This window comes from Camelus ferus, chromosome 18, assembly GCF_009834535.1.
Source record: "Camelus ferus isolate YT-003-E chromosome 18, BCGSAC_Cfer_1.0, whole genome shotgun sequence".
Taxonomy (NCBI): Eukaryota; Metazoa; Chordata; class Mammalia; order Artiodactyla; family Camelidae; genus Camelus; species Camelus ferus.
The window spans coordinates 31,366,405-31,654,762 of record NC_045713.1 but is presented as its reverse complement, the minus strand read 5'-3'; the positions used below and the strand labels follow the sequence as shown (position 1 = coordinate 31,654,762).

Sequence of the window (288,358 nt, the reverse complement as noted above, 5' to 3'; positions counted from 1 at the left end):
GATACCATCAAATGGGTTCAAAAAACGCACGTGGGCAATTGGTGGAGAGACCCAGGGGCAGCCAATCCTTTACATTGTGATGAAAGGCGAAATGTCAGTGGCTTAGCCGTTTTACCGTCTTTAAAATAATGAAGGCCATGACAGTATGCTAATTTGCTCAGGGCTGAATGGGACAGCAGCTGGCGAACAATTTTCAGCAAGATATAATTTTTCTCCTTTCCCAGCAAGTATCAGTGTTGGCCATGGGGTTCAGAAACGTACTGGGTCTGTGTTCCTGAAGTGACCCTGAGAGAAGGGACAGCACTGAACCTGACACGTGATGTCCTTGCACCTCGACAGAGGCTGAATTTTCTGAAACTGAAAGATCAATATAACAGTGTCTTGCTAGTAACAATCGTGCAGGGAATTTTTCATTGTTTTTTTTTTCCTGATGGCAAGTAATTTATTCATTCATCAGAACAATTAAACAGCCCCTTTAATGATGCTCTTTTTCAAGGGGGTGTAATTACATGCAATGGTAAAAATCTAAGCAGTACCAAGGGTGTTCAGTGAAAATTAAGTCTCTCTCTTCAGCACCAGTGTTTTGCGGCTCCTTCCAGAGATTTTCCATGCCTATCTGTGTGTGCATACACATAAATGCATTTCCTTTTTTATTAACACAATAGTAGCACGCTGTGTTCTTTCTCTTTTTTAAAAAAAAAATCGAGGTGAAATTCACATAAAATTAACCATTTTAAAGTATACAATTCAGTGGCATTTAGTACATTCACGTCGTTGCAACCACCGCCTCTGTCTAGTTCCAAAACATCCTGTTCTCTTTCACTCTTGATTATTATGATTTTTTCACTTAATAATACATCCTGGATATTGTACCATACCAGGAAATGTAAGTTTATCTCTTTCTTCTTTATTCTGTGGGTGATCCTTGTGCCAGACCTGGGGATGAGCAGCTCGTTCAGAAAGAGCTGGCTGCCCAGCTCCAAGGAGTTAAGCTGGGGCTTTTTCAGGGTCCCACTTGGCTGTCGAGTTGGAGTCACACTGTCCTTAGAGCAGCCTCCTCCCCAGGACCGAGCAAGGCAGTGGTATAAGGGCCTCACTGTTTCTCTAACAGGCAGTCTTGGCTTCCCTCTGGGGTGGTGTTAGCTCTAAATTGAGTTCTAATGACACTCCACCCCTCCCCCTCGCAATCCTAGTTCCTCTCCTTTCCCTTCATAAATGTTACTCCCTAATAAGTCTTCTACACTCTGTCTCTGCATCCCCTTCTCAGAGAACCCACCCAGAACCCATACACTGCATCTCGTGCATCCGGTCTTCTACTGATTGACACTGAGGCTGCTTCTGGTCTCCTGCTATTACAGGTAGTGCCGAATGCAGTCCTTGCACACGTGCCTTTGCACACATGTCCAAGACTATCTGGAGAACAAATTCCCAGAGGTTGAGTCTAAAGTTTGCATTTAATGCTGGAGAGGGTGTGGAGAAAAGGGAACCCTCCTACATTGTTGGAGGGAATGTAATTTGGTGCAGCCACTATGGAAAACAGTAGGGAGAATCCTTAAAAAACTAAAATTAGAGTTACCATATGATCCAGCAATCCCACTCCTGGGCATAAATCTGGAGGAAACTCTAATTCAAAAAGATACATGCACTCCAGTGTTCATAGCAGCACTATTTACAATAGGCAAGACATGGAAGCAAGCTGAATGTCCACTGAGAGATGACTGGATACAGAAGATGTGGAATGGAATATTGGAATGGACATTGGAATATTGGAATGGAATATCACTCAGCCATGAAAAAGAATGAAACAATGCCATTTGCGGCAACGTGGATGGACCTAGAGATGATCATACTAAGTGAAGTAAGTCAAAGACAAATATCATGATATCATTTATATGTGGAATCTAAAAACATACAAATAAACTTATCCACAAAATAGAAACAGACTCATAGATGTAGAAAACAAACTTATGGTTACCAAAGGGGAAAAAGGGTGGGGGAGGGATAAATTAGGAGTTTGGGATTAGCAGATACATGCTACTATATGTAAAATAGATAAACAACAAAGCCCTATTGTATAGCACAGGGAACTATATTCAATATCTTACAGTAACTTATAATGAAAAAGAATATGAGAAATATATATATGTGTGTGTGTGTGTTTGTGTGTAACTAAATCACTATACTGTACACCAGAAACGAACACAACATGATAAATCAACTATACTTCAATAAAAAATTTTTTGCATTTAAACTTTTTTTTACCTTAAACTGAATATATATATATTCTTTTTTCATTTAAACTTTTGATGCATATCATCCAACTACCCTCTCCTCCCAAGAGGCTGTACCAGTTTACAGTCCTACCAGGCAGAGAGGAGAGAATTGTTTTCTCACACCCTTGTCAACAGAGTGTATGATCATAGTTTAAAAATGTTCCCAATTTTATAGGTGACAAACATTATGTCATCATAGTTTTAATTTGTTTTTCGTTTTATTATGAGTGAGGATTGAGCAGATTTTTAACTGCTTACAAAAGATGACCAGCAGATGAAAACATTGTTTCGTGTTAAAACAAGCAGAGCATGTAAACAGTCTGCTTTGGAATTTTAAAGATAAAATATTACACTTGAAAGGAACCCCCTGCTTGTGAGGGCTACTTTGTGCTAAATCCCCAGACATCTTTGGGTACAAATTCTCTTTCTTGTGCAGTTAAGTAAACTGTGATAGGAAAGTTTGAGAAGTCCTGTACATCAGCGTAAAGAAGATTTTCTTAAAGTTCAGGCTAGCAGGTGTCCACCTGTGTAAGGAATTTCCTGCATACCAAATCTGTTTACTTTCAGATATGAGGTATGTTTTAATTTAAAATGTATATAATGAGTTAAATATTTTTTTGATGTGAATTGTCATGAGTTGGCGATTAGAATGTTCTAATTCCTACCATTGTAGGAATTACTCTGTCAGCCTCAGCAAGATAAAGGGTTATACCAGAAATGATTGTGTGTCCTACTTTCCTGAGTGAGTCTTAGGAGGACCCAGGGCAGTGAAGGCTAAGCTCCCATTTCTAATGTAAAATCTGTGAGGGAAAAGAACCAGTGGGGATTTATCCTGTCTGATGTCTAGGTAGGGGGATGTGGAGAAGGAGCAATGTAAGATTCTGAGCTCTGGTCACCGACCAAGGCTGGTGGACTTGATGCTCTTTCCTGACTCCCTCAGGAACAGGAGATGTAGTGTGGTGTATTGGTTAGACCACAGGCTGAGCTGCTGTAACAAAGAAGCCCTAAAATACAGTGCCTCAAAAACATGACTAAAGCTTATTTCTTTTCCATGTTCCAGTCCAGGTTGGTCCAAAGTCCAGGGCTGGGTAGGCAGCCTGGTTCCTTGAACTCTCCCAGAGTCTTGGGTTCCTTCTGTCTTATTTCTCTGTCACCCCTTGGGCTTTTACCTGTATTCATGAGATTAAAACGGACTCACCAGCACCACATCATTGTTCCAGTTCATAGGAAGGGTGAAAGAAAGGAAACTGGGGATTAGCAATTTCTTTTTAAGGAAAGTAATGGAGTTGCTGATACATCACTTGCGCTCACATTCCTTTGGTGAGAATTTAGTCATGTGGTCATACCTCATTTCTGAGAGGGGAGATTCCAATAAGGAGGTCATGCACCTTGTTAAAACCCCATAGGAGAGAAAAAAATGTGTAAAATGAAGGAAGAAAGATAGATGTTGGAAGACAATTAGCCATCTCTGCTACATGGGTTCAGAACCCAACAGAATTAATGTCCAGAAAAGACAATAATTCTGCATCTGTCATCAGTCACATCCAGAACTGCTGCTGGGAATGGGCAAAATAGTGAGGAAGGAGAGAAGGCATCACTTTTTTCTTTGATCCTCAAAATAGGCTTCTTTTTTTCCCTTCTGGTGTTAAGGATGCCCAGTCGTCTAAGTTGGAAGCCAGCAGTCACTCACCAGGTAATTGATGGAGTATCTGCTATGTGCCAGGTGTTGCCTAGGTGCTGGGTACAGACAGGTCCTCACAGAGCTTCCAGGAGACTGGAGGATGTAGACATCAAACAAAGAACCACAAAGCTAGATATTTAATTTCAAATTATGATGCATTCCTTGAAGGAAAAAGTAGAATATTATGTGCAAGAGTATAAGATATGGATCCAACTTATATTAGAGACTGAGGGAGATCCAGGAGAAAGGAGTTTTTAAGCTGAGACCTGAAAAATAGATATATTGGAGTTGGCTGGTGGATAAGGGAGGGGAAAGAGTGGTCTAGGTAGAGGGGTTAGAATAGTGAGCAAGGGAGTGAGAAATGAAATTTGAGACTGGAGAGAGAAGCAAGGAAATTTCTCTTGCAACCTTGTCAGTCATATGTAGTGGTTAGCTATGGCTGCGTATGGAACGACTCCAAAATGTAGTGGCTTAAAATGGCAGGAAATTATTAGTTTGTGACTCAGCAGGCTGGGCTCAGCTAGGTGGTTTTTGTGATCTAGGCTGAGGTTGCTTTTGCAGGTGTCTCTGCTTCTGGGGGTAGGTTGGCTGTTGGCTGGGGCACTGGGGCTCCCCTCCATCCGGTTTCTCTTCTTCCAGTAGGCTAGCTCAGGCGGGCTTGTTCGCACAGCAGCAGGGTTCTAAAGGAAAGTGGATGCACGTGAGACCACTGGAGACTCATGTTCAAAACTGGCGCCCCATCATTTCTGCCATAGCCTGTTGGCCAAAGCAAGTCCCGCAGCCAGCCCAAACAAAGGACGGGGAAATAAACCCCAACTCCTGATGGGAGGAGCTGCAAAGTCACATTGTAAAGGGTGGGGTGTAGGGAGGGGTGCACCATGAAGGGCACTTTCGCAACCAAGTAAGGAATGCGTGTGTGAGTGAAAGGCACAGGAGATTTTAAAGCAGGGATATTGCTTAATAACCGGGCACGTGGCCAAGGTGATTTGTGCTGTGCTGCGGTGGAGAATTTCGAGACTTCGTCTTACCTCACCATCTTGGTTGCGAGCTCTTTGGATGCAAGGTCTGTTGCACCCTTTCCCAGGGCTGGATATAGTGCCCATCTGCCTCTTCAACCCTCGTGGCAGGAAACAAGAGTCAAAAGCTTTATGTTTTCAGTACCTCCAGGCTTTCCAGCGCGGTGCTGTTGGGGGGGGTTTCATACAGACAGTTTAGCTTGTTGGGAGTCGCGAAGCTAATATCCTCACCACAAGCTGAGCTGCGAAGAATCCCAGACTTGTCTAAATTATAATTTGTTTGTTGGGCCTTGAGGGGGTCTGGAAAGCCTGTTCCAACTTCTCTCTCTCGCATACAACACATAAGCATATTGTCCAAACAGGCATTTCTCTTCTGAGCATCCTGTGTGGAAGAATTTTGCCAAGTGTGGCGTGCTGCTTGTTAAGCCATTGTCTCTCAATTAAGCCATCCTTCTAGACTCCACTCTGCGGTGTCGGGGCCGGGCATCCGGGAACCACATTTCTCCTTTGCCATCTGGATGCTCTGTGAGTAGGGAGGCTGAAAGGAAGGAGGGAGGAGAAAGGATGCCTTCCTTCTCATTTGTTTTCTTTTCTGGCCAGTGTCACTTCAGTGATGGCCTTGACAGTGGCAGTTGATCACACCAGCAGGCGTTCCCGTCCCCAGAACCAGCCTCAGGGGGCCCTTCACACAGACCAGCACTGTCTGGGCATTACCCCCTCCGAGGTCTGAGTCCAGCTCCAAGGGGCTTTTCTTCTCAGCTTTTAGGTTCTAATAACCCCATGCACTTCCCTCTTTTTCTTCAGGATGGTAACTGCTTCATACAGTTACTATTTCTGTGTTAACTCGTGTCTCCTTGTTGCATTTTTAGTTCTTCTATACCATTTAAGAAATTCTGAGAAAATAATCTCGTGCAGTTTCTCTTGTCCTGCCTGAATCCTGGCTGTTACATATGGTATGGAAGATTATTTTAAAGGATACAAAGTTGAACATTTTAAAAATATTTGAATGGGCATTCAGCACAATATGCATTAAGGAAAGAAGAGCATAGCACACCAAACTCATTGGCCCCAAGACATTATTGTTTAAGATTAAAAGAATTATGAATGACTTAAGGAACAGTGTTAAGCAAATAATAGAATAGATGGTATATAGCCGAAAATAGTGAAGGTGGTATGTAATGGAAGTTTGAAAGCACTGAATTAAGGCAAGTGCACCTTGCTCACTATCCTAATAAAATGGCTCTTTAAACAGGAAAAGTACCTTGTTTCCAAAGAAGACTCAAGATAGAGGGGAGACTAGGAAAGCCATTAAGTCAGACTTCCTGCGTCTCTTGAATTTCCAGGATCTTGTGTGTGTATCACTACGGTTCCTAAGGTAGCAGCCAAACCTGACCTTTCCCTGGCACCTGAAGTCCAGCCAATAGCCGACTTTTTGTCGGATTCGGAGGATGAGGTTAACACATTCAGATCAACCAACAAGTGCGAAGGTTGGCTGCCATTTTGAAAGGCTTCCCTCCTTCATGTGGAAACAGAGCTTCACAAAAGAGACCAGTGGACTCACTAAAGTTGGGGGCCCAGAGTCTTGTGTTCTATCATCACGAAGGTGCTGGGCTCAGAGTCCCCTTTCTGATGGCTCTCTGGAGGTCAGAGATGCCAGCTGTGGGAAGACAGCAGAGGGAGGGCCACGCCAGTGTCTCACCTGGAGCTAACAAGGGAGGTCTGTCATGACATCCTGTTCTGAGAAATCAGACGTTATCTCCTCTTGCTTTTGTGACAAGGAGCTGAGGGAGTTATTTTTGTCCCAAGCAACCCAGATGGGGAGAAACTCAACCCACGCAGTCTGGAGAGTGGGACTAAGCCTTCCCATGAGAGACTTCTCAAAGAGTTACAGAGGTGGTCGGGCCTAATGAGGTTCCCCAGGGGCAGCTGTGTATCTGAAACATGACTTTTGGATCATGTGAAAATGAGTTGAAAAGAAACGCTGGCGACTTGGTGTGAGACAGGTGTCCCGGGAAACACTTCAGCCAAGGCAGACTCTGGCACCTGTCCCTTCATGACTGACACTCAGTGTCATGGACTTTAATTTTATTTCACTTCTGAGAGAGAACTTGACACAGGTGAACTCCAGACAGACAGGAAGGGGGCCTAAAGAACAACTTCCCTTATACCTGACAGCAAAACCTTTTCAATTCAGTCCTTCACGGAGACTTCTTAATCTTTAGAGAGATTCTGCCACGCTAAAATTTTCCGGTTGAATGTTTTCCTTTAGGAAACAGTCCTTCAGGAACAGAGGTCCAGAGTGAGAGGCAAAAGCAATTCAGAACCACAATTTTTCTAAAATAGTGAACAGTTCCACTTGGAACGATCAATATGGTATAGAAAAAAAATAGTTCCTTGGTTTCTGCCTGGATTTTAATCTTTTTGGAATTATTTCTACAGTGTCTTAAAAAGGACCAGGCTTGCTATTTATTGATAGGTTTTTCCTGAATGTCTCATCCTCAGAACTTTTTTAAAAAAAAAAGCTTTGTGTTCTTAATCACTCAAGCTTGCCAAGTGCAGGGATGAAACGCATGAGGACAACTTTCTCATTCTTGATTTCAGAATTATTTTTGACTCAGTCCTTCTCTCTGCCTTTTATCAAAGCAGTTCTCAAATCCCACATACTGGGGCTGTTCATTCATTCCACAAATGTTTCTTGAACACCCAATATGTGCAACTTTTCCCCTCAATCTGGAGATATCGATCCTGTAAGTTTTCAGTCAGTGCTTTCTATTGTGGATTCTCAGCATTCTGTGACATCAGGCGTCTGCCATTGGCACAGGAATTCTCTGACATCTTTGGCATCAAGAGTCTCACTTAGATTAAGGCATCACCTCTCTCGTATCCAAGCATAAATATGATAACTATCAGGTTTACATATATCCATCAACTTCAGTGGAGAAACAAAAAGAACACTGATTTCTATTCATGGAACACATAATACGGCAGGTACTCCTGTGGTCACCCTGCAGAGATGACACGGACTCCCCCTCCTCCAGTTTAGTTCAGATGTCAAGGCTGACGATGCCACGCATGCACAAAGACAGTAGGAAAAAGGCTTACAGTTCACATAAAATGAAGCCTTCTGGGGAGAGCAGGGCAGACTCCCAGGCAAGTCCAAAAATGCCTCAAGAGCAGCGAAAGGAGACTGACAGCATGCGTGGTGGTTGGGGGGGTAGGGCTGGAGGGAGGCGTCGTGTGCGAGGACTAAGGCTGTGAGCTACGTGCTGGCTCTGAGGGAGAGAGCATCTAGGCTTTCTTACCAGCTTGCTCAGATGTGGGCAGAAAGGGAAGCGGGAGGGTGGGTTTGGAAGATGTCAGCAATCAAACATCCCAAGTGGAGGCAGAGTCTTTGTTACAATTCCCCCTTGATGTTTGACTAATGACCGAAATGTGTTATCTTTCATCGAGTTGAGTTTGAACTTGTTTAATTAAGCCGTTGTGGTTGTCTGTGAGCCTGTATCTTGAGATCAGTAAGGCAGGTGAAAGTTCCATTGACTGACTCATTAAGGAGCCCAGCATTGTGTGTGTTGGGAAGTGAAATGAGAGTTTTGGTCAAAACCCTGAAGGAGATGAGAAGTGTCTTGGTGAGGCTTTGTACTGTGGCTTTAGTATGTACGGAGACATGTGTGACATATTTATATGTCTGGGATCTGTGAGGCAAGAGATTTCATAGGGTTTTTTTTACCCCAAAGGGGGCAAACTTGGATAAGGAATTGTTGTTTCTGCCATTGGCAAGACCAGATGGCCAGACCACTGGCAGTGGTCCATGAGTCTGTAGATGGGGCTTCCGGGCCTGAGATGACTTCAGCCAATTGTACTGAGCCGTGGGTCCCTTCCTTTGTCAGGGAAATCTGGGTTAGGGGATGGAGACCAGCAGCTTTCTAGTATGTTCCATCACACTGGGTGTGATTATGACCTTGCCTACAAAGATTGTGCACAATGACAGGGCTTTGAGATACCCCGTGGGTAGCCAGGTGAAGCTGTATTGTGTTCCTTTGATGGTGAAGACAAACTGTGACTGAGAGGCTGTTAACATAGGCACTAAATAGAAGAGATTTAGCCGAGTCTATGACTGCAAAGCATTTACTAGCTACTGATTGGACAAAGCCAGTAATTCAAATAATACTAGGTGTGGGGTCCTGGGTGGGTAGGATCATGACATGAAGATTGCAATATCCATGGTGAGGTGCCTGCCATTCATCCCTTCCTGGGTTAAGAACAGCCCAAACTGGGCTATTAAATGGAGTAGTAGTGGGGATAATCACCCCCTTCTCTAAATAGGTCTTGCATAATGGGTTTCAATCTCAAATGCCCTGTTTTGATTTATACTGGGTCTTGTTAAATATTTCAACCAGAGGCAGGGAGGGCCATGGAATCCCATTTTTGTTAAGCTGATCGTATATGCTTGACTTAAGAAGAAGACTTAATTTAGCTTTATCACACATCGAGTCAGAGCGTGCATGTCCACTAAGGGACATTTTAGGGCAGTGGCACTTTGACTATTGGGAACTTAGGCAAGGTGGTATTTCTGAGGCTGAGGAGAGGCACAGCTTTTTGGCTTCTATTTTATATTTGGTAGCTACTCAAAGATTTTCGGGAGTACCTTGTTTAAAGTTAAGCGGGATTCTCAGGTCTAACTATAATTTGAGTCTCAGTATTGATTAAGGCCATGAAGGTTTTCCAACTGGTGTATCTCAGTAGATGTTAAAGTTATTTCAGAACCCGTGCTGTAGGGCTGCAAATCTCACCCTTTTATCTTTTCATTATACACATTCTTTCAGTAAATGTTGGGTTTCCAACGGAGCCAAATTGGGCATCTCTGTTTCAGGCATTTTTGTTTTTGTTATTATTATGTGGTGGTTACTAGATCTACTTTGGGGAGGGGGTCCTCTCTATCCTGCTTATATTTAGAAATTTCTTCCTCCCAAGAGCCTCAAGTCAGTAGGATTAGGGGCTTCCCCCGTGGAAGTGTTTGCTTTATTGGATTTTAGGGCTTGTGACTTAAGTCATGTTTGAGTTAACACTTTGGTTGGGCCATGGGGGCGCCATGAATATTTTTTTCCTATAATTCTTAGGATAAATATTTTTGCTGTGATGGAGGCATAGACAGCAACAAAGGCATTTGGGGAGGGCCCTAGTGACAACTATTTTTAGGAGTATGACCATAACATGTTCTTCCTTGTGAGCGATCAATCACCCAAAGGCATGCACATTGCATAGCATTAAAGGGCCCCTGAGCCCTCCATTAAAGGCGGGGCTAGAGCCTGGCTGAAACACACACAGTGGTCACAGGGTAAGAGTCATCCCCCGAAGTCTAGTGGCAGTCTGCCTTATGCTGGAGCTGAGACATGCAGTTCCATCTGAGACACGTAGATGGGTCCATGCCGAGACACATGACCCAGGGCTACTTTAAGGAGACCCCAATCCCATACTTCTCCTCCTAAATGCCAATTATTGGGGCTTCTGACTTAGACTGGTTAAATGTAACAGAGGCTTGAAAGAACTCAGCAAATGCAGCACAGAACAGCTCAGTTCAAAGTGCGAGCTAGCCGGCAGGCGGCAGCATGACTCAGAAGCGTGCTAGCTGGGGGTGGCTCAAGACACAAGCCCTCCAGCCGGCAGGAGAGCCAGCGAGCGAGCCAAAGTAGGCGAGGACAGTCTCTCAGTGGTGGTGCCATTGCCTAGACACCCTGCTCACAGCGCCAACATTTGCGGTCACCCTGAAGAAGTGGGATGACCTCCATCACCCAAAAGATGGCTGATATGCCACACACACACCAATGGGTCTGAAAAGGCTTATTACTCACATTATGAGGCTTTCTAGGGAGCAGGGCAGGCTTCCCAAAGAGATGCTTGAGAGCAAGGAAAGGAGACTGGTTTGGTTTTACGGTAGATTGAGGGTAGTGCTGGGGTGAGGGTTCCTGCCCATGTGCCAGGGCTTGTGTGGTTTGAACTTCTTGCCATCACCAAAGGAAGAAACACCTGGGCTTTTGTATCAGCTTGCTCAGATGTGGGGCACAAGGGGAAGGGGCGAGCATGGAGCTTGAAAACTTTTCACGGTCAAAAATCAAAACTGGAGTTAGACTCTTGATTACAGATACATCATCTCCTTTAATTCCCATTTGACAGATGAAGTAAGAACCTGAGAAGGATTAAATGGCTCACACAGCTGTCAAAGAAATAAAGTGAAGAGTGGAAATACAGTGAAACCCAGGCCTTCCAAACCTGTTCACCTGACCACTAGGCTACACTGCCTCTCGGGAGGAAAGTGAACGTTCCTCACTCTAACAACCTGGGCTCCTCAAATATCACAAAGGGAATCTCAGTTACCAATGGAGGGCCCTGTCGATAAATAGAGTTGGACAATATTTGAGTATAAAAATGGTGGGAAGGCTGGGAAATATGGGCCAATTTGGGCTTGAAATGTATGTTGACTGTAGATCTCTGTCCCTTGGTCTGGTTGTCCAGAACAGCTCAGGGCAATTCCATTTGATTATCCCGACTTGAAGTGCATGTTCCCGGAGACTATTCAAGCATCCATGGATTAGTCAAGGTTAACTGTCGAGTTTCTTAACCTGGGGTGGGGAACATTGGGTAAATATGGGACCAGTGGATGAGCGTCAAGTAGTCTGTGAATGAGTCACACACACACACACACACAGGCACACGCACAGTATTTTTTTTTTCAGCTTTCTTTCTGTTTCTCTGAAGCAATAGACAATCTCTCTGAAAAAAAAATTTTGTTGTCAGACTGAAGTGTTGTTTCATTCCAAACAATTGTGCTGTGGAATGGGATACGTGCTCTGCACAGTAATATACGAAGTTTATGGTTGTCACATGACAATGCCTAGATTAATTTCTCATTGATAGAAATTAAAGAAGGTATACTTTGTCATAATGCTTAAGGAGATCTTAAGCTTAGCTGATATGAGAAATTTCAAGAAATAAAAGCACAGAGCAATTTATGTATCCCTTGGTTTCACTTTCATTACTGAACACAATGGGTCACTAAAGCCTGAAATGGTCCTTGGAAAGAGAGTTACTTGCCAAGGAACGGGTGAAACACACAATGCCGGAGGAGTACCTTCCAGCTCAGGATCCCCGCTTTGCACCTTGCAGTGCAGCTGTGTTTCCTGAGAAGAAGGTTAGATTTGGGAAGGTCCCTGGAACTTGCCTTTACCTCTGCCCCAAAGCCATTTCTTGGAACACCCCACAACTTCATCTCTCACGTTGCCAAACAACAGAGTATCTTTGCAAGAGGGGATGTCTTAGAGAAGACTGGTGCCCTAGCGATGACCAGGCTGGTTTACGACTTGGAGCAGAGCTGCCAATCAAATGCCTCTGTCATAACCTCACCTTCTCTAAGAGAAGCACATCTCTTCCTGATATCTGACAGCAGGAATTACAGTTACTCCTCTTGCCTTCAGCCAGCAAATGAGTGAAACTGCCTATACGTTTCAGTGCGGAGCTACGACGCTTCTTCCGTTCCATGCATTCTGCAGCCATCAGAAGAAATGTTGTCTTTTAATGGGTCCTTCTGGAAACACGAATGACTGAAAAGTTAATTTTTTTCAGACATGATGTTAACTGGAAAAAACATCTGGACATGGAAGGGAGCATCTGGCGTGCTTGACAAGCCACAGCTTCCTTGCTTGGGTGGAGATGCTGCATACTTCATTGCTGTCTATGTTGGTATCAGAGATTTGGCCAAAATCTTGAAAGGAGTCCTGTCGAGTGCCATAAAAGTGGGTCTTTGGAGGAGTTTTTGTCACCAAATGGATGTATAATATTATGCTCCTTAAACACAAATGTGTTGCCTTTCCAGAAAACAAATCCCCACGCTCCTGACTGAACACTGGACAGGATTTTCACCTTTATAAGGGAAGGACCCCTTTGCAAAATAATTTAGCAGCAAATTCTTTCACCACTAGGACTTACCAGGAGGACCAGCTTAGCTGTCAGAATGAAGCAGATGTTTCTATTCAAAGTCCTTCAGTTACTGTGATGAATGTGCCAGAAAATCTGTGAGCTCTTTTGGCCAGTTACCCTGCAGGTGGACGACTCTCCAAATTTTTCAAGGCTGAAAGAAAGTGCTTCTGCAGACTGGAGTTGAGAATGATAGAGCTTTATCCATATCTTGGTGGGTTAAAACCTGAAGACACTGAGGAACTAAATAGGTTCTGGTACCATTTCCAACGTGGGGTTGGGGAGTGGATTCCCCACTCCAACCAGCGATTCTCCAGATACCAGCTGAGTGTCCTACAATGAATTCCGACACTATCCACCTGGAGACAGTATCAGATTCCACAAGTTAAGGCTTCAGTCCTACAAGACTTTTCCCAACCCAGTCACTCTAGATGCCAGTGGCAAGTCCAGGTTGTTACCTGGCTTTTGACCCATTAGCCGTAAATCAGAGGTTCCCAAGAACCCCTCCTTGGATTTGATTAATTTGCTAGAGTTGCCCACAGAACTCAGAGAAACATTTAGGAATGTTCATTTTTTTTCTTTTCCTATGCATTTTGGGGGGGGGGTGTTCAGGGTTTTTGACCATTCAGATGCCATTTAAATGAAAATTTGGAATTGATTTGGTATCTATGTCAAAGACCACTCCACAATTCCAACTTTTTATTCAAGCCAAGAAATCACAGCAATCTCATTAAAATGTGATTTGGAGAAGAATCGAAAATTTTTGTTTTATGTGCAGTTTTAGATCTGTTCCCTCTACCACTCAAATAGACCTTGAATCTTAAAACAAGTTATAAAAAATGAGACCAAGACTTAAAAAAAAAAAGAAAAAGATTGCTTTTAATTTCTCTCCATGTGCAAGAAATACATTTCTGATGTAGAAAAAACTTAAATGCAAAAGTTTTGGTGTCTGTATTTCTGTGCATTTTTCTGAGAAGGAAGTTTATAGCTTTCTTCAGCTTTTCCAAAAAGTCTGTGACACTGATCAAGGAAAGAACTGTAGCCCATGGCCGGGTTGGGTTCTCTGATCTCTGTTCCACCTGGTTCCAATAACTTGTACCCATTGGTCAAGCTGGTGAGCTCTCAGCATGCCTTTGCCTCCCAGCCAAGCTATCCATTAAAACCCAAAAGCCCAGGAAGGTTAATCAGTCCAGTCCCGGGTCCTTAAATCAATCAGCGCATCACTGAAGTTATGCATGAATTTCCCAAAGGTAAACACATTTCTATTTAAATGTTATTGCTCTCATTAGCATCGGCTGTTTTCATTATAAATGTGCTGAGATATTCTTTTCTAGTCTAGCTTATAAATTATGCTCATTACTTTGAGCTGTTGAAAAGAATTTTTGTTGTTGTTGTTGTTGCTCCCAGTGTCCTTTTTCCTTTGTCTGTATTTACTCCGTTCATTTGCGAGGAGCCTTCCCTACCTTTCTCAGTGGTCCCTTTGCCCATGTTCCCTCTGATTCTCTGCTCTTATTAGTCCCGGATCTCCTTCTGCCCAGAGTGTTTCTGCTCCGACTCCTTTAATGGCATGTTCTTCCTCCTTCCACATGATTACGTGGGCATCTTTCAAGATTCAGAATTAACCCTTCTGCTTTTCCCTCTGTCTGTTCCTGTAGAGAAGTCAGCTACCAAGTTTGCACCATCCGTCACCTCCACCCCGACCTAGGCGTCTGCTCTCTCCTGCTCTCTCCGCTACAGCCTGGCTCCCTGAGCTGTGGGAGGTACTTCAGTTGGTGTGTGGTTTACTTTAGTAGTTACATATTTATTTGATTGTTCCCATCCATCTATGGCCAGGAATACTGGTTTCCAGTCACATTAGTTATATCAAGTTTCCTATTTAAAAATGCACTTAAATAAAAAATGAGTTGATTGGAAGCAGGAGGTCGACAAACTCTTTAGGTAAAGGGCCGAATAGACAATGTTGTCAGTTTTGTGGGCCCAATATGTCCATTGCAACTGCTCGTTTCTACTGTTGTCGCCTGAAAGTAGCCACTGACAATATGTACCCAACTGAATGTGGCTAGACCTGGCCTGTAGACTTTGTTTGCTGGCACCTGACTGAAAGAAAATTTTTCTTGAAACAAGAATTCAGGGAGTGAGTGGATATAGTAAAAATCATAAAGCTGGAATGTAAATGCCTCAAAACTGAGACACTTTGGTTTAAGCCACCACTTTGTTCAATATGTGTTCTTTTAATCTCAAACTCCTAATCTAACAGAGACACACTCCTATATACAGAACAGATAAACAACAAGGACCTACTGTACGGCACAGGGAACTATAATCAGTTTCTTGTAATGAGCCATAATGGAAAAGAAACTGAAAAAATAAATATGTATGTGTATATATATATATGTGTGTGTGTGTGTGTGTATATATATATCGAATTGAATTGCTTTGCTGTACACCTGAAACTAACACTTTAAATTGGCTACAGTTCAATAAAAAAGAAGAATTAAAAATTTTTAAAAAGTATTCTTTTCTACAATTACTCTGGACATTTAGAATGCTGGGAATATACATCCCCTTTCTTTAAGGAGCTTAGTCTACACAGAGAGACAGACAAAAAGCCAATTACAGTAGGCTGTGAGAGTCACTGCAGAAGTGCCTACCAGATGTGTGTGTGTGTGTGCGTGTGTGTGCATAGGAGGAGGAAGAAGGGCTGTGTTGGTCCTGAAGAAACTGCCATTTCTCAGATACATGCACCCCAACGTTCATAGCAGCACTATATACAATAGCCAAGACATGGAAACAACCTAAATGTCCATTGACAGATGACTTGATAAAGAAGCTGTAGTATGTATATGTGTGTGTGTGTATTTGTGTTTGTATTTGTGTGAATACACACACACACACACACACACACACAATGGAATACTACTCAGCCATAAAAAGAATAAAATAATGCCATTTGCAGCAACATAGATGGACCTGGAGATCGTCATTCTAAGTGAAGTAAGCCAGAAAGAGAAAGACAAATGCCGTATGATATCACTCATATGTGGAATCTAAAAAAAGAAAAAAAGAAGACACTAATGAACTTATCTACAAAACAGAAACAGACTCATAGACATAGAAAAAAAATCTTATGGTTACCATGGGAGAGGGGGTGTGAAGGGGTAAATATGGAGTCTGAGATTTGTGAATATGAGCTAGTATATATAAAATAGATAAACAAGAAATTTCTTCTATATAGCATGGGGAAAACTATGCAATATCCTGTAGTAACCTATAATGAAAAAAATATGAAAGTAAATATGTGTATGTATATGTATGATTGAAACATTATGCAGTACACCAGAAATAATTGGCACATTGTAAACTGACTATACTTCGATTAAATAAAAAGGAAACTGCCCTTTCTCCCCTTCCCCAGACTATTCACTTGTACATTATTATATGTTTTATGTCAGCCTTTGCCCGTTTTATAGATGAGGAAACTGAGGTTTAGAGAAGTTAAAGAATTGCTGAAGGTCATAGAGCTGGTAAGGGGAGGGAGTGGGTTTGAACCAGACAGTCTGACTCCAGGACCCATGTGGTTAACCACAGTGCTACCCAGGCCCCAGTTGCCTTGACTAAGGAATTAATCTCTCCCTCGGGGTGCTGCAGTATAACAGAAACCAGCTCAGTCTTTGGAAAGGTGTCAACCTACCCAAATGCCCTCAGTGCCCTCCTGCATTGAGGTGACTCAGGCAACGTGGACAGGAGAACCGGGTCTCTTCACCTGCACCAGAGATGGACACAGGACTTAACAACCAGAAGTTCCAGGTTCCTGTGAAGAAGGGAGGCACCAGTCTATCCATTTGTCAGCTGTTACTCAATGCAATGAGGGATGCACGCCTGCTTATAGGACAAAGCAACCACAGCGATAATAATAATAATTAGTAATGACAATGATGCTGCACCTCTGTGTGACTTGCTAGCCGTTAGACACTTTGCTAAGCACTTTGCGTGGATTGCATGTATAATTAATGAATCCTCATAACGCTTTGAGGAGGCGTGTTAGCTTCCTGTGACTGCTGAAACAAATTTCCTCAAATTGGGTGGCTTAAAACAACAGATATTTGTTCTCTCATAGTTCTGGAGGTTAGAAGTCTGAAATCAAGGCGTCAGCTGGGCCATGTTCCCTCTGAAGTCTCTGGGGGAGAATCCTTCCTTGTCTCTTACATCTTCTGGTGGTTGTCCTTTTTTCTTGGCTTATAGTGGCATCACACCAATTTCTGCCTCTATCATCACATGGCATTCTTCCCCGTGAGTCTGTCTCCATGGCTCTAAATCTCTCTCTCTCATGAGGACACCAGTCATTGCATTTAAGGGCCACCCTAATTCAGCAGGACCTCATCTTAATCACATCTGCAATGGCCCTATTTCCAAATAAGGTCATATTCACAGGTGCTGGGCGTTAGAGCTTCAACTTTTGGAGGATACAATTCAACCCACAACAGCGAGGTACTATTATCTTTTCATTTCACAATATAAGGATCCAAGGTACTAAGAGGTTAAGAACCTCCCCGAGGTCACACAGCCTTATTGGCGGAGGCAGGACTTGAACTCAGGTATTCCAGGAGATTGCACCCAGAACCACTGTGTCAACAACTGCTTTACCTACAGAGCTGCCCAACCTGGGACCTCAGACACGTGACTCTCCCGCAGCATCCGGTGACAACAAACACACACTGAATTTGCCGAATGTGTGTGTCTGAAGCCCTGTGACTTCATCCGGGTGGCTCCCGGGAGCCCGAGGACAGGTGAAGGGCTTGGCTGTTCAAAGGGCTTCTTGTTAATCTCAACAGGTAATCAGGCTCCCAGTGTGGCTGGGTGGGCACATGACCAACTCCTGCTGCCACCTGGGTAATTGGTTTTCTGTGTTCATTTCAACAATGAACGATATTAAAGGAGGCTGGTGATGCAGTGGAGATACAAGCATTGTGGAAGGAACAAAGAGTTTCTAATGTGTTGAGTCGCGGTTCTGGGGAAGATGAGGGACTTGATAATCGAGTAGTAAAACAGAAGCGATTATGCGGCGGCCGTCACACCATCCATCATCACTCTCCGCCGGGGCTGGTGGCAGAGCCCGAGTCTGCCGAGATCCGGGTATTATCTCCGCTGTTTATTTACATCTCAAATCAGGTTGTACTGACAGGAGTGAGAGGAATTCCTGGGAAGAACTGTAACTACATGATATATTTCCTGCAGAAAGTGCAAACACAATACAGACTATCTGGTTAAATACATCATCCCAGAAACGATCCAACTGCTGAATGCTTGAGTCTGCACTTTATATTACTTGCCATGAGACCATTACAGTGGTTCCCTCTTGGCTGCACTGGATATGTCCCAAGACCCTCCGTGGATGCCTGAAACCTCAGATAATATACCTGAGGTACCAAACCCTGTGTATATACCCTCTTATTTCCTATGCATGCATACATGTCTATGATAGAGTTTAATTTATAAATTAGGCACAGTAAGAGGTTAATGACAATAGCTAATAATAAAATAAAACAGTTATAGCAGTATACTGTAATGAAAAGTATGTGAATGTGTTCTTTCTTTCAAAATATCTTAACATACAAATTAAGTGCCTTTTTCATCTTAACTAAGCATTTATCATGGGCTGTGGCTGTAACTTTTGCAGATGGAGGTGCGACAGCAAAACTGGCAGGATTTCTTTCCCCTTCTCCCCATTTCATGCAGAGAAGATTTGTTCTTACTGTAGATCTTAGCAAACTCAATATGTGATTTCCCCCCTTCCTTTTTAAGCCAAGATCTTTCACCTTTTCACTTAAAGGAAGCACTTTACAGTTTCTCTCTGGCTTGTCTGATTTGCCAGCATCACTACTCTTGTACTTTGGGGCCATTATTAAGTAAAATAAGGGTTACTGGAAAGCAAGCACTGGGCTACCAAGACAGGCAACCTGATACCCAGGTGACTACATACATGGGTGGGACACGTTGGACAAAGGGATGTTTCACGGGACGGAGCGAGAAGGCACGAGATTTCATCATGCTACTTAGAACAGCCCACAATTTCAAATGTATGAATTGCTTATCTTTGGCATTTTCTATTTAATATTTTTGGACTCTGGTTGATCGCCAGTAACCGATACTGCAGAAAGTGAACCTACAGATAAGCCAGGCCAACAGTATATACCTCTGAGTCCACCAGCCTCCCTGGTGGTCCTTCTGACTGCTCAGCACTGCCTCCCCTCCCGCACCCCTGTAACGGCGGTGTTCCCAGGTCTGTGCTCCACATGGCATCCTTCTCTCCACACCTGCCTGGGCAACTCATCTTCTTCGTGGCTTGGACTCCTGGCTGGCTGTACTGATGACTCCTGACTGTACCTTCCCAGGTGCCCTGACACTTGTTCTTCCCTTCTCAGTTCCTTACAATCTTTATGAACAGGGGCTACATCTTCATAGTTAAAATCCAGATGATAGAAACAGTCGATATCAATTCTCCCTCCCTTCTTGGTCTTGCATTGCCTCCTTGTAGGAGATCATTGCTGGTCTCTTAGGGCTCCTTTCAGAGGTACACACGCACCAGAAAAGATAAATGGTCCATTTTCCTCATTTTCCCTTCAAATGTACCATGTTATACACATATTCTGCATTTTCGCTTTTTTCACTTTTGATCTGTCCATGACAGTATTTAGAGGATGTCTTCATTCTTTTTTTTCATTTACAATTGCAGTGTTCCATTGTTTGACTGTCCTATAAATTATTTAACCAGTCATTTGCCAGTGGACATTTGAGTCGTTTCCAGTTACTCCATGTGATGCTTAATTTCGTGTGTCGACTGGGCCACAAGGTGCCAAATATTTGGTTAAACACGATTTCTGGGTGTGTCTGGAGGGTGTTTCTGGATCAGATTAGCATTTGAATTAGTAGACTGAGTAATGCACTTTGCCCTCCCCAGTGTGGGCAGGCCTCAGCCAATTCCCTGGAGGCCTGGAGAGAATGAAAGGCTGAATAAGAAAGAATTTTCAGGGCAGAGGATATAGCTCAGTGGTAGAGCATATTCTTAGCATTCACAAAGTCCTGCGTTCAATCCTCACTATCTCTATTAAAAAATAAGGCAATCTAATTACTCCCCCAAAAAAAAAAAAGGAATTTAAAAAAATGTGCAAAATCAATAAGACAGCTAGAAACAAAAGTTAAAAAAAAAAGGAAGAATTCTCTCTCAGCCTGATGTTTGAGTGCTCTCCTTCTGCATTTATACTCAGACTGGAACCATGTCATTGCCTCTCCTGGGACTGGGCTTAGCTTCCATTGTGTAAGCCGCTTCCTTATAATCTTTCTTGATAAATGTGCCTTTTTTAAAATTGAGGTACAGTCAGTTTACAATGTTGTGTCAATTTCTGGTGTACAAAATAATAGTTCAGTCATACAAATACATACACATAATCGTTTTCATATTCTTTTTCATTATGGGTTACTATAAGATATTGAATACAGTTCCCTGTGCTATATGGTGTAAACTTATTTCCCCGTTTTATATACAGTAGTTAGTATCTCCAAATCTTGAACTCCCAATTTATCTCTCCCCACCCACCTCACTGGTGATAGCCATAGGTTTGTTTTCTATGTCTGTGAGTCTGTTTTATAAATAAGTTCATTTGTCTTTTCTTTAGATTCCACATATGAGTGATATCATATGGTATTTTTCTTTCTCTTTCTGGCTTACTTCACTTAGAATCACAATCTCCAGGTCCATCCATGTTGCTGTAGATGGCATTATTTTATTCTTTTTTATGGCTGAGTGGTATTCCACTGTGTATGTATCTGCGTGTGTTTATACACCACACTTCTTTATCCAGTCACCTGTCGATGGACATTTAGGTTGTTTCCATGTCTTGGCTATTGTATATAGAGCTGCTGTGAACATTGGGGTGCATGTATCTTTTTGAATTAAAGTTCCCTCTGGATATATATGCCCAGGAATGGGATTGCTGGATCATAGGGTAAGTCTATTTCTAGTTTTTTGTCTCTCAATAACTATGGAGAGATAAAAAGATACAGATATGTGTCCCAAAGGGAATCTGGATCTGTTGCATGGTTTTCTCTCAACACATGCCCTTCTAGCACCTCTGACAGGTAAGGAGGAATCCAGAGAGAGAGAGTGAGGTCGGGGGTGTGTGAAGACTTCTACCCAAGCAGAGCAACAGCGCTCCCTTAGGGAGAAGAACGTGCCCGAGATGGAGAAGGAGGAGAGCGAGCTAGGGGAGGAAGGGGTAACCTCTGCCTGAACCTCTTGATGTCAAGAACCATCGTGATCTTGGCTGATTTCTCCTGGATTCTAGGAGGTGGAACCTGTGTGTATTAGAGGGTACAAGTCTTGACCCACTGTTATAGCCTGAATTGTGTCCCCTTAAAATTCTTTTGTTGAAGTCCTAACCCAATGTGACTGCAGGTGGAGGTAGGGCCTCTGGGGAGGTAGATGAGGTTAAATGAAATTGTAAGGATGGAGCCCTGACCTGATAGAACTGATGTCCTTAGAGGAAGAGACACCAGGGAGCGCTCTCTCTCCATACACACAGAGGAGGGGCCACATGAGGACACAGCGAGGGGCAGCTGTCTGCAAGCCAGGAAGAGAGTCCTCCCCAGAAACCGACCCTGGCACCTTGGTCTTGGACTTCTAACTTCTAGAACCATGAGAAAACAAATGTTTGCTGTTTAAGCCACACGCTGTATGGTATTTTGTTATTGAGCCTGAGCAGACTAATGTATCACATTGTTTTAAGCTAATTTTAGTTCTATGAGTAAGAAATACTGCCATTCTCCTTGTGAAAAAAAATTAAACTTTAAAGAATCTTTAAGCAACACCTCCCATCTTGGTTTCCTAGACCAGGAGCTGGCAATCTACGGCCCACAGGCACAATCTGGCTCGCTTGCTGTTTTTGAAACAAACTGTTATTGGAACACAGCTCATTTATTTGTATATTGTCTGTGGCTGCATTTGGACCCCCTTTAGAAGAGCTGATTAGTCACAACAGAGAACATTAGACAGAGAAGATAAGCCTAAAATATTAACTATCTGGCCCTTTTCAAAGGAATATTGCTGACCACTGCTCTAGACCATGTCCAGAAATAAGCATCATGACCAGTTGGTGTGAATTATTTCAGCTTATATAGTACTGTATTATTTGGTGTGTATGTTAGTTATGGCAACGATATCATCTCTTTCCGTACCTTTTTTTTTTCAAACAACGAGTCTTGGAGATTTTTCCGTGTTGGTAGGTATAGATCTACTTCATTGTTTTAATGGCTGCATAATATTCCAAAGTATCAACACCCTGCAGTTTATTCCATGATTTTATTAATGGACATTCTGGTTGTTTCCAGTTTTTTCCACAATAAACAACACTACAACAAATATATCTACCTCCTTAAACACATGTTTGAGTATTCTCTGTGATTGATATGAAGACTGGGATTGCTGGGCCATAAGGCAGATACATTTTAAAATCTAGTCCTATTTTTTGAATAGGATGTGCATTTGCATGATTCAAAAATGAAAAGTGATTTACAAATATACATTGCAGAGGCTCACCTCTCCCTCTTTTTAAATCTATTTCACTATCTCCCAACCCTACAGTTATTAGTTTCCTATACATCCTTTTAGGATTTCTTTATGAAAACAAAACAAAGAAGAATATATATTCCTAGTTCCTCTTTCTTTCTTTCTTTCTTTCTTTCTCTTTCTTTCTTTCTTTCTTTCTTTCTTTCTTTCTTTCTTTCTTTCTTTCTTCTTTCTTTCTTTCTTTCTTTCTTTCCTCTCTTTCTCTCTCTTTCTCTCTTTCTCTTTCTTTCTTTCTCTTTCTCTCTTTCTACATCTTTTCTCTTCTTTCTTACCCAAAAGGTAGCATACTATATATATTATTCTTTATTTCACTATTTTTTCACTTAATAGTATATTCTAGAGATCTTCTCATGACTGTAAATCTCACATAAATGTATAGCGTGTGTACTCATGCCTTTTCTTAAACATAAGTTTGTTTCATGTAATATTCCTTTCCGTTGATGCACCCTAGTTTATTTATCTAGCCTACCTTTCTTTTGCTACTACAATAAGATATGCATATTTCAAATGTCCATAGAGATAGCCATGTTGCCCTTTAAAGGAGCTGTGCAGTTGGCAGTGCCCACCTGGGTGCATTTTTAAGGGCCCAACACAGAGCAGACAGTTGCTTATATCCTATGCTCCAGCAGTTCCCAGAATACAACACGTTTTGTCTTCTGTCCTTGCTATTCCCTTTGTTGGAACCTCCCTTTCTACACCTTGTCTGTCTAGCCAACTCTAAAGTCTTCCTCTAAGCACTACCTTGAAAATCTGTGAAGCTGTCCACCTCAGTGGTAGAGTTGATCCTTCCCTCCCTGTATGACCATGGACACCTTTGCTTTTGCACCTCTGGTATTGTTCATTTTCTTTCTTTCCCAGTCTTGTCTCCTTTTCCTTCATGGTGCTCTCCTTGAAGGACGAGACCACATCTTCATTCATCTTTTATTCCTAAAGACTAAGATGCTGCTTGTTGTGAAATAGCTGCTCAATAAAAGTTGGCTGAATGAATAAATTAACAAATAAATGATCGCTAAAAACAGATATGAACCCACAAAATTGAATTTGGACAATGACTCCAGGCGTGTGTTTATCCACTAGTCTGCCAGTCATGCAGATGAGTTTATCCGTGTCCGCTGATGGAATTTTGACGTAATTTGCATGCTGGAGCGGGAGGCTGCCTGTTCACAGAGGATTCTTCTAGGCATTTGTTATTCATTATACAACATAAGCTTGCATTGGAGTTTGTGCCGCACAGCATCAGCCAATTAGAGGAGATTGCAGCCTTAGAAACAAACATCTGCTTGTGCTGGGTAAATAATAGTTAGAGTCTGGTGTTTTATGACTATGTGATTAATCTGAATCTCATATAATTTAGTATTTGTCTATGTGGGAATCTCAGAGATCATGCCCATAGCCCAAATTACAGCTGCAGAAAAACATATTTGGGATTTCCCACCACTGCCTCAGGTACTAGGAGATCATTTCTGGTTCGGGTGATACCTGAGACTAGAGGTAAGAGTTTGGTTCATTGGTAACAAACGTACACAAATGATACTAGAGAGGGACACCTGTCTCCAAATTCTATCCTGGATAACCCTCCTTTAGACAAATCATGGAGTACTGGGGAAATGTGAATGCATTCCATGGGCCTTTTGATAATCAGTTCTCCTTTTTCCAGGGAGAAGGGGGTTAAAAGAAATACAGTAAGGAAAGTACCATCCATCAATTCCTTTTCTATGGCAGGTTCTTTTCCAGGTGCTTTTCTTATCTTTTCCCCATTTGCAACTCATAACAATATGGGCTCAGGATTACCAATTTTACAAATGAACAAACTGAGTTGGAGGGGCTTGTCCTGGGCTCCCAGCTAGCAGATGGCTGTGCTGGGGAGTCAAAGCTGATCTACCAAAATCCATGCTTCTCCCAGGAGACCGCCCTGCCTTCCTGGAAGATGCGGCCAATGGAATTCCACAGAGCCTCTGGCTGTGACATAGCTGTGATTCTTTGCAGATAGTGCTGGGTAGATTGGCTGTGAACGCTTCCTGCCTTGCTTCCAAATGACATAATCAGATGCATTGGCATCTTTGGCGATGAGATTCTCAAGAACATCATCCAAGTGCTTTGTGTGGAAAGACAAGGGCCCTGGTGAAAAGCTGGCTACTGGTGGACTTGAGCATATAGCAAATGATAGTCAAGTGGTCAAGAATGCAGAATATTTGCTAATGTAATACAATAATACTGCCTAGCTCCGTAACCACAGAATTGAAAAAAAAGCAACTAGGCCACTGGTTTTTAACAGAATCATCTATGGAGCTTTGAAAAATAAGCATGTCTGGTCACCACCCACAGATATTCTGATGCCAGGGGTATTTTAAACCAGCTTTTCATGCTATTCTGATGCTCAGCCAGATTTTGGAATCTATGATCTAGTCAAATGGATCATTTGAGTCATCAGACCTTGAATAAGGATTGCTTTCTTTGGACACATCTTTCCTTTATCACATTAAGTCAATCTCTCTCTGTGTCTCTTTCATATATTTTTTTTTTTCCAGCAGTTAGAAATTCTTAAAAGCTTTTTGCCACTAAACCATCTGCTGGCGAAATCTCCCACTAGGTTTCAAATGCCAAGCCGTTCCCAGTAGCAATTTTCTTTATTATTTTGGGGAAAAGAATGAATTATATTTCTTCCCTCTGAACAAAAACACTTTAAAAATAAACATATTCATTATGGACCAGGAGCAGTTGCTTACATTTTTAAAAGAAATAGCTTTATTAGACACGCGCTTTGTGGGTTTACTTCAGGCTTCCCTCATGGGTTTGATTCTTGCCTCGAGGACAGGAAGTGTGGATGATTCCAGGGCCAGGGTGCTCTGGCAGGCAGTGGTGATGTACAGAATGGAGACCAATTTGGCTCAACGAATTACAGGATGTTTTATTGAGTTCCTGGTGCCCACAAGCCTTATGGAAGTAGGCCATATAATGCTAGAAGCCTGGTTTGAGGGTGTATGTGGATTTTATCCTTGTCACGTTGTGTAATCCCCTTCTGATTCAAAGCCTTCCCCCTTTACTATAGACACCACATCCTGGGACAGGTGAGTGGGGTGTTATAAAAAGTCTTGGGAAAAATAAACTAGAAAATGCTTCCGTTGCATCCATTTAGAGATGATTTTCCTTAAGAGTCTCATTCAATGATCTTCTAAGCCTTTGAAATCCATTTGTTATGGCAGATGGCCAGTTATCCACCCAAACCTCGTGGTCCCTTTTCTATAGCAAGAAGTTCTACTGGGAGGCAATGTCCCATCCAGGGACCACATGACCCAGCTCCTCTTGCCTTGGTGTGTGGCCATCTGATTAGTCCTGACCAATGGAACGTGAGCAGAAGTGATGGGTGTCACTTTTTGAAAAAAGAAATGGGTGCTTTTTCCACTTCTCTTTTTCTACCAACTGAGTGCAGATAATTCCAGTCTTAGGGGAAAGTGGAATCATAATATGGAAAGAGATAGGAGACCTGAATCACTGCATGGAAGAAAGTTGTCTGCTGACCCACTGGGCTTTCAAGTGAATAGGAAACAAGTTCTCACTCTGCTAAGCTACGGGTGTTTGAGATTTGCTCATTAACTGTACACTGACTGATCAGCAGGGACCGAAGACCTTCATCTGGTTTAAGGCGCTTTGACCTCCTGACACACGGATGCTGATAAGAGCAATGGCCCCTTCTAATGTCCAGCATGGAACATCTGGTATAGGACAAAAAGAACTTTTGTCCTATAACAGCCATTCTAAAAGAAATAAGAATGGTATTTGTTACCAGATAATGATGTGAATAGAAAAAGATATCAAAGATGGGAGAAGACTATAAAAGTGATACCCACTGGGACAGGCAGGCAGATGAATGATTTCTTCCCCTTAAGATGGAGTATTTCCTACCCTCATCCTTTTTAAGCCTCTGATAACAGGCTTCGCATCTTCCACGGCACTAACCCTGCAGAGACAGTTCTGGCAATAAACAGGGAAGAGGATCACTTTGCAAATAACACATTTCAGTACCAATAGCAATAAATATCCTTGAAAGTCTTCACAAACTAGGCAGTAGGCTAGGCAGCGTGGGGACCAAAAAAAAAAAATCTGCCAAATTATATGTCTTCAGTGTGCTTACAAAGCAGTCAGGCTGACAGAACATAATAATAAGAAATATTAAGGAACAGAGGCCAAGTATAAAGTTAGCGGTAAGAAAGGAGCTGACACAGGTCTTCAGGAAGAAGCAACCACACTCAAGTGTGTGACATCATCAGACAGAGAGTCCTGGGTGGGGATCTCTTTTCGGGTTACATCCGGGCAAAATGCAAATAAGAGTAAAGAAGTTCTCTGCAGCACCATTTGCTTAAAAAAATTTAAAATAATTTTTAGAATTTGGGTAAGCCTATGAAAATGAGTCCTTTATGTAAATGTCGTTTGACACATGAGTTGTGACCACAATAAAAACTGCAAACCAGTGTCCTAAAATTCTTCCAGCGCGATAGTCATTGTGTAATTCTGATTGGTGCCAAAGCCATGCTTTTAAAAAAAAAAGAATATAAAATGGGGGGGGGGGGCAAACTAGATATTGCTAAAAATTAACAGTTGGCTTAGCTTGCAAACTGACCAATCAGAATGGACACTGGCCTTAGAGGGGACCTGGAAGCTCCCAGCTGTCCATGGTATTAACCCTTCACCTGCTTAATCATGGGTAGATTGAGGAAGATTCTTGTCAGGGCTTGGGAGGGTGGCTTCTCCCAGCCAACACAGAAGTATTCCATTATTTTAACAATCCTTACTGCTGCACTTGTGCATTCTGGCCAAACATCAACCCAGTATAGAATCATTATACAAAATGAAAACACTACTGACAAAGTAGACTCTCGCTCTGTTCCCACCTCTCAGAAATGACTACCACTAACAATTTAGGGTATATCTTTCCAGACTTTAAATGTTTTCTGTGCAAATATAAACACGATCATACTATGCATTGTGTACCACACAACTGTTCTTTTCCCCCCTCTGGAAAAAGAGTATGTTGTGAATATTACGCCATATGAGCACACAAAGAATTACCTACGCTCTTGTTTTTATCTCCTAATGAGAAGTTGAGGACCTAAATCAATACCATTACTGTTTTTGGGCACTGCCAAGCTGCAGCCTGACACTCACGCAGCATTTTAAGTGTACGCTGTTCTTTGGTGTTGCTGGAAATTACATCAAGGTTCCCCTCCTGCAGCCGCTCCCCACCTGCCGTTACCATCCCTGGTTGTTTTTCTAGTCTGTCTCATTCCATACCCTGCAGGGTTCATGATGGTCTTGACCTCCTACGTGAACTTTAGTCTTTGGAAGGATCCACTGTGCATCATTAATTTCTTAGTCAGTTTCTTGTAACTTTCTCTCCCTTTTTGTGTTCCTCATCCTAGTGTTCTTTCTTCTGTCAGATGCTGGAAGGATCTGCATGGATTTCTTGCCCCTACTTCTCCATAGGCCAGTCTCATGGCCTCTCCCTCAGGAGTTAGATGGTGGAAGAATTTAAATTCAAGACTGTGCTGCCTGGGTTCCAAGCTGTAAGTAAGGGGGTAGATCGACCTACTATACGTTCCCGAGGGACTCTGTGCACCTTCCTGATATCCAGTGAGCTTATTCAAAGTTTATTTCCATTGTAGATTTTGTTTCATGAGGGCAGAAGCTGCATCTTTCTTGTTCACCGTGGCATCATCCATAACCACGCCTGGCACATCAGGTGTTGAGTAAACATTTGAATAAACAACCAGGTGGAGAAGGACCCAGACTGGATGAGAACTGAGTTGAATGCCCAAGGACTCAGGTTCCTGATTGTCCACAGGCTGAAGTGACCTGAGAGGCAAGAGTGACAAATCGACAGCAGCTGCACGCTGCAAAGGAACGGCCAGCAGATGTTCTGATGCTTCTAGATGTTGCTCGTAGGCTGTGTCAGATGGAGCTGCCAGCCAGAGCCTGCCATGTCAGGAGACCTTGGGGGAAGGAGCAGATCTCAAGCTGCAGCAGATGGTAAGTGCTGTCTTCAGTCTTTAACATTTAAGGAAAAGAACTGGGAATAGACACTCGGCTCTGTGGCAGTTACGATGCATTTAAATAAGCCTTGCAAATCATTTACAGAAATGCGGATGCCTCCAACATTGTTAATTGCCCGTGGATTTGGTGGGAGCTTCCTCTAGTCCACCTTTCTATCCTCAGTGTCTAGTACAGAGTACGGGGTGGGGTGAGCCCCTGCACACTGGGTGCGGGGGGGGGGGCTTCCTGCTGAAAAAAATGCACATCCGGGGACTTAATAGCATTAACTGGCTGCGAGCAACTGATCATCTTCCCAGGGGAGTCCCACCCACTAAGTGCAAAGACTGTCTCATGCCTCTTTATAGCCCCACAAGTGACTCAGTTTCTTGTTCTCTCCAAGCCAATCTTGGGGCGAATATGTAGATGTGACCTGTCCTATCATATTTTCCTGGAGAACAAATATTTCTGAATAAGGGAAGTAGTGCTCGGGGAGCTATTTTTTCTGTTGGCTTCCACTCCCAAATGGGAACATGAATACCTACTTCATAAGGTCGTTGTCGAGACTGAGTAAAATCACGTGTGTGAAATGGCCCAGCTCACGCCTGCCACGGGAGGTAGTCATAAAGCTGTAGACTTGAAGGAGCAGCGCGCCTGGTGATTATGGACCTTGTGGTCATAGCGCCCTGACTGTAAATCCACTCTGTCACTTACTAGCTTTGAGACCTTGACAACTAACTTAGCTTTTCTGAACCTCAGTGTCCTGATGGAGAAAATGGCACTAAATCACAGTGTCTGAGTCACAGAGTTGATGTAGGATTAAATGCAATAATGCATAGAAAGTGGCCATAGAGTCAGAGCTCAATAAAAAGATAATCCTTATTAACATCACCATTGTTGTTGGACAGGGGGTGGTAAATGGGGGTATCTTGGCTGTTTGACATTATCTGGGGAAGTCTGGGGTGGATGGGTGTATATAGACGCTCCTGGTTCTGGAAGCAGTTGTTCAACCTAAGAAGCTTAGAAGTGTTCTGGACTCTTCCCTCTTTCTCCCTCCCTACAACCAGTCCATCAGGTGTTCCTGTTGGCTCTACCTTTAAAATACAGCTAAAATCTAGCAACTTCTTACCTCCTCCTTTGCTACCACTCTTGTCTGAGCCACCATCACCTCGCTCCTGGACACCGCCACAGCCTCCTAGCTGGGCTTCCTGCTTCCACCCTCCCCCTGCCCCAGTCTTTTCTCAAAGCAGCAGCCAGAGGGAGATAAATACGTAAGTCAGTTCATGTCTCTTCTCTGCTCAGAACCCTCCCCTGGTTCTCCACCTCCCCCAGAGCAAAAACCAAAGTCATTCCAATGACCTGTGAAGCCCCTAGGTCTCTCCCTATGTGATCGACTCCCTCCCCTGTTCCTCTCTCACCTCACCTCCTACCACTCCTCTTCCCTCATTCCGTTCCACCCATTGTTGTTGTTTTTTTTAAAATAAATTTTCTTTTTTTAAATAATGAAAGTTAAAAAAAATTTTTTTTAAATGGTGGTACTGGGAATTGAACCCAGGACCTCGTGCATGTGAAGCATGCACTCTACCACTGAGCTATACCCCACCATCACCCCTCTCCCACGTGCCACCCCCCCCATCAGTTTATTCCTGAACACACCAGGCGTATTCCTATTTTGGGCACTTTGCATGGGCTGTTCCTTCTTCCTGCAGTTCTCTTCCAGCTCATTCTCTCCTGTCCTTTAAGTCCCCGCTCAGAGGGCCCCCTCTCCACGAGGACTTCCTTGACCACCTGTTTAAATATCAATAGGCAGGCCCCTGCGATTTCCAGTTCCCCTTCCTGCTGGGCCTTTTATCATTTTTCCTTAACACTTATCCCACCGAACATACCATATACCTACTTACATATTATATTTATTGCATGTTGTCAGTCCCCCCCTGCTAGAATATAAGCTCCTTAAGGACCTTTGTTTTGTTCATGGGTTTACCTCCAGTGCCTAGAACAGCCCCTGGAACACAGTAGGCGTTCAATCCATGTTTGTAAAAGGAAAGAATGAAGCAGAGGGAAAACAACTTTAAAGATCAAGAGACAACTTATAAACGAGAAATCACAGGGCCTGCAAGGTATTTAAACATTAAAAAAATTTTGTTATCAACTTAAAAATCTGGCTGTATTTTTCAGATTACAATTCAGATTAAAAAATTCTAACAAACAATAAAATGACCTGGTAACAATGGCCCCGCAATCTATAATGGAAACTAGGGGCAAAGTGGAGAAATGGTTGCCCTCTCTGGCTCAGCCAGACCCTCTCCAGTTTGCCCTGGTTCCAACATCACCCACTTTCTTCACTCAGGTTACCTTCCTGGACCCTGGAGGAGTCTGGATTTGCTTCCTTTGATTCGAGTTGCTCGCAGCTAGAATGTCTCTGTTCCCATCTCTAGGGCGGGAGTTCCATTCCTGTGGGCTGGGTCTCCCCTCTTCTATTTATGTTTTAAGTAATTAGATACCGGGATGATTGACCACGGAAGATCAGTTCTCCATCACTCCTGAACACATAAAATATTCGTGAATACACGAAATAAAAATGTTACCGTGCTGGGAACATCGATCAGCAGGGTGATGTTTATGTAGCATTGTTAATTGGATTTCTACAAGGAGCTGTTCCGTGGGCTGGGGTCTATCTGATGAAATGTGGCTGTGACAGCAGCCTGGCAATGAATGACTCAGGGTGGCTTTGTGGTCAGGGACCTGGGCAGCCATCTGACCAACAGGCTGGGGAGAGGAAGGAGGGTTGAAGAGGTTGCTGGGAGCTCTCGTGGTCCAAACTTCTTATCAGTGAGCTGTACGGAGTACTCCATCTCTCAGATTTATCAACAATTTTAATGAATGTCGTGTTTGAGATAATGACCCGTATCTGGACTGGCACGAAGCCCTGAAAATACTTCTACGAATTGTGTTTTTTATCTCAAGGACTGCAGCGTGCGGCATCCAACATTACCATCGATATCATCTATTGAGAACTCTTTCCTGGGTTCTTTATTAAGGTTTAATTAAATTTTATGTGTTATCAATTAGGATTAATCTACATTTAGTCTGAATTAGAGGGAGCCAATTATAAATAACACCACTTCTCATTTATTCCTGAATACAAAATGAAGGTTCTTAAACTTCCTTTGGAAAAAAATCCACAACCCTGCTGAACCAAATGTGCACTTTAAAGGGTTTTATGCCCAAGAGGCTAAAGAGTTCTATTAAAATAAAGTGGAAAGATGAGAATTCCTGTAGAAAGGCGTTAGAGACAGAAAATGGGGGTATTGAGGGGAAGAAGAGGTAGCCCAAATTGTGAATAAAGCTGACATCTGGGAGGAGTTCCAAGAAACTTGCATTTGCTGTTTTCATACTTTTAGAAAAATACGGGGACACAGAGTCACATGTATTGCAACATTTTGTTACTAATAGATGTTTTGCTATAGTTCCCGGAATCCTTCAGATGCAAACAATCTAAAGAATAATCCATTTTCCCACTTCTAACCATGAGTTCTGCAGAACCCCTCCCCAAGGAGGTGCAAAGGACCTTCACTGGCAGAATGATTGTACTTGGTGGGAACACATCGAAAGGTTTTCCTTCTGAAACTCTGTCTGGATGTAAATTTATCTAAGTGCCATTAGCCAAGAGAGTGCAACCGCAACAGAGATGCAGTCATGCTCTGGATGCTCTGGCGGAAGGCAGCGACTTTCAGCTTTAAAGCGTTAACCTGGCGCGATTGCAGAGAGAAACAGAATGCGCCACAATAGACTGAAGCATCTCTGCTTCTGGAAGAGGCCAGGCCAGCTGTGCTCAGTGTTTGTATTCAGTAAGACCAGTTCCGAGCAGCTCAAATATCTCCAGTTCTTTTCTTTCTGGGCACAAGTTAAAATTGTACCCCACCTCTCCCTCCACCTTGGATAAGAGCGTGAGATGCATTTGGTCAACAAAGTGCAAGAAGTGATGGGTATCAGTTCCGTGTAAGAGGCGGCACGCGATTTGCCGTGTTTTTTGCCTCCTGCTGCAGTAGTCATGGAAACACGGTCCCGATAGAGCACCCACTAGCCGAAGACGGGCAGGGTCCTCCCCGCCAACCCGTGCTGGTCACGTAGCAGGAGCAAGAAGCAAACTTCTACTGCGTCAGCCATTGGAATGTTGAGGGTTTCGCTATTTCAGTGTTAACATAGCTTATCCTGTCTGACAGAACCTCTGAAAGCTTTGATTTCTTCTAAGTTTTGGTATCTACCTCATTGGGTTGTTGTACGAGGGAAAAAAGGGAAGCAATTCACAGAAAGTGTTTCATTCCACGTCTGGCACTCGGCAGGTGCTTAATCAGCATTTGTGTTTGCTATTATTGTTTGTAGTTGGGGAAGCCCATATATTAGGCCTGAGTGATCCCGTCTGTGACACTGTGATAGTAGGTTCAAGCTTTATTTAAACTCTTAGCATTTCGGCATCTTGCCCTCCCATCTAAACAGAGATCCCACATCGGTACCCTTGATTCCCCTCCGTTAGATGAGTTTCCAGAGTAGACAAAGCTTTATGATGCACAGTCCTATTTACTTCCTCCTCTCCCTCACAGCCCTATCTAATTATCCCATCATACATAGTTTAAGAAAGTACAAAAATCAACCTTGTGATGACAGCCCTAATGGGGGTCATTTCCAGCGAGCAACTGGAGACCTGGCCTGAGTGGGCCTTCTGATTCGAGGTCTCTTTCCCACAAATATCCAGCAGTTGTGAGACTCCCTTGGGATTTGTCTGACTCGGGCCTCTGCAATTTTTTTCTGGCTGGGGTCTCATTGCAGTGTGTCCAGCCTACGTACAGGTGTAAACCAATTGACCTGTAGAGACCTGAATTCCTTTGGTGACCAATAACAGGTGTGCACTGTGAACTCTTCCCTGGGCTGGGTGTGATGCTGTGCCCAAGGTTGCCGTGTGGAGGGAAATCGGAGGGACATTCAGGAACAATGATGAGATAGTTCAAATATTACCTGGACCCGGAATTCACAATGTCCAGTTCTTTTGGGTGATAAGAACTTGTTCAGGAATCAGGGTGTGGTCCCAGCGTGTGCAAACTCAGAGCAGTCAGGAAAGTTTTGGTTGCAAGTGAGAGAAACACAGCACAAACTGAAAAGGAAAGATACTGGCTGTCTTAACTGAGAAACCGCAGTGGCCAGACGCTTCCAACTTCACGTCTGGCTGTATCTGGGTGTTCAGATGATGCCACTGGCTGTTTCTCTTGTCCCACTTTGACTTGATTTTCTTTTCACCACTCTTCCACATCGTGGCAAAGACGGCATCAACACCTCTAGGTTTCTATTTCTCTTACGCCAATGATCCCGGCAAAAAGACTACTTTTTGGTAGTTCCAGGAAAAGTACTGGGGAAGGCTCCAGGGTTAATTTTTCTAATCTACAAAGAACTTCTGCAGGTTGAAAAGATTTTAAAATTCCAATAAAGAAATAGATGAAGGGTAAGAGTAGGCAATTTTCAGAAGAGGAAATGCAAATGGCCAATAAGCACATTAAATTACGCTCCTTCTTATGGGGGAAGGAAAATGTAAATAAAAACGGTCATGTTAGAAATTCATCGGTTTGGCCCAAATTGAAATGATTCATAATCCATGGCTTGTGATTTTATGGGGTAAATAAGGGCTCTTATAATTTGCTGGAATGAGTAAGATTACTTTAACCATTAAAAAAAAATCTGGAAGTAGCTACTGAAATTAAAAAGTATACATACTCTTTGACCCAGCCATTTCACTTTGGGTAGACAGAAATAAAAATACCAGATCAATAGAAAAACGTTTATTACGACATACCTGATTACTTGCAAAAATCTGGAGGCAGTCCGAATGTCCAGTAATAGGAAATTATGCAATAAATTATATTATTTCATATCCTGGAGTTTTATACAGCTATTTAAAAACAGTATATGGAAGTAGACTTATAATCTCTTTTTAAGTAAAAACAGCAAATTAATATAGTATGATCCCATTTTTGAAAAAAAAGAAAAAATATTCGAGTGACTTTTTTTTTTTACATTTTTTTATTGTGTTATAGTCATTTTACAATGTTGTGTCAAATTCCAGCATTCAAGTGCCTTTTTAATGTATGAATGAGCCCAGGAAAACATGGAGAGAGACATACCACATAGCTGACAGTAGTTACTTTGAAGAGAAGGGGCCTTGTGAGCACATATTGCTATTGTAGTTTGAAAAGAAATTCATTAAAGGATATATAAGAAAGGACAAAGTGTCCCCGTGTCCCTGAAACACATTACAACAACGGACAGGTACAGAGTGGCATCCTGCATCTCAGGGCGGGCCTGTGGGGATACTCACAGGCCCGCCCTTGTCGAGGGTCTGTTTCATGGGAAATCGGTAGGAGCTCCTAAGGGCCAGTCGTGGCTGTGACATTTGTGCTACCACACTCCGCCACGACAGGCTGGTGTCATCCGTTTCCTTTGGTCATGCGAGACCTTCCATCTGAAGAATGGGCACATTGGATGCATCTGACATTTCAGCAAATGTGATATATGCTGTGCCTGAAATTTGTGGGTTCTCTTGCAGAGGGGGAGAGGACGAGGTCAGGCCCTGGTTGCCATAAGGTCTTTGTTGTTCATTAGGTCTGAGCCTTGTGGTTTCATTCGGTTTTGCAAAGGCTGCTAGTGTTGGTTAATGTTGTCCATAGATAACACATGGAGGCCTAATATTCAAACTGTGTAATGAACAAAAGGGCAGAGGACTTTTGACTCTGCTTGTGTTCCCTTTCATTTCATTCTGAGACACAACTAGGGAGTCGACATTATTCTTTGGGATTTATGTTTGTGTCACGATCAGTCAGCACATCCATCTAGCAAGTGTTGCTGGCGTGTCAGGCACTGTGCTAGGCACGTCATTGGCCTTGTGATCTGTGTTTTTCACATTAATACTGAACGGCTATTACTGAAATGGGGCAGGGGGGAAGAACAATCTCCTAGGTAATTACTGAGTCAAAGAGAAATAAAATATACAGTCAAAGACCATTTAGAGAGTAATGAGAATGTGAATAATACATATGAAAACTTACAGGATGTAGCCAAAGCCCTTAATTTGCTTTTTATTGTTGAAAATAAAAATGAATGAAGGTAGCTTTAAAATTGAAAGTATGAAAATTGGCCCCCAAATTTAAGGAAGTAAGGAAAAATAAATCTTTTCAAGAACAAAGCAGAAATCCATGGATTTGAAAACATGCAAGTTCAAGGAAAAATGCATCCAAGAGGTGACTCTTGGGAGAAAACCGATAATATAGATAAAACCTCTGGCAAAATGACTCAAGAAGTGGAAAAACAAAACAAGTAAAATTAAAAATGATGAGGAAGTCTAAATGGTACGTGACAGATTTAAAAACCAAGATATTACTATGTACAGCTCTTTGTAAAGAAATGAAAAAAATCTCAGTGATGCAGATTCTTCTGTGAAATGTGAATGACAAAAATTTGACTCATGAAAAAGTAATGTCTAAAGGGGAAAATTATCATATCAAAATAAAAAAGTTAAAGTGTTACTAAAAAGTAGCTCTAAAATTAACCCCTTGAACACAAATTTTTCTGATGTGTTTCTTTCACATTTCCAGTAACAGATTATTTCTATACTGGACGAACGGTTCCAGATTATTAAAAAGCACAGAAACTCTCTAATTCATTTTATGAAGATAGAACAACCCTGAAATCCAATCTTGAAAAATATAGTGGGGAAAAAAAAAAAAAGAGAGAGAGAGACCAGAAGACCAAGGCACTAGATGAAAAACTATAAATAAAATAATAGCAAACAGAATTCAATAATACATTCATAGAATCATTCACCATGACCAAGTTGGATTTAGCCCGGAATGCACAGACTTTTGTTTTTCAGGTCATTTTATTAAAAAAGAAATTTAATCAAATCATAGAGATTAGCTGAGGTGTCCTTTTTCCTGCCCCTCCAGGACTCTGTCCCCTCTCTCCCTTCCTTCCTCCCTCCTTCCATTCCCCACCCCTTGCAAAAGCCAGTGATAACATCTATCTTGAAGTTGGCATTTATCCTCCAGTCTGTGTTCGGTATCTCTACAACTGTTGTAAGTGTCCCTAAATATTTAGCTACGTATTATTTTGTAGTCCTCAGAATTTCATAGCTGGTTTTATTCTAAATGTGTCCCTCTGGAACTTGCTTTGATTCTCTCAGCATTATGTTCTTGAGATTTATCTAGGTTGATACAAGCAGATCCAGCTCATTCATTGTGTAAACGCACTATGTTCTATTTATCTACCATTTTTTATATATAGACATACATATATGTCTTTTTGAGGAAGACTAATCTATTTTTTTATTTGTGTGAAAATCTCTATCTGTGGCCAAATACTCCCCTACTTCACTTGCGAGATTCATGTCTTTTTTACTTTCTCAATGGACACCCTTTTTCAGGAGCAGTGACCCATTTACTCTGCAAGAATATCCCCTAATTCTCGCACAAGGGTTTTTCCACTTCTCGCGAGATTTGCTCGTGTTCTCGTGAGACTATCCCATGTTTATAATAGCTTATTTTATAATAGGTGGCTATTATAACCAATGTTACAACAAAGTGTATACCTTTCCCTGCTTCCCTGTGTAAATAAGCAGTTTTCTCTCCTATCAGCAGGGTCTGAGCTCTGTCTTCCATATCCTGGCTAACCCTTTTGTGGGATGGGATTTTATTCCTGTTTTAATTTGCATCTGCCCAGATTATTAGCAAGGTGGAGATTTTTCCAATGTTCATTGATCAGAAGTGTATTCTTTTTTTTTCTGAATTGTCTGTTTATATCCTTTGTCTAACTTGTACTAAATTAAACAAAAATCTTTTTTCCCACTGATTTGTAGGATTTCTTTATAGCATGCTAAATGCTGATCCAGAACTATTTAACAACAGGAAAACCATTAACATTACATAATAGGTAACATCACAACAATAGGTAAAAAAAAAAACCTTATATGGTATGTCGATAGAGGTCAAAAACACATTTCCAATAGAAATTGAGAATCATTCTTGATAAAAAGCTCTTTGAAAACATAGGAATAAAAGCATGATAAAGGCATTTCTTTTAAATATGGTGCACATCAGATTTGCTGATGAAACATTAGATGCATTCCCATTAGAGATAACGATGCTTACTGTTAGGGGCTGAGTTGCATCCTTCCAAATTCGTATGTTGACGTCATAAGCCCCAAGCCCCAATACATTAGAATGTGATTGTACTTGGAGATACAGTCTTTAAAGAGGTAATTATGTTAAAATGAGGTCACTAGGATCAGTCCTATATGACTGATGTTCTTATAAGGAGGGGAAATTAGAACACAGATGGGTGACTCCGTGAAGACACAGAGAGAAGACAGCCCTCTACAAGCCAAAGAAAGAGACCTGGACCAGATCCTTCGTCACGGCCTTCGGAAGAAACCAACCCTGCTGACACCTTGATCTTGGACTGGTAGCCTCCAGAATTGTGAGAAAATTAATCTCTGTTGTTCAAGCCACCCAGTCTGTAGTGCTTTGTTATGGCACCAAGCAAACGAACACACTCACCTTTACCAATATTACATGAGTGTGTTGTGATATTTTTGACCAATGACCATACGGCTTAACAGAGAAGTGAGACCCAGCCATGAGAAAGAAAAAGACCAGTGCATCATTTATAAATTATATATAATAAGAATGAGAAAAACCTCAGTAGGACTGTTCAGGAATGCGGTTGATATCAGATAAACACCTAAAACTCAAAAACCAGTTAGAAAAAAAAAAGCCTATTATTAAATGTCTTATTTGCAATAGCAACAAAAAATAAAATAACCAGACTATTTGTAACAGAAGTTGTGCATGAAGAAAACAATAAAAATTTATTGAGCAATACATATGGTTAAAATAAATAAAGAAATGTATTAATTGCTTGCGTGGGAACCTAAAGCATTTAGAGATTTAAATTCTTCCAAAATTAGCTTATGGACTTAACCCGTGGAATGTACATTTTTTTTAGTAGCTTAATAAAGTAATTCTATGGTTCAATTAGGACAGTGTGAGAAAGGAGTCATAACGGGGGACTTGAAACACCAGGTATAATAACTTATCACAAAGGCTTAGTAATTAAACGGGATGGCATGACTCAAGAATTCAGAATCAGGTACATGGATGGATACTTAACTGTGTATTACTTTAACAATCACCCAAAGTGGCAAGTGGAAAACAAATGATGTGAAGGGAATCTTTCAATAATCAAAGAGGAGTGGAAGCCAGAGTGGAGCTAGTGGAGCAAGCAGGACCAGCACGTGTCCAGAATAGGTTGTGGGCACAGTTGCCGGCCAGTCAGAGGCATCGTCAGTGCCCGATTCTGACCGCCATCCTCCCTGTGCATCTATTGCTGTTGGCCTTGGGGCAGGACTGCAAGATGGTCAGAATCCCTCTAGTCATCCCGTCCTCGTTTCCCCTCCCTCTGACTGTGTGGGGTTTCTGTGAGGGCCCCCCACCTCCTCAGTGGGAAGGCTTCCTGTAACAGAAGTCATGCTTCAGGTCAGGTCAGGTCTTTGTGGTTGACTAGAAGGAGACACGCCTGGGGTACATGTTCCCCGGGTGAGTCTCTGGCTCATTCTGTCAGGTGGAGAGCTGGTCTTGGAGGCACAGGGCACTCTCTCCATGTCTCCACTCAACCTGAGAGCAGGCTAGGGAGGAAGGATGGCAGGGGTCTTACCAGGCCAACCACGGGAGTGGGAGGCATCTGGGAAGTGGGAGGAACCAGAGCATCTCAATCAATAATCTGGAACTGACTGTAGCTTGTGAGTGGAGTGGATGGTGTGGAAGTGGCGTGAAAGAGTGAAGGAGCACGAGGGGGAGCCACGAAGAAAGGCTCCCAGTGTAATGCGTTATCTAGGATAGGGACTGGCAAATTTGTTCTGTAAAGGGCCAGAGAGTAAATATTTTAGGCTCTGTGGGCCATACGGTTTCAACTGCTCAGCTCAGCTCTGTCCTTGGAGTGTGAAAGCAGACATACGAGGTAGGGAGACAAATGGGCGTGGCTGGGTTTCAGTAAAATGTTATTTACAAAAACAAGTCATCAGTGGAGTTTTGCCCCTGGGCCATAGTTTGCAGACCCCTGGTTTAGAACTTGATTTTGCTGTTAGACCCTTTTCTGCATCTTCCTTGTATGACATTGGCAAATTACGTTACTTCTTAACATTATTTCCTCATGTCTAGCATGGGGGTAACAATATGTCAATAGGATCGTTGTACACAGGAAGTGCTCAAGAAATGAGAGCTTTCTTGTTGCTTTGTTGTTAGCGTCATCATTAAAAATACTGTCTTTCTTGAGGAGCAGAAGGCACTCAGGAAGGTCTCCCCACGACAAACACTATCTCCCTCCTGGCTTAAAAATAACATCAGAACACTGATTCTGCTTAACACTTCTGTCAGCAGGCATGAGTCTTTAACATTTTCAAAACTCTGTAACATCTGTTGGCAGGTCTTTGGATATACTTCACATCAAATCTGAATTCCAGAAGGATCCGTGCTCATTTTTGTAACTTCAAATTGGAGGAAGAACTAAAGGTTTTCATGGAACTCAGACAGGTCAGGACTCCTTGGATGTTTAGGAGAGTAAGTCATTGTCCCCATAAGTAACATTCTGACTTCTCAAGTGTCCATAAGGTGACCAGACCACCCTTCTGCACTTTGTCTAAATTTCTTCCTCGCTAGGTGGTCATTTGTGGCTGGACATTTAGGAAGACATACATTTTCCTTCTACCCCTCTTTGCTGTACCAGAGCATCCCCAAGTCCCTGCTCTGGGGACTCCTTCTGTGGCGACGTTGTTTTGTCAGTGTCAGAAGCCAACATGTGGTCTCTGAAAAGCTGGCTCTAATTTGATCAAAGGGCCTCTGGCATTAAGACGTCCAGATTATTTTATTTGTTTCTTTTTTTAAGCCAGTAAATCAGTGCCTGAAATAAGTTTTGCAGCCAACTCCTATCTGCATCCCCACTGCCTTGCTGGAGGCCATCACCGTCTCACTCCTGGATTATTGGACCTGCCTGCAGACTGGTCTCTATGCTCTGTTCTTACTGGTCCTCACCGCAGCATCCCCATCCATTTCTCCACACCACAGCCAGAGTGATCTTGGAAAAATGCAGATTAGATTATTTTAAATCTTTTTAATGGCTTCCCATAAATCTTAGAATGAAACCCAAGCTTATAGTGGTCTACGAGGCCCCCCAGGATCTGGCTCCCGCCCACCTCTCACCTTATCACGGAGTCTGGCCCACTAGGTACCAGCCACGCTGGTCACTCTTGTATTTTCTCAGATACACTAAACCCCTCCTGCCTCAGGGGTCGGTACACGTGTTCCCTCTGTGAGAATACTTGTACTAGTTTCTTGCTGGTGTAACAAATTACCACAAACGTAGTGGCTTAAAACAACACACATTTCTTATCTGGAGGTCATGAGTCCAAAATAGGTCTCACCACAGATTCTAAGTGGAGAATATGTTACTTTGCCTTTTCCAGAAGGAGAAGCTGCCTGTTTTCCCTGGCTTGCGGCCACGTCACTCTGACCTCTGCTTCCATTGTCACATCACCTCTGGTTCTCCTGCCTCCCACTTTCCCTTATAAGGACAGGCGATTACAGTGAGCTCAGCTGAATATATGGGATAATCTCCCCAGCTGACTGTCCTGAACTCAATCACACCGGCTAAGTGCCTTCTGCCATGTAAGGTAGCAGATTCATAGGGGCTGGGGATTGGGACATGGATGTCTTTGTTATATTCTGCCAACCACGCTACCTTTCCTGATGGAGCTGATCCCTTTCCACCCCTGGTCTTTTTTTTTTTTTTTAAACATTTTTTATTGATTTATAATCATTTTACAATGTTGTGTCAAATTCCAGTGTTCAGCACAATTTTCCAGTCATACATGGACATATACACACTCATTGTCACATTTTTTTCTCTGTTAGTTACCATAACGTTTTGTGTAAATTTCCCTGTGCTATACAGTATACTCTTGTTTATCTATTCTACAATTTTGAAATCCCAGTCTATCCCTTCCCACCCTCCACCCCCCTGGCAACCACAAGTCTGTATTCTCTGTCTATGAGTCTATTTCTGTCCTGTATTTATTCTTTGTTTTTGTTTGTTTGTTTGTTTGTTTGTTTGTTTTTTAGATTCCACATATGAGCGATCTCATATGGTATTTTTCTTTCTCTTTCTGGCTTAATTCGCTTAGAATGACATTCTCCAGGAGCATCCATGTTGCTGGTCTTGAATTTAGTGTACCTCCTCAGAGAGGCCTTTCTGCCCACCCCAGCTAGAGAGGATTCCCTAGATTTTGTCCCTCATAGCACCTTGTTACTCCTCTTTGTTGCAAATTCCTCAATAAATATGCCCCTATTATTTATGCCTTTTAAAATTCAGTGTTCTGTTCCTTAAAGCGGAAGGCATTCTTACAGCACAGAACTTAACAGCCTGCACTGCGTCCCCCTAAAATCCTCCAGCCAGAGGGGCCCCCTTCTTCCCACTCATAAGCCCGGTCTTGCCCTGTCCTGGCCTCAGCTGAAATCCTGGAGAAGGAACAGGTAGAGATGATCTTGGCTTCCCCTCAAATCAGGCTTGCCAACGGGCTCCTGTGTCCTGTTTGGTTGGGATGCCAGGGGCCCAGACTCCTGACCTCTTTCCAGGGGAGCTCACAGGGGTGAAGATTCCAGCGTGGAGGAGGTTAGCTCTCCCTCCTCTGTGGACATGATCCCCTTCACCAGTTAGAGAGCTACTGGCAGGACCTGTCCTCGTGTGAACCAGCAAATGGTCTGTCTGGTTGGAACGCTTTCATGCACGAAAATTTATGATATTAATCACAGCTCAGCGAGAACCTTTTCCAGCAGAAGGCTCTCTGTTTTAGGATGGGTTTCCCAGAAACAGACCCTGAGATGAGGCTGTGTGGAAAAGTGATTTATTCAAAGGAGTTGTCAGGGAACACTGGTAGGAGTGGGGACGTGGGATGGGGACTGGCAGAGGCCAGGAGCGTGTGGTGTCATCAAGCCAGGAGCCATGGAGGGTCAGCAAGGTTCAGTCCCATAAGGGAGCCCTGGCGGCAGCAAGGTTACCCCTCAAAGTTGTTCCATCAAGACAAGAGATCTGGCCAATTTATGAGCCTGTACTTGGCACTAATTGCTTAAAGGCTTTCCCTTAACAGAAACAAATTCCACACACAGGCAAAGTGAGAGCAGTCCTTGACAATGAGATGCAGGTCCCTGGTTGAGTAAAAGCACACTTGGGGCTGCACACCTGTGCAGGTGTGTGGAAAAGTTGAAGGTATCTTAGGGCAGGTGGGCAGGGCACTGAGAGTCTGCTATGTTCTCCTGCTCCAAGTGGCCCCTTTAGTTTATTCAACACATGTTTATCCATCTTCCACCCTCGGCCAGGCTCTGGGGATGCAGGTGATGAAGACATGGTCCCAGCCCTCATGAAGTTTATAGTCGAGAAGAGGAGACAGACATTAAGTTTTTAAAAGGCCTACATCAATGAGAAATTGCAGTTGTGTTTAGTGCTGTGGTTAAAAGGAGTGTGCTTCCACCAGAGTAGACCTGGTCTTGTGAATGGCACGTGGAAGGCTTCTCTGAACAAGTAATGTCAAGCTAAGAGCTGAAGGATGAAAAGATTGAGCCAGGCAAAAATGGGACGAAAGAACATTATAAGCCAAGGGAGGGTGTGCAAGGGTCCTGAGGCAGGAAGCAGCAGGGGGAACTGAAAGAAAGCGAGTGTGATGGAAGTTCCAAGAGCAAAAGAGAGTGGTAAGAGATGAGCCTATGGCCAATGGATGATCCTTTCCTGTTTATTTTCTTTTCAATTCTGTTCAATATCTTTCAGACTCTGATCTGTAGCCCATTCTATAGTATGTTCTCTGGAAGCCGAGGGGAAATGGGGACATAAAGAGGATGTTAGGTGGGAGAGTCTATTTTCAACTGTTCATCTTTTCCCCACTGAAGCTTATAGCTGAAATTAATACATAAATTTACAGCCGCAAGTCAGTTGTGATAAATAATCCCAGAAGTGTTCCGATTATTTACATTTTTATGGAATCTTGCCTGAGCAAACCCAGAGAGCACACCAGGCACTTGAAGAATTATGTCTTGTTCAAAACCAATTTAATAGCAATGGAAAATAAAGCCATCTGTGGGAACTTGTAGAGCAGAGTAGTAATTCTCTGCCAGATGAGCAATGTACAAAAAGCACCAAATCAACCCGAGCACACCAGGCTCGAGGAAAAGTAACAACCACAACTTAAATGAACTGTCCGAGGACTTCATTTGGAGGCCTTGGAGTGTCTCTTGCTCCCACGCTATTTGCATGAGCATTCTGGTCACGTGGTGACGGGAGCGGAGTCCCTCATGATCGCCGCCTCTTTCGTGGGAGCCTGGACTCAAGACAGGTTGTGAGATAAGGGAAGAACGCTGGCTTAGCGGAGGGGCCAAGAGCATGAGTTTGGGGGCAGAGAGCTGAGGTTTGCAGGTGGGTTCTGCCACATCCTAGCTGTGCCAAGTCAGTAAGTCAGGGTTCCTAATTTTCCTAACCAGGTAATACACGGGTGTGTTATGCTCTCCCACCCCCGGGGTCCTTTCCCTCCACATTGATTATATCTTCTTCCTTTTTTTTTTCCTCATAGTTTATCATTTTTTTTAAAAGGCTTTATCGAGGTACTATTTATAGACATTAAACTTCACCGATTTTATGGTAAATTTTATTGTACCTAAACAACAGTATTTTTTAATAAAAAAAATTATGAAGGATACAGACAAAAGTGTTATCTAAAACAACATGGATCCCAGTTCCAGAACTAGTTCTGTTATTTCACCTGAATGGTCATCATTTTCTACATTTGCTTCAGTTTTGACTCTCTATCCCGGGTTCCATAATTATCCGATTTTTGTATGTGAAGATTGTTTTTGTGATATATCTATGTAATTATTTTAGATATGACTTAACAAAAATTTATTAAAAATATTTTTACCATACTAAAAAACATTTACCTATTTTAAATGTACAGTACGATGAGTTTTCAGCAAATTTATATAATTGTGCAATTATCTCCATAACCTAAATTTAGAATCTTTCTATCACTCCCCAGAGCTTCCTCATTCCCATTTATAATCAATCTCTGCTCCCACCTCCAGCTCTAAGTATCCACTGATACGTTTTCCATCTCTATGGCATGTCTTTTCTGGAAATTCCATGTAAATAGAATTGTATAATACGTATTCCATGTGTCTGGCTTTTTTTTACTTAGCATTATGTTTCTGAGATCTATCCATGCCATTGCATGTATCAATATTTTGTTCCTTTTTATTGCTGGAATATCACATTTTGTTTGCCTATTCATAAGGAATAGCTGTTTGGATTGTCCAGTTTGGGGCTATTATGAGTTGCTATTGGCTGTTGGCTGTTTTTCAGCAATTACATAGATGTCTTTGTGTGGACACATAATTTCCATTTCTCGTGAGCAGGTATCCAGGAGTGGAACTGTTGGGTTGTAAGGTAAGTGACCTTTTAAGAAAATCTAAGAAATGGTTTTCCGAAGTGGTTGTACCGTCTTACATTCCCACCATCAATTTGAGGATCGCAGTTGCTCTGTATTCTCACTAACGCTTGATTTGTCCGTCTTTTTTTATTTAGCCGTTCTATAGGGTATGTTGTAGCTTCCAGGGGTTTAAATGTGCATCTCTGTCACGGCTAATGGTGTTGAGCACCTTTCCATACACTGATCATCCATGGGTGTATCTTTTTTTGGTGGAGTGTTTATTCAGATCTTTTGCTCATTAAAAAAAATTGGATTGTCTTCTTCCTATTGAGTGGTATACATTCATTATTCTGGGTACAAGTCCTTTATCAGATGTGTCTTGCAAATATCTTCTTCTAGTCTGTGGCTTTTCTTTTCATTTTTTCTAAATGGTGTCTTTTAAAGAGCAAAATTTTAAAATTTTGATGAAGTCTAATCTGTCAATTTTTTCCTTTATGACTTGTACTTTTAATGTCATATCTAAGAAATGTTTGCCTAGCACAAGGTCACAAAAGCCGTCTCTTACATTTTCTTCTAGAAATTTTAGCTCTTACGTTTAGATTATGATCCATCTTGAGTTCATGTTTGCGTGTGGTGTGAAGTAAAGGTCTAAGTTTATTTTTTAACATAAGGGTCTCCAATTGTTCTTGTACCATTTGTTGGAAAATTATCCTTTCCTCATTGAATTACTTTGGCCCCTTGTTGAAAATCATTTGACCGTTTCTGTGTGGGTTTATTTCTAGACTCTCTTAGTTTTCTTTTGAAGAATAACCTTTCTCCCATGTGATGCAAGTTCATGAGACAGTAATGGAGAGGGCACAAGAACCAAGTGCTTTCTACCTAGGATGTGAACGCTGAGCAGCAAGACAAAGTGACTGATAATGGGCGGGGTTAGATTTAGTTATAATGGTGGTTTCCTACCCAGACTCACTCCACAAAACTCTCAATAATAAGAACTAACACCCATGTAGCACTTACTAAATGCCCAGCCCTGTGCTTAACTCTAATTATATAAACTCACATAATACAACAAAATCATCAGACACATGCTATTATTATACTCATTATCTAGGTGAGAAAACCAAAGCAGGCAGAATCTCAGAATCTCTAACTTACCCAACCTCAGACCTGGTAAGTAGCAGAGGTTATGACTGGAACCCCAGGAGTCTGATTCCAGAGACCAGATTTTAAAAATACATCAGGCTATCCTCTCCTGTTTGTCCTTCCTCTTTTCTAGTTTGTCGAGGTGCCTTGGTCCCTGCCTCCTCCCAGGCCTGACTATAGTCTAGAGGCTACCTTTGAGAGTCTGCTTCCCATTTCCTTCCAGGAAATTCCCTGTGGCTTAAGTTACCTACAATCAGTTTCTATTTCTTGCAGTCAAAGTTCCCTAACAAGCCCAATTCACAAGGTCATTGTGAGGACTGGAGGAAGATGATGCTATGTACCTAGCACATAGCACCTCAGCAGATCATAGAGATGATGAAGTTGGCAATGGTGATGGAGAAAGGGGTGACAGTATAAAAATCTATGTCTTGTCAAGCGCTAAGCCTAGGGAGCCAAACCCAGGGATGAAAAGCAAGAGAGAGGATGTCTTACTTGCACTTGCCCTTGTGGAGAGTCCATTTGGTGGCTATATTAGTTATCTATCTGTGTAGGACAGATGATCCCCAAACTTACCAACTTAACAAACATTTATCTAATAGCATCTGTGGATCAGGAATTCATGTGCAGCTCAGGTGGGTGCCTCTGGCTCAGGGCCCCTCATGAGCCTGCAGTCAAGCTGTTGGCTGGGGATTTGGTCTCATCTGAAGGCTAGACTGGGAGGGAATGTGGATCTGCTTCCAAACTCACTTATGTGGTTGTTGGAAAGCCTCAGTTCCTTGGCACATGGGCTTTTCTACAGAATGTTGTGTGACATGGCAGCCGGCTTTCTCCAGGACAATGATCCAAGAGAGAGCAAGAGGGAGTACCCAAGACAGAAGCCTGGGCCTTTTTATAACTTAATCTCAGAAATGACATTGCATCACTTCTGCCATTTTATTTGTTTACATGAATCAGTAAATCCAGTCCACACTCAAAGGGAAGGGATTACTGGGGCACATGAATACTGGGAGTGGGAAACACTGGGAGCTCTCTTAGAGGCCATATATGCCACAGTGACAGTCTTGTGGAAACCAGAGTTAGGAGAAGATGTACCACCCAAGGAAGCCAAGAGAAGAAAGAACTTGAGAATAAGTTTGGGTAAAATTCCTTAGAGAGAGGTCTATTCTCTTTAATCCTGCAGAATTTCTTACAGCCTTCCCAGCAGTATCTTATTTGAGTGGGTCATAGCTGTCTTCAGAGTTTTTCATGGGAGTTAGAATAAACTAACCTGGATTCAGGTGCTCTTCCATTTAGTGCATCACTAAACATCTATTGAACATCTCCTCTGTGTCAGGAACTATGCTAGAGATCCCTAAATAAATGAGGCACATAGTGTGACCTCAAGGAGTTCAAAATTCTAGAAAATTCTAGAAAGAGAGAGACCTGAGGTCAAATAAGTACAATGTAATATAACAGAACTATGTACGAGGTATGCTAGTGGCTCAGGAAAGGAAATACCCAATCCTGCCTGGGAAGTTCAGTGAAAGCTTCAGAGGAAATACCGAGGCTGGGTCTTGTAGCATGCATAGGAGTTCACCAGGGAAGTGGGATGGGTGAAAGCATGAGCAGAGGAGGACATGAGAGATGGCAGGAGTACGTACAAAGGAAGGCCTGGCATGTTTAAGGAAGTGTGAAGTTTGTTATGGTTGACCCGAGGGTGACTGTGAATGGGATGACAGAAGGTAAACTTGGAGAGGTATTTTGGAGAGCCATATATATCTTGCAGAGGATGTTTGACTCTATCCTGAATGGGACACAAATCTCTGAAGGGGATTCCATCCTGGGGTAACATGGTCAGATGAGCACTGAAGCAGCAGCTGTGATTTCCACTACAAGGTGAGATCTTCTTCAACAGTAGTAGACCACGAGGGTTACCGTAACAAAATGCTACAGAATAGGTGGCTTAAACCACAGAAATTTAGACTGGAAGTCCAAGATTAAGGTGTGTGTAGGTTTGGTGTCCCCTGAGGCCTCTCTCCTTGGGTTGCAGACGGCCGTCCTGCTAGGCCCTCGAGTGGCCTTTTTTCTGCGTGCACCTGCCACTGGAGTCTCTCTCCTTATAAGGACACCAGTCCTGTTGGATTAGAACCCCACCCTTATGACCTCATTTAACCTTAGTTACCTCTTTAAGGGCCCTAATCTCCAAGTACAGTCACATTGAGGAGGGTTAAATCTTCAACATATGAAATTTGGTGGGGACATAACAAATGGCTATCGTTTTATGGAGCTTATCTCCTGGGCCCTGTGATAAGTAATTCCCATGCAATCTTTCATTTCATCCCCATACCATTTCAATCTTGGACGACTAACTTAACTGCTCTGTGCCTCAGTTTATTCATCTGCAAAATGGGGATAATCACAGTACTTGCCTTACGGTGTTGTTATGAGTGTTAAATGAATTAATAGGTGAAAAGCATTTAGAAGATTGTCTGGTATAGAGTGTTTGCTAAATATAAAAGTTAACCCTCTGTTTGATGTAGGTAGAATTCATACCCTTATTTTATAGATGAGAAAAACACGACCTCCCAGGAATAGAGGTTGGCTGGCAGAAATGCTTGAATTCAGTGCTGCTGTAACCACAGCACTGTCACTGTCACTGGATCTTTGAAATGGGCACAGGGGTCCTAGAGTTGTGGTAGATTTTGGTGTGTTTCTCAAGGGAAAAGAGCCTGGCCAGTCTCGCAGTTGGAGAGCAGGGCTTATCAAAAAGCAGTTGCTGGCTGCCAGGCCTGTCTTCACCACAATGCGCTGCCTCCAATGCTCAGCAGGGAATTTTTCAGGTGACACAAAGTGGGCATACAGAACAGAGGTATACAGGGGTGCGTTTGGAGAAAGCAGAAAGTCTAGTGGTGCTGAAGCAGAGGGGGCCTGGAGGGGACAAGGGGTGCATGAGTGCCGGACTAGAGGTTGCTGGGACTCGTATATCCTGTCTGTAGACACAGGGACATATGGGAGGTCTTTAAGCAGAATCTCTTCATCAATATCAAGCCACAAAAATGGATTTTGACCAACTTGGCCTAAAAAAATAAAAATCTATTGAAATAGAAACAGAGGTCAAATAATCATACCTTTGAAAGTTGCCCCAAAGGTCTAGGCAACAGGAGCCAACGAAACCCCTCAAGACATTGTCATTATTTTTCCTTCTCTGTAGGACCCCCCTCCAGGCACATTCCAGGGAGAAATAAATTGACTGGCTTAGCCTGGGTCACATGACTGACACCTGGAGGTGGGGGAAACCTTTTGATCGACAGTCTCAGCAGACCATCCCCAGTGTGGGAGTGGAGGGTCCCCAAGTAAAAGTGGGTGCTGTTACCTTAGGGACTTGTGGAAAACATAAGAGGAGATGCTGGAAGCAAACTTATACTGAGAGAACAGACCAGAGAACCAAACCAGAAAAGGGTGCTCTTGTTAATTTTTCGCCGGCTAATCTGCAACTCTGTGTGCAATGCAGCTGCGCTGAAAATCTGCCCCAAGCCTAATTTTAGGTTGTGATTTTAGGGATAAATATAGGTGTTTTTCAATAGTTAAAATAATTCTAATTGTAGGCAACCAGATACCTTTCTATCCATTATAAAAACAGAATGTGTTTTACGGAGAAGTGTATTTACTGATTTTTTTTGAGTAGCTAATCCTTGAGTAATATTCCTGTTGGGACAGGAGGGAAGGGGGCAGGGCTCAACTATTAAAAGAATGAGACAGCTATTAGCAGCAAGATGGTGAAAGATTCAACTTCCAGTAAACCTTGAGCTCCAATATACACTCATTGAAATACAATGGGATGCTGAATGGTGCTCCCTCAGGCGCCAGGACAGTTTCAAGGCTGACCATAAAAAGTCAAAGGGTGGGTCATGGTCCAGTTCCTGGGAATCCCAGCCCCTTCTCCAAAGTAGCTGGAATAATCCTCCTACTTGTTAGCATATGAAGTTATCGAGCCCATAAAAACTAGCAACACCTCGCCTCGGGGCTGCTCCCCCTTCGGAGTGAGACGGCCCGCTCTCTTGTATGTGGAGTGTGTATCTGCTTCTGCTTTAAACTTAGCCCCTAACCCTCATACCTTGTGGCCTTTCTCTTGCCTTCTAAAACACACTGCACTCTGTCTACGGAGTATGTATCTGTCTGAGTAAATCTAGCTTTACTCAACGGTGGCTCGCTTTTGAATTCTTTCCTGTGCGAAGCCAAGGACCCACACTTGGTGGGCTGCATCTCAGGGACTCAACGGAGACCTGGGACATGGCCACTTTCTCTCCAAAACCAGGATGATATAAAAGTGCATACATGTGAAAGTCTCATTCTTACTCCCAGGCCTAGAGAAAAGCATTTATTTATTCCTTGTGTGCCCTCTTTTTTTTTTTTTTTTTTTTTAATTCTATTACAAATACAGATGAGTGTGTATGGGAAAGACTTGTCCTGGGTTTCCTTTCTGGAGGGTGTTGGGGGCCCCAAGGAGGCCTGGGCAAGCTGGAGGTCTATGTTATCAGCCTGGCTCCAGCACTGGGAGTCTCCCCCAACCTGAAGTTTTTCGTGGGGACCTGGGCTCCTAGGTCCTCTCTGCTCCCCTCCATTTCCCTGGGCAAGTCCAAGGTTTCTGTTATGGGCACAACGCGGTGGGCCACCGGCACCTGGTTGGTAAAGGATTACCAGAGATCAAGAAAAGTTTAGGAAAATTTGTTAGGTACACTGCTACAGGGAACAGCGGGCCACACAGGCAAGAGCACCGAGGGTGGGCGTGTAGGGTCTTTTACTGGGGGGAGGAGGCTGTGCACATAAGGAGGAGGGGCTGGTGATCAATGCATGCACAGCTACCTGATTGGTTGTGAGATCTGTCGGGACTTCTCTGAACAACAGGATTTACACTTTGTTAAGGGCAGGATGTGAACCCTGTCCACCCAGGGTATTGTGAGCCGGGCTACCTCCTGGAGCAATGAGTTTTGTTAGGGTAAACACATATCTAGAGATTTTTTATATCATGCAGAAATGCAGGGATGTGAAGGGCCCTGCAGTGGGGAGTGGGGGTTAAGGTGTCCGTAGGCTCCAAACACACAGAGAGCCCTGGGGCAGGGGGTTTGAAACTCCAGAGAATGCCAGCCGGCACCGCAGTTTCCAGGCCTGGGAATGAATGCCCTATTTCAGTGGAGCGCTCCAGCTCACTGGGACTGGGGAATCCCGGAGATCAGCCCAGTTTTCACATTCTTCCAGGTTCTCTTGGGCAGAGGTCAGCAAACTACAGCCTGAAGGCCAGTCCCATTGGCCATTTAGTTTTGTAAATAAAGATTTATTGGGACACAGTCACACCCACTTGTTACATATCATCTGTGGCTGCTTTTGCTTTACAACAGCAGAGTTGAGTAACATAGATGGGATGGCTTTCAAAGCCACAAGTATTTTCTATCTGGCTCTTCACAGAAGACTTTTGCCAGCCATGCTCTAGGAGCTGAAAAGGTTGTGAGCGGTTCCCGCAGTGCTTCCCAGGGGTTAGGGAACCTCTCAGTGGCCCCAAGTGAGGAGGCCACCACTTCAGAGAAGGAGCAGCTGCAGTCAAGAAGTCCGGGGGTCACCCCGGTCCCCACTTCCTCTCATCCTACTCCCACCGCACATTCAACTCGGCATCATGCCTGTTGACTTTCCCCCCAAAATGTTCCTTCATTCTGTCCACTCTCTCCATCTCCAGCAGCATCATTGCTTCATCTCCCGGCTGGACCACTGCATCCCCTCCTAAGGCTTCCTCTTCTTCCTGCTTTCACTGCAAAGCTGTTTCCACCTGTTCTTCCCAGAGCAGCCCAAGTGATCTTTGCAACACGAAGATCTGATCAGGTCACCCTCCTGCTTAAAATCCTGCAATGGCTTCCCGTCGTTCTTAGCATAATGACCCAAATCCACCGTCTGGCCTCAGCCTGCCTCTCCGCAGCCCTCTTGAGCCAGGCTCCCCAACTCTCTCTGCTCTCTGGCCACACAGGCAGAGCTGTGCTCCCTCCAAGACAGGGGTTTCGCAGACACTACTTCTCTGCCCCAATGTTCCCAGCCTCCCTGATTTTCCGAAGAACTCCTCATCCTTCAGGTGTTAACTTGAACATCCTTCCTCAGAGCATCTCTTTTCACCTCTCTCACTGGGCAAAGCCCCTCATTACAGGCTCCTGCAGACCTGTCCTGACCCCCACATACCTTCTTGTCTTGTGACAGCTGCAATTCTACATTTATCTGTGTGGAGTTCTTTTTTTGGGGGGTGGGGGGAGCTCTGCCTTTTCTATGAGAGGAGGGACCACATCAGACTTTGCTGACCACGGTGTCCCCAGTGCCTAGCACATAGTGCCTGGCACATGGTAAACCCTCAATAAATATTTAATCAAATAGATAAAGAATGAGTTTTATTCCATCCCAGCCACCTCTGGCTGATGGGAGACATTCTGCCCTGCAGCCTGTTGAGGTTTTTAGGTGCCAAAGTCTCAACTTCATCCCTTGAGAGCCACATTTAACAGAGCGAATTGGCAGAGCCAAATTGGGCTGGTGCTGACTGAATGCCACTTTGAAGAAGCAACTGCTGAATTCCTTCCAATTGGTGTCTCCAGTCCCAGACAGGGTGTACACAGATTGCTCTTCTCCAGACTGTGTCTCAGAGATGGGTCATACAAGGAGGGCTGCTTGTCACACTTGCTCCCAGCTGCTCCATGCCTGGTCTCCCCAGAGCCCAACCAGTGACCATGCTGAATAAGGAAAGATGGACAGGGGTATTGGCACCACCCCTCCCACTCCCTTCACTATCTGTTAAGTATTTCCTGGGATCCAGACACAGAATTTTATTTGTTTTTCTGGACCTAAGCTGCCCCTTGACACAGCCAGTGATTGCTTTTTTAAAACCATGAAGGGAAACTAGGTCCTTTCATCTACTGATAAGGTGCCAGGTGACAGAGAGATCAGCATCCCAACACATAAATCTGCAACTAATCCTTGGGAATCAATATTTTTCATTAAGAACCGGTGAGAGTTGGGCCATTATGGGGAAAATCTGTTTAGGTTGACACCTTGATGAAGTTATTCAGTTCAGGGGCTTAAGTCATTGAAAGGTAATAAAGAGTACAGAGCAATCTTGGGGCCGGTTAGGGGAGAAAACGATGGGAGTATTGAGCTTCAGTTCAGTGAAAAATGACCTGCTGATTTATTGGGGAATGATGGGGTACTGGCCTCCCGAGCACACCAGGCCAGACACAATCAACATGGCAACACCTCACTCCCACTGCCTCTCACTCATCCGCAGTCGCTGCTATTTATAATCTATCTGGCAGTAAGAAAGCAGTGGGGAAATATTTAGGGTCTTGGGATATCTCCAACATTTTCTGTGTCCCCACCTTCATAACACTCTTTCACATTTTGGACTTTCTCCTATAGGTCATGGGACATAAGGGCACTGAAGTAGTCTAAACAGTCATTAGTCTGCTTGACCCACATCTTGCTTGCCTGTCTTCAGGGTTTTCCATCCCTGGTTCCCTATGCTGGGAGGCTTCAACATTTGGGCAACTCATTTGCACCTTGCAGTTGATCTCTCTTAGTTACGCAAACCTTCCCCTTGGCTCCACATTCTCCCCCTTCCACTCTCAGCTCTGCATGCCACCTTAGTTTCTATTCAGGGGCAGCTCCATGACCTTGGACCCATTATGGACCTCACACCAACTGGACCATCTCTGGTTTTGCCCACATGGGAGATGGGCAGAGATGAGACACAGAGGTTGAGGGATACAGATACCAAGAAGTTTGTTGGTAGAGTGGTAGAAGCTTTAAGCAATTCTTAAAGCTGCTGGCTGCAATATTCTAGAAGAAGGAAGACATATGGTCTTAGGAACTGGCTTTGAAGATGTGGAAGAGGCTGCTGACAAGGGACACTTTAAAGGATAGCCTGGCAGGATGAGAGCCCTGCAGAAGGTAGAGGGTTTGCATGAGTCTAACCAGTCCACACCGTGGTGTGATTTCCTCCACCCGTGCTCCGCCTGCCCTGGGGTGGGAAGGAGAAGGTACGGCTGTGGGGAGACTCATTCATAACCATTCTTGTGTTATTCAGCTACATGGTACCATTATTTACTTGTTGACTTTCTACCTGATTAGTCTGTTGGGGACATCAGAATCCACATCTTATTGATTCTCACATCCCCAGAGTCAGACACAGAGTCTGGTACCTGGGAAGGTGTTTACTGCACCTGAGGGTCTGATGACTATTTCCTTTCAGCTCTAAACCCTGATGGTTTTAATCTTTGTCCAGTGGATCTCAACCTTTTAAATTCTGGGTACTCCTTTCATGATTCATCTTCCATGCCTCCTTTGCTCCCCAATCCTCACTTAAAAGATTTAGTCTTTTAAAACCATCTATTTATTAATAGCCATTAATCAATTCATTTAGCCATTTAAAAATTAGGCATTCAATAAACCAATAAATCATAACATGAAATAGCAATAATGTAAAAAAAAAAAAAAAACAAAAAAACCTCAGCATTTACCTCTTTACTCAACCGGTCGATGTTTTTTGTCAGCCTATTGTAGTGTTATTGAAGCTAAATGTCCAAGTTGCATTGGGGATTTGTGAACCTTAGGAAATAGCTTGTGGGTTCTCCTCCCTCTTCCTCCAGGTGGCAGCATGGAGTAGTGGTTAAGCCCATGGATTTTGGAGTCAGATTTTTCTGGGCTCAAATTCTGGCAGTTTACTAGCTGTGTGACCTTGGGCAAGTTACTTAACCACAGTCTCCCCTGTCTATAAAATTGGGGCGGATAATGAATACCCATCTCACAGAGTTGTTATGAGGTCTTTTTTCTACAAAGAGCCTAGAATATAATTGCTGCTTCATAAAGTCTGGGTGATGGAAAAATCACCCAGATAGCTATGCGCTGACCATCCAGTGGCTTCTCCATAGACAGCAAGAAGCCCCCAGCCATCTAACCCCTCTGCGGAGAGAAAAGGAGTCTTGCTTTATAGTTTTACTCCCCGTGATTTCCAAAGGCAGCAAGCAGCATTTCCGAGGGAAGACGAGAGCTGGCCGGCTGCTCGCTGGTTCTGTGTGTATTGATTAGTGCGGCGGGGGTGAGAATGGAGGTACTGTTCTAGAAACACTCACTTTGATTCCTCAAATAAATCCCCCCCCCCCCGGGGTCCTGCTAGGAAACTAATTGGGAGTTGATTCTGATGAATAAATGTGCTGCCGCCACCCGAGGAATTGACCACGCCGGCAGATGGCTGGGGCATGAGAAACACTGTCGCGGCCTTCTAAGGGTCGCGTCAATAACAGATCCGCTCCAGCCCTCCGAGGGGGAAGCATTTCTGCTGCAGGTATGAATTATGGATGCCGTTTAGGGTAATGCGGATCCATCTCAAAGGTTCCGCTCAGTTTATGTGCTAGTAAAAGCCGGCAATTTGCTTGTGTTCCAGCTACAATTTGCGCTACATTAAGGGACCCTCCTTTCCATAATGGATGTGCGGTTGGGCGCAGGCGCAGTCGGGCCTCGCGGCCAGGGCCCCACCCGGCCAGACGCCGAGCACAGCCAGGTGTGGTTGTGCGCAGCCAATCGCGGCGCCCGAGACCCGGCGCTGAGCCGGCAGATGGAGGCCCTAGCTCTTTCCCGAGGTCCTGCGAAGATGCTGCGCTTAAACCCAAAGCCCTTCTGTGAGTCGCCTGTCAGATGCAGTGGATGTTTGCACTGAGAGAAGCAGAAAAGAAAACGTATGGACTGATAATCTAGACAGAAAGACACCCAGTTTTCCTTTTTTCTTTCCGTGGATGGAGGATTACGTTATATATTTATGTATTTATTTTTTAATGTACCTCGTGCATGCTAACCACAGGCTCTACCACTGAGCTATACCCACCATCCCAAAGACACTCAGTTTTGCAAAAGGAGCAGCAAGTGAGATGGTGAGAAGCCCAAATTCTGAAGCCGGGTTGCCAGGGTTTGAATTCTGGCTTTGCTTTTTCCAAGCTGTGTGGCTCTTCTCCAAATTACCCAGACTTTCTGTGCCTCTTCCCCCAGAATAAGTGCCACAGTGCTGACCAGATACACGCTGAAGCCAGAGCCAGCTCATAAAAGGCAACTGTTTAATTAACAGGGATGTCGTGAGCTGGTTGTGAAAAACGGCCAGTATTAAAAACTAAATTTTATAAACTTGTAGTTAAATAAATTATATTCAAACCAGAGTAATAAGTACCCCAAACTCATCAATTCCTAATCATTTTACTGTTATTCTGCTCTTGAGGCTACTTCTGTGTGTCGCATCCGTTTGGTGGCAGTGATAGGACGATGTGCTACGGGCATCTCTTCCCAGCTGGAGGTCCATGACATCACCCTGGTATCCTGAAACTGGCCGTGGGGGTGGGGTGGGGGGATATTTATACCAGGGACACGGGCAAACGTTCCCCCTGGGAGCCAGCTGTTAAACTTTTCAGAGCACACCATTAGTATTGACCTAATAAAGTTGTTTGGAGGATTGAATAGTTAATATGTCGATGATTGCTTTGAACAGGGACTGGCGCATAGTAAGCACAGTATAAACATTTGCTATTATTTTTTCATAGATTTTTACAAGCATAGATCAGATGGTATAGGAGCTCAGCCCTCTGAGGACGCTCAAGCCTTTCTTCCTTTCCAGATCCTGTGATACACAGCAGCCTAAGGAAAGGCTTATTAACTCTCCCCTAGGGGCAATGATCGACTCAAGTTTTGGAGAAAAATTAGGTTTAGGTTTGCATGCTTTCCTTAGCTCTTCAAGCACTTTTCTTGAGTGTGGCCAGAGATTCTAGCAGGCTGACTCTGGTGAGGGGTGGATTTCCGGTTCTGCTACCTACTAATTTGAGGATGTTATTTCCCCTGTTTAACTCTTTGCTTGCTCAGCTGTAAAAAGAGGGTAATAACAGCTGCCTCGTGGATTTGGTTGTAAAGGTGCTATGAGAGCCAGGATAGTCTCTGGAATCTGATTGCCTGGGTTCACATCCCACCTTGAGCACTGGCTGGCTCCAATCTCACGGGGGAAAAAAAACCCCTTAATTTTAATTAGCTTTAGTTTTGTTATCTGCAAAACGGGGATAACAATGCTTCCATTTCTGGGTTGTTGTGAGATGAAATGGAGTAATATATTAGATGGTTTAGCACATTTACCTGTATAATAGGTGCTAAATAAATATTAACAATGACCATAGCTACTCCCTGGAAACGATGCCTCTCACCACCCCTGATGATCTGGGGGGTTTAGGCCGATTCTGGATGGCGCCACCCTACCTTCTTCTCTCTTGCATGTATTTTCTTCTTAAAACTGTATCTGCCTCTAGCTAATGGCCTTCCCGCACGGTGACCCTCCCACCCTGAGGACGAGCCCTCTTGGATAGTAGTCTAGCAAAGCAGCGCGCCCCTGTTCAAACCTCCAGATAAGCTCCCGGAGCTGGTGTGAGGATTAAATGAGTTAATATAGGTGTAGCAAAGCAACTCGTTAGGGATCTAATATGGCAGAATAGCCTGTCCAAGAATGAACTGTGTCTTGTTTTCTTAGCTGAGGATTCATCAGAAAAGAATGGGAACTTCTTTTTCGTCTCTTGCCCAGGAGGATAAGTGGGTCTTTGTGTCCTTTCAGTTTACATAGGCAGACCTCACTTTATTGCTTTTCAGTTTATTGCACTTTGTGGATACTGCATTTTTTTTTTTTAACAAGTTGCATTGAGCAAGTCTATCGGCACCATTTTCCCAACAGCGTTCACTCACTTCGTGTCTCTGTGTCACATTTTGGTCATTCTTGCAATTTTTCAAATTTTTAAATCATTATTATGTTTGTCATGGTGATCTGTGATCAGTGACCACACCTCTTTGAAAGTGTAGGTGATGGTTTGCATTTTCAGCAATAAAGCATTTTAAAATTAGGTATGTACATTGCTTCTTTAGACAGAACGCTACTGCGCAGTTAATAGGCTTCAGTATGTTGTAAATCTAACTTTTACAGGCACTGGGAAACCGAAAACATTGTGTGACTCGCTTTATCGAGATGTCTGCTTTATTGTAGCAGTCTGGGACCGAACCCACAATATCTCCAACCTATGCCTGTGCTCGCTGGGAGGGAAGAGTTAGCAGATCTTTCCTTAGGCCGTCAGATCTCAGTTGTCTGGGAAGGCAATGTGGGTCCTCAGAGAGCTTTGCTCCCAAGCAGTTCCTGGAGGCTGTCTCTGAAGAGCAGGCACTCTGGGCAGGGCCTGAGAGTCACAGGGAGGCCAGTGCCCTCCTCCCCTGGGAAGCAGTGCTGATGGGACCACGGGATGCTCAGTGGGAGGCCAATCCCTGACGTGCCTTCAGGCTTTCCAGGACCTAGAAAGAGGAGGGGCTGCAAAAGTGATGGAGGGGAGGGCCTAGTCATGACTGCTACCTCAACTTCCTGATAACCCTGTATTCTTGGAGGGTGGAGCGGGGTTTGAACTGAATTATATTTGGTCTAGATAAATAACGAAACATAATATTACTTTCACCTTTCAACCTGAGCGCAAATACGTATTTGTGATTTCTGTAAAGTGCTTGGCTCATAACCGAGGCTCAGTAAATGCTCCCTCTGATCTCCTGTGTATATTTTGTCACATTTAATCTGAGCCCGACAGCAGTTCAGAGGTTGAGACGTAGGGCTCTTGAGCTGGAGAGACCTGCCTTCAAATCCTCGATCCACCACTTACCTGGCAATATGAACCTTGGGTAAATTACTTAAACTCCATGTGCCTCAGTCACATCATCTGTAGAATGGGCATTAAAACAGTGCTGTTTGGAAAATGAAATGACTCTTAGCCCAGTGCCTCACACATAGTAAGTCCTAACTAAGTAAATGGTGGCTGTTTTTATTGTGTGCTTTATGAGTTAAGTAGGACAAAATAAATTTCATTAAACAAAGGAAGAAATAGAGGCACAGAGAGGCCAAATGTCTTCTTTTGGGTCAGGAAGGACTCAGAAACCCAGTGCTCATCTCAGGAGAGAGCACTTTGTTCCCAGTACCTCTTAGAGCCAGGATTCCAACAACCTGAGTGTTCCATGTTCCCCAAAGCTTTCCAAAGCTGTAAATATTTCTGAGATATGTGCTAGGTCAGGGCTTGTGTCTAAGTAGACCTCTCTGGTTGGCCTTGGCCTCTTTCCCGATTGCCCTGTTCCATGAATCCATTGTTTCAGTTCACTCTGTGGTTTCTACTGGAATCTTCCAGAACCACTTTAAGCTTAAAGGGGAGAGGAAGGTGGAATGCCAAACTCCGGCACAACACAGACAGTAAAAGGACCCAATCTAATTTGGCTGGACTTGCCAACGAATCTGATGGGGCTCTTGTCTTTAACATTTAAGTGATAGGTGTACTTACTCCTTTAGTTATTTTTAGAGCCACTTTTCTGGTTATCAAATCATTATGTGGCAATTATGGCAAATTTGGAAGTCAAAGATCCTACACTTCAAAAAAAAATTTTTTTTGAAGGTAAGCAGTCTAGTAAAAAATCCAATTCCCCAAATCCACATCAGATTTTGAAAACAGTTCATACCTTATAGAATGTATAGCTTTTTCAACTAACTAATCAGTTAATCAATTAACCAGAAAATCTTTATCAAGTGCCTTTTTTGTGTTCTAAGGCTAGTCCTGGGACTGTGGTGAGACAAGGAAATGAAGAACTCTGGGCTAATAAGCTTGTTCGGTCCCAGAGGGGACTACTGACCCTGCAATTAGTGATCAAGGGTTTGGTCCTTAGGGGTGGCAGGAGTTGGGACAGACAATGTGGTATGAACAGGGAGACAGATGAGCCCTCAACGGGACAGGAAAGCTTGTTGAAAAAAAAAAAAATCCAGTGGGGAGCTGTCCTGTTTCTTAGGCAAGTGAAGGAAAGATGACTCCATTCATCTATCCAATTCTCACAACATCTTATGATGTGGATACTATTATGATCCCCAATTTTACTGATGGGAAACTGAAGCAGAGAAAGGTCAGCAACTTGCTTAAAGTTGCATAGCAAATAAGTGGCAGAACTGGGATATGAACCGAGGGAGACTGGCCCACTTTCTTACCCCCTACCCTATATGTATGCCTTATAATTTGTTGTTGTGTGTTTTTGGGGTAAGGATGAAATGAGATAACCTGGGGCACATGGAAGATGTCAGTAAGGGCTGCTTAAGTTTCCACAAGCTTTGCAAAACTCTGGAAGGAATACTTTTTCCAACACACTGATTATTTGCTTTTCTCTCAGCTTCCATCCCCAGTCCAGCTCAAATCCAGGGCTGACCCCAATTAAAAGAGGCTCTTTCCGCAGAGAGGACAAGCTCCAATCCCGAAAGAACTCTGACTCTCAAGGCTAGAAGACAATGCCAAGGTCCGCTAGGCCCTTGCCACTCAAAGTGTGGTCCTTGGACCAGTAGCCCCAGTATCATCTGGAAGCTTGTTAGACACGCATAATCTCAGGCTCCCCAAGACCTACTGAATCAGAATTTGTATTTTAACAAGACCCCAGGTGATTTATGTGCACATTTAAAAGTGTAGGAATCACAGTCTTAAATCAATACTTTGTCTGCTTGATCTTTCCAGGAGGTTGCTCAGTTGATGGGGTGATGGGGGTTCACCAACACATCTCCTGACAGCTGTGAGTTTTATACTGAGTACGCATTTATCTTCCCGGAGCAGGAGATGCAACGTTAAAGGTCTTCAGTGGGCCAGGTGGGAAACTGGGGTGTGTGAGCTACTGTCTGAAGGGGGCTGCTGCCACCGCACTCCAGCCAGTTGTCGTTACCTGGGAATGAAAGCCTTTGATATTTTAATCAAATTTGGATATATAGCCGTTTATCTGAAATCTCTTATTTTTTTAAACAAATTTTATCATGTAACAAATTAACAATGAATTCAAACCAGTAAAATAACTTGGAGGGCCAAACAGGCAGATGTGCTGGCCATACTCCTCATGGGATGTCACTCGTGACCTCCAACCTAAAAAGGACTTCCAAACAGTCCAGATTCTTGAAGAAATCAAATATGCATTATACATGATGATCTTCTGAACGTTCGTAAATGTTTTGCAAAGCACACAAGACTTCCAATGATTTAGTTGTCCCTAATGCCAGCCACACAAGTATTTATTTGCTGTTTCATCTTCTGAACTTGGCACATATCTGTTCTGTTTGTGTAAAACTATTCCTTCTTTACCTTGTCCATCTGACTAACTTCAATCATCCTTCAAGACCCAAATCCAGCTTCACCTCCTCTAAGAAGGTTTTCTGGTTCCCCCCAATAAGAGCTGGCCGCTAGTCCACCTGCCCCCATGCCTGGACCATGTTCTGCTGGATCACTTGTTCACGTACTTGTTTCCCCTACAAGAGCTCAGAAACAGAGTCTCGTGTAGTTCTGTATTCCCAGACTCCACAAAGCGTCAGGCACAGAGTAGATGCTTGTCCTTGTTACCTATTACAGCATGATAACTTATGCCAAAACTTCACAGCTTATAACAATGAACATTTATTATCTCTCAGTTTCTGAGGGTCAGGAATCTGGGCATGGCTTTGCTGTGTGCCTCTGGCTCAAGGTCTCTCGCGAGGTTGTGGTTAGAGGATGGGCTGGGGCTGTGGTCTCATGGAAGGCTCGATGGGGAAGAATCTCCTTCTAAGCTCCCTTACATGGCTGTTGGCAGGACTGAGTTATATGTAGGCTTGTGGAACTGGGGGTCTCAGTTCTCTGCTGGCTGTTGGCCAGAGGACTTCCTCAGTTCTTTACCACATGGGTCTCTTACGGACAGCTCACAACATGGCAGAGTGAGTGAGTGAGTGAGAGAGCACTCCAGACAGAAGACAGCCTCATTGTAACCTAATCCCAGAAGTGACCTCTCCTCACCTCTGCTGCATACTGTTTGCTAGAAGTCAGCCACTGAATACAGCCCACTTTCAAGGGGAAGGAATCATACAAGGTGAGACTACCAGGAGGCAGGGCTTTTTGGGGCCATCTTAGAGGCTGCCTGCCATGATGCTCAAGTTGGCAGTACATGCTGTGCTTACTTGCTCAGCCTCGAGACTCAGATTATCCAGGTTCAAATCCCAGTTCTGCCACTTACTCTGAGCAAGTTTAATGAGAAGGAATGGGCATCCAAAGCTTTCTGATCCATAGACGTTTTATGGGGACTGTCCTTAACACAGCACCTGCCTGACTCTAAAAAGGTTAGTTATAATTAGCATTGTTATTTAAAGCTGATTGTTAAATGTATCAGAGGTACATAGGTAAGGGAGTGAACACAAGAGAAATAGAATAAACAACACAGAAATAGAAGAAAAATGGCTGGTGAGATGCCCACGTCTCTGAATCGCTCCCTCTGATTCAAGTTACTCATTTCTAGACCTTCTTCATTCCTACAGTTAGCTTGATCTTTGCCCTAGTCTGACGCCCACTTCCACAACTCTGCCTCATCCTCCAGGTCTAGTGGGATCTCCCTACTTCTCACAGATCCTGTCCCTTTCCCACACCAGATTGTTTTAACCCTTGCCAATCCTCAAACCAGAATGCTCCCAACAATTCATTGGTTCCACTCCCACCCCACTCTTCAGTGGGAAGTGTTGCGGGGAAGACTGGCCTGACTGTGTGGACTGTTTGGGTCTGCTACAAGTTCATCTCAGCCTGCTTCAGTTGGCTCCTCGCTGCTCCCTGGTCATCTTTCTTTTTTTTTTTTTTTTTAAAGTATGGGCAGTGGTCTACTTAAATACACATAACAGTTGTTTCTACTTTTACTCCTGCTTCCTGACTTTTCTCAGCAGATGATCTCACCTATTTCATTGAAATAACAATACCCCAAAGTAATTGACCACTTATGCTAGGTTAGGTGCCATTAAAGCCCCTAAAATCAATTGTTGCAATTTTCACAATTACTCCTATGAAGCTGGTACTAGCATTATCCCTCTTTTACATATAATGAAAGTTAAGCACAGGGAGTTGGGATTTGAAACCATGTTAGTCTGATCCCCAAGTTTAAGCTCTTAGTCACTTTTATTAAAAAGTAGTTTAGATTATTGAGTCTACCTTCTCCTTATCTCTGCGTAACCAGCAGACTGCAAGATGATTCCTTCCGTGTGGAGAAGAGGGAACCCTCCTACATTGTTGGTGGGAATGTAATTTGGTGCAGCTATTATGGAAAACAGCATGGAGAGTCCTTAAAAAACTAAAAACAGAGTTACCACATGATCGAGCAATCCCACTCCTGGGCATATATCTGGAGGAAACTCTAATTTGAAAAGATACATGCACCCCAATGTTTATCACAGCACTATTTACAAGAGCCAATACATGGAAACAACCTTAATGTCCATCGACAGATGACTGGATAAATAAGATGTGGTATATATATGTACATTGGAATACTACTCAGCCATTAAAAAAGAATAGAATAATGCCATTTGCAGCAACATGGATGAATCTGGAGATTGTCATTCTAAGTGAAGTAAGGCAGAATGAGAAAGAAAAATACCATATGATATCACTTATATGTGGAATCTAAAAAAAATTAAAAAGCCACAAATGAACTTATCTACAAAACAGAAAGAGACTCACAGACGTAGAGAACAAACTTATGGTTACCAGGGGGGAAGGGATTGGGAAGGGATGAACTGAGAGTTTGAGTTTTGCAGATACTAACTACTATTTATAAAATAGATAAACAGCAAGTGTCTACTATATAGCACAGGAACTCTATTCAATATCTTGTAGTAACCTATAATGAAAAAAATATGAAAAGGAATATATGTTTGTATGTGTATGACTGAAACATTATGCTGTACACCAGAAATTGACACATTGGAAACTGACTATAATTCAATTAAAAAAAAAAAAAGATGCTTCCTCTCAACCCCAGCACTTCATTGAACTTGTTTTCCTCAAAGACCTGGAGGCGGCGTTGCTGACTGCTCCTCCCACGTGACCCTTCTTTGGCATTCCAGACTGCTGGCCATGTAATCCTTTTTGGAATTCTTCCCTGGCTTATGTGCTCTGCATACTCCTAGCTCTCCAACAGCTACTCAGGCTTCTTACTGACTTCTTGTCCTCTTTCCATCCCTTAAATGTCAGCATTATGCAGTTCCGTCTTGGCCCCCCTTGCAGGCTGCACATACTACCTAGGTGATCTCATTTATTCCTGTATCTCCAAATATCCTCTCTCCACGAATGATTTCTCTAGTAATGTTTTAGACTCTACATTTTACTTGAAGCTTATGATCTGTATTTCCTACCATTTGGGCATTCTGGAAGTATTTCAAAATCATGTTGACTAAACTCAATGTCATGTTTACCAAAAACTGCTATCACCCTTTAGTACATAGCTTAGCAGTGTAACCATCTACCCACTACGGACTTTTGTTACCAGATTCTGTTGATTTCTCCAAAATATAACTAATAATTATTCCTCTGGAAAGACTTCTGTTCCAACTCAGTTTCTCATTACCTGTCGACTAGTAAGTTCCCTCTGACTTCAGTATCTCCATTACTACCCATCTCCACAAAAATTGGCCCATTTATGTTATCTTGCAACTTTAGTTTTCCCCACTGTATACTAACAAACACTCGACTTTGGGGGGCTAGCAGACCACGATCTTCTCATATTCCCCAAAATCACTTTTCTACGTATTAAAAACTATTATTTAAAGAAATACTTGATAATTATTAGCATAGAAAAAAACTCTTGATTTTTGTACATTTATCTTATAACACACAACATGCAAATTCCTCTTTAATTGGTTGATATAATGGATTACAGTATGTAGGTATTGTGATGTTAAGCCATTCTTGTGTTCCTAATGTTTGTGTATTATTCTTACAATAAACCAATGGATTTAATTTTCTAATAATACATTTAAAGTTGTGATATATATATTTATACACACACACACAACACATACAATGAAATGCTACTCAGCCATAAAAAAAGAATAAAATAATGCCATTTGCAGCAATATGGATGGACTTCGAGATTGTCATTCTAAGTGAAGTAAGCCAGAAAGAGACAGAAAAATACCATATGATATCACTTATATGTGGAATCTTAAAAAAATGAGACAAATGAACTTATTTACAAAACAGAAATAGACTCATAGACATAGAAAACAAACTTGTGGTTACGGAGTGGGAGAAGATGGTGGAAAGGGATAAACTAGGAGTTTGGGATTTGCAGATATTAACTATTATAGATAAACAGCAAGGTCCTACTGTATAACACAGGGAACTATATTCAATACCTTGTAATAGCTTATAATGAAAAAGAATATGAAAAGGAATATATGTGTATAACTGAATCACTATGCTATACACCAGAAATTAACACAACATTGTAAACTGACTATACGTCAATTTAAAAAATTTAAAAATAAAATTGTACATCTATTTTTTTAGTGAGTTTGTGCATTGCTTTTATGTTTTATGTTTTCTTTATTAGACTTAAATGTTAAAGTGATTCTAATTTCCTGAAAGTAATGATATCAAACACACCCAGGGGCCTGTTATGTACCAGCCATTGTTCTAAGCACTCTATATGTATACATTTACTTAATCTTCACAACAGCTTCTCAAGGCTGCCTACATTCCTTGGCTCATGACCCTCTTCCTTTGTCTTCAAAGCCAGCAATCTGAGTCTTCCATGGCAGCATCCAGCTGCTTCCCTGGTCAAATCTCCTTCTCCTCTTTAAAAGGATGCTTGTGATTACGTTGGGTCCACCTGGATAACCAGGATGATCTTTTTATTTTAATTTTTAATCTTTTAAAAAATATTCTTTCTTTTTTTCCATTCTTTTTTTTTTTTTTTTTTGAGGGGGGAAGGTAATTAGGTTTGTTTATTTTTTAACGGAGATGCTGGGGATACGCACTCTACCACTGAACTATACCCTTCTCCCGATCTTTTTGTTTTAAATTCAGCTGATTAGCAGCCTTAATTTCACCTGCAAACTTAATTCCCCTTTGCCATGTAACACAGCATATTCATAGGTTCTGGGGATGAGGATGTGGGCATCTTTGTAAGGGGGGTCATTATTCTGCCCACCACAATCCCCCAGCCTGTGTGCTCTTTCTAATTACCCTTGGTATTCAGATATTCTGAAAATTCACTTAACAGTTTATGCTGCTTATCGTTCAGTGAGCCCTTTTGATCTGAAGACTCAGGGCTGGATTCAGTCTGGGAAATTTTCTTCTATAATGTTGATTATTGGCGCCATTCATTTCTCTCTGTTCTTCCCTCTGGGGCTCCCACTGGGTGGATTTTCTAACTTCCGGGTGTGTCCTCCACTTCAGGTAAGTTTTCTTTTTGTTTAGTGATTCTTGGTTAATTAAGAGCAGGGATCTGGAGCCAGACTATCTGGATTCAGAATCCCAGCTCTTTTACTTACCAAGTGTGTGTTCTTGGGTGAAATACTTAACCTCTTGGTGCCTCAGTTTTCTCAACTGAGTGAAATGGGGTGATAATGAGCACTTGGCTGTAGGTGGTTGTGAAGATAACTTTTGGGCTGGTTTAGGTCCCTGGAAAGCGTTCACTAAGCATTAACTATTATGTTGTTTGTATCCACATTATCTTTGTATTTATGATCCTTCTCCTTTCTGGAGATGAGAGTACTGATTATAGTAGCTTGACTCTGAAGATGGTAGGGATGGGGCAGACATGTGGCCAAGGGGACTTAGCTGGATGTTCCCTGTTCCTTCTGGGTGGGGAGTCTACTGGCTCCTGGGCTTCTGTCCTGCATCTGCAGCCCAGAAATAGGGCTTCCTCTACTGGGAGTCATGCTGTCCCACTGAATCACCATCATTTTCTGGATCCCCAAACTATACGATCTTGGTCTGTTCTCCAGCCCCCATGCAGTTATTTCTTTAAACAACTATCCCACAAATCACATAACCTGTTTTGAATACCATCTAACTATAAATAAAAGTCCCCCAGCCATAGCCTCCTGCTTGAAATGAATATCAATCTCTTGAGCTTAGGTTCAGTAAAAAGTGAAAATAAAAAACCCCCCATTGCTCCAGATTCACATTAGCCCTGCCTGTGGTTTTAATAACCATTGTCCAAGCACCCAAAATCAAAGTATAAACCTTCTCCAGTGCAAAGAGACCAGGCTCTTTCATTTCAAAATCCAATTTCTCCCCGGTGGGGTTTTTCTTCACCAAATCTTACGATGACTGACTTTTTCTCTTTTAAATATTTCTGACTTGGAAAATTGGTAGGCAGAGCACCTGCTGGCCGCCAGAACACATGGAACCAGTTCTTCATTCTTTCGATTGTTTATTCATTCATTTAAAACAGTAACAATGCCAAGCATCATGGAGTGGCCACTGTGTGCCACGTGCTGGGGTTACAGAGGAGTCCGAGCCCAGAGCTCCTTGTTACTCCCGTAATTGTGTATGTGATTGTGTGTTTCCCCTCCAGCCTTCTCTCTCCCACCCCTTCCCTCTGGGGCTGCCCTGGCCTCTTCTGAGTTCCTCCAAGTACCCAGGTCTTTTCTCCCAAGGTCTTGGCATGGAGAGTTTCCTTTGCTTGGAAAGCCCTCTCCTTTCTCCGGCCCCATCCAGGCCTCTTTCTCAGTCACGCTTTCCTGGATCTCCAGGACCGCTGCACTTCACTCCCTTGGCACCCTGAACTTCTGCCCAGCGGGTAGCTCCAATGTAATTAAATAATGTAGGTAACTGTGGCTTACTGTCTGTTCCCTCCTATGTGGGCAGAGGCCATTCTGTCTTTCTTGCCACCGTGCCTCTTGTGCTTAGCACAGAGTACGCTATCGGTGCTCAATAAATACTTGGCAGAGAAGGAATGAGCTCATGTTCTCTGTCCTTGGGGTGGTCACAGTCTTGCAGGCTTGCTAATCACCAGCTGAGTGGCCCTGGATGCATCACCTGCCTCCCTGTGCCTCAGATTCCCTTCTGTGAAATGGGGATGGTGACGGTAGTAGTCATAGAACTGTTGTGTGATTTAATGAAATAATATGTGTAAAGCTCTTAGAAAGAGTCTCATGCATAATGAGTGCAATGCGCAGTAAATCTTAGCAATGGTGATGGCTCTGAAAGCCCAACTTCCTTTTTTAAATTGAGGTATAGTTAATTTACAATGTTATACAAGTTTCAAGGGGATAGCATACTGATTCAGTATTTTTGCAGATTAACACTCCATTAAAAGCTATTACAAGATAGTGGCTATAATTTCCTGTGCTGTACAACATACCCTCATTGCTTAACTATTTTATACATTGTGGTTTGTATCCCCTAATCCCCTAACCCCTAACCTGCCCCTCCCCACTCCCTTCTTCCCTTTGGTAACTACTAGTTTGTTTTGCATATCTGTGAGTCTGTTTCTGTTTTGCATAAACATTCATTTGTATTATATTTTTACATTCCACACATAAGGAATATCATGCAGTATTTGTCTTTCTCTGACTTATTTTTACTAAGCATAATATTCTCAAGATCCATACATGTTGCTGCAAATGGTAGAATTTCATTCTTTTTTATGGCTGAGTAATATTCCATGGTATGTAGACACCAAATCTTCCTGATTCATTCCTCTGTTGATAGGTATTTGGGTTGCTTCGATATCTTGGCTCCTGTAAATAGTGTTGCTATGCACTTTGGTCACATCCCCAATCTTCCCTGCTGTCAAGTAGGGATATAATATTAACCCCCAAAGCAGGCTGAGGACTGGGGGCCAGGTTGAGAACATGTTGTCTTTGGGGACAGCTGTTTGTCCTCAGCGCACAGGGATTTGACATCTTGAGGACAGTCTGAGTCTAGCCAAGCCAAAGGAAGAAGGCTTGGGGGGCAGGATCAGCACTGGGATAATGTCTGTAAGAGTTTTAAGCATCTTAGAGATGGGCATGCTATTCCTAAAGTGTCATATTATCACTCTGAATTTGGGCATGGATAAATGAATCAGATTGTTCTTACTTTCATTTATTTGTTCTCCAAAAAACGAATGAGTGCCTGTGATGTGGCTTGCACGGTGAAAGGTGCTGGAAATACAGCAGCAAACGGAAGTCCGCCTGGAGCTCACATTCTGGCTGGGGTCAACAAATCAATGATCAAGCAAACACCCACAGGAATTTAACGGGAAATGAGTTAGAGATGGGGCACGTGCACTCAAGGGAGTGGTCAGGGAGGTCTCTTTGACAAGGTAGCATTTGCAGGGTGAGGGGAGGCGGGCATGGAATTAGGGGGAAAGAATTCCAGGCAGAGGGAACAGCAGGTGCAAAAGCCTCAAGTTGGGATGGTTGGGAGCCAATCAAATGAGACAAGAGTGAGTAAGAACCAGAGCCTGCAGAGCTTGCTCTGCCTCCGGGTGCCGGGATGCTGTTGGAATGCTCTCAGCCTGGGAGGGACAGCCTGGGTTGAGACTTCATTTACATTTCAAGAGCGCTCAGAAACCTTTGGAAGCAATTTTCTCTGCTGACTTAGGAGAATTAATTAGTTAATATCTGCATGACACTCAAAAATCTTGGAGGAACAGGAACGTATCATTATTATTTCCCCATCAAGGCTTTCTAAATGGAAGTCTGAGTACCTGGGATTCCTGCCCAACGGAATGAGATGAGGAATGGCCTGCGGTCCGCGTGCTAAAGAAACGTTTCTTTTTCCTGCCCTGCTGGGAAATCTGACTTCCATTTTTATAAGGCCAAAGAGGGACTTGGAAACAGGGCCAGTCCTGACTCTGTAATTAATTTCAGAGAAAGTCTTTTACCTTCACTGCCTATAAAGAGATTAAAAAATAACTTTTGTTTAGGTAATATCTTTCTCTAGAGAGCTCCGTCAACCTGACAGCAAGAGTTTGATCTTCTCGCCTTGCTGTGAAGTAGGCAGGAAACCTACTCCTTTCTTATTTTTATTTTTTAAACATGCAAGAAATCACACCAAAGTTTGCCCAGCAACCTTGGGGGAATCCAGCTGTCAGGAGCTGCCCCCTTCACTCTATCCCACATCCTTAACCTTGACTCTGATTTCTTGCTTCTGACAAGGTGGATTTTTGCTGAGGCTTTTCTTCCAGTTAATCTCTGGCTCTGCTTTTTTCCTAATAACACCCAGACACTTTACATGTATCATCTAATTGAAAATGCACAGAGGTAAGTTCTGTTGCTATCATGAATGTCACAGATGAGGAAACTGAGGCTCACGGGAGCCAACTAACTTCCCGAGATCACACTGCTTCTTGGAGGAAGGGCTGGGATTTGGACCTAGGCAATTTGACAGCACAGTGCACATGCCAAAACATTACCATCTCCTGCCTCCTTTGAATTAAAACCCTAAGAATAACTTGGGTGTCTTTGCAGATTCTTTGTGCAGAGCCACATTCAGGACACTGAAGGCATAATTCTTTCTTAATTTTTTTGGGTGGCGATACTGTTTTTCCTTTTTGTGTGTGTGAAGCAGTGGGGGTGGGAGGTGGGTGGGTGCAAAGTTGAGAGAAATGCCTTTTATGGATTGTCTGCTAAACCTTGTGAAAGCTGTAGCTGTGTCTCAGCGCCAGACAACTGCGCCTGCTGACTTCATGGCTCCGAAGGATGACAAGGCTGAAAAAATCGACTGTCACTGCAGAACCTGGAACAGATTGAAATAGAGCACTTGAGTCATCTGTTAAAGATGCCACTCTGGGCCCCTGTCGTGCAATGCCCAGTTAAAGCCAAGAACACATTAGAAAAAAAAAAAAAAAAAACCTGCTTTCATTGTGATGCTTAAGGGCCCCTATCCTGTGTGAGGGGACAGTGGGATGGATGCAGCTGCTTGTCAAACACCCTGCTATTGATGGCCTCTTGTCACAGAAGGGTGCAGCTAAGTTACAGGTAAGGCTTGCAGTTCAGCGATGAGTTAACAGCGAGGCTTCCAGCAGAGCTGGCAAGGGTGAGAAGGCACGTCCTGTCTTGCCTGCAAGGCTCCCATCCACTCTGCTTTGATGACCCTTTAAGCCACGGGCTGCCACATAGCCAGGTGTCCCCATGTGCATTCCCTGGGCATGTAACCTGCACCCACAGCCCCGCTCACCCTCAGCGTCCTGCCAGACGATCTCCAACCCAAACTTCACACCAGACCTTGTCTGAAACGCATCCTCATCTGCAACATTATGGAAATTACATAGAGCATTGGTTTCAGGATGGGAGCAACCCTAAATAGAAAGTCCCCATCATTCCAGACGTGTGTAAGACAAACCCCCATCCACTGAGAAATGCCTGACTTCAACCAATCAGGATGTCAGAGGAAGCCGCGATGGCTCAGGCATAGGTCGGGCTTCTTAAGTAGTATTGCCTAAGGTGTGAGATGAGCATCTTGTTCGGCCAGGTGCAGGGGGGCCTTTTGAAAGGCAGAGGTGGGTTTACAGCTCTGCAGCAGGGAGGGCGGAGGGTGAGTATACTGATACTGATGACGGAGCAGACCAACTGGCTTTGAATCCTGGCTGCCCTAATTACCCGCTGTGTGACCTTGGACAAGTTATTGAGTCCCTCTGTGTCCTTGGCTTTACCAACCTGAAAATGGAGACTAATAATAGTATCTAATTTTGGCATTGTCGTGAAGATGTTAGAAGTGCAAGTGTCTGGCACTGTGTTAGTGCTCAATGAATTTTAGCTAAAAAAGAAAACCAATTTAAAGGGATCCAGGATCCCATTTTCACCCTGGGAGGAGGGAGAGAAACGGGACTAACAGAGGATGCTGGATGGTGGTGCGGCAGGAAATCCAGTGAGGTCCCGGAGCCTGGGGCACGGTTACCGTCTTGCAGGAAGTATCATGACTGCCTCATGGGTAATATGGATCAGATGGAAATCTACCGGGCAAGTAATACGTATGTAAGAAGTATTTCGTTTATACAAACGTTGTATGAGTAATATATTTGGTCTTTGTCCCCGGGTCTTGGCACAGAGCTCCTAAAACCCTTGGTATCTCCTGAGTGATGAGTGTCTTTCGTTATTCAGAAGGATCCCCTTTAGATTACCCCTGAGTTTTTGCTCGTGAGGTGACACAGGGTGCATCTGATCACCAACGAGACCAAGTGATCAGAAGGTTGGAACTTTCAGTTCTATCCACTGACCTCCTAGAAGAGGAGTGTGTGTGTGTGCATGAGCAGGAGGGGCTGGAGATTAAGGTCTATACAGATTCTTGAACAACAAGATTTGATGAGATTTCAGGTTGGTTGGTAGGCACATCCACGTGCTGGAAGGGTGGGGACTCCGACTCCATGGGGACAGGGACTTCTGTGCTCAGGGCCCTTCTGGACCTTGCCCTACGTACCTCTTCATTTGGCTAGTTATTTGTGTCCTTTATGATATCGTTTGTAATAAACTGGAAATCATAAGTAAAGTGTTTCCCTGGACTCTATGAAACATTGTAACAAATCACTAAATCAAAGGAGGGAGCATGGGAACCCCTGATGTGCAGCCAAGTCGAACAAAGGTATGGGTAACCTGGGGACCCACTACTTGAGACTGGCATCTCAAGCCGGGGGCAGTCTTGTGTGACTAGGACCTTGACCTGTAGGGTCCGCACTCACTCAGGGCAATTGGTGTCAGAATCAAATTCCAGAGCAGGAGAAGTTCATTATCCACCCAGATTTCGTGGAGAAGTGGCCCATCCAGCCCAAATCTGTGAACATTGCTTCTCTGTGGCCAAAGAGTTGACCAGGACACTTAACCTACAGACTAGGGAGTGGTGTCTGGAAGCTGCAACATGGAGGCACCCTTTGCAGACTGAAGGCTAAAATAAAGCAGGCCATAGCGCTGGAAGGTAGCCTTCATGGTGTCAGGTTTTGAACCCAACAGTGTAGTCATTTGGGGGGAAATAAATAGAAAACACTGTATTTATACATATACATACATACATAGACACGTACATAAATGTGTAATTAGATATTTTGATGGATGCATTTTTTAAAGACATTTTATTTCATTTTTTAAAATCAAGTATGTTTAGTATTTCGTTGACACTTTCTGGGATCCTGTTGGAGGGAGGTAATGCCTCCTTACAATACTGTGAATAATTTGGTCCTTCATCAGACCTCTAAGCAAATGCACGGACAAGAAACAAAAATTGTTGCCAATAGCAGGAAAGCCTGAATGAAAAAACAGAAGTGGCACCCCTCTTCAACAGCAAAGTTGAGGATGAAGAAAAGTTGGACGATGCAACAAAGAGAAATTAAATTGGACCTCGGTTATGAGCACAGCAGATAATATTGAGAGCCAGGCGCCATATACGTCTTTAACGAAGGAGACCTGTAAGGCTCATAGCAACCGAATGACATGGGTATAATGTTGTCCCCACTGTATCAATGAGGAAACCGAAGCACCACTGGTGATGGGTGGTGAAGCCCAAACTGAAATCAGCCTGAAGACTGAGAATGCCATCATCACCATTACTGTTTCCTTTACCGAAACTAACATCAGAACTGCCCGCGTAAATCACTCGCACTTGGTTGATTCCAATGATTTCCTCCACTTGGGGTGAAATGTATATAGTTCACACTGCTTAGCGGGGGCTATATAATTCTAAATAAATCTTTTTGTGGTCTTCAGAAAGTCTTGAGCTGTAAAGCCCCTCTCAGATGTAGTAATTGGAAGAAACCTCGGCAGGATGGAAGCTGTCCTGGCACCGTGGTGACAACCCTGTTGCCCAGGCCGTGTACCTGGACAGCCTGCTTCATAGATCCACTGAGATGGCTCAGGCACTTCAGATTAATGTGGCCAAAGCCGGACTGTTACTTTTTCTAAGTCTGTTTTCAATTGGTGGCATCACCGTCCCTCTAGTCACTCAGACTATGAACCTGGGAGTCCCCATTTCTTCCCTCTCTTTTAGTCCCACACTCATGTCCAACTGGCCCTCAGGTCATCAGGTGCTGTTTTGTAAAGAGTCCCCAGAAGCGGCCTGGGCTCTACCCCTCTGCCACCACCCTGGTCCAGGCCGGTTCTGTGACTACTGCAGCAGCCGCTTTCCGACTGGAAATCCCACTTGGTTTTTGTCATCTTGCTTTTGTTTCTTGTCTTTTCCTTTTTAGTTTTATTTTTTCCTCTACAAACTGTGTTGATTTCTGTCATCTTTTGTGAAAGCTTGGAAGGCAGGCACCGTGACTGAAAATCAATTAGTAGCCACCTTGAAGATTTCAAAAGAAATTCTTAAATCTATATGAGACGATCAAAATCCATGACAGAAATGTGATTTTGGGGGAGGTCCTCCTTTTGCGGAAGATGAGAAATTTCATTTGGGGATTTTCCCCTGTAAATTTAATCCCATCACTTTCTTAGTTACATAAAAAAAATCCTTTGGGATACAACTGACCTTGCATCCATGCTAAAACAGTATTTGAGAGTTGTTACCTCTTTTCTATTTAACTGGCTTCAGTAGACAAGCACGTATTTGCTAGCCGCTGTTTCCTCATTCTTGAGTATTTACCTCTGAATGCTGTTTCGTTTTTCTGGCAAGGGGCTTCAGGTATTTTATTCAGGTTGGGTCTTTGCATGTTTGAGAGAACCTTTCTGGTGATTTCTCCCCACATGTCAACTGGGCTGGATGCTGGTGCCTTGGAAATGATACTCCATTGTTTGCTACCATTTACTGTGGGAAAGTGCAAGTCTGAAGCCCATATGTTATTTCTTACATAGACAACTACAGGAATATTGCCCCAGTATTTCTATGCGTAAATCTTATTTGCCGAAGGAAAAAATAAAAAAGGCCAGTCCCTATTTTTAAATTCTCTTTATTTAGATCCAAAATCTTTTTTCTGTTATCTGATGGTGTGTCTGCACCTTTGGAAATGTCCACCATTTGTTCTTGTTTCCTCTCATGATTTTTATCATGCTACCGTTTCCTCTGAGTGTAGTGGGGGAGGGGAGCGACTTTTCTCAAGTTCATCTTCCACTTTGCCAGTTCTCTGAGCTCTGTGTGGCCTTATCTCCTCCGAGCCGCCTCCAAAGTGGCTTCTAATTTAATTATTGTGTTTCTCATCTTTAGAAATCCTTCCTAATCCAAAATTAATTTCTTATTGTGACTGCTTGTTCCTGTTTTATAGATTAAAAAGACTTCTCGGGTCTTGTTGAGGTCACAGATCAGATATCTGAAAAACGTTTTCCTCCCTCCTCTCATCTTCCTCCTTTTCCTGTTCCTTCTCTTTCTTCTTTTTCGTTCTGCTGTGAATGAATTTCCCGACTCTGTAGAGAAGCTCTCTTCCTTTGAGCTGCAAATTGGCATACACCTCGTGCTGCTTCTCATATTTGCTTAAATTCTTATAAAGAGGGACGTACAGGTCCACGCTTTAAGAGAAAAAGAAGAGACAGCCAAGGGATCATCTGTCATGGCCAAGTTTAGGAATCCAGAAGCTTGTGTATGTGTTGGGGGAAAGGGAGGAATAAAGGAAGAAGGGGAGACTCTGGTAGCCCCGCCCTCCAGGGGGCTTCCTCAGAGACACTAGAAACAAAACCCAGGGACTCTCGAGTGCACCTAGGAGCCAGATGGACAATGCGTAAGGGAAGGCAGAAGTTATTTCCACCAATGTAATTTTACTGAAGGCAAGCTCGTGTGCCTGCCACACCATGAGGCCAAACAAAGTGAAACATCAAAGTCTGGAGCAGAGAAAGGTTTACCGCAGGGCCAAGCAAGGAGGACAGGGTGGCTTATGCCCAAGAAAACCCTGAACTCCTGGAAGGGTTTCAGCAAAGCATATTTAAAGGCCAGATAAGGGAAGGGGGTCGCAGGGTATGTGATCAGCTTCGTATAATTCTCCGATTAGTTGATGTCAAGGTAAGGGCGGTCAACACTGTCAACCCCGAGGTGCCAGAAGGCATGGGGCTATACGTTTTCAATCATCAAGTATTTAATTTCTTCCCTTCGGTGGTGGTTTTAAACATCGGAAAAACTCAGGAAATAGACATGAGAAATAGACATGAGATACTACTGTCTGGGTCCTTCAGAGAGGAGCTACAGTAGAGAATATGGGAAAGGGCTCTGACCCTGGAAGGTTCCACAAGGTCCTGCTCAGTTACAGTAGGATCTCACCAAACCTCTATCTGCAAGTAGGTTTTTACTCTATCAATACCTGTTGAGAGTTGGTTTGGCTAGGAAGTTATGAGTTTGAGCTTTTAAATCCATCTTCCCATCCTTAGAACCTAGGCAGGCTAGTTCAAAGCTTAGCACTCCCTTGAATTACACTCTGAAAATAGATTCACTTACACTATTCTGGGTGCTGAGTTGCAATGGTGAGGAAACAGGCTTTGCCCTCATGGGCTTTGTAACCACAGGGCAGCAGGCAGAGGTTACTCCAATCATCGTATTAGTAAATGCAAGGGAAGGGTAACCGCAAACTGAGAGTGTGTCACTGGGAATGGGGCGAATGGGGAGGGAGGTCAGGGGATGCTTCCTGGAGGAAGTGGCATTTGAGCCTTGATTCGAAGGATGAATGGGGACTAAGCAAGCCACAGCGGGCAGGGTGGGAAGAGCAAGCCAGGCAGAGGGAACATGTGCAAAGCTCTGCGTGGGCGGAAGCCTGAACTATTTGAGGAATCCTGAATTAAAAACTGTTTCTGTGGTTGGAGAGTGGGTGGGAGAGATGGGGGCTGGGGAGTGGTACCAGATGAGGTCAGAAGAGTTGGCTGTGTCATAGTTCAGGGCAAAGGGAGCCCCGGGAGAGTTTCTTTGAAGGATTGAGCTGAAATGGGTGATGGCACAGTCAGCTTTGCCTTTTGGACAAGTAACTCTGGAAGCAGAGGATGTCCAGGCTGGGGGAGGGGTTGGAGGAGGGGCAGATTAAAGAAGATGGTAGGACCTGAGATGTGAGCCCACTGTTCCCCTGTAGTTGTGCCCACGGGGGGTGTGCCCACTGGTGAATGGAGTGGTCTGTTTTAGTTTTTGTTTTTCCTGTGTGAAAGCACCTTATGTAGGGTGGTTTGTCCAAGTGGGTGTTGGGACAGACAGGGGAAATCAGTGTTTATTTGGGCTTGTTGATCTGACTCTCCTTTATAGGGTGTGGGAGAATATGTCCCTTGGTGGAATCTATGGGTTTGAGTCCACCAGGTTGGTCATGGCCCAAGGAAGCCTGTCTTGCAGGCTATTCCAGGCACCCTCCAGGGCTCTGGGAAGGGAACAGGAGCCCAGTCTCTCAAGCCACTGCTGCCTGGAGCCCACACCCTGACTTAGGGGGCAGAGGCTGGCGGCAGGCTCTACCACATTCTCCCCTTCCCTGCCCCAACATGGCACCTCTCCAGGAAGGGTAGTCCCCTATCAGACCTCAACGAATTCCTTTCACTGGGCAGAAATTTCTCAAAGCTGCTGACATGTCAATTACACCCCATCTGTATCCTCCAATAGGTACTGGTGAGTGGAGGTGCTGGAAAGCTGTGCTCACAACCTTGAGAATTATGAAGAGAAATATTTCTCTTGAAACACCTCTAAATAGCCTTTTCTAAAAGGTAAACTAGTTTATTCGGCTCAAAACAGGGAAGGAGCATGCCGGCTTTCTTCCTTCAGTGAGTAGTTTTAAAATTTTTTTTTTATTTTTTAAAGTCTGCTACTTTTTTGGAGGAAAATGCTAGGTGGATTTGGAGTTGTTTGGGGAGCTCACTTATGAATGGCATTTCCTCTTTCATCAATGCCTGTTCAGGCCACAAAGGGTTAATTTAAAATGGCCTGATTCTCCCTGCAGGGAAGCACTGCCTTGGAGATACAACTAATTATACCAGCTCTGGGAGATCTCTGAGCTCATTTCAAGGTAGATCAGAGATGATTTCTGAAAATGTATTCATTGCTGAGTGGCTTTCATGGGAGAAGTGAGGGAGGGGACGGACGGTGCTTCCTCAGGACTAATTGGTTGTTTGTGTGCAATGAGAAACATAGCTCTTGGAATCTGTTCTAGGTTTTAATTTTTTATTCTATAGCCAAGATCTGTTATTAGTATAAAAATTCAATAAATTAATGGACTCTGCAAATCAGTATAAAATGATTAGTAGGTCAGAGGGAGGCCAGCCAGGGCAGGGAGGAAAAGGCAGGGGTGGGACTGAGGAGGACTGAAAAATAAGGTACCCATCTTAGGGGACGGCTGCCACTCACCTCTGGCTGACTTCTGCCACGTGGGAAGACGGGCTTCGTGTTGCCCTGTCTTCCAGTTTTTTCAAAAGAGGCTGATTTTTGCGTGGAATTAGTTGGCAGCTAAATTCACAACATCTCTGCAGGTCACAGAAGATGTAAATGATGTAGTCCACTTGCTGGCAACCTTGGGTCTAGACTATGAAGTAATTATTTTATCTCAGTGATTTACATCTCCTGGGGGGGAGGATTTACTTAGTGATTTTATCTCCAGTGAGTTACCCTCACAAAAAGGGAGAAGATTAAATTTTGGGTCCCCATACCTTGGGACTTTGTTTCTCTTTTCTTATTGGGAGGAGACTGGCATTTTCAGAACCCTGCTCCTAAAGGATCCTATGATCAAAGTGGGAAAATATAATCCATGTCCAACCATTGACCCAAGCAGAGAATGACCACCAGGGAAACCACCAAAGTGACCCCTGAGGGCTGACAGTCAGCTCCCACCTATCACTTTCCCAGCCCCACGTGGTGTCCAGTGGAAGCTGCCATGTAAGGTTGTATAGGTTGTGTACTGTTCAACTGTAGAGGGCCTCATTCATATCATAGACTATGTGAATGGCACGCTGTGGGGTTGTGCAGTGTTATCACACAAGCCCTGCCAGAGACCAGATGTCACATGTTCCAGAAGAGGCAGTGATGTCACATTTGCCTGAATAGTAGGGTGTAATAAAAAAAAAAAAAACTTTAATAGCGGTAACTAAGAAAATAGAGAAAACTAACTTTTGTACAATATAATAAGTGTAGACTTGAGAAATGCATGAATCTAAATGGATGGTGAGTGGAGGGAGAAATGGGTGACTCCTGGGAGGGGCATTCTTCAGGTTTCACAAGGAGATGGACAGAGAGCCTTAACCATTAGGCAGGGTGGAGGAGAGGGGAAAGAGGTAACCATTTTCTAGTTCTTAAGATGCCACTTAAAACAAAGGGGCAATTTTTCCCCGACCTATTTGGAGCCCAAGAAGTAGGCAGAGTACTTTTCTTAACAGTAAGAGCTCTTGAGGGAAGTACAAACAATGGACTTTGAGAGTGGCTTGGTAAGTCCCACCCTCAATAAAATGAAAAAATTTTCACTTATTGAAGTGAATGAGGTCAGATGTCCCAAGGGGCTTCCAGCGCCACATAGAAACATTTATCAGATGTGGAAACATGTTCACAACATATTGTTAAATGAAAATCAGTCTATAATAAGATGCTATGAACAGTGTTTGTTTAAAAAATGCATTCTTCTTTCCCTCTCTAAAAAAAAAATGAGTTTGTCTTGCGAATAAACAGATGTTTAGAAAATAAAAGGTTACCAAGGGCATTCACGAAAATGCTTACCTGGCTACAACTGACTTCTTGTATTTTGCATTTTTCTTTTTCTCAGGGTGTCTGCATTAAGAATTATTACTTGAGGAGTAAAAAAAAAACACACACACAATGAATATAATTCAGTATGAATATTCCCAATGCGAAGTTTTGAATAACATGCTTAATAACACAGAAAATGAAGATGATATGTGTTCAGTGAAAAAAGTAGATGGTAAGATTTGTTACATGTGGAACGATGCCGTGTTTATAGCAGTTTATGGGTCCGTGCATCTGTGCGCAGGAAAAAACAGTGGTTGTCACTAGTCAGTAAGCCTAGGGATGATTTCTTATTCTTTTTTTTTTCTGTATTTTCTGTTATAACAACTATAATTAATCTTGCAATAAATTTTTTAAAATAAGAAAAATTTCTGTTATATCTATATTACGTTTACTGTATTTACATTGCACATTTATTATAGCTACGTTCTATCTACATTTGTATTATTATAGCTACATGATGTTATATTTAATTGCTACTTGGTAACTAAAATTATTTAAATATGAATACCCACAGGATATCAGCAAAAGCATACAGGTCAGGAAACATCTCTGTAAACAGTTTTGTAAGACTTTACAACTTTAAACTCTTCATATTCATTTTTTTGTTTGTTTCCTGACTATTTCCATGTGGTAATTGCAGTAAAACCCTGAAAACAGCAATAATGAGAAAAGACTGGTTTGATCATGTCATTGCCCTGCTTAGAAACCTTCCGTAGCTCCCTACTGCTGTAGAATAAAGTCCAGACTCCCTTTGCAGACTTATAAGGCCCTCGATGAGCTAGCTTTGCCTACCTCTCTGGCCTCTGGTGTCCCCTGACCTTGGTCCCTGTGCCACTCCAGCCACGCACCCACCCTCTCCCCAGCCATCTTGGACTCCCGCCGGAACACCCTTCTTCCATGCCTCAAAACTCCCACACAGGGTTGAGGTACCAGCAAAACGTCTCTTTCTTTCAGCTCTTTCTGCTGCCCTGTTCAGTCATTCTTATTTATATATTCTCTCAGCACCTTGTGTGTCCCCTATTAAAGTACCGTGATGCTGTTGTCATCTCTTGTTTAGCTGTCCCTGCTCCCCACGAGACTTGTGTCCTAGGCATATTGCTCACTGTGTATTCCTAATGCAAAACCACAGGTGGTGCATGAGGATTTGCAGAATGAGCGAAGGAGCGAAGGCTTACCTTTAGGGTAAGCAGTGCAGAAAGGGAGGACTCAGAGGTTCCCATCCATCACGCAGCCTTTAGGGGAGGGTGTGAGTTGCGCGGGTAGGTTACAAAGGATTCCAAGAGTCTAAAGCATCTTAGAAGAAAAGCTCAGTTGAGGCTTTGGTTAATCCTTGAAAGAAGAGCCAACCAGACAGAAGAACTGGAAAGTGCTCACTGGCCAGAGTGGCGAGGATAGAGTGAGCAGGGGTAGAGGAGGAGGGTGGTGAGGGAAATGGGAGTTGTAGGAAGTGACCCAGGAGAGATTTTAGGTCGATTGCAAAAGCCGTTTAGTCCATACTTGGAGCTTTAGGCAACATGGAGCCAGCCGAGATGGGTTTTGTTCTGCACGGTTATTTAAACAAGTGGATTTAACAAATGGAAACAATGCCAATTAGCTCTCTGTCACAGCCCCCATGCGACAGCCGTGCCGCGCTCCATGTCAAAGAAATCCCCAACATGCGAACAGCTCATTTGCTCTGAAGGACTCAGCTATTCCATTCGAAATATGTTACAGGAAACAAGCTTATAAACGGTGTTTACAGGCGGAGTCATTTGGGAGCCAGAGCATTTCTGTTTTGCTGAAGCTCTTTAAAAAATTTATAGCAAGATCAACATTATAATGCCAATAAAGGGAATTTGTAAAAACCCAAACAAATAAAAAAATGTAATCACCAGTTGAACACAGGAGGATACAAAAAGTCTTGTGCTACAGATTTACTGGTGGAGAGGGAGAGTTTCTTAAAAAAATTTTTTTGATGAAAATAATACATGTTCATTATTTAAAAATGAAAAAGGAAAGGAAGAAACAAAGAAAACAGAGAGTACAAAATAGCTTTTAATGAAAAACCATCTTCTTGCCCTACCCCTTCCTGCTCTCAATCCTGTTTCTCAGAGGCAGTTTTAACCCGTCTTCATTTTTTTTTCCTAGCGGCTACCCTCACATCTCTAAATCACATGCAAAACTTGCTACTCCTTGGTTTATCAACCGTAGGCACTACCTACTGACTGTCAGCTCTGATGAACAGGCATTTTATTCATCTTTCACTGTATCCCATCTTCTCTCTCTCATCTTCCTGCTATAATTACCTTATTATATGGAATTGCCGTTGCAATTTTAGGAATAAACTTACACCAAAATTTTACATTTGAGGCCCTTGTAAATGTGAAGCATCTGATAGCCCCAGAAGGAGGAGGTCAGATGGCCATGGGAGGGGTGAATTGACAAAGTTTTGGGGGCAACAATTATGCCTCCTTTTCTCTTACGGTCCATATCTGAAGCACCGGCAGATTCTCTTGGCTCTGCTTTCAAGACACAGCCAGAGTTTTTTTGTTTGTTTGTTTTATGTGTGTGTGTGTCTGTGTGTGTATATTGAAGATAACACTGATTTATAACATTTTATGTTTCATGTATACAATATGTTTCTACTTCTGTATATGGTAGTGCTCAAAAAATTAAGAACTACCATATGACCCAGCTGTTCCACTTTATCTATCCAAAGAATAAGAAACACATCCAGAGTTCCACAGCATCTCCCGCTGTCCGTGGTGCTTCGGTGTCGGGCAGAGCCCTGTCTTCTCTTCCTGGATTATCGCCTTCGCCTTCTGATGGGGCTCCCACTTTCTGCTCTTGCTTCTCTGCAGAGCAAGCCTTTTCAAATGGAAGCTGGAGTATGTCCCTTCTCTGCTCAGAAGCATCCCATGACTCCCCACTTCACTCAGAGTCCCACTCCCCGCCGCACCTGGACCCCAGCCCCCGCCCCGATTTTGCCCCTGACCACTTGGCCCCTTGCGCACTCTTCCTCACTGGCCTTGATGTTCCTGGGCCAATCCAAGCACACTCCCACCTCCGGTCCTGTGCACTTTCATCCGTTGTCTGGAATATTCTTCCCCCACCAATCTGCATGGCTCACTCCCTTTCCTGTGCAGCTCTGGAGGGAGTAGTAATAAGTACATGAGATGCTCAGGGCAGACCATTTCTTGAGGAAGTCTGGCTGGGGAGGAGGGAGGAAAACGGGGTACTAGGAAGAGACAGGTTGGGGGGAAGCTTTTAACAATAAAATGGCCCCAGGCATGCTTTTTTTGGTTAAAGTAGAAGGAGCTGTGGGAAAAAAGAGAGGCTAGGCATCGAAGAAAGAGAGAAACGTTAATGTGGAGAGAATATCCCCAAGGAGGCAGAGGGCGCAGATCAAAAGCATCAGTGGATGAAACAAAATTATTTTAATATTAAATATTAATTATTGCTTTAACAAGTTCATGCCTGAAAGCAGTAATTTTCTCTCTGAAATAGAAGGCAGGGTCTAATCCTGGGGGACTGGGCTAATTTAGGGGGCAAGAGGAGGGGGCTTTGTGGGGCTGAAGCACACCAGCTGCTGAGGGGAGCAGGAATGGGAGATGATTGGGGGTATATAAAAGCTTTGCCCTGCCCGCTGAGGGCCAAGCAAGGCTGGAGACCTTGAACTTGAAGGGTCCCCCTATATCTGCTTGCATGGTTTATTTTTTTCCCCTAATAATGCTCAGCCGTCCTTTAATGATAAAATAACAACAATAAGTAACATTTAGTGGAGGACTATCATTTTCCCCATTTTATTTTATCATTATTTTTAAAGTTTTTTTAGGGGGAAGGTAATTAGGTTTATTTATTTATTTTCTTAATGGAGGTACTGGGGATTGAACCCAGGACCCTGTGCATGCTAAGCATGTGCTCTACCACTGAGCTATACCCTCCATCCCCCACTCTCCCCATTTTAGAAATGGGGAAACTGAGGCACAGAGAGGTTACACAGCCAGATAGTGGTTGTCTTAGTCAGGGTTCTCCTGAGAAACAGAACCAGTAGGATATAGCTCTCTATCTCTCTGTCTCTATCTCTTTCCCTCAGCTACAGGGAAATCACCGAGGAAGAGGCAGACATAGAAAACAATGAAGAGACACGTCTTCCAGATGAGGCGGAAGGGAATGGAATACTCTCTGAGGACAATGAATGATTGATCCACATGATTACAGAGGCTGACAAGTGCCAGGCTCTGGGCTGGCAAGCTGGAGACCCAGGAGAGCCCATGTTTCAGTTTGAATTCAAAGGCAGGAAAGAACCAGTGTCCCAGCTCAGTAATCAGGCAGGAGTTCCTTCTTAGTCAGGGAGGGTCAGCCTTTTTGTTCTATTCAAGACTTCGACTGATTAGATGGAGCTCACCCACATGAGGGAGGGCAATCTGCTTTACTCCGCCTGCCTATTCAACTGTCAATTTCACCCAGAAACAGCCTTGCAGACACGCCTGGAATAATGCTTGACCAAATGCCTGGGCACCCCAAGGCCCAGTCAAGTTGACACATAATCTGAACCATCACAGTGGTGGAACCCAAATCCTAACCCAGGCGATCTCCACCCACTGGAGTCCAAAGTTGAAAACCTGCTGGGGTGGTGAACAACAGGCTGAGATACTGAGGAATGGTTGATGTAATTCCCCAAGGAAAATGTAAGCGGAGACATACTAGTACTGATGGTGTTATTAATAGTAATTCATATTTTTGGAAGTGAAGTCAGGACTGGGAGGTAGTAGAAGCCTCTGGTGGATGTGTTAGATAGGGTATAGGCTTAGCTGCTGTAACGAGTGGAGCTGAAAGTACAGAGGCTTCAATAGAATGAAAGGTGATCTCTTTCTCCCATGACAGTCTACAGGTGGGTAGGGGGGTTTTGCCAACCCCAATACACGGCTCCATCTCTAGGTCCGGCTCTTCTAGTTGCGCCCACCTCCCAGACAGAGGGAAGAAGGGAGGCACAGGGCAGTGCAGGCTTGCCCTCTTTACAGCCTACAAGTGGACCATCCAATACGGTAGCCAAAAGCGGTTACTGAGACTAAGGGAGTGAATTTTATATTTAAATTAATGTTAACTAGTTCAAATTGAAATTAAAAAAGAATACTCTGTTCAGTTATTGGAAAACTTAAGTGTGTTTGGAACAACTTGGATCTATGAATATATACTTTTTCAACTGTGAATTTTATGAAGTCTAAATACAGATCAACTGTTTTGAGTGAAAAGCTAGCATCATTATAGAGATTGCTATAAATATAAAATATCCACTGGATTTTGAAGACTGAGTATGGGAGAACGAATGTAAAATAGCTCATTACTAATTTAAAAATATTGATTACATGTTGAAATGGTAACATTTTGAATATGTTGGGTTAAATAAAATATATCATTAGAGCGAATATAACCTGTTTCTCTCTACTTTTTGAAAATATGCCTACTGGAGAGTTCAAAATTATGCGGCTCACGTTACATTTCTATTGAACTGTGCTGGTCTAGAGTCCTGGAAAATGTACATAGCACTTAAGCCGGCATCCCATTGGCCAGAAATCAGTCACGAGATAATTACCTTCCTGTTTAGAAGAGAAGCACACATGTAATTCTTCCCAGTAAGTGTATAGACACCATTGCGGAGTTGCACTTTAAATTTTGATAGTGCATTTGAATTTCATACACATCACCGTATCATCCTTATTAGGACCAGCATAAGGCCTGGCTTAGTGTAGGTCCTCAACAAACATTTGTTGAATAAATATAGGAATAAATTAGGCCATTTGGATGAAGATAAAAGGATGGGAGGTAGAATACATAATTCATTCATTGAACAAATACTTTAATATTTTCCCTTCCGGGCACTGGCAATAGAGCAGTGAACAAAAGAGACAAAAATTCCTGTTCTCTGGAGGAGTGAGGCTTAAAATAATCATATAAGCCTGAAATAAATGATATGATGTTCATAATAAATACTATGAATAAAAATACAAGAGATTGGAGAGATTGAGAGAGACCGGGGAGGGGGGTGCATTTCTGATAGGGTGACCCAAGAAGCATCTTTGAGTTGGCAACATCTGTCCAGAGACCTGAGTGAAGCAGACAAGCTAGACTTGGAGATGTCTGGTGTAAAAGCATTACAGGCAGAAGGAGAAGGGAGTGCAAAGGTCCTGAGGCCAGAACATGCTAGTGTTTGTGGAGTAACAGCATGCAGGCAACGTCACTGCAGAGGTGAGGGTAAGAGTGAGAGAGACACAGACAGGATATGTCGGAACAGAAGGCAGGGGCCAAAAGATTTGGATTCCATCAGGCTTGATCCTCTGTGGGGAGGTGGCCACCAGAAGAGTCTTCTTCTTTGAAGTTGTTTAAAATTGTTACTGCATCTTTTGTGAGCTCTTCCTGCCACAAGAGGCATGGAGGTGTGCAAAGTATTATGAAGCTGGGCCGAGGCGGGGCGAGAGCCCGGCTTTCTCTGACTTCTGCTGAAGGGCTTTCAGAAATTGGTTTACTTAGCTGTGTTTAGCATGCCCACACTTTCTCTTTAGGTCGCTGAAGATGGAGCAGAGAGCTGTTTTGGGCTTCCTTCCAGACTTGGAATTAGTTTGTTTTCTGTCTTTTATCACAAATATCCTGCTGCCCTTTGCCAGTATTCCTGGTAATGGAACCTTTTTGTTTTGTTATATTTTAATCTGCTTAGTGCATGTGGCTTGTCTATCTGGCCCCACAAATCACTGGTTATCATCACAGTCAATGGTCTGTGTCCAGCCAATTTCACAGACAAACACCTCTCTCCTGGTCACGGTCCCCAACGTGAGGAAGTCTGATTTACAAAGTCAATAAAAATGCATTCAGGGAATTACTGGGCCTGCTGGCTTAATAGATGAGATTAAAATCTCCAAGTTTAGGACACTAAGAAGTCATTGAACATGCGTAAGGTGGCAAGTGGGTTATGGAAACGTCAGCTGGTCAGGGACGGGCACCATTGGAAGAGGACTTACAGGATGACGAAAGGACTAATTGATTATTTGCCTTCGGTGCCTTTCCCAGCATGACCTGGGGAACAGATAGCATCGTATATTTCACTGGTCACTTTGGAGAGCAGAAACTTTTCTTTTTTTTAGTGGAACACCATCTAGAACAAAAAAAGTAAGGCATTTTGTAAGGAATTTTTTTTAGATTAAAATTTTCCTCATTACCCAATGAACGCGTTCATTTTAGGCTGGCTTACCTGGAAGGCAGGAGGGAGTAAAGCAGGACTGGGGCAGAGGGAGAAACTGGGCTGTGATGCATCACAACAAAGGCCTCAGGTGATCCCTTGGGAGCTCTGGAGATGGGAGGAAGACATGCGACCAGGCCTTCGCATGCCAACGTGGACCAGTCATTAGACGCAGATGTCCCCGGGAAGTGCACGTGACCCTGGGTGAGTCCGCTCCTTCAGCTGAGGACAACTCCTGGAAAGTGTCTCAGAAACTGGGGGCAGGAGAGCCTCCTGGGAGCAGGGACCTGAGTGGTGCATCACAGTATCCACTACAGTAGACAGTTTAGAAAATAGCGAAAAGAAGAAAATAAAAATTACTCCATTTCACCGACCTGAGAAAAGGATTAACTTTTCTGTATATGTCTTCTCCATCTTTTATATCACGCGGACATGTGTATGTGTAAGAAACGTGTATTGTCTGTGTATGCGCACACATACACATATGCACCCACATATATATGGGTAAAAATAAATCATACTATTTCATAGTTTGCTTTTTCCTGAATATAGCATAAACGTTTTCTCTGTTAACACAGATTGAAATAGACACAGCTAGCCTTTTGTCCAATTTCATATCAAAGAATTTTCATTAAGGAAATAATCTGAGATGTACATACAAGATGTTTATTGCAGCGTTATTTATACTGGTTAGAAAAATCTAGAACAACCTAATGTCCAACAATAAGGATCTGATTAAACACATTATGGGATATCTCTACCATGGCCACATAATCAGATGTCTGTTTCAATGATGTGAGAAACTGTGCCCAATATATGGCTCAACACTGGGAAAAAATCCAGGATACAAAACACTAGCATTTGGTAGGAAAAAAGTATATCTACATTGGAAAAAAATAGTAGATTAACCACCAAAATGTTCCCAATGGTTATATCTGAACGATGGAATCACGATGCTTTGCTTTGCTTTTTTCTTTCTTTTCTTTTCTTTTTAATAGTTTTCTCGTTCCTTTTTTATGAATGTATTATTTTATAAATAGAAAAAAATTTAAAACATTTTTGGTTGGTGCCTCCATTTTTTAACAGTACTTTAAAAATGAAAATGGTAATTCATGCATATGGCAAAGTAGTTGATAAAAGAAAATGTTATACAATGAAAAGTTACCTCTGTCCCATTCCAGAAATCTCCCTCTTCCCCAGTTCTCTCCCTAAGAGGCAACCACTGTGAGCCATTTCTTTTACATCCTTGTCGGGATGTTTTATGTAATATATATACATATATTCAAACACACATGTGCACACTCATGCGTGTAAGAGAGAGAGCATACACTATGCACTACGTAACACCCCCCCAACTTGAAATGTATCTTGCAGTACTTTCCAAGTCACAACATAGAGATGAGCTTCATTCTTTTAGTGTCTCAGTCATGTTTTACACCCACCACCCCCCCAGACGGAGGTGGGAGTGAGTGGTAACTCACAGTAGATGTACAGAAAGTGTTTGTTGGATGAGTGAGCTTACTGAAGAGGTAAGAGAGGATTCCATCCCTCCCATGTCATCTAGAAGATGCTTCTCTGCGTTGTTTTCTGTCCCTACTTCTTCCCAGGTCCTCTCCCTCTAGTCTCTGTATGCACGCTCATCTCACCCTCAAAGGCAGGAAAGAAGGAAGGGAGGGGTGGAGGAGGGGAGATGGAAGGAAAGGAAGGAAAATGAAAATAGAAAATCTCTCAACCTGACTTCTTCACATCCTTCCTGGACAGCTGACTCATACCCCTGTTCGAGGCCAGGTGTCCTTCTAGGATATTCCAGTAAACAAAAACTTAAAAGTGTCTGCCCTCACGGAGTTGCATTCTAGTGACATTCGAGATGGACACTGAACAAAGATGTCAGATGCCAGTAGGAGCTCTGAGCACCGTGTTCAGTATCCAGGCCTCCTTGAGCAAGTCTCCACTACCCTCTGAGGGCACAGGTGGGCCACCCTGCTCTGGCCTGTGGCTTGTGGCCAGGGGGTGCCTGTGTCTTTCTCATCTTCCACAGGACCCCCCTCCTCTTGTGCACCCTGCTGTCCTGTCAATTTCCCCTGGATGTCTCAGGCCACCATTAATTGAGCACCAAGTTCTACATGCCTGATGCTGAAATAAGTATTTTATATCTATGAACGTGAATGAATCTTTTGACATAGGTACTGTTACTATCTCCATTTTGCAGATGATAAAACTGAGAATTACAGAGGAATCAGAAAATTTGAACCATGGCAGACTCTCAGGTGTCTTTAACATCTTAACATGACATGTTAAATATGTGTTGACAGATAGGCAACCATCACTTCTTAAAAGTTGGGAATCTTGCCTTTGGGGTAAATATTTATAGGATAATTGATTTTTCACTCACTGGCTCTTGATTTTTTTGCAACAGTTAAACTGATAATCAATTAAGTTATTTAGCATATTATTACTAGCACCTACTCTGTTCCAGGAACTTTCTAAGCTTTGGAGAGACAAAGATTAGGATGGACTGGTCCTCTGGTGGACCTAGGGGTGACGATGTAAACAACTGACCATAAGAGAATGCAGGTTGGATTACATCAAATGTAAAAGTAATGACAGTAACTTGGCCAGCAACATTTATTGAGTATCTGGAGAATGTGTTAAGCACTTTATAGGCACTGCCTGACAGGAGCCTCATAAGAATCCTGAGATTTTACAGGTGAGGAAAAGCAGACTTAGAGAAGGTCAGTCCCCTGCCCAGGGGAGTCTTGCCAAGATAGACTGTGGGACGATGCCCAGTCAGATTTAAATTTCAGAGACGCTTGTTCCATACTTAGACCCCCAAATTATTCATTGTTTATCTGAAATTCAAATTTCACTGTGTGTTCTGTATTTTTATTTGCTAAATCTGACAGCCCAAGCTCAAGTCATCCAACCAGCACTTGAACCCAAATCTGTCTCCCTTTAGGGATGGCTCTTGGGACCATCATGCACTATAATTGAACACAAGGTCAACAGCCGCAAGCCCTCAAATGCCCCCCAGCGTCAGATATTCTGCAGACTGTACTGGCCTTCTAGGGAAGGCACCAACCACAATGGTACAGGCCCTTAGAGAAGTTAGTGGTGTGTGTGTGTGTGTGTTTGTGTGTGTGCGTGTGTGCGTGTGTGTGTGTGTTCAGAGATGGAGCCAGGAGGGGCGGGGGAGTCTCGCCACCTCTGCCCTGCAGGTGCGAGAAGACAGCAGCGAAGCAGCCAAGTGAGTGGCTCATATCTGTGCTGCTCCTTCCGGAGGGAAATCAATGATTGAGTTAAAGCCTCACATGCCCCGTGCTGTGGATTGGGGCCATCCCAGCGGAGCTGCTCTGCTGAGCCTTTTTATAAACCAGCAACAATTTACACTCCAAATGAAGTCCTAATAAACTATCGTGCAGCCCTGCCAGGAGGAGGCCGGGTAAATACTTCTTTTTAATAAAACACATGTGGGCTGGTCTCAGCAGGGCTGGAACCGTTGTGCATCCGCCTCCTTGTAGCCTGGACCCCGGGCCCCTGGGGAGGGATCCCTGCACAGCCCGGCTGGGTAGGCTTTATCTGTTCTTATTTGCCCAGGTCTGTGCTCTGGGTCTTTCAGCTCCTGGGGTGAGAGGGGTCTTAGATTTCAGCCAGGACAGTCCCACACTGGGTGCTGGAATTCTAGGGTTTCTCGGCCACGTGTCCATGATTCCTCTCTGCTGCTCCCAGGAGACAGTGCTGCACGGTTATTGGAACTGGCCTGGCTGGAGTCTGACAGCTGGATTCATGTACCTCTTCCTAGCTGTGCGACCTTGGGCACATTGAGGCCCTCTGTGCCTCACCTTATCATTTACAAAATGAGGATAATTATAGTACCTATTATTTAAAGTTGTGGCACTATGCCTGCCTTAAGTGCTCAGTGATAACCATTACTGTGATTTTATTATTAAAGTGGCATCATATATAATGACTGGGACATCCTCAGCACATAATTAATGCTTAGTAAATGGTATAATCTTGATACTATTATATTTAGGATGACTGTGAGTATTAATAAGCTGTATCAGAAAGACCTTTATAACTTGGAGAAAACGTTATGTTGCTGTAAATTCTAACCATTGCTCTAACTTCATTTTAAGAGGAGCTAAATAAATACAAATTTAAATAATTTTAATGAATTTTAATAAATTTAAATAATAATGTTTGCCCCAATCCCAAATGTACCCTAAGTTTATGTTTGTCTCAGGAGAAAGTACACCAATTCCTCCAGCTATTCCTCCAGACATCCTCGCTCTTTTCCCGTCAAGCCTCGGGTTTAAAATGGGGACGAGAATCCTCATCTTCCAGGAGGGAAGACGTTAGTGTATATTAAAGTCCCCGGCATGTTGGTAGCACTCACTCTTCCCTCCTGTACCGTCCCAGCCCCCATGAGAGTAGAGTGTCATTGTCCCATTTCCTAAGAGCCAGCCTAGCTAGTGGCTCTGAGCACATAGGCTGGAGTCAGGTTGCCTGGGTCCAAAACTGGCTCCTGTTAAAGCTGTGTGACCTTGGGCAAGTTACTTAACCTCTCCTTGCCTCACTTACCTCACCTGTATAGTGGGAACAATAACACTGCGTGCTCATGTTGATTAACTGAGATGAACCAGGCAAGGCACAGGGCCTGGTGGATAGTAGGCACCCTGTCAATAGTCTTAGGCTGTTATTATTCCAAGTGAACCACGGAGAAATGGAGGCAATACTCAGGCCGAGGACACGATTCCCTAACCCTCTCTGGCCCAGCATCAGTCCGCCATCCTTGGCCTCTCCTCCCGCTAAACTGCTTCATTCTGAGCTTATGGTCTTTCCCACAAGAGCCACCGTTAACATCAACACTCTTATTTTGTCCCCCACCAACTGTTATTTCCTTTGGACTCAAGTGTAGGCCTTCACATGAATCCCTGTTTAATTTCATCTTGCTAGCTTTGTGCTGCAATTCCAATTGTTCAAGAATCTTTTGGATGCTCAGGCTGTCATCCAGCATTGGCCAGCTCTCCAGCTACCCTGGCTTGTGGACAAAGTGGACAAAGGAAGAGCCAGGGCCTGCGGTGGACCTATGTTTCTCCTGCCTGCCCAGAATTCAGGCCCACTTTTTGGTCAACTGCTCTTCAATATTCCTTTAGGGAATCACCCCTCCCCCATGGCAGAATTGTCAATCAAGGTGTCAGAGGAGGGTACAGGTCCCCTAGCTGGGCCAATCAGATTCTTTCTCTGAAAACATACTGTTGAGAAGAATGACATAAGGAATATTCCCCACATAAGAAAAAGAAGAAAAAAAGAGGAAAAAAAAAAGTCAGAGCTGGTTCATCCTGAGCAGCTACTTGAAGACATTGTTCGCTAGATCCTATTTAATGGCTCCTGAGTGCTGCCTTTTTCCTGTCCTGTCAGGGCCTGGTTCTTCTGCTGTGCCTTGGATGGCATGTATCAGGTATTTATTGCCACAAGAATGTTGTGTAACTAAACTATAATGGGCTGAGTTTTGTCCTCCCCAGATTCATAGGTTAAAATTCTAACCCTCAGTACCTCAGAATGTGACTATTTTTGGAGACAGGACCTTTAAAGAGGTGATTAAATTAAAATGGCGCCATTAGAGTAGGCCCTAATCTCATCTGAATGGTGTCCTTATAAGAGGAAATTTGGACACACAGAGCATCAACAGACATGCATGTGCACAGAGGAAGGACCATGTGAAGACACAGCCAGAGGGCAGCCATCTGCAAGCAAAGGACAGTGTCCTCAGAAGACACCAAACCTGCTGACACCTTGATCTTGGACTTCTAGATTCCAGAACTATAAGAAAATTAATTTCTGTTATGTAAGCCACCCAGTCTTGTGGTGTTTTGTTATTGTAGCCCTAAAAAGCCAATGAAAAGCCATCCCCAATTTTAATGACTTAAAACACTAATTGTCTAGTCAGCTTCTGAATCTGTGGATCACGTAGGGGGTGCTTCTGGTCTCTATTAAGTTCACTCATGAATATGTGGTTAGCTGAGGGTCAACTAAACAACTCTACTGGCCTTGGCTGGACCCTCTCACATGTCGGGGTGGGAGGGTCAGCTGGGATTTGAGTGAATTCTAAGATGACTTCAGGTGAGACAAATGGGGTGACTCAGCCATGTTCAACATGTCTCCTCCTCTAGCAAGTTAACAGGGCATGTTCTCAGGATAAGGGCAGAGGACAAGAGACAGTTGGAAATGCCAAGGCTTTCTCAGGCCTCTGCTTGTGTCACAAGTGCTAACGTCCCATAGGCCAGAGCAAGTTGCAGGGGTGGGAGCAGCTACAAAGTCACATTACAATGAGTATGGTTGCAGGGGGTGGTGAAGAATTGGAGGTACTGAATCAACTGCGTTCCATGAGCTTGTTCAAAACCTCCTGACAAATTAATTTTTCTGCCACCACACCCCCTGCCAGCCCCTTGCCTTTGTCCCACCTCCCAATTGGTTTTTGTTGCTTTAGAAGAGCCCTCACTGCTACAGAGCTGGGAGATAGAATGGACTTGTAGCTACGTCGGCGTCTCGGCAATGGAAGAGAGAATTTCAAAATGGAAGCCATGGTCAACAGTGCCAAACGGTGTAAGACAGCAAATGATATAAAGACTGATAAAGGCCTATTGGATTTAAGAGCAAGTGGGTTACCTGTCACCTTAATAAGAATGGTTTTTATGGGGAAGTGGGGGCAGAGGCCAGATCGGAGTGAGTGAAAAGGCGATGAAGGGGAGATTGTGAGTATGGACAACTCTTTGAAGAATCTTGAGTGATACCGAGCTGAGTGAGGATGTGGGGTTAGAGAAGAGTTTTTAAAATTTGTGTTTATAGATGGGGAAACATGCAAAAGAAGCTGGCAGGGTGCAAAGTCTAATTCTAAGCAACTGAACTAGGATGACCCAGCCCCGCCTCCACTGGGCAGGTCCCTTCCTTTGGCTGAGTCCAGGGATTCTTGTTACTCCCATTGGCTTTCACTTTACTGCATTAGCATCTAAAAGCTCGCCAGATGCCCCGACAGAAATGTTGCCTATCTTTACCAAAACTTTCCTGTCTCTGTTCTATTATACCATGTGAACATTTTCCCTCCCACCCCTTCACGATACCCCAAAACATGCTCCCCAGATGGGTGGAGTCTGGGATACTAATGGAGTGGTGGTGGGGTACGGGTGGGATCATTTGACTTTCCCAGCTTGAGATCACTCCCTCTCAGGCATCCAGTCAGGATGGCAGTCCGTGACACCCCAACTACATGGAAATCCTGGTAAACTCAGAAAAATCAGAAAAGAAAAACTTACCTCTTATATAACTGAATTACACCTGGGGCATATACATGCAACCCCTCTGGAGGATGAAAGAGAATGGAAGCCTGTTCCTGGGAAAAGAATAGGGAAGGGAGAAAAATACCCTAATCTGAGCCCTCCGTGAGGACTGGAACCAACTCATGCAATAAGTATGGACTTCATGCAGCTCCACCACTTGCTATGTGACCTTCCACAAGTGAACTGACCTCTCTGGGCTTCATCTTCATAGGATTGCGAGGATTAAATAAAATTCCACTTGTAAAGTAGCATGATGCCTGTCTAGTAAATTCCTCTATTTTTAAAAACCATGTTCAGTTATTAAGTTACAGCCTCTCAGCTCTAAACCCAATGCTCTTTATTCAGCTTTGTGATTCTGGGATTGGGACTCCGCACATTTCTGCTGTGCCGGCGGCTGCCTATCAGGCTCTGTCTATAGGGGGCGCTAGAGGGAGGCTGTGAAGTCGGAAGAGGAAGGCGAGACTTGCTTCTTCTGGTTTGTGTGTGTCTAAGGCTTTCCCTAACGTGCACCTGATCCAGTCTGTGGTTTTCTCCAAACTCACAGGACCAGTTTCATTGGAGGCTCCAAAACCAACTAGCTGGCACCCCTTCCTCAGAGATTTGGGCTCCAGACCCACCCAGCCCCTCCTCTGAGCTGCTGAGTTTTGATAATTCCTCCCCCTTCCCTTCTTGCTATAGTTGGAGTGGTGGTAGCTGCTTCCTTTGGGGGCTAGCTCTGTGGTAACTTGGAGTTATTATTATTTTCTTCTTTCGGTTGATTATCACCATGTTAAAATTCCTCATACTAAACACCCCTGTTCCAATAACTGGCGTAGCTCGTCTCCTGACCAGACCCTGAATGGCGAGCCCACTCTCATAGAACCTCATACAAGTACTATCATGGGCTCAATCCCATTGTCCAGAATTGTTTCTTTCCTTCTATTCCCATTCATACGGGTTTCCCCCTCATAGTGATCTGTAATCCTGGCTGTGTCAGAATCCACTGGGACTTTTGTTAAATCATCTTTTGGGGGTTCCCACCTCTGGAGACTCTTAACTCACTTGGGAAGCAGAGAATCTGCAATCTTATTAAGTGCTCCTGGTTTGGGAAATCACTTTTTTTTTTTTTTTTTTTTGCAGTCCGGGACCAGCTTTTTCCACCTTTGTTCCCAGGACCCCAGCGCTGTGCAGGGCCCCATGTGAGATCTTGATGAAACAGTGGACAGACATTACGTTTGCACTGTTCTGCAGCCACTTCCCCTCCATGCAACCAGGGAACAAGGAGAGCTGCAAATGGTTTTATGTTTTCCCTTAGGTGAAAGAAGGTTAATGGTGGTCAGGAGGAGAAGGTCCACTCAGTTTTACTTGCTTCTAAGGTAAGATATTGGACAGAAGACCCAAGCCCGAAGTGTATTAAGAATAAAGCTAGCATATGGTGATGGATGTTGACTAGACTCCTTGTGGTGATCATCTCACAGTATATATAAGTCTCGAATTATTGTGTTGTACACCTGAGACTAAGAATATGTCAATTGTACCTTAATAAAATTTTAAAAAACTTTTATAGTAAAAGAATAAAGCTAGCAAGCATTTTGAGAAAGTGTCCTGTAAAATAATAAATCATTGCTTTCAGGAAGTACTGACACCATCTCTTTAGAGGGTGGGCTAAGCTAGACTTCTGTTTATTTAACTGATATGAACACCCCAGGATTTTGCTTCACCTGAGGTAGTAAAATCAAATGAAAGTAGACCATTAGTCGCTTCGTAGGTAAAAGCTGCTTTGGAGAGAGCTGTTGGGAAGTTTATTGTGGCCTGAGCGCTAGGAAGGGGACGATGGATTTTTATAAATTTACCTCTCATAAAAGTGAGAAAAGCCTTGAAGGGTGAAGTATGAACCAATATATAATACTTATCCCCAAGTTAAATAGATAATGCTTAACCAAGATTTGTTCTAACTATATTAAACAGTTTCAGTAGGAACAACAGTTATTAGCTGATGGAACAGAGTTACCATCCCTTAGAGGAGTGGTTCCTGTAGGTAAAGCCCTTTACTTTCAGATGTCTCCAGGTAGTTTGGTCAAGCCTGGAATGCAGGACCCCAGGGAAAATTATGCCAGTTATAGGTACATAGACAACGCAAGGGCAGAAATTCTCAGTTGACGTTAGCTAGAAAGTCTCTATGTAGCAACTCTGATGGGAGGAGAGACGCACGTTAAATTGTATCCGTAGACTCATCTAGCGGGACATTAACCCAACTACGATGAATCAGTTTCCTATTGCAGTGTGTACGTCGAGGAGTTCAGAGGTGGGCTCTCTACATTAACTGTGATCCCTTCAGCCAGCCCATTTCTTACAGACTTTTTTCTTTGCTGTCAAAGAAGAATCTTGACAGGGAATTCATTTTCTAAAATAGAACCCTTTGCAGATAAACTTGACAGATCAAAGTCGGCTTGTAAAACCTTGTCCACCCTTCTGCATTAGAAGAAAGGCCTCTTGGCCCTTGGGAGATAACAGCTGGGGAGCTACGGTGCCTGGGAGGTGGTTTAGGATTCAGGAACTGTGGTTGGTACCTGAGGGATGCCATGGGAGTTGGGGAAAGCTCATTCTTCTGAATTAAGCTAATTCTACCTGGCCAGCCTAGCCTTTGTGTGGGAGACTCCGTAGGCTTTTTGGACCTGGCTATCTGCATACAGAGAAAGCTCAATTTGAAGCCAAAGAAAAGGAAGGTATAGTTTGCCTGAGGCAGAAGAAATAAAAAGTAAGAAACAGCCTCAAGGTCCAAGCCTTTGGCGGAGGGGAAATCTGAAAGGCATCGTAACCATGAAACAGAGGTAGTGGGAGAATGTATCAGTTCCGGAGGAGACAGCTGGGTAGATTCCGCAGGTGGTTGGAGGATGGCTTAATAAGTACATCATTAAGTCGTACCACTGACACAAAGACCTCAGTTCTCTTAGATATTATTCAGCCTACGATGTAAGAACCCGTGCTTGCCTCAAACTTGTTGTCCCTTCCCCCTCAGGGAGCAAAGCAAAGGAGTATAGGCAGAGCCAGCTCTTCCCCAAGGCAACCACAGAGGCCGAAGAACCCACTCCTGCCCCCAGAAGATGAAGATGCTGCTTTCGGCTGACCTCAGTCGCTCATTTTGCCTAAACTTGATAAGCATGTGTCCATATTGCAGTCTTTCTGAGGGATGCACGTTGGGGCATGGCAGAGAATATTTCAGCGGCAGAAGCTACTGGACTGGGCATTGACTACTGCTGGGTATTTACTTAGAACAAACAAAGCGATTATGTATGATGCAAACAAAACAAAACACAAGACGTGAGCAGCGTGATGATATGGCGGCAGTGGTTCCCAAAGCCATGCTGTGTGAACGTCCCTGACTGGCTTTGGAGCAACGGACCACAGACTCCTCCCGCTGGAACTCTGCAGTGTCTTGACTCGGCGCTTATCATCTCTACACGTCGTGTTCATTTCTAACAGCTCAGAGGATCTGGGTACCAAACTGGAGGAGTAGTTGCTGTGGCACTTTATAAGGAACATAGATCAACTTAAGAAAAGTGAATTACCTGGGACTAGTGAGCGATAAGAAAATAATAAGGTTATACTTGTTGTTGGGCATTTTTACTAGCTGATGGAAAACACTACATCTCTCCTTAACCACTCCCTCCCGCTGTCCCATCCATCTACGGCCATTCATACCCAGAGAAGCTTTAAACTGGAGGAGGCAAAAGGAGTTTAGTAGGCAAGAGAAGCCAGAAAAAGCAAGAAGATGCAGGGAATAGAAGTCCCCTGTTCCAAAGTTAAGGGTTGGATTTGGGAGGGGATAAGGCTGTGGACTCTATCGCATTTTTCAAGATGGATATTTTACGAAACTCTTGACTCAAACATATTATCTCTGAGTCTTTGGGTCAAAGGGTGTTGCGTAGAATTGGGGAAGACACTCTTCTCCCTGTTTTTGCAAAGAACCCAATATCATCCTGGAACCCTGAGTTTTAGAGATTTTAGAAACATCTGAGGACAACACGCTTGGCATAGACATTTTAATGGAGGGCTGGGGTGGGGAGACACGCTTCAGGCATCTCTGTAGACAACAGGTGGGAACGGAAAAGCGAGAAAGAGGACAGTAGAGCTGCATGGTGGCTGCATCTGACGGCCTGGTGCACGAGTACATGTGGGGTATCCCACTGGGGACTCCCAGGGAGAAACACGAGGGAATGAAGTGTTGCTGGGGGCTCGGGTTCTTGAGCCAACGGACCCTTGTGTTTCGCACTCATTAGCAAAACGTTTATGAACTGGAGAGACCAGGGCAGAGCATGCTGATTAGATGACACTACAGGAGACTCTGGAAAGTTCTACTTGGTTCACTTGTGATGCGCTCGCTCTAACCAGACCTTGGCTGACTCAGCTGTGTCTGTAAAAGGAAAATGAGGCTCAAGATCAGGTAATAAGGTTGAAGCCTATTCACATGGTTGGACACATGTTTTGTTGCCTGTTTTTCAGTGTTCATCACTGAGTTCTAAGATGCCTTAGTCTTCAGAGAGGTGCTTCTTTCTGCAGCTATAGCTTTGTGCATTTTCCCCAGTGGCTGTCCCCTACATTGGTCTCCCACACCAGGGCTGTGTCCCTGGGAGCTGCTGGGGCAGGTGTGAAGTTAGGGAGGCAGTAAGACATGCAGGAAGTAAGTATTGCCACGTACTAGAAGGACCTCAATATGCTCTGTGTCTCGCCCTCTGGTGTGTGCTCTGCTTGGCTTGTCAACTCTTCCCTGAGACCATCAATCAGGTGAGGACTCCAGACTGACTCCATTCTCGTCAAACAAAGCAACCATAGCTGAGAAACCTTGTTCCCTCTTTGGACCAAAGACTCTGCTTCAGCTTCCTTTTGTCATCATCCTCAACAAATCTTGACTTCATCCAAATTGAGCTTTTCAATATATATGATTGATAAAGGGCTATTTCCCTCTCCCAAATGAGCAAAAGACACAGTCAAAATATAAGAGAAAAATAAAAGTGGCCAATAAACAAGTAATAATAATAATAATAATAATAATAACAACAACAACAACAACAACAATAAAATAAATGCAAATAAAATTGCAATAAAAACATCCATTTTTAACATGGTCTGGCAAAGATTAAAGGTTAATAATAGTGTGCATTGTTGGTGAGGTTGTTGTGAAACAGGCATGCCCATTGGTGGGGACTGTGAATTGGTCCAAAAGCTTTAGAGGAAAATCTGGCAGTAGCTATCAACATTTAAAATATACATATCATTGAGAAAGCAGTTCCAGTCCTAGTAATTTACTTTATAGAGCTCTTCACAAAAATATGCAAAGATATCTATGTTTACATGTCTCTATCTCTGTGTCTATGTCTATGGATATAGATACTTATTGCAGCACTTTTCATAACAGTGAAACATTGGGAAACAACCTAAATGTCCATCAATAGGGGAGCAGTAAAATCATCCCTGGTTCACCCAGACACTCTGCAGCTGTCAACAAGAATGAAGTGGATCTGTACACACTGATGTGGAAAGATCACCGTGACATTAACTAAAGAGAGCAAAGCTTATATTAATTAGTTAATGAGGAATACCCAGCTTGCTCATAATTAAAAAAAATCTTTGCTCTGAAGTAACAAAAAATAAAGAGGTAAAAGCAAATTTTACCTCTCTTTCTCATCACTTACGAGCTGTACAATTTTGGCCAAGTTATGTGACTTCATTGGACCTCAGTTTCTTTATATTTAAAATAAGAGTCAGAGATTAAAAAAATTTTCCTTCTGTACAGCACTGGGAACTATATTCAATATCTTGTAATAACCTTGAATGAAAAAGAATATGAAAATGAATGTATGTATATATAAATGTATGACTGGGACATTATGCTGTACACCAGAAATTGACACATTGCAACTGACTATATTTCAATAAAAAAAAAAGAGTACTGAAAAAAACAATAGAGTCAGAACAGCAACTTCATAGAATTCTTACAATGTTAAAAGATAACATATGAAAAACCAAATAGATGATAGTTCCCATTTCCCCAAAGGTAAAAATGAGGTGATATAAATGAAAGTTTGTATATAATGTAAGATATGTAAGGTTAGATCCATTCCTTATCACTCTTAGTTATCTTCTGTGAACTCTAACTTTCTAGAATTGGCCTAGTCTTTTTTCTTGGAGTCTGTGTTTCAGAAGGTTTACAGCTCAGGAGTGGAGCAATGAGAAGATGCAGGGTACAGATGGGCTCCCTCTAAAACCCACCTTGCCCACATTAGCCTAGTTCAGTCTGAATTCATTCATTTTCTTTCTCATTCTGAGCTCTCATTTGATGCCTCTGAGACAGAGATTTAGCTAAAGCTGTACTTCAAAGCCAACAAATGCTCAACTGAGTTTGGACTGTAACAAAAATGAGTGAAATGAGTAGGCAGGGGGTTCAATATTAAAAAGTAGGAATCATCTTTATTTCTACAAAGAAATTTGCTCATGTCCTGCCCCACCCCCTGCCTATCTTGATTTGGCTTTAATTTTCCCAGTTTTTACTAAACATAGGAACAGAAAAAATTTCATTTCCCTCTTAATTCTAAGAGAGACAAACCCTACAATAAATGGCAGGTGATGTGAAATCTCAAATCAGGAAGGCTGTAGGGAGTGTGGTGACTGTGGTAAATAGCAAATTATGCTCTGCTTCATCTTCTGTGTTCAGTGGGCAGCTAACACTTCACTCTAGACCAGTGATGCCATACAGAAGCATAGGTCTAGTGTGGCCAGAAATTCTAACTTTTCAAGAGATGCTGGTCATTTGGTCTTTATGTGAATTACCTTGATTTTTTTTTTAGTTATGACAACTATTCTTCTAAATACATACCAGAGCCAACATAGTGAAAACTCTAGAAGACACATCTGGGAGCCAGAAGTGGCCTGAGGAACTGAATTTGCAACCTGGACATTAGCTTCTTCCCAGAGAGTGAATGAGAAAAAAAGTGGGGAGAGGTTCTGCTCAGAAAACAGACAACATATTCAAAGTAGACAATTTGAGAAGGGTTTACTAAGAAAGAAACGGGTTGCAGAAGTAAGGGTAAGATGATGGGGAGCCCCAGCAGCCATGCAGAACCTGGGGCTGGCAGCGGAGTTGTCACCACCCACTCCCTGAAGGGAAGATGCTGGAGAGTTGTGTAAGGCGAGCCTCCCTGAGCAGTACCCTCTGCTGAGGGAACGGGCCGCTTGAACTCACCTTTCAGAGAGGGAACCAGAGCAATAACATCCTGTCCTCCTGTCCTTCTGCTTCTGGTGCGTCCCACTGGCCAAACCCAACTAGAAGTGACAGGAGGTGGAAGCTCGTGGATGGAATGCATGCAGCTCAGCCTCTGGGGCTGAGAGCAGAGAGGAGGGGAGCAGAGAGGCGATCTGGCGGGACACATGGAGACATCTGGCATGGGGAATGGAAGCAACAGATGTTGGAGGATTTCTGAGGCTTCTTTGGGGTCAGGCTTCTGTTGGGTCAGGTCCAAACTCTCAGAGCTGCTTTTCACAGAGTCGGGTCACCAGCTCTACCCACATTTTATCTAAGGGAAGGGGGATCGCCTGGAAAGAAGGTATCACTGGGGGCAGCCCAGAGGACTGCTGCAACGGAACTTGGCTGGGGCAGGCAGTTCAGTCCCATAGAGAGGACCCATCCTCTGCTAAAGGGACAGAATTGGGAGTGCGAGAGGCTTGTTGGCAGCTCCACAAAGACCATGATCTGAATTTACTTTGTTCCTTGATATGTCCCAAGCAACTCAAGCAGTGCCTAGCATACAGTAGGTGCTCATAAGTACCTGCTGAATGAATGAGATGTTTGGGCAAAGTGTGGCAGTCCGATTATATTCTCAGTGTAGTACCATCTGGCTGCCTGCCTCAGCACCTGGACCTCCCAGGACTATTCAGATGGCCTCATCTTTTTAGGAATTGCTCTTGGAAGAAACCCCAACACCAGGGAGGTCCAAATAGGGAAACCATTACCCAGTATTACTCTGGGATTTCCTGGATCAGCGAACAAAAACTAAAGCCTCTTCTCCAACTGCCTCCTTCTCACCAGCTGGAAATAACTCTGGGAACAAGTAGCTTGTGTCTCTGCATATTTCTCACTTGGCAAATCAGCAAGCAGTGTGTGGATTAGAGGATGAGGCGCTAAATGAATGGCTAACGGCCTCTGTGAGATGCTGCACAGAGGACAAGGGGCAAGTGGCAGGGAACATGCTGAACTGCAGAGTTTCCTGAAGCGGGTCCCAGCCTTGGTCCCGGGGCAGCGCTGAGAACGGGGAAGAGGTCGATCTAGTCCTCTTCTTTCTTAAGGCCCAACTTGGCTGACTGATGTCTTAACCCCTGCCCTGTGGACTGCTAAATCAAACAAAGGACCAGAGGCTGGTTTCCACTCAGCCAACTAAGATCTGTAAACACTGACCTCGTGCCAGGCTCGTGCCATGCACTGAAAGGCGTGGCCATGCGCGACTCTGGCACTCTTCCTACCCTCCCTGGGCTTGCAGTTGAGAGTAGATGTCACAACCACATGGAACTTAAAATAATGCAGATTCTGGGGCCACATGCCTACATAGTCTGAAGTAATAGGTCTGGAGATGGAATTAGAAATCTGTGTTAAAAAAAACCAACCAAGGATTCTGGATGACTGTAACGCAGTTAGCTCCAGCTGTATCTTGAGAACCAACTGGTCTACCAGGAATATCATGCATCGAGTAAAAGAGTTCCTGGGCCAATTAGCACCCATTTCTCCAAACTGGAATTCTGCCTCATCTTAAGGACATTCGATTCACAAGTAGGCAGAAAAGGAGAAAAATCTCACATTGTCAAAACTACTCTTGAAATTCCTTAGGAAGATGCCATGTTGGAGGTCATTACATCATCTGTTAAAAAGACCAGCCCAGCCAGTTTTCCTCCCCTATGGGGAGAAATCTTCATTTCTTCAATGGGCAGCAAATGGCTATCTTGGACATTCTGCTGTTAAAAAAGCACCAGTTTTTAAATACTCCACACTGCATGATATTCCCTTTATAAGAGGTGCACAAGAAGAGCAGATTTAAGGCCCCATTTCAGTCTCGCTCTGGGGCGTGCACTTATGGAATGAAGTGGCAGGAAGGATGGCCTGTACTATTTAAGTTATTATTTCTTTTTCTTAATTTCCTCATCAAATCCAAGTAGTTAGGTTTGCAGAAATTAAATGTGCACGTGATACAAGGCCACAGCTCTAGACTGACCATGAAAGATGCCTGCCACTTGCATCCTCCCATTTTGAGAAAGCAGAGAGAGCCTCCAAGCCCATCACTTCCTTTGGGGGAATCCTTTATGGTTGGGTCACAATACTTGCACCATGTGACCCACATGCGGTTATTCTACCCAGGTCGAGCAGTGCACAACCTTCAGCTATTTTATTCACACAGACTACAGTGTGAATGACACCCTGGAGTTGTGCAGTACACAACCTGCACAACCTGATGTGATGGCCCTAACTGTACCCAAAGGCTGTCAGGCAACTCCAAGACTTTGCTCCAGGTCTTTGATCGGGTGGGTGGGAGTACATTTATTTTGTGGCTTTCAAATAATACAGCAGTGAAAACTGAGACAAAGGAAACACCCAAGAGAATCTGAGCCTCCATATTTCCAATTACACTGAACACGCATTCTTCACCCACACGAGTGCCAATTCGTATTATTCTGAGTTCCACTGAAATTGGCCCAAGCCCCTGGGGTGCTTCTTGTCTAGTTCCACTTGTTACCCTGGGATAATTGGTTTAAAACTGATTACTGGGTCACTAATTATGGGGCCTATTGACAGTATATTTCAGCTTAGGGAAGCAATTAAAAAGTTCACCCTAATTAATCAGGGGTAATTAACAGGTCTTAAATTTTGGCAAGAGATTAATTATCAAGAAATCCAGAACAAATCAGTGTGTATTCCAAGAGGGTGAGAGAAGTCTCAGTCATCGGAGCTGCTGGTTATTTGGGCCATTCATTCACTCGTTTAACTAACGTTTACTGAACATCTATATCGTGCCAAGGAAAGAGCCCGGGGACACCAGTGGCTTTGCTGATTGGAAGGGGAGTGGTCAGGCGTGTGACCAGATGGTGGCAGAGAGCCTCTCTGAAGGCACAATAATCGTCATATTCCTAGCTGATGGTTTTGAGTGATTATTACATTCTACACGCAGTACTAAGGATCCACATCTTTTATTAATTATTGTTAGATAAATACTACTGGTTGTTTAATAGGTGAGAAAACTGAGGGCCCAGATAGGTTAAGAAACTCCCCAAGATCACCCAGTGCCATGCTTTGTTGCACTGCTCCATGTGCCAGTGTTCTGAGAAAAGGAGCAGGTTAATTGAAGTCTTCCCCCAATAGTAACAACTAGCAAGGCAGCAAAATGAAGTGAAGTGCAAGAGCCCTGGGGCCGGACTGCCTGGGTCACATCCAAACCGGCCAACTGTATGAGTTCAAGCAAGTTCACCCCGCCTCTCGGCGACTCCACTTTCCTCTTCTGTAAAATGGGTGTGCCATCGTACCAAGCTTCAAAATAGTTCCTGATGATAGTAAGCGCTCAGTTAGTGTTAGCTGTAGATACTATTCGTTGCTGCTTTCTTACACAACCAGGGGTTTACTGCCTTCAATAAATTGCCTTTAATTTATTGCCTGTATTGTTCTACCAGCTTGCATTATTCTGCCATGGGGTTTTATGAATGAATTTCTATTTAGTTTGGGAGTGTGCTATCCATTGAATTGTGTCCCTCCCCAGAGTTCATAGGTTGAAGCCCTAACCCCCTGGTGTGATAGTATTTGGAAGTAGGACCTTTGGAAGGTAATTAGGTTTAGATGAGGTCATGAGGGTGGGGGCCTTTTGTTGGGATCAGTGCCCTTAGAAGAAGAGAAAGAAGAGAGAGCTTGCATTTTCTCTCTCTCTGTCTCTCTGTTTCTGTCTCTGTCTCTCTCTCCTTCCCCTTCATGGCTGTGTGAGAAGACAGAGGCTGCCTGCAAGGCAGGAAGAGTTCTCACCAGAACCTGACCATGCTAGCACCCTGAACTCAGACTTCTGGCCTCTAGAATTTTGAGAGATAAATTCTGTTGTTTAAGCCACCCAGTCCATGGTAACCTGTTATGGCAGGACTAATACAGAGTATTTATTAATTTTCTAGAATTGATGGCTTGGGGCCACTTGAAGGTTAAGTGCTGGGTGGTAAGGGTTAGTCCCATCTCTCTGATACAAAAATGCTCTGCTGTCTCCAAGACAGCTTGATAACAAGGAATATGGAAGGTCCAGAGTGTTGGGGGGAGGGGATCCCATAATAAGTTCTACAGTTACAGCCTTTCTGGAGCAGAAACTTAGAGAAGGAGGCATCAGGCTCTGCCCAGTGCAATGGTGATGTTCAGGGACCTATACAGGTGAGAAATATTGATGCCAGGATGGTAGGATGAGAAAATGTGGGCTGCAAATAGAGCCTAGATGTCGCCCTACGCTCCCCTCAGCCACCAGCCTGAGACTCCAAAAATAAGAATGCATTTCTTTTTACGTCCAACTAATAACCCCAGGAAGCCGTAGAAGGTGTGGTGGTTAGAAGTGTGGACGCTGGAGTCAGAGGGGTCTGGGTTCAGTCCTGTCCCTGGCACTAACTAGCTGGCTGACTTTGGCTAGATTGCTTAATCTCCCTGATTTAGCTTCCCCCTCTCTTAAAAGGGCATAAAAATCGGTAACCATGCGGATTCAAGGGCTTTGAGTTAGTAAAGTGAATAACTCAGTGCCTGGCACACAGTGAGCGCCCCCTAATGGTCTCTTGTTACATAACAATTCCACCTACCGAGATGGGGAGAAAGTTCAGTTTGTTCCTGAACTTGCTTTCCCAAAACATTCCCAGAGGCCCCTAAGGTCCTCTTCCTGCTCTTCTCCGCTTTATGCATCAGGGAATAGTAGGAAAAATACTTCTGAACGGAGGAGGTTGATAAACTTGGACTGACCTTAAATTCTGTAGTCTCCGAACCTTTGTTTTCACGCTGCAAGGGAACAGTCACCCACTTCTTACTCTCTGTGTAGGTGGTTTATGTGAATATGGTTGCTGCACTGAGTTAAGACATTACTTTAGTGCTGAGCATTGATGAGAAAAATCCCCTTTCTCTCTGAGCAGGGAATCTAGTACAGGGTTTTTCTGGTGCCACCCTCTCAGGAAAGAGGTGTGTCACACAGACCAGAAGAGGGAACTAGGGGAGAGCTGGAAGGGGCACTCGGCTAGGCTCACGCTCTCTTGCTCTGCACAGTGAGGATGTCCAGCCGGAAGCTTCTTGGTGGGGGCTGGGACTACCAAAAGGAGAGTCCAAGTTGCACCAGTCTTTGGGGGCTGGAGTGTTGTGTCAAGACAATGTGTAAGATGGGATAAGGCTTGAGAGTTCTGGAAGCAAGCTAACTGAGGCAGGATGGTAAACTTGGCTTGGTAAGCCAGAGTGTCTTTCTTTCTTTCTTCCTTCCTTTCTCCTTTCCTTCCTTCCTCCCTCCCTCTCTCTCTCCCTCCCTCTCTCTCTCCCTCCCTCTCTCTTTTCTTTACTCTGTTTCTCTTTCTCTTCTCCCTCTTTCTTTCTTTCTCTCTTTCTTTCTCTCTCTCTTTCTTTTCTTTCTCTCTCGCTTACCTCTTTACTTCTCTTTCTTCTCTCGTCTTCTTCATCTCGCTCTCGTACTCTTTCGGCTTCTTCCTCTTCTTCTGTCCTCCTCCCTGCTCTCCCTCCCTCTCTGTTCCTTCCTTCCTTCCTTCCTTCTGTTTTCATTTTGTTTGGTTTTGTTTTCTCCGTATTTCTTTGTTTGTTCTCTCTTAGCATTTGAATAGCCCGGCTAGTTTAGTTCTGCTCCAGGGTGGGGTGGAAACATTCATGTTGGAGCAGAGCTTTAAAGGGGAGCATGTTTCTTTTGATTAGAGGTGAAATTCATTCATGCTTCCATCCATCCATCCATCTGTCCATCCATTTACTGACCTATTCATCCTTGCATTCATCCATCCACTTATACCTCCTTTAGTCTATCCATCCATCCAACAAATATTTATTTAGCACCTGCTGTGTGCCAGGCACTGTTCTAAGCATGGAGACTCAGTCATGAACAAGACGAAAGAACTGCCCTCAAGGAGCTTACTTTCTAGGGCAGAATAAGTGATGAACAACTGAAATATATAGTATGTCAGTTACTCCAAGTGCTTCAGATGCTATCAATCTGGGGAAAGGAATAAGGGATGCTGAGGGGTGAGCAATTGGACAGGGAATTTGGGCCTATTTGGGGACAGGCAAAACTGGGGCCTCAGGCCTCAGCAGTCCTTCCTTAGCAAGAGACTCTTAAGAAAACGTGATAGTACCCGAGACCTCCCAAGGCTTATTGTATTGTAGCAACTGAGGCAAATCAGTCACAGGCAATTGCCCACTCACGCAGCCATTTTGGGCATGTGCGTATGCTTGAAGAGGGCATCTGTCACTTTTGTCTGTGTAGCATCAATCTTCCATATTCCTGTAACTGCATCCCGGTTTTTCCCTTGGGGAACCATCCTTCTCCCTTCCTCATGTCCTTTAGTTTACATGAGGCTGATTTCCCTCAAAGTCCACAGTGAATATGTGACCCAGGTCTGGCCAATCAGCCTATTCATTTTTCTGGGTCACACTGATTGGTGCAGACGTAAACTCCTGACCACGTGGCTCTAATGAGAACCATCCTCTGGACTTTGCCTGGCATCACTGGGGAAGAGGCACCCTCGGTTTGGATGGCTGTAAGGATGTAATGTGATGAGCTATAATTTAGTAGTCTGCAATGACCAGTGGCCGTCTTTGCCGTCTGGGGCAGAGTCTGCCTGAGTATGAAGCCAGCTCAGAGGAGACTTGAGAGATGGAGAGAGATTGAGCCCGGGTGGCATCCTTGGGTCCCTGGACTTAGCTGAGTCTGGTCCACCTACCCCTAGACTATCAGCTTTGTGGGATCATCATTTTCTCAAAAAAAAAAAACCTTCAGTCATTTTGATTTGGTATTCTGCTGTATGTAACCCAAGAATCCTGACTGACATGGTGCTCAGTGAATATTTATTGAATGGATAAAAACATTAGAACTGTTGCTAATGCTAACTGTTGTAGTAACCTTAAGAAATCTGAATTCCATTCACTTTGTTTCTATTTTACACATCAGGAAGGTCAGTGTGACACCTCGTGTGACATCTATGGACTCTTCACATCTACCTTTGCAGCTTTAAAAAGGAAATTTATGTACGTTCAAAGTCATGAAGCATAGGAAGATATGCCTTCTAAGTATGTTTGGATATGATTTTTGTATGTTTCAAAAGTAATACATGTTCCCGCTGGAGAATATAGAAAAACACAAAGAAGAAAATAAAAATTATGTTAACTACCCATAAATAAATCATTTGGCATACCAGTTTTCTCTCTCCTTCCATGTTTTTGAAATAAAATTGGGGTTTACCCAAATATTCTTATAAATTGTATTTATTTTCATCGAAAGCATATTTTGACTATTTCCCCGTGCCAACAATTATTCTCCTACAACAACATATTCGACCACAATTTGGAAAGAATTTAAAGTTACAGGAAAGCACAAAGAACAACATAATAGGCACCTAGAGTCCCCATGTATAATTAACAGTTGTTAATATTTTGTTATATTTGCTCTGTCATTTTTTTTAAAAGAAAAAACATTTCATATGTAGCCCAATTCTCCCAACAGTGACTCCTTATTTATTTTTCGCCATTGTGGAAAGCATTATGGAGAATATCATTATTGAACTGTAACTTTGTATACATCCATCATTCTCTCAGGGTAAAGTCTAAGAAATAGTGAAACTGCATCCTAGCCAACACCAGATTATTATAATTCCCACTATTTTTTAACAATTACATTGGAGAAAGGTGACGTTTGGTTATTGTCTTAATTTATATTTCTTTGATTCCTAAGGACGTGAAATACGCTTTTTATGTGCACTGGTCAATTTGCAATTTTTCTTTGGTGAATTACACTTTCAGGTTGTTTGTCCTTTACTCATTTGGGGTGATCATCTTTTTGAGTTGAAAGACCTGTTTCAGTATTAAGGATATTTTCATATACAGCAAATAGACTCTGCTGTGCACCATTTGCCTTTCAATTTTACTTCTAATGGCTTTTGACATAGGTAGGTTTTTACTTTTTTTGTAATAAAATTCATCTATCTTTTCTGCCTTTATGTCATGCTTAGAAAATCCTTCCTTATCCCAAATTCTAAAATTATTCGCCCCAAATATTTTCAAGTGCCTTTGTGGTTTTATGTTTACATAAAACTTTTAAAACTACCGGGAATTAATTTTGATGTATGGTGTGAGGTAGAGATATCATGAATTTTGTTCTAAAGGATTATCGTGTGTCTTAACATTGTTTACTGAATAATCCTTCTGGAAATTTTATTCTGCTCCATTAATTTATATATCTTAGGTCCATCACTTCTCTGTTAGTATTTCAATGATTATGCCTTCATAATATAGTTTCCTATTTATTCTAACAACTGTCCTCTCCTCTTAAAATTTTTGGTTATTCTTATGTTTTTATTTCTCTAAATGAAAGATTCCTAACCAGGGGTGAGCATGAGAACAAACTGTGGAGGGTTTTCATTATAAACTTGCTCAGGGTTCGCATCCCAAGAAATTCTGATTCAGTGAGCCTGGTGTGGGGTCTGGGCAGCTTCTCAACTAAACAGATAAATCACACATACATACACATGTGACATGTGCTTTGTATATGGAGGGCTCCCTAGCTGACGGTGAGCCCCACCCCAACACACCCCCAGATTAAGAACCACAGCTCCAGCTTCAAAGGATTAAATGTTTTTGAAAATAAAATATATATTTGAAATTTTTTACAAAATAACTTTCACAATTTCATAACACTATGTGAGAGTTCCCTTCTTCTCTCCCTGGTAGACTGTTTCTAAGTGCAAGGTGTTCTCTTGGGACCACCTGGAGCGTTCTTATGTAATTGGTCTGGGGGATTTAGCTCAGGCTTTGGGATTTCTAAAAGCTCCTCCAGGTCATTTTAATGTTCAGTTGGAGTTAGTAACCACTGGTTTAGAAGCTCCTTCTTAGTCTTCTGAGTCTCTACAGCTCACGTAGAACTTTGTGAGTTAGTGGGGATTTTGATCTTGGCTGTGTATCAGAATCACCTGTGCAACTTAAAATACAGACTGAGCTGAATACCTATGTTAAATATTGGTCACTGGTATTAAAGAAAAATAAATACAACTCTACAAGTGATTTGGATACACAGCCAGGGCCAAATACCCATTCTCTAGGCAATTGTCCTTTTTTAATGACCAGTCTTACTTTTCAGGGTAGAGCCCACCTGTTTAAACACATGTGCACAGGCTTGAATCTTATAGACCTAAGTGTATCATCACTCATCATGTCTTAATAGAAGTCCTTCTCAAACTTGAGCGTGCGTCAGAGTCACCTGGAGAGCTTGCTGGGTGCCACTCCCCTGTCGCCCCCAAGCTTTTGATTCAGTTGATATTGGCCTAATGGTTTGCGTTATAACAGGTTCCCCAGTGATGCTGCTGCTGCTGGTCCAGGGATCACACTTTGGGAACCACTGAACTATAGCATTCATACAAATACTAGACTTGTTCTGCTGCAGAAAAATGTGTTACAGCTCGGTTGTGACAGCAACCTGGATCCAGGCGAGAGACCAAGCAGTACTCCAAGAGTTGGAGAACTCAGGTTTATTATGCCAGCCGGCCCAGCAGAGTTAACACTCCAAGCTCTGGACCCCATCTGTAGGTTTACACCAGCTTTTATAGGCTGCCAGTTTACACATTGCAACACCGTATGCAAATAAGGTATAAGAAAAGTTGACTAATTAAGAACAAGCTCTGCAGAAATGGACCAGTCAGGAGTGAGGGAAATGGACCAATCAGGAGTGAAAGAAAGAACCAATCAGGACTGAGCTCAGGGAACCAATAGAATTTTAGGGGTAAGTTCCACTTTCCTAGAAGTAAGCTGTTTCAGAGGCAAAAAGTGAGAGATAGAGCCCCTGGGCCAGGCAATCAGATGGTGCTGGCAGGAGAGTAGTGGCCCTGCCTGGGTGTCCTGCCTGTCTTTTTTATGGGGCTTCCCACCTTAGTTCCACCATGTATGTGTTACTCCACTGCAAAGAGCTTAAGCATGGCCTCCAAGCTGTGAGCTGCAGAGCCCTGAGACGCGATGCCAAGCATGTCCAAAATGATCTGTGCAGCTCTCACTGCTGAGAATTACTACAAAAGCTTCTTATTGAACCTCTAGGACTATAATCTCCAGCCTGATGTTACTGAAGTAACTTCTTACATATCCCCCACCACCAACTTCCAATCCCACCCCCATTATTGTGGGTGTTTAACTCCTGATGCATGACTGTGGTGGTTGTGGTGCTGTGTTCAGATGACATCACACTATTCACAGGGTGAGTGGCAAGACATTCCCTGAAGGGTAAGGCCTAGTGACCATCATTTAGAAAAGGACCCATCTCTCAGAATTGGGTGGGGCTCTTAGATGTCTACAGAACACCCCACCCACTGCCAACTCATTTGGAAGCATCATTTTTCAACTATTATCTACAATGGAGCCAACTGATCTTTCTAAAATGCAACTCAGATCATGACACTGCCTTTGTATAAACATTTCAATGGCTTCCCGTGGCTCCTGGGATAAAATCAAAAACTCCTAACGCGGTGTTGCAAATTGAGTTCCCCAGAAAGCAGATTCTAAGATGGCGTTTAACACGAACCCTGGTTATTAAGGGGTGCCCTTGGGATCAACACCTGTGGAAGGAGGGATGGAAACACAAGTGGGCCAAAAGGGTTGAACCAAGATATGGGTCCACTGACAGCCTCAAGCTGACCCCAGGGGGAGCTCTTGAGTTAGACTGGTCTATCAAAGTAGTCCTGAGTTGAGAAGGGATGGCCAAGCCTTATACCCTCAGTGGATGTCAGCTGCCCCGTGAAGGGTAGGACGTGGGTGAGACAACTCTCTGGGACAATCCCTGAAAGGCCTGAGGGCTGAAGGCTGGCTGTTGACAGCATGCCCAGCATCTGGGGTATCAGATCCTTCCTTGAAAGGGGGTTGGAGGGGTAGAGCACAGTGCTTACTGCACATGGCCACACGATTCTCTGCAATCTGGCTGTTACCTCTCTCTCTAGTGTCATTTTTTTTTTTTATCTTATCCCTTGCTGTCTACTTTTCAGGCACATTGTTTTTTCTTTCAGTCTCTCAAATTCACCAGGCTCTTTTCTCCCCCAGGACCTTTGCATGTGCTGTCTCCACTGCCTGGAATGTTTCCCCTACATTCCTGACCTCTTCTCCCACCTCTTGTCCAGACACTCCAACTCATTCTTTAGGTCTCTGCTCCAGTGTTGCTTCCTCTGGGGAACTTTCCTGACCCTCCACCTAGCTTAGGATGTCTGTAATATACTTTCAAAGCTTAGGTACCCACCAAACCTGGAGCCAGGAAGCGGGGGACTCACTTCTGCCTCTTTCCTTGGGATTCCATGTGGAAAGAGATGGATCTGAATGCTGTGGTGAGCTGGCTAGATGGGGTAAGTCATATACTTTATATGTGATGTGCTGATTTCTCTTAAAACTTAGCTCAGACTTTTGGAAAATTCTGCCGTGTTTCCCTTATGCTATGTCAGGGCTTGGAGTTTAAAAGGAGAAGCAGCAAATGCCAGAATCAGACTGAGGGGCCTCAAATGGAAAGTGAAGTTTAGGAGAATAAACTCAAGTGCCCTTGATCAGACATCCCTCTTACTAGGCTCTTCCTCCTTGTGTTAAATCATAAGAGATTCTGAGTTTCATGCTATTGAATGATAACAATACAGTAATAGTAGGAACGCTGTTCGCTAGGTAACAAGATGCTTCGTATTTACTCGCCTTCTCTCACTGATCCTTATATCAGCTCTGGGAGGAGAGCTATCATTTCTCTCTGAGGAAGAGACTGAGGGGCACAGAAGTTAGGTAATTTGCCCAGGATCGTGCTTGTAATTAGCGACAGAGCTGGGCTTTGAAGCAGGGCTGTCTGGTGACGGAACTAGTGGTCACAGCAGCACGCATCCGGCCTCTTTGATGTGGGAGCTCCCCCCCCCCCCCCCCCCCCGCCCCGGACCTCCCGGAGGGGCCTGAGCCTCTGGACCTCAGCAGCTCTTGGGGACCAGCCTCTGCTGCTGGTTCCCTTTCCCTGTCCCATCCCCCGCCAGCCTCCCCCTCCCTCCAGCCCGGCTGCTCAAGTCCCAGCATGCCTCGGGCTGCAGCCGGCCTGAGTTACGACATAACTCGCCTGAAAATTCCCCTGTAAAGGGAAAGGCAATCAAATGTGAGTTATTCTTATTGTAAGCTCCCCAAAGCCAGGGCCCTGGTATGATTTATCTTGTATAACCCACAGCACTGGGAACAGGGCCTGGCACATAGCACGCAATAAATGTTTACGGAATTGACTGGGGTTTTCGGAGAGCTGGGGGACTGAACACACACACACACACACCCTGACACACACAAGGACCCACAAAAGTACACACAGACACACACATTATACCTACACATCCTCCATGCACAAACACCCACCCTCTCTACTCATAGTCTCTGCACACACACACACAAACACCCTACTCATACACACACACACACACATTTTTTTTCTGTGGGTGTGAGTTTGCAACTGCGATCTTTGTCTCCCATGACATGTTATGTGTATAACTCCATCACTCATTTTAATTACATTACTGTGGGCTCTATTTGGCCTTTGGCTGTTCTTGAGACCAAATTAGAAATTTAAAAACAGCCATCTTTCCTCCCAGAGACACTTACAACAGTCATCGCCCTGGGGTGGGGAACGGGGGATGCAGGGAGGGGGTGGGGGACTGACTTTCATGGGAGTCCCTTTTGGTTCTGCTTGGAATTTTTTAGAACATGTATGGATATTATCTTTCCAAAGCATAAAAATAGACATAATTAAATAAAGAAGAGGAAATAGCCACCTGACTTCAGAAACAACCACTGACTTACATAAAAGCTTCTATAACTGGGTTAGTGAGAGATTAAAGTTGAGGCCCGTTCTGGCTGGGTTCACAGGCCTCCCTGGGAAACACTGTCGCCGCACCGAGGGGAAGGCAGCCCCGCACAGGGCTGGCAGCCTCTGGGGCCTGGGCCCAGCTCATCGTCCTGGACGTGCCCTCCTAGGGGCCCCTCCGGAGAGACCCCGCACACTCATTTAGTTACCCCCTCTGCTGGGTCAGTGACAGATCTGCAAGGATTAGGGGAGGTAAGCTCTGAAATCTACTCAGTAAGATGAAAATCTGCCCTTTCATGCTCCAGCTCAAGTGGAAATGATTAAATCTGAGGAGTCGGGCTCAGAGGGCAGGGGTCTGGCTGTAGCCTTTGAGTTTAAAGTTGTGTTGTGTCCTTTCCTGTGATTTTAGAATCACTGGCATCTGGTCCCCAGACTCTAGGGCAGCTGTTTGAAGCCTCAGAGTCAAACCCAAGGAGGAGACTGGGGCCTCCAAGGTGGACTGAGTACTTAGAACCAGCTAATGAGAGAGCCGGGGCTTTCTTCCAAGTCCAAGATCTTCCTGGAGGGATTAACTTTTATCAAATGACTTCTTAATGAGAGTCCGCTTACCTCCAAATTTGGGGACTTTAAAGCTCCTGAAATTTAAAACTGTCAGCAAGCTGTCCTGCTTTGAATGTGAAGCGTTCACACAATCAGAAGCTCAAAAGAAAAAAGAACACGTTAGTAACAGCCAGGAGCTAGCAGCGTGGAAAATATTAGCTTGAAATTCAGCAAATGGCCTTGCTCTGTATCCCTGCAAGGGGCCCAGAGGTTCCAGGTCGGGATTTGAAATTGGGGCCTGGGGCGGGGGGGGGGGGGGGTGCTGGTTCTGACTTGTAGATGTGTTTTGTGTAGTCCATAGATAATTTTAAATCTGGGGAAATTTCATGTACAAATGTGGTTTGGGGGCTTCTTTGTGAAATAAAAAACTCTGGCAGGAGCCAGCTTACATTCCTGCAGAGGTGACGATCTTGAGCTGCCTGAGGGCTGCCCATTTGCAAAGGGCTGTGTGAGCTCCTTTGCCCCAGTCTCCACCTTTCCCTATAACCATTTCAGCTGTGTGTATCGTGTTACCTGCCTGGCCCTAGTGGATATTTGAGTTTGCGTTTCTTGCCCCAGATAAACCACACTCATGCTTCAAAACACACATGGATAGACCACTGTGCAAATTTGGGGATTGTCTGGTAGACAGCTGAGGCCAAGACCCCTCCGCTGGGCTGTGCTTGGGGAATTCCTTCATTCTAAGCTACACGGCTGTTCTGATTTGGCTGGCCCCATGACTCCACTTCAGTGACTAATGTTTCTCTTCTCACACCCTGTGAGGGACAGACTCTAAGGTGGTCCCAAATTCTCCCCAAGTCCTGATACTCATGCCATTGTGTAATCTTCTTCTCTTGAGTGTGGGCAAGACCTGCAACTTACTTCTAAACAACAGTCTACAGCCAAGGTGACAGGACGTCACTCCCACGATTATATTACACAAGACTATGGTATCTGTCTGGCTAGCAGACTGTCTTCCCTTGCTGGCTTTGATAGAACAAGTGGCCAGGCTGGGGAGGTCCATGTGCAAAGATTTGAGGGCAGCTGATGGCCAACAAGGAGCTGGGAACTGAGGGTAGCTTCTGGCCAATGGCCTGCAAGAAACAGACCCTGAGTCTCACAGCCCATAATGACCTGACTCCTGCCAAAAACCACATGGGCTTGAGGCTGGGACTAGGAGGAGGTCCTTATAGGTGACCAAACATAAAATAGGCATTGACTGACTACCGACTCAGAGCCAGGTACTGTGTTCGAGTCTTAATCTCCACTATGTAATTTAATCCTCTTAATAACTCCACAGTGTAGATATTCTTATAAGACTCAAGATCTTGATTCAGGTTTGTCTGACTCTGAAGCTCTTCTCACTACGCTAGACTCCACATCATGTTTCCCCACGTGAATATAGAACTATTCAAGGGTGCGGGCTGGCTGCAGCATCGGGAGCAGAATGGTCAAACTCTGGGGCTAGGTTTCTGGTGAGATGCTGTGTGAGCACCGATTGGCTATCAAGGTGGACATAAAAGGAGGAATGTGTGTGAGCCTCACGAACCCAGCCTATGGCAGAGATGTACAGTCACCTGCTCTAGCCTGGAACTGCTCATTGAGATTCTTGCTAGAGCTTTCTAACACTCTGCATTTCCTTATCTACGGATGAGATTGTCCCATGTTAACCTGCACTCCATGTAGCAAGTTTTCTTTCCCCTTTCCCCTCTTCTGTCTGTAGGATTTATGTAATTTGCCTCATCTCTTGGCGATGAGCCATAAATGGACCCAATGCTCTCTTTAATGTTGAGTTTTGGAAGTGCTCTAGTATATCTGATACTTTTCTCATGCTTATGAATAAGCATTTCACATCCCAAGACTGCAGAGGGATAAGATAAATCCACCACATAGAACCACTGAGATCAAATATCTCTAAAGCCATATTATATTAGTTTATTCCACAGATATTTACTGAGCAGTTTCTATGTGCCAAGAACCATTCTAGATTCTTGGAATACATCAAGTGACTAGATCCTTTTAACGTATCAAATAAACCAAACTGAGCAAGCACTTGCCCTCAAGGAGCTTACCTTCTTGCAGGGCAGGGGAGAAATAACAAAGAGGAGACAAGGTCACAAAGGCAATGGGCGGGAAGAGCATGCAGGGCCTTGAAGGCCATCAGAAGGACTTTGGCTTTTCCTTTGAATGACACAGGGATCTACTGTAGGGCTTAGAGCAGAAGAGTGACATGATCTGACAGATCTTTTAGTAGGATCTGATGGCTGCTATGTTGAGAAGAGACTGTAGTTAAGCAAGAATAGAGGCAGTGAGGTCATTAAGGAATCTAACGGAAAAATCCTGAGATGATGGTGGCTCAGACCAGGGTGATAGGAATAGAAGTGATGAGTAGTTGGATTTGGGGTGTATTTTGAAGGTGGAGCCAGTGGGATTTCCTGATGTACTGGATATGGTATGTAAGAGAAGGAGAGCAGTCAAGGTTGACACGAGAAAGTCAAAGGCTGGAATTGCCTTTAACTAAGATGGGGAAGGCTGTGGAGGGAGCAATTGAGAAGGAAGATAAGGAGCTCAGACATTTGAAGGCTTATTTCCTATGCCTCTCATGATATTCTTCAATTAGTGTTTGGAGGTGATGGGAGCTGAGATGACTCAAAAAGGGGAACTGGGGATGTGTGCAGAGAAGGAGATGGGCTTTACCCATATAACCCTCTTCTGAGAGTACTTCATGATTAAGTTGCAAAGAATCCCATTGTACTGCTGCCATGATGCTGATGGGTTTCATAAAGGCAACAAGGTTTCCTGAGAGTCTTAAAGCCACGCTGATCTCTGTCCTCTCTCCATAGACCCCTAGGGACTCTTTGCTATTAAGCTGTGTCCAGGGTGCCACTGATGGAGGAAGTGCAGACTGAATGGGATTTGGGACAAAAGACCAAGACATATCAGGCACAATCTCAGGCACAGGGACTAGAACTCAGATTCAGGTATAAAAGTGGTGGTCTTCTCTTGTGGGGGGGACTTGTAGTGCTCCCCCTTATCTGGTCCTCCTCTTCTCCTGGACACACCAGAGGATGGCACAGCTGTGCCTCCATGAAGTTGGGCAGGACCACGTGATTAGTTCTGAACAATGGACTGGAATGGAAGTGACATGTACCACTTCTGGGCCAAAGCACTTAATTGCCATGATGACCTTGTCCCTCTCTCTTTCCCTTGCTACAGTGACCAAGGGAGCCTCGGGTTCTAGGTGGTGCAGCAAGGAGATGACAGAGCCTCCATCATTCGGCCCCTCATGACTGTGTGGAGCAGAGGCGCTCACCGACCTTGAGGCATGTATACAATGAGAAGAAACTGTCCCATGTTAAGCTACCGAGATTCCAGAGTTAATATGTTACCACAGCAAAACCTAGGCTATCTTGACTAAAACACCTCTTAAAGACAGAAGCAAATTACACCCTTACTCTATTTCCTCTTTCATCTTTTATCCTTTTAAGAAATATAAAAGCTGCTAAGATTCTTCTGATGCTCTTGATAATACATAAGTGTATCAAAACTCCCACCCTTCCTTCATGGGAAGCCTCCCCACCCCCACCCAGAGTTAGATGAATTTTCCTTTCTGCTCCGCGACACTCTCATCACACCTCTATTAGAGCACTTACTACATTGTACTGAAATCATTTGTGTACATCTGTCTCTCCCTCTAGACTGTGAATGTCAGAAGCCTCCTCTATTTCCCTCTTAAAATTCGGGGGGAAATACACCAGAGGAAGGACAAACACAGATAAATGGCAGCTGCATGGAGGTTCTCCTCCACCTTTCTCTGGCAATGTTTTAGTTAAGGCTCCTTTGACTGCGGGGAACAGAAACCTAATCTTGCAAGTTTAAGTGAGAAAGGAAATGTATTGGAAGGGTAGAGTAGTTCTTGGAATCCAACGGAAAGATGAACAAGCAACTCAAGGAACTGCAGGAAGCAGGGCCGCCCTGGTGAAGGAGGATTAATAAAATGGCCACGCTTAGGCTAACAGATTGCTTATTCTTATGCTTGTCCTTAGAACGGTCAACAAACCTGACCCACTGCTACCACAGCTCCAGGTCCATTGTCGAAACTAAAGCTATTGATCTTACTGTTTCTATTTTATTCCAGTAATTGAAAGTAATAATCATGCTTGGTCTCTGAGTCCTTCTCCAGGGAGAAGGTCCCAGGACTGTAACCTTACAAAATAACCTCAGTTACCAAGAAGACCACGCCTTGAGGGCTTACGAGATAAAGAGATCTAACTACTGGCCTCTATAGAATTGGTCACCTGGAGGCATCATGACGCCATTCTAAGTCTTCTAATGAGAAGATGATTCTGTTGATGGTTATCAGTGCTTTACTGTTTGAGCCATGGCTGTATAACCACTCCACTCCATCCCCAAGGTGGGTTCACAGTTTTGAAGGCACCACCCTGCTGTGAGTCCCCTTTGCCCAGCAAAGCAATAAAATTGCCTCTTTTCTTCAGAGCTGCAAGACCTTGTCTCTGGGTTATTTGGCTTGTCAGGGATGGGGGCAGATTTTTGGCAACACTGGGAAACTCAGTAACATTGGTCCTCTCCAGTTTTGCCACGGCCCAACACAGCTTCCAACTCCCAGAGTCGGTCCATCAGTTACATTTTTTCAGGAGACAGAATCCAGTTGGCCCAGCTGGGCTTAAGTGTCTCCCCTGACCCAATCCTCGATGGCTAGGAGAAGTGTCCTGCAGTAGAAACACGAGCTATGGTTTTGTGATATGGGTGATTCTCAGAGATAAGGGGCAGGCAAATCGTCTAATAGATGCTCATGTCAGGTGATATCTTGTCTGACCTTCAGAAAAAGCATCCACTTGCCTCATAGCTCTGGGGACTCCTCTCTCAACTTGACACTTCCTGATAAATTCCAACCAAACGCCATTCCTGGGGCCTGCCTTCAGTGTCCCAAATCGCCCTGAACTTCTGCATAAATTACCTGGACACACAATCTCTTTCTGGATACCAGAATGGGCACAAGAGTTTGGGTGATCTTGTTGGCCCTTATCTGGCTGCTCTGTTGCCCCAGCTGCTCTTCTCCTGGATGGTTCTCAACATCCAGGGCCCTGGGCTCCACGCATGGGCTTTATCAGCCCCAGTTGAGGCTGATCACTCAGCCAAGCTTGACTGTTAGCTGGGAACTGACAATGAGCTTCCCCACAGGAGGCCCATAGAAAGTTGTTGTTGAATGAAACTAAAAGGGGTTACTCGAAGCTAGATTGTGTCTCCTCTTACCAGCCTTTTCTGGAGTGGGAAACTGGAAGCAAATGGGAGCCCTCGGGGAAGAGAGTGTGCAGTGTCAATTCTGGAAACAGATCAAGCCCCCACCCCCACCCCCCTCCAAGTCCTGGCCATTCTTTCTCATTTATTCCTTCATCCATCTGTTCAACAAGTATTTCTGGGGACTTATTAGGCCAAGTGCGTTCCTAGGTTTAGGGGTATTAAAATGAAAAAGACCTTATCTTGCCATTAGCTCAGGTCTAGCTGGGAGGATGAAGGCATTGAAACAGATAACTGAATTTCTGGGCAATAAAACAGGCTATTAAAGGAACGTGCATTGTGGAGAGGCCTCAGTATGAATGCTGCCTCCACCACTTCCTAGACACATGACCTAGGACAAGTTATTTGAACTTCCTAGATATTTGTTGCCTGATGACAAAAGAAGGTAAAAAAAAATCATGTCAGTTTTGCAGTCTTGTATCAGTTATAATATGTAAAGTGTCTAATACATAACAGGTTGCCAAAAAATAGTACTTATTAATGTCATTACAAAATCCAGGATTTTTAAAACCTGCTTATGCTTTTGGCATAATTTCCAGGTTCTACAACATTGTCTGGCACGTAGTAAGTCCTCAATAAACTACAACATTATCTGGCACATAGTTAAGTCCCCCCCCCAAAATATTTTTTGAATAAGGGAATGAATGAACGAACCCTTTTATCTCTTGTGCACTTATCTCCGACTAGGCATTAGTGTTTGTGTCTGTAAAATATCGTTCAATGTAGAGAAACACAGTACAGTATAGAAGTTAAGACCTTCCTTGGTCTTTGATGTTAGAAATATGTGTGTTCTAAGCCTTGCAGTGAATCAGGGCTCTGGTCCTAGAGGCAGAACCTGTAAAGGGGCTTCTTGTGCAAGTGATGGGATTGTTCTCAGGAGAAACTTGTAAGAAAGTAAGGGAGGCAGGATAAAGCAGAATACATAACTAGATAAAGAGGTGGTTTCTAGGGCGTCAGTCTGGCCTCAGTTGCAATCCTGCAGAGAGCTCTGGAGTATGAGCTGCAGCAGTCATTACTGTCTTGAAGAAAGGGGACTGGCTTTTGTTTTCCCGACATCTGTCAGCTATTGGCCGCAGGTGGCCCTGGGAGGAGCGTCATAATCTCTGAAGCATCTCTAGGCAGGGTGGCTCCCATTGACTTCAAGAAGCTTGTAAGTATGAGGCCGTAGCATCAAGATTCGGAGCTGGGTGCTGTAGAGGGAGCCCGGCGGGGGACCAAGGGCATATGCTGTAGGCTTATAAGTACCTTCATTAAAAATGAGGCCCCCTAGCAATGAAATTACTCTGCATGATACTACAGTGGTGGCTACGTGTCATTATGCATTTGTCATAACCCAAAGAATGCACAACATCAAGAGTGAACCCTAAAGTAAACTAGGGACTTTGGTTGATAATAATGTGTCCATGTTGGTTCATCGATTGTACCGAATGTGCTACATGATGAGGGGTGTTGAGGGTAAGGGAGTACATATGTGTGGGTGGGGAGGGCTGTGTGTGAACTCTGTATTTTCTGCTCAATTCTGCTTTGAACCTGAAACTGCTCTAAAAAAAAAAAAAAGTCTATTAATAAAAAAAGAAAGGAAGGAAGGAAGGAAGAAGGAAAGAAAGGAAAAAAGGGAGGAAAAATGATATTCTATGTACAGTTAAATAAAATGTAAGTACAAAATGCTTCTATTCTATGCGACTCAAGTTTAAAAGTAACAAAGACATAAGTGGACAATATAAAATATTTTTTAATTTCCAGGAATTAAATATAAAAATATGACTATATATTTTTTAAATGAGGCCCCTACAATTTATGACACATGAGGGAACTGAGGGATCAAGAGCTTAAAAAACTCATCTGAGATTATCTAGCTCTAAGTAAAAAGTGAGTCCAACAACCATCATGTGTTCCTAAAAATACATCATTATTTAAGTCACCATGTGCTTGGTGGTGAAATAAATGCTTTACATGCGCTGTCTTATTTACTGCTCATAACAAACCTACAGGGTAACTAATCCTATTATCTCCAAATTAAAATGAGGAAACACATGCTAGCAGGGATTAGGGAACTAGCCCCAAATCACATTACTAGCATAGTGTGGTCGGGACTTAAAATCAGGTACAGCAGACTCCAAAACCAAAGAATCTTAACCACAACTCTATGGAAATGCTATAAGGTATTAATGTTTATTCCTCTCCCCACAAATTTCCCTTTCCCTCCCTCTATTTCTTTCCCTCTATTCAAATCAGGGAGCAATCTCTGTGCTTCCCTCATGGGACATTTGTAGAGGAGTGGAAATCAGAAAAGAGGGTTTCCTTTTGGTCTTTCCCCTTCAAAAGCAGAAGCCTTTAGGGAAGAGGGACTTAAGACCCCAAATTGTATTGGCTTGAAGAAATGGGAAGATGCTGTTTGTCCCATTAGACTTAGGGTCTGCTACCCTGGAGAAGAAAGGAAAGAATAAGCAGCAAGATGAAGAAAGAAGAGAGAGAAGAGGTTGGGGAAGCTGAGGGGAGAGGATTTTGGATCCTTGAGCAGCAGAGATGAACCTTACTTCCCAGCAGGACTGCTGGGAGAGATCACAAAATCTCAGGGAAGAAAGGCTGTGTGATGATGCTTCTTGGTAGATGAGACCACAGGAAGCCTCACAAAGACTCTTCCTCTCCAAGCATTACAAAGAAGCATAAAGAGGGAGTGGATGAAAAAGAAGCCATGCAGACAAGGACAATGGACACATCAGTGGCAACCTGAGTAGATCCAGGGAGACTGAGAACCAAATGCAGCCACTCTTTTGGTAAAAGTCATGGATGTGACTGACCCCAGGAGGGAGCACAGCTAAACTTTTTCTACAAATCAGGATAGAGATCCTGCAGTCAGATCTTCAAGTTGAACTGGCGGGGGGGGGGGGGGGGGGGGGCACAAAAACTATTTATTGCACATCTGAGTTTGAATTTCTAAATGTGTACCTATGACAAAGAGAAAAAGAATTAGCCTTGGGGAATGTGGAGACAGGGGCCTGCATTATGGTGAGTGGAGAGAAGTTTCCTGTCCCCAGGTCAGCATGTCTGGTCACTGAAAGGCAAACCCGTACTTATCTATTGGGGGGGTTCTACCCACTGTCCCTACCAGGATGGTGGGAGGTATTGAAAACTGAGATCTAAATAAGTAAAGCTAGAACTCTGATAGGATTACTGCCTCAATGAAAAGGGGTTTAGAAAAATCGTACCCATCAGCCCAGGGAAGCAGATTGGGGAATCTGTCAATAACCATGTTGGAAAATTACAAAGTCGGCTCAACCACCTGATGGTGATGTTAAAAATCAAATTTACACCACTGATACCTGGATTTCCAAAGTGGTAAATTCACATTAAAGGCTTGTTCTTGACTGGTAAAAACCCCAGGGTTCCCCAGATACAAATGCAAAAACTACTCTGTAATAACATTAACATAACACTAGGTTCCATGGGATTTCTGTGGTATAAACAACCCCACTAGGATCTCATTAAAAAACTACAAATCATAGGAAGAAATTGTCCACCATGAGGAAGAGTCAGCAGACACCACAAACAATAAAATGAGCAATCCCAAGAACATCAACTATCAGAAGAGCAATCTGAAAGACACAAGAAGTCCATTTAAAATTTTAAACAGATTTAAAAAAAAAATAGAAATCATCCTGATGGAACAGAATACTGTGAAAATCTTAACAAGCAGATTTGAAAGAGAATCAAATAGAATGTCTGCCAATAAAAAAAAATGCAGTCACAGAAAATAAAACCTCAATAAACATGTGAGACAGCAGTTTAAACACCACTAAAAAGAGAAATGAAGAAGACAAACTTACGGTTACCAGGAGGGAAGGGGGTGGGAAGGGATAAACTGGGAGTTTGAAATTTGCGACTAACTACTTTATATAAATTAGATAAACAGCAAGTTTCTACTATATAGCACAGGGAACTATGTTCAATATGTTGCAGTAACCTATAATGAAAAAGAATATGAAAATGAATATATGTATGTATATGTATGACTGAGCTTTTATGCTGTACACCAGAAATTGACACAACATTGTAAAAGGGCTATACTTCAATAAAAGAAGAGAAATGCTGAAGGATAAGATAGAGCTGAGAGTATTACCTCGTATAGAGGTCACAGAGAAGAAATGGCATACAAAATGTGAGAAGAGTTCCAGAAGGAAAGGATTGAGAGAAAGGAAAACAGGCAATATTCAATGAGAATTTTCAGAATTTGGGAAGCACCCTGAGTTCTGAACAGGATAAATAAACATATATTCACATCTGGACACATCAAGTTGAAACTGAAAAATAACAAAGGAACAACAAGTTCATACTGTAGAGCACAGGGAACTATATTCAATATGTTGTAGTAACTTATGGTGAAAAAGAATATGAAAACAAATATATATATGTTCCTATACGACTGAAGTCTTGTGCTGTACACCAGAAATTGACACAATATTGTAAACTGACCATATTTCAATAAAAATATTAAAAAACAAAGACAAAGAAAATATTAAAGACGATGAAATTAGCAAAAGGAAAAAACAGATTGATAGCCACAACAGAAGCCCAGAACAATGGAACAGTCCCTTCAAACTTCTGAACAAGAAAATCATCAATCTGGAATTTTATACTCAGTTTAAATATCAATAATGAAGATAATAAAAAGACATCTCCAGACAGAAAAGACGGAGAGAGTTTAATGCTCCCAGGGATGTACTGCTGTAAAAAGATATTGAACACAGAATGAAGGAGTAGGGTACCAGAAGCATTACTGAGCAAACAAACTGAGGATATCGGTGGGTAAAGCAAGCATTTCTCCAAAAGAAACTGTAATTAACATTGGAAGAGAAGGTAAACAAGGTGGAAATAAAATAAACCAGGCAACAAAATTGAGTCAGATGAAAGGAAAGTGGTAAGAGTTAAAGTTTTCTAAGGTCTTGGTATCATTCTGGAGAAGAGTAGAAACAGTGATTCACTACAGAGAAAAAATATGCACGTTAAAACTTAAGATAAACTACTAAAAGAACAGAAATAAAATGTATAACTTCCAAAACAGTGGAGAGGAAAGAACAGCTAATTAATTCCGTATAAAAAAAGGAAATAGAAACTGTATAGAATACATAAGACAAAAATCACAAAATAAGGAGGGGGAGGGTATGGCTCAGTGGTAGAGCACGTGCTTAGCATGCACGAGGTCCTGGGTTCAATCCTGAGTGCCTCCATTAACAAGTAAATAAATAAACAAGTAAACCTAATGACCTCTCCCCACTCCCCCAAAAAAAGGAAGTTTAAAAAAAAAAAGAAAAAAAGAGGTAATAGCTGAGAATTTTTTTTTAACGACAAAAAAATCACAAAATAAGATGGTCAAGATGAATTCAAATGTGCAATCACAATAAATGTAAATGGATCATTGTCATCACTTAACACAGGGATTCTTGCATTGGATTTAAAAATGTATCTATACGCTATTTATTAGAGATATACCTAAAAAAGGAATTTTTGAAAGTAATGGGATGAAAGAGATGTCCCAGACAAATACTAATGAAAAGAACTCTGGTGTATTGATAGTAGAATTAGATAAAATATTATTTAAGACAAAGAAGCATAATTAGGGATAAAAAAGACCATTATATAATTTTTCAAAGGAGAACTCACCAGTAAAATACAAATACCTGAACACATATTCAACTAATAATACAGCTTCAAAACATACAAAGCAAGCACGAGATAATGACACAAGAATTTGACAAATCTACAATCACTGAGGGAGATTTTAATAAACATTTGTCAGAAACTGATGCATAAAAGGAAGTGAAAAATGAGGATATTGCTGTTTTGAACATCACAGCTAATAAGCTTAGTCTAATGAGCATGTTCAGGATATAAAACCTAGAAACCGGAATATAATCTTGTTAAGCACTCATAGAATAATTAAATATTTCCAAGGCTACAAAGAAAGCTTCAAAAAATATCAAAGAATTAATATCAGGTAGACCACTTCCTTGACGGTGTAATAAAATTGGAAAAGAAGGGCAGAAAACCAGTCCAACCCTCTTTCCATTCCATCGGGGAGCTATTACACTTTCCAACAATTCATTGTGTCAAAGAAGAAATCTGATGAAAATTAAAAAGTATTTAAACATGAACAACAATGAAAAACACTTCCTATTAAAACATTGCAGATACTGATTCTAAGAATTCATATGGAAGAATAAAATGTTAAGTTCAATAGAAGTGGGGGAAATGCAAATTGAAATAGCAATGAGATTATTTCACACCTATCGGCGTGGCAAAAATTCTGAGAAAAAGTCTGACAACGACAGGCACTGGCAAACACATGAGATGATGGAAACCTGCAACCCTGCTGCTCGTGGTGTAAACACTAGAGTGGTTCTGAAGCATCGAGAGAATCGAGCACCTGCATGCCCCCCAAATCAGTAACATCTAGGCATATGCTCTGGATTGGCCAGCATCCATTAGCACGGTGTCAAGTCAAAAAAGTCCTAAACAGCCTTCAAAGTAAAATAAGAAGGAAATACTGAAAGGCATTACACATAGTAAGATTAGGTCTTGCTTTTGTAAAAATTGTGTGTGTGTTGGTGGCAATGCAAAGGCAATGCAAAGGCTTTCTGGGGGTCAGTCACAGTAAAAAAAAAAAAAAAAAAAAAAGGAAATTAACAGATGCTGCCCTAAAGAAACTCACCTTTATACACAAGGAGGTAGAGAGAAGCGTGTTCACTGCAGTGTTGTTTGTAATAGTGAACACTGAACACAGCCTCAAGTGCAGTGAATAAAGTATTTCTCAACTTAGGGGAAATACTCTCCTGCAGTTGAAATAATGTAGGTCTACATTTTTCAACACTGAGAAATCTCAAAATCATAATGTTGAAGATACGGAGAGCGGGCCATCATTTCTCCAAATTATTGAAGATGCCTCCGTAGATAGTAAAAGTCCTGAAATATTCACGGGAAGGATACATCCCAGCTTCAGGATGTGTTTATGTCTGAGGAGGAAGGTTGGGAGGGGACTCAGATGAAGTGTGCACATGGAAGAAGGGGTACCTTGTTTTACCTGTGACTTGCTACATGCAAACAAATCGAAGTAAACATACGAAAATGTGAATACCTGTATAATTTAGGTGCCAGGTACATAGATGTCTGTTATTTACTGTAGGTCTGACACAGTTCACAAATGAAATTTTAAAAATTAAAATGATCACAATAAAAAAGTACCTTCAGAGCATCGCTTACCCAGCAGAGACTCCCAAACCACAGGGCCAGCTGAAGGGCTGGTGTACTTGGCTGTTTGGAAGGGGACGCTTGCTGGCATTTAAGTTGGGAGCAGGGAGACAGAATGTAAATTTCCATCACACACTCCGACGAAATCAATAGAGGTAATTTCCTGATTCAAACCCAGAGAGGTGCACAAAACCACCCAGATCTACAGAGAACTATCCACATAGAGAGGGAGCTCTGGGGGTGATTTAGGGCCTGAATTATTCAACATCTGCCTGACGGCCCCATTACTTGGGCTTCAGCTGGGGTGTGATGGAGAAGCACGAATTCACGGCTGGACCGGCCTCAGATGCTCTGACAACAACAGACCCGTGATGAATGATAATTGTGTTTTCTCTACATCAGTGTATGGAAATCTGTTTATAGATCTGGATTACAAATTCTGGAAGCTTTATGTGTCTAATGATTTTTTCGCTGATCTTAAAGGGCTCTGTACTATTTCAACCATGACTGTGCCGAAATTCTGGGCATGGTGGAATTCACTTCTGCGATTAAGAAAGTCTTGAAATGTCACTTCTTCTACCCACTCCCCAGTTCCTTCTTTTATTCAGAAAAATAAGAGTGGGAAAGGGAAAAGGCCGGCCTTTGGGAAAAGACTTTACGGAATGGCTATTTTTCTCTCCTAGGTTTATAGGAGACCAGTCATTCCAAACTTCATAACTGAAATCCCTCTCGGGCAGAGGGCGGTCCAAAAGGTCTCATTTGTGCCTCTCTCAGACCGAAGCAGCTGGCCATGAAGTTCAGTCCTAACAGGATTAAAAAAAAGAAAACAGTGGCCGGTGGACGGCTACAAAATCAAAAGGTGCTGAGTGACATACACATTAGAAAAAGAAAATTGAATTAGCAGTGACATTTTTTGGCCTGAGGCCTTTTTTGGGGGATGGGGAGGCTGTGGGAAAAGAGACAAACTTTGATCTACTCTACTCAGAAGCTGATGAAGACATCAAGGCCAGAATCCTGCCTCTAATCTTATTTGTTATTTCCAGACTGTATTCCCTGCGCTCCTCCGCTCCTTGAGGATGGGGCTGTGTGTATCTCCGAATGGACATTTCATGCTTCTGTGACGATAACCCCATAAGAGAAATCATGCCAGGCACTCAGAAGGGGTCCCCACAATTGTGAAGGGAGGCAGCCATTGGTCTGGCCACGCCTCTGGACTCACAAGATTTACACATTCTTCTTCAGTGTGGCAAAACCATAACCAGTGAAAGTAAAATACACACGGGGGCAGGGAAATAGCGGCCCTGTGAATATAGAATTATTTGTGAATATAGAATTATAAAAGCCGTAACACACAAAATCTTTCTTGTTCTTAAATGAAAAGCTTCATTATGTTTTCAGGGGGAAAAAATGAATGAAAGGAGACTCGTCACTAGACGAGATCTCAAAAAGTCTTAAGATAAAGAAATTACACAGCAAGCATCCGAGCAGGAAAAAAAAATCTTCAAAAACAAACACAAACACAAAAGTCAAAGAAAACAAAACATATATTAAAGAAAGGATGCTGGGTGTTTCAGACCTTTCAGCTCCAGCAAGAAATGCTATGAGCTATGATAGACTGGAGTGGTGCCTGAGCGACTCAGAGCAGAGAAGACTCTGACTTAATATGCACCACGTTGGTGTTCAGGTATGAAGACAATAGAGAAGCGTGTCAGAGATCCTGGCAGAGGGAACAGTACAGCAAAGATCTCCAAGTGAAAAGACTTTGGCATGTAGAGCTTTGAAACTGCAAAGGTCTGGACTTTTTTCTAAGGATTTTGCACATAAAAGCAATGTGATTTAGTGGCTGTTTAAAAAAAAATTAATCTAGCCTGCTGTGTAAAGAACAGACCAGAGGGCTAAGAGTGGGGTGGGTATCTAGATGAGCAGGTTTTTGTATACACTGATGTCACAGGACGTGGAGAGAGATTGCCCCGGGAGGAGAAGGGAGGGCTCAAGAAAGGCTTTCAGGTTTCAGGCTTGAGCACTGGGGAAGGGGGCTGCAATTTACTGAGTAACACTGGTGGAGGCACAGATTTAGGGTTGAAAAATCAATGGACTGATTTTGAATCGGCTACGTTTGAATGACCAAGACTTCCAAGTGGTATGGCCAAGGAAGCAGCTGGATATGCAAGTCTGGAATCATCGAAGATGTTCTCAGCCCCATACTTCTCTGCATCCCCTACATCATTCTCCCAGACCTTTCCATCGACTCTTTGGAACTCCCATTCTGTGATCAGGAAATGCCCCTATATCCTCAGCCTCCTCTGCATCAACCCTACCTGCTCCTCTCCCAGTCTCCCTCATTCCAATAAATGGCAAGTCCACACTGAACTCTGGATTCCCCTTCCCCCACACCCCCAATTTGCTTCCTCTACAGTCCTTACCATTTCAATTAATGGCACCCCCAAACTTTCTTTTTTTTAATTGAAGTATAGTCAGTTTCCAATGTTGTGTCAATTTCTGATGTACAGCATAGTGTTTCAGTCATACATATACATACATATACTCCTTTTCATATTCTTTTTCATTATAGGTCACTACAAGATATTGAATAGAGTTCCCTGTGCTATACAGTAGACACTTGTTGTTTATTTATTTTATATATAGTAGTTAGTATCTGAAAATCTTGAACTTCCAATTTATCCCTTCCCTCCCCCTTCGCCCCCAGTAACCATAAACCATAGGTTTGTTTTCTATGTCTGTGAGTCTGTTTCTGTTTTGTAAATACATTCATTTGTGTCTTTCTTTTCTTTTCTTTTCTTTTTTTTAAGATTCCACATATGAGTGATATCATATGGTATTTTTCTTTCTCTTTCTGGCTTGCTTCACTTAGAATGACAATCTCCACATCCACCCATGTTGCTGCAAATGGCATTGTTTTGTTCTTTTTTATGACTGCGTAGTATTCCATTGTATATAAACACTACAACTTCTTTATCCGGTCATCTGTTGATGGACATTTAGGTTGTTTCCATGTCTTGCCTATTGTAAATAGTGCTGCTATGAACATTAGGGTGGCACCCCCAAACTTTCAATTATTGAATTCCAAAACCTTGAAGTTATCACTGACTCTTCTGTTTCTCTAACACTCCACATCCAACTCTCCAGGAAATCCAGTTTTTTTCCATAGGACTCAGAATAAAAATCAAAGATCTTACAATAACCCATAAAGTCCTGCATGATCTGGACCCTCTGATATTATCTTTTGCTACTCTCTCCCTCACTCACTTTGTTCCAGCCACACTGGCCTCCTTGCAGTTGCCCAAGATTCAAACACATTGCCACCTCAGGGCCTTTGCACTGGCTCTCCCTTCTGTCTGAAGCCCCTTTTCCCACTTATCTACATGGCTTCCTCATTTCCTTCATGTTCTTCAAATATCACCTCAACAGTGAGGCATGATCTGGTATAAAGCAGCATCCTTTCCCTTCTTAGCACCGCCTGGCATACTCTCTACATTTATTTGTTTACTTGTTTATTGTTTGTTTCCCTCCACCAGGATGCAAGTCCCATGAGATCACTGTCTTTGTTTTGCTCACCACTGTAACCCCACTGTCTAGAAGAGTGCCTGGCCCACAGAGGTGCCCAATTAGCTGTATGTTGTTGCTGGTGGCAAGGAGCCAAATAGTCTAGAATTCAGTCTCAATTATAACCTCACTGTAACCTGAGATTCATCTCTCTTAGCTGTGAAGTGGGGACTTTAATATCTGCCCTGCCAAGCTCACAGGGCTGCTGTGAAGACCAAATGACTCACTATATCCAATGAGGATTAACTGTTAGAAAGATTTAGACATTTTCATAGGCCATAGTCCCATGGCCCAAAATGCAAAACAGAGTATGTGGAACACAATAAAGGGATGTTTGATAATATCCTTTATAATTCCCATGGGGGGGAAAAACAGTGAAGTCCCTGAAGAAACTAGCGTGCTCTCACAGGGAATTCTTTGGCAAGTTCCGATCTTAAAATGATCAGTACATAAAGATGGAAAGACAGGCACAAAACCAAAGGTGAATACAAAAGAATGTTAAGCATGGACAAGAATGGTTTCAGGGAGGCTGTGGCAAAAAAAAAAAAAGAAAAAAAAAGTAAGGTTTGCAAAAACGTTAAGGATGAGAAAAATTGATCTGGGGGCACATTTGAAGCAAGAAGATAAATGATAGGATTGTGCCAACAGATGTCAGATTAAAAGCAGAACTCGGGTCTTAGTTTGCTTCCAACAAAGAAAATGGTCTTTAGATTTGAAATAAGAAATTCTTAAAAATGAAGTTAAAGAGCAACAGAGATACCGAAAGAGGCAGCTAGAGTTCTGCTTCATTAAATGAGGTTAAGTTTCCAATGTAATTGCCACCCTAACCCCCAACTTCATTTCATGGGTCCTTTTCTACTCTCCCCCCAAGCTTGGCAGCCAGGTTACCCATCTAGTTCTGGGCACAGCTCAGTCTGATGAGAGAGATGACAAAGGAGCCATATGAGGTGGGTAGAGGAGTCATTCCTTATCCATGATGGACAAGTAAGGGCATGAGCTGGTGGGCACCCATGTGCTTAGCTGTATTGTGTGTGTGCACACGTGTGTTTCTTTACTAGAGAGGTCAAGGAGGGTATCTTCTGATGACAGAGAACTAGGCTTTATTGTAGCCAAGCATCCCCTCCACCAGAGGTAGGAGCATTGAGGAGTATAAGGGTTATTGCTCCTTGCTGCTAATAAGTACAACATAAACATGCTTTTGGATTTTCCAGCTTCCCATTAAATACTCCAAGAACAGCCTGTAAGACTGCCTTCTCTTCTGGGAGTTCCACAAAATGTTTCCCGAGATGCATGAAACCCTGGGAGGTTGTTGGAAAGATGTTGCATATAACAACTGCTGATCTTATCTTTCAAAGTGATGCTCCGTGCATCATTCTGGTTGGACAGCAGTAGTCACCACCCTAGGTCATAATTCTGGCCTAATATGATATAGCAAGTGTAACCATTCGCTTCACATCCTAATCCTGCATCAAGATCTCCTAACGCCCTCTTCTCTCATTCTTTATACTGTCACTAGTGGAAAATATTATTCAGCATTTGATTATTGCTTGAATATGATTCCATAGAATTTGGGATTGGCTCATACCCATATTAACATGCTTTAATTCACTTATAAATTCTCTCTTCGAGAACCCGTTGCTCCTTCCCCCCCCCAACCCCGATCTGACCCTCATGCTCTTCTTGACCTCTCCTTTCCAGAGGCCAAACTCGTACTTTACCCACCGTTTCCCTGACAGATGCGTCTTGACTGCTGTACTCTGGACTGGCCACTGGGTTTCCATGTGGCCATCTGACCATTGGGATTCAACTCTGTCCCCCAATATGCACCCCATTTCCCAGTTCAGAGGGATGGCTTCTGTTTTGATTCCCACCCTTTGTTCTTATTCTTACAAATAGTTTATGCCTTCTTTCTCCCAAGGGGACACCATCCTCACTCCAGCTGGGGGCTGGGACCTGCCACTCACGAGAAGACTTTTCAGATACTGCCTTGCTGTCTGCCTGGGCTTCCGGGCACTGTTCCCCTGGGGCCTTTCCTCCACCGTACATCATCACTCTTCAGAGCAGCCACTGAATCAACCAAACATTAACTTAAACCATGACCACAGGAAGTCATGCCCCTTGGGAACCATACCTGCTGATGAAACCTGGGAAGTCAGCCTCCCTTCCTACTTTCCAAGCCTCTTTCTTTCTAGGAAAATCTATTCTACATCATGGTCTGTCCAGCCTACCTACACTGTTTTGCTGTGAATTCTGTCCTTCCTGACTCCCTTTGAAATATAGAAGTCCTAAAATATATGAAAATGGGATTCTTAAACAACTGTCAGTAACCATTTGACTCCTAGAAGGGCAGAAACTGAGTCTCATTAACCTCTGTAACCTGGGACAGCAAGTAGCCACAGATTTTATAGGAAGAAAATCCAGAGACTAGAAAAAAAAAATGCTAATCTCTGTTTCTAAAAACAGGGGCAAACTTCAAGATGCTTAAGAGAGTTAAGTGGCAAAACACTAAATGAATCCCTACATTTTTGCTTTGTGAGCACTTGGAAAAGAATGAATGGCCTGATCACCAAAAAATTTGTATGATATTGGCCTAATGTCCTGATTCCAAGGGGATTAATCTCAGGAATATATATGACAAGAAGTTGTGTATCTCAATTTTTTTCACTATATAGTATATCTTTTAATTTTTTATATTGTGGTCAAATATACACAACATACATTTTACAGGTTTAACTTTTTTTAAGTGTACATCTCAGTGGCATTAAGCACATTCATGTTGTTGTACAACCATCTCTAGAAATTTTTCATCTTCCCAAATTGAAACTGTACCCATTAAACAATAACTCCTGGGTCCCCTCCTCCCCCAGCCCCTAACAACCATCATTCTACTCTGTCTGTATGAATTTGACTGTTCTGTGTACCTCATGTAAGTGTAATCGTACGATATTTGTCCTTCTGTGACCAGCTTATTTCACTTCGCATAATATCCTCAAGGGTCATCCATGTGGCTGGGTGTGTCAGAATTCCCTTCCCTTTTTAAGGCTGAATAATAGTGCATCTGAATTTTAACAAGACAAAATTTCTCCCCATGTCCTGTGGATAATCAGCACGCACAGGGAGTGAAGGATGGGACATTGTGACGTTACAGGGTCCATATCACGTGGGGGAAGTTCCCCGATACTCTTGTTCAGACTGCCCTGGGCAGCACTTCTCACAATGACTTAAATGAGGACAAAAGAGGGCTGTCAAGCTAATAACTTGTGAATGGCACAAAATTGGGCATAACAGCCCTTCTGTCAAATGATGAACATGGATTCAAAGTCTTTAGTATATCATAATGATCAACTGAAACCAAGGAGATGATATTGAACAATAGTATCTATAATATACTAAAATTAGGTTAAAGGACCTATATGCCTGCACGCACACACACACAGACACACACACACACACACACACACCTCCGCAGCAGTACAGGATGGAGTAAAACTGGCCTAAGAGCAGCATGACCAAGAGTTGTGGGTTTTAATTGACCACAAGCTCAGTCTGAGTCAACAGTGGGATGTGGTTGCCAAAAAAACAACTAATGTGATCCAAAGGTGCATTAATAGAAGCACAATGCTCAGAGCACGGCAGGAAATAGCTCCTCTGCTGGCCTTGCTGGTGAGGCCACACTGGGAAGGTTGGATTCAGCTTATGAGGAATAAGCCAAAACCTGGAGGGTGTTCGGCAGAGGGCACACAGTCTGGAAAACGTGCCTCAAGAGGGGCAGGAAACATACTGGGGACTGTGGCAGGTAGAAGAGAAGACTGTGCAGGGGAATACAGGAGGTGACTGTAAAATTTGGAAGGCTTGCTTTCATGGGGCGTTAGACAATGGAACTATATCCCATGGATGGAAGTTATGGGATGGGTAAGTTCTACTTAGAAAATTACATCACTGGACCCACCAAATAATAGAATGGGAGGCTGCAGGAGGGAGTTTCTCATGATTGGAGGCAATTAACCAGAGTTGTTTGAGAACAGTGGTTCTCAGGGGCAGTTCTGCCCCCCAGGAGATAGTGATGTTGATGGTCACACCAGAAGTGGGGTTGCTGCTGGTACCTAGTGAGTGGAGGCCAGGGATGCTTCCAAACACCCTACAGTATACAAGATAACCCTGAGAACAAAGAATTATGTATCACACAATGTTGATCATGCTGAGCGTGAGAAACCTGCTTTAGAAGGAATTCCTACACAACAATGTTTTAAGAGCAGAGATCCAAGCCCCCCTGGCTGGATCTGGCCTACGGATTTTGTTTTTCTTTTTCTATCACTTCTCAGTTTCACATAAAGATCTGAAACCCTCGCATTGGGTGCACCCTCCTGCATGGCTACCATTGCCTGGAGCTGCTAAGTAGCTGATGTCTGTTTTGGATGAGTCTAGAACTCTCTAGTTCATGACAGTCCTGCCTTCATTACCTGTTGGACCAGCATAGGCATTTGAATTATGACCCTGTGGACCTTTAATCCAGAGGCCCTCAACTTGGCCTTGGTATTCAAATGTCCTGGGGAGCTTTAAAGATGCCCAGGGCTAAAGCTGCACCGCAGACCAATTAATCAGACTCTCGGGGGGGGGGTGCTTCAGGCAGCAATGTTTCTTACGGCCCCGAAATGGTTCTAAGGCGTGGTTAAGGGCAAGAACCACAGCTTTACCGTGGAACAATGACCTGGTTGGGGGGAAGTTCTAAGGCCAACAAACTCATATGCAGTAGACAGAACTTCCCAGTAGTCAAAGAACTTAAACAACCAAATGGGTTGCTTCAGGAGTGAGCTCCACATTTCTGGAGGTAATCAATCAAGATAATTTTCAAGAAGAAATCCCTACTTTGGAATACATAAAAGGGAGAGAGACTGGACCAGAGCAGTGGTTCTTGACCGTGAGTGTGGATGAAAGTCACCTCAGGAGTTTCCCCAAGTACACGGGTCCAGGCCCCTCATCCTGGAAGATAATAATCTTGTAAAGTCAGGTGAAGGCTGAGCAGGTACAAACTGAGAAAGCTCCCCAGATGCTGCTGCTAAACACTCCTAGGGAGGAACCACTGAGCGAGATGGATGACCTCTTCGAGCTCCAACCTCAACCTTGGCAATGACTCAGGTTCTTAAAAAAAAAAATCTGTGTAAATCTTCAAATGCACACTGTAATCGAAACATAAATAGCATGACCACCAAGCTGGGGAGTATTTTAACACACACGAAGATGAGGTCAAATTTGAAGCTGCAAGATTCTCTGATTCACTCTAGCACTGAGACCTAAAAGATTCAAGGAAAGAAGTGTTTTCTGAGTCCCAGCTCTTTTTCTGACATACTTGACATGTGATGTTTTCTGACATACTTGACAATAATGTCTCAGCAAGCAGCTTATATGCTTGTGTCAGAGTTCTTAGCCTCAAGCCACAGATACTGATGCTGCCTGCTTTAAGCTAAAAAGAAATCCATTAAATGGGTATTGGGACGGTATACGAAGGTTTTAAAATATGCCTGCCTTAATAAAGCATGATACATCAATTTGGTGACTTACTATATGGCCATTAAAAACTATCCTACAGATTAAAATATATTAGAGTATAAAGATGTCTACCTTATAGGACTCTGTGAGAAAATTAGGTTATAGAATAAATCATGAGATACGATACAATTTACTTTTATAATAGCATATATTTATATTAATAGTTATATTCAAAATCTAGGAAAAAAACTGAGACTTGACCTAACTCTCACATCTTATACAAAAATTAACTCTCAATAAATCATGAACTTAAATATAAAATGTAAACCTATAAAACTTTTAGGGAAAAATAAACATAAGAGAAAACCTTCAGGGTTTAGGGCCAGGCAAAGAATTCTCAGACTTGACACAAAAAGCAGTCTGTAAAAGGAAAGAGTGATAAATTTGACCTCATCAAAATTAAAACCTTTTACTCTGCAAAAAGAACCGGTAAAAGAATGAAAAGATAACCTGCAGATTGAGAGAAAATATTTGCAAACCACACATCTGACAAAAGACTAGTGTCTAGAATGTATTAAAAACTCTTAAGGCTCACAGAAAAAAAATTGAAATAAAATTAGAAAATGGTCAAAAGGCATGAAGAGACATTTCACTAAAAAGGATATGTAGATGGAAAATAAGTAGATGAAAAGATGTTCAATTATTAGCCATCAGGGAAACATAAGTTAAAATCACAATAAGGTGTCACTACACACTTATCAGAATGGCTGAAATAAAAAATTATGACTCTCCTAGGGCAGTCTATTCAGGCAACAGAAATAAAAGCAAAAATTAACAAATGGGACCTAATTAAACTTACAAGCTTTTGCATAGCAAAGGTAACTATAAGCAAAACAAAATGACAACCTATAATATTTGCAAATGATGCAAATGACAAAGGTTTAATTTCCAGAATATATAAACAGCTCATACAACTTAATAACAAAAAAACTAACAACCCAATCCAAAAATGGGCAGAAGACCTAAACAAGCAATTCCCCAGTGAAGACATAGAAATGGCCAATAGGCACATGGAAAAAATGCTCAATATCGTTAATTATCAGAAAAATGCAAATCAAAACTACAATGAGGTATCACCTCACACCAGTCAGAATGGCCATCATTCAAAAGTCCACAAATAGTAAATGCTGGAGAGGCTGTGGAGAAAAGGGAACCCTCCTATACCATTGGTGGAAATGTAGTTTGGTGCAGCCATTACGGAAAACAGTATGGAGATTCCTCAGAAAACTAAAAATAGACTTACCGTGTGATCCAGCAATCCCACTCCTGGGCATATATCCAGAGGGAACTCTAACTCAAAAAGATGCATGCACCCCAATGTTCATAGCAGCACTACATACAATAGCCAAGACATGGAAACAACCTAAATGTCCATCAACAGATGACTAGATGAAGAAATTGTGGTATATTTATACAATGGAATACTACTCAGCCATCAAAAAATAATAAAATAATGCCATTTGCAGCAACATGGATGGACCTGGAGATAGTCATACTAAGTGAAGTAAGCCAGAAAGAGAAAGAAAAATACTGCATGACATCACTCATAAGTGGAATCTAAAAAATAAAAAGAAAAAAAAAAGTGGATACTAATCTACAAAACAGAAACAGACTCGCAGACATAGTAGATAATCTTACAGTCACTGGAGGCATGGGGGTGGTAAGGGATAAATTTGGGAGTTTGACATTTGCAGATGTTAGCCACTATATATAAAAATAGATTAAAAAAACAAGTTTCTTATGTATAGCACAAGGAGCTATATTCAATATCTTGTAATGGCTTTAATGAAAAAGAATGTGAAAATGAATATGTATGTTTATGCATGACTGGGACATTGTGCTGTACACCAGAAATTGATATATTATAACTGACTGTACTTCAATTTAAAAAATTAAGAAAACAAATTGTCACAACACCAAATGCTGGTGAGGATGGAGAGAAACTGGTCACTCATATATCGTAAAAATGATGCAACTATTTTGGAAGGCAATTTGGCAGTTTCTTTCACACTAAATATACAGTTACCACTTGATCCAGTAATTGAGCTCTTGGGCATTTATCTCAGAGAAATGAAAATGTATGTCCACACAAAAACATGTACATGAATGTTCATAGCACCTTTATTTGTAATAGGCATAAATGGGAACCAGCCCAAATGCTCTTTAATGGGTGAATGATTAAAGACCACATCCACACCATGGAATAAATGAAATACTGAAATACTGCTCAGAAATAAAAAAGAATGAACTTTTGTTTTGTTCTTCTATGCAGGGGGAAGGTAACTAGATCTATTTATTAATTATTTTTTTAACGGAGGTCCTGAGGATCGAACCTAGGACCCCATGCATGCTAAGCATGTGCTCTACCACTTGAGCTATATCCTCCCCACAAAAAGGAACGAACTACTGATACACAAAACAATTTGGATGGATCTCCAGGGAACTATGCTGAGTGAAAAAAGCCAGCCTCAAAAAGTTACATACTGTACGGTGCCATTTATGTAATGTTTGTGAAAAGACAAAATATTAGAAGTGAAGAACAGATTAGGGGTTAGGGATGCAGTGTGGGGTGGAAGAGAGGTGGGCATGCATATTAAAGGACAACATGATAGAATCCATGTCCCATATGTTGAGTGTGCTGGTGGATACTCAAACTTGATAATGCTGTGTAGAGATGAACACACACACACACACACACACACACACACACAAGTAAAACTGAGGAAATCTGAATAAGATGAGTGTATTATACCAATATCAATACCCTGGTCGTGATACTGTACCATAGTTTTGTTAGATATTACCATTGGGAGAAACTAGGTAATGAGTATGTGGTTCTCTGTATTATTTTCAGTATTATTTCTTACAACTGCATGTGAATCCACAATTATCTCAAAATTAAAAGTTTAATTTTTAAAAAAGTGCATTGGCATGTAAAGATGTCCACAATATTGGGTTCTGTGGGAAAATTACGTTACAAGATAGAATAAAGAATAAATAAAGAAATAATTTATTATGATAATTTTATGTATTTATAGTTAGATATAAAATCTGGAATATAGGCTGAAGTGATAACAATGAATTCTTCTGGGTGGAGGGACTATAACTGTATCTTTTATTTCTGTGTATGTTTTATTTTTGCTACTGGACACATGGATTAGTGGGGTGAAACTAAGTAAACATGTTATAAAAAGAAATTAAAAGGCTGTTGGATAGGTAGTTCACAGAATCCCTGAGATGTCTGGAAAAAGAGAACTGAGGAGAATCAGGAGGGGCTGGGCAGCAGGAATCTCTGGCCAGGTTCCCTCGCAGAGAGTCTGTCTGTCTGGGGCAGCACTGTTGCTGCCCTGTGCTGCTCTAGTGATGGAACTTGCCCATCAGATGCACCACAGGCAATGGACCAGGTGCCCCCACTTTCCCTGCTACCACTTATCTCCGGAACTTCAGTCTTGCTGCAACCACTACTGCTGCAAAAACACACAGAGAAACAGAGACACAGAGACAGAAAGACAGCCAGAGACAGAGAGACAGAGACAGAAAGAGAGAGAACTCTCTAGTTTCTGCTTCCTGGTGTCCTTTGCTCCTGACTCAAAGCCTGGAGCAAGTGCACAAGCAAATCTTGTCATTTTCAGGACCTGGAGGAAGAGCACAAATGGAGGCCCATATACTACATACTTAAATATTTGAAAGTTATGAACCAAAGCTACACGCTGTTAAATAAAGTATATTCTATAATGCAATCCTGACAGACATAATTTCAGAGCATCCTGGGAGGCCAAGTTCAGATTTAGAATTCTGACTCCTCTGAGCTCTTCACTTGAAGGTAATGGTATGGGAGGAGCCTCCTGGCCTGTGTGGCCCACCCCTTCTCTTTCCACGGCTGGCTCATCCTTCACACAAGCACGTAAACATCCAAGCTCCATCTATACCCTCTCTTGTAAAGAGTCATTTCTTGGCCACCCTGTGGGCCTCGGGGTGTGTACACTGCTGAGCAGACCCCTCTCAGGACAAACCTGGGGAAGAGATTTGTGTGGGCTTGGAAGTGGGTTGAGGCTGTTTTACCAGGGATTCTAGGATCCAGGATACCTGGGATGTGGTCTATAAGGCAGGGTGAGCACAACTCCTTAGTCCTATGGGCTCCTCACTCCATGGGAAGGGAATCAGCCAGAATCTGGGTCTCCCTAGCTGCAAGGGAGTCCAGGAAAATGAGATCTGACACTTTCAGCTTCTTAGTAGGGGACAGATTGTGCCTGCTATCAAGACTCATAGCACATGGAAACAGCCTAAATGTCCATCAACAGGTGACTGGATAAAGAAGATGTGGTATATTTATACAATGGACTACTACTCAGCCATAAAAACCGACAATATAACGCCATTTGCAGCAACATGGATATTCCTGGAGAATGTCATTCTAAGTGAAGTAAGCCAGAAAGAGAAAGAAAAATACCATATGAGATTGCTCATATGTGGAATCTAAAAAAAAAGAAGAAACATAAATACAAAACAGAAACAGACTCACAGACATAGAATACAAACTTGTGGTTGCCAAGGGGGTGGGGGGTGGGAAGGGACAGACTGGGATTTCAAAATGTAGAATAAACAAGATTATACTGTATAGCACAGGGAAATATATACAAGACCTTGTGGTAGCTCGCAGCAAAAAAAAAAAAGTGACAATGAATATATGTATGTTATGTATAACTGAAAAACTGTGCTCTACACTGGAATTTGACACAACATTGTAAAATGACTATAACTCAATAAAAAAATGTTAAAAAAAAAAAAAGACTGATAGCATGGGGAATTCCATAAACATAGGAAAGATGGTCAGAGCAAGGCAGCCTAAAAGAAGAACACATGTCTACTACAATGCTTTACTTGGGGGGGGGGGTAATTAGGTTTACTTTTTAATTTATTTTTAGAGGAGGTGCTGGGGATTGAACCCAGGACCTCATGCACACTAAGCATGCACTCTACCACTTGAGCTATACCCTCCCCACTATTACAATGCTTTAATAACACTTAGATGTTATCCATTGCCATCTCAGAGATTCATAGATGGTGGTGATGATGCTGATGATGGTGATGATGATGGAGGCTAATATTTATTGAGTATTCACTTCTGTCAGGCATTACGCAAATCTCTTTATACACATTAGTTTATTTCATCCTCTAGGCTGTAGCCCTTTTGGTTATCGCCACCTCCAACAGAGATAACAAACCTGAGATGCTAAGAGGTTAGATAACCTGGTCAAGGTGACTTGAGCAGCTAGTAGCAAAGACAGGCTTTGAACTCAAGGATGTCTGGCTCCAGGGTCCATAAGCTTTACCACTACTCTGGGTACCCTCCATGGAGTAGACTGGTAGAGATGGTTTTGAACCTAAAAATCAAAATGTGTGCTGGTAGCTATTTGCCCTGACTGTAGAAAACCTGAATAATGGCGCCTACAAACATCTGACCCTGAATGGGGACAACGTTTAGGGTGCATTCACCGTGGGTATGTGCCCTGGGGCAGGCTGTCAAGCTGAGTTCAAAGATATTTTAACACTGTTGCTCTGATACCCTCCCCTCTCACCAGTCTTCTTTAGGACCAAGGATTCCTAGAGGTCGCAGTTGCAGAGACAGGACAAGATTCCCAGCAGCAATGGAGGATAGATGCCAAGTGCTTGGGAGGTGAAGCATGTGTCACCCTGGAAGCGGACAGAAGGCAGCACCCCCTGGCCTCTCTTCTCTCTCTGTCTCTCTCCACACCCCAGGTATAAGGCCGGGAGTGGGAAATCTTAAACATTATTAATAAAGAAGAGATTTTTCAGTTTTGCAGGGAGGGAGTAAGAAATGAGAGGACTCTTTTCAGCTGAAGAGTTTTAGAGGGACTTAGAGGAGAGGTGGAGTGGTGGAGAGAGGGATGAGATCTTCCTGGTGCTCCTGGGGGGTATTGGAGGCACTCTGCTGCTTAAATGGTGCTCCTGGGCAAGAGGTTCCCCAAACTTGTCTGGCCATAAGAATCCTCTGGGGCATTTTTCAGAATTTCAGCTTTTGAGTTGCAACCCAGACCTACCAGATTAGAATCTCTTGGGGAGATTTGATGCTCGATAGATGGTTTAAAGGAAAAATGATCCAAAATGGTGTTTGGGCTTACTGTAGGAAAGGAGGCAGACAGAGGATCCCACTAGAAATAAAAAGTAAACACTAGAGGGGACGGTATAGCTCAGTGGTAGCGTGTGTGCTTAGCATGCACAGGGTCCTGGGCTCAATCCCCAGTACCTCCATTAAATAAATAATAATAGTAATCAATAAATAAACCCAATTATCCCCCCCCCCCCCGCAAAAGTAAGCACTGGGCTAGAGCAGTGCTTCTTCCAGTTTGGGGTGTTTATTTGTGATGGCACCAAGATAATTTCAGGTGTCACACAGCCATCAACTCACAAAGAAAGTTATTCTTTTCCAAACATCTTCCCGCCCTTCTGACTACATCAAGGAGACTTCTCAGTCTGGTGCTAAAACGTCCTTAACACCTCTCTTGTTTATTCACCTTTTGAACAAGGAGAGAGCAAGTGTCAAACTCAGTGTGTAGCAGGCAACAGTATCTAAAGGAAGAAATAACTCTGTTTTGTCTTTGTTGTATAAGTTCTTAAAGTTCCCTTCTATTTGGGGAAGTGATGGTTTTTTTTTTTACTTTGAATAATGGTCGGGCTCACTTTAGAAACACCTAAATATAAAAGGTGAAATGATACAAAGAAATTGTATAGAAATAATCATATTGTTGGTCCGTGGAGAGGGTGGAAACCATATACATGACTGAACTTTGGGAATCATTGCCCTGGAATAGTTCCAATTTCTGGCTTTCCTCCTCTTAGGAATCTGAGCATGGTGGAAAGGGCACCGAAAATGAAAGAACCCCCAGTAAATAGTACCCACATCTTTCCCCCTTCCCTTTTATCCTTTCATTTTATACTTAGAAGGGGGATTCTAGACATGAATACATCACCTCTTTTAGTATGTTAATAAATTATCAGAAATGAGTCCTTGTAGCGCACAGTATCATTAGATCGGGGTTGGGGATGGCTGGGAGGCAGAGACAGGGCAGTGGCAGGGATTAGGGAAGAGGCAGTTGCTGATGAAAATAAAGACGCATTTCAAGGTCTGCAGCTAAGCCTCAAGCCATCGCTGTGTGAGCAAGGAAGTGCTAGAAAGTTGTCTGTGTGAAATGGAGTGTAAACTGCAAATGTGTTATTGAGGTGGAGGAGAAGGGAGAGGAGATGGGGGGGGGCAGGGATGGAATGTGCGGACAGAAGGAGAGACCCACTTAGGAAGCATCAGCCCCCACCACAAGTGGGAGACTCTGTAGGAGTTTGGCTGTCCTTATTTATACAATACCAGATAACGCTGCAGCTCACACCCCGTGTGTTTGCTGCCACATCTCCATCAACAGATGGAGGTAATAAAGAGGCTAAAAATGGAAACGCGAACTGGTGTGTAGCTTTGTTGTGGCAGTTTGTCACGAACAGTCAAGAATCCCTCGCCGGTAAGTGTGCTCGTCAAGGTCACCCATGACCTCTTTGGCATTAAATCTAACAGACACTTGGTTGGCCGGGCTGTAGCAAGGCCAGGGAGGCCAGTCTCTTGGGGCATGAGGTTGGCCGCTGCCCACTTGTGATGAACCCAGCTCAAGCAATGGTCTGGCTTCCCTGGGGCTTCTGGAGGCTGTTAGTTCCAGCATTGGTCAATAACCTGTGTAATTAATCAACTTAAAGGGAGTGCTGTTAGCAATGGTTCTTGACCCTGGCTTCACACTAGAATCACCGAGGGAGCTTTAAAAATAATACCAGTCCTAGACCTCACCCAGGACCTGTTGGTGGGGCCTCCGGTATCAGCATTTTTAAAAAGTGCTCTGGTTGATTCTCATGTACAGTCAGGGCTGAGAACCACTAGGCTGGATCATTAAGAGGCCAAGTTCAGACACATGTGGGATGTCAGTCTTGCTCCTGCTCTAGTCTGTGACCTCCTGCCTCTTCATAGTACACACTGAACTGGGGTGGAGAGAGGGGACTGGCACTGAGAGAGCAAGAGATCATAATTTATTTCAGCAAAAACCAATTGATGCAGTTTTCAGACTCCTTCCAATTTTATATAAATAATCCTGTAACCAAAAAATTACCTTATACACTATCCTGTGTATCTATCCGTCATCTATTTCTTGGGATAAATTTCTACCCTGAATAAAAAGGCATGGATATTTTCTAAAATTTGTAGTACACATTGCCAAATTGTCTTCCAGAACAATTGTTCCAATTGACATACTCAAGGATGCATGAAGGTGGTGTTTCTCCATCTTGTTGATGGCCTGGAGCTCATCATTTAAAAATTATTGGCTGACTTGATTGGTAATAAGTTCTATTTAATGTAATTTTATTTTCCACTATGTTAATGTTCAGTTTTTCCACTATATTAGTCATTTGTATTTCTTCTTTACTGAAATGCCTATTCATGTGATTTGACGATTTTTCCATTGTGTAGTTCATCATTTCTTACCGATTTTTTTTGAACAGTAAAGTTTTTTTTTAATTTATTGAGGTATACTGACATATAATTTGTTAATTTCAGAATGAACAGTAAAGCTTGAGAAGCATTCATTAGATGATCATGTGTAAGTTAGCGACTATTCCAAGGTCACCCCATGAATATAACTTTAGTGCTGTAGAATTACTCTCGTACCTTCATTTACTTTTCACCCTTCAAACTTACTGATGTTTCAATGCTCTTTATTATACCTTTACATAAGATATATACTCTTTAAGAGGTATAAAGCCCTTAAATATACCTCTCTCTATATACCTCTATATTAAGGCTATTAAAATTTGTGTGTCGTATACATTGCCATCTACATTTTCCTTGGTGTCACCTGCTTTTAATTTTATCTGAGACTTTTTAGATGTACAAGTGTAAACTGCTGATGTAGCTAATTTTACCAGTCTTATCCTTGATGGTATCTGTCACTGCTTTTAGGGCTAAAAAGTTCTCTTTTTATCTCAAAATGTTCCTGTAATTATTTTATGACCTAATTTCTACTATGAAATCCTTTGATGCATCTGGAATTTGGTTTTGAATTTGTTTTGGCTAACAAATTGCCCTAACTTCAATACCCACATGCCAGCTCTATCCCATGCTGAATGTGAGGACCCGTTTGTGAGTTTTCTCTTTTGCCGCATTGATCAATCTGTCTGTTCTGTCTTGATATAAACATGCTGCTTTAATTATGGTAACTTTATCATTTATTTTATGATCTCACAAAAAGTACGTCATTCTTATTTTTATTTTCAAAAGCATTTCGTCTATTCTTTATGTTTCTCATTTGAATTATTACTTTGGAAACGCCTTGTAAAATTTTTACAAAATTAATGGATGTTAAGACTATATTGTTTGAAAATTCTGACAAATGTGTCTATGGATTCAAAGAGAGAGTCCAGGGAGAAAAACGGAGTATTTTATATCTGTGAGCAAAGAGAGGACTATTCAGTGATTGATTTTGGACAAATGGTTATTCATTTGGAAAAACATTAGAATGCTACCTTAAATTATATACAAAAATAAATTTCAGGAAAATTGGCAAAGTCCATGAACAGTCAATTTACAAAGAATCCTAAGTGGCCAAGAAACATATAAAAAGATTTTCACCCTCAGTGGTAATCAGGAAAATGCAAATAAAAACAAAAATTAGGTACTATCTTTCTTCCATATGATAGGCAAAATTATTTGTAAAATATAATTTCTTAATGTGTAGAGTTGATGAGGTTGGGAGGCGTTGCTGGGGGAGTGTGGATTAGCATAGACAAGTTGGAGGGAAACTGGGGAAGCGCTATTAAAATTTAAAGCAGGGAGGGTATAGCTCAGTGGTAGTGTGTGTGCTTAGCATGCATGAGGTTCTGGGTCCAATCCCCAGTACCTCCATTAAAAATAAAAATAAACAAAAATTTAAAACACGCACACCTGAGGGCCCAGTGAATCCATCCAGAGAGATACTGGCTCGTGTACAGAGTGAAGGCAAGGAAGAGCTGGGCTCTACCAGTTGCTAAAATACTTCTCTTTTGGTTGGTAGATAGTCCCACCTCAGGTTCTATAAGTGCCCTTGACCCCTACTGTCCAGACCACTTTAACCTTTTCCCTTCAGCCCCTTGCTGTCCCGTGATCCAGCAACTAAAGAGTTAATGAGTTAACTGGCACAGAGGGAGGTCAGGGACCCCCCACTCTAGCCCTGGCCTAGGGTCTGTTCTAGTTGGCTGGGAATATTTGACCGTGATCCCTATGTTAAAAGATGTTCACTGAAGCATTGTAAGAACAGCAGATTGGAAACAACTTGAGGTAGAAACCGCTAGCTGCTTGCCAAATATCCCTGTCTCTTTCAAAACAACAGAACCTATTAAGATCACTGCCCATCAAAAGAGAGTTCATGTCCCAGGTTTTCTTACGGCCAGGTGAGGCCATGTGATTAAATTCCGGCCAAGGAACGGTGAGCGGCCATTTGCATGGGACTTATGGGAAATCTGAAAAGGGAAGGTGGGTACCCTTCTTCCATTCCTCCATGCAGTCACCTCTACTGAGGATGTGACTGTGAGAACTGCAGATCCCACCTTCAACCACAGGGAGGTGGGACACATCCAAGGTGACCAAGAGCTGGAAGCTGGGTGCCTGGTAACTTCATGGAGCCGCCATACAGACACAGACTGCCTACGTCTGCACTTCCTTTAAGCAAGGCTAAGTGATACCCTATTCAAAGTGCTGTTTCTTTGTGTTTCTCAGTTAGATGCAGCCAAGTGAAATCACAATGGATACAAAACTAAATGCCTATTCACAGGGAAATGGTTAAATCAACCATGATCTATAAAAAATGTAAACTGGAAACAACAGGAGGCATCATACATATGATGAAATACTTTGTAGAGACTGAGTTAAATCCGCAGGCATTAACATGTTGAGTGAAAAAAGCAAGTTGCAGAATACCGTAATTATACGTGTATACTTCTCCTCAAGCCCCCAAGAATGCTGGTTTTTTCCATGTTTTCTATACATGAAAGCATAGAAGAAAGACTAAAGCACACTACCTAAACTGTGATAATGTTAGCCACTTTTGGGGAGAGGACAAAAATTGCTGGGGTACGGTCAGAGGGCACCTTCCCTTTGGCTGCATTATTCTACATTTTTTACAAAAGGAATGATTCGTGTACTACTTGTATGGTACAAATTAATTAGGTTTCCCACCTACCCACCAGCTGACCTTCTAAAACTGTTTACTTGCCTGCTGCTTGCCACCTGCAGGGTCCACATTTGATATCTGTCAGAGCTTAAGACTCAGACCTGGAGGAGCAGCCTCTTTGGCACACAGAGATTAGCTGGAGAGCCACCACCTGAGTGCTTTTTTGTTGGAGAAGTTCAAGGTCCTTTCAGAACCCCTCTGTCACACAAATTGTATTTCTTCCAATACCTCTGTGTCCAAAGGAATGAAATAAAAGTATTAACCTACATGAGCAAAGCAGGTGAGAGGACTCATCAGCAAAGGAGAAATTACAATAAAAAATTGGAAGCATCACCCAGCACAGCAGAGCTGAGAAAGCTGCCTTGAACACCTAAAGTAGGCAACACTGCCAGACAGTCTTCAAAAGGTTCAGTACTTTGAGCCATCAGGTGTTGCAGAAAGCAGGAAAGAGGTACAAGCCGGAGCAGCTGCACCCCTAGGTCTCCTTTGCCATGCACACAACTGGGAAATTGTGCTGCCCCCTCTCCGGTCACTTATTCTACAGAAAAGTTCACTAAGATGACCTCTAGAGAGGGAGACCGCAGAGTGATGAGAAGGGGAAGAGTGTGTTGGAATGAACCAAGAGGAAATTCAGGGAACCAAAGACATCTTCCTACGTGGTATTTATTCACAGGTCCCCTGCCAGATTCTTCTGATTATTTCTCATTTTTGAAGGAGGCCAGTTTGGAGTCTGCTAGTTGCTTGAGAATAGTGGGGGGAAAGGGTTGAAGGGAGCAATCTGGGCAGTTGACAGTTTTATTTTGGTTTCATTGTCTCAAAACACTTCTTACCAAGTTGACAAGTCTTTATCCCCTGGGGCAGATCTTCTTCCTGAGTGAGATCAGAAGCCTCAGAGGGCTTTAAACAGGAGGCACCCTCTCACTCTTGAGATGATTTTAAGAAGAACTACTGTGGTTGTATCAATCAGTGTCTGCTCAGGAAAACAAAATATTCTGGGTATTTTAAACAGAAAGAATTAATACAGGAGATTGGTTCTAAAAGTGATGGAAGGGTAGGAAAAGCAAAAAGGGAAGGACAAAGTTATTTAGAAATTAGTAACTGCAGGAAATATCTCTAGGCTATAGAAATAAAGGGGAAAATGATGCTGCCAGAGCCCATGATTGCTACATCACTGGGACTGCTGGAGTGTCTGGTACTGCTCCTGCTGCCTTAGGAACCACAGCCACATCCATGTTGCAAAAAGCCAGGAGATCACATCCCACTAACACTGCAGGATCCCAGGGCCCCCAGATTGTCTGAGAGGTGAAGGGTCTACTACACCAAGAGTTCTGTGCTGCTAAGGTTATAGGAATGCCCACTTCAACCTCCACGCTACATGAACAAGAAATTAGAAACGTGCATTTAACCACCACGTCTGCTGTCACTAATGCTATATGAGACACTTCTAGAGGCAAAAGCATGGTTTCTCCCTTCCATTTGTTTTCCAGTCTCCTGCCAGGAACTCCCATTGGGCAAACCTAACGGGAAACCAGCTGGCAAGCAATTCTGGGAAATGTAGTTTTAGGCTTCTAGCGTCTTGCAATCCGAAGGAAAGCATGGAAGAGTGGGGACAGAAATGAGAGAAGAGAAATGACTGATTAGCTACCACAGGAAATTAGGTGAGAATGAATGATAGCTTGGACTAAGATGATGGCAATGGAGGTGGGGAGAGGCAGTCAAATTCAGTATATGTGTTGAGGGGAGAATCAACAGGATTTGCTCACAGATCACATGTGGGGTGTGAGAGGAGAAGAGTAGTCAAGCCTAATTCTAGATTATTCTTGGCTTGAGCAAATGGAAGATGAGAGTTGTCATTTATACAGATGACCAAGACTATTGCTCAGGTTACAGGACTGTGATAACAGTGGGTTAGGGAACTAGTAAGAGTGCGGTTTGGGACCTGTTTGGTTTGAGATGTCTGTTAGACATCCAGGTGGAGATGTCTGAGTGGACAGTTCAGGGGAAAGGAGATATGAATTTGAGATGCAGTGGTATGGAAAGCCATGAAACTTAGGATGTCCTTAGGGAGTAAGTGTAGATAGAAAAGAGACGGTGTCTAAGGACTAATTCCTAGGATATTACAAATTAAAGGTCATGGAGACAAAAAGAAACCATCAAAAGAAGCTTAGAATGAGAAGTAGAGAGGTGGGGGAAGAAACACACACTAGAAGAGTGTGGTGTCTTGAAATCCTGGTGGAAAAAAATGTTTCAAGAAGAGCGTCAACTGCGTCAAATGCTGCTGATAGGTCAGGTGCAATGAAGACTAACAACTGACCTGAGTTTAGCACTATGGATGTTGTTGGTGACCTTAGGAGAACAGTTTTAGATGAGAGATGGGAGCATAAGCCAGACTGTAATGAACTCAAGGATGAGTGGATGGAGAGACTTCAGAGTCAGTGAGTAGAGATCTCTCTTGAAGAATTGAGATGTAAAGAGAGGAAGATAAATGGTGCTCTAGTTGGAGGAGAGATGAGGTCAAGACAGGGTCCTTTCTCTCTTTCCTTTTTAAGATGGAAGAAATATCAAGTATGCTGAAGGAAAGGACCCAGCGGAGAGGGAGAAAACTGATGATGCAGGAGAAAAAGGGAAGGATTTCTGGATTCATGTCCTTGAACAGAAGAGAGTGGCCTGGATAGAGGACACAAGTGGAGGGGTTGGCCTTATTGAAAAACACAGGCCATAACATCACATTAACAGGACAATGAATAGACTATATGACCATAGCTACAGGCAGGTGGGTAGAGGCAGTGGTAAATGTTCTCCTTTAATTGTTTCTATTTACCAGAGAAGTAGGAAGCAAGGTCATCAGCTGACGGGGAAGGGAAGGAGGTGTCAGAGGTTCAAGCAGGGGAGGGAAGGAACTGAATGGTTATATAGCAGAATGGGAGAATGAATAGACTAGGGAAATGATTGCTGGGAAGTGTCAAGGGTCCACTTGAGACTGAAAATTTTGAATTTTAAGTGAGACTAGTCATCATGCTTGTGCATTTTCTGTGTTCAGCTGTGTGGGTGCAGACACTGGGCACTGAGTGGGCAGAAAGTTGATTTCTTTCAACTAGGAAATACAGCATGGTGAGAGAGGGTCAAGGGAGTTGATGATATAAGCAAAAAAGTGATTATTATGTTTATCTGCGGAATTTAGACTGAACAAAGAGGGAAGAGGACACGAAGGAGGTGATCAATAAACAGAGAATTCAGTCCTTTAAGCTGTTTGACGTCCTCAGGGCTAAATTTGCTTTCCTCCAGGCAAAGGAGTCTTTGAGGGTATTACAATATACATTTGTTGAACACTTGCCATGAACTGTCCAGAGAGGATATTTGGTTACTTCCCTAGAAACATTTAAAATATCAGGGAATTAAGTTGGATCCAAAGTAGCAGGGGTCTTAGGTGATTACTGAGGACAGAGGTTGATTTTACTTTATTGTCAATAAAACTTTCAAGTAGGTTGAAAGATGCGTATCTAGTTGAAAAGTACCTATCTGTATCAATCAAAATAGCTAAAGTCAAAAAGAGATCTTACTGATGGATGTAACTGAAAAGTTTGCAGCATAATAATGGCTAATGTTTATTGAGGGCTTATTGTTAGTGAGGCTGTGCTCTGAATGATTACATTTATAATCTTGTTTAATCTTATTAGCAGAGCCAGGATTTGAACTCAGGCTGTGTGCTTCCAGACCCTACACCTCTAACTACTATATTTTACTGTCTCTTGAACAGATAGCTTCAGGCAAAGCTTGATCCAGGGATTCAAACATCATTACCAAGACCCAGTCTTTCACTCTCACTTTCTGCTCACTTCTGTGGTGAATTAATTCATATGCATGCTAGATTTTCTCCATTTGTTAGCTGCACGCTTACACCATCCTTACATCTAGCATTCCCAGCAGAAAGATTTTTCTCTTTCTGAACTACAAGACTTATCTAGGTCTGTACTTAATGATATAAAATAGATTCACAATATTGTTAAGTTAAAAAAACAGCTTACAAATTAGTAGCGATGGGCTGACCCATAAACAAACAAATGGATGCATTTATAATTGGAAGGATGTAAAAAGAATAATGACAGTTATTTCTCAGTGGTATGATTTGGGGGGATCTTTTTCTTTTTGCTTCTCAGTATTTTCATTTGTTTCTACATGGAGAATATATTACCTGTATAATAAAAATGCTGAAAGGAAACAAGAAACTCAACATAAGCTGACAAATATATCTCCCTAAATTGTTCTCTGAAGCTAGGTAGCTCTTCCACTCCTCCACCACTAAAATCTGAATCTATGTCACAGGGCATTGATAAATGGGGGGTGATGACACCAGTTGTGACAGTCTTATCTGCTTCCATTTGGTTAAAGACACAGAGATGAGAGAGTTTCAGCTCAACCGGATTATTGCGCAAGTGAACAGGCTCAGTGTCTTCCCTGACATTACAAATAATTCACTTTGGGATTTTTTTTGAAATGAAATATTTGTTCTTTTTTGGAAGCCCTGATGGGGTAATATTTAATGGTCCAGCAAGAAGGAGAAAAGAGATAAAGAAACCACGGGAGTCGCAACATGAAAAAAACCAGCCCAAATTCCAAGTACCAGGCTGAGCTGGAACTAGCTGTTTAATCCCCGCCACCAAGGAGTTTACAGTCTTATTAGGAAGACAAGATGGAACGATAGGGTGAAGATAAGATAATGTGGATTAAATAATGCAGGATGGGAGGTGGGGGCGTGTACTGACCCGAGGGAAGATTATGGGTAAAGCTGATCGTTGGTCTCCCAATTCATTTTTTTTTTTTTTTTTGCACTCGTTTCCCTCTTCTTCACTCTGCAGCATCTGTGAGAACACAGAAAATTCACCCTACTTGACACTGTTTTCTTATTTATAAAATAGGGATATTAACAATCTGTGTCATGTTTATTGAGAGGATTAGATTAGGTAATGCACTTAAATGCTTTGCCCAGTGCTTGCTGCTGAGTAAATGCTCAGTAAGGAGTACCTGTTATTATTATGGCTATTATTGCCAACGGAGAGTGACAAAGGCTTGGAATCTTACAAAGCACTTAAAATCAACCATGGTTCCTGGTCTTTTAGATTTGGTTCCCTTCTATAGGCAATATCTGTCCCTTGAACTTTTGCCCTCTGATTTTATCCAGAGAAGTGAATATGCATAAAATCTTCTCTCATCCTCACTCCCAATCTCTTTCTTAAATGTAGAATATCCATTCACATCCTCTTGGCTCAGATGTGAACTTTGCATCTCACACAACCTGCAGACCATGTGACTTCATTTCACAGTCTTTTGCCTCAAAAGAACCACCCTCTTTGGAACATTTTCTCACATTTTATGAAACTCAGCACTAGGGAAGATTTTTGAAAATGACACTGACATAAAACTGAATAATAAAGCTTGACTGGGTCCAAAGACTTAAGGGAAAGAAAACGTCCTTATTTTATAATTTCAAATTCAAGGTCTTAACACGCAGGGTATTAGAGTGGAAAGGAAGACTCAAGATACTGCTGACACGAAAGAGAAAACAGACTCAGAAAGAAAAGGATGAGAAAGAAATACATTCTGTGGTTGCTACTCTGTTTATGAGCCCAATTCTCCAGCCTTCTTATTAAATCTGTGTACTATCTTGAAGTGCTTTTTCTGTGTGAGCTATTTCCAATTCTTCTTTTTGCTTATATTATTAGCCAGAGTCAGTTTCTGTTGCCTGCAATTCAGTAACCCTTACTGATTTATAAATAAAGGGGGAAAAAAAGGCAATTAAGAGTCAGAAGGAAATAAATAAGATACAGAGAGGAATAGAGAAGATGGATAATGCAGTTGGATCCTCTGACTGTCCAGATTTTGAAGGATTCCAGTCTTAGTCTGTGTGTATCCTTAGAAATAAGCCCCCACTCCACCTCCACCATTTTTTAATTTAAATAGTCCCTGTTCCCTGTAATTGAGGTGGCAACTATCTTTTGGGTTAGTCAAGACTCTTTCGGTTGCAAGTAACAGAAAGACAACTAGTCCATTGGAGCAAAAAGTCCAGGGACCATGCTTCTGGCGCAGCTAGATTCAGTTACAATCAGGACTCCAGTTCCCCATCTTTTGGTCTTGCTTTCTTCTGTGTTTGCTTCACTCCCCAGAGTTTCCCCTCTCGATGGCAGAGATAGCCATTGAAAGGTTCAGGCTTATTTTATATTAGTTCATCATCTCAGAAGAAAAAGTTTCTCTTTCCAACAGTTTAAACAAAAGTTCTCTAGTTGATGATCACTAAAAAATTAGAGTCCAGTTGCTTTCGATCACTGAAATATGATTAGAAAGTTGTGATTGACTGGGCTTGGTCATATGCCTGCCCTTGAACTAGGCTCAGCCTACACAAACCCACATAAGGAAACAATGAGGGAGAACTCTCCAAGAACCCAAGAATGGTAGCAATTACCAGTTGCTCTCCATAAGTTTTCTTCAAGTTCTTTCTGGCTAACAAAACACCTGAATATTAGCCAGGACTATAGCCACCCAGAATTAGGACTACATTTCAAAGGGTCTCTTGAAGGTTGAAAGCCAGGTGACAATGTTCTGACCAACTGAATGCAGCTGGAAGTGATGCAGGCAACTTCTAGGAAATGTCCTCGAAGGGACATGCCATGTCTTTCTGTCCTTTTTCCTTATGCACATCTTGGATGTGGACAGGATAGTTGGAGATGAGTAAGTCATCTTGGACTACATGGCGAGTTGGGGATGGAGGAAACATGGCGGACCCTGGGTCCCTAACACCAGAGTCATACCAGGCCTGAGTCACCTTCATCTTCTTTCACATGATAGAAAAGTGAGTGTGATTTGACAAACCAGACAACTCAACATAATCCTACCAGATGCCCCCAAAGAAAAATCCTGGCACTTCTGGGGAAAAAATAGAGGGAGAGGTTAATGCACAGGCATGTTCACTGTCTCCCTCCTGAAAATTTTTATCTAAGTCGTGGTCACTATTCTGGTTGGAATTTTGAAGAGGGAAATCTGCATGGCTCTGATGTATCTGAATATCCAGAAATTTCAGAGTTTATAAATTCAAAGATAAAAATAATTTAAAAATTGAGCCAAGCACAGAATTAGGAGATATAACTATATCCATGGTTCTTTTCCCCCTATGGAAAAAAAAAAGCACTTGTCAGAGTAGATTAATCCACATTTAACCTTGTAATTTTAACCATGAAATGTGGAAATAGCAGGTTCACAATGTGGAAAACTGTTGAAAGTACATATTAGAACTCCTTGCAACATATGTGTTTTGACACTTTTATTAAAAATTTGAGTGAGGAATTAATTAATTGTAATCAAACACAGAGATGACATGATGCCAACAGAGTGGTTCATGTCTTGAGTAATGAGAATCATAGAATTAAGCAACATCAGAACCCCAAGAGGTTTCAGTTTATCCTAATTCCCATTTTAGCTGAGGTTCAGAGAGGTCAACCCACTTGCCCAAGGTACCCCTGGAATCAAGGGTAAAGCGGCTAGCATATCATCTTTCTACTTTTTTTTTTTTTTAATAAATGAAAGCTATGTCATGATTCAAGATTCAAGTAGATTTTTTTTTTAATTGGAGGAGTGAGCTGATGAGACAAGATACAATTCAATCAGGTCAAATGTGGAAGGACCTACATGTTGGGTCCAAAAAAGCTCACTATGCAAGCACAGTATGGGGTAGATGTGTCTTAATCAGAAGCACTTGTAAGAAACAGAGATGTTACTTGGCTGCAAGCTTGAGCTGGCAGCAGCGTGATGTAGCTACAAGAAAAAGATCATGAGGTCATGGGTGGCATTACTAGAAACAGTTTACAGAAGGGAGATGAGAGCTCCATGGAACTTCTCAGTCTGTGGAACTTTTCAATCCATACCTGAAATTCCTCATTCAGTCCCAGGTGTCAGAGTTCGGAACAACTTAGTTCAGATGTAGGATGGAATTATGTGAGGCATGGTCAAAGGAAGTCAGGGAATTGCAAAACACTCTAAGAGCTCGAATCTTGGAGTCCGACTGCCTGGGTTTCAATCCAGCTCTGTCCATTACTGAGTATGTGTTAGCCTTAATCTCACTTTCTGTAAGTTAGGAATTATAATAGTACCTATCTCTGAAGATAAATGAGGTAGTGCATGCCAAGTGATTTGCACAAAAGAAGCACTCAATAAATGTTAGGATTAAGGAAGCGACATGATGTGAGGATAACGGTAAAAAATCTCATAGGTTGTGGTCAATATTAAATGAGTTAATACATGCCCAGTGTTTGAAACAAACTTGGAAGTTATTATCTGTAGTAGACGGATTGTTCTAAGGTTTCTAGGGATGGGTCTGGTTTGGCTACAAAATTTTCCCTAGCTTGGGCTAAGGTCCACAGAGCGTGGTCAAGTTAGCACCTGAAGAAGGTTGCTGAAAAGGGATGTTCAGTTTGGGGAGTGGGTGGCGGTGGTCACTCCGACAGTCTATGGGGGTACTCACTTGATGAACACCTGGACAGCATGGCATAGCATTGTTGAGGAGCAACAACTTAGCTGGGTTCTTGTCCACAGTCATTTAGGCCTTTCTGATGCACAGTTCTGACCTACTAGTGTGGTCACTCAGGGTAGTACTGGGTTGGTCACTTAAGCCTGTCTTGGTCATAGTCACTGAGAGCTGTCCCGTGGGCAGTAACTTAGGAATCATTCCAAGAAGAATTGCTCCTGGATGAGTTCTGCGCGCCCTCTGTTTCCTCCTCCCTGTGCCGTGGCGTGAAGAAGTCCTGGACCTTAGGGACGCTGTGGGACCTGCTCAGCTCCCCGGGGAGCAGAATGCCGCTAGGGGGCAGCGGCTGAGGGGTATCCGCCCCGCGCGGAGTCCGCTCCTTGGGGCTAGCTGCCCCGCCAGGCTCAGGGAGAGGTGGAGTGACGGTGGGTGGGAGCGCACGCTTCATGGGTGTGAGACAGAGCGAGCCGTTGGGTGTGAGTCAGCGCGCGGGGGGCTGAGGAGCTCCACGAACAGTCACGGAATCTCACACTCCGCTCCTCCACCCATCCCGTCTAGAGCATGTGTCCCAGCGCCGCGCCTGCCTGCGCGCAAGGCACCATGTCTGCTTCCCTCTCCGCTGGGTGAAATGGGGGTGGGCGGAAGAGAGAGTGTCCCCGTGGGTGTTTCTATGCCTAGGTTAGGAGATTTCTCCCTCCCCGCCCCATGTGGGGTGTGTCCCGCCCAGGTACGTGTGTACCTGTGTTTGCGTGCGTGCGTGTGTCCGTGTGCTGGGACCGTTTATCAATGCAGGGTGCTTGTGCCTGCGCCTGGGTCTATGTCTGGGTCTGGATGGCGCAATCTCGACCCGGGCTCCCACCCCTGGGTGTCGGGAGGCCGTTGTGGCCGGGGTGTCCAGGCTTCTAGAGGAGCAAACGCCTCGACACCCTCCCAACATCACCCAAATCGGCCGGGGCTCCTTAGGGAGCGGCCTGCGTGCGGAGGGCCGGGGTGGTGTGTCCCTGAGAAGGGTAAGAAAGTGGGGGCGCGGGGGGGCGGGCCGGGTCCCCGGGCGGGGCGCGGGCTCGGGGGACCCGCGCGGCTGACGTCAGGCGACTCTTTAAATAGAGCCGGCAGCGCGCTCCGCTCGGCATTTCTCGAGGAGCCGGAACGCGGCCGGCGCCAGCGCCACCGTCCGGCCCGCGCGCCCGCCCGCACCGCCGCGCCGCCGCCGAGCGTTCTGGGCGCCGCGCGGCGTGGATCCGGGATGGGGCTTCGGGCGCTGGGCGCGCTCCTAACCCGGCGCACGTGAGAGCCGAGGAGCGCCGGGAGCCGCCCCGCTGCCCGGAGCCCCGTCACCTAGGACGGAGAGGATGTCGGAGGCGCCGCCGCCCGTCCCCCGAGGAGCCGCCGCCCCTGGGGTCCCCGGGCATGGTGCGCACCCCGGCTGGCAGCGCCTGGAGAAGACGGCGCCCCCCACGCCCGACCCGCGTGGCCCGGGCCGCGCCGCGCCAGCCCTCTAGGCGGCCGAAGAGCCCCCGCCGCTCCGCCGCCAGCGCTCCCTCAGAAACCATGACCCCCGGCGCGCGCCCATGGAGCCATGGCCTATAGTGTCCTGGGCCGCGCGGGGCCACCTCAGCCGCGGAGGGCGCGCAGGCTGCTCTTCGCCTTCACGCTCTCGCTCTCCTGCACTTACCTGTGCTACAGCCTCCTGTGCTGCTGCGACGACCTGGGCCGGAGCCGGCTCCTCGGGGCGCCTCGCTGCCTCCGCGGCCCCAGCGCGGGCGGCCAGAAACTTCTCCAGAAGTCCCGCCCCTGTGATCCCCCGGGCCCGACGCCCAGCGAGCCCGGCGCTCCCAGCGCGCCCGCCGGCGCCGCCGCCGCCGCGCCCGCCCCTCGCCTCTCCAGTTCCAACCACTCCGGCTCGCCGAAGCTGGGTACCAAGCGGCTGCCCCAAGCCCTCATTGTGGGCGTGAAGAAGGGGGGCACCCGCGCCGTGCTGGAGTTTATTCGCGTGCACCCGGACGTGCGGGCCTTGGGCACCGAGCCCCACTTCTTCGACAGGAACTACGGCCGCGGGCTGGACTGGTACAGGTAAGGAGCGGGAGCCCCACTCCGCGCGCTCGGTCCTCTGAGCCCTCTCCTGCGCCTTCGCTTCCCCTTAACCTGGCTCGCCGTGTGGGTTCCGGCTAACACGTGGGGAGACTCTAGGGGAAGGATTCATCCAGAACTTCCCAGTGAATGTGTAGATGGGCGCGCGGTTTCTTGGGCGGCAAAGGATAGTTGGCTCTGGAGTCGCCGCAAGGGAAGGGAGATCTCCGGCCAGACCTCGGGACGAGCTGCTGGAGGGCTGGCTGCGTGTCCAGCCTCTGGGGTGGAGCTGGGTGTCCAGGGAAGGGGCAGCCAGGACACGTGCTGCCTGAACACAGCCCTCTCCTGAGCCTCGCCAGCTCTTTCCTGGCCTCTGACGGACCCTGAGAAGGGAAAGTCCGAACAGGGCCCCCTTGCGGCAGGACTCTGCGCTTGGGCGAGGTCCCCGGAGTTTAGGCCGAATGACAGGGCGTCCCCTGAAGTGTCAGGATGAGAAAGGTCTTTTCTGGAGTCTCCTCAGCTCCAGGTATTTGCTGCTGTATCTGATCAGAGACTCCCAATCGCTCTGACCCTGAATTAGTGTTTTGGAGTAGTAGAAAGGACCCTGGATGTGAGTCTTGGCTCTTCCGCTTAGCTTGAGCAAATTTCTAAAACTCATTGAGCCTCAATTTTCTCATCCATCACAATGAGCAGAAAAAGTCCCTGCCCTGTCTGCCTCCCAAGGCCTTTCTAAAGTGCTTTAAAAGTGTAACAAAGAAACTTTGCACTGGGATGCTTCTAAGCCTGCCAGGATGTGGAATTTGGAATACTGGTGAGCATCTCAGATGAAGATTGGCTAGGGTCCCAGGGGCCACTAGTCATAGGTAGACCATCCACTCCCCCACTGCACTGCTGGGGTTGCCAGTCATCCAGGCTGGTGGTGTCTGGGAATATCCTGAAGCTTCTGGAAGGTGGCAACCTCCACTGTTCAATGCCTATTTACCTTCCAAGCCCTGTATGGTGTTGGGGTGTAGGACTGGCCCACATGGGGGATGAGCAAGGCATCCCTGGGGGTGATGTAATGAATGGGCTCCCCATAACACATGGGTCACAGAATTCTCACCATCCACCTGGCCCCTTGAAGACTTGCTAGAAATGTCTGCATAGTGATGGAACTGGGGAGGGGTAACATGGGAGCTGACAAAGTAACAGAGGGCTTTTTTTTTAATTTTATAAAAGTAAACGCTTTAGGGAGTAGAAAGTCATAAGCCTATTGGATAAAGGGCAACTTCATTAGAAGAAGGACCCCCCCCCCTCCCCGGGCTCCTAATAGGGATCCTAGATTTGTAAGAAGGGGGATCACAGGGCCAACTTGTCCCATTTGCCAGTGAGCTCTGGCCTACCATGGTCATGGTTTTGGACAGGAGTGGAACATGCCCCGTCCTCAGGAGGCAGACACACAGCCCATTCCCAGCAGAGCGCAGCAGGGAACAGCTGGCTGGTGGGTGGCCTGAGCACTGTTAGATTGGCTCAGTGGGATAGGGTGGCACAGGATGGCAGATCTGGTCTCTCCAAGCTGTGACCCACAGGCGTCCCATCCTGGTGCACGAGGTGTACAAGGACAGCGTCGGAGCCAGACCCCAGGGCAGGGGAGACAAATGCATCCAAGAGCAGAGTGCTGCGTGGGTCAGCCATGGCCACGCTCTAATGCACAGCAGGGTTTCCTCGATGGAAAGTCTAAAGATCATTATGAAACCCTTTGCCAAAGTGAAGTGCCTTTTAAGTGCAAAATAGCAAAATTCTGAGCATCTGGCTTATACTGTGCCCTCTGGTAAACACCTCTTCCCTGCATCCAGCCTCTGATTCCCTGTCTCCTTTGCTCCACTACCAAACACCACACCTCAGGCTTCCTTCTTGGAGCCCTTGTCATTCAGGGATGGCTGCTTTTTATTTTTAACCTTGGTATGTGTGATTCTAAGCCAGCTTAGCTGTGAACCTTAGAGATGGGAGCCGTGCTTTTTTTTTTTTTTTCAATATAGCACATTTGGATTCTGCTAAAATTCTCAGCTGAATCTTGGTAGGTTTTATTTAACATCAAGCATGCTGACAGCTCCATTTCTCTCTCTACTCCCCATACCCCTGACTTCCCAAGGTCTGACTTCCCTTCCCTTTCCCCTTTTATATTTCTAAAGGAGCATTTAGCCCACAGGTCTGGTACTAATCGCCCCATCCCCAGAAGGCTGGGAGCCCACAGCATCAGGAGGGGCTGTGTAGTTTGTGCTTCGTGCTGTTGCAAATCCACATCCCAGAGTCAAGGTGTAGCTTTCTGGTGTAGATTGCCATTTCTGCATAGGGTAATCCTGCCCCATTTGGATGCTGTTTCCATAATTTCCAGAACATTTCTCTGTATGTTTTTTATTCTTTATTATCACTGAAGTAATTTGCAGAAGTGATGGAGAGATCTGGTTTCCTGTAAGTTCTCACTTTCTTCCTGAATTCCATGAGTTAGGACGGCAGGTGACAGAATGCTCCTCTGTCTGCCCGCTGCCCTCATCATTTCACAGATGTGAAAACTGCAACCCCAAAAAGAGAGAGCATCTAAAATGGGATCCAAAGCAAGCTGATGAAGTTTAGAAACCAAAGTCACTGGCATGTACTGTCCCACAAAGATTTATACATACACACTGTGTGTGTGTGTGTGTGTGTGTGTTGCACAGATGTTTGCGTTTCCAGTGAAGTACTCTAACCACTGTTTTACACAGCTTGGCACCATGAAGCCAGTGTCTACTGGGTAGACATGGCCAAAGAGCCCTTGCACCTATTGTGGGGGACTGGATTTTACAAAAGTGGAGGTGCAGAGTTGCAGACAGTGGATCTCATCACCATCTGCCCACCTTGAAATCCCTGGGTTTGGAGGCCCCAGTCAGACAAACAATGGAAAAATCAAAAGGAGAGACTTTTTTCTGCGGGTAAATGGAGATGAACCAGGAGGTGACAAACGGTGTCCGAAGGCAGAATGATAGCGCCAAAGAGACACCACTGGCCAAAGAGACCAGGGGCCAGAATCTACACCTTCCTTGCCCCCAGCCTCAGCCCCCTCATGGAATCAGCCCAGTGCACCCTAGGAGAGCCCAGTCCTCTGCGGCAGGGTCCCTCCCCTTACACAGTTCTCTGAGATCTGATCACTGAAGCTTACCTCACCTCTGCACCTGGCCAGGTTCCCGTCTCCCAGTTTCCTCCTCAAGGTAGCAGCTGGGTGTGCAGGGTGGGGTCAGCTAGCCACTTGGACAGAGACGCAGAGTGAGACCATGCTGACGAGGGACCCAGGAAGGACCTGCTGCCAGAAGGCCAGAGACAGTCACCTAGATGTCACGTCATTGGAAGCAGAGTGAGCCTCCTGATTCTTGGCTTCTCATCATATGGTGGCGCCTACGGTGACTACCACGGAGGGTTCTTTTGAAGAATGAATGAAACACTGCATATGAAGGTGCCCTGGAAAATTCTCTGGTATATAAAGAGAAGGCAGTAACATTGTCACTATCACTACTGTTACTCCCATACTTCACCACCAACCCTCTGTTATCACCATCGGTACCATTAGTGTGGGAACTACTGGTTTCTGTCCTACTGCTGTTACTCCATGGGGCTGAGGAATGAATTAATTGCTGGAAAAGTAGTTCCATGATAGACGAGGAAGAGGCTTGGCCTTAAGTTCTACTTTCAGCTCTGCTTTAATTTTCTTTTTTTTGTCACCTCCCTCTCTCCCTTCCTTCTCTCCTTCTTCCTGCATTGGTTAAAAAGTCACCTTTCATTTCTGGTTGTCAGCTTGCTCACCTTTAAAATGAGAATGATGTCTGACAGCGTACGTGCCTTAGAGCCTCCCAACCTAAGAACTTATTTGCGATGCTATCATTCATCAAGGCTTGGGTGCGAGACAGAATATTCAGGGTCTTCATCTCTTATGAAAAGGTACACGCGCTGCCTTGCCAAGTGGTTTTGCGAGTCTTAGGGGAAGCTGAGTTTTGTGTAAAGTGTTCTCCATTTGGCTACTTTTCAGCGGCGGGGGGTGGGGAGCCCATGTGATGAGGAAGCGAATCTTCCCTAAATGTGCCAAAATGCCAACAAGAGCAAGTTAATGTGAGATAATTGACTCTGTGCTCCGGTGTCAAAATTGTGATAGATGAGCCTGTTCTGTACATTTTAGACTCCACTTCACAACTCTGGTTATTTCTTTGTTCGGCGGCGGTGGTTTCTGGGGGACATTGTAAGGCAAAGAAGACACAGCACTTGCCCCGGGAGGCAACAGTTTAAGTGAGAAAGAGAATAAAAAGCACAGAATAAGGTCTATTGCCATATCCAGCTCATTTAAATCAAGAAATCAAATTCCAATAGCAAAGCCAAACTTTAGAAAGGCAAAACTTTAAGAAGAAATGAAACCAAAGGCAGAAGGCTTTTCCATCTTTAGCAAACAGATGACACATGACACACAGACTGACCCACACTTGTTGAGTGTGCACAGATGCGTGTGCATGTACACACTGACACGTGTGCGCCCGCACACACAATTCCAGCGTGTGTGCAGACACGTCTTCAGAAGGAGTTTTCCTGCCTTGCTCCAGGAGGATGTCACACACACGCTGATTAAATGAACCCGTTGACTCCGTAAATCCTTCGTCCGTCTTGTAGCTTGGTGTCAGCCTCGCAGCAGCTGGAGATACAGTAGTTAGTTCCAGCACATGTACGGTTCTTGTCAGGCACCGAGGAACATTCAGAATGGGCAAGCACAACTGTCACCGCTCAAGGAGGCTTTCTGAAGAGCTGGCTTTGCCTCCCCCTGGAGTTGAGAGGGACAGTGGGAGAGCTTGGCATGAAGACCAGGCTTTCCCCATGGCCTATTTAGGAAGAAAAGACCCTGACAAGCCTCAGCGCTGTTCAGCTCGCACACATTGCTAAGTCTGTGCTGGATGTTAAACTGTTCCATGGATTCTAAGAAGCACTTATTTATTTCTTCTGCCTTTTAACATCTCTGAAATGAGGATGTGTCTTAGTGATTGATTGGAGTCTTAGATTCCATGAGGTATGATGCTCCCATATTGGATGGAAGCTCTCTCCCTCAGAGGTGCCCTCTGCTCTGGACGCCTGTTGGACCTTACAAAGGTGGCAGATGCCTGGCCCAGCGGGGAGCCCGGGAGATCCTGCTCATCTCGGCAGCCAGCTGGGGTCTCTTCTGGTTGATCAAGGAGCTGGCCCATTTAGATGTTTGATGGTTACCCATGCCATCTCCCTGAAAATGTCTCTTCTGAAATGAGGGAAAATGCAGGTTGATACCCACCGGGAGACAAGAAGATGCTATGGTGGGCGTGTTCTTCACTGGTTGCTATACCACCCAGATAATTGGGGTCACATCCCAAGAGTCCCTAATAGGTTCAGGGCAGGGCTGAGTCACCTGCATGCCTGCTTCTGTTCCACGCACCAGGCATTAGGGTAGCTTCCCTTCCACTGGTTAGACCTCCGCGAATCATTCCTGAATGACTGAGTGACCGAGTGGGTGGGGAGGGGGCAGAAGCACACGGCTCCCCTTTGACCGGAGTCCACTGGAGGACCTGGAGGGGAAGCCGTCCCTATGAGCGAGGGCTTGGTGGCAGTGGGGTGGGTAGATAAGCTGTGAGTCAGGCTGGAGGGGTCTGAAAGGTCACGCAGTCTACCCAAACCTGGGGGTCTCTCTCTCTCTCTCTCCTCCAGAACTAACCCTGGGGCAGGTTAATCCATTTATTTGTCAGACGCCTACCATTTGCCAGCATCAGTGCCAAGCTGCTGCAGGCTGGCTCTGCTGCCACTTTGTTCTCCTAATGGGCTGCACTGATGGGCTGGAGTGCTTTGTAGTCCTTGGGCAGCTTGATGAGGTGGGTAAAAGCCACCAGTGAGTGGAAATGACTTAGCATTCAGAGGTAATTGCTGCCTGTCAAGCTACACGGCTGGACTGTTGGTCCAATGCCGCACTCACGGGGCTTCCTCAGGGGATAATGGCATAGAAAGAGGGGCCAGGGGTTACCACTGAGCATATGCTTCCAAGGAATGGGGGCCAGACTGGTTGTGTTATCGGGGGCTTGAGCATCACATGATGTCCTGGACCCAAGTCCACTGGGAGTGGCTTCCCAACCTTTGAAATCGGCAGTTCTGATTCCATCCTGATTGCGTTTCAGGGCCCAAGGCCACCAGCCCCCATGAATAAGAAAATTAGGGTGTCTGCCCCCTCACTGCCATCTTCTGAAGGGCAGCATCACCCCCACACCTCTGAGGGTAGTGTTTTCCAGGCTTCAGACACCTTTGTACCACCTTCATAGTTGCCAAAACCTGGCACGACCTTTACTATTATTTTCTTAATATTTCTGTTTAAGTGAACACATTTAAAAATGATAACTTTTCATAAAGAATGGGGCTTATTATTTCTTCAGCGTGTACAGTTTAGAAAAGATAATATGTTCCCACAGTGCAGGTGTCAAAAATGACAAAGGGTATTGGATGAAAACCATTCCCGTCTTTTCCACCAGGTCTCCCCTCCGTGCAGTAACTTCTCTTCCCAGGAGCAATCACAGGGACCCGCTTTTGTGTATCCTCCTAGAGATGTGCTGTGCATCTGTAAACCTAACACCCAGGATGCGAATGTAACTAAAATACATATTTTCAAAAAAACAGCTTCGTTTGAAAACTACCCTGGATGGGGACGCAGCATCCCTTGCCATAATTAGAAAGTAATCGTAAAAATAAATAGATTGGAAACAAAAGAGTGCTGTTGAATTTTTGCTACTGAAGGTGGCTAGGATGTTCCAAGCCTGCAGCCTGCTCTTCGTTTAAAAGAGGACATTAGGGAATACTAGTCAGAGCAGTTAAAGAAATACCAATATCAACGTGAAGCGCTTCTCCTTGGTGTAATCAGAAGGAATGACAGTGAAGTGGGAAAAAGAATAAATGTCCTCACTATGTGGTTGAGTGACACTTAGTAGGTCTATATAGTAGCTAGAATTACCGAGCTGGGGTAGGTATTTACCGACATCATGGGAAACCCTGCTAGAGTTTGCGGGAAATCCAGTGTAAGTAAATCCAGTGATGTTTCCAGCTTTCAGATTCCTTTGATGTGTTAATGATTGGAAGAGACAAGCCAAAGGAAAACTCAGAACAAATATGAGCATTCAGAAAAGTATTGTGACTTGCAATATTTACAAAGTAGTTTAGCCTTTTCCGAAGAACAAGGTTCCCTGAATAAAGGGTATAGCAAGTATTTAAAAGGAAAAAAAAAAAAAAAAAAAAGGACAAGGTTACTATTGGTTTCATCACTATTCTCGCTGGTGGAAAATCAGCGGTCTCCCCCATGAATATCGTATCTCCATAGGTCGTCACATACCTGCAGGTGTCGGTGTTGCACAGGTCAGAGATAGAGTTGTTTCCACTAGGGACTTGACAACTTATGTGGAAGGGGCTCAAAGCTCTTTCTGTTTTTCTGTTTTTAAGATTTTTGAGGCTCATGTGAGGCAGGATGTCTTTTTGAAGTCTCGGGATGCAAAGTTCCTTTTCTTCCCCTCAGCTGTGCATGACATGAGGCTTAAGCATAACGGCAGGGCAGGATGTCACTCTTGCTTTCTCAGGCAGTCTGATCTCACTGAATAAAGAGGGGAAGACAGTGTCCTTTCTTTGCACGGACTTTTTAGCTGTGAAAAAGGCACTCTGGGGAAAGTTGTTCCTGGGACCTCCCATTCTTTTTTTTTTTTTTTAATTGAAGTATAGTCAGTTACTGTGTGTCAATTTCTGGTGTCCATTCCTTGTTAACAGAAGCAAGGTGGAGGGCGTCTGTGATAGCAGGGCTCCTAAACCCTGGGCAGATAGTCAACAACAGTGATGAGGAGGGGCTTTCTGCTAACTCAGGGCCCCTGGTCTTGGTGCTCACTGTCAGGTGAAGGCATCCCAGATCAACCCTGAGGCTGGTGGAGAGGTGAGCATTGAAGCAGTGCCTCAGGAAGCGCTGAAAAGGGATCTTATTGGAGGAAAGGAGCAGAGCCTTAAATTCAAGGATGTGATGAACTCAGAGTGGAGATCAGGAGACAGAAACTCCCAGGGGATGCAGTTTCAGCACAGGAATTAAAAGCTTGGACTCTCCAATCAGAATGCACGAGTTGGAATCTCGGTTCTACCACCTGCTGGGTGTGTGTCCACCAGTGGCTTCTCTGGGCCCCCGTTCTATCTGCACAGGGGGACAACTCCTCTTGCCTACACATAGGGTGCTGTGAGGACTGAATGAGTGATATCATGTAAAAGTGCTCAGGAAATGTCTGGCACGTGGAAGGGGTGTTCCCATGAGTGTTGGCTGTCATTCTGGGCCATGATTCCTTTACTGAGTAACGTGCGGGGGACCTGGAGATGGGTAAGACACAAGGCCTGCTCCTGGGCTCCTCCCAGTTTGATGGGTTGTGAAATGTTCCTGGAAATTTTTACACAAGTCAGCTGATGGTAGGAACCATAACAGAGATACATGCACGGAGAGGAGATGAAATCCAATTGGGGGAATTTTGGAAGGCTTTCTGGAGGAGGTGGTATGTTGTTTAGATCTCAATGGGCAGATGGGGTTTTCACAGGGGGTGGATAAAGGAAGTGGCCCCATGGGGAAGCTGCTTCTAAATACGTTCATCCCATGATTTGACCTCTGATTACAGTCAAGTCACAAAATAAATTTTTGTCAACTCACTTTAGTTCTGCGTGCATTTCTTGACCACGTACCGTGTGCCAGGTGCTGTTGCTAAGTCCTGAAAAAAAATGAAGATTGGAAAGAAGAACTGTCTTTTAAAGAGCTGAAGGGGCAGACAAGTCTGCTAGCAGGACATGCTGAGAGAGAAAATGCTCTGGGCATGTGGGGTCGCGGAGAGGAGCCCCCAGGGTGGGTCAGAGAGGCTTTGTGGGGAGCTGATGCCTAAGCTTTAGGACATTGCATTTGCTATTTCCTCCACCTGCATCCCTCTTCCCCACAGTGCATCCGAGATCTGACTGCTTCTCATCATGCAGGTTCCAGCTCAAATGTCACCTCCTCAAAGATGCCTTCCTACCCAGTCTTAGCTGACTCATCTTCCCCAGCCCCCACTCTCTCTCATCCTCACCTTGTTTTATTTACTTCATACCTCTTATTGCAATCTGAAATGTTCTCGTTCATTTTTCTTTTTGCTTGCTGTCTCTCCCCTCCGGGCTGAAAACTCTGGGACCACAGGGATTTTATCTGTCTTGTGCGTGGCTGTGTCCCTGGAGCTCAGTACGGTGCCTGGCACACAGTAGGTGCTCAGCAAATAGTTGTTGAGTGACTATGTGTAGGGGTGAGGGCTGACTAGGAATTGGTGGGTCTGTTTCAAGGCCACAAATTGGCCCCAGCCCTTCACCGGGCTTTTCCCACAGGGCTCTTGGGAGGCTGGGTGAGAGAATGCAGGATATGGTGATGAGGACTCAACCATCCCTTCAACAGACTTTTATTGAGCAAATGCTCTGTGCCGGGCACTGTTAGAGTCCCTGGGGAGAGAGTAGTGACAAAGACAGGCAAAAATCCCTGCCCCTATGGTGCTGACTTTCTATGGGGTGGGAAGGAGATGGTCAGTAAAGAAAGAAGTAAATCGTATCTGTGTCCGATGGCGATAACCACTGTGGGAAAATCTAGGGAAGGAGGATGGAGAGTGTGGTGGGTGGGGAGGGGGCACTGCGACTCCAGGTGGGGGTTAGGGAAGACCTCACCAAGAAGGGGACGCTGAAGGGGTGAAGGGACAAAGCGTGCTGCCACCAGGGTGAAGAGCATTCTCGGCAGAGGGAGAACAAATGCCAAGACTCTGAGGACGGCAAGGTAGCTGATGTGACTGAGGGAAATCTAGGAACCAAAATGGCTGGAGTGGCCGGAACAAGGAAGGGAGTGACAAGAAATAAATTCGGAGGCGTAACCAGATCAGACCATGCGGGGCCTGGTAGGCCGTTGCAAGCATTTGAGCTTCTAGTCTGAGTAAATGGGGAGATGTTGGATGGTTTGGAGCTAAGGAGTCATATGATCTGACTTGCCCTTTAAAAGGACGTCTTGGGCTGCCTGACAGAAGCGGGAGAAGTGGTGAGGGGGCTTATGCGATGGTGACAGTGGAGGTGTGAGAGGTGGGCAGGTGCTGGGGACAGTGGCAGGAAGGTACAGCGGCAGGATTTGCTAACAGATTCATGGAGGCAAGGTGTGAGGGGAGGCAGGGAAGCTGGTGGTGTGATGATGATGGTGATGACGTCTCTCTCAGGCCGTTAAAAGTGACAGCAGGCTGGCATCTGAACCGAACATACTTCCCAATACAGCCCCCCGCTTGATGGGCCAAGCGTCTCCCTGTTGGCGTCCTTGAACTAACCAGAGAGAGGAAAGTCACGTTCTACTGTGGCTTGGAGGCTGTGGGGTCACCCCCAAATTAATGCAAGGTGGCAGAGTCCCTCTCTCAGAGGTCTTTGAAGCTCTTTTTCATAAATGCAGCATTCTTAGGTAACCTCTTGAGATTTCTGAAGATCAAATTAGCTTTGCTCCAACCCCAAAAAGGCACGTGTCACTCCGTGTGTGTGGCACCCAGCCTCTCATTCGTGTTCCAGCCTCATCAGCATGCCTGGCAAGGGAGCTGCCTTGATGGCATTGCTAGATTTAGGGGGCTTATGTGTGGTTACGTTCAAACAGAACTCAACACCATAATGCCTTTCTGTAAAATCATGGGGATCTGAGTCTCCCTGACTTCCCCAGAGCTGCTGGAGCACGGGGAAATGTTCCCCGCCTTGCCAGCCTCTTGGCAGTGCATTTCTGCTTTGATGGTTTTAATGAAGATATGAAATCATCTAACAGCTTTCATTTTGTTCAAGTGAGATGGCTTAAAGTGGAGGTAGCATTTCCCAGGATCAATCCCCATTTTTAGAAGTGGTTGGTTAAACTCTCTGCAGTTTATGGCCACTTCTGGCTGAAACAGTGTGGGATCTGAATTATTAATTCTCTGAAAAATGAGTTAAGTCATTGCAAAGCTCTGTGGTGGCAAAATCCCTGCTTTAAGGCCTTTTTCTTGCATTTTCTCTAGCACGAACTTCTCTGTGAACCAGAAATTCTTGGGCAAATTGGCCAAATCTCTGTCTGGCAGTCATTGTGCCAGAAGGGAAAGAACTTGACTTAATTTATTTGTTCTTTCCTATCTAGGATGACGAGGAGGAAATAGGTGCAAAGATTCTGAGAAGGTCTTATATCAAAGCTCTTTTCTTATAGGTACTAAATTTGGACATCATTCAAATGGCAACTGTGCAAGCAAGGTCATCTCTAAAATATGAACCTCTGAGCACCCGCTACACTTATCCAAGTGGCTGGTACCCAGGGAAGTGTAGAAGGATGGAGAGCTGTGAGCTGTTCCAAATAGGGCACTGTGAGCGGGGACAGTGACATAACCGCAGAGAGCGTCTGTCCTGTGGAGAAGCAGTCTGGAGCAGTGATGGCATTAGAGTCAACACCTTACAGCGACTCCATGAGCGTGTGTGTGAATGAATGAAGGTGACTGTGGGACAATGTGGGGGGGTAGGGCACTTGTCCCATTTAGAGGGGCCAACCATTCGTCAGTCCCAACAGACTTTTTGCCATCTCTTCTAGGGTTTTTTTGGTTTCTTTTTTTTTCTTTTTTAGGGGGAAAAAAATAAGCTTGAACTATGGCATTGCAAAAAATGCAAACTCTCAGTTTACAATTGTGTCTTACTGATTCACAACTTTTATAGAACACTGTGGGCTGAACAGAGCATGTTTGTGGGCTGAATGCTACCCATAAGCTGCCGTTCATCACCCCGAGAGGGTGAACCTTAGATACTGCTTCCACCACTTTCTAATCCTGCCTCTGCCACGCATTAGCTGTGGGGTGAGCAGCTTAACTTCCTAAGCTTTGGTTTCTCCTGTGTAAGATGAGGGCACCAAGCACCCCTACCTCCCAGGCTATTGTAGTGATTCCATGTTACTAGTATGTGTTAGATTTTGTGCCTGTTGAGGGTCCTCTTTCCTGGATTGTGTTTGGAGGAGATGCAAGCATGCCTAAGCTGATGGGCGTGACTGGAAGACAAAAGGCATAATGTGGACCTTTGTCAAGGTGAGGAAAGCTGCGACTTATCTGTTGGGTCAGTGAGGAGAGGAATCTGGATCCAGGGTGACCCAAGGATGGAGAAACCCATTTGGTTGTAGAACTGGCCCCCAGGGAGGGAGCCAGCAATCCTCATTGCTTCTTACTGTCATCCTTGTACGTGCTCACAGCATCCCTGAGGATTCTGAGTTTGTGATGCCATCACTGCTCCAGACAGCTTCTCCAAGGGATAGAAATTCTCTGCAGCTTGGTCACTGTCCCCAGCTCATGGTGCCATAGTCATTCAGAACAGTGCAAGGCTCCCCACCCTGCTACACACTTCTTTTGGCTGGAGAGGTTGGAGATGCTCAGAGGTTCATCTTTTAGAGATGACCTAGCTTGCATAGAACGTGAGTGCCTCTCAGATTCGGTGGTTTGGTTCAGATAGAAGTCCAACCTGGAGAGTGAGGTCTTGCTAAAAAGGAGAGGCTAGGGGATGGGCAAGGGTGGACCATAAGGATCAGCCTGGAAGAACTTCTCTTCAGCCTTGAGTAGTAGTCGGCATCTGCAGAATGGCAGAAGAGCATTGGGATGGAGGTGCAGAGGAGGCTGGCGAGGAAGAGAGGGGTGGTAAGAGAAGGCAGCCACCTCGCAGGAGAGTGAAGTGCATCAGAGATGGCACGATTCCCTTTAAAGCCAAGCTCAAGCAAAGCTTTGACGTGAAGCACACAACATTGGAATTGGCTGCATGATCAGTATTGAGAGCCTGTGTGTGTGCACCATTGGTGAAGAGCTGGGTGATCATCCAAGTTTCTCTTGCCTCTGGGACAATCCGTCAACAAGCCTCTCCAATCACAGACCCAACAAAATTCTATCTAAAATCTGGCACGTGGCTCCCCAACCTTCAGTTATTTGGGTCCCATCTTCACAAGTATCTACAAATACTTGTGTATACTTAACATGGTGTTAAAGTCCACTTATCATTTTTGCTTTCACCTGTTCACTTAAACATGAAACTTTTTATCACTATCTTTAAATGAGAATCGTCACTTGCCAGAAGTAGGAAGCCGTTATAAAAACCGATGCAATAAAAAAAACCAAACCATGCAGTTAGATTCCAGCCCCATATCATTGCCTGTGCCATGCTCTGCTTGAGGCAGCCTCCGTTTTCTGTTACAGAGAAAGATCAAAACCTGTTAGAGACATGTTAGCAACATCTTAGCATCTACCTAAGGCTTTCTCCGTGATGGAATCGGAAGATTTGAATAGAATGGAAAAAGAAAGAGAATTATTTTCTAATGATGTGAGTAGGCAGCATTTATAGTCATGTCCATGTGCCACCTACATTTTTTTTTTTTAACCACTAGAGGTACATACCTCACACTTTGGGGAATGCTGACCTTCCCACCTGGATCCCTCTTGCTTTGATGTCACTGTATGATTTTATTATACTTGGTTGTCATGGTCCATCAACAGCTTGGGAGGGACTGGCTGACATTACAAAGTCTGGGTGGTTTAAAAAGCTGTGATTTCAATTTAAATTGCAAATTGATGGGGCATCATGGGAAAACCGAATGCAGACGTGAAGAACGGAAGGAAAAGATCCAGCTATGCAGTATTTTTAGATCTTTTTCTCTGGACTGGTTTTGTATCAGTTTTTCTGGATTCTAGGTTTGATCAGACCAATATCTGCTCTTTAATATATTACCTGAGGGCTGCCCATAGTTTCTTTACAGTTCCAATCTAACTGACCTATGTGAAACCTTTATTGTTCCTTAAAAACAAACAAACAAAACAAAACAAAACTGTGACTTGGATGAAGCCCAGAGGCGTTATGCCGAGTGAAAGGAAGGTTATGTACTGTATGGTTCCATTTCTATGATTCTCTCAGACAAAATCAAAATGATGGAGAACAAATCAGTGTTTGCCAAGGTTTAGGCCAGGGGGAGGGGGTGACTATAAAGAGGCAGACAAGGGAATTTGGGGGGAGGAAAGAAATTGTTCTGTGTCCTGATTGTGATGGTGGTCTCATGACTCCATACGTGTGTTAAAATTCATAAAGCTTAACACTAATAAGAAGTCTACTTTATAATACTTTCCAAGATAATTAAAAAATAAAACTTTATTTTAAAACATATCCATATCTGTGGGGGAAGGTTAGCTAAGTGGTAGTGTGTGTGCTTAGCATGCATGAGGTCCTGGGTTTTATCCCCAGTACCCCCATCAAAATAAAAAAAAATTTTTTTTAATATCCATGATTGTAGAACTCAGCTACTGAAAGACATTCTGTACCTCTAATTTCTGATTATCAAAGAGAACCAGCTCCCAGGTTTTTGGAGTTCACAAGCTTCCCTAACTTCCATCCTTGTTATGAGTTAGAATCAAGGATATGGGTGGCCTTTAAACCTTCTCCACCTCACAGCCACACCTCTGAGTGATGCTGGGGTCTGACACAAAAGTTGGGAAGTTTCCATTGTGGTCTCGGACCATGGTGGCCCGCACAGATGTCCAGCCAGGACGAGGGAGGGAGGGCAGCAGCAGTGGGTTAGAAGATCTGGCTGAGGGCCTGTGGAGAGTTGGAAGGGCATGTAGGGTGGGGAAAAAATGGATCACAAAGCACGATGGAAGAGGCATCCAAGGATTTCCCCCCCAAAACAAAACCATTCACAGTCTACCAACAGTAGGTCTGATCTGAGCACCAGACAGCCCAAGGAGGGAGCCAGAGGCATCCCCTGCTGCCCACTCCCTCCGTCCTGAGCCAACTCAGCAAGGACAGAAAAGCTCCCCTAGTGCGCCCTCTCCAGCCAGAGCCCCCCAGAGCTGGGGAACAGCGCCCACCCTGGCCTGGAGATGCCCACAGCTCCCTCCTCCCAGTACTTGGTGAAGAGCCCAGGCTTCCCAGAGCCAGCAGAGTTCACTCCCCAGCCCCTGCTACAGATGGGCCACAACCATGTTCTTTCTTTCCGTGGCATCTGAAATTGGACACGGACACTGTGTGTACAACGGAGGGAAGCCATTAAAGCCTGACTGCACCCCTGCACTTCGTATCTACAAGGTGCCCGCCCCTGGGTCCTTTCACAAACTCCAGTTTTTCCTTGGATTAGTTTGAATGGGTTTCTTTTCCTTAAGTGATGAAAACGTTACTTGGGTGGTTGTGCTGAAGCCACCTGGGCTAGAGGCAAAAACATGAATGTTGCCAGCCTGTGGGTGATCACTGAATTCAAGGAAGTAGCTGCGATAACTCAGGAGCCTGTTACAGCTGGAGGGAGAGGTGACAAGGTGGGGCATGACCGGGAAGTAGATTGCCGCAGAGGTGGGGAGGGGTCAAGGGGGGGGTGGTTCACGTACAAACCACAGTGGAGCAGACAGTGTGTGCATAGATGTGTTAGTGGTGTCCACCCCTCCAACATCTCTTACTCTGTGCTGGCGCCTGGGGAAAAGATGGTGTAGGTTTCCTAACCTTGCCATTTTCCCATGGTTATTGGCCCACCAGGCTTTTCCAGGGTCAGCTCTGGTTATTCGTATTGACCTATTTCAAGTATGATGATGTTCACACCACACACCAAGACATCTGACATTGTTACTGTCATCATTGTCCCCATCATATAAATGCTCCTCCTCCTTCTGTGTTTCTCCACATTCCTAAATCGCATGCTTCCATTGCTACATCATGTACATCACAAAAAGGATAACCTCGGGAATTAAAATTGCACCTCTCAATTACCCAGGTAAATGAAGAATTTCCAAATCATAAATGGTGCAGTAAGTGGAAAATAATGATAATATTTATTGAAACCAGTCAGATGCAGCCAAAGCTCTACTCCACAGCAGCCTAGCTTCATTATTAAATGAAGCAGATGCACTGACTAAGGATTTTTCCCCAAAGTTAGAAGAATTATAATAACAAACATAAAGAAACAAGTCAGGAGGGTATAGCTCAGTGGTGGAGCATGTGCTTAGCTTGCATGAGGTCCTGGGTTCAATCTCCAGTACCTCCATTAAAATAAATGAATAAAACTGAATAACCTCCCTCGCAAAACAAACAAACATAAGGAAACAAGGAAGAAATAATTCGGAAAGATAAAAACAGAAAACGAATCTAGGAAAACAATAGCATTGGTTTAAACAAACAAACAAAAAGAACTCAAGAACTGATTTTTTTGAAAAAGATCAATAAAATAGACAAACACCTAAGGCGTTTAATCAGGAACATAAAAGAACACAAATAAGCAAAATTAGGAATTAAAAAAAAAAGTATAACCACGAGATTTTTAAAACTCCACCAAGGGCTCAGGCATCTTCACAAGATGGAAAAAGAACTAGATAAAATTGAATTCATATTTATAAAACACTTAACGCATCTGAAAGATATTTCTCACCGTGAGTTTTAAAGTAATTTTCAACATGACATCTTGAACTCATGTGGGTATCATTTCCCCCAAACTCTATCTGATGATGAATCACAGAAGTAGGAGGTACATGTAGGTAATAGATAAAAAAGTTAAAGTGTAACAGCTGAAAAACAAAAGGCCTAGCTGAAAACTATAGAAAGGGACATCCCCAGGGGCCACAGAGGACGAGGGCAGAATGGTAAGTGGCAGCTGCTTTTGCTGAGGACTTGACTTCTCAGTAATTATTGTTAAATCATCTCATATATCTCCTATGTCAAATATTACATTTGATAGTGTATGTAAGTGTCATTACTATATTCACAGCCCAAATCTGTGTTTACTGTTTCCAGTCTTCACCTTTCTCCGCTAAATTTATACATTTCTTTAGTTGTTTGATTTTTTTTATCTCTCAACCAGTTGGAGAACTCTTATCAATAGCTTTTTCTTTTCCAGTTAACATTTTAATTTGAGCCCCTTGGTAGGTTTAAGAATATCTTTCTGTTCCATTGGATCCAAGCTCAGAATCTTGGCATTATCTTTTTTTTTTTTTGATGGGGGTGGAATACTGACAGGCATATGTAGAATAGATAAACACAGGGAAATATATATAAAATATTGTGGTAGCTCACAGTGAAAAAGAATGTGACAATAAATATGTGTATGTTCATGTATGGCTGAGGAACTGTGCTCTACACTGGAAATTGCCATAACATTGTAGACTGACTGTAACGCAATAAAAAAAAGAATATCTTTCTCCTTTTCTCACACATGAGCAATAATTTGACAGAATAAAAATTTTTAGGCAAAATCTTAAAAAAAAAACTCTGAAAACAGGGTTCTGTTGTCTTAGGACGTGTGTTTGTGTGTATGTGTGCTTGTGTGTGTATGTGTGTGTGTGTGTGTATGTGTGTGTTTGTGTGTTTGTGTTTGTATGTGTGTGTGTGACAGCGAAGTTTGATGTTAGTTGGACTCATCTTTTTCCTTTGCAGACAAACTGTTTCATTTTATTTGTTTTTTTTTTTTTCTCCCTTGCCAGGATGCTTTGTGATTTTTCTCTATTGTTTAAATTGAGATCCTTAAGCGGGATATGTTTAGGTGTGGTTCATGAATTTACCTCGCTACTTACTAGCACTTCTGTTCTGATTAATAGTATCCACCTTATCTATTCATCTGAATTATCCATTAAATTCTTAATAAACTTTACCGATTTGTCCTCTATAGTTTTTTTTTCTCTTCTCTCACTTTTTCCCTTTGCCTCTGAACACGGTAGTATCTCTTGAGTTGTTTTACTCACTGATACGTAGTTTGAAATGGGAAATCTGGAGTCTCATTTCCATTTTTGACTTTTACTTTACCAGCGGTTATTATTTTCTGTGCAACCGTTATTGACTTGGGATTATTTCTTCTCCATCATTGCATGGATGTAGCATTTTCTTGTTGAGAATGCAACTGGTGATTTTGTAATATTACTTTAGTTTCTTGTAGCAATTGTCCTGTTAACATTTACTTTTATTCCTCACACTGATTTATCGGCTGCCTTATCCTTCACATACATCTGGTGATCTTTCTCTTTTCTCTGCAGGAGTAGACAGGTGACCTGTTTCAGAGGTGATTCCTGAAAGCAGGCGTGCTAGTGGAGCAAGGGACCCATGGAAGAGGGAAAAGTCAGTTACAAATAGCTGGTTGGCATGGTGGTCAGTCGCTTGGACTCAATCCTGCTGGGGAATCCAAGGAATCCTAAGGAAACATCTAGAAAGTGCCTCGAAATTGTCTCTCCAGACAAGAGCCATTGGCTAAGAGCTTCTCCAAAGGGTGTTTCCGTCCCTGTGCTTCTGGCCTGCCCTGGGTGAGGGGAGGGTGGGCACCCACCGCTTTGGGTAAAGCCCTCGGGCGGAATATCAAAGAGACTCATGAGGTACCTAAGAAGGGGTGTGGTTGGGGTTCACAGGAACTGTCCCCTCAGCTGCCGCTGACGTCCAAGGTGGGCTAAGGGAAGTGAGACGGGGGACAGAATGCACCTGCTACATGACATATCGGTGCACTCTCCCTCACACGCTCAAAGAGAAGTCAAGCTCTCCAGCCGCTTTCCCTTCCAAAGTCCTTTCTCTGGAAGCAGACACGGAGACTCCCAGGGACCAGAAGCTCAGCATCCCACCAGGGACCTACTTCACTGCTCAGTATTGGTAGCTCAACTGGGACCTTCCACTTACCCCTGTTTTGCAAGTTGAGCTTGGTCTAAACAGAGGGTTCAGCGCTCAGTTGCATCTTGGTCTCTTGCTAAAAGGTGCCTTTCAGGCCTTCGTTTGCTCTGAATCCTTCAGACCAGGCCTCCTCCTCCAGGAGGGCCCCTGAGGCATGGCCCCAGGGTGGCCATCCATTTCTAGGGCTCTGCGCACACCACCGTGTCCAGTCAGTGCTGACCTCAGACAGCTGGGAGGTGGACTGAGGACACAGCCCGGTTCTGCCAGGGAAAGTGCGTGATGCTCAGAGGTCTTGCGCCTTCAAGGAAGGAAAGCTAAGTCCAATTGTGGTGTCCGAAAAGCTCTGATCTTGGTTCAGGAAACCTGTGTTCTAGTTCCCATAAGTTCATCAACTTGCCTTGACCTTGGGCGGCTGGCTTGTGTGCCTTTACTGTCAGTGTTTTCACTTGTAGAGTCAGTTAGACTAGATTTGTGTAACCTGAGTGGAGAACGTATCATAACTAAGTGGCTTGGGGTGATCCTTGAGGTGGTTTGGGACAATACGTACTCACATCACAAAGCACACAGTGAAAGCATTCTCTTTTCAGGACTCATTTCTTCATTCCATTTGAGTCAAGGAGAAGGCCTGCTTGGTGTTCATAGGTCTTTAACACCTTTTAACAGTGTTACACTATCTAGTTGGAATTTAATCTTTTTTTTTCCCCTTCTGCATTCATTTGTATAGTTAATTCCCATTTGTGGTGAGAGATGCTGGTTTTCCATTTATGGTTCTAACAAAGTTTTGTTTTTAATTTGAAAAATAGATTTATGTAAGCAAAAAAAAAAAAGTTAAGTGGATTTTAAAGAGAGATAGTAAACAATGGTAAAAACATATGGCCAGGGCTGTGGGGGGGCATACCTGAATGGCTGAATTTGGAGAAAACGGACTTAAACATCATTTGTCTTGCTCTAGAATCTCTCTGAGCAAAAATCCATCATGCAATTGGGACTCGGGAGGCAGCATTCCATGGCCTGGGGTTTTGCATGATCCACGTTGGATTCCTTTGGAATGTGTTCCCAGCAGACCCACGAAACACCACCCTTCAGATTCAGTATGTCTGGGACGTTGCATCAGAGAGGCTTTTCTGACAGTTGGCGGAAGCATCTCTCTCCTACAGCAGCTGCAGAATAAGTCCTTAAACATCATAAACGACAAGTTGCCTCTTCGGTTGCTTTGACGTCCTTGTTTAGTTCAACCCAGGTGTGTCATCGCTGAATAGTTTGGGCCAGAGTCCTTGCTGGGGAGAAAGTCATTATGAAAAGCTATCGATTAGGTGTCCAGAGCTGCTGGAACCCAGCAGCAGAGGCTCCTGGAGCTGCATTTATGAAAGGGCAGGTGTCGTTGAGAAGGGCAAGAATGTGATTGAGAGAGGAGACAATGGCGTGTGCAGGCAGGCGGCCACGGCAAACTGCGTTCTTCCTCATTCCAGGTGGTGGGATGGGTGGTACCAGGTCTGCTAGGGTGGGCCCTCCAGCCTAGGAAGGAGTCCAGGGGATGCCTCTTATTCCTAGAAGATCCTGCCTTGGTCTCATTACCCTAGGATTCCGGTATGGGGATGCTGATCTACTGTTCTCACCACACAGTCCCAGCGCTGCCCAGCCCAGCCCGATGCTGCTCTCCTCTGTCCAACCACGGATGCCCGGCCCCACGCTTCCCTGCACAACCGCCAGCCGACACTGTCACCCCATCTGTGAACTGCACTAAACTGTGATGATCTCAGTGCATCCCTGCACTGCCCTTGGCAACCCGTATAACACACTCCCTCCCTGCACCGAATGTCCTTCAACACCTGTGCATTACTGCGAAAGGAAACCCAGCCTTGTCCCCGGCCATCTCCTCGGTGCCTGGAAAAGCACCTGGCACCTAACAACACTGATAAACTGTTGAATGACTCAACAAGTGTTTGGACCTCCTGGGCAGGGCAGGACTCAGCAAAACCCTCAGGCACCCACTGAAACCACACTGCACTGTTGACTCACAGCTGCAAATGCATGGAGAATGAAAAGCTTCTCAGGAAATCTGGAAGGAGCTCTTGAAAAAAAACAAAAGTGTAAGTAGCGAAGGAGGGGAGGAACAATGTTCCTTTCTGCCTATAGCTTTAGAATAGTTGTAATTGTGAATGGCTTGTCAATCACATTTGATTAAATCATACCTTAGAGCAGTATTTCTCAACGTTGTTTTCTTCTTGGTACAAAAGCTGTCGCATAGCTAATTTCTACAAGTTACGTGAAATTTTCTTTCCGGGGTAGAAACCACTCCACTCTTTTTTTTTTTCAACTCAAGGTAGCATATTATATGCTTTTGTAAGATGACATGGTTTTTCCCCCTTTCACCTAAAGATTCTGATAAGCCCCTCACCACCCCTCCTGCTAGATAGAATTTATGTCTTAGGTGCTTCTAACTTCATTTTGCTCATAAATGCCTCTAAGAACATGATGAAAACTATATCCCACCCCCCTCACGTTTATAAATTTATATATGCAACATTTTGCAGAATTCACCTTATTGCAGTGGAAATGGACTGCCTTCAAATTCATGCACTAGGAATGTGATCCTTGCAAAAAGTTGTGTCTTTTTGCCTCAGCTTTTTAATGTAAGATAAATGGTCATTTTCTAGGGGGAAAAAAAGCACTCAAAAGTTGTGCAAAACAAGACAAGGAGGCTTTAACTTTACTCCAAAGGAAGTTGCAATGCCGCGGCTGCCAGCGTTTAGCTGGTATAAGAAGCTGAAATTCTGGGGCAGGCGCACGTCATCTTTGACATCAAATCGGTTCTGACTTTGGCTTTGATGGCGATGGACATCTGACTTACAAAGGTAAGTAGAAGCAAGTGGAATCAGAGATTCCATGGGTAGCTTTGCCCAGCAAGCGTGGCATGGCATCAAGAAGCACAAGATTTCCCTAAGACACCTTCAGTTGCATTCATGCCACATCATTTCCTGTGTCCTCGTGTCAGGGAGGTCACTGCTAGCCCCGTCTGCATATTCTTTGCTTGGCAAAGAAACTTTATTATTTCAGAGATGTTGCCTGCTTTTGCAATTACCCAAAAGAGCTCACAAAATAGGAATTCTTTGATGGTGTCAGAGTGCATCTAAGAGGTGAAATCAAGCTGCTGGCTGCCCTGGGAGGGAGCAGTGATGTCACCCAGCTGCGATGCAGAGGGATGCTAGTGGCTCTGGAGAGGATGACGACATTCTTTGGAGGTGCTTCTTACATTTCTTCCTCTGCTCCAAGCTGTAAACTGGCTCGAAAGCCACCCTGACTCTTCTACTTCAACTCCTTTGGAAGTTATCTGTAATACTTATATTCTTTTTGGGGTTATCTTTACAGCCTAGAATCTATCAATATTTTACCTTCTTCCCCCCCCCCCCAAAGACAAGACCCTTAGCACACTAATCCTCATCACCAACCCCCATTGACCGTGTCTTTTCTGGGATTTTAGTTACACCTTGTTTTTGCCAACCCTAATCATTTTATCATCATTACTTCCTTTTAAAAAAAAAACAGTAAACTCTGCAGATCTATCCAGAGGTTTCCTGATTGCTTTGGTCACCATCACATCTTTCATCCACTTCCTCCTCTGCGTTCACTCACTATTGACTGAAGTATGCCGTTTTGACTGGTAATTTCTATCTTTTTAATCTGAAAATGTCTCTATTTTGCCTTCACTCTGGATTCATAGTTAATTCAGTTCAGAATTCTAGGTTGGCGGTTATTCTCCCTCAGATCCTGCAAGATGGAATTCCAGCATCTTCTGAACTCTTGTCTTGTTGAGAAGTCAGCTCTGAATCTAGGTGTGAATCCTTTATAGGCAAATATGACTTTCATCAGTGGTTACTTTTTACTGTCTCTTTGGTGTTCTGTAATTTCATTGCAATGTCTCTCAAGTACGGATTTGTTTTACTTTATCTTGATCAGAACACACCTTGTTTCTTAAATCTAAAGATTAATGCTTTCTGTCAATTATGGAAAATTCTCGGCTACCATCTCTGAGGTGCTACTTCCACCTTCTAGGCTCTCCAGTTAGACACATGTTGTACCTTCTAATACATGTCTCTTATCTCTCAATATTCTCCCCTGTTTTTCTTCTATAATCTCTCTGTGTTGAACTATAGAAAATTTCCTTTGATTTTTCATTTGTTTGAGAGTATTTGTTTTTCACAAGAGAAAGGCTCACTTTGGAAGGGTTAGAACTTTTGCCAAAACTAGGATTTGCCTGTTTCTTTTTCCCCCAGAATATGCTATTCTTTCATTCATGTTTCTGTTTTTTCCTTTTAATCTCCTTAAATGGTAAACATACTTATTTTATAGTTTTTTAAATTGCTTTATTATCTCAAGTTCTTGAGAAGACCCACTCGCTTTTTGTCATATCATGTAATTCTCCATTATGATGGATCATTTCCTGGCATGTTTTGTAATTTTTAAGTTTTGAGCTCATCTTAGTTGGGGGTTGTTTTTGCCGTGTGAATTCTGTGTGTCCTGTGTTGGAAATGTTTCTACTGAGTGACTTTGCATTTGCTTCTTCTTCTCCAGGACAAATTTTTGTGTTGATTTCTTGCACTGGGACTCCTGAACCATGCTAGACACAAGCTCAGAGTCTCAATTTTTCAAGACTTAGTTTTCCCTCCCAGAACCTGAATAAAGACAAAGTTCCTTACAGTTCCTCTGGGCCAGTGGGAAAAGTTTCTCTAGTCTTCCTTCCCAAAAATGACAGCTCATAAAATTCACAGCTCTACATAGGGGTCTTGATTCCAGGTAACCACATTTAGGGCCACACATTCAGTCCTTCTAGGGGGTGTAACAGCTTCATCGACTAAGGCTTATGTATGGTCTGTTATCTCTATGGGCCATTATGACATCATTCTAACCATCAAACTTCTCTTCATTTCTGATGTTCAGGGGTTTCTCTTTCTTTTTTGTGAACCATTTTTCACTGGACTAGCTTATCCAGAATTTCTACTGGTAGAAAAATCCACATTAACTAAGGCTACTTTGCTGTGGGGCCTAATGATGTCTCTAATTATGGCTGCATTTCATTTGCAATACGGTTAGCAACTTAGTAGGATGCTGAAGTTGAGGCTTTTTGATAAAGTAAATTCAACTTTTGGTAAAGTTCCAGTCTTCTCAGATTGAGTTGTCTTCTCATTAACAAGAGATCTTTATTGTCTGATTTCATTTCCCGATGGTCCGACATAAGTTGGCCCTTCAGATTAGTTGCGGTGTTGGGCCAAGAGGTCCAGTCAACACTTGCTCATATATTATCAGTGTTGGGCAGTGATGTTCCCAATCTTACTGAAAACACTTCTGCCCTCCCAACTTTAGTGCCTCCCTTGTCATATACTTGGTCTACTTTGTATGCCCATGTAAGCTTAGTGAGATCCCGGACCATGTCACCTACTTGTTCCATCTCACCCACGGTGCCAAGCACATAGTAGGCAGTTAAAAAAATCTATATGCTTTATATGAGCTCATTTGTAATGGGAGATATTAAAATTAAAGCAATTTGAGATGTCATTTCACACCTATTAAACTAGCAAAAATTAGAAAAATGCCATATGTCAGAGTGGATAAGAGGGTATAAGAACTCTCAGGCACTGCTGATGGGAAGGCAGACTGGTGTAATTCTGAAGAGCAATCTGACATTACTGTCAAATTAAACGTATCAAACTCCAGAGTTCCACTCTTGGGCAGATAGCCCAAAGACATTCTCACAGAGCTCCGTAAAAAGACACGTAGAAGAAAGGAAACTGCCGTGTAGTTATCCTGGTGGGGAGTTGGACACAATCTCAATGTCCATCCCTGGGAAAGTGGGTGGGCAAGGAGGGAGGGGCACAGATGGAGTCCTCTGCAGCCCTTTGGCACCAGCAGATTCGATGAACAAGAAACAACAGGGATAGACTTTAAACATAAAGCACGGAGTGAAAAATGCAGGAAGAGGAATGAGATATTCAGCAGGATACCATTTATGTAAATTTTAAAAAACCCACATGCCAAACAATACACGTTTTGCAAGAACATAGTGAAGCAAAATGGTGCATGTTAAATATATGAGAATGGATTGCCTGTGGGAGAGGGGAGAAAAGTGAGTACTTTAATAAACATGTAAGAAAGGAGCCATCACGGACCAATGATGATGACAAGCCACAGAGCAAGGAATATGATTAACTGTCAGCATATGATGTTAAAAAAAATATCGGAGTGGAAGGGGTGGGAAGGGATAAATTGGGAGTTTGAGATGTACAAATATTAACTACTATATATAAAATAGATAAAAAACAAATTTCTCCTGTATAGCACAGGGAACTATATTCAATATCTTGTAGTAACCTATAATGAAAAGGAATATGAAAAGGAATATATGTATATATATATGCATGACAGAAACATTATGCCTGTACACAGGAAAATGACACATTGTAACTGACTATACTTCAATTTAAAAAATAAACTATTGCATGTAAAAAAAAAAAAAAAAAGAAGCATTTGTTCAGTTGGGAGTCTCATTTTTATCTCAAATTTTTGCCCAGTCAGGCCAGCCTTGTGTGTTTTCTGGAATCCTGTAATTATTATTTTCATATGTGTCCTTCCCCTCTGACTCACAGACAAACTCTTTAATTGCAGGAGTTGGGTCGTATTTGTTGTTACACAGCTGCAGCAAGACAGAGTTAGCTCAAAGGGGATGGATCTGGGTGTCAGATGAGCCTCTTCCACTGACTGTGTGACCTTGGGCAAGGTCATGTCATCTTTCTCAGCCTCAGTTTCCTCATTTGGAAATCAGGGGTAAAAAGACCTTTGAGGATTGTTACCAGGACTAAATGAGGAAATATAAACTATTGTCCCCAGTACATTACCTGTAGTAGATATTTAATCAGTCCTAGCACGCTTTCCTGGACTATATTTGCTTTCGTCCACAACACACCCTAGGTGTTCCAGCAAGATTTTTTTGGACAGAAATGGACTGATGTTCACCATAGACTGGAGCAAAAGGTGGTAGCTTCAGATATAGCTAAAACAGAGCCCCATGCAGCATTGTTTTAAAGCATCCCGATTGCTTCTGAGTGTAGTTGTGAAATATTCGCCTTTGAGCATCTTTAGAAAGGAAGTCTCTGCTTTCACATACGCCTCCACCATCCCACTTCCTGGCTCTGTTTCAGACTTGAGGACTCTGTGACTTCTCACTCACCTTCCTCCCTGCTGGTCTTGGAGAGAAGTACTCTGTGTGTACAAGTTGATTTCTCTCTCCCTTTTGTTCTCAGCTGTCTGTTAGAGAGACCATAACTTAACATGAGGCTGGATGATTATCCCCACGCCTGCCGCCGAGTTGAGAAACCCTGACACTCTGCTGTGGACGGTGGTGATTTTCCGAGGCCTTTAGATTGATTGCATTCATCTTAGCAGCAGGTTATACAAGCTATAAAATTATCCAGCTGCTTTCTAAAGTCTTACATTCAACCTGAAAGTCTTTAAAAGCTTTCACACTTTGAACATTTTAAATCCAGCAGGTTTGGACAATGCAACTGACTCACTGTGATTTGGGTGGGGGTTTTACCTCTCTATGCCTTGTTTTTCTCACCTAGGAAAAGGGAATGGTCTTCAGCCTGGTGTATTTAAACATGCAGAGGGACGTGAAGCATGCAGTGTGCCCTAAATAGCAGGTTTAACAGAGATGGTCTCACTTTCTGGCAGTTGTCAGTTCCCCCTCATGTTATTTTACCACATCAGGAGCTTACAGACTTATGCACTTACCTCTTTAAAATAATTGGGTCCTCTGTCTCTTTAAGCCCACTGAAACACTAAGACTGTACATTAAGGGGGGAAAAGCCTTTTACTGAAACGTTGGCCATGTGGAAGTGTCACAGCTCAACTTCAATTTGTGGGAATAACATCCATTTCATTGTCTAGTTCTCATTCCAGCTTGATTTAGACAGACTGAATAGGCGAGGTTGTGCTGCATGACAAACAGCCCCAACATATCACTAAGCTTGGCACAGCAAAGGTTTATTTCTTGCTCATGCTACATGTCCTTGAAGTCTTGGCAGGGGACCTCTGCTCATCGTGGTCACTCAGGGACCCAACTCATGGAGACCTCATTTTAACATGGGCTTCCAATGTCACCACAGATGTGGAAAGGGAACGTGGTGGATAGTATACACTGGCTCTTAACATTTCTGTCTGGAGGCAGCTTCAGGAAAGGCTTGATCCAGGGCACAAACAAAGCCATTATGCTCCATCTTTTGGACCTACTTCCTTTGGGTTATTTCCATCCTTGGATTCTGGCAGTTCCAGGCTTCACATCATCATAGTATTCATTTCAGCAAAAGAGACAGGGTCCCCTCAGATAGTTCCCACAGAAATCCTGGAGTCCCTCTCTCATTGCCCTGGATTGAGTGATAACCATGGCTTGGACAATACAATGCATATCAGCTTAGGGGAATCATCCTTACTCTTGGGGCTGGGTATGGGAGTAGAGTTGCTCCCATAAAATAAAATACAATATAATGGATGAAATTTAAATTTCAGGTAAACATAGATTTTTTTTTAGTATAAGTAAATCCCAACTATTGTAGGAGACATACTTAAACTAAAAAATTATTCATTGTTTATCTGAAATTCAAATTTAACTGGAATATCCTGCATTTTATTTGCTAAGACTGGCAGCCCCATATGGGAACGCCTTTGCAAACCGGTGTTTCCTCCAAAGCACAATTGGGATGCTGTATTATCAGAATAAGAGGTAAGTCTACTGAGTGTCATAAACCACAGTTGTTCATCATAATAACTATGCTAGTGCTAAATGGGTGTGATGCTTCCCCTAGTTGTATACGTGTGATATTGCTCTGAAATAATACTTTACAATGGGATAACACTGTGTAACAAACAAACCCAAAACTTAGTCACCTAAACCAATAATTTATTATTATCGCTCATGGTTCCATGGGATGACTGGGCTCAGCTAGGCAGTTTTTACACAGCATCTCTCATGCAGTTGCAGTCAAATGTCCGCTAGAGCGGTTATCATCTGAAGGTTCTACTGAGATGAACGTCCAAGGTGGCTCACTCACATGGTTGGCAGTTGAAGCTGGCTGTGAGCTCAGCTGGGGTGGTCAACCAAAGTGCTGACGCATGGCCTCTCCACCTGGCTTGGGCCTCTAGCAGAAAGGCAGCTGAGAAGAAGCATCTCAAGAGCAAGTGTTCCAAGAGGTTCGGGCAGAAGCTGCGGGAATTCTCATGACTTGGCTTCAGAGGTTCTAGAATTTCCTTTTGCTGGTTTCTGTGAGTCAAGCCAGTCACTGATGGTGATCTGGGTTCAAGGGCAGAAAGGAATTAGACCCCGCCTCTTATGAGAGAAGTAGCATGTGTGTGTAGGGTGAGACAGAATTGATGGAGTCATCTTGGAAACTGCCATCCACATGCATTTTATGTGCATTATGTAATTTAGCTCTTACATCAACCCTATTGGGTAGAAACGGATGTAGTCCCATTTTACAGATGAGGAAACCAAAGTCTCAGTGGAGTCAAAAGACTTGTCCAAAATCAAACAGCTAGTAAGTAAGTGGCAAAACAAGGAGTAGAACTCAGGTCTTCCAATTCCAAGTCAAAGTTGTTTTTTTTTTCCTCTCTTGCAGCCCAGCTATCTCCTCTTTTTGTACAGATATTGTACATAGATTTAAGAATAAAGATGAAAACCCATCCTCCCTAAAAGAGGGTATAATCCATGTTCCCCTGACTCATGGGGATTTTCCACTCCCTATTTGCTATGTCACTTTCCCTGGGTTTCTCTTAGGATAATTTAAGATAAAAGGTAAAGAACTTACTAGACTAGTCTAATTTTCAGCCACTTGTGGTGTTGATGACTGGGACGGTTTGGATTATTATTTCATAAAGATTCACTCCTGTCTCCCCCTCCATCACGGTTGGGCTTGGCCGTGTGACATGCTTTGCTCAAAGGGATGTTGTCTGATGTAACACGATCAAAGGTTGGAAATCTTGTGTCATTGGACTTGCCCCCTTGGTGCTTCTGCAACCGCCAGCTGGTCCTGGAAGGACAGGAGACACGTGCAGCAGGCGCAAGCTCTGCCTGGACCACCTGTTCTCAACTGAAAGAGATTTTGTCCACCGGGAAACATTTGGCAATATCTGGAGACATTTTTGGTTGTCACGTAAGAGGAGGGTGCCATGGGCATCCAGTGGGTAGAGGCCAGGGATGCTGCCGAACATTCTACAAATGCACAGGGCAGCCCCCTATGACCAGGAATTACCTGGCCCCAAAGGTCGGCAGTGCTGAAATGAACAAACCCTGGGCTAGATAAGGCAACTTCCAGCCTACCTGTAGACCCGCGAGGAGAAATAAGTGATCATTATTTGAAACCTCTGAGTGTGGGGGGAGGTTTTTAATGCAGCATTATCGGTTATAAATGGCAGATCCATGGCAAATGAGAGAAATCATGTTTTATGAGGCAAAATCATAAATAGTTCCTCCCAGCTTTGGTCCCCAGGCATTTCCTCTGGCAAAGGACAGCCTAGCAGAGCAGCTTAGATTCTTGCTTCCTGGGGAAGGAAGGCACCGCCTTAAGCCCCAAAGACCCCTCCCTCAAGCTTCATGTCATCCTCTTTCTTGCCTCCTGAAGCCCTTAATGACTCTCTGCCTCACAAGGGCTGCCCCTTCCCCTCTCTGTCAGATTCAATTTGTCTGAAGAATTTTCTCCAGCTGGTTATTAATGCCTGTTTTCTCCTGCAGAAAAGCTCGCCTTTTCTCTCATCATTCCAGGCTGGACTCTCAGGCCCTGATGACTACGTGCATCTGATGGTGACTTGTATCCCCAAGAAACTTAATTCATTCTGTATCCTTTCAGAAAAGATAAAAAGTGTTCCCTTTGGTCCTTCCAAAAATCCCCACATCCCTTCAGATCTTTCTTTGTAGTCAAACTGAGAAGAGAATCAGGTTGTGACTAATCTGCACAAAAGAAATTATAGACACATTTTTACCTCCTGAACATGTAGTCCCATTTTTTAGCAGCTCGCCTTCCTCATCCACTTGGAAGCATTATTTTTAATTGAGGTATACTTTGCATACAGTGAAATGCACAGATATGAAGTGTAGAGCTTGATCAATTTTTACGTCTGCATACCCCTGTGTAACCACTACCCAGATCAAGATCTAAAGGATTCTAAATGGCTCCTTCCATAAGGAAGAGGAAAGATTTGGTAAAATTTCTACCACGGCTATTTCATGAGTCCATGGAATGGCTAAAAGGAGGATTAAGGATTTCTGAAGAAGATGGACATCTAAGGCTTCCTCGCCTTCCCCTCCTCCATGCTCGTGACGATGATCAGCATCATAGGAGGAAACTGCCTTTGTTTTAATTATTAAGAACAGCCTCATCTGTTTGGTAGAAATGTCAAGGATTTTCTGCTAGACCAGTTACAGATGAGGCTGGTCTAAAGGTGCTTTGGGAGGCAGCCTGACTTTCCCCATCCTGAGATGAGGGAAGAGGGCCATGGGCAGGCAGAGATCCCTAAAGCAGAAGCCAGTGTGGTGGCTGGGCTTCCTCCAAGACTGGAAGGCTGCCATGCGCAGAACAGTTCCATGGAAGGCATCTCCCCAGTGCTGGCAGCCAAAGCAAATAAAAATTCATTGAGACAGAGCATCCTCCAATGCTGCTTGTCTGGTCAAGCAAGAAGGCTGGCCCCCTTATTGGTCGAAGCAGGTTGACTCTTCTTGAGTCAATTTTGGTGATTTATCTTTTCCTAGAAAAACATCCATTTCATCCAACTGTTCAGTTTATAAGCGCAGACACGCATGGCCTCATAACTGTATTTTGAATTAGCCAGTGATTGGCTGGAGTATTATTTCAATAGAGTAGAATATGGCTAGTGAACCTTCTGAGCTTTGAATAGCTGACAGTAGCTTCCTGTTACTGCACATGGGGACAGCAACTTGGCTGTGTGTAGAGACCTCGGCTTGCAAGCTTCTGGAACCCCGCAAACTCGACATTGTCTTCTGTCTGATGCTACAGAGGTAAAATCTGAGGCCAGGCTAGCTCATCCTTTGTAGGTAAGCTTTCCACTTGAATATCTGTAGAATTCTTTACCAAGTTAGAACTTTACCAGGATGCATGTCTAGGTTTTGGTGTCTTTCTATGATTTTTTTCTTTTCCTGATGCCATTTGCCCTCTTTTGAAACACAGATTTGGATTTTTTTATTTCAAGAAACTTTCTTTTCCTCATATAGAACTTTGTTTCTGTTACATTTGTTTTGGCATCTTGTTCATGGATACAAATTTTCTTCGTGCTACCTCTTTCATATGTCCCATCTCTCACAATCTATCCCTCTTCCTCTGAATCCTGGGGAACTTTTTCGTACCTGTGCCTCACTTCTGCATTGTTCATTTCGCTGTTACTGTATCAAATGCATTTCTAAATGGTTTGATTTCTTTCTGCCTCTAAACCATAATCATTTTTATCTCTTTTACTTTTCATCTCGGCTATGTTTTTGTTTCATGATGCCTGCATTTTCTTTCATTCTAATGAAAGTACAAAGCAAATGCTACTGGAATGGACTTCTATTTCCTTTGGTAAGTCATTTTCAAAAGCATATTTGCCCTCTGTCCATTTTATGACATTGACAGTTTTCATAGGCTTCACATTTTTTCCTTTGCATTCTTTTTAATTGATGAGAGTTCCAGGTCTGGTATTTCCTCTGAGTAGAGGACAGTGGATCCTGAGCTGGAAGATTTTGCAAGGTCAGGGATTGAGCATCCTGGGGGACAGGGAAGGAAGGAAGGTGAGGCCACAGACAGTCCCAGCCCTGGACTGTGCTTTCTCCACATTTGACAAAGCCACAGTGGCAGGGTTCCAACACCCCAGGTCTCCAGCCCTCTCAAAATCAGGGAGCGGGAGATGGTGTTGTGAGGCTCAGGACTCTTGTGTACAAGTGACATTAAAACAAACCCAGGCTGGCTTGAGCAAAAGAGAACTTTTTCTCTTATATAACTGCAAAGTTCAGGGGTCAATCTGGCTTCAGATATGGCTGGGTTCAGGAGTATCAAAAACAATGCATCAAATCTCTCTCTTTTCTCCTCTCCATGTGTTGACTTCATCCTCAGGCTCCTAATGATGACATGATGCTTACTACAGCTTCAGCTCTCATATCCTCACAATTCCAAATATACCAGAAAGAATATTTTCTTCTCTCCCAGCATTCCCAGGAAAAGTCTGGTTGTAGATTCATTGGCTCTGATTGGATCACATGCTCATCTTTGAACTAGGAAGTGGGATGTTCTGCTTGGTTTAGGCATGGGTCATAGTCCCACTTCTCAAGCAGAGTTTGGAATCGGCCCCATCCAAATCCTAAAAAAGAAGTATTTGGGATTAGTACTATAAAAAGGATGAATGGATAGGAGTGACACAAACAATAGATGCCCATTGTAGACACATTCTCCACTTAATTCTGTAAAACCACTCTCCTTCAGAGGGGTAGGTAGTGAATTGGCCCAGCAAGGATGCAGTGTACTGTTGGGCAGGTCGTGCACAACACGACCATGCCACGTTTAAAGGGGCCCAAGTCACATCATAAACATGGTAGATTTGTATAACTTTTTTATAGTTTCCCAACAGATGGAAGTATTGGATGGGGCACCTTTTACTAATTGCATAAAGGTGACTTATAAGGCTGATATCAAATGGCAGGCCTCTTGAGGTACAGTTTCTCAATGGTTCCTCCTGCAAGCTGGAATTTCCCGAGGCTGCCCGTCCTGATGCACTTTCTCCAGCTTATTTTTGCATGGTTAAGTATGTAAATTTTCAATCCTGTGCCATTTCCCAGAAATAGAAATCCCATTGCTGATGCAGGATTATTCTTCTTTCCTGCCTCGATGCCCAGCCCCCAAACATAAACCTTCACTAAGAAATCAAAGCTTTCTCCATCCCTTACCTCTTAGATGTTGAGCGTTTCTGGTGGGAAAGAGTGGTGGGGAGTCCATTCTGGGGCAGGTGGATTAGGCTCTGCAAGAGGAGAGGCCCCTATCCACTTCCATTTGGGAGTTAACAGGTCATCAAGTTGGTAGTGACCTCAGAGCACCCCGGGAAGCAGCAATCCTGATCTCTCTCTGCCTTGAGCATGTCATGTCTATCCTCTGGGCTTTTACAGAGGGAGCAGGGCTGGACCATTTCTGAAGGCTTTTCTAGCTCTCAGCTGATGCCTGCGGATGTCCTTCCAATGTGAAAATAAAAACATTTCAACGGATGCTACGTAATCTCAGTAACAACCATTTCTTCAATGCTGATACATAATACGTGAGGCACCGCCCGAGGTGTTTTAGATACACAATGTCATTTCGTCCCACAGGTATATACTACTGTCACCCCCATTTTATAAGTGAGGAAAGTGAGGCTCGGAGATGCTGAATGACACCTGTTTGTGTAATAAAAAGTCAGTTAGCTCTTAGGGGTAGGAAGGGATAAATTGGGAATCAGAGATGTGCAAATACTGACTACTATATATAAAAGAGATAAAAAAAAAGAACCTAATTTCTTCTCTACAGCACAGGGAACTATATTCAATACCTTGTACTAACCTATAATGAAAAAGAATATGAAAATGAATATTTATGTATATGCATGACTGAAACATTATGCTGTACACCAGAAACTGACACAACATTGGAAACTGACTATATACTTCAATTTTTTAAAACAATTTAAAAATTTAAAAAAGCTCTTATACCCATGACTTTATATGAGATTTCCTAAATATAGTGACAAAAATAATATTAATTTTAATGACTCAGATTTGTACAACAAATGTGGATGAGCACGCGATATGGATCACACAGGGCCGTGTTTAGTTTCGGCCTTTGTTCCTTAATGCCTCTTGGGCCTCAAGCTCTGATTTTCTCTTCTGTAAAGTGGAGGTGATAACACTTGCCTCGTAAGATGGTCAGGAGGATGAAATGAGTCAATAGGACCACTTGGCAGTGATATAAGTCAATCCTCAGTAAATGTTCCTCCTTGCTTATTTACCTGTTAACTTGAGTTTCCATAGTCGTAATTTTTCACACCAGACAATATGAATTCTAATTGTCTCACAAGACATTCCTTGCATCTTTCCACACATCTGTTATCCAACCAGCATTTTCTTTCTTCAAGCCAGAGGCCTTTGAGTGATTTCCCTTTAAGAAAGCCTCCTTGTTATTTCCACCAGAGCCTCTTGATGAGTGTTTGAGACGATTTTAAAGCATAAACAGTGGAAAACGCGTTATTATCATTTCCTTTCCAGCCCCATTTCAAAATGAAAGGAAAATGTGTTTGGGGAAAAATTCACTTACAACTTTGGCCAGATGCCCAAACTCTCAAAAGAGCCTAACAAACAGAGCAAAGTTGAACTCTCTCTAAATAAGATCCCCATGTCTCTGATTCTGTGCTGGGGAAAGCTCTTACAGCGACCCATTTGCTAATGATAGCCCGGACATCAATAATGGAATTTGAAAGACAATCTTCTAATCAATTTTTTTTCTGCTGGTTTAGATTAAAGCACAGAAAAAAATGCCCACATGCTCCATCTGCTTCCTCAAAGATTTCTGGTAGGCTGGAGCCCAATTATGGCTGCCTTATCCATTTTTAATAATCTACTTATGATCATGCAAACACAGGGTGTGATTATACCCACATCAGCTTCTGTTTCAGAGCTTCCATCCCATCCATAATTAATAAGCCCCTTGGTGCATCGGAGGGGAGCTGGAGGAGAGATGTGAGGGATTCTTAAGTAGGATAGCTTTTTCCGTTGTTGTTCATTCATTCATTTTACAAACCTTTCCTGACATCTACAGCGTGCCGGGCGCAGTGCTAGACACCAAGGAAGAACACACTCTGTGTCTCTCTCAAGCAGCTCACAGACTTGATGCATAAGCACATATGTTTGTGGTGTGAGTTGCTTGTCTTTAAACCAGAAAATTCAGCTGCGGAGACAACCGAGATGCTTTATGTTCTCAAATTATGAAGTATAGGATCATTAGATTACTCTTTATTATTACAAATATAATTCTAGGAAGGCCTTTTTGGGTACCAATTTCTTCTATTTGAGAGACAGTGAGCTATATTGGGGAGGTAATCAATTTAGTAAAGGGGGCCAGAGTAGTAAGAACTTTAAAGGTACAGTCAGGCAGCCTGGGTTCAAGTTCCCGCTTTGTCCTGTGTGACCTCAGACAAGTTCCTCCACCTCTCTGAGCCTGTTTCAGCATTACAAAGTGAGGAAAACGCACTCATTGCTAGGCTTCTCTGCCATGATGCACACGAATTCGTTGTATGGATTGCAAAGGGCTCCATGAGCATAGTGGAGAAAACTCAGTCTTGCTGATCAGAACTATGATAAAACCACTCCATCCTTGTTTTCTTTTTTATTTTTAATGGAGGTACTAGGATTTGAACCCAGGACCTCACGCATGCTAGGCCTGCACTGTACCACTGAGTTACACCCCCACCCCCAATCCTTGTTTTCTGGTCCCGTCTCCCCACCCAGTTATCGCAGTCAAGGAAAGACCCAAGCCTTCACATTCGAGACTAGTATGAAGTATTTCACAATACCCAAGGTACAAATTCTTGTTCTGGTTTGCAAACAACGCAAACTGCCTCTCAATTCTTAGCACAAAGGGGATATCTGGGGAAAGATATTGGGGACTCACACTTTTGCAGAAGGCTAGATAACTGAATTTAGTATGTGTGCTGTGATTCTTGGCTGAAAGTGTAATCGAATCAATCATTTACCACCCATTCCACTGTCGGTGTTCCAGCTGCCAGACCTTCTGACATCCTTTCCGGGGCTTCCTCGCCCTCCTGTCTCAAAGGCTTCCTTGTTGGGCTGGAGTGGTCCTCTCCTGCCAGACTTGGCTTCTTAGTCCAACTTGGAGGCAGCCACTGTCTCCCTTCAAAGTTCCCACTGCCAGTCTTGATGGAGAATTCCAGCCATCTATAACCTGTGATTTATAACTGACTGAAACCTACAAACGTTCATCTCTGGCAGCAACTGAGCAGTACCAAAGGAGGCTGGGGGGGAACAAATGCCTTATTTCCCAGGAGGGAGACGCGGTTTCATCTGGTCTGGTCCCAGAGGGCTACCTGGAGGGGGTGGGATGGGGCGGCTGAACTAAGATCCCACGGAGGGGTAGGATTCGGGCAGACAGTGAGTGAGCCCCCAGGTGGCTGCAGACCCGGAGAGTTCTGATAACATACAGCCCCAGCTCCGGCCGGCCGCCTCCCCACCCTGACGGCCAGCCACGTGGCTCTTCCCCAACCATCAAGCACATCTTCTTCCCTAAGGCTTTCGCACTAGCTCTTTGCACTGGAATTCTCTTCCCCCAGGTGGCCACATGGCTTGCTCTCCCATTTCACTCAAATCTCTGCTTCGGTGTGAGTGAGACGCTCCCTATACATTATTTAAAATTACAGCCACCCCTCCCCCCAGTACACACCAGAACCCCCCATCCTACCTCTGGGCTTTATTTGCCTTCATAGTAATTATCACTGTACACTATATAATTTACTTTTTTTTTCGGTGGGAGGAGTCTCTCCTCCCCTCTGGGCAGGAATTGTTATCTGTTCTGTTCACTGCTGCAAGCCCCGGCACCTAGAACCCTTCCTGACACATCAGGGGCTCCCAGGAAATATTTGCGGAAGGAACAGATGACATAGCTACAGTCATGTCATGGGCTTTGGATGTGTATGGTTCATTTCTGGCCCCCTAGACACGTGGCCCACTCTGGGGGTTTATCAGGGACACTAGACTTGCAGGCACCATCCTCCTCGCCCTTGTCTCCGCTTGTGGCTTGGGGGCAGCTGCCCCAGCTGCATCGGAACCGGGCTAAACCCAGTTGGCTGCTGGCACTGAGAGCCAGTACCCTGTGCCTGCTGGGGAGGTGGTTCTTGATTCAGAGAGGCCTGGAGGCTGGGCGGGGCCCTGGGATGTCTGTGGAAGGCGAAGTCCCAGGGGAGGTGGAGAAGACTCTCAATCCTCAGACCAGCCTCAGTCCTCTCTGTTAGGCACATCATCCAGATACGATTTCATTTGTAATCCAGAGCTGGGGAGGGAGCTTCCTTCCAGGAGTCAAGGGTCAATGGATTTTAAAATTATAAAATGCAAATCACCTATCACAGCCTCCAAGATCTTGGCCACTGCTGACCTCAGTGGCCCCCGGCTGACCGTGCTCACTGGAGCCATGCGGGCCCTCTCTATTTCCTGAACTCGCTGACCTACTTTCCTGCCTCAGAACCTTTTCACTTGAATCCTAGAATGAGTGCGCGTCTCCCTCCCTCATCATTCTGACCTGATCCCAGTGTATCCATCGGAGAGAATTTCCTCTCCAGTAGCCTCTCCCATCCTGTTTATTTTCTCTGTAACATATTTCACTTACTTGTTTAATTTTCACTGCCTGTCTTTCCAGCCCCACCCTAGGAAGCTGAGCTCTGCAGAGGGTGGGAGACGGGGGGGGGGGGGTTATTTACCACTTTAGCCTTGATGCCAAGCACAGCACCCTGCACTTAATAATAGGTACTCAGTAAATGTTTGTTGAATGAATAAATGAATGACTGCACCAACAGGCCTAGGAGGCACTCTTGTTTTAGGCTCTAAAGGCAACTGGTGTGGCTGCATGTCTCAGTTATTAGACAGGACTCTGTTCGATTTCTTTGAAGAGAGTTGGCAGCAACAGTTGCAAACAGGTAGGATGCAGAGCCAGATGCAGCCTGTGGATTTGTTGAAGCGGTTTGATTGGCCTCCCACAGTGTTTTCAAGGCAGACTAACCAGGCACCTGGTATCCTTGCCATCCCAGCTGTTTAGCATCCATTGTCGTACCTTCTTCCCATCTCGCACATCTCTGTTACCTGCCTGGCTCCTGCAGCATTTGAACTTACCTACCCTAGACTGTTGGGTCATTTTGGACCCAAGACACACAGACACCTTCTGTGGCTTCTGCTGTGCTCATGGATCAGAGTCGACTCTCAGGATGCTGGCTAGGGGACCGGTTTCCTCACGTGTCTCTGACATTCCCAGGCTCAGGGTGGGTAGCAAAAGTATGGCTACTGGCTTTCATCTTTCCAGAGGAGTTGAGCAAGGTTGACAGATGACAGGAAAGGAGAGGAAAAGTTTGCGACGTCCCAGATGGGGATCCATGAGAGCAGAAAGTAGGTCTGTTTTGATCCGTACTAACATCCTCGGCACCTAGCACAGCTTCGAAAACGGTGGATGCTAAGATGATACTGAGTTCAGTTTTTAAATGGCTCTGGTTAAAATGACAGTGCTTGCTTTTGAATTTACAGCATCCCCGTTTAGTTAGGTTTTATTATTTTCCCCATTAGCCTGGTAAGAATTGCAGAGAAAGCAGATAATGGTGGTTTCGGTGTCCTGGAATGCCTTTAAAGAGGCAGTGGGGCAAAAGTGACAGTGTGGGGGGGGCGACCTCAGAAAAAAAATCTAACATATCTGCCAATGCCAGCTTAGCCTAAGAATTCTGGCACAAGGTTCCTACTCCCATCAACTTGAACTTGACAGGTAACAACTCACTTGAGACAAAAAGCCTTTTGGCCCTCAAGAGGAAGGTATGTTGTCAAGGCTCCTGTGCTCTAGAATCCCAAGATCTCTACACTACCATCCAGCTTTGTCAGCCACAGGTGTACTGTTTGCATCTCTGCTGTCACATCCACTTCCGAGTCTCCCACATCCTTGAATGTCCAGCCCCCTTAGCCATGGTGATTGGTTCACAGTACAAGCTGAACCATAGTGTCTGCGACAGGACTTTCCTGCCAGAGTTATCAGGGCAACTTCATCTTCCTATTGGAGCTGTTGGGCTGATAAGATGCCTGGCCCTGGGACATGGATAAAACAACAAGGGGGTGAGGAGGAGCAGAGAGAGGCCAGGGTCTGGGGACATCATCCATACCCTGGGAACCAGTGGGGTCTGCACATTCCCATTTAGTGGCAAAAGTGCTCTCCCCATTTCAGCCCTTTCCATTTTGGTTTCTGTTTGCAGCCCAAAGAGTCCTCCCAACCTCTTAATGGTCATGAGTCCACCAGCTCAAGCAAACAGCTTTCTGCCCTAAGATCTTGCCCGCCTGCCACCTGAGCTCTGCTGGGCACTCAGACTGGCTCTCCGCCTACTGATCCACGATGGTCTTGAGAAGGGCCTCCCTCGTGGACATTCTGTGAACAGACATGCTGGCTGTGGGTGCTCTCAGGGAAGCCGCAAGTACATTGTGTTAGTTTCCTAAGGCTGCTGTAACAATTTACCACAAAGTCAGCGTCTTAAAACAATGGTAAGAATTTATCCTCACAAGCAGTGAAGGACAAAGCCCAAAACCAGTAGCACGGGGCCAAAATCAAATTGTTGGCAGGACCCTGCTCCTTCTGGAGACTCTTGGGGAGAATCTTTTCCTGGCGTCTTCCAGCTTCTGGACACGTGATTATTTATGCTATTCCAGACACATAAAAAATATACTTCTATGTTTATTTTACTGGCAAGTAACTGGATTTCCCTAATACACAATTCTGAACACAGATGCAGAAAACCTGAATGATAAAGAAGCCAATAGTATTCAGCTAAATTAGCACAAATAAATATCTATCTAGAGAATTTGGTGGTAGTGGGGATTTATTGTAGCTAGGTAGGATTTCTTCCAAGAATGCTTAGAATAGGGCTTGCTATTAGGAAGCTTAATAATACAATTAAAGCACTATAGCAGGTAAAAAGAAGGAAAAACTCCCAATCAGTTGAATGTCTTTTAAATCAGGCATTGATAGAAGTCAGTGGTCATTTTTGAAAACAAGATACTAAATTAGGACTAGTAGAAAGTCTTTTTACTTATCTGTCTAGCCTCCTACATTATGTTTAAGTGGCATTTAAAGCCTAGAACAACACTACAATGACTGCAACTATTTAGTATTGTTCTGGAAGGTATAGCCAATGTAATAAGACAAGAAAAAAGTGAAGCTAGACTCAGATTCTGAAAAGAAGTCATCTTTTTTCTTTCCTGATTAGCACATGATGGTATTGTCTGCCCACAAAACCAAAGAGAATCAACAGACAGTCTGTAGGAACTGATAAGAGTGCTTAGCAAAGCTTGGCAGAGGAGAAAATACACACACACACACACACACACACACAAACAACAACAACCAGTTAACAATATTGTGTATGTTGGGGGAGTAGGTTGTTATAACAGAAATAAAATGTTAAATACTTAAACAAATGCCCAGAATATATATGAACTATAAAACTTCACTAGATAATGTAAACAAAGGCCTGAATGAGTGGAGGGCATGACATGTACCTGAATATTAAATCTCAAATTAATCCAGTCCTTTCATTCAAGTAAATGGAAACACCAATGAAAAGAAAAACCTTGACTTTTAGTGTTCATCTGGAGAGCAATGAGAACACTAGATAAAATTGAATTTGGAGAGTAAGATTATTATATTAAAACAAATTTATAACAATTAAAAGTATAGTACTGCTATAAGAAAAATCAGTGAAGTAGAATAGAAAATCCAAAACATTTTTGGTTTATTATAGAAGGTGGAACTTGAATCAGTGGGAAAGACTTATTCAGGAAATGGTGTTGGGGGGGTGGGGTGAGGATGTAGCTCAGTGGTAGAGCACATGCTTAGCATGCACAAGGTCTGGGGTTCAATCCCCAGTACCTCCAGTAAAAATAAATAAATAAACCTAATCACCTCCCCCCACCAAAAACATTAATTTAAAAAAAAAAAGATTCAGTTAAAAAAAAAAAAAAAGAAATGGTGTTGAGACAACTGATTAGCCACTTGGGAAATAATTTTTCCCTCACATATATCAAAATGTCTCAACATGATTGCAGATTTAAATGCTAAAAATAAAACCACTTCATGGTTAAGGAATGGTGAAAATTTTCTAAGCATGACCCAAAAACAGAAGACATGAAGGGAAAGACTAAGAATTTGGACTATGTAAAAATGTTAAAGCATTTTTTACACTAAAGAAATACTGTCAAACATTAACTATCCTGAACTCGTAAAGATTTATAACATATAAATAATAGACAGACAGCCTAATAGCAAATCAGGCAATATGCATGAAGAAGCAGAGTGGAAATTCAAATGGACAATCTACAAATGACAGAAAAGTGCTCAACTCAGTAGTTATGAAAAAATGAAGTAGAATAATGACAGCATTTTTCACTTATGAAAATTGAAAAATGTGAAAATATCCTCTTGTAGTGTTATTATGAATGTCAGTTGGTGTAACAGTTCTGGAAGGAAACTTGGCTGTTTGTTGAAAAGCCTTAGACTCACACATTCAGAAACTCTGCTTTTTAGAAAACAATTTCAAGGAAATAAAAGGTAGATGCATATTTAACTTCAAGGATGTTTAATATAGTTTTGTTTGAATATTTTAAAATGCAAACAAATATCCAAGAGAGCAGATTGGTATGGAATACTATGCAACTGTTTAAAGAGCTGAAGTACATAAATATAAACTATTAACCTGGACAATTATCCATTGTCTATTAACAAGTTTTTAAAAGTTACAGAACATCACATTCATTTAGTGTGATGCTGTTTACTTTTTGAAAATACACACACAAAACCATACAAACAGAAATTTTTTAAAAGCCTGGAATAATATACAACACACTGTTAATAATCCTTATTGCTGCATGATGGGATTATACAGGATCTTCAATTTTTGTTTTCCTTTTTACTTATCTGATGTGTTATTTCCATGTAAATCAGCCAGAGAATGCGAAGTCAAGAAATATTTCAAAGTCAGCAGCAGTTAAGTTTCAGATCCATTTCTAAGCCCGAGCCATACCCAGGACTGTTGTTAATCTAAAGATGAATCCATCCACAACCATGCTCCATCTTATAATCCCGGGCATTGACTTGTTTCTTTTCGGAGTTAATTCTGCTGCCGTAGCATTCTGAGGTCTCCTGAGCTGGGGGTGCCTGTTTAACTAGCAGTCCTTTGTGTCCCTTGCCAGATTTATTCAGCAGTTTCTCTGGTGCTTTTCCTAATTGATTAAAACCCATAATTTCATTTTTAAAATACATGAGCCCATTAGTGTCAGTAATTAGACATCAACAAGTATGAAGATGGCCCATTAATGAAACAGCAGTTTTAGGAGGCTCCCCCAGTAGGGTCTACAGGGAGAATCACTTATAAATGCTGTCCCCTGAGGATTTTTGATGGACCTGTTTGTGATCATCTGAACAGCAGTGGGACCTACAATGAAATTAGCATTTTCCTGACAGGTATTAAACTGCGAGATCTGCAGCTGGGATTTTTATTGTTGGAAGAGCAGAAGGAAGCCCAGTGAAGCTGGAGGTGGGGTGGGGGAGTCTCTGTAAAACTAGCCCTCCGAGGCAGGGCATTCTGATTTCTCTTCTGTTTTAATCCTCCCGCGTCAACCCTGCTGGACAAACCTTTGAGCAAAAGATCTCCCTCCCCATTCAAGAGGCAGCATGGTATTGTAGAGATATGGCCTTAGCCATCAGCCAGACGTGGGTTCGAACCCGGCTCTGCCACTTTCTAGCTCTGTCATCTTGGGTAGGTTATTGCAAATTACTTAGTCTGCCCAGGACTCAGTCTCCTGCTTCAAGATTATAGAGCAGGCCTGAGCGAAAACCCCAAGATCTTCAACCTTTTTTAAAATTTAAGCCAAGAGAGCGAAAGGAGCCCTTTTATACCATCTGTGGTCTGGCTCAGGCTGAAGGCAAAGCTTTGGAGTCTCAACTGCATTTCGATTAGTGACCCCTCGAAAAAACTGGATGAAGATAGCTAACGTACATTGAATAGTTACTAAGAAGTGTTTCACAAACCCAGTGTTCAGTTCTTAAACTTACAGGGTAGGTACAGTTATTAAAATCCTGGGTTTACAGGTGAGGATACCAAGACATTTAAAAGCTTGCGTAGGGTTATAAAGAGAGTCAGGGGCCCATGTGGAACTTGAATTCAGGCCATTTGAATGCAGAGCGCAGTTTATAACCCCTGGGGTGTACTGCCCGATGTTGACTCTCCCAGATATATACCGTACACAAAAAGCAGCATTTTCAGACAATTTCAGGGGCCCCTTGGGCTTATTGGGAATGCCCAATACACGTGTGGTGGCAGCAGTAATCGAGGACTGGGGGGTTTGGCCGTAGCCACAACCTGAATACTTCTCACCCTCTCTCGCCAAGCCACTGTCGTCTCTTTTGTGAATGACTGTCCATGGCTTCCTAGCTAATTCTTGCTTCTGCCCATTGCTCTCTTCCGTCTGTCCCCAGCACTGCAGCCCATGAGATCTGCTAAAACATACATCAGGTTAGGTTACTCCCCTGCTTCTCATTTCATTCAGAATAAACGTCGAAGTCCTTCTGTGACCTTCCAGGTCCCACACCCCAGCCCCTTCAGCTTTGTCTCTCTGACCTCCTCTCCTGCTCTTGTGTTCCAGCAACTCAGCATCCTCGCTGTCCCTAGCACACATCAGGTGCAGAGCCACCTGGGGGACCGTGCACCTGTGTTTGCCCCACCTGGACCGCTTTCTCCTTTGAGAGCCTCGTGCCCTGCTCCCTCACTTGCTATAAAACTCCGCTCAAACACCTCTTCTGAGTGAAGCCTTCCCACTCTTTTACACTCTTTGTAAAACGTTAACCTCCCTGACCCTTCGTCATCCCTGTCCCCTGCTTTAATTTTTTTCTCCTCAGCACTTATATTCTCTAACATCTGGTTTTGCTTATTCATCTTGTTCATTGTCCATCTCCCCACAACAGCTCAAGCTCCATGAAGGCAGGGATTTTTTCTCTCTTGTTCAGTCTACCTCTGGACTCTGGAACAGTGCCTAGAGCATAGCAGATGCTCAATAAATATTTGATGAATGAGGGAATCGGGTGCAAATATCCTTCCACCCACAGGGATCTGGGGTTTGGAGGCAAAGGCTTTCACACTGAGAGCAGCCACTGTCTGGCAACACCTCCTGGGCTAGAAATCTGTGTGGCTCAGACTCTGATGCTGGTCGGGACCAAGATTCATTTCTTTGAGGGTAGCTCACCTGGGCGGTGCAGACAGAGACAGGCATGGAATGGCCCTGCGGGGAACTGACCAGGCACACAAACATTTCATTGGGTACCAGTGGAACGATTACAGATGGTGCCTGTGCTTCTCCAGACAGACTGTTTATTGTTGAGGGAAACGAGATCTGTGTGCTGCAGCTACCCCAAGAGCCGCTGGTACAGCAGACTCTCTGAGATGAACGTTTCAGAATTTGGCTTGTAAATCTCCTCTCTACCCAGAAATGGGACAGTCTTGTGATTTGTCAGCGGAGTATTAGGATGTCAAATGGCAGCCCTGGAGATAAACCCAAGTGAAAGACTATTTAATAATCCACCCTTCACATCTCTTATCGACCTTAAAGATGATTAGTCCGGACATTTTCTGGGAGATAAGTTCCCCCTTAAACTCATTCTAATTTTTATTGTCATTTACCCTGAGCTTTATCTCCTCTGCCAAATACAGACAGTGCTGCTCTTGGGCAATATTTGGCTCAAAGAAGTTTTGTTTGGCTCACATGGTATTTTGAGAAAAAAAATTTTTATTGGGTGCCAACTTAAAAATAAAAACTAGTGAAAAAATTTAAATTCTGGCTTGTCTTGAAAATGGGAAAACTGGGCAAAACTGGACCCATATTCCTGCTTGCTAACAATCAGCTGGAAAGAAATGATCTCCTCTTTAGACGAGGTGTGCAGCCTAGGGCTCCCCACAGGCGCCCCGCCCCCCCCGCCCCAGCCTATTGCACTCACATGTTACCTGCCTGACTCACGGAAGTGCCTGAATTGGGCATCCTGCACTGGGTGGTGGGCTGCATTTTTGAGAATGGAGAGAGGAGGGGGCAGCTCTAGACCCCAGAATATAGGATGCTCCCAAACTTCATCCCAAAGAATCCAAAACAAGGACTTGTTAGGCAGTCTGTTTCCCTGCCTAGGGCCCGACTGTTGGTTTATAAGAGGCAAAATGGAAAGGTGTTATTTATATAATGACTTCCAGATTTTTAGCCACCAATAAGGAAAAACCCAAACAAAATGAGCCCTTGAGCAGGAGGCCTGGTGTCAGATCGACCACCCTTCAGCTGTGTGACCATGCAGAAGTTACTTAAGCTCTCTATGCCTCAGTTTCCTCATCTGTACAGTGATGATAGCAGTAGTTCCTACCCCACTGGGTTAGAGTTGAGGTGTAAGTTATTTATGTAAAGCACTCAGAAAAGGACCTGGCCCATAAGTAGTGGTCAAACAAGGGTTTGCTGGAGTAGGGATCCTGTGGTATCATGAAAATGCTTGATCTTTGAATTAGCAGAGCAGATTTCAAACCCTGGCTTCTCCACTCCTAGGGAAAACAATGCCTCTTCTCAGCCTGGGCTTCAGAACCTGCAGAAGCAGAATCCATCTTGTAGGTTATTAAATGGGGGTGGTGGAGACAAGTGAAACCAAGAATGTTTAAAACACCAAGTTCAAAATGTGTCAGCTTTTGCACAGCAAAGGAAACCGTAAACAAAACAAAAAGACAACCTATGGAATGGGAGAAAATATTCGCAAACGATGTGACTGACAAAGGCTTAATTTTCAGAATATACAAACAGCTCATGCAACTCAATAACAACAAAAAAAACCCCAACCCAATCAAAAAATGGGCAGAAGGGGGAGGGAAATAGCTCAGTGGAAGAGCACATACTTAGTATGCACGGGGTCCTGGGTTCAATTCTTAGTACCTCCATTAAAGAAAAAATTGGGCAGAAGACCTAAATAGACATTTTTCCAAAGAAGGCATCCAGATGGACAATAAGCACATGAAAAGATGCTCAATAGCACTAATTATCAGAGAAATGCAAATCAAAACTGCAGTGAGGTATCACCTCACACTGGTCAGAATGGCCATCATTAAAAAGTCCACAAACAATAAATGCTGGAGAGGGTGCAGAGAAAAAGGAACCCTCCTACACTGCTGGTAGGAATGTAATTTGATGAAGCCACTATGGAAAACAGTATGGAGATTCCTTTAAAAACTAAAAACAGACTTACCGTATGATCCAGCAATCCCACTCCTGGGCATATATCTGGAGAAAACTCTAATTTGAGAAGATACATGCACCTCAGTGTTCACAGCAGCACTGTTTACAATAGCCAAGACATGGAAGCAACCTAATGTCGATCAACAGATGACTGGATAAAGAAGATGTGGTGTGTGTGTGTGTGTGTGTATATATATATATATACACAATGGAATACTACTCATCCATAAAAAAGAATGAAATAATACCACTTGCAGCAACATGGATGAACCTGGAGATTATCGTACTAAGTGAAGTAAGTTGGACAGAGAAAGACAAATATCATATGCTATCGCTGTTGTGTGGAATCTAAAAAATGATACAAATGAACTTATTTCCAAAACAGAAACAGACTCACAGACACAGAAAAAAGACACTTATGATTACCAAAGGGGAACGGGGGGAGAGGATTAATTAGGAGCATGGGATTAGCAAATACAAATGACTATATATAAAATAGATAAACAACAAGGTCCCACTGTATAGCACAGGGAACCATACTCAGTATCTTACAACAATCTAATAAAAAAGAGTGTTTGTTTGTTTGTTTGTAACTGAATCACTATGCTGTACGCTAGAAACTAACACAACATTGTGAATCAGCTCTACTTCAAGGCAAAAAACCCCATCAAGTTCAAAGCCTGGCACATGGTAGGCATTTAAATGTCCATTAAGTCTTACCTCACTTTTAATGCCTAGTTTCTTGGACCATTTTCCCTTGATTTCAACTTACATCCAACTAAAACTTTTGGGTGACAGATGAGCTAGACTAGAAGAGCAGGAGTGACAGGAGATGGCTTTTTCTTCCTAGTACAGGTCATTTTGAGTTCACACTCACTCCCTTTGTTCTCTAAATTTTGTAAATGACCATCCTGGGATGTTCTGAACAGGTATTTCAGAGTCCAGCTGGATTAAGCCGTGTCTGCTCTAGTGATCTATGACCACATAAAATCTATGCATGTCAGTTTGCTTTTGCTCTGTAACAAATGGCTCCAAAGCTTCGTGGTTTAAAGCAACAGTCATTTATTAAGCTCAATAACTCTGGCGATTTGGCCTGAGCTCACCTGGACCATTCTTCTGGGCTGGGCCAGGCTCACCTGAACTTGGCTGGACTCATGCATCTGTGGCCAAAAATTGGGTTGGTTGGGCTGCCTGGTAGATGATGGTTTGGTCTAGGACACCTGAGATGATGGGAGCCCCATCTCCACATGGTCTCCAGTCCTCCAGCAGGTGAGCCTGGGAGCACTCAGTGGTGGCCATGAGATTCCAGGAGCAACAAGAGGGCCAGCTTTGGTGCACCAGAACTTTTCATGAGCTTGGCCAAAGGAAGTCATGTGGCCAAATCTGGAGTCATTGTGGGAGGGTTCTACCAAAGGGGGTTAATATAAGAAAGGGAGTTATTGGAGCCATTTTTGCAAACAGTGAATCCCACAGCAACCATAAGCCAACCTGGAAAACCACTCCCTTGGCTTCTAATAAGTGGAAAATCTAGAAGGGGGAGTAACCCTCCCTCTCTTCCAGTCTCCATGTTCTTGGACTTGCTGGGAAGTTGTGCCTTGGCCACTGCACCAACCAGCCTCCAGTGGGGCCCCTGCTCTGCTCTCCTCAAGCCTGGTTCCCAGCGATGCTCATTCAAGTCCCCGACCCAGGCTCCCCTGCATGGCCTGCCTTGGCCAGAGGAACTCAGGCAGTGGGGCCGTACGGCTGTGAGTCTGTGACTCTTGAATGCCAAACCCTGCCCAGGCCATATGCTGTCTGGGAAAAGGCATTATTCACTGTGAACATCACTGCTGAGAACTGGCAGAGGCAGCTGCTGGGGCTGGCACCTGTCGCAGTGAGGACAAGTGCTGGCACCTGCTGTACCCACGGGCCCCAGGGAGCTGAACCAGCTGGGCTGATGACAGAGTGCCTGGTTCTCCTTAGCTCTCTGGATCCTACGTCCCTGGGCCACCAGCACCAAAGGGGCCTAGTGTTCTGAGCCCCTGAGACCCTCAGAAGATACTCATCAGGGTCTACACCCCGAGAATTTGCCAGTATCTGGACAATCAGGGACGTGCCCAATCCTTCTACCCTGTGGGGAGACAACGTGGACTGCCTCCCTCTGTGTGGCTCCCCCAGGGATGGGCAGATGCAGTGGGCAGGACTCTTACCTGCAGCTGCAGTGTGAGGGTTAACACCAAACATGAACAGGAAAGGCTGCTGGAGGCCAAGGATGCGAGTGGGACACTGTCACAGCAGCCGACATGGACAGAGCACTTACTATGTGCCGGACACCATGCTGAGCGTGAGCCTGCAGGTCGGTATTACTGTTGTCACTATTTTGAAGAAGTGGATCTGAGACACCAGAAGATGTAGTCACTGTGCTGGTCCAGCCCGCAGTAAGTGGAGGGGGTGCTGATCAAGCCCTAGCCTGTCTGTCTGACTCTGGGGTCCCTGCCCTTAGTCACTACACCTGGATGCCAAAGACAGGGAGGATGGCCTTGAGTGGCTGGAACTGGGGGCTCAGAAAGATGAAAGCAGAAAAGGGGGACGAGTGGACCCAGAAGAGTGGCTGCTTGCTGTGGTTGGCTCCTCACAAAGCAGATCCCTTTTAAGGGGCTGAGGCTCTGGAGCTTTGGCCTGAGTGTTTAGGTGTGTGTTGGGGGTAAAATGCAGCCACCATGGGACACTTAGTCTTCCAACAGCACCCCCATCCCCAGTTGGGTCCTGACTACAGATTTTGACAACTCAAGCCCAGGTCCTCTGCCTGAGCCCGTGACTTCCGGCTTCTGTAGACTTCCAGGACTCTATATCTTGTTGAAAGTTGGGGCGAGGAGGAAGGCAGAGTATGATTGCATTCCTCTCTTCCCTTCCCAAGTTCAGAACCAATTGAGTCAAGAGTCAGACAAATGGCAATCAGAATGCCAGCTCTGTCACTGATGAAGTTGGCTGAGAATGTGGTCAAAAGATCATGGTAACCGTCCTGCTGAGTCAGACTCACCACTTCGTCATCAGCATAGCTGGGACTGTGAGTGCTCCCCAAAGGCTGTTCCTCAGCATTGATAGCTCCAAAGAGTGGGCAATGCCCTTGTTTGGGGATAGCTGGTTCCGGCAGGGCTCGGGGAGGGCTGCTGACCACAGTAATGATTGGGTGCTTCTTTCAAACTCACCAGCTACTTGAGTCAATGTGAGGAGTGACTGCAGGGTGGCAAGAGAGACCAGGAGTGTTATTCTAGCTGAAGTCTTTCTTTCCACATGGTTATAAGTGGGCTGGGGAATAGAGGTCCCTTTTGACACACCCATTGACCAGTTGACTAGGTGCACAAGGGGAGGGTGCATGTCCCTTCGTGCTGGGCTGGGAGAGTCTCACTTGGACAGAGGAGAGGAATCTGAAGCAGTCATGACTTACCCTGAGGAGGGTGCCGGCCAGTATCAGCTTGGATTTCATTCCAGACTTAAAGGTGCCAGGCCATCAGAGTGTCCATGAGGTAGTGTTTCACTCTGCATTTATTTAGCATCTTATATGTCCTGGCCACTGTCTGTGTAGCTATGAGGAGGAACAGGGCAATCTCTGCCCTCAAGGAACTGCTGTATAAACAAGTAAGATGGTGCCATGTAATTCATGCAACAATGCAGATATAAACAAGGCAGGCAGGCAGCACGAAGAAGCAAAGGATGAAATCTGTCTTGCATACAGGATTGCAAGGGGCTTCTCAGAGAAGGTGATGCTGACGCTGACTTCTGAAGCATGAGCAGGAGTTCACCCAGAAGACAATGCTAGGATGCCTATTCTGGACACAGACGTGTGAAACTGCACAAAATGCCAGGGGAATAGTAAATATACCCTCGAGTTTCCAAAGTCAAGGTGCATGAAACAGAGTACCTAAGAGACCTCCCCAAGTACCAGATTATGAAAGGCTGAGTGCACCACTGAAGGATATTTCACATCTCTTTACACATTATGATTTCTTAAACTTCTATTATTCATGACACCCCTTCCTGATTTGCTTCATATTAGGAACTTGGGTTTTCTAATTACTTAGAAAGTAACATTTTTATCACTATAATTGGAAAACTGGTGTCTTTTGTCAATGAAATAAATACAACAGACACAAAATGATGGTCTTCAATTCTGATTAGACACTGTTGCCTGCTGAAAGCTCAGAGCCTAAGACCTGCTCTCTGTTTGATAAAAATGGAAAATATCATGTTAGAGACATGCTAACACCAACTTAGACCTTGTCCTTGACTAAGCAGGAGAGATTAGAAAGGGTTGGCCTTTGGTCTGTGATGCAATGTTAAGTATTGCTGAGCCCAAGGACCACCTGAATCACCCCTTCCTGTAGAAGACCCGTAAGCATGGGGAACCCCTGAAAGATATTAAGCAGGAGCATAACATGATCAAACAAGAGAAACAAGTAAATTATAGAGTATATTAGAAGGTGGTAAGTGAGGCAGAGAAAAATAAAACAAGAAATGAGGATAAGTTGTGCTGGCGGAGTAGTGGGGAGGGCTGTTGCATTTGTAAGTAAAGTGGTCAGGGATGGCTTCCTTGAGAAGGTGCATTTGAGTACAGACTTGAAGAAGGTAAGAGAGGTATAGTGCTCTGAGGGAAGAGCCTTCCATGCAGAGAGAATAGGATGTGCAAAGGCCCTGAGGTGGGCATGTGCCTCAAGTGTTCAACTGCAAAATGACCAGTGAGGCTGGCGTGGAGTGAGGAAGTGGGAAATGGTGGGAGATGAAGTCAGAGAAGGAAGGGGGAGGGTGCAGAAGGTCTCCTGGCATTTGCCTAAAGCCCTATTTATATATTCCTGCGACAGTCTTAGGGGGGAATCTGTGAAAAATTCAGTCAGCCATTTTGTGCTTCGTTTTCACAAGCCGAGCACCCACCTTTCTCAGCCAGTGCCAGGACCATCTAGTCAGGCTGTCTGGGCTCTGGCTACACACTCAGGCTCTGCTTTTTGAGCAAATAACCAGTTTGACTGGTTCCTCTTTGGATTCCAACAGACTCCAACAAGTCTCGGTGACTTATAGACTTAGGAGCCTTCACGTGCCTAATCCCCTGCAGGGCGGGACTGTCATATGGAGAGTTCTGTCCTCGGAACTGTTACTGAGCTCCCTGGGGGAAGGTAATTGAGCTCCTTGTGTGGAATATGTTCTTGCCAGGCATCCCACGCATCCCGTGCCATGCCCTTGGAGGGATGAAGGCAGATGGTGGATGGAGGCAGGGGGCTGTGCACCCTCTGCTGTGTTAGTAACCCAGTTGGATATCCACCCCGGGGATCTGCCATTGAGTGCACACGGCCCTATGAGCTGGCCCGATTTTACATGAGACTAACTGTGCCCAAGGTGTGGCAGGGGAAGGAGAGGAACTCGGAGCTAATGAGCTGAGTTCGTGGCAGCATTAATGCGGCTGCGCACCCCGCAGGCATCACCATCCATCAGTCTGTCAGCCTCCCTGGGGGCCACTGGAGTGTAAATTAATCTGGAGTTAGGAACGCCACAGCTGAATCCTTCCTCCAAATATGTTTGAGTCTGAAATCTTTCCCTGGGCTGCCAGAGTGGGTAAGGCAGCTACTGTCATCTTCTGCCACCAAGGCCTGGGGATTTTCCATGGCCAAGCACCCCAGACAGGGCTCAGGGGCTGCTGGCCTGGGAGAGAGCCCCTGATTGCCAACCATAGACTGGGTCGGTCAGGGTGAGAGAGAACAAGGAACCCTCTAGCCCCACAAGGTGCCATACTGCATAGAGCCCATCTCTGGGACTATTTAAGGACATTCCTCCAACCTAGGTATTAAAGAGTAATTAAATGAATAAGGAAAGGCTCAGATTTGCAAAGTCTTCTATCTTGATTTGTCTTTTTTCCAAAAAAGGTGTGGGAAGAGCTTTGATATCAGAAAGTGTAGACAACACCTATTGGTTTTGCTTGCCCAGCATCCATTCCCTTATTTGACTGACACCAGACCTTGATTTAACTTTGGAGAATCTCCTTTGTGCCGTGTGGTCCTGAAGGAGGAGTATATAAGACTGTACCCTGTCCACGGAGGTGGACACATGACCCAAGCTGGCCAATCTACCCCTTGGCCATTACGATTTTTCACAGATGGCATGTGACTCAAACTGGGCCAATCAAAATGTCCCTAAGATACGATATATGGTCTCTGGTAGAAATAAGTCTCTCTTCCTATGAGATCTTAAGGCGGGCTAATGGATATCTCTGCCAGTCACATGGAGGGGGCTGTCTGCAACATGAGGCCAACATACCAAGGACAGCAGAGCCAAGTGATGGAGACAGAGAGCCCCGAAGGCACACTTGAGCCCCTAGATCCAGATGGGCCTGAGACTAGATGAGTCACTGGACTCCCAAATTATGTGCGACAACAAATTCTCTTATCATTTGAGCTAGTTTGAGCTGAGTTTTTGTCTGTAACCAAGGGACAGACCTCAGTTCAAATCCCAGCTCTACCATCTACTAATTCTGTGAACTTGGGACAGAATATACCTGGTCTAAACTCAATTTTCTCATCTGTAAAATAGAAATAAGAAAGCAGGTCCTTTGTAGAGCTGTTGGGAGGCGCAGATGTTGAGTGCTCCTGACGCCGTCTTGGCATTAACATGTGCTCAGGGCAGTTCTGGTTCCTTTCCTTCCCTGATGCAGTAGGGTCCCTGAGAGGACACTCTCCCTCTTGGTGGGCAGCGCAGACATCAGTGCTGTCAGGAGACATGGCGGGATCCACGTGAACACGGCCAGCTCCAAGGGCTGCTCTCAGGCATTGCTCCTGTACTAGCTGTGTCCCTGTCCTCTGTGTCCCTCAGTTACCAGCCCCCTCCATGCCCTAAAGAGAGGACCAGAATGCATGTCCAATTGTGCTGTACACCAGAAATTGACACATTGTAACTGACTATACTTCAATTAAAAAAAAAAAAAAGAATGCATATCTGGCCATGTCAGAATGGTAAGAATCAAGTTGAGAGAAAGCAGAGCTTGCTAGAAGCCAATGGGAGTAGGAACGAAGGTTTACACTGGGACAGCTGACCTCCATGGCAGAATCCTAACCACTCACCTCACGTTCCAGGGACCTGAGGAAGCTGGAGAAGTCACTTCATGGCATCTCAGAAACTGATGCCTAATGTTCTCGCCTTAATTTAGCAATTTGCAAGACCTGCAGTGGCAGGAACTGTGACTCCTTGGCTGGCTTTTCTTCTCCCAACATCGTCTCAAGTTCTTGGTATTTAATTGGTCTTTAATAAACATCTGGTAAAAGAAAGAACATGCCAGTGGCCTAAGGCGCACAGGTTGCAAACTGGCAGTTGGGCTGTAGTGTCAAGGATCACATCTAATTGGGTCCTTTTCCTGTGTTTAGTGGCTGTTGATGTTGTTTAAAAAACCCTTGCCAACATTTTATAATTGAGAAATTTCACATGAAAATCTTTATTTCTGACTCCACTGCAAAAAAACAGCATATGTGGGATTTCCAAAGAGAGTCTTGGGGATCAGCAAGGGAGGTGAACTCAGCTGCGTGAAGATTCCCAGACCAGAGCAACCATCCTGCTAACCATATGCTCCATTTGGGGCAAATTCAGATCGCTTTCTAATGCTTGCAGAATATTATAAACTGCCAGGAGACACCAGCTCCCGAACACACTGACCACTTGTGTTCCTTTCTCTGAGAGTCACTGGATGAGAGAAAATGGTAGTACAGAAGCTTATGGAGTGTCTCCAGCCTCTCCATCAGGGAAATGCTGCCTGAAACATCAACCCAGCAGTGTGGAGGGCTTCACAGAGGAAACTTTAAAAAAGAAGAAGAAAAAGAAAAAAACTAACCCAATGGGCAAGGGTTGAAGGAACAGGAGCAATGTTGGCAGGACAAGAAAGTTCAAAGATAGAAGTCTTTGAAAAGCTGTTACATGGAAGAGCTGTTCACGGAAGGCCTGTCTGTGACATTGGTGACAGATGGGAAATTCAAGGCGTCACAATTAGCACAATCAAAAAAAAAAAAAAAATGAAATGAGTTGTCTTAGAAAGTCAGTAGAGTGGTCGGAATAACCACTTAACTGGGTTTTTCTTTTTTGGCTTGAGGATGAAATATTAGATGATAGTTGAACTGTACACTCCCCTTCTGCTGAGGTTTGAGGTTAGCAATTAATCACACCTCCTCTTCACTTCCTAATTCTAAAGTAAATTTTAAAAACAGATGCAGGTATGCAGGTGGAAGTGAAAATATGATTTTCACTCATTTTCCTAGATCGAAAAATGGAACTTGAACCCAAGACCAAAAGCATTCCACAACTACCCAACACCGCTTGAACCTGACTTTGGGACTAGCCTGCAGGAATAATTGGGATCCCCAGCCAGCCAGCCACAGAGAGAGTCTAGATCTGCCTCACCCTCTTTTGTGTCCATTAGAGAAAAGCCAGAGGGGTGGCTTCCAGACTCATCTCCCAAAACCACAGCTGGGGGGTTCTGCCCCAGGTAGGGTAAGGGTCCCAATTCTAGACAAATCACATAGCAGAGCAAAAGGGAGAAACACAGGGTCAGGAAAGCAGCTAGGTCATACTTGGTCCGAATGTTACCATACTATTAATTAATTCCAACACCTAACACTGGCAGAGTGCTTGTTACATGTCAGGGACCATTCTAAGGGCTTCACATGATCCATCTCACTGTATTATCTCATTTAATCCTTGCAACAGCAACCCTCTGAAGTATTACTATTATCATCTCTGTTTTATAGATAAGAAACCTGAGGAACAGAGGCATTAAGTAACTTGCCTCAGAACTTACTAGTAAAAGGTTGAGCTGAGCTTCAAACCCAGGTTCATCTGTCTCCAAACTGGAGCTCCTGCCAAGACAGAAGGAAATGCAGAAACTTCATTCACCATACTTCTCCAAGAGTATACAAGTGTTGGCCAGAGTCTCCATCGCCCATCAGCCCCAGACTCTGTAATGGAAGATGCTTTACATCCTGTGTCTCCTACCTGGATGCCCGGGCCCACAGTTTTACCCTCCAGGGCAGGTTCTGGGTCAGACAGAGCTGAGTTCAAGCCTCCACCACTTTCGAGCTGGATGACCTCGGGTAACTTCCCTAACCTCAGTTTTCCCATCTATAAAATGGAGGGGAAAATATCTACTGTCAGCTGTGTCCCCTGTGAGCAATTAGGCAGGATCTGATCCATCTGGACCTCTACCTTGACTGTCATTCCTTTTTGCTAGACACCTCATTAGCACTAAACCCAAGCCCCCAGGCCATTTTTGCATCTTTATCTTAAGGTTCTATGAGAGGTCACTTGGAAGAAGAAAGCTTTCCACCCTTGTTTCCCTAAGCCTCAAACACGGGAGTCTCCCTCAGAGGCCACCTCAATCCACAGTCTCTGAAGAAGGCATTGGGAGAAGAAAGCAAACCCCAGAAAGAACAGAGCATTTGAACTTGGGGCTCTTGCCTTCGAATCTCACTTCCCACCAGAGTGACCTCATTGTTTGTCCCTGTAGATTCAATGTTGTTCTAGATTTTTATCAGAGATGCTCCTCTGCTGGGGATAAAGTGGGGACCCTTCCCCAGAGGAACAGCACCTACCTGACTGCAGTGTGCCAGGAAGACATGGGGTCTTGGGTACAACACCAAGAGGATCAATCCTGTCTGGTCATCATCGGCTGTCAAAAGCCGAGGATTTTGCCAGAGATTTCAATGGACCAGCTCTGGCCCAGCCTGGCTCTCTCCCGGGGTCAGGTCATCAGAAATCAGCCTTTCTCCCATGGCTCGTGTAAGGGCCCGGACTCCCTCACACCCAAGACTGAGAGCTACATTTGCACTGCTCACAGGGGCGCAGTTGACACATGGATTAAGTAGCCCTGGAGGCTCACTTGCTTCTCCCTGGAAAATCTTTCCAGGCTGCCACAGATCCCGCTTTATAGCTCGAGTTAGCTACACAATTAAACCCAAAGCAGCCCGGTTTATGAATATGAGATGCCAAGTTTCCCTGCAAAACATAGCAAAGTAACAGATGCTTTAGAGCAATAAACAAACTGAAATATAGCTTTTCTTTCTCTCTCTCTGATGTTAACAGGCAGAAAACTTTTCTGGGGCAGTGCAACTTGGGGAGGGGTGCTGTAATATAGGGGTAGGTGCACACCACTCCACTGGACACGTGGCCTGGATGGCCCACCTTTGGGGATCTGTATTTGGCCCCAAACTCGGTAAAGGGAATCCCTTGTATAAAGCCCAGGGCCAGCACCAGCCTCCTGCAAAACAGACTGAGGCATCACTCCCAGTAAACCCAACTGCCGGGGAGACACTCAGTAAACCCAATGGAGACTGGATCCCACCTCATTTCTCCCTTGGCTGGAACACCTTGGGAGAGGAGACAGTTTGCACAACTTTAGGTCATGGGCCTGATGCAGGCACTTTTACACTGCTCAGAACGTGACTTCTGCTTCACAGAATTTTTTTGAAGAAAAAAATGAAAAACCCCAAACTCAAGAACCCAAGGAGACCTTGGCTCCACTCTCCTTTGCTGGTTTATACCTCACAACTGAAAGATGTTACATTGAAGCCATTGTTAAATTACTAATCATCAGAGCCCCCAGCACTTCTGAGCCATCTGTGTGTGTGCCTGTGGCCTCCCTCTCCCCGACCCCCAGTGGCCACCTCCACCTTGCACTCTACTTTCAGGCTTCTGCCGGCCCTTCCCAGATCTACAGCAGGTGACCTCGCTCCCTCCAGCCCTTTCCACCGTTCACTGGGGAGGCAGTGTGCTAACACTTTGTATCCATTTTATTTCATCGGCACAGAAGCCCTATGAGAGATCCTATCAGCCAGGGTTCTCCAGAGAAACAGAAGCAATCGGATATATATAGATTCCATATAAGAGGAGATTTATTACAGGAATTGCCTCACGTGGTAACAGAGGCTGAGAAGTCCCACAGTCTGCTGTCTGCAAGCTGGAGGACCAGGAGAGGTGGTGGAATTCAGTCCACAGCTAAAGGCCAGGGAACCAGGGGAGCCAATGGTGTGAATCCCAGTCTGAGGCCAAGGGTCCGAGAACCACGAGGCCCAGTGTCTGTGGGCGTAAAAGACAGACACCCCAGCTCCAGAAGAGGGTGAATTCACCCCTCCTTGTCTTTTTGTTCTATTTGGGCCCTCAGGGGGTATTGAGAGTAAAGAGAGGGTAGCTCTCTTTACTGAGTCTACTGATTTCAAATGTTAATCTCCCCTGGAAACACCCTCACAGACACACCCAGAAATCATGTTTTACCAGCTCTCAGGGCATCTCTTAGCCCAGTCAAGTTGACACCTCAAATTAGTGTTAAAGTCATCTGTTGCAGAAAATACATGACTTTCTCTGTTTCATGTGTCCAAAGTGACTCAGAGAGTTCACGTGACTTGCTGGATGAGCCCGACTTCTTAGTGGTGGAGACTGGACTATCACTCAGGCCTGAGTTTTCCCTGCACTGAAACTGTCTCCTGGGGGATCGTGCTTGACACATTCAGCAGGTTTTCCACCACAGATAGAAGGTAGGATAAGACCTGAGATTTGGAGAGTTATTTATAACTTTTTTTCTCAGAAATAGTGGACTTTTGTCAATATTTTGACAACTTTTTCTTTAAAAATTAAGCAGACGGAAGAACTGCCTTTGAAACAGTGGCTATTCTTAGGTTTGATTCAACGTATAGCAGTTAAATAGTGACTACCTTCTTCCATGTCCAGATTCTTGATACGATAAGGAAAAATCCATGTCTTTTCCATGACAATCTTGTACAATCAGAAAGGAAAAAAAAAAAAAGCTTCTGACATCCCTCCTTTAACCTCCATGCTAATCAGAAAATTACTTTTCACATGAATGCTTGAGATTAAATAATGATTAGTTACATTTATGTGACAGCCCACCTCTTGGAAAATGTTGGCATATGTGAGATCCTATTGAATAATCAGAGTCATAACCAGACTGTGGTGTCTTCTAAAAGGATTTTCTTCTTAAAGGAGCATTGCTTTATTTTTTTTTCTTTGAAAACCATTGAAATGTTTTTGAACGTGATGCAATCATACTTTTAAACATTTCCCCTCACATTTTCCTTTTGAGGATATTTGATAAGCAAATTATTTATGCACTTAAGACAGAGGACAATGTAAAATTTCTTTGTGACTTTTTTCTGGTTATTACAGAGTTCCTTAAAGAGAACTCAGCTGCATGCATCTTTCTGCAACAGGTGACTTCTCTGTGGTCTCTGTGAGGACATGATCCCTCCTTGGAATCTTCAAAGGCAAAATCACATATGTATTTGTTTCTTTTTTTGTTATCTTTTTTTTGAGGCCTCACCAAGCATCAGACACTGTGCAAAGTACCTTTAATTCTCATCCACCCTTAATTATTATAATAACCCTATGAGGTAGGCACCATAATTGGCCCCATTTACCAGATGAGAAAACTGAATTATAGAGGTTAAATAACTTACCCACAATTTCTCAGTTAAAAAGTGATTGAGCAGAATTAGAAACCATGTCAGACCAACTCCAGACACTGTGGGTTTATCCACTCAGTTATTATGCCTTCCTAAGGTTATCAAACTGACCTGCGGCATGAGAAGTGCCTAACAGTGGGTTAAACAAAGATTAGACTTTGCTGTTCAGCTCCCCAGGCATTCAGCATCTTGCTGGAGGCATTAGTGGGGAGAAGAAATCGCCTGTGTTTAACAGAAAAGGGCCAGGGTTTGCTGACATGTTTAGTTAATCCACATGGAGTTGGCTGATGAGGATCCTGGTTAATTAGTTGTGGAATTTAAAAAACGAGCAGATGTGCCATGGTAAAATGCATGTTACTTCCCGAACCCTGGGGGAAAACACTGGGTATGTTCTGCGCCTATGTGTACTTACATACCTTGATTGAACATTCAACAGCATGTTTTGCAAGACTCAGTATCCTGGCTTTGTTCCAACATGGATAATTGCATTCTGCCTCAGTTCTCCCTACAGTCTCAGGCAGGTACAAGACTGATCACAATGAGCACGGCTAACAGACGCCTACTACACACTAGCCAACACACCGGGAAATTTCCATGCATCATCTCCAATCCTTTCCACAATCCTGCAGAGTGAGGCTTAGTTTCTCCCCTTCAGTGGGGAAACTGAGGCTCAGTGAGAGGTCGGTGACTTCCGCAAGGCTGTACGTGAGTTAAGTGGCAAAACAGAGATTCAAACTTACACAGGTCTGGCTCCAGCACCTGTATTTTTTTCCCCTTCTGCACTCTTCATTTGGGAAAAAAAAAAAAAATGCACTTAGAAAAAAAAAGTCAAAGGGTATGTAAAAAAAGATATATAACGAAAATGAAGTTTTCGCCCAGCCCTTAGCCCCCTGCTTTCCCTTCCCAGAGGGCCCCCCCACCATGCTCTTACGTGTCATCCAGTATATCTATGTATGTACACTCTATTTTTTCTTTGATGCTGCTGGTTGTAAGTCGTTTGGCTGAAATGAATTACATCTCTGGACTGGTTTCCTATTTAGAATTTACAAATGCTTTGGGAGCAAAGTGGGGAAGGGTTTTGCATGACTCTCAAACAACGAACAGGCTGTTCTAGCTACACATCTTTCAGGAAAAGTCATAAAGAACAGCAGGTCATATATTTTTATGCATGGTCGGGAGAGGTAGAGGGTATCAGAATATCCAGGGGTAACAATGTCCTCCTTCTTGACATCCAAACACACACACACACACACACACACACACACACACACACAGACCAGTTATCATGTGTAATATGGTATTTTCTAACTTTTTTTTTTTGATCTACCAGTTTAGTACCAACATCTTCCCATTGTCTTAAACATTTTTTAAAAATTTATTTATAACCACAGCATAGCATTTCGTTAAATGCACATGCGTCATTTAATCCATATAGTATTGTGCACATTTAGGTTGTTTTTGTTATTTCACTTCATTAAATAAAGAATACTGTGTGGAGCATCCTTATAATATAGATCTTTCTGCAAATATCTTAACATTTCAACAAGATAAATTCTAATGACCACCTTCCATTAAATTTGAACTTATTTGCAGTAACAGCATTGTATGAGATTGTGTATTTCTGTGCACCGTGGATAACACTAAATAATTCTTAACTTGTGATAGGTCAGAGTGCTATCTTACTTGGATTTAATTTGTATTTCTTTGATAGCTAATGAATTTTTGTATTTTGCCAGTTTCATGTCTTTTTCTCAGTTTTCTTCTGGGGTGTTTTTCTTATTAATTTATAAAATAAACTATTTATTAAAGATATTAAATATTTGTCTATCATATCTGGAACACCATTTGCTTTTTTACGTTTTATTGACCCTTATGGTGACTTTTTTGTCTTCCAAGCTTTAAAAATTTTATGTAGTCATATGTAAAGTCTTTTTCTTTGCCTTCTTCTTTGATATCATGGTCATAAAGCTTCCCCACTTCTGAAGAATATATACATATTTACTGATACTTTAATCTCTTATGCCATTGTTTTCCTTTTAACATTGAAATAATTCATCTTAAACTAATATTGGTGTAGATGTGAATGAGGAAATTTGACTCCATTTTTCCTAGCTGATTGGCCAATTGTCCCAGCAAAGTCCTCATAATCCATAATTTCCCAACTGACTTGAAATGCTACTTTCATCATGTGTGTTTTTATATAGTTGTGCTTATTTCTGATTTCCTATTCTGTCCTAGCAATCCATTTGCCAGTTCCTGAGCCAGAAACACACCGTTTTATTTACTACGGCTTTATGATCTATAGCGTATGACATTGTAGTTTCTGCCCCATGATTCTTCCTTCTAACACAATGCATTGGTTCTTTAATTTATTCATCCAAAAGAAACTTCATAATTGTGATGTCAAATTCAATTGTTTAAATCCTCTTGGGGTTTGGACTGGTATTACATTTGATTTATAGATTCATTTGAGAAGTATGGATGTCTCTCTCATAGTATGAATTCCCATCTCCCCGTTTATTAAAGTTTTAATTTGAACTGTCTATAAATTATGGAACAATATTAAATATTAATTGTGTTAGCAGCCATCTTTATCGTGCCTGACTTTAATGAGACTCAGAGCCTGGGGGTTACAGCACAGGCATTAGAGGCAAAACACTTGGTTTTATATCCTGGCTTCACCAATCAGTACGTTGGGTCTTTGGCAGGTGATTCCTCTGCGCCAAATTTCCTTATATGAATAATAAGGTTAATGCAAATACCAATACTTACCTAGTGATCCTGAGGTGAGATTTAAATGACATAATAGATACAAAAGTACTTAGAACCATGCCTGCCACGTGGCTCTCAATAAAAGTTAGCTACTACACTATTTCATCCTCGAATATGAAGTCCCCGTGGATTTGAGAAGGATGTTCTTTTTCATGCTAAAGACGCAGCCTTCCTGGTTTCTTCAGGTAATTTTTTTTTTCTTAATTAGTGATGGATGTTGAATTTATTAAGTGCCTTTTCGGAATCTGTTGAAAGGATCTTTTTTTTTTCTTTTGACCTATTTCCGCGCTGAGTTACAATCCTGTGTTAGATGGAAAGATAGGGATCTCGGTGGGATGTGGCAGGTTTTCTCCTAATAAACTGTGCTTTGGTAGATATTACTCGAAATCTTTCTCTTGAGAGGAATCTTCTGCTTGTCAGCTTAAGGTAGATAAGACCCTGCCAGCCAGTGTCTTGCCCCGCTCTTCATCTTGGCCAGTGTCTGGGGGCTGCCTGTTTCAGGAGCTTCAGAGGATAATCTCCCCATCTCTGCCCTACTAGGAGAGTGACTCCAGCCCGGCTGTAGGGCTGGGGGAAGCTCTGTAGGTCCAGCTGCTCCGTCCAGACATTGACTCTGCTTCTGCCACACCTCTCACCTGACCAGGGTCCCTGGTCCCTCCAATTCCAGAACTATTGGAAGATTCCCCTTTCTGCTCATCAGTGACACCCTCTTCCCCTGCAGCCTCATTTTAAGTTTCAGCTTTTTCTTTCTAAGACCAATACCCCTCATAACTCAGCCTCCCTTCCTCTGAAAGTAAGTCTTTCTTCATTATCTGCTACCCGTTCTCTTGATATTTTGCGTTTATACCTTTTATCCATCCACTATCAATTTATTGGTGGCCAGAGAAGAAGGGAAGATGAACACTGTATTTGATCCATCATGTTACATGGACGTCCCACCATGAATTGAGCTCTTCATCAATATTCACTGATGCCCTTTGTCTCATTTAATGTCTTTTGCCTCGGAGTCTACTTTTTCTGGTGTTAGTAGCATGACTCTAGCTTTCTTTAGACTGTCATTTTCCTGCTGTATCTGACCCTCTCCATGTTCATATAAAATGTTTCCATTCCTGTGCTCTGGGATGATCTTGTAACCACAGACATAACTGACTAGGCTTTGTGTTAGAATGAGAAATCTTCAATGTTGTCTTTTTTTTTTTTTAATTGTGGTGTTTAGCCTCTTTCCAATGATTTTTAATATTAACACAATCAGTCCTACTTCTTCTGTTTCTGTCACCTAGCTTTCTTTTCCTGTCTCTTTTGTTATATGATCTGCATTTACTTTCCTTCTTTATTTTCCAGTATTTTGAAAAATAGATGTCCTGTTTTTAATTCTTCATTTTACTTTTCTCTACTAGAGTAAATGAGAAGGAAGGACCTTTTGATAAAGAATCTCGTGTGCTCCCTCTGCCCCTCCCCTCCCCTTCTTCCTCTACTGCCAGCTTCTCAGTCTTTGTCCGTTTAACCTAAGATTTTAAATTTGATTGGTCAAATTATTAATTTTTCAATAGTATTAAAGTATAAGTTATTAATTTTTCTATCTAATTTTTAAAGGAAAAAAATCTTGATATTAGGAGTTAAATGTATTAGTTATTTGGGCTGAGTGCTTTGTTCAGCCCCATTCACTGTCCTTTCATGTATGACTTCCCCATTCTCCAGTTCTTTCACACCAGAGCTCAGGTCATGGCTTTTATTTTCAAGGAGCTTTTTGGAGAATGAGGTCAAACGCTTTTCACGCTGTTGCACATCTTATAGTGCTTTTTCTTTTGCCTTCACAAGCAAATTGACTAAGTACTAAGCATTGGCAGTCACAATTTTTTTTTCTGCCAAACTCTATGGGTGATGGTCTGTGTTTTCTAGGACTTAATGTTGCTTCAAAGTCTTTGTCTGGCTTGAATTTGCAGAAAAACTGTTTTGTTTGCTTTATCCATTCTGGGTATGTATAATTCTTATAGAACTTTCACATTTCATGTATAATTTTAAATGTTTGCCCTGACACATGTTTGTATAGATAGATGATGGATGGATAGATGGATGGATGGATGCATGGATACATTGATGCATGGATGCATGGATGCATGGATATATGGATGGATTTGTGATGTGAGTTTTATTTTGTTCGGACTAAACTGACCTTTTGATCTGCCCACATTGCCATCTTTTATCTCTGGAAATATCTCTTTAATGAAATCTCTGCCTACAGCTCTGTCCGATTTGTTTCAGGTTTCCTCTTCAACAGACTATTCACTGCCTATGACGACTCTGTCTTCCAGGTCACCTTCTCTCTCGCCAGTTCAGTCTTGTGGACTTTTACTTGAGAAGCCCAAGGTCAGGCTCATGTTTGTTCTGATTTTTATTTTCTCTGTTGCTAGTTCTACTCTTGACCGCTGTCAGTGTAGTTGGCTAATGCATTTTAGGTTCCCTACAATACCATCGTACCATCCACACCTCTTTTTGTCTTATCCTCTTGTCTTTTCATTTCATCCTATGTTCTTTCATCCAAGCCAATGTGCATCTCTTGACCCTTCTGCTCAAATGTCCACAGTGGGGTTCCTCCGACCACTCAATTCCCTCGTTACACTTGCTCACCTTTGCCTCCACCCCAAATTGCAATGATATATTGCTTATTTGTCCATTGTCTCCTCCACCAGACCAGAGGCTCCATGAGGGCAAGTGCTACCTACATCTCTTATTTAGAGCCATGACCTCAGCACCTAGCACAATGGCTGGCAAACAGGTGCTTAATAATTACTGAATTATTGAATTGTTGAATGAGTCTCTGTCCACATTACTCTGGCTTGGATTCTCTTTGGCTGAACTAACATTGTTTTGAGTCAGAGGTTCCCAAACTTGAGCCACTGAAGGACCGCCTTTTTTCTAAATTCTTGTACCATGTATACTATTATTTACTTAATGTTTGTCTTGAGATCAACTCACATTTTCTGTGTTCACTCCATATGGAAGCCTCATTCTAAGCAGTGAAATCTGTTAAACAAAGATGATGTTCTAGTTCTAATTTTCTAAAATGCATTAAAATAAACACAAAACTGTTTAAAAAAAAAAAAGTACTTTTCATCCATGAATCACTTGCACCGCAGAGATGACATATAAAGAGCTCAGACCACTGCATTTCCTCAAGGAATCAAGGTGTTCTTGCTTTAGACTTTGATTCTTCCCCTGTTATTCATTCAACAAGCCTGAGTCATGGTTTTTTGGCTGCCTGTGATGGTGAGGCACTGTGACAAGGACTGAAAACTCCACAGTCAGCAAGGAAGACACCATCCCTTCCTGATGGGGTTTGCAGACTAACTGGGGTGGAGGGGTGGCAATAGATAAACAGATACGTTAAGAGAATTAGAGACTATGCTATGAGGGAAATAAACCATGGGGTTTAGAGAGTGGCATGTGAGAATGGTGACCTTTGAACAGAGATCTGAGGATGGGAAGGACTGAGCCATGGAAGAGTCAGGGAAACGCGTTCTAGGCAGAAATAGCAGAAAAGGCCTGGAGTCAGGAAAAGATAGGACTGAAGGATTTGAGAGTGTCCGCTAGCTCATCTTACTGGGTGTCCCGACTGCCTTGCAGAACTGAAATGCTGAGCTGGACCATCCCACATCACAGCCTGGACAAGAATCCAGATTTGCAGTTTGGGGTGGGTCCTGGACCCTGTGGAAGTGCTGTTGACTCAACAACCTTCCATGCAGCTTTGGGTGCACGGGAGGCCTGGATGATATTTGAGCAGCTGACTCCCCAGTGCTTTGCCCAACAGCGCCACTCCCCTTGCTCCCTGCACGATCAGAGAGCCAACCCCAGCTCACCCTTGCAAACACTGGGCCTCACGTATTCTGTTACACCTGCCTCTTTGGGAGACAAAATGGAAAAGACTCCTGGCAGTGGCTAATTTCTCCAAGGGAGGCTGCAGGGAATTGGGGCGGGCCAGGCAGAAGGTGTTGCCTCCAAAAGCGGCAGTTGGATCACCTTCTGCTAGGGGGCACTGCTATGCTGCCGGAAGTAGGGGCAGGCTTGCGGAACTCCACCCTGCAAATGTAGTACGGGGGGGGGGGGGGGGGGGGGGACTCTGGAGTGTGAGATTGTAAAGCTTGGTGTTAAAAAAATAAGATAAACTCACGGACTCATCTAGACTTTGGCTGGGGTGTTTGCAGATGCCTGGGTAGCTTTCAGAACTGCTCTAAGGACTGACAGGTCCTCAGTGTGGATCCAGGCACAGGTGGAAGGAGGGGCCTCCATGGACACCGCAGGCAGGGAACCCTGGGAGGTGGAGGTGGAGATGCACAGGCCAGGGGGGACTGGCTCCATCCTCGGCCTGGGGCTAATCAGTGTGGAAAACTCGGTGTTTGGCAGCAGGGTAATGACGAGGTTCTGTTCTAACAGTTTCTGTATTCTCTATGGTGTGAGCTCATCTGCTGAGAGGGGCAGGAAAGGGCAGGCTTTGATCATTTACCAAGAATGGAAAAGGTCTGATGTTGTTGTGCAGAACGGGCAAGTGAGCTGGCCAGAGGACCGTGGCAGAACTGCTGGCTGTGCCAAGGCCCTCTTTGTGTCAACAATCAGGTGTTTGTACTGGAGCCAACCTGCCAGTTTCAGACATTCTCCTGCGGTACTTTCCCTTCTTCCCCTCCATCTGTTTTCACTTAGATTGACTTCGGGAGCCTGTAAGGAGAATGGAGGTCCCCTAAGCCACCATTTGGTGCCACCTCTGGTAGCCTTGAGCCCATTTGGTAGGCCCCGGGGGACCATCTTGCTTCCTGGATGTTGACGTCCCTGGGGAGTGTCACACAAGAGCAAGCTGGCTCAGAATGGGTGCTGGAGAGCAGAGCCTTGCTAGAGAAAGATGCTGGGCTGCTTCCTGCAGCTCTGCCCCTGAATGAGGAATCTGTGATTGGACCTGAACTGGCAGGGACTAATCACCAGAAGAGGCTGGGTGAGAAGTGACCAGTTGGATTCAGTTATAGATTAGATGTGAGTGTTGCTGGGGCCACTTGTGGATGGTGAGGCCATTTAGTGAGACACAAAGAGATAAGGAGTAAGTGGAGGAAAAATAACTGGAATATGTGTGGAGAAGGACAAGTTAGAGGGGGAAAAAGGAAACCAAGACATTGTGTTCTCCAAGCCAAGAGAGAACAGCGTCCCCTAGAAGTAGGGAACGAGCTGACATCTCAGATAGGTGAAACTAGGCCAGGACAGAATGGGATTGGCGTTCATGGGTTCGCTCAGAGAGCTGCTTCAGAGGGTGAGGGGTGGGAAGTTGAGGATGAATGTGAGGTGAGGAAGGAGAGCCACTGAGCTTTATGTTAAGAACTTTGGGAAGAATGGTACACAGTAAGCACTGAGCCCAGAGTTACAGTTCTCCCTGAAGGCAGTCAATTTCATCCAGATCTTATTACCTTTTAAGAATTATTCTATGTATCAATCATTATATTACTGTATATTCTTTAAAAATAAAAGAACAAGGTCTCTTCACAAGAAAAATTGTGTAACTGTGTGTAGTGATGAGTATTTACTAGACTTACTGTGGTGATCACTTCACAACATATACATATGTCGAATCATTATGTTGTACACCTGCAACTGACATAATGTTATATGTTAATTCTATCTCACTCTTAAAAATAACTGAATAAATTAAAAAACAAAAAAAGAAAAGACTTAAACGAAAGGGGGGAAATTGAACAGAGAAAGAGGAACCCATTGATGGCTGGACACAGTGCTTTACAGTTTACATGGGCCTCTCACATGTTTATCCAGCCAAGTGAAGTCCTTATTACCATCACCCACACGTTGCATTGAGGAAACTACTGTGAAAGTCACAAGGCCAGGAAATGGAAAAGCTGGGCCTCAAATCTGGGTCTTCTGAATTCACATTATCTACAGTTCGTCGTCCGACGTCAATCAGCCAATCCCATTTAATGCATAGACATTCACTGACTATGCAATTTGTGTACGGATGGCCAGGGCCTGACTACTTAAACTGTGGACCATGGACCAGCCCGTCAGCCTCACTGCAGAGCCTGTTAGGTACAAATGCAGAATCTCGGCCCCCTTCCTAGACTTACAGAATCAGAATCTGCATATCAGCAAGACTCCCTCCAACCCCCAATCAATACGAATGTGCATTAAACCATGCGAAGCGCAGACTTAAGGGACCCACTCCCTGGAGCAAGGGAGAGTAGGCTTACATTGCGGAGAAGGAGCTAAGCCCAGACTGAGAGAGAAGGTGAGAGACCCAGAGTTACCCACAGAAGGTGCCCTGATAGTGTCCCCAAGGTCAGGCCAGGCTAGCTGCTGATGGTGCCTGAGAAATGGAGGTCCACTTCCCTGGAAACTTATAGGAGCTGTACGTACAGCAGCAAAATCCATTCATTCAACACCCACGGTCGTCCTGTTACCGAGTCCGACCTCATTCTGCTTGCCTCACGACAGGCCAATAAACTGGGCAACTGTTGGGGCAAGGAATAATGACTTTATTCGGAAAGCTGGCAGACTGAGAAGATGGCAGACTAATGTCCTGGAGAGCCATCTTCCCCAAGTCAGAATTCAGGCTCCTTTTATACTGAAAGGGGGAGGGGGTATGCTTGGTTGTTGCAAACTTCTTGATGTAGAAATTCTTTGTTTGTGGAATCCTTTGTTCTTACAGCTGTCCACGTGGGTCAGGTCACAGTGTCCCCGTAAAACCTCCAACAAAACAGACATTATTTTCTATTCCGCAAATTGTGATCTTGGTATGAATGGAAAAGTGTTAATATCCTTAAAGGTTCGAGCCTATATATTTCAGGCTATAGGCAACATTCTTTTACAAAAGGTGCCCAACCAGCACGCTAAGCCTAGTAAACAAAGCACAGGGTTAAAGTCAAAGGAACAGATCTAATATGGAGTCAGATTTGTTCTTTTCTATTACAACCCCGCCCCCTTTCCCAGCCAAGATTCTGGAGAGCAGGGCTGTGCGTTCCCAGCCTCCTGTATCCTTGCTCCCCACCCACACCTTGGCTCCTCCAGACACATTTCCTCCCCCTCACTCCTCGACTGCTTTCCATACAGGCTCTCTTCTCCTTAAACAATACCAATGGAGACTTTTTAATGTAGATTTTTATGAGCTAGTTTTTTTAAAAACTGCAAAGAATGCATGCTCATGGCAAAGAGGAAAAAAATCCATTGAGTGCAGAAAGATAAAGGTGAAAACAAAGTCCCATTCTACACCTCAGGCCATCCAGGTCTCCGAGAGTTATTCTCCAGAGGTAACCACTGTAAACAGTTTACTGCGTATTTTTATGTGTGTGTGTATTTTGTATATAAATAGGCACATATTGAACTTCCTGTTCTACAACTTGCTTTTTTTCACTTAATAACACATCTTGGATTCCTTTCTGCATCAATAGCTATAGATCCACCTCATTTTTTTAAGTCACATAATAAGCTATTGTCTGGCCTCACTAGAGTTTATTTAACGAGCTTCCCACCCAGGGGCATGTAGGTTGCTTCTGGCCTCTTTCTGTCACAGTGTTTCAGTCATTAGGTCAATGCCAGCTGCTGTAACAAACAAACCCCAAGAGAAGAGTTTATGTCTTGCTCACAATAGTCCAAGGGGGCTGTTTTCCCAGTTGTAAGTGGTCTTCCTGTCCTTTCTACCTTTTGGACTGTCCCCTGCTAGGGCCTCAGAGTTCTCTGCATTCTGCTAGAAGACAGAAGAGACAATGGAAAGGACACACCTACTTTGTAAGCACTCGAGCCTGGAGGTAACACACTGTAGGTCTATGGCAAGAAGCAGTCACAGGGCCCCACCTGTGCAGGAGCTGCTGGGAAATGTAGTCCTTGGCTGGGCAGCTGCCCTCTAGAAACAGAGCTACACTATTGGAGGGAGGGGCAGGAATCTTTGGTGAACACCTCCCCATCTCTGCCACAAATGCTGCAACAAACGTTCTTGCACACAGGGCTTTACATGCTCGTACAAATACATTTCCAGAAGTGGAACTGCTGGGTTCAAGGGTATGTGTCTTTTACATTTGGGTAGATAGTATCTTCTTGTCCTTCTAAAGATGCATTGATTTCTGCTCCCTCCACTATTGGAGAGTACTTTGTTCTACACTTCTGCTAGCGATAACTTATAATTTTTAAAAATAAATTTTCCAATCAGGGGCAAGGTATAGCTCAATTAGTAGAGGGCATGCTTAGCATGCACGAGGTCCTGGGTTCAATCCCCAGTACACCCATTAAGTAAATAAATAAATAAATAAACCGAATTGCTTCAAAAATTGAAAAGAAAAAGAAGAATTAAAAGAAAATAAAATATATTTTCCAGTCTATCTCATCTTGGTTTTAATTTGCATTTCTTTAATTTTAAGAGAGTTAGAGTATCTTTTCATATATTTATTTCCCATTAGTAGCTCTTTTACTATTAACTTCTCTTAGTCTGTGTTCCTTTATTCTACCAGCTGATTCTTTTTCTCATTAATTTGCAGGAATGTTGAAAAATATATAAAATATATAAGCATGTACACAGATATTAAAAATATATGAAATCATCTTTAGTCTCCCTATCTTATGTACTGCAAATATTTTTCCAGCCAGCCATTTTCCTTTTATTTTATTTGTGGTTTTCTTTTTCTTTTTTTTCCTTTTATTTTTCCGTCCCAGAGACTTGCATTTTTTATGTATCTAACTTTTCAGTCTTTTCCTCCATGAGTTTTGTCTCATGCTTAGAAAGGCTGTCCTCGTGCCAAGATTAATTTTACATTCTCGCGTTTTCTTCCAGTGTTAGAGTCACACTTGCTTGAATCCAGATTTTGCAACTTGCTACGTGGCTGTGGTGACTGACTTTAGTTCCCCGTGTCCCAGATTCCTCGGCCCACGAACAGGAAGGGTGAGAGTTAATGCAGAGACCGAGTGAGGTGGTTCATACCCAGAGCTGCAAACCACACTGGGCTGCCAGTCGCGGCACCAGAATTGTGAGCTGTCCACTTGTTCCCGTCTCGGGCATCAGTGACCATGTCTCAATCAGCTTGGGCTGCTGTAACAAAAATCCCATAGGCTGGGGAACTTAAACGACAGAAACTTGCTTCTCACAGTACAGAGGTTCAAAGTCCAAGGTCAAGGTGGCAACCAATTTGGTTCCAGGTGAGGACTCTCCTCCTGGTTTACAGCTGGACACCTTCTTCCTGCGTCCTCACGTGGCAGAGATGGAGAGCTCATCTCTCCCACATCTCTGTAAAAGAGCCCTAAGCCCATTTGTGAGGCTTTCACTCTCATGACCTAATTCCTCCCACACGCTGCACCTCAACATACCGTCACCGTGGGGGTTAGGACATCAGGGTATGAGTTTGAGGTGGGGGACATAGGAGGACACACTCAGTCCGTAGCAGACTGTGTACATGGCTGATGCATGCTGCCGGCCCTTTTTTAAAAAAGATATACATCATAATGCTGTAATATATGTATACACTGTGAGATGGTTACCACAGTCAGGTGAATTAACACATCCATCACCTCATATTGTTACCATTTTGTGTGTATGGAGAGAACACTTAAGACTGACCCTCTCAGCAAATGTCAAGTATACAACACGGTATCATTAACTATCGTCACCATGCTGTACATTAAATCCCCAGAATGTATACATCCTACAGCTGAATGTTTGTCCCTTTGAACTAGCATCTTCCCATGTCCCCCACCCCCTCAGCCCCTGGCAGCCTCCTTTCTGCTCTCTGCTTCTGGGAGTTCAACAGATTCCACAGGTGAGTGAAATAGTATTTGTCTTTCTGTGCTTGGCTTATTTCTCTCTCGGCCATAAAAAAAGGAAGGAATGGCTGCCGTTTGCGACAACGTGGATGAACCCGTAGGACGTTACATTAAGTGAAATAAGCTGTGTGCCCGCTTCTTCTGGTTAGCAAGGGCCAGAACTCAAACTCAGATCTCTTTGACTCCACATCCCATACTGACAGGCAGCCACCAAAGTAGACCGGTGCCCCTTGAACCTCTCTGTGTGGGCACATCATACAAGCAGGATCCCCCTCTTATCTCCATCTGTCTCAGAGCAGGACTCAGGACAAATTCCAAAATGCACAAAGTACAGGGGAAAGAACAGGTGTTACTGGGGAAACTGGGAGTAGAAGAGCTCGGCATGGGGTTGCTCTGTCTCCTCACCATCACCCAGGGGGACATGCCAGAGTCTGGACCAACTATGGGTTTACCCTCCAGGGAAGGGACCCAACACCTCCATCAGCTTCCTTCCTTATAGGGCAGGAGTGAGAGCAGTCTTGTCGGCCAGGGGACAGTCCAACTACTGGGACCCCAGGCAGGCTGGTCTGAGGTGCCAGCTGTTTACAGGAGTTATCTGGGAAAGCCAGCTGCCCAGCCCGTGTATCAGAAATTGGGTTCAGGTATGGCCCCTCCTGCCAGAGGGAGGAAGCCACCAGCTCTGGTAGGAAGCCAGGTTCAGTGCAGTCCCTCTCACTGGGAAAAGGCGGCCCCCTCTCCCCCAGGGTATATAAGGCTTTTAACTCCTTAAGGACGGAGACTACAACATGCCTGTCTTTGTATCCTGGCACATAGCAGGTGCTCAGTAAATGCTTGTTCAATGAACAAATACATGAATGCATACCAGGCACAGGACAGGCATTGTCAATAGAGAGGTGACAGACGTGATCCCTGCCTTCTGTGACCTTACACTCTAGGGTGATGACAGATGTGTGAAAAATGGGATGTCTATAGTGAGTACCATGGAATCACAGGTAACAAATGCTTAACTGTTGGGAAGGGGAAAATAATAAGGACACAGTCAGGGAAGGCTCCCTGGTGGAGGTGACAATGAGCTAAGAGCTAAGAGATGAAGAAGTTCTGCCCACTAGCCACAGGGGATTCATGCAGACAGCACAACATGTCAAAGGCCCCTTAACAAGAAAAATACAATTTTGTGGGGAAAGCTCTGAGTAGTCCACTCTGGCCAGAGCCCAGGGTGGCCATGGACCAGATCACAGAGAGCTACATATATCTTGTTAAGACCTTTATCCTATAAGCTTTGAAGAATTATTGATGGAGTTCAAGCTAGGACGCGGTGTTTTCCTCCTGGGTCACGTAAGTGTGAGGATTTGGGGCTGCAGGCTTGGAAGGAAGGGGTCCCATGATGCAAGAGGGGACTCACAGGTGCTGTGCCTTTGCTCAGCCAACACGTGCCAGGTGAGCAGGTGGAGCAGTTTCAGTTTTAAGCACCAGTTGCTTGCAAGAAAGCCTTTTCCCTCCTCTTTTGCTCCTAATTATCCCTCTGGAGACTGTAACGATTTTCAAGGAGCCTGGTTGCCCAGCTAGGAGCTAGTAAATCACCAAAATCCCCCAAGCAGCCAGGCCTTCCCAGATACATACACCGAGTGTACAGATTTAGCAGGAAATGAAATCTTCCAGAGACTCCTGTAGGTAATGATCAGGCGCGTGCCAGCCCTGCTCAGAGGCGCCCACGTGCTGGGACACTCACAGCACGTCCCTGGTGTGGACAAGGGGGCCACAGGGGCTGCCTCAGCCCTTCCGGGTGGGCCAGAAAATGCCATCTCTAGAGAGTCTCAAGCTGACCAGAAAGAATTTGGATTTTTTTTTTCCCTTTTTTGGTGAGGGTCCCAGAAGTCTGTGATTTTTCCCTTGGGGAGAAGATAAAGCGTGGACTTTTGTGGAACGGGGAAAACTCCCAGATCTCCTCTGGCACACACACTTCTCCTTTGTTGTTCCCAAACTAAAGCCTTGCTTTTATTGTTTGTTCTCTTCAGCAAATGTTTACTGAATTACTGGAAACCTCTTCATAGGCACCTATCTTTGACACTGGCTCTTTGATCAATTTTGGGGGGGCACCTAATGGCATGCCAGGAATTGCGCTAGGAAGGCACAGATGAACAAGAGACCTGCCCAAGATGCTGACGATCTGTTGCTCTAAATGGATGCATTCCTTGTAAGTTTCACACAGTGGGATTACGTTTTAAGTGCTGGATGCAGGAAGTGCCAAGAAATTACAAGTAAGGGTTCACAGAGGGTGTGACTTTTCCTTTGGGCTTAGAAAGATGAGCAGACATTTGTCAGGGTAAAAGAGACAAGAAAGATGATCCAGAGTCTTAGAAAATAAAACAAAAAACTCAGCAAGTGCAGAACACAGGAAAGAACAGGATGTGTTCAGGAAGGGATTTTGTGTTCAGCATAGTAGGAGCATCAGGCTGCCGGGAAGTGGCATGAGATGAATTCTGGAGAGGTAAGCAGTAACCCTGGGTACCAAGTCAAGGAACGTGGGCTTTATTCCAAAGAATAACTGATGGTTGACAATATTGGGTTTGCTTTGGAAGGATTTCCCTGGTGGACACAAGCAGAATGGATTGAACAGAGAAGAGAGGAGAAGCGAGGAGGTCAGAGAGAAATCTGTTGTCAGAGGAACAGGTGACAAGAACCTGAGGCTGTCCGAGTGGGGCCAGGAGAGGGAGGCAGAGACATGAGAACTGAATGACAGACGTTAGATGTGAGGAGTCAAGAATGACGCTGAGGGAGCCCAGAAATGAACCCATGAACTTTTGGTCAACTAATCTTCGACAAAGGAGGCAAGAATATACAATGGAATAAAGACAGTCTTTTCAGCAAATGGTGTTGGGAAAACTGGACAGCAGCATGTAAATCAATGAAGCTAGAACACCCCCCTTACACCATACACAAAAATAAACTCAAAATGGATCAAAGACTTAAACACAAGACAAGATACAATAAACCTCCTGGAAGAAAATATAGGCAAAACATTATCTGACATACATCTCAAAGATATTCTCCTAGGGCAGTCTACCCAAGCAATAGAAATAAAAGCAAGAATAAACAAATGGGACCTAATTAAACTTACAAGCTTCTGCACAGCAAAGGAAACCATAAGTAAAACAAAACAACAACCTACGGAATGGGAGAAAATTTTTACAAATGAAACCGACAAAGGCTTGATCTCCAGAATATATAAGCAGCTCATACGACTTAATGAGAAGAAAACAAACAACCCAATCCAAAAATGGGCAGAAGACCCAAACAAGCAATTCTCCAAGGAAGAAATACAAATGATCAATAGGCACATGAAAAAATGCTCAATATCACTAATTATCAGAAAATGCAAATCAAAACTACATTGAGGTATCACCTCACACCAGCCAGAATGGCTGTCATTCAAAAATCCACAAATGACAAATGTTGGAGAGGCTGTGGAGAAAAGGGAACCCTCCTACACTGCTGGTGGGAATGCAGTTTGGTGCAGCCACTGTGGAAAACAGTATGGAGATTCCTCAAAAGAATAGGGATAGACTTACCATATGACCCAGGAATCCTGCTCCTGGGCATATATCCAGAAAGAACCCTACTTCAAAAAGACACCTGCACCCCAATGTTCTTAGCAGCACTATTTACAATAGCCAAAACATGGAAACAGCCTAAATGTCCATCAACAGGTGACTGGATAAAGAAGATGTGGTATATTTATACAATGGAATACTGTTCAGCCATAAAAACCGACAACATAACACCATTTGCAGCAACATGGATGTTCCTGGAGAGTGTCATTCTAAGTGAAGTAAGCCAGAAAGAGAAAGAAAAATACCATATGAGATCGCTCATATGTGGAATCTAAACAAAACAAAACAAAACATAAATACAAAACAGAAACAGACTCATAGACATAGAATACAAACTTCTGGTTGCCTAGGGGGTAGGGGGTGGGAAGGGACAGACTGGGATTTCAAAATGTAGAACAGATAAACAAGATTATACTGTATAGCACAGGGAAATATATACAAGACCTTATGGTAGCTCACAGAGGAAAAAATGTGGCAATGAATACATATAGGTTCATGTATATCTGAAAAATTGCGCTCTACACTGGAATTTGACACAACATTGTAAAATGACTATAACTCAATAAAAAAATGTTAAAAAAAAAAAAAAAAGAATGACACTGAGGTTTCTCTGCTTTGTGAGCGGATTCACGGCAATATTGTCTACAAAAACAGGCAAAAGAGAGAAGTAAGACTGGGGAGGAAAATGGTGAGTTCGGTTGTGGAGATGAGATACTGGTCCACTCTCAGTCCAACATTCCAGTCCAGAGTGTGGGAAAGTTGGACCTGCAGTTACAGACTTATGAGGAGGCAACAGCTCCTGGGCAGCCCTAAGGCTGGGGAAGGAATGAGGTCATCCAGGAAGATCACATAGAATAAGAGAAACAGGAGGTAGACTCCTGTGAAGGTCTAGAATTTTTCAGAGAGAGCTGAGAATGTGGAAGGGGGATGAGGGCTTCAGTGTACCCCTGGTTAGACCGGTTGTTGGCTTTGTGTAAACCTCAGAAATATTCATGGAGATTTCACTTGTGCCGTGCACTCTGGTAGACTTTGCGGACATAATGCAAATAAGGTGCACCCTGCCCTGCCTCGTGGGGTTTATAACAGAGTGGGGGGGGGGGGTAGCTTCCACAGAGAGGAAGCCAGGTTGTATGACAGGTCAGAGTTCTCGGGTTGCCAGCAGCAGAAACTGACACTGACTCTAAAAGCAGGGAAACATTTTAGAAGGATGTGCAGTGACTCCCAGAACACAGAGGAAAGTGGGAAAACCAGGTCTCAGGAAGGGCAAGAACCAAGACTGCTGAAGGGACTGGATAAGAGGAACTAACAAGGAGGCTCTTCCAGGCTCCTGTGTCTGGTTGGAAGATTCAGTCCACATGGTACATTTTGTCTTTATGACACCCCTGGCACTGATTAGCCTGACTTCGCTCATGCACCCTCTCCTTGGCCTGCTAAGATTTTATTCAAAGCAGGAGTGGTGGTTCCTTTAAAAAAAAAAAAAAAAAAGAATCTGGAGGCTGTTCCCAGATGTAGGGGAAATTGTTGCTGAGCAGGTTAAAATAACAGATGGGAGGTGAGGCCAACGGTGAGTGTTAGATGATCCTTTCAGTAATTTTTTGCAGAACTGCACAGGAAAGCGAGGAGGCTGAAGCTTAACAGGGTCACAGGGTGAGAGGAAAGTCCAGCTGTTTGTTAGCCCCTGAAAGCAAAATTTGAACAACGACACGAGGAGGAAAAAGTGAGCCTTAAGGAAAAATCTAATGAACCCTCCCACCATGTGCTCACCGAGCAGGGAGATGGGTGGACACGCGGTGTCCTGGTTTATGCTATCATCACACGGGCCTCCTGTACACTATTCCAGTGACCTAATGGGAAATAAATACGTAAGGATGTCCCTTGGGGGAGATAGAGAACATCTGAGGTACACATTTGACTGAGGTACATGGAGTGATGACCTGTGTGTGATGTTATTAACAGCCTCGTGTTTGTGTCTTCCTTAGTATTTGTAATTTGATTTTGTAGCTGATGTGCCAGTTAAGAATTAGAAGGGTGGAACCTCACTTCAGTGAATGGCTGGGGGAACAATGTGATACTCTGGCAATCACCGGGATGGGTCAGAATTTTCCAAACTGGTAACAGAGAGAGATGTTAATTGGTATTCCTGGCGAAAGATCATTGCTCCTTAGCCAGGTAAGCTTGGGAAATGGTGCAACCTCAGTTCCTCTCTTGGAGATATTCTTTAGCCTATCAAAGGCAATTGCAGAGAAATCTGTTTAGTGGCTTGTCAGGGTCAATCTTTTGTGTGTTGAAGACCTTTACATATCAATAACCCCCATAAAGTTTGGAAAGTCCTTATGCTGAAGTGCACTGTCGCATATATGTAATTTCATGTACTGTCATCACAAAGACCAACACCTCATTACGCTGTGTGCCAAGGTCATAAAATAACACAGGCGATTTCTACAAAACTCCAGCCAAGGAGTTCTATTCAGGTGCACCTGTGATTGTTTGCTTGTAATGAGATCCAATTTTAAAAATGGCCTTCTCAGTGTTAATAAATACTGCGAAAATCTTCTACCCATAAGGGTCCATCGTAGACCCTGGGCCTACAAGCAAAATATCCGTTGTATCAGCTTATCGGCTGCACAGTGAATGTGAAGATTCAAGGGCATAACGGATGGGTGCAGGGAAGGCAGGACGGGAAGGGATCTGAGAACACAGGTGGGCAGGTGAGCCCCTGCCTACTTGTCCTCGGAGACTAGTGGGAGGGGCTCGGGATGGGTGGAGATACAGTCACTGTCAAGGTGGAGGAGAGAGAGATTGAAGAAGTTGAGGTGAGGCAGCGTATACATTTCCAGAGTTGTGGGAGACTAGTCATGTGTCAGCTTAGGTGACAGAAGTAGGGTTGGGAGTTTATGGTGAGCATTTGGAACACTTACTAGGATAATGATGGGGGGGCATGTAAAAACAAATATAAAAGATTATCAAACAGTGTTCAGGGCTCAATCGAAGCTAGAATTAATAAATATATAAAGAATTCAGGGTGGGGAAGGTATAGCTCAGTGGTAGAGCACATGCTTAGCATGCACAAGGTCCTGGGTTCAATCCCCAGTCCCTCCATTAAAAAAAATAGATAAATCTAATTTAAAATAAAAAAGAATCCAGTTGTCATTTTTTCTCTACTGTCATTTGGCAACCCAGAGACAGAATTAGAAAACATGAAAAGTTGGAAAGATGCGTGATTAACGACTGGAAGAGCAAGTAGTACGAAGAAATGAATGATGGTGATGATGATGATGATGATGATGATGAAGGTGATGATGCTACTGAAATGGCCATTCACTGGGTCCAGAGAAGGTTTAGAGGAAAGTGAAATCAAGGGCATCAGATAAATCTGAAGGTCGGGTATAATGAGTCTGAGACCGTGGGGAAAGTTGAAAGAAAGAAGGTGTGGTCTGTGTCAGTTTCCTGGGGCCGCCATAACAAATGACCACCAACTGGGTGGCTTAAAACAATGGAGATTTATTCTTTCACAGTTTTGGAGGCCAGAATTCGGAAACCAAATTGTCAGCAGGGTTGGTTCCTTTTCGAGTAAAAAAATGGGCGCCATGCTTCTCTCCTAGTTCCTGGTGGCTGCCAACAATGCTTGTCATTTCCTGGCTTACAGCTATTTTGCCGGAGGCTCTGCCTTCACCGTCACATCGCCTCCTGCTCTGTGTGTCTCTTCTCTTCTTCTCTCCTCTTCTAAGGACATTCCTTACAAGAAACCCTAATCCAGGATTACCTCATCTCAAGATCCTTCACTTTCTTCCATCTGCAAAGATCCTTTTTCCAAAAAAGGTCACATTCAAGGTTCTGGGTGGACGTATCTTTTAGAGGGTCACGGTTCAACCCTCTACAGAGCCCTAGAGTGGAACTTTTCAGAATTAGGGCAGTTCCAACGACAAGACCTAAGGTATGGCCGTGAGGAAGAGTTGCTAAAAGAGAAGAGAAAATGGAGATATTTGACCAAAGAACTACAAGGCCAGGTCACTGAGCAGAGCTGATGATAGGGACTGGGACTAAGAAGAACCAGGTGCCAGTATCCCAGAGGAATGTGCTTTGCGGGTGGGAAAAACCACAGCGTTAGGAGTAGGGAAGGGACGATTGCTGTATTGGTCGTTTGCAAGTCTTCCTGCACACTGGAATCATCTGAGACACTTCAAAAAATTACCCAACCCCAAATTTTTTAATCAGTTGGTCTGGGTTGGGGCTTGGACATCTGTGGGGTTTTTTAAGTCTTTTAAAATTTCTTCAGCAGTGTTTCTAGTTAGTTCTTTTTTAATTGAGTTTACCATGTTGTGTCAGTTTCTGGTGTACAGCATAATGTTTCAGTCATACATATACATGCATGTATTCGTTTTCATATTCTTTTTCATTATAGGTTACTCTGAGATATCAAATAGAGTTCCCTGTGCTTTACAGAAGGAACTTGTTGTAGATGTATTTTACATATATGTGGGCTTTTATTTTTAATTTCTTGGGTGAGCTAATGTATTCATCTCAGAACCAGGATATTAAAACGTAGAGGACGGAGATATTGCCTTAGCCAGTTTACAACTGGGGTTCCTCCCAGTCTGGAGTTCTTTACTTTTTCAGTCTTATACTAAGGATGTGTTTCAGATGTGTTTCAGCAGGAAAAGGCATCAGAACTCATTTCTAAAACACTGTCCCCCACCTCTGCCTCCAAAAAAAGATTTTCTTCATCTATTTGGAGAAGTTATCTTTTCCAAGAACAATATTCAGTGGCTTCCTTTGTATGTTTTGAATACGTAATAAATGCAATAAAAATTCCAAGCAGCGTGAAAGATTACACAATAAAAAGTAATTCTCATTTACCCTGACCCTCTTGCTCTGCTCCCACTCAAGGCCCCTCCCCAGAAGCAAATACTTTTATTGGTTTCTTGGTATCCCTCCCTAAATGATCCAGCTGTCTCTTGCTTTTTTTTTTTTTTTTTTCGTTTCAGCACTGAATCTTGGAAATCATTCCATGACAGTACACACAGATCTACCTAACTCTATTAATTGGCTATTCCATCATTTGTTTAACCCATACTGATGGTCATGCAGGTTGTTTCCTGACTTAAAGCGAACTGTTAAAGACTTAAAAAAAAAATCAACAAGAGTTAAAGTGGGTTCTTCATCAGGTGAGAGCAGGGGAGCCTCAAACATCAAAAAGGAGAGAGGGGGTCTCCACTAGGGAGCTGGGTGGAGGGAGATGATCTCCCTGGACCCCAGCCCAGGCGAGCCCTGGCTGACCCTGTGCCGTTTCCAACCCCACAGGAGCCTGATGCCCCGGACCCTCGAGCGCCAGATCACACTGGAGAAGACGCCCAGCTACTTCGTCACTCAAGAGGCCCCTCGACGGATCTTCAACATGTCGCGGGACACCAAGCTGATCGTGGTGGTGCGGAACCCCGTGACCCGCGCCATCTCCGATTACACGCAGACGCTCTCCAAGAAGCCGGACATCCCCACCTTCGAGGGCCTCTCCTTCCGCAACCGCACGCTGGGCCTGGTGGACGCGTCGTGGAACGCCATCCGCATCGGCATGTACGCGCTGCACCTGGAGAGCTGGCTGCGCTACTTCCCGCTGGCCCAGATCCACTTCGTCAGCGGCGAGCGGCTCATCACCGACCCGGCCGGCGAGATGGCGCGGGTCCAGGACTTCCTGGGCATCAAGAGGCTCATCACGGACAAGCACTTCTACTTCAACAAGACCAAAGGGTTCCCTTGCTTGAAAAAGCCGGAGTCAAGCCTCCTGCCCCGATGCCTGGGCAAATCGAAAGGCAGAACTCATGTACAGATCGATCCTGAAGTGATAGACCAGCTTCGGGAATTTTATAGACCTTATAATATTAAATTTTATGAAACTGTTGGCCAGGACTTCAGGTGGGAATGAGCCACCGAGATGCAAAGGCATGTCTCTTCCATGAGGCTTGCCCTGAGACACTCTGATCCTCTTTCCCCCAGCGAACCCAGGCTCCAGCCCCTGTTCCCATCATGGGTTCCATCCTCCTGGGACCGGGGAGCCCAGTTAAGGCCAAGAGACCAGGGGGTCCCTGCCACTAGCCCTCCCCAGTCTGTCCAGGCGAGGATGCTCTGTGTCTGGCATGTCAGGTCAATTCCAAATGGTTTCCCTTTAGCCTCTAAGGGGCTTTAGGAAAAGCAGATCTTCTGATTATGATACATATTAGAAGTGGTGATAGTTCTGTTGCTATGAACACAGCAGTCTGTCCCTGTCACTATCCACCCCAGAGTGGGCTTGTTGATTTCGAGTGGCACGTACCTCTCCTCTGAGCTTAACTCCCCAAGCCGCCCTGGGTGATGGATGGGAGACCAGCCTTGCCCCCCTGACCTGAGCAGCTCCTGGGGAGATCGCAGAGCAGGAAGCACCCGGCCACTCTGAGGAGGTAGACCCTTTGATGATGAAATGAACCAGAGGCTTCAAAGCCTGTGGTCTCAACTCTGCTTGAAGGGGCGCTGTCTTTGAAAACCACTCTGTGACTCTTCCCGCCCCCTGTGGACAAAAGCACATAATTCTGCTGTTACGGGTACTTTTCCTCACGCGAGCTTTCATGTTCAGCATGCGACCAAATCGTGCTTGTCCGTGTGAAATAAATACGGCTCTCTCACGTCCTTATGGCTGGGCCTTTTCTATAAGTCAAGCCTGGAGCACAGCTCATTCATCCAGCTCCTCCAGGCCTGGTGGGGCGGCTTTGGGGCTGGTCTGGGAGGGCAGTGAGGGGGTGCAAAGACTGCCTGGGTGAAAGCAAGGGGGTGGACTAGGTTCTTGCTGGCAAAGGCTGGGACATCCTCTTTCTGAAACATAGTCTGACAGAGTCAGCTCCCTGCTTAAGCTTCACATCTGAAATAAATCCAAACTAGAGGCTAATAGGACATCAGATATGTTTTTGCTTGGCCAGCATGAGGTTTTGGAATAATTTCCAACATTTAAAACTTGGGAGTGTTCATATGAAAATATGGATTTCCAGCTGATTAAAAAGAAAAGTAATGGAAACTTGATCCCGCCGAGACTGCACTCCAGCATGGCAAAAATTTGTGGCCACCTTTGAATGGGTCTTGCACTCTTCAGTTTTCCAGTCCCCACCTGGTCCCTCTCACTGATTTATATCATCTATCTGACCCCTGTAGGCATTTGAGTTCGCAGCCCTGCTTTGGGTGTATGCTGTGGCCTCAGAATAAATTCTGAATCCTCCAGCACCATTTCCAAGACAACCCCAGTGACAGTTTGGGGATCATCTGCTTCTCCTCCCTCAACCTCTGCGCAAGACTCACAGAGCTGCTTTTCTTGTCCTCTTTAAGTCTCCTTGCCTTGTTTGGAATGTCCCCCGACTAGCGGAAACCTCTGCTCTCATAAGACTTCACCCAAGTGTCGCTCAGTTGATGTTTGTGCTGCCTTCCCAACCAAGCTGAGTTATCTGCTTGCTCGTTCACTTGATAGTTTGTACGTGTCTCAGTTCCAGCTTTTATCACACTAGGTTATTGTTATTTATTGTGTAAATACTGGTCTTGACCATAGACCGTGAACTCCTTGAGGGTCAAGGTTGTATCTTGCTCACATGTAGTAGGCACACAGCAAATGTCTGATGGATGGATGTGTGAGTGGGTAGATGGATGTTGGAGGTCTGGTGGCACGGACAGGAATGTCCCACCGAACTACACTTCTGGAATACTTTCTAGATAGCTTCATAGTACCCGCAGGTGGCTGGAATAGTTTGCTGAAGCCCAAGGAGCCACTTGGCTCTGCCTGCCCTTCAGGCATTGTGGAAGTTTCCTGTAAATAAGAGTCTGACTTAGAAGGCTTTCAAAAGCCTAAGACATTAGCTCTGTGTCTTAGCCCATCTTCCCACTGCAAGCATCTTAGGAGACCAAATGACTGAGCCCATGGTACTAAGAATCCAGTTCTGAGAGTCTGTACATCCCCCGTGGGCGTGGAGAAGGGACACAGGGGTCAGTGGGAGCTGCTACTGCGCCCTGAACCTTTGGTGACCAGAAGAAGGAGGAGCTGTATGTGGACATTAATGAATTGCCCTTATACATTCCCCATCCAAAAGTATTTGTGTCCTGTGATCCTGGACCATGTGGTGGCTGAGGCTGCATCCACAGGGAGACAGAATTACACTGGGACACAGAAGAGACACCCAAGAAAAAAATCAGTGAAATTTGCTTGTTTATCTCAATTACGGAGAATCTAGTCAGAATTGATGAAAATTCTAAATTTTGTGTGCACACATGCAGCTCTACACCTTTGCATTAGAAGCGGTCTCAGACCTCCCAGACTGAGTGGCCTCTAAGTATTAATGAATAGGTCAGAGTCTCTTGTAATTAGCATATCAATCATCACATGCAAATGAAAGATGCTGAAGTATCTTAAAAATCCTAATTTAAACGAGTGAAATCTGGTGTACACACGAGCCTGCTCAGCAAACTCTGATTTTTAATCCAGTGCAAATGCACCCTTTCGCCCAGGCTGCCCCAGGGCAAACTTGCACAAGTTCCAAATTAGTACTGTTTAAATATATGAAATCTGATTATTCAATCAGACTGAAAAGGCTCCTCTGGGGGTATGTGTGTGTGTGTGTCTGTGTGTGCGCCTGTGTGTGTCTGTGTGAAGCGTGTTCCTCCCTAACAGTCCCAGGTGCACAGAGATTACAAAATACCAGAGAATCAGGTCCCTTCCATCCTACAGCTCATGATTCACAGTGGCTCATTGCACCAGCAGGAACGGGGTGTAGGAATCAGTGGAGACCCCGCAAAGGAGAACACACAGAGCCTCCTGACTCAGAGCTTGCCAGAGCAAGGAGTCTTGTGTTGGGAAGGCTTCATGTTGTTGGCAGGGGGAAGCTGGAGGCGGGCTAACTAGAAGTGGGCATCCTATGTGATTGCTTTGTGAGCATATGTGACTTCCTCTGCTCGGTCCTGAGTTGGAAGCAGGGACATAAACAAAGGAAAGCTGGCATATCATTGACCAAATCCTGACCATTCAGGGCCAGTTGCTCCACAGGTATGGGCGAGAGTTCTATTGTCATGTATGGTCTGGCCATTGTCCATTCAAATGTTCAATCTCTTGGGAGAAAAAGGGGGCGCAGGCAGAACAAGCCTCTTCCATTCAATGCTGCAACGTCCTAAAAAAAAAAAAAAAAAGGTTGCAACATGCCTTTGACTCACAGCTTCCTCATATTGTGAATGGTGCCCCCTAGAGTTGTGCAAGGGTAGTGGTACTATTTTTGTGCCCATCCCCTTGAGTGGAACTCTTGGTCACACCTGGATGCCAGGGAAGCAGGGAAATGTAATGTCATTTCGGTGGCACAGGGCTCAGCTAAAACTGGGGTATTCTATGAAGAAGGGAAGAGTGGATATTGGGGGACCCCCAGCTGCCTTGGGCACAGAACCTTATCTGCATATCAAAGCTTCCAGACAGATCTGGGTCTCTGTGCCTGCGTGTCAGGCTGTGAGTATGTTCCCCGATGCCGGTCGGAATGTGACTTAGCTTGTGGCAGCTCTGCTTTCCCTGCCTCTGTCTAAAGACAGTGTATCATGGGGGAAAGCACCACTTCAGAAGCCTAGAGTTTGCATCCTACCTCTGCTCTTTCCTCGCTGTATGATCTTGGTCAGATTGTCTAACTACTCTGAGCTGGTTTTATCATCAGTAAACCAGGAGAGAAATTGTACCTATGATAAGGGGTTTGTTGCAAGGACTAGGTGAGAAAGTACATGCCTGACACATCGTAGGTGCTTGATTTGTGTCCCCTTTGTTTTCACTTATTTGGTTCCTGGCAGTGGAATCTATCTCAATGGAATCTACCCCTCCTGTCAGCTCATAACTGGCAATTTCCTCTACCCCATCTCTTTCGATGTGCCTTGGAATTCAGTCACTCTCACAACCCGAGAGTAAGTGGCTGAGTCTAAACTGCTGAGCTTCAGGGTGTCTGGTCTAATAAACCCAATACCCGTTACCCCCAGGGTAGGGTGATCACTCCCCCTGATTTTCCCAGGACAGACCCAGCATATACCTGTTGTCCTGGAGTCATTGTTAGCTTTGCTCCATCCACTCTCAACATGGCCCCAGTTTGGATGGTAAATCCCCGGGTGTCCTTGTTGCCTAAAGACCAAAACTGTCTCGGTGTCCTGCTCCTGCTGGCCGAGACCCCCAGTCCAGTCTTCTCCTGGCCTGTCTTTGGTTCTGACCATTTGGTGTAACTGTTACTCTGATCTCACCCTAAACTCCAGCAGCAGCTTATTCCTCCCAAAAGGTTGATCCTTGAGCTACCATGCCTGGCTCCTTCTCATCATCCTGTTCTCTGCTCAAATATCTACCTAGAGTTGCCCTTCCTTCCCCCGGTCATTCTCTGTCTTGCAATTCCCCTTTCCTTCCATTGGAGCACATAACACGACCTGGCATTATATGTTAGTTTATTAGTTGATACCTATCTCCTCTGTGGGTCTGTATGTTCCATGAAAGTAGAGACTGTGTCCGTCTTCCGCAGCACAGTGCCTTGTATACAGTAGGTGCTTAATAACTATTTAAGTAAATGAATGAACTACTGGGGCTTTGCGCCTTCAACACTTAACCCTGAGTTGCTCAACACCAAGAAAGGAAGTACCTAAGCTCTACATTCTTCCTGGGATCCCTTGGGTCTCTTGGAGTCTTTATTACCATTACTAGAATGTACAGCACCTATGTGAGAGTTAGAACAAGGCACTCCCCCTTGGCAGATAAATTAGAAAATGGTGCCCTTTGGGATAGGCAACTGGGATCAAGGATTAGGGCACTGGGCTAAATTCTGGTCCCTGGATTGGATCCTAGATCCATCTCCACTACACCCCAGTCCAGAGGCTACTCTCAGGTTTTCCATCAATTCAGAGTGTACCAGACACCTGCCTACCCAGTACTAAGGGCAGAAATGCAGATCCACTCTTTCTCCAGGATGAGATGGGCCCCCAGTCAGCTTAGATGCCTTCTCTGGGAGATATATGTGATCTCTTCCTCTCTGCTCACCTTCCAGTGCCCAGCACTGGAGATCAGAAGAACCAATTCAGGTAGATAAATGGATGCTCCAGGGGGCCCCTCTCACTCTGATGATGAACTTGGCTCTTGATAAACTTGGCTTCCTGATAAATAAAGAGAACATGTTGCTTTCGTCATTTGGAAGAAAGAAAGGGAGTGAGAAAGAGAAAGAAGGAAAGATTGAAAACATATATACCTCAGCCCCTAAAACAAACTTAGAGCAAAATTTATCCCATTTTTCTAGTGTGAACTGGAAATACGACTGTGCTATTTAGGAACTATATTCCTAACTGCTTTTTATTGACAACAGTGGCTTAAACGAATTAGAGATTTATTCACTCAAATGAAAGATGTCTGGGGTCAGACAGTCCAGGGCTAGTAAAGCAGCTCCATCATGTTAACAAGGACTCAGGCTCCTTCTGTCTTTCTGCCACATCATCCTTAGTCCATTGGCTCTCATCCTCATGGTCCAAGATGGATGCTGATGCTCCAGCCACCACATCTATGTTTCAGTCAGAAAGAAGAAAAGAAGTAAAGCAAAAATAAAAACAAAAAGCACTCCTCGTAACCAAGTCAATCCCATTTGAGATTTCCCAGATATTCTACCCAGTAACTTATACTTACATCTCTTTGACCACCTTTAGCTGAAAGGGAGCCTAGAAAATATAGTCTCTTAGCTGAACATATTGTCTCCCTGATAATCCAGGATTTTGACACTAAGGAACATGACAGTGGATGTTGAGAAGGCAATTAACAGTCTCTGTAACAATGAATCTCCAACACTTTGAAAGGGATTACTTAGGGATTACTAATATATTCCAATTTAGGGATTATTATATATTCCAAGTAATCTTCAAATTGTCCCACAACCATCTTCCAGGACCTCCCACATTTGAGACCTTCACCTTGTCTCCTTATCCCTTCCACTTGACCTCTCACTGCAAATGCCTCCAGAGCCAACTTCCCCCTATCCTGCATTTCCAGCTAGTAAATCAGCTGAGGGACCAGGGTGTGGGGCAATGAGGTAGACATCTGATCTATAGCATCTGCCCATTTCCCTGGTGTAAACGCACCCACCATGGGCAATTTCAAGCTATCACTGTGACATCACTGAAGGCAGAGTCTGAACCCTCTCTCCAGAGGCTGCTCCGTCAGCTCTGGCACGTTGCTGTAAAACCCCTCGCTCCCTGCCTGCCTAGTCAGGAAACACCTGAGAAAATAAATCAGGGGACCTGCAGCCTTGTTATGCACTAGTGCCTGGTTTGAACCTGAGCTCTGGCACTGGACCAAGATGCTTTCAACACTTCTACAATGAGTCAGATTACACTTCATCCGATGATGTGAAGGAGTCACATCATACGAGCATTCAATTCACCTAAATTCAATTATGTTCTATCAGAGAGAGAGAAGGAAAGAGGTAATGTAAACAGTGTGAGCAGTTCTGTCCGCCATTTTGGTCATGGCGGTGACCATGAGAAGACGCCAGACTCTTCCGTCCCCTCCATCTTCGCGTGCCCATTACTGTGTGAGCATTTCTTCTCCCTGACTGTGATGTTAATGTAGATTATTACCTATGCTTCACCCTCCGTGGCCCCTAAATGCAACCCAGCTACTTCCTCAGATGCTCAGCTGGATAAATAAGCAAATCCATAGCAATGAGGGAAGACGGAAGTGGTAGTGTTAGATTACTGTATATAAAATAGATAAGCAACAAGGACTGACTGTATAGCACAGGGAAATATATTCAATTTCTTGTAATGAGCTTTAATGGAAAAGAATCTGAAAAAAAAATGGATGTATGTGTATAACTGAATTGCTTTGCTGCACACCTGAAACTAACATTGTAAATTGACTACACGTCAAAAAACAAGAATTTTTTTTTAAAAAAGCAGTAGTGTTAGATTAGGGGGATTTCCCCAGGCGGTTTTGCAACTGTGACTTTGTCACATGACTTGTTGACGTTAGAACCCAATCTCTGAGTAAGAGGCAACTCCACTTTATTGCCTCCTACCACTTAGCGCCCACCCCCTGTGTACACACACACACACACAGACTCAGACTGCAGGAGGAGGGACCAGACCAGGAATGAAAGGAGCAAGAGAAAAGCAGGAGAGGATGCAAGAGCTTCCAGCATCTTTTTAATTCCTACATCAACCTTCCTCCTGCTGGGGGCACATGGTTGATGCCCCTTCCTCACTCAGCAGAGCGTTTGGCAGAGACACACCCAGCGGGCATGTGTGTGACTGACATTTATTTTCCTCCCAGGTGCCTTGAAGGGCTGGAGATGAGTCTGTGTGACTGACGCGTGTCAGGCTGATCCACGTCTAACCAGGACATGATTGACGACACACGACTAATTGGATCACGGCTGACTGACATATGCTTTGTGAGCATGGCCCACCCAGCACACCTCAGCCCCGGAGCTTGTCTGACTGACGGATGCTCAGTCTTGCAGTGGAGCTGGCGTCTCGCCATCTGCAATGGGCCTGCAGTCCTACCCTCAGGCTTCTGGAAAGGGGCTCTGTTCCCCTATAAGCCTGGAGCAAAGGATGCATTTGTAGCTTGGCTGCAACAGCTCCTCAGCCCCTGGCCGTCCTTCCACGCTGGGCATCTGGCTCTACTGGAGCCCAGGATGAGCCCTGCAGTTCACTCTACCCAGATCTGAACCTGGTCCTAATGGGGTCAGCTCTGGGCTCCTCAAAGTGGCATTAAAGGCATCTCATGCCACCTTCAGAGTCTTGAACCCTCTCTCCAGAGGCTGCAGCCATTCAGATCCCCTAGACAGAAGCATAGCGAGGGGACTCTGGGCCACACGGAGACACAAAGATGAAATGGCAGAGGCAGAATATCCAGGGAAACAAAGGTACAAGTACAAGTATATAGCAATTAACCTTTTGGGAAAATTTGGCAGCAGAATGGCCCCCAGGTAACTGAGTGAATGAAACTTTTGAGTAGGACGATTTAACATTTCCTATGTGGATGTCAAGATTTTTTTTTTTTTTTTTTGCCAAACGCAGGTTTTCTTTTTGGCATAATTCACACTTAGCTGGTTCTACCTGGCACCATTGAGCCAACAGGTTTGGCTGTTTTCTGACGTCTCCTGGAACCTGTGAATGTAACCTTAACCTCCAGTGGATGAAAGTACACTAGCCCCTTATTTGTTGTGGCAATAGGACATGCTTCTAGTTCACCGAGAAACTGCATCAAATTATTGAAGGACACAGACTTATTTTACTCCATTTAAAAAAAAAATAGAATTTGCTCTCTTACCTACTCTGATTCTCACAGTGAATTTAGAAAAAAAATGAGAGAGAGAGGGAGGGAGGGAAAGAGGAGAGAGAATTAAAAGCCTTGGATCAATACTATTAAGATCATATGACTTGACCCATAAATGATTTATATATATGAAATCAAAGCCAATAATATATCAAGGGTCTTAGTTGATTCGTTCAAACCACTCTCTATTGAGTGAAACAGAATCAAGCCATGATCAATGGTCAAAAAACTGAACTCAAGCTGCCTTAGGCGAACATTAGGACAAGAGACCCTGGCCTGCAGTTTGTGAAGATGAAATGGGGCACTGAGATTTCAGGGAATATTCATTAGCCCAGTGTTTCCCGAACTCCAGACATTTGAGCATCATCTTTACAATTCTGCCATTTCCTTGTATTACCTCTGTTGTTACCTTAATCTTTTTTTAATCATCTCCTTTTTGTTCACTTAAATTTATTTTAAGAGGAAAGAAACCTTATGTTTCTATTATATGTGGAGAGTCAGCTCCACTAACCCTAATAAATTAAAATACAGAATACAGCTGTTGCCATGAAGGGATGTCTTTTCCCCATTTCTCTGGTTTCAAAGATAAGATATTTTTATAAAACACTTTTAGATTCTTGTCCACCCTTTCGCCTCTTCCCAGAAGACTGAGAATACCTGGTTGGTGGGCACAGTCTTGGTCCATGTGTCTTGATTGGATGGGTAGAGCTAATTTATCAAAAATTTTTTAGTCTCTTTCGGCTCTTTTTCCTTCTCTCTTCACCCAGACTGCAGTCAGGTAGTGGTCTGGGTCAGTGGGTCTGTTCCTCAGACTCATTTCCCCTGAGGTGGGCTTCCCAGGGTGCCAGTGGGGTTGGGAGGGCAGTAGTAAGGCCCCCTTGACGCTAACAAAGCCAGGATTCAGCCTAGTCTTTGTCATAATACCATTGTAATCGCCCATCTGCCTTGTGCCTTTCTCTTTTTTCCTCAGTTTGTTCAGAATTCGAGTGGAAAGAATAAAGTTGTACCTTATTGGATCCCTCAGATCTTAACAAATATTTTTAAATGTTTAAAATTATCAGTGTGCCACCTAAAATCCTCTCACATGCCAACAGTGAGGCATTCATCTCCAAATAGATTTAGAGAGACCCAGAATAGGGTCAATTACCCTTCGCATTTACCTTGATGGATTCTATTCAAAGAGTTAATGATAATCATTTGTAAGAATTGGGATACTCAAAACTAAGAGCAAAATCTCAGGCATTCTGATGGTCAGATGTTTTCTCCAGAGGCAGGGTGATACTCAAAAGACTGAAAAAAACCACAGGGTGATAGTCAAAAGATTCAAAAACCAAAGATTTAAAAAATACAAACATTGGCTGTGGACAATGAGAACAGATTCTAGCCATGTGTAACCAGAGTGGCCTCCTTCAGCCTGGGATGCTGCCAAGTCCTTAAGGGTCTGCTACCCTGGGTGAGCTCTGCAGACCAGCACCATCAGCATCCCCTGCGAGCTCTTAGAAATGCAGATTCTCAGGCCCCCGCTCCAGAACAAATAGGGCAAAGGTTAACATTTGTTAAACTTCTAAAGTGGGTACATGGAGGTCTGTTGTACTGTTTTTCATATGTTTGAAATTTTGAAATTAAAAGATAAAAAAATCTATTAAGTAAAAATATGGGTACCCAATTGAGATAAGAAAAATTACAAGGAAGAGAATAAAAGTCATCCGTTATTTCACTGCCCAGATAGACCTTTGAGTATTTATCCTTTTCTTGTTAAAAAGGAAATTTAAAGTTTATCTTTTTATTATAATTATTTAAGCACGCGCTTTTAATTCCTCTCCTTCAGAAATCCCAATATAAATGGTCACACACACACAAAATGAAAATGGGTAGGTTGGGGAAGCAACCTGAGAAATAGGAATCTTGCCAAGCAACAAGCCTAATGCAGGATGTCCACAAAGAACCCCAACTCAGAGAGATGGGGACAGGACAGGACATGGGCCCGTGAAGCCAGTGGCCCTGGCAAGTCCCTGGCAGCAGGCCAGGCCACTCGAGGCATTTCCGCAGTAAGCTCCTAATGAGGGCACTTAGAGGGGAGGGCAGTGCCCTGCTAACTTCTGCTGCCAAAATAAACTCTGAAAGGAAACTGCTTTGCTCAGCAGGAAACTTCTCTCCTGCAATGCTGACTCTCCCGGAAATTCACTTCCTACTCATCACAGGCGACCAAAACCCCGATCCAGCAAAAGAAAACTTAAGAAAAACACAAGCTTCCCCATCTCCCCTTTGTCTGAGACGACAAGATCCAACAAGGGCCCATGGGCTCTCTGACAGAACCTACTTTTTTAAAACTCAGGAACAGACAAGATTTCCCTCTATTAAGATGCTCAGGGACAGAAAAATTACCAGGAGAGGGGGTGCAGGGGGAGAAAAAACTAAGAGAAGATTCAGGAGTTTAAATAAAGATTATGCTTAGATGTAAGCCAAGAAAAATGAGAACGCTTTTTACAGTTCTTTATATTTTCTTGTGATTTTTAAAAGGCCTTACATTTTATAAAAAGGCAGTAATTAGGAAATACTGTTTTTAGCCCAAAGAAGGCATAAGTTAGGTTAAAAGGACAAGCTTTGGATTTGGACAACCTGGGTTTGACTGTGGCTCTGCCGTCTGTTAGCTACGTGAGCTTGTCTCTGCGCCTCAGTTTCTTCATCTGCAAAACGGGCTGGTAAGGGTAGTCCTCATCTCGCAGAATTCTCCAGAAGATTGGTGTGATGATATATGCCAAATATTCGGAAAGGCAGTTACTAAATGTTACATATCCTTTTTGTCATTTAAAAAAAAACTTATCAAATTAAAGGAGGGGAAGGTATAGCTCAAGCGGTAGAACACATGCTTCGCATGCGTGAGATCCTGGGTTCAATCCCCGGTACCTCCATTAAAAAAAGAAACTAATAAATAAATAGATCTAATGACCTCGCACCCCTCCAAAAAATAAATAAATTTTAAAAAAAGTATCAAATTTTAGAATGCAATGGACAACTTCAAGTTTCTAGAGGGTGAATTTAGCCTACATGTTTATCGCTCTGTTCCCTCCCAAAACATCACTGAAATGGCAAAAGCAGAAATCTTAGTAACCCTAGAAAAGGGAGGACGCTACCACCAACAGACAAGAAGTTCTGAGGAGTTCCTGGAAGACGTGAAAAGGATGCAGACAGAGGGGCAGACGATTCCGTCAGGGCTGAGCAGTCCCTGCTCTGCTGCTAGGCTGGACTGCCCTGCCCAAGGCTCCTTGCCTGGCCCACCCCTCACCGGAAGTAGAGGAATGGAAGAGGGGTGCGCGTTGCCCACTTGGGTGCTGATAAAGAATGGAATAAGCACTTTAGGAATTTTTTAGTATTTCCTTGGATCCATGGTGTGTACTGATTTTTCCTTCAGAGGTAGGCGCTGTTGGCAGGAGTTACACAATGTGTGTGTTTGTGTGGGTGGGGGTGAGCAGGGGGAGAGGTGGGTGTGTGCACATGCCTGTATTTGCATTCCAGGTCCTCAGGCACAGCCGTGTCCGCTCCTTTCTGTGGAAGGTGACCAGATGGGAATTTGAGGAGCAGTAGAGAGAGAAGCCCTCCGTCCATCAAAGACAAAGGCAGCTGTACTTGGTGGGAGAACACGTAGTTAAAACTCCTAGGCTCCTGTCTTCATCCCTCCAGGGTCCATTCATCTTCCGCAGAGCAAGAGGACTCAAAGAGACATTGTTGACTGTTAATAATTTCCGTAATCCTCAGTATCAGCGACTAAGCCAGCAGCCTACTCCACATAAGCAATAATAATTTATAGTTGCAGTTAATGGGCTGTTTTATAGGAACCCACAATTATAATTGGATGTCAAGTGTTGTGAATCTCAGCGGATAGAAAGTAACAACCACTGGGGCCTGGTGTTTAATTTTTTAATGTGATTATTAAATTTCCCATCTCCTTGCTCTTCCATCTTCTCTCAATGTGGCTTCCAGCTGTGGCCCCGTCTTTGTCGGTGCTGTCTTCTCTGGCCCAGAATCTTGACCTTCACTTCTGTAAGCCTGTTTCTGGACCAATGGCTTTTTTACTGAGCATGGGCAGAAAGCCCGGACCCTGCAGAAATAGGGTTGCTACCAACCTTTCTGATTGGGAATCCACACCACCACCCCTCCACTCCCGTGGCGGTGGGAGAAAAATAAACCCATCCAAGAAAGCGTCTCAAGTCCCCAAGTTTCTCATCTCACTTTGCACAAAGTGAACCCCACAACACTCAGCCGGGCAGCCTGAGCCCATCCAGAAGGTGACCATGGGGAGCACCTGGCTCCTTCAACCCAGTGGCCACAGGCAGTCAGAATCTGTCCTTAGGGTTCTCCTGTTCTAGTGTCTAGGACACAGATTAACTCAGGACTCACCAATAGCAAGTGTCAGGCAAGTGGCATAGTTATTTGGGGAAGCGGCAGATACATTCAAGGACCATGCAAAGCATGCTTTTATATGTCCGCTCCTGGGTGAGGAGGAAGAATGAACTTCTGCTAATGAAGGTGAGGAAGACTTCCCAGGAGATGATCTGTTAGGGGATGGTTGTGCAAGAGAAGGAAAGAACAATCAGAGAGGGGCTGGCAGGATGTCACTATCTGGTGGTGGCCCTGAGTCCACCTGCCTCATCCATCTCAGATCCCAGCCCAGCTAAGACGCCAGTATCCGAAGCCAAGTACAGAGCCTAATGGAGCACAAACTTCGTCCCAATCCTCGCCAAAGTCGAAGCTAGACAAGGACCCAACAATTTCCAGGACAATTCAGACACAAACTAAAGTCTAATTTAAGTAGAACCCTAGAGCACTCTCCATAACCCATTCTAGAACACTGCCAACCCAGAACCCAGTGGAAGAGTAGCCTTGAATTCAGTCCTGCATGAAATCCATAACCAGGACCCAAGCCCATGTTAGGATGAGGAATGAGGTGGGGAGTCAAAAGCAACAAGTTATTGGAGACCATCATCCATTCATCATTCCCTGAGCCCAGAACCCTCTGACCCAGCATTTCTCTACTAAGAGAGATCACAATCAGAATAGACTTGTCTCACAGCACCCAAAATACCCAATTGTCCACACAGTCTTCTCTTTCACTGGGGACAGAAGTTGTCTGTCCCCATTCAACTAGGAAATCCCAAGCTTAGCACAGGGCCCAGCAAAATAAATGCTCGCTTGATGACTAGGTGGAAAACATGGGGTTGACCAAGGAGAAAGTGGTCTGTGAGTCCATCAGACCTGGGTGAGAATTCCTCCTCTGCCACTTCTTAGCTGCGTGACCACCCACACGTCCCTTCCCCTCCCTTTGCTGTGAAATGGTGTGAGGACAAGTGAACAGTGAATCTAAACCATCTGGCACACAATGTTGGTTTTGTTTTCCTTTCTCCAAGGGCAATGCCTCTGAGGATGGTATTAGATAGTATTTATTTTTTCCTATCCATCACTGAGTACAGACTCCTCAGAGGGTTTCAGATTCCTAGAGTCCTTGTGACCTGCTGAGTCTGCCTCACCATCCTGCTGCCCAACATTCCACTGTGCACCTTTCCAGCTTTCTGTATGAGCTATCTATTGCCGCAATAGGGCTGTGAAACAAACAGCCACAGGACTTCAGGGGTATACACCCATAAATGTTTGTTGTTGCTCATGAGTTCCTGGGTTGGCTGAGCCATCCTGCCAATCTGGGCCATCATCTAACGTGAGATCTAATGTGTCTGCAGTCCGCTGGGGTCTTCAGCTCTACTCCACGGGGTTCCTCATCCTCCAGCAGGCTAGCCCGAGCTACTTCACGTGGCAAAAGCTGGGTTCCAAGGGATGAATGGAAGCCCACAAGAGCCCCTGAGCCCTGGGCTCAGATTTGACACACCATTACTTCCATAGTGAGTAACAAGCCAGCCCAATTTCTGGAGTGGGGACATAAGCCCTGCCTTTTGATAGAAGGAACGTCAGAGTTACCTTGTATAGGAAGAGGATTCAGAGAAGGAAAGGATTGTGGCCGTTTGGGGGAATGAATCCGCTACACCTGCTTTGTCCTTCCATTGCTTTGCTTTTAAGAAGATGGATAAGAGGCTAGAGGGAGTGATATGCTTGGGCTGGAGTCAGAAGCATTTGGGTTCCACCACTGCACCACCTAGCCTTCCTGAGCTTCGGTTTCCTCATCTATACAGTGATGTCAACAGCAAGCACTGCTGAACCTCCGTCTCTTCCCATGACTCCTTGGGGGCATGCCCAACCCTCTGGTACTAAGGACAGGAAGAAAAATCTAAGCAGCAGAGCATCAGAGTCACTGTCTGGTGGTGGCCCTGAGCCTGCCTACCTGCCCTCCAGAGGCAAGGGCAGACTCTGTGCTGTCTTTCTCAGATCCCAGGTCAGCCATGGCCCCAGTGTCCAAAGCCAAGTACAAAGCCACTGGGCACCAGGAAGATGGTCTCTCACCAGAGCCCAGGAACACTCTTCTCCAGGCAGCTATGCCAGTGACAGGAAAAGAAGTGGATGTGGACAAGCAAGTGCACAATTTATTATCCACCCCACTTTCTCCATCGTCTCTGGGAGAAACCAGAGGTACGTGCCGTGCCCCGTTCTCTCAAGGTCACTTTTGTACATGACACAAACGTTTCCCTCCTGCTCTTGTGTACTATCTGCCTTCCCCCAAGGTGGTCCTAACTGGGCCCCACACAGCTCTTTCCCTCATTACTGTTTATTTCATTTGCATTTTTTCCATTATAATGTTATTGTTCTAAAGTGTGAGACCCATTACCTGGGCAACCAGAAGTGATGCCGGTGTGGATTCAGTCTCTACTGAGACCTAAATTCTACTTGGTTAAAATCACTCTTGGGGCAAAGAGCAAAAAGCACCCCACAGTTCCACATGCCTTATTTCCTATTTTTCTCTTTGCTCAGACAAGACTTAGCTGACCTCTGTGATCTCCCCCAAATGCACTCATGTAATTCATTTGACTTCTGCTAACCAGCCACAGTGTCTTACCTCCTCCTAGAAACAGAGTCCCCTTTGATCAATACTGCCTATTCAAGACCTACCCTGTGGGTTTGGAGTTCAATGGATTATGCATTTAGGTTCTCAGTACGGTGCTCAGGAACACAGCAAACAACTCAATAAAGATTAACGAGCAGTGTTACTATTACTATTAATAACAGTGTCAGCATTGGTCTGTCACCATCCCCCTTAGAAGTCACTGGGGCCTTTTACATCAGTTGTTACTCCCACACCCTACGTCCTCTCTTCAAGACAAGAATCTTCCTCCCACCCCAGCTTCTTTAACACTCTCTGCGCAGGTAAACCCCCTTCAAGGTCTTGGCTGGCAAAGAAGCTCCCGGGCCAAGTCCAGAGAGGAGGAGAGAAGAGCCCTCCCCCAGCATTCATTTTCTCTCTTGACTCCTGACCCAAGCAGAGGCCAGTGCCGTGGGGAGTGGTGGTCCTGGGGAGGCACCCCTGGGTTTCCCTTCAGAACCAAGATGAGGAAACCAGCAGCTGGCAGGAAATGAATATGACAGGAACGCTCTGCTGGAATAGCTATAAATAGGGGAAGTCAATGGAGCGGAAAGGAAAGCATTTAACAGCTAAGTGTTCTTTGCAGCAGCAGGCTCACACCTCATTTTATCAGCCGTTATTTACACAAAGGAAGGTGCAACGGTGCTTATGGCATCATTAAGCACGGATTACTTCCTTAACTGTGAATACCGAAGCCCAGGGGAAGCCGAGGGCTCTAGAACTCCTCAAGGACACCCGGAAAACAGGCACAGACTCAGCCCCATGCTGAGTCAACCGGAAACGCCGTCATCACCCGCCTCAGTCACTTCCTCTCTCGCTCAGTTCTCAGCCCACCAGGAATAAATACAGACGGGATACAAAGCCCTGACTCAGAAGTCGGGTGCAAGAATGGTCACATCTGTTTGTTTTCAATAAGCAGCCGAATTCCCTATCCTGAGCCTCACGATGCCAGCAGGGACCTCTGCCTCGGCTCCTCAGGCCTCCCTCAGCTCAGCCCAGGCTCTGCACTGGGGTCACACACAGTGCCAAGGCCTGGGCACAGGATCTGCGGTCATCAGTCACCTTTGAGAGTTCTATCATTCCATCCACGTGGTGCCTTTGTTGCAAGAAAATGGGGGGGTGTGTGAGGACGGTGGTGTCCCAGGTCTCAGGTAAGTCCCTGAGACACACCCCACCAAGTGAGGGTCCCTGGCTTCACACAGGAAAGAATTCAAGAGTGAACCAAAGTAGAGTGAAAGCAGATTTGTTCAGAGAGATACATACTCCATAGACAGATTGCAGACCGTCACAGAAGGCCAGAGAGAGAGAGGCCTCAAAGTGTGGGGCTGTTAGTTTTTATGGGCTCAGTAACTTTATATGCTGACAAGTGGAAGGATTATTCCAGCTACTTTGGGGCAGAGGCGGGGATTCCCAGGAACTGGGCCACCGCCCACTTTTTGGCCTTTTATGGTCAGCCTCAGAACTGCCATGGCACCTGTGGGTGTGCCATTTAGGGTGCTGATATATTACGATGAGCGTATAATGAGGCTCAAGGTCTACTGGGAGTGGAATTTTCCGCCATCTTGGGCCCTGTAGGTTTTAAGCAGTTTTTGTCCTATCTTCAATTGCTGCGTCATTCTTTTAATGGTTGTGCCCTGCCTGCTTCCTCCCTGTCTCACCTTCGGCTCAGAGTTCTCTCTGTTGCCTCCATCCCAGGGGTAGGACACAGGGGCCTGTGGCAAGGTTGAGAGCCAAGGTCTGTTTGGTCTTATGTCCTTGGACACGCTGTGTAGCCATTTCTCCCTGGGGTCACTCTGTCTTCCCACTACTCCTGGGACCCTGGGCCCACTCTCTGACACCAGCCCAGAAGACATCTCGTTTCCTTAGTCTGAAGCAAGCCCCTCTCTCTCTTTCCTAAGCCTCCCAAGCCACTCTGCCTCCCCCAACAAACCCACCCTTAACATGTTTAGGTATTCAGAACAACGACAGAAATCTCGAGGGACGCTTCTGCCTTCAGCCCTGACACATTCCTCCCCCGAGGCAGCCGAACACCGAGCCTGCCACCTGCCTGCATGGGAGGAAGGAAAAGGGAGAAAAGGCAAATTGTGTCACAATATTATCCAAACACGAGCATTTAGGAAATTCTAACTGCATGTTCCATCCACCCAGACAGTGTGTCCTTTCAGGAACGCATCCAGACACCACGAGTGTTGATGGTCTCTTTTAACTAAGCCTTGATGATGTTCACTCGCCTCCCCCAGATCTCTGCTAGCTCAGCTTGTTGGTGCCAGAGTGTGTGAGGTGGTCCAGGAGGGGGGCAGATGGAGGAGTCTTTGGAAGCTCAGGGTAGAGCGGGGAGGATCCCTCATGGGCTGACCCCACCCTGCATCCTGTTTCCCACAGCATTCTCTCTTGAGTTTCACAGACTCCTCTGAAGAATAAAATCACCACGCTGCACATTCCGAAACACAGAACCACAGCATAGTGACAGCTTGAAGCCATTGCCAATCTCAGCGTCCATCCAGTCACTTGATGAAGTCAGGGGTTGCCTGTCCTGTGTCAAGCTCTGCACTTGAGGCTGGGGGAGCTCCACACGGCTGTTCATTTTCCCATTTGCTCTGCTGATGCTTCTCAGAAACTCATGCTGTGCCAGGCACTGAGCTGGGCTCCAGCAATACAAGTGAAAGAGACAGTCAAGGAGCCTTGTGGGAGTAACATTTTAGGTGGGAAGACATGGGATGGAGTATGATGGAGGGGTCTCTATTCTACACAGGCTGATCAGGGAAGGCTCCTCTGGTGAGGTGACCTTCAGCAGAGATAAGGATGATGAGAAGATGATGGCGGAGAACAGCATTCCATGCAGAGAGAGAAGCAAGTGTATTGGTGCTGGCCGTGTGTGAGTAACTAGAAGAAAGCCAGTGCGCGTGAGCAGAAGTCGTGAGGACGACAGGGCAGGGTGTAGTTCAGAGGTAGAGTTGGCAGGTCACATGGAAGCACCGGACATTGGGGATCAAGGACAGAAAGGATCTGAGCATGTTTAAGACAGTGTTCCTACTCTAGAGACATCCAGAGTAGAACAATACAAAAAATTGTAAAATAAGTTATTTCTATCAAATGCCAGAGACCAATTTCTTATTACTTGGCTTTGGAACTTTCTAGAAAGATTGCTCAGGATGACCTAGAGCTTCGAGTTCTAATCAAGTGGTCTCTTGGGATGGGAAAAGTTCCACCAAACTGGGATTTCATGGGCTTTGAGTAAAACTAGTCCTGGGAGTGGAGGTGTTGATGGCTGGATTCCTCACCCAACATCCTGATGACACCAGCCCCTGCTCAATTCCTTCCTCATTCCTTCCAAGACAGTCCATTTTGGCTATAGATCATTCTGATTACTAGCTTTTTTCTGTAATAAATATGTTCTTTGAACCAAACATAAGAGTCCATGTATCTCTTGCTTGAACATATTTTCCTTTGATGCAAAAAGAGTTGGAACGTCAGAAAATAAAGGCCTTTACAAGAACTAGAGATTATTCCTTGTACGGTATCTTCCATTTTCTCTCAGTTTTACTTCACTTACTAGATGGTCCTTATAGAAGGGACTTCCTTTTGAGGGAAGGTGCAAATGAGCCCCTACATCTAAGATATGACAAAGTATATTAGTCAGTATGGGAAAGCTGCTGTAACAAACAATCCCAACAGCCTAGTGGCTTAGGGATGAAACTTTGTCTTTCTTACATCATAGCTGTGGCAAAGTAAATTCTTTGCAGTCCTCCAGTTGAAGGCTGGGGCCTTTTCCCCTACTTAAATCTTGACTGGCCTCTATGACTGGCTTGACCAGTGGAACTTGCCAGAAGCAATGCTATGCCAGTTCCTGGTATAGTCTTTAAAAAGCTGCAGAATCTCTGCTTGTACTCTTAGGTGGAAGCCTGGCACCATGTAGAAGCCACATTACCCATAAACTGCCATTCTATGAGGAAGCCCAAGCTGGCATGAAGAGAGGTCACATGAAAAGAAAGAGAGAGACAGAGAGTCAGAGAGAGGGGGTGCTGGCCAGCACCCTGCCGTTTCAGCCCTCCCAACACTGACGTGTGAATGGAGAAGCCATTGTGAACATTCCAGTCCACTGCCTTACAGTCTATGCCTGTCTCCCTCACTTTAGCTCAAGCTTCAGGTGACCCCCAAAACAGCATTCCTCTTGGCCATCATTTGGATGAGATGACCCCAGCTTCTGTAAGGAGGAATGTAGACAACAGAGGCCTCATGGAAACAGCTCAGGCCTCTTTAGTTTTCTAAGGATGACACCTGCAGCTGTCTGTGGTGTTATCTGTGTACAGCCTTGCACTCACCTGCCACCTGGCTCTTTAGGCAGGAACTATTTCGGATTTGGGTCACAGAATCCCAGAGCCAAGATGTCCAGAGGTCAGAGGTGACCCCAAACAAAGGTGAGCGAGGCCCCAGAAAAGCATTATTCGTAAACTCATTATAATCTTTTCAAAATCACTCCATTTGATTTGATTTGATTTGCCTGACCTTACTCAAAATTTCTTCTCATAGACATTTTGGTTGATTTCCAAACAAATTAGTTTAAAAGCCGCGGGTAGTTCACTTCCCAACTGACCAGCTGCCTACATCAATAACTCCTGACGTTCAGTTACTGAGCTCTCCTGGGTGCCTCGTAGGGACAGGCTACAAAGTGTACCGTTAAGACCCGAAAGCTAAGAGCCAAATGGCCTAGGCTGAATTCAGGCTCTGCTACTTACTGTGGGACTCCAGGCAAGTCACTTGACCTCTCTGGTTCTCCATTTCTTCATCTGGAAATGCGAATAATAAGAGTATCTACCTCATAGAGCTACTGTGAGAATTGAACTCATTCATATATATCAAGCAGTTGGTGTAGCGTCCGGCACGAGTGTCAGCTACTGTTGGGGAGAGCGTGCCCAGCAGGGACAAAGGTGCTGCTCGTTTCTAAGGCTGAACTGGCTTGGAATCTGACTGGTCCCAATATCAGCACGTGATGGTGGCTGTCCTAGACTGGGTGTCCCAGAAGCAGGCCTGGAAACAAGGATTCACGTGAAAGCGTATGTTCGAGGTGCTTTCAGGAAAAGCCCGTGGGGGACGGGAAGGTGGCACTGGGAAGGGAAGGGGGCGCAGCGCGGGCATGGCATCAGGCAGCGTCGTTTCTGTCTATGGAGCAGAACCTAATCCTAGATAAACCATGCACATTCATACCCCACCTGCTGCACTCACTGATGTCATTAGCATGAGCTAACTTTTATTGAGCAAATGCCATGTTCTAGGTACGGTGTAAGTACTTCACATACCTTATCTCATCTGCTTCTCAAGCCCTGACGAGCTATTACATCATTGAAACAGGTCCTACCAGGCAAATGATACACCGGAGTTTCCATTTGTTTTAAAGAACTATCTGATGGTGTTTATGTAGTTCATTAGATTCTGCAGATGAAACATCTCCAGATACATTATCTTCCTCTAAATAATGGCTGAGAAGGTGTGCACATTAATTTGTAAACATATTGACTGATGCAAACTTCTCCCATGCAGTGAGAGCTGGAACGTGCTTATGTGCAGTAATTGCAGGGTTATTCATTCTTAAGTGAGGCAAAAAGGCGTGATTGTGATGGGGCTTGAAGCCCTTGGTCTGGCAAGGCACAAGGCCATTGATGGCCTGTAGGTTTCATCCTGAGCACCAACCCTGATTGATTAGCTGGCACTGGGAGCAACGACTGAGGCTCCACTAGGCTTAGCAGGAGAGGCTGCTGTGATCGATTATTCATGCCTGCATGGCTGTAGGATTCTCTTCATTCCTTTAGCTGCTATAACAAAAATACCATAAACTGGTGACTTATAAACAATAGAAACTTATTCCTCACAGTTCTGGAAGCTGGGATGTTTAAGATCAAGGCACCCAGCAGACTTGGTGTCTGCTGAGGGCCAGCTTCCTGGTTCATAGATACCCTTCTTCATGCTGTCTCCTCACATAGCACAAGAGATGAGAGAGCTCTCTGGGGTCCCTTTATAAAGGCAATAAGCCTATTCATGAAGGCTCCACCCTCATGACCTAATCACCTCCCCAAGGCCTCACCTCCTAATACCATCACGTTGGGCGTTAAGTTTCAACGTATGAATTGGGAGGCTTGAGGGGAACACAGCACGCAGACCAGAGCAGACTGGGAGTGAACTGTATGCTACCAAATCTCTAAGAGCACATCAACTTGAAGAAGCTACTTGAATAACTCCATTTTGCAGGTGAGCAAACTGAGGCCTAAATAAGTAATTTGCCCAGTCACAGTGAGAGGCGAAGCTTGAATCACACACCTGAGCTTGTTGAGTCCAAGAGGGATGCTAGCAACCACTGTCAAATTATGACAGCCTCCTAATTTGACACCAACCCCCGCGGAGCCCTTAGGCCAAAGAGGACAACGGGGGCTGCTTCAGACTCGGGCTCCCGCCGCCTAAGGGATCCAAGATCCAAGTTCCATCTCTGCCAACCCCATCTAACACACTCCCGCCAACCTCAGGATTCCTAGGACGCAGGGGGCCCAGGACGAGGAGGCCTGGAGGTGGCCTGGCTTCGGCCCTGCCTGCCCGGACCAGCGGTCTTGGCCTTGACTCCCCTCGTCCCCCGCAGGGCCAGCAATCAGGCCGGCGCTGCCAGGCCCAGCGCGCCAGCGCTCCCCTCCGCGGGCCGAGGGCTCAGCTATCGATCCTGGCGCTCCCAGCAGCCGCCTCTGCCTAGAGAGGCAATTTACCACCAGCTTGGAGGTCACGGGAGGGGCCCGGCCGCCCTCCGGCGCTTTTATGCCGCTATAAAAACCATTTAAAGGGCCACTTTGTGAGCCACAGCGCGGAGGAGGAGGGAAGCAGCGGAAGCCACCGACCCACAAGCTCTGGAGCCTCCTTTCGAGCCCCCAACGCGGCTGGAAAGTCCAGCTCCTCTGCTGCCCGCTCCCCGCCTTCGGGGGAGGCTGCAGGAGATGCGAAGCGGGTGCGCCAGGCCTGGAGAGCCCCCCCCCATGCCCCCGGAATGGGCAGGGCGGGAGCAAGAGGCGCACTAACCCGGTTAAGTCCGATCGCACAGCCCAGCCCAGCCCTCCTGCCGACCGTCGCTAGGTGCCTGCGCCCTGCTCTGCGCCCGCCCTGAGCGCCTCGCTTCCCCTTATGCCTCTGTAGCACCTCTGCGGGGGGGTGGGCTCCAATTATCACCGTGCCCACTGGTCAGGGGGAAAACCGAGGCTCAGGGAAGTTAAGGAACCTGGCTCGAGCTTTCACGGCCTGGATTTAAACTCGGATAGTCGAACTCCAAAGCCAGCTTCTTGATTTAATCACCGGAAGACCCAGCAGCAGGCATGTTCTGACAAAGGCCATCGCTTCAGCCCCAAAAGCCGGCTGTATAAAGATAACGGGAATTACCAGCAACTAAGGTGAAAGAACCTTCGGCCATCGCAGGGAACCATTCACAGCCCCAACCTCCGTTCCATTTCGGGCTGTTTCTTTCTCCTACGTCTGTTGGCTCCTAAATGCCCTTCCCACTCTCGTCTGCCTGTTCAGCTAGCGCCACCTGCAGGTAGAGTTGGTCACTGTTTCTTTTGGACCATCACTTGAATTCTCTTTTATTCATTCATTCGGCGCGTCTTTCCACAGACATTTATTGATTTGTGTTCTGTGCCAGGAGCACGGAACTGGGCCGGAGGCCGCGGGACACACGGTACTTACAGTCTAGCGGAGAGACAGACTTTTAAACAGGCAATTATATTACAGAATAGATGGATGGTGAAAGGGGAGGGAAGCGAAGGAGGGCTGCCGGAGGAGGGGCCGTTTAAGTTACTATCTGAAGGATGAGTAGAAATTACCCAGACCAAGAAGCGTGAAGATAAGTCTTCCAGGCAGAGGGAGCAGCTTGGAGGAAGCCCTAGGGGCGAGCACAGGTGCAGCCCAGGGTCTCCGTCACAGGTGGGAGAGGAACAAAGCCACGTTTCACATATAACGGAAGCATCAAGTGAGAAGCCGGCTGTGACTTCTTTCTTTTCCGTCGTCCCACTGCCTCCATTCTTTGAGATGGGTAGTTGAGGTTGTCTCAGTCATAGGCCAAGAGCTGTGCATGTATAGCTTCAAGACCAGTGCCCTGCCTCCTCCACACCTCTGGGGAGAGGATGGGTGGAGAGGTGTAGCGTGTGATGGAAGTAGGGCCAGGTCATAGTGGGCCTTGAAAGCTGGGTTAACTCTCTTGGCGTTTCTCGAGCAAAGAGCAAGTCATCAAAGGACTCAGTGGTGGGGATCTGACCAGCTTCTCCTCCCACACAGTCACTCTGGGGACAGAGTGACAACCTCAATGCCTTTATGTCCCTAGGAAAGCCAGAGACCCAAAAATGCATGCTTCTCAGATTAGAAATCAGGTGAATTCTTTGTAAATGTTTTTAGGGGGGAGAGGGAGAGATAGTCTCTAAAATAGCCAGGGAAGGAGAGGTCCCTGCCCAGCGCTGGTCTCTCGGGGCAGGACCCCTTGACCTCTGGGCAGGACCAGAGGGACAGGATCAGCTCAGAGCTGCCCTTATTTAGCCAGCATTTCCCCAGCCACCTTGAGCTGCCACATCATTGTCTTCCCATCAAAGAGACCAAGGGGCCCTTCAGCTGAGAGCCCCAGCTCTGCCTCTCCCTCAGGACTCTTGGGCCTCTTCACGCCCTCATTCTAGGCTTCATGGCTGCCTCAGAGGAAGCAGCGCCACCTCTTGGGTTGAATCTAACTTCTCTGCCTATAACCTGGATTCCACACCAGCTCTGGTTTTCCAAGACGAAGTTCCACAGATGGTCCCATCTCTGTCTCTCTCTCTCTCTCTTTTTTAATTTTAATTTTTTGGTGGGGAGGTAATTAGGTTTTTTTATTTATTTATTTTGATGGAGGTGCTGGGGATTGAACCCAGGACTTCGTGCCTGCTAAGCACACACTTTACCCCTGAGCTATACCCTCCCTCCACCCTTGAGTTACCAATATTTTGTCACTGTCCCTCTGCCACCAGTAAGCATACTTAAGCATCCCGAGCTAAGCAAATGACCCTTGGCCCTGCCACCATCTTTCTTTCTCCACTGTTAGACTTTTCTCCCAAAAATAACCTTTATTCACGGCCCCTGTATCCTCACTCGAGGACAATTTGTCTAATACCAACAAGGCTTCTGCTCCTTAAGCATCTGCAGGGGGCCAGCTCCGTGTCATTTTGTATACATGAGCTCAGCCATTTCTCATACGACTGTGTGAATTATGATCAGCCCCATCTTACAGATGGGAGAAACTGAGGCTCCAGGAGGGGATCATGAAGTAAATAGCTCAGGCATACCACTGGCCCTAAATCCTGCTTCTAACTGCCTAGTCTTAATGGACCCTCTACAAGCCAGCCACCCATCCTTCCCTGCTGTACCTCTGCTAGTTCTGAGACACTTGGTAAATATTTGTGGCATGAATGGATGTTCAATTTCATGACTTTTTGCCAGCTTGTCTAGAGACCTTTCCTGCAAAGTTTTATAATTTGGTAATACATACATTTGGTAGTAATGCTATGTATATAATTGTGTCTCATAATCCCAGAATTCCTTTATGAATTAAGTATCTTGAAAAATAAAACAGAGCGGAATTCAATATAATTCTCAGCTCATCTATCTCGTGTCTTCATCCTTGCTGTCAAAATGCCAATGCCTTCTTAAGCAGGAGAGAATGCCAGCTACATATTAATTCGGTTTAGCTCATGAAGTACACTCAGGCATGCACAGCACAAAAGAGAAAAAAAAACCAAGAATGAGACAAAAATAATCAAAAGGGATGAAACTGGTAAATCCTATACAAAATGCTCCAGGTTTGAAAATATTTATTGGGAGAAACATACACATTAGAGATAAGTTATTCAGCAGACAGAAGAGGGAAAAAAAAGACATTTGTGAGAATAAAATAGGACACATTTAGAAAATGTTTCAAAGAAATTAAAAATTTGGTCAAAAACTTCTCTAGACAAATTAAAGAAAATATTCTAATATTTATGTGTACAGGAAACTTGGTGAATTAGCTTTAGATAAATCAGCTGCTAGCAATTGGAATGGGTTATGTTCTGCTGCAGTAACAACCCTCAAATCTCAGTGGCTTAACACAGCAAAGGGTGTCTCTTGCTCGCTCCACATTTCCAACATGGGTTGAATGAAGCTCTGCTCCATGTTATCTTCATCTCAGGACCAGGCTGATAACACAGCCTCTATTAGGTACATCACTGAGATGTGATAAACCATGTACTAGCATTAATAGGGGTGACACATGTCACTCCTGCTCACATTTGATTGACAGAAGCAAATCTTACTGCTTTGCTGAGCTCAAAAGACAGGGATGTGTAACTCTCCTATAGGGAGGACAGCACATAAAAACCCTCCACTTCAGATAAATTAAATTTAAGTAAATGGTTAACACTCTATTTCCTCCCTCTCCTCTTTGTACATTCCTCCCTTTAGGTTACACATTTTAAGGTGAATAAAACCCCTGGGAAACAGGTTACAATGCAGATTTCTGGGACCCACTTCCAGGGAGGCTGATTTAGATCTGGACTGGTCCCCTGGGATCTGCGGAGTCATTACAGGTAACCTTGATGTCTAGGGGTATAAACAGCATTTTGAGAAGCACTGATTTAATCTCAGATGAAACTCTCTATGTGGATCCTTCTCACATCAATGACCTTTCCTTATTCCTTGCTCAAGACGCATGCAACCAAAAAACCCTCAAAATATCAGCAACTTAGAAACTAGACACAACAGCTAAGTGCAATGAGGGATTCTGGGTTGAATCCTGGAACAGAAAAAGGAAATTAGGGGAAACATTGGGTAGCATTAGGGGAAATTTGAGTAAAGGCTGTAGTTTACTTAATAGAACTACACTGCTGTTAATTTCCTGGTTTTGAAACTCAGACTAAGGTTATGTAAGATGTCAACATTAGGGGAAGCTGGAGGAAGGCTATATAAGAATTTTCTATACCATTTTTTCCAACTTGTCTGTGAATCTAAAATTATTTCCAAATGAAACATTAAAAACGAAGTTATTATAAAGATATTCATCCCATGGGATCATAGTGATGTTAAAAGAGATTACATACATATAGAACATGGTGCTACATTGTATCTCTCTCCCTGTTGCTCCCCACGGGGTCTACACAGTGGCCTGCCTTCTGCAGGTGCTTTGTCTGTAAGGGCTTGACATGTCGAATTAGGCTGAGAAAAAAGAAAAGGAAACTGACTTTATATAAGTCACACCATTTCATTCAATGGTTTTCATTCAATTCACAATAATTCTGTGAGAAAAGGATTATTACCCTCATTTTACAGATGAGGACATTGAAATACCAAAAGGTTTACAGCTTACGCATTTGGATGCAATTTGTTTCTGCCGCTCACGCCCACAGCGCTTCCAGCCCAGGGGAGCTCCTCTCTGCGCTCCCCAGCACCACCCCTTCCGGCTTCCTGCTTTGTGCTTTCAGAAAACAGGGCTGCTTCTGCCAGTTTCCTGCTCCATCATTCGGATTTCATCAGCAAGCACAATTCTAATTGAACTTTTTATTCACTGACCAGAGCTTGGCAACTAATCAAGCATCTCCCAAGCTCAGAGCCTGTGTTCACGTCTTTTAACCGAGGGAGAGAGAGAAAGGAAAGCAAACCTCAATCCTCATTCCTAGGACAATGTACCCTGCTCTTGTGCTGGTTTCCAAGTCGCCCTGTGTTCCCAGGACACCATGCACTTAGTAATTTCTAAAGAAGACTGTTAGATTCAGATGGTAATCACAGTCCCCTTCTGGCGCAGTCCCTGGACTCCTGGCCTCATTAGAAATCGTCTCATTGCCTGCTTTCAGCCCCTCACTTGCAAATAAATGCTGGCCTCTGCTCTCCTTCCTGCCAGAATCTCAAGGCACCTCGTTTACTTTTTTCTTAATGTAGCATTTATTGTCATTTCTCCCCTGTTCTCTGATTAAAGAAGGAATGCATGTTCATTGCAGAAAAAGTGGAAAATGTGAAAAAAAATCACAAAGAGAATAGAAACTCAGTCATAATGCCACCAGCAAGAAATAAGCACTGCTGATATATGGAGGTGCAGATGATCCTTGACTTTCTTAAATATGGCTTTTGTGCAAATTGCACATTCTATGTCAAAATCCCTCATTCAGAGATCCAAAATGCAAGTGAAAAAGGGCCAGCGCCGCTACATTGCACAGTTCCAGAGAGTACCATTCATATTAGTCTATGGGAATGACACTGTCAACTGGAGAAAAAAAATGCACAGTCTAAAAGTTGAGAGTTATGTTTTATTCGGTGGACTTTCTGAGGACTCAAGTCCAGGAGGCAGCCTCTCAGATGGCTCTGAGAGACAGCTCTGAAGAGATATGGTAGGAACAGGATACATAGGGGGTTTTGCAACAAAGACAGGGTAGTTGGAATATCAAAAGATTGCTGTTACTTAAAGAATACCAGCTGGGGGTGGGCATAGCTCAAGGGTAGAACACATGCTTGCATGCACGAGGTCCCGGATTCAATCCCCAGCACCTCCATTAAAAAAAAAATAAAATAAAAATGAACTTAAAAACTACCAGGCATCTCAAGTTAAGGAATTTAGCATTTTTCTATGTATGGGAATGTGCAAAGTCTGGGCTCAATGAAATCATTCCTTTGATATGCACCTAGCTATCTAGAGCCAGTATCCTGTTCTTTTCCATCCAGAATTCCCTCAGGGTGCACTGTTGAATGTGTCTGCAGAGCCCTGGCTGCCCACTTGTCTCCATCCTGAGTTCCCTCCAGTCCCCTGGGGGCGAGTGGTCGTGGCTGATGACTTGATGGCCACAGCATCCTTTATTTACTCATACAGCAGGCAACATTTCTCATTCTCAACATCCTCTGAAGTTGTGCAGTGTACAATCTGTGCAGCTGTACTTGGCAGCTCTTGTATAAGTCCCAAGCCTAGATAAACTAAATGATGAAGACTGTTCCTGAAAATTGTTGTAATATAGGAATGTGGGACCAGTGGTGCCAGAATCTTGTGACTTTTTTCAAAAGAAGCTAGAAAATCTGGATTTGTACATAAAATCACCCGATTTTTAAATGTTCACAATTAATTCTATTAAAAAAAAACAAAAAACACTGTGCAAAACAGACTTAATCTGGACAGGGGTGTGTCTAGTGACTGAAAATGATTTCAGGTCATCCCAGGGCCTTCCGCTTTTCTGGCCTGGCTTCTCCTCCCCGCCCCACCCCTATACTCACCATGTTTGTTCTCCCCACGGAGTGGCTTCCAGAGGTATCTTCCTAGGCATGGAGTCTCACTCAGTCCAGAGTTTGGGCAGTGGCAGAGGAAGGGAATGAGGAAGAGGGTGTCAGCAAAGGCCCCACTTATCCCCTGATACTAAGACAACAGGGGACGATGGTTTCCTTTGCCCCTTCTTTTACACATCACCCTCCCCTACAAATGGCCCATCAGTATATTCTTTCCAATAACTTAAGAACCTCTCCTTGAGAGGAATGTTGGTGAGTACAATGTTCAGTAACATTTGAGACCCCCAGCGATGCCTCAATTGATGCTTCAGATGAGTGTTTAGGTGGAAGATTTTAAGTTGAGGGCTGCCCAACTACCAGCCCTGGCTCCCAGGGAGAAGAGGGAAGGGCCATCAGGTCCTGGGTAAGGGGACACGTTCAAGGCCATTTTTCCAAGTGTCACTGCTATAAGAGGGACAGTTGATGTGTTCTGTTCTTTGAAGGGACATTTATTCATGTAATTGTTTCATTAAGATGTGTCCCAACCTCTGGACTGTAAGCTACATGGGAATGAGAAATGAGTTAAGTTTTATTCTCTGGAGCCCCGGAGAGGCACTGGCATAATGTAGGTACTCAGTGAACACCACTGAATAAATGGAGGAGGGGCAGTGTTCGTACCATCAACACCTCCCATCCTTGGTCCAGGCAGAGCACCTCTAAAGAGTCTCCCACTCCTTCTAAGACTTGCAGTGACCACAAGTAAGGATTTTCATTGGTTTGGCTCTCTAGGAATAGAAATCCTTTATGATATGTAAACCTACTGTTTCATGTTCAGAGAACCAGTTTCCAAAACATTATGTATAAAAGTGGGGAGCTTTAGAATACTCTTTCAATATTTTCACCTGTGTGTGTACAATCGTATTTCACAATCATGTCTTTCATACAACCACATCACTATTTTCCTGAGACAATAAATATTTTTCTGCAACATTATTAATAGCCATGTAGAATTCCATTGCATGAATGCACCATTATATTTCCTGCTGATGAGCATTTAAATTGTTTCCAATTTTTTTGGTATTGTAAACACATTGGTGGTAAAATCTTTGTCCAGAAAATCTTGAATTTTTATTTTATTTATATTATTTTATTTATATTATTTATTTTATTTTATTTATATTATTTTATTTATTCTTTCATTCATTTATAATATTTTATGTTAAACTACTTGGTCAAGTGGTTTGCCAGTTTTGAGACACATAAATATTGTATCAAATTTCCACATACTCTGTGTGAGTGCTCATTTCCCCAACCCGTGATCCACAGTAGATTTAGAGCTAGATTGTGGGGCAAACACTCATTTGAGGCATCAATCAAAGCATCACTGGGGGACTCAAGTGTCACTGAACATTGTATTCACCAAAATTCCTCTCAAGCAGAAGTTCTCATGTGGCTGGAAAGAATGTGGCTGATGAACCATTTATAGAGGAGGAGTGAAGCCCTTCAAGAGGCTTATTTAACAACCAAATAGACAGTCAGGAAGCTACAGTCTAAGGAGGGTTTTTCCAAATAACTGCAGGGATGTTACTTTGCTCAGTGGGGCATGCAAGTTCAGGGCCAGAGCTGAATTGTTGCGGTACAGACAGAGAGGCTGAAGACCACTGCAAATTGTCCTTTGTTTCCACTCTCCTCCACTTGGCACTCAGCCACTCCACTTTATAATGACTGAGCAATTTTTTAATGAACAGAAGTTTTAATCATGTAAGTACGTTGCATTACCTGGAAGGATACCCACGATAAGCTGATAACTGAAAAAAAGAAGCTGAAGAACAGTATCTTTTGTACTGCTCACTTTTTAAAAATACTTTGTATTTTTAAATTAAATTAAATTAAAGTAGTATGTAAGTAAGACTGTTTGCCAGGCAGATTTTAGGAGATCCTTCCTTTTGAGAGACGGGAAGAGGAACTGTGACAAAGATCTCATATATGAAAACACTGCTTTGCCTCCATCTCTTTTAAATAGCGACCCCTCTTTAAGCTTGAAGACAAAGGGCACAGGAAACAGCTCCTCGTGCCCTCTAGTCCAGGACACCTGCCTCCTCCCCAACATCTCCATGTTTACACCCAAATCCATCCTTTACCAACCAGGCAAATCACATCACTTCTTGGGAGTCTCACTTTCTTCATTTGTAAAATGCGGTCAGTTGTAGTCCCGGGCTCATAAGATAGCGGTGAATTTTAAACAAAGTAATGCATAGAAAGCATTTGGCGCAGGACCTGGCACACAACAGATACTCACTAAATGCTAGCTTTGTTGTTGGGACTATTCCCCCGACTGTCCAAACAAGCAAAACGAATAAAGATCTCACTTCTCGGCTGAGACTCGGCGGGCCCTCAATGCCAGCTACTCATCTGCAGTTTTACAAAAGCAATTAATGCTCGCCTGCGATCGTGAATCTCTTGATCGTCCTTGAAGGCCGAGTCACCCTGTTGAGAGAGGAAGCCAGTGCCCTTGCACCCGTCCCAGCGTGTTTATTATGCCAGAGAGGCTGCTCAGACTCATTACTGCAGCGGAATACAGGCCCCCAGGGGCTGAGTGGAGCGGGATAATTACCAGCAGGTCCCTAATAGGTATGGACTCGATGGAAACAAGTCGATCAGGAAGGTGGCGTTTATGTCTAAACTATTCCAATCCACGCTCGGGGTGGGGTGGGGGGGCACAGAGACCGCTAATGAGGGCGGTGCTCCTGAGGCCAAGGGCCCCGACCACCAGCTCCCCCCTTGAGAGCCCTGCGCCTGAGAGAGTCCTCACACTGCTCCTCCCCGGTCTCCTTGACGGCTCACCTTCAGGGGAACTAAGAGGCATGCTGGTTTGGTTTGATTCCAGAATCTTCTCTGCCTTCACAGCCTGACCCTGCCCTCTCCAGCCAAAGACCTTGTTCTCTTGGAAATTCCACTTTCGAGAGAAGTTTCTCGAAGCAAGCCTCCCTCTCTGCCCTTCTTTCCTCTGCCTCCTGCTCAGCTGCATGCCTCCTCCTCTGTTCTGGTCACAGGTGACATCATTTTTGAAATCACCAGTGACTTCCGAAAGCCACCTCACCTCTGCTCACCACTCTGTGTCCCTGAGGGAATGTGACTTGATTTCTAACGTTTGCTATCAGGATGGCATGCACACATGCTTAATTAATCTAAAACACAATTTGATTAGAGTTCCTGATGGCCTTCCCCCCTCCACAAGTAAGAATCTCAGTCCCCAAATTAGGGGGCGCCAGAAATTGAGCCTTCTGGATGGTTCCAGAGCTGATCTTTATTGGTAGCCCAAGCTCCGTTTCCTTTGGGTGGTGGAGACACAATCTCAGCAGCTCAGGGAGGCCCCCTCACTTGTTCCCTGAATGGGTGGGGCACCTGTATTCTGGAGACAAAAGGACCTAGTGCCAGAGGGAGAGTCTGGTCCTTGTTCATTGTCCGCCATGCATGCTGGCATCCCCAAAGCCACCCCGCTCCTCTCCTGACTTGGCCGTCGTCCATCATCCATGCAGAGTCCTTGCTGAGATCTGCTCATTCTCATGGCAGAGTCACACTGGTCATTCAGTCAGCTATTTCCAAGCCTTCCTCCCCAGACAGCACACACTCACCTCCTCTTCTGCTGAACCATCCCTCCTCCAAAGCTCTAAAAGCCACTGACTTAGTGGACAAGGAAGGACAGAGAATCCCTGGTTAATATCTAAAGTGAGCATTTTCCCATAAGTATTACAAAGGAAAAATAAATGGTGGGTGGTTAGGAGTTAGTCAAAGATCAAAAGGACCCTTATAGTTTGGGAGGCTCCTGTAACACGAGTACAGTTTTGGACACAGCTGGTGCTCCTGGAAAGAATGAGATAGGGTGGACCAGTAAAGGAGAAGGTAGCCTTGGAAATTACCTGTGGGAGGGAGCTTCCTCTGGGTTCGGAGGCCACCAGTGGCTTTCTGCGTTCCAAAATTCCATAGAAACATAAAAGCATGCCCATGAGGAGGGGTAGAAAATTGCAAAGAGGGAAAGAAGCAGCCAGGCTTTTTTTTCTCCCCTAAGGCATGTGTAATTACGTCATCCAGGTAACAGCTGGGTGCACCATGGTGCCTTTCCTAACCCCTTCTCATTTGCCTCTGGAACAAATTGTCAAGACACACAAACTATGTGAGACCTTGAGCAAAAGTCAGAAGCAACCAAGATCTCTTGGGATCCTGCAAAAGAATTAGCCTGATGCAGAAATCTGAAGACAATTCATGCCACCAGACAGCTCTGCCTTTCTTGGCCACCGTGCAAAATACAGACAACCTGGACTATCTACCCTCTACGTCTTTCCCGTCCCCATAGTATCCTGGGCCTCTTCCCTGCCAACTCTTCCAATCCTGAGCGAAAAAGAAGCCTGGGCCATCTGACCACCTGTTCCTTTAATCCCATCACTGACATCCATGCCCTCCTGGACCCTCCCCTCTGGTAACTTCAGTGCCCTGAGATGGCCTGTCCAGCAAAAGTGCCCAGTTCTTGGGCTCCGCCACGTTGATGCCTGCCTGCATCAACTTGAGCCATGCTTGGAACTTCTCAGCATCTCCTAGAAGTACCCCATCCATGTCAGAAACGCTAAGCTTTCCGGCTGGAATCACTTATCCGCTCCACCGCTCCAGTAACACTGAGACCTTTGGGGTCTTGTCTGTCTCTTTTTCCTCACCTGTGAACTTCTTCTTAGCTTCACATCCTTTCCTCACCAGCCCAGACCCCACAACCCCTCATTCCAACTAACTGCCTGCCACCCACACTCCCAATGGCCCCTGTTCCTCTGTCACCACCTCCGTAACCCAGAATTCATTCAGACTGCTGGAAACCACCTCAGAAATGCACACAAATGTCACTACAAGTGCGTGGTCTCCACCGTCGGCTTCACTCTCCAGCCTGTCTAGGAATCAGTTAAAGGATGAAGTCAAGTACAAATACATTTTGGTTTAATTGTCAAACTGAATCAAGTCTTTTAGCTTCTCTGAACCATTGGTGCTTGTCCCTAGAACCAATCAGTGTCTCTGACATGAACAGCAACAAGGTTCTGTTTTAATAGATTATGTGGATTGTGAAACTACTGCCATTGTTCCATTACAAGACCAACGTGCTTGCCCTGGGGACAGTTTCCAAGGCTTCCAGAATCAGTTCCTCACCACCTAGCGGTGGAGGGTGATGGTAGCCTCCCTCACACGCCCTCACTGATTACTGAGTTCTTGCGCGATGACCTGAGGAAGCAAGCTTATGCATGGAGAGATTAGCACTCAGGGGCAAGGTCAGCTCGCATGTCCAGAGGCATTCTTAACTCTAGGATGAGGATGAGGCTAGTCTCTTTGACAACAGAGCTCCCCAAACTGGGGACTAAGAGCACACCAACATTTTGCTTATGGGTAAGACTTACTCACCTGGTCCACGGAAGCAGGACATGAGGAGGTCAAAAAGAGGCAAGCCCTTCCCACCAATATAAACACATGTGACTTTCTTATTTAATGCATATAATACATTACATTCGAATTCCTTCAACAATGATACAGCGGCACTACTCTATCCAACTGATCTGCAGCCACTGGGCCATGGATCATTCCAACACTCGGCCCGCAAGGCTGCCTTCAGAACTGATGAGCCATGTCTCAGTGACTCACCTCGGTGGCCTGAGTGACAAGTCTCACTTGGTTTGTCTGTCTTTAGAACTCACACTGAAACATGGTTGCTCACCCCGTCCCTGTTGACAAATCCCAGGCACAGACAGTGGAAATGAATGGCATGGGAGGCCGAGCCGGGTGCAATGAGTGGGACTTGTACTCACTGTGGGATCCCAGAGCTGAGTTCCAGCCATATTCCTCATTTCCACTTGGTATTAAATGAGATAACAGAGGACTTAAAAGGTCTGGGACACAGTAGATGCTCAGTAAGGGCTAGTTGGGCAATGATGTTAAGCAGTGATGGGTAGTGGCTCAAAGCATGGATTCTAGAGCTAGATTCCTTTTTTCTATTTTTTTAAGATTTTATTTATTTATTTATTGTTATTTGGGGGGGGTTATTTATGTTTAGGGGGAGTGCTGGGGGCTGGACCCAGGACCTCATGCATGCTAAGCATGCACTCTACCACCTGAGCTATACCCTCCCCCTTAGACTCCTTTTTTTTTCCAAGCCCAGCTCTATTGCTTACATGTTGCATGATCTTGACCTGCTTAGTTGCTTAGTGTCTCTGTGGCTCAGTTTCTCCTCCTTGAAATGGAGTTAATAATAGTCACTACCCCCACTGGACTGCTGTGGACAACACTTAGCACATAGAAAGCATTCAATAAGGATTAGCTAACTTTATTTTTTTTTTTAACATTTTTTATTGATTTATAATCATTTTACAATGTTGTGTCAAATTCCAGTGTTCAGCACAATTTTTCAGTCATTCATGGACATATACACACTCATTGTCACATTTTTTTTCTCTGTGAGTTATCATAACATTTTGTGTATATTTCCCTGTGCTATACAGTGTAATCTTGTTTATCTATTCTACAATTTTGAAATCCCAGTCTATCCCTTCCCACCCTCCACCCCCCTGGTAACCACAAGTCTGTATTCTCTGTCTGTGAGTCTATTTCTGTCCTGTATTTACACTTTGTTTTTGTTTGTTTGTTTGTTTTTGTTTTTTAGATTCCACATATGAGTGATCTCATATGGTATTTTTCTTTCTCTTTCTGGCTTACTTCACTTAGAATGACATTCTCCAGGAACATCCATGTTGCTGCAAATGGCATTATGTTGTCGGTTTTTATGGCTGAGTAGTATTCCATTGTATAAATATACCACATCTTCTTTATCCAGTCACCTGTTGATGGACATTTAGGCTATTTCCATGTTTTGGCTATTGTAAATAGTGCTGCTATGAACATTGGGGTGCAGGTGTCATCCTGAAGTAGATTTCCTTCTGGATACAAGCCCAGGAGTGGGATTCCTGGGTCATATGGTAAGTCTATTCCTAGTCTTTTGAGGAATCTCCACACTGTTTTCCACAGTGGCTGCACCAAACTGCATTCCCACCAGCAGTGTAGGAGGGTTTCCCTTTCTCCACAGCCTCTCCAGCATTTGTCATTTGTGGATTTTTGAATGACGGCCATTCTGACTGGTGTGAGGTGATACCTCATTGTAGTTTTGATTTGCATTTCTCTGATAATTAGTGATATTGAGCATTTTTTCATGTGCTTTTTGATCATTTGTATGTCTTCCTTGGAGAATTGCTTGTTTAGGTCTTCTGACCATTTTTGGATTGGGTTGTTTATTTTTTTGTTATTGAGTTGTATGAGCTGCTTATATATTCTGGAGATCAAGCCTTTGTCGGTTTCACTTGCAAAAATTTTCTCCCATTCCGTAGGTTTTCTTCTTGTTTTACTTCTGGTTTCCTTTGCTGTGCAGAAGCTTGTAAGTTTCATTAGGTCCCATTTGTTTATTCTTGCTTTTATTTCTTCTAGGAGAAAATTTTTGAAATGTATGTCAGATAATGTTTTGCCTATGTTTTCCTCTAGGAGGTTTATTGTATCTTGTCTTATGTTTAAGTCTTTAATCCATTTTGAGTTGATTTTTGTATATGGTGTAAGGGAGTGTTCTAGCTTCATTGTTTTACATGCTGCTGTCCAGTTTTCCCAACACCATTTGCTGAAGAGACTGTCTTTATTCCATTGTATATTCTTGCCTCCTCTGTCGAAGATGAGTTGACAAAAAGGATTAGCTAACTTTATTAACAAGCTGATGACAATGACGATGATGGTGATGGTTAGAGGAAGAGGGGTCTTTGGACCCCACCTTAATGTCCCCAGCATTTTAGCCTGACCTGTCCTGCATAACCCCAATCCAGAATCCACGCATCTTTGTCATCTCAGCTGGGATGCTGGGGAAATATTTTCATACGTGTCTGGATTGGCCTCTATAATGCATTAAAGATGGACACAAATTCCTTGACACTCCTCCCACTGAGAGGTGGAGTCTGATTACTCTGCTCTTGAATCTGGAGTGCCTTAGTGACTTGCTTGACTGACAGGTTGCAGCAAAAGTGATGTTTTGAGACTTCCAAGCCGAGGTCATTTCAAGCCTTTCAGCTTCCACTTGGGTCTTGTGAAAGCTCGCTCTTGAGATGCCCCTTCGCAGAATCCAGCCACCATGCTGTGAAAAGCCCAAGCCACACAAGAGTCCTACATAGGCACCCCAGCCTAGAGCCCCGGCCACGTTCCCGGAGATCAGCCAGCACCGCCTGCCAGCCCTGTGAGTGGGCCATTTTGGACACCTGATCTAGCCAAGCCTTTGGATGACTTTGGCTCAACTGCCGTCTACCTGCCAAGATACCACAAGGAAGGGCCAACCAGCGGAGTCCAATCAACCCACAGAAACATGGGAGATAAAAATAAATTGTTGTTTCAGGCCACTAAGCTTTGGGGTGGTTTGTTACAGCAGAAATAAATAACCAGAACAGTGTCCGACCTGAAAGAGGTCAGTACACCTAGTTCTCCCCAACCCGTCCTCGGAGCGCTCCTTCCTCCTTCCAAACCTTCACACCTCACCACCTGCCCCTCACTTTGCCACAGATGGTAGAGTTTAGCCTACAGAAAAGGGGGGAGAGAGGCAGTTTGTTCAGAATCCCTGAAGGGCATTGAGCATCTCCTGGAAATCCAAGAGCAAGAGTCATAGTTGGTGAGGCTGGAAAGCAAGGGGTGAAGCTGAGGAAGTTCCAAATGTTTCTTTTGGTCCCTTCAGCCTTCCATAAACAACTTTGTTTTTTGTTTGTATTGGGGGGGGTGGGTAATTAGGTTTCTTTCTTTCTTTCCTTTCTTTCATTTAACAGGGGAGGAGATACTGGGGATCGAACCCAGGACCTTGTGCATGCTAAGCACACGCTCTACCACTGAGCTATACCCAACCTCCTCCCATGAACCCCTCTGGGCCCAGCTCCCACGGCTGCTTTCTGAGGTCTGTTTTTCTCTGGAATATTAGCATCTTGATGCCTCCCACCAGGGTCCTTATCATCCATCCTTTATCTTTTCTCTACGTTAGAAATCCTTTCATTTCACAACTGTCCCTTTCTCCTGGCACGTATCCCTCAGAGAGCGGCTCTGTCACTATGCCTGGTGCAACCTGCATCCATCTCGGGTCTTCCTGCGTCTTCCTGTATCGAATGAAGTGGTTCCAGCAGGTGGGAGGGGGCGGGGAGTGCACCTAGTATGCATTTGAGCGACTAAGAGCAGAGAAGTGTGTGAAGTTTGGAAAAGGAAACCTGTCTTATGTCCTTTAATTCTCAAACAGCTCTATCCAATAGGGACGAATGTCACCCTCACTTTCGAGCTGGGGAAGCTGAGGGGTGGTGAGATAGGGTAGCATCCTCCAGCCCCCACAGCCAGGACGGAAGTCAGCTGGGACCCGGACACAGATCTGTCTGCCGTCAAAGCCTGTGTTCTGAGCCATTCCCTGGCCCCCTTATTTATGCCACAGTCTGCATGTCCAGGAGGAAAACAATATGAAATAGAAGAGGTTGAGAAACACTGGAGAGTCTACAGCATTTCTTTCAGCACGACATCTTTTTCTCTTATGCTCTAGTATTTCGTTCTCTTAATCAAATGTTTCAGGATGCTGGGGGCTAGGTACATAATAATGAGCTGGGTGTAAACCAAAGGGCTCGAGGAGAGATGACTGCTCACAATGACACCCACCCCCACGGGAGGGTTTCGTGATATCACATAATACAAGGGCGGGGAGACGACTCCATCTCTTTCTATCAATACTATATGGTGGAAATGTGTTAAAGAGACAGACCTGCATTCGCTTCTGCAGCAAAGGCCCTGGTCTCTGTAACCCTGCGGGCCCTACAAGGCTACGCATGCAGAGCATGTGCGGGGTCCTGGTTGGGCCGCTGTTCAGCACCCCCATTAACTAAGCTCTCCCTCTAATGAGCACAACCCCGGAGGAGGGAGGGCAGAGGGCCGGGTCAGCGGGAAGGGCTCTGCCCTCCCTACAGATCATGGTCCAGAGAACAGGCATCACGGGGTCTCAAATGTGCATCTGAATTCCTTGCTCTGTGCTGTCACTCCCTGGCTTGAATACAGATGAAGTCAGCTGAACCCCAGCAGCCGCTGCAGGGAGGAAGCCGGCTCCAGCCTTCTTAATGTCTGCCAGGAGACAAAGGACAATCCCTCCACCCTGGGGTTCTCAGCTGGGGTTCCCCCAGACTAACATACACTTAAGGCAAAAGCATCAGGGGTTGCCCCTGAAATGAGGGGGTAGGGACTGCTGATGGCACTTAGCACGCAATAGTTCCAAAGCAAACTTTGCAGACACCCTTATGTGTATTCATTTTTTTTAAGTTTTTGTTTTAATTACATATGGGATGAGTGGTGGAAACCATAATCTAATAATAATAATAATAATAATAATAATAATAATAATAATAATAATAATAATAATAATAATAATAATATAGCTACTCTTGTATGTAGCACTTACTGGGTACCAGATCCCATTCTTAGAATTTTTAAAATGTTAATTCATTTAATGCTTTAACATTTTAAATTACATGATCTGTTTTTATCCTCACTTGATAGGTGAGGAAATTAAGACACAGGTAGATTAAGAAAATTTTCTCAGGTTAAACAATTAAACGGTGAGGCTGAAATTTCAATGTAAACAAATGTACACCATGGTTGTATCTGTTAGCTTTTGCTATGTAACAAATCATCCCCAAACCAAAAGGGTTTAAACAGCACACACTGATTATTTCTCATGCTTATGTGACTTGGCAGGCTGGTACTGCTGATCTCTGTGGTCAGCTGGCAGCTTGGCCAAGGCTGGATGGTCTAGGACAGCCTCAGCCACATGTCTGATGATTGGATCCAAGTCAGCTGGCGTAATGAGGATGACTTGGCTGTGCATGTCTCATCATCCAGCAGGCTACCCCGGATTTATTCACAGAGAGGTGGTCACAGGGATCCCAAGATGGATGAGACAGGGAGGATCCCAATGAGCAACAGCTTTTTGAGTTTCTGTTTGTATCACATTTGCCCATGCCCTATTGGCCAAAGTAAGTTACAAGGACAGCTCAGAGTCAGTGTGAGAGGGGACCACCCAAGGTCATGAACATGGGAGGGGAGTAATAAGGGGCTATTTTTATAATCTCCACAGTAGTCTTAGCTCTGAACTACTCAACTAAACTCTCTTATGCTTCCAACAGTTTTAACCCAACTCTGGCTGTCAGTAGAGCCCAGAACAAGAATGGCTAGGAGGCATCTTTCAGCCAAAGTGGACCAGATACTCCTCACAGGGCCCAAGTCATTCCTCCTTCCTCCCAATGCCCCACCCAACCAGCACCCACCATTGTGCGGAGACAGAATCTAAGCATCCACAGAAGGAAAAGGAAATGGACTGTGAATCCGGGAGTTTGAGTCCAGTTAACTGGAAGCTAGACTTGGGACCTTGGGCAGATTCCTTCGTTTCTCTGGGCCCCAGTGATTTGATTTGATTTTATTCGATAGCCCCATGCATTCAGTAAACATTGATTTGGTTCCCACTGTGTGCTAGGCATCACGTTGGACATCGCAGATACAGTTGTGAAAATAAGTAGGTCCACGTCTCATGAAGCATTTAGCATAATGGGAAATAGGCGTTAATCAAATTACCTCAATAATGAGCACGTAATTGCAGACTGTGATGGAAGCCCAGTTCTATGAGACGTTACCACAAAGAAATTTGGTGTAGCCCATGGGGAGGGGGGTGGAATTAAGGAGGGTTCCCCTCAACGGAAGGACAGTTGAGAATAAGCTTACTGGGAAGACCAGGGGAAATGACACTTAGTCCCAGAGTGACTGGGAGATGATTCTTCACAGACTTCCTGCATCTCTGCACATCTTGAAAGCAGAGGTCCTGACTGCCTTTGTCCTGGGTGTGCTTTTTCATACAGCAAACAGCCGTGGAAGATAGAGATCGTAGCTCCCTCTGGAGCAATGGGCAGGCTTGCCCAGGATAAAAGATTCAGGTTCCCTCAGCGCCGGGCTCCTCTCCTGTAACACCACCCAGTGTGTGCACAGATGTCACTGGCCCTCTTCCCATCACCCTGTGGGAACTGGGGCTCAGAAAACCAGAGCAAAATGAGGATACTCTAGACTCTGCTCTTGCTGTCAGTAATAAACTGTCCTCTCTTTCTGACCCGGAGTCTCACGTCTTCTGCCAGCAGCCATGAAGCTGTGGTAACACTCACAGGTTAGCTTGCAAGGAAGGGCAAACTCAGAGCCTTGGTGTTCACAGGTCCTCGAACACAGTGGCACCCCCTGAGGCCGGAGGATTAACCAAGCAGGAGGAGAGTGGGAGGGCACCGAGTTCTCGCAGAAAACAATCCGCGGGAAGGGCTTGGAGGTGGGGGAGAGCAAGGAAACGGAGAACCAGACTTGTTCAGTCCCAGGGGCGTGGAACACGTGATGAGGAAACAGAGAGGAGGGGAGCCAGAGGGCGGGGCAGGGCGGCAGCCACGTTAAGCAAAAGACTTTATCCTCAAGGCAGTGTAAGCCACGGAAGGATATTTTGGACAGACTCGACTCAAAATCCATCCAGGGAGATTCTGAATGCCGCCCCCCTCCTCCACATCTTAGCCTCCAGAACCTTTTCTACCTCAGCATCCCCCAGAAAACAGCCTTGGGTGTAGCACAGGTTGGCATAGCAACTGGTGATGGGGCTGCTCTCCCCGTAGTTTCGTTTTTGCCAGCCCTAGACGGCCCAGCCAGCCCTAGGAGTGTTCGGACAATTGCAGGGCACCGGGCAGGGACAAGATCACTGAGCGGGTCAGCCTCCGGGCTGAGGACTGGACAGCGACAGGAGGTCATTTCTCTGGGGATACTGACACCCTAACCAGTCTTTGCTGGCCTGACAAGACTGTTTATCTGATCCAGCCAGGCCAGGCAAAGCAACCTCTTTCCTATGGTCCATGAAATACGTGATGAAAAGTTACACGTGGGGCCTCAAAAGGAGCTTAATTCCTCTTATTTGCACGTATACGATAAATTCATTGTGTTTGAGTGTATGCGGTGTAGAGTGAGACTGACTGGGTTCAAATGACTTCAGGCAAATTAACTACCTTGCCTCAGTTTTCTCATCTGCCAAATGGAACCCAGCTCATAAGGTTGTCATGAATATTAAGTGAGGATTAAGTAGGTAAAATGTTTAGAACAGTGTGTGGCCCACAGTAAATAAATATTAGCTTTTGTCATCATAACTTATTTGAAATGGAACTTCTCATCACCTCGGTCACTCAGAAACTTCCCACATTTTACATCACTCCCACCAGCGCAGTTAACCACATTAAAAAAAGAGAAATCCCCTCTTAGAGCCCATGGGAATCACTACACTGATATTTAAAACTTGCCAAAGTACATTTTGGCGGTTACTTCAACCAAATTCATTGATGACTTCCTAGAACTTACAAAGTTTCCTTTCGAAAGGACACATATTTGACTTGGACGGAGTCTCCCACCGTTGTCCTTAGGCTCCAGGCTGTTTGAACTGGGGAGGTCCCAGTCAACCCATGGAACACAAGGAATACTGAATCATTGTTTTAAGCCACTCAGTTTTGAGGTGCTTCATTACTCAGGACTAGAGAACTGATGTGCAGAACATGCAGACTTCCTCCCCACACGTCCAGAGATTCTGTGCGGTAGGGTCCCGGCAGCTACTGTTCACACGTGTCCCCAGGCAATTCTAATTTACAGGGTTTCCACCTGTTTCCATCCCCTTCCCCACCCCTTTCCTAATGATAACAATCACCTGCAGATTCCCAGGTCCCAACCCAGACCTTCTGAATCAGTCCGAGAGAAGAGCCAGAAATCGAGAAATTTAATATACAAATGGACTATGGCCAGGCTATATATAAAAATACAACTCTGACCCATTGTCTGCAGCACCCTACCCAGGAAACCAAACAACAACCCCTGTAGCCATTGGCCCAAACCAACCAGGCCTTAGGGCCAAACAGAGAAAGCCAAATATGTTCCCCTGGCCAATCCCAGGGTGCCCTGCTTCTAGTTAGCCCGCCTCCAGCTTCCGGGAGACACCAGCCTTCAATCAGCGCACAGCCCACTATCCAGTTTCGTCCTCCTCCACCTGACATCCAGTCTCTGCCAAAACTCAAGCAGTGGTGGCTGACTCCTTTGCCAGAACAAGTTCTAAATAAATAGCCCTTATGTGTTCTCATCTGTGTGGTCTTCACTTACTTCCACAAAATGTATACATTTAATAGAACAAGAGATTCTTGGGGAGAGGATATAGCTCAGTGAATAGAGCAGTTCTGGGTTCAATCCCCAGTACCATCATTAGAAACAAAAAAAGTGATTCTTACTCGGGAATTTTGGAAAGCACCATCCAGACCCTTGCTACTCAAAGAGTGGTCCCCTGAGTTTATTGAAAATGCAGAATCTCAGTTCCAGCCCCAGACCTGATTCAGAATCTGCATTTTTAGTGAGAGCCCAGAGGTGACCCTTCAGCACATTAAAGTGTGAAAAGCATCGACCATTGACCAGGATCATTGACCCAGTTCAGTGGTCCCAGCCCTGGGTGCATATTAGAATCCTTTGGGGGCTGTTTGAAAGACCAGAGCCTCCCTACTCAGAGCATCTGATTTAATTGGCCCTGGGCAGGGCTTGCGCATCAGTGGTCTAAAAGCTCCCTGGGTGATTCTCTCATGAAGCCAGCGCTAAGAACCACTGATCCAGGACAACAGTCTCACTTTGGTGTGTGTCAGAATCATCTGGAGGGCCCACCAGGTGCACAGAGCTCCAGACCTGATGAAGGAGGACAGTCTGGGCTTGGTAAGAATCACCAAGTTCCCCGGTCACCCTGAAACTGACCGAAGCAGAACTGCTGGTCTAGGAGAACCGCTGGGAGGAGGAGGAGTCCATGGAAACCTCCCTTACAGTTCCCTTCCCAATTTCTGCTCCTTCCTCAACTCTGCTTGGCCAGCACCCTGACTCTTAAAGCTCAAGGAATAAGAGAACCTCAGAACTGCAGGAACTGGAGGCATCTTCAAGCACAGTGAGCAAGGGGCTGTCAGCTAAATCCAGCTCATGGCATGTGTGTATGTGTGTGTGCGTGCGTGTGTGTTAATCTGCACAGTTTTTTTTTAACGCTTTGAATCCATTGCAATATTTTTTAAAGGAGATTTTACATAAAAATCTAGACTTCTAGATTCTCCTGGAAAATCAGGGGATCTCGCAGCAATCAGCCCACATTCCCTCATGGCAACAATTGTCTGGAACTGCCCCTTAAAATGGGGCGTGTGTCCACCAGTTTCCCACGGTCCCTGCCTGACTCAGATCATTCATTTTTGCCACTTGCCTGGCCCCACAATGCATTTGAGTTTGGAACCTTTATATAGAGAGAGTCCAACCCCTTCTTTTGTATATGAGAAAATCAAGACCCATCCCACAGTGGGTCACATCCCTGAGTCATGGCTGGCAGTGGGATTTGAGGTCAAAACTCTGACTGTGTCCTGCTGGAGGAAGGTTGGGGATTCTGCCTTCCTGAGACCTGACCTCCCCACCAGAGGACTGGGACCTAGACTCCCCTCCACCCCTAACTACCTCTCCACTCAAAACTTGAAGTACAAGCAATCCCTGCTCTTGGCATTGGGGCTGTCACCTACTCAGACACACCTACATAGCAATTTACTTAACCTCTCCGAGCCTCAGCAAACTCATCTACACAATGAGAACAGGGTCTGACTGACAGGGTTCTAGGAGGACTCAAATAATTGTGTTTGTAAAACATTTTTCTGGCACCTGAGACATAGGAAGGATTCCAGAGAGAGCACTAAATACTATTAGTGATCTTTTTTTCCAATGTATGCCGTCATGCCTGAGAGCACCGTCACTGCCCAGCATTTAAAATGGTCATTGATCAGTTTCTGCCAACCCCAAACTTACTCAGAAAGCAATGTGTTAAGAGAATCCCCTTGGATGGGTGGCTTTAGATGAAGCTCTTCAAACTTGCTAAGCCTCAGTGTTTTTCATCGCTAAAATAGAGATAATAATAGCACTTAGAGTTGTCTGAAATTTAAAGGAGATAACGCACCTAACACGGTTGCCTGTCTGTGCTCAGCTCCTGGCGATAACCTCAGGTTTTGACTTTTCAAAGCAGGGTCACCACCTGGTGGTTTAAGACAGTAACTACAGGCTCTTCTGGACATAAAAGGAAAGGAGGGTAAAAATACGGCCCCCCGGGTGGATAGAAAGGACTGGTCGGACAGTGGAAAGTGAACTCAGACAGAGCTGGCTGGCCACCCAATGCGCTTAGGAATTGTCCCAGGTCCACTCTCTGCCATGGCACTCCACTCTCAGTGACAACCCTGGCTTTTCAGCTGGTCTAGGGAGTCTCCTCTTGCTGTTGGCCAGCTGACTCCGGACTGAACAGCTTGGCCCCTGGTTTGGTTCCTGGCTGCTTGACCACTAGCTTAGTTAGTGTGTCCCGTTTCTGTTCTCAGCTGTTTAGCTGTTGGATGCTGTGCATATTTGGACCCCAGTGTGGCTCTGCGCCATCACTATGCCTCAAGACAGCTCGTCTTGCCGCAGCTGCGGGTCAGAGCTGCTCGTATCTGCTTGGCATTGTGGCCAGTTAGAGAGGCCCACTTCCCTTCCACAGGAGACCTGGAAACTGACCCTGTCCTGCACAGAAGAGACCCAAAGCACAGCAAGGTGGCATCATTTACTCACTGCTATCAAGTGGGACCACTAATCCGTCTGCAAAAGTGCCCTGTATTGGCCTCTAAAAATGTAGCTTGCGGTTCCTTTGCCCTGCCACTGTCCTCCCCTAGCTTCTCACCCCTCCCCAGGCAAGAGCCAGCATCAGGAGCAAGGTACTCTGCCCTCAAAGAGAAAGAATGCTGCTAGAATCGGTTAAGTTTAAGGATGTCTTATGTTTTCCACCAACCCAGCAGTGGGCAGGGAAAGGCCATGCCAGGTGAATGCAGCCTCTCTCCACATTTTCTCCTTTCCTTAGCTTCCTTATTACAACAGATAGAAGAGACTATGGCCTGATGACAGAGAATCACCCAAGGAGGCTGGGACTGAAGATGCATTCATTTGTTTTTTTTAGGATTTTTTTTTGAGTTACAGTCAGCTTACAATGTTGTGTCAATTTCTGGTGTACAGTACAATTTTCAGTCATACATGAATATACATATATTTATTTTCATATTCATTTTTTTTCTTTGAACAAATATTTAATGAGCACTTACTATGTGCTGGGCACTGTTCTATGTGCTGAAGCCACAGCTAGGAACAAAGCAGACAAGCGTGCATGCTTTCCTGGACCTGAATTTCAAAGTAGAGAGATGAATAATAAATAAGATAAATATGTAAAAACATAGTGTGTTCATGATAAGTACTAAGAAAAAATTAAATCAGGGGAATGAGAAGGTGACATTTTGGTGAAGACTTAAATGTGGGAAGGATCGAACCATGTGGCCATCTGGGAGAGGAACATTCCAGGTGAGGAATGGGCAGGTGCAGAGCCCGGAAGTCTTTCGGAGGAGTCCACACACGCTATGCACCACTGGCCACAGGTACGATTAATCCCGTAATCACTTACAGTCTCTCTATCTCACCTGACAAAATATGAGTGCTCTGCTGTCAGTAACCAAGCCTGTCTTTTTCAGTCTGTGCCCCAAAGCCCAGCACAGTGCCTGACACTCTGTGGGCATTCAAATGGATAGATGGATGGATGGATGGATGGATGGATGGATGGATGGATGGATGGACGGGTGGATGGACGGGTGGATGGGTGGATGGATGAATGAAAGGGGTGGGAAGTTCCATTTCCCCAACTTCTTCTTGTTCAAACAATGGGGTCGTGATTGGTCAAATTTAGAATAATTCATGGAGGTGACTACCCAGAGAAGGATATTCCAGAGATGACCCCCCAACTAAAGCCCTGAGGAGCCTCATCAGATGCCTGGGCGAAGCCAGAACTAGAAACTCAGTAGTCAACCCAGATGAGGTGAGCAACAGTCTGAAAATTAGGCTCTGGACACCACAGGGAGTTTTCAGTGTGTCTGAAACATCTGATGATTTAGGGCTTGGTGTGTGGTTCTTTTGTAAGCACTTTTTACATAACCCTGTACAAAGCGAGCTCTACAGACCATGGCTTCCCCATATAGTACATATTCCCCAGGGGATAATGTGGGGTGACATTGAGGGAAGGTTGCACCTCATATGGGTTTTCTGTCCAAATACTTAGCCAAGGACCCACTACCCCAGGAAGAAACTTTTCTGTTGTTAAATACTCAGGCTCTCAGGGGCCCCCCAGTCCTGTCCAGACTGCTCGCCCTGCTGTACCTCACCTGTAGCCACAGGACTAGAGAAAGAAAGTTTATCAAAAAAATAAAACCCACTCTGATGATCTCAGCAAATGATGTCTCGAGAATGGTTAGTCATGCAATTCCCAGCCTAGATTCAGTCTGGCCACAAAAGCTTCTTCTATTTTATATGGTCTTTAGCAGGGCTGAAATCAATAGATAGCCCACGCCAGCCCTAGGAAATGCAAAAACAGGCGTAGCCACAGCCCCGGTTAAGCTTCTGTGTGTTTCAGGAGCTCGCTGGGGAAGAAAACTGCAGTCTGATGACTGTATATTTTCCTATTCTCACATAAAGACATCTGCATAGCAGGTAAATACATGTCTGTGAGCGTCTTCAATCTCTCTCTGTCTCTCTCTTTCTCTCTCTCTCTTTTCCTCTTTGTCTCTCTCTCACACACACAAATACATTCTGGATTTTTTTTTTTTTTGCCTTTATAAATAGCATTGGCAAGCATGTACAATGATAATGATGTCTGAGATGGTTAGACAAGGAGAGAAAAAAAAAATGTCTGCACAAGTGAAAAACAAAAACCCCACATCTGGGACAAAAGTGTAAGGCGGTATCTTAAGTTATCATTAAGATGCAGCAAGACTATAACGGCCTGTTTGCCACACCAGGAAAAGAAAATGCTAACTTTCAAAATGAAGAAATCAACTCATATGTTTAAATTTGTCTGTGTAAAAAACATTTTTTTAACATTTTTTATTGATTTATAATCATTTTACAATGTTGTGTCAAATTCCAGTGTTCAGCACAATTTTTCAGTTATTCATGGACATATACACACTCATTGTCACATTTTTTTCTCTGTGAGTTATCATAACATTTTGTGTATATTTCCCTGTGCTATACAGTGTAGTCTATTCTACAATTTTGAAATCCCAGTCTATCCCTTCCCACCCTCCATTTTTAATGAAATAAACACCTCTTTTGGAAAGGTACAAAGAAATATGCAAATAGGTAAATTCTTTCATTCATAAAAATTATGTTTTAAATGAATATGTATTGGCAGCAATTATGTTCATTTTATATTGTTAAGGGGGAAAAAACAAAACAAAACAACATAGGATTTGCATTTCTAATAGTCTAATAGACTAGACATCCTGGAAAAATTGCTGACACAAAACATGTAAAAATCTTTTCAGGAAGTGAATAGCTGAGCTAGAATGCAAACAACAGAAATTCCAGATGCCAAATATGAAGGGAGGGCTGAAAATCAGAGTGGCAAATTGACACTGAGGTTGTAACAGGGTAGGGGACATTTGCCAATCTCAGGGACCAAGAGGTTTTTATAGCTTTACAGATTTTAACAGTTACACAGGGACAGAGGACCGAAATCCTAGATCTACCCATGGTGGAAAAATAAGGCCAGGACCCTCAAAATTCCATGCCCTTGTTGAAAGATTTGACTAGAAAATAATTTCCCCACTGGCAAAGAGGTTAGACAAAGGAAGCCTGTTGGGCTTGATTTGGGATCTAAAAGGGAAAAAACACTTCCCTTTGAATTCATAACCACAGGATTGTTCTCACATGCACTGGGATTTAGTGGCGGGGTGTGTGTGTGTGTGTGTGTGTGTGTATAGCTCGGTGGTAGAGCGCATGCCTAGCATGCATGAGGTCCTGGGTTCAATCCCCAGCACCTCCACCAAAAAAATAAATAGTAAACCTAATTACCTCCCCCAGAAAATAAAGACAGTAAATAAGTAAAAATAAACATTTAAATTGCACTCCCAACATGGTTTGGAAAACTCCAGGGTGAAAAATAAGGAGCGTGGTTCCAGGCTGGTAGCGCTTCAGAGTGCCTAGGGGGGAAAAAAAGAAACTCTCTCTAGAAGTGCACTTCAACCCCAGCCTCCCTGGGAATCCACAGAAAATGCCCCACTAAACATTAGGTCACAAACCAACACTAAAAAACACACGGATAAGAAAGCCGCCACGAATGAAAATAAGGAACAACAAACTGCTGAATTAGACCCCTAAGAACTTCATAACATAGAACTGTCAGATTCAGAATATGAAAAGATGTATTTTTAAATGAGAAAGAGAAAGAATACTATCCCCAAAGAGCAGAGGCCAGAGTGAAAACTAACCACCTATTTTTCAAAATAAAAAATAATAATCATTTAAGTGAAAAATTCAATGAACAAATAATCAGCCGATTAGAAACAGACAACGAGGAAATAAAATGACCTACAAAACAGACCTGAAAAAAAACTGCCTAGCATATTGCATGGAGAGAGAAAGAGAGATAGAATCATGAGTGGTCAGGAGATATAAAATTAAGAGTGATTCTAGAAGACATACCCAGTCATAGTTCCAAGGAAGGCACTGCAAGGTGATGTAAGCAAGATGGTGAGATAGAAGATTCCAGCCCTTACCCGGATAGAAACACCAGTGTGACAACCATCCGTGGATGGGAATACCTCTGCAAGAACCCAGGAGTCCAGTGGAAAGATTCCGGCAACTCATTCAAAATCCAAAAACAAATACACTG

At 44.3% G+C, this 288,358-nt stretch overlaps 1 protein-coding gene, 2 long non-coding RNA genes and 1 other non-coding gene across 8 annotated transcripts; 1 reads left to right on the top strand and 3 right to left on the bottom strand.

Moving 5' to 3' along the window:
• Window positions 1-30,114: 30,114 nt before the first annotated feature.
• TRNAV-CAC lies at window positions 30,115-30,185 on the bottom strand. The gene has a single exon. It is a non-coding gene; the product is annotated as a tRNA-Val (tRNA).
• Window positions 30,186-73,236: 43,051 nt separating this feature from the next.
• LOC116657603 lies at window positions 73,237-158,158 on the bottom strand. 3 transcript variants are annotated; one of them, XR_004312775.1, is made up of 5 exons: window positions 158,029-158,158; window positions 86,951-87,249; window positions 80,901-86,854; window positions 79,696-79,764; window positions 73,237-75,551 (listed from the first exon to the last, which is right to left on the bottom strand). It is a non-coding gene; the product is annotated as an uncharacterized LOC116657603 (long non-coding RNA). The 3 variants fall into 3 exon arrangements; XR_004312774.1 differs by having other exon boundaries at window positions 73,237-79,764; XR_004312773.1 differs by lacking the exons at window positions 73,237-75,551; window positions 79,696-79,764 and having other exon boundaries at window positions 79,801-86,854.
• HS3ST2 (heparan sulfate-glucosamine 3-sulfotransferase 2) lies at window positions 157,476-239,515 on the top strand. 2 transcript variants are annotated; one of them, XR_004312772.1, is made up of 6 exons: window positions 158,292-158,426; window positions 178,731-179,197; window positions 179,765-179,962; window positions 187,885-187,987; window positions 189,681-189,721; window positions 212,964-214,960. XR_004312772.1 is itself a non-coding variant. In XM_032460878.1 (2 exons), exons 1-2 carry the CDS (start codon window positions 157,933-157,935, stop codon window positions 238,776-238,778), a joined length of 1,113 nt encoding a protein of 370 aa, XP_032316769.1. In that variant the 5' UTR covers window positions 157,476-157,932; the 3' UTR covers window positions 238,779-239,515. The 2 variants fall into 2 exon arrangements, 1 of the variants encoding a protein (XP_032316769.1); XM_032460878.1 differs by lacking the exons at window positions 178,731-179,197; window positions 179,765-179,962; window positions 187,885-187,987; window positions 189,681-189,721; window positions 212,964-214,960 and adding an exon at window positions 238,160-239,515 and having other exon boundaries at window positions 157,476-158,426.
• A 1,699-nt stretch (window positions 239,516-241,214) lies between these two features.
• Window positions 241,215-262,350, bottom strand: LOC116657604. 2 transcript variants are annotated; one of them, XR_004312776.1, is made up of 4 exons: window positions 261,613-262,350; window positions 244,248-244,410; window positions 243,900-244,012; window positions 241,215-242,025 (listed from the first exon to the last, which is right to left on the bottom strand). It is a non-coding gene; the product is annotated as an uncharacterized LOC116657604 (long non-coding RNA). The 2 variants fall into 2 exon arrangements; XR_004312777.1 differs by lacking the exon at window positions 241,215-242,025 and adding an exon at window positions 242,913-243,002.
• Between the last annotated feature and the right edge of the window lie 26,008 nt (window positions 262,351-288,358).

Bases quoted from the DNA above. Each gene is read 5' to 3' on its own strand.
- HS3ST2 (XM_032460878.1), top strand. From the start codon at position 157,933: ATGGCCTATAGTGTCCTGGGCCGCGCGGGGCCACCTCAGCCGCGGAGG. The intron at 158,427-238,159 runs GTAAGGAGCGGG...CCAACCCCACAG, and splicing joins CGCGGGCTGGACTGGTACAG to GAGCCTGATGCCCCGGACCC.